This window comes from Rhamphochromis sp. 'chilingali' (assembly GCF_963969265.1).
Source record: "Rhamphochromis sp. 'chilingali' genome assembly, chromosome: 6".
Classification (NCBI taxonomy): Eukaryota; Metazoa; Chordata; class Actinopteri; order Cichliformes; family Cichlidae; genus Rhamphochromis; species Rhamphochromis sp. 'chilingali'.
In genome coordinates, this window is record NC_137933.1 from 19,435,510 (window position 1) to 19,723,867 (window position 288,358).

The 288,358-nt window shown below is 40.1% G+C and overlaps 11 protein-coding genes across 12 annotated transcripts; 6 read left to right on the top strand and 5 right to left on the bottom strand.

The window, feature by feature from the left end:
* Positions 1–823: 823 nt before the first annotated feature.
* Positions 824–2,303, bottom strand: LOC308398267 (piggyBac transposable element-derived protein 4-like). The gene is made up of 2 exons (XM_080884799.1): positions 1,591–2,303; positions 824–1,501 (listed from the first exon to the last, which is right to left on the bottom strand). The coding sequence occupies exons 1-2, from the start codon at positions 2,251–2,253 to the stop codon at positions 953–955; spliced, it is 1,212 nt and encodes a 403-aa protein (XP_080740925.1). The 5' UTR covers positions 2,254–2,303; the 3' UTR covers positions 824–952.
* Positions 2,304–3,021: 718 nt separating this feature from the next.
* On the top strand, positions 3,022–4,699 carry LOC308398340 (piggyBac transposable element-derived protein 4-like). Its single transcript, XM_080884915.1, has 2 exons — positions 3,022–3,933; positions 4,023–4,699. Exons 1-2 carry the CDS (start codon positions 3,205–3,207, stop codon positions 4,569–4,571), a joined length of 1,278 nt encoding a protein of 425 aa, XP_080741041.1. The 5' UTR covers positions 3,022–3,204; the 3' UTR covers positions 4,572–4,699.
* A 4,427-nt stretch (positions 4,700–9,126) lies between these two features.
* On the top strand, positions 9,127–29,851 carry cdh15 (cadherin 15, type 1, M-cadherin (myotubule)). The gene is made up of 14 exons (XM_080884346.1): positions 9,127–9,397; positions 17,996–18,163; positions 19,369–19,524; positions 20,065–20,209; positions 20,432–20,613; positions 20,688–20,816; positions 20,927–21,109; positions 25,549–25,793; positions 25,894–26,030; positions 26,153–26,383; positions 26,482–26,721; positions 27,100–27,248; positions 27,398–27,592; positions 28,995–29,851. Exons 1-14 carry the CDS (start codon positions 9,347–9,349, stop codon positions 29,193–29,195), a joined length of 2,412 nt encoding a protein of 803 aa, XP_080740472.1. The 5' UTR covers positions 9,127–9,346; the 3' UTR covers positions 29,196–29,851.
* spg7 (SPG7 matrix AAA peptidase subunit, paraplegin) lies at positions 27,599–39,525 on the bottom strand. Its single transcript, XM_080884345.1, has 18 exons — positions 38,982–39,525; positions 37,621–37,723; positions 37,454–37,543; positions 37,094–37,335; positions 36,770–36,909; positions 36,110–36,212; positions 35,903–36,028; positions 35,584–35,746; positions 35,107–35,280; positions 34,908–35,032; positions 34,682–34,784; positions 34,206–34,316; positions 34,007–34,122; positions 33,355–33,511; positions 31,579–31,742; positions 31,182–31,259; positions 30,873–31,092; positions 27,599–28,173 (listed from the first exon to the last, which is right to left on the bottom strand). The coding sequence occupies exons 1-17, from the start codon at positions 39,201–39,203 to the stop codon at positions 30,883–30,885; spliced, it is 2,427 nt and encodes an 808-aa protein (XP_080740471.1). The 5' UTR covers positions 39,204–39,525; the 3' UTR covers positions 27,599–28,173; positions 30,873–30,882.
* A 1,534-nt stretch (positions 39,526–41,059) lies between these two features.
* ankrd11 (ankyrin repeat domain 11) lies at positions 41,060–161,683 on the top strand. Of its 2 annotated transcripts, none has more exons than XM_080885874.1 (14): positions 41,060–41,635; positions 74,524–74,603; positions 131,938–132,083; positions 139,838–139,970; positions 145,872–146,045; positions 147,028–147,228; positions 147,337–147,479; positions 148,548–148,695; positions 148,821–153,282; positions 153,379–156,055; positions 156,143–156,241; positions 156,564–156,707; positions 156,800–156,892; positions 157,071–161,683. In XM_080885874.1, the coding sequence occupies exons 3-14, from the start codon at positions 131,997–131,999 to the stop codon at positions 157,254–157,256; spliced, it is 8,547 nt and encodes a 2,848-aa protein (XP_080742000.1). In that variant the 5' UTR covers positions 41,060–41,635; positions 74,524–74,603; positions 131,938–131,996; the 3' UTR covers positions 157,257–161,683. The 2 variants fall into 2 exon arrangements, with proteins under 2 accessions (XP_080742000.1, XP_080742001.1); XM_080885875.1 differs by having other exon boundaries at positions 153,382–156,055.
* A 1,616-nt stretch (positions 161,684–163,299) lies between these two features.
* On the top strand, positions 163,300–180,449 carry slc22a31 (solute carrier family 22 member 31). The gene is made up of 9 exons (XM_080884871.1): positions 163,300–164,353; positions 171,757–171,860; positions 172,028–172,182; positions 175,071–175,239; positions 176,417–176,562; positions 176,823–176,931; positions 177,856–178,070; positions 178,211–178,322; positions 178,505–180,449. The coding sequence occupies exons 1-9, from the start codon at positions 163,964–163,966 to the stop codon at positions 178,938–178,940; spliced, it is 1,836 nt and encodes a 611-aa protein (XP_080740997.1). The 5' UTR covers positions 163,300–163,963; the 3' UTR covers positions 178,941–180,449.
* dpep1 (dipeptidase 1) lies at positions 179,522–190,452 on the bottom strand. Its single transcript, XM_080884872.1, has 10 exons — positions 189,935–190,452; positions 189,673–189,799; positions 187,989–188,121; positions 187,762–187,912; positions 185,809–185,878; positions 184,462–184,638; positions 183,604–183,688; positions 183,404–183,479; positions 182,495–182,630; positions 179,522–180,832 (listed from the first exon to the last, which is right to left on the bottom strand). Exons 1-10 carry the CDS (start codon positions 190,066–190,068, stop codon positions 180,644–180,646), a joined length of 1,278 nt encoding a protein of 425 aa, XP_080740998.1. The 5' UTR covers positions 190,069–190,452; the 3' UTR covers positions 179,522–180,643.
* A 22,023-nt stretch (positions 190,453–212,475) lies between these two features.
* Positions 212,476–216,632, top strand: sult5a1 (sulfotransferase family 5A, member 1). Its single transcript, XM_080885172.1, has 7 exons — positions 212,476–212,544; positions 212,747–213,158; positions 213,416–213,627; positions 214,775–214,901; positions 214,998–215,089; positions 215,306–215,486; positions 216,296–216,632. Exons 2-7 carry the CDS (start codon positions 213,020–213,022, stop codon positions 216,406–216,408), a joined length of 864 nt encoding a protein of 287 aa, XP_080741298.1. The 5' UTR covers positions 212,476–212,544; positions 212,747–213,019; the 3' UTR covers positions 216,409–216,632.
* Positions 216,633–230,261: 13,629 nt separating this feature from the next.
* Positions 230,262–235,945, bottom strand: hp (haptoglobin; the record flags this gene model as incomplete). The annotated part of the gene is made up of 4 exons (XM_080885869.1): positions 230,262–230,822; positions 231,345–231,628; positions 235,560–235,648; positions 235,923–235,945. The coding sequence occupies 4 exons, from the start codon at positions 235,943–235,945 to the stop codon at positions 230,262–230,264; spliced, it is 957 nt and encodes a 318-aa protein (XP_080741995.1).
* A 3,799-nt stretch (positions 235,946–239,744) lies between these two features.
* On the top strand, positions 239,745–258,729 carry LOC308398131 (trace amine-associated receptor 13c). Its single transcript, XM_080884572.1, has 3 exons — positions 239,745–239,969; positions 251,533–251,900; positions 254,302–258,729. Exons 2-3 carry the CDS (start codon positions 251,618–251,620, stop codon positions 255,192–255,194), a joined length of 1,176 nt encoding a protein of 391 aa, XP_080740698.1. The 5' UTR covers positions 239,745–239,969; positions 251,533–251,617; the 3' UTR covers positions 255,195–258,729.
* A 13,318-nt stretch (positions 258,730–272,047) lies between these two features.
* Positions 272,048–279,274, bottom strand: dhodh (dihydroorotate dehydrogenase). The gene is given in 10 exon segments (XM_080885737.1): positions 272,048–272,491; positions 272,493–272,541; positions 273,488–273,647; positions 273,725–273,878; positions 274,227–274,340; positions 275,339–275,526; positions 275,857–275,939; positions 278,143–278,342; positions 278,425–278,637; positions 279,163–279,274. Coding segments are annotated over 10 exon segments (1,284 nt in total). The 5' UTR covers positions 279,229–279,274; the 3' UTR covers positions 272,048–272,434.
* Positions 279,275–288,358: the final 9,084 nt, after the last annotated feature.

Below are 288,358 nucleotides of genomic sequence, written 5' to 3' on the forward strand. Positions count from 1 at the left end.
GGTACTTTTGCGTGTTCCAGCCAGTGTGTTTATGCTTGTTTGTTTTTTTATCCTCTATTTGTCCAGTTTCCTCAAATATTTGCCAACATTCCTCTTTGAAAATCATCTTTTTGGTGGAAAAAAATATTATTTTGTGTTTGTCAAACTGTGCCACCTTTGGCATTTTTCTTAGATTTGACTGAAAAAATGGGAACAAATGTTGAGTTTGCAACAGGCTGCAAGTAAAAGAATGTCTAAAGATAAAACTGGTTCTTTGCTACATTGTCTGTTATCTGTGTACACATCACTGTTTCATCCCTTAAGTTAGTTGCTTTTTTTATGCCTAAATAATTCAGACGAGACTTAAAACAAAGAAAAAAGCAGCCAGTCTTCCAAAGCCACAAAAATGAAATTCAAAGTTAAAGATTTTCACCTTAAAAAGCTCAAAATGAAAACACACAACTAAAACAACATCTCTATGGCAACTACAGAAGACCAGAAACCATCAAACTGTGCAAATGTTTCGCTACAATGCATGTCACTGACATCCACGATGTAGTGTGAAAACCAAGAACAGGCTTCATATGCCTCCTTCCAATATTCATTATTAAAACACTTAGACCCCCGGAGAGCAGTCATTTTGGTTTTCTACCTTAGACCCCCGCGGAGTCATCATTTTGCGTTTCTACCTTTAAAAGCCGGAGAGCAGTCAGTCAAATGCTGGAGTCATTCATATCTATATTAGGTCGTTACCTAGGAATTCTGGAGGGAGGGGAGTGGGGGTGAGTGATTGAGGGGGTGGGGGAGTGGAGTGTTTCAGTTTGCCATCTTAGGGAGAAATCAACACATGTCCTTTGTATGTCCTTTGTTGCTGACATTTATTGATGAAAACAGTACAAAAAACCAACCATTTGTACACATATTTACAAATAATGATAAAAAGTGAGTGAGTACATTTCAACATTTTCAGCAATCACTCACAATCCTGGCACTGCCACGGTATCTGTCGTCTGCATTTACCACATGTGTACCTGTAGCAGTGAACACATCGCACAGTGGCCTGATTTTTTTTGCATCTGTGTTTGACCTGACACGTGGCCCTTTTTCCAGGGCTCGGTGTGGAGGGTTGTGTCCGAAGCAACTGATCTTTTCTTGCCTTCTTCGCAGCTACATGAGAGCGAGCCAACTCCCTTGCAAGCTCCACCAGGAAGTCCACCCGTCTTTCCTTCGTCCCGGTGCATGCTTGATACAGCACATGTGCATTCAGTGCTGCCATGTCAATCATGTTATAAAACACGGCGACTGGCCAGCGCCGTGTTCCTTTGCGGACAGTGTACTCCCGAACCATCTGGTCCATCACATCCACGCCACACTTTGTTTTGTTGTAAAGGGAGACAGTGTTTGGCTTCCTTTTGGTAGTGTTATCAGTCTGAACCACGCTGTGCATGCTGCTAAGAATATAGACTGTCTTCTTCCGTTTGGCCGCATACGCCGTCAGCGTGGCAGCAGAGGTTGAAAACACCTAAGAAATAAGATAAATTGTTATTTCCATAGCACTTTTACACACAATGAAACACATAAACATAGAACCACAAAAGACCTGCAACATACCTGAGTGGTGAATTCATTGCGATCTGTCTGTCTAGTGGATTGAGGAATTTCCCTGCGAATCTTGTTGACTGTGCCGAGGATGGTGGTTTTCCGTCCAAGAAGTTTTTGCGCAAGTGAAAGCGATGTGAAGAAATTGTCCGTGGTAACATTTCTGCCCTTGTCTAGGAATGGTTCCATCAGCCTCATTACTACATTTTCAGAAAGTCTCTCCCCAGTGGGACGATTGGGGTCCTTGCCAAGATATGGGAAGACATTGCAAATGTACTTGGATTTTAGGTCGCAGGCCACCCAAAACTTGATCCCAAACTTGTCAGGTTTACTTGCAATATACTGCAGGAAACAGCACCGAGTCTTTGATGGGAAAAGCTGTTCATCAACGGTGATATGTAGACCAGGGTTGTAGCACGTGATGCAGTTGGTGACAAATGATCCCCACACACTGGAAATTGCAGCGAACTTATCAGTCTTTGCTCGATCACTGCGGGTGGACTTGTCATCAAAGCGTAGGTGTTGCATGATGTCTTGGAAGCGGTTTCGTGCCATAGTTCCAATTATCTGTGGGTTTCCCAGGTTTGCTGACCAGCAGTCATTTACCGATGGAACCCTGTAAACCCCCCGCAAGATGACAATTGCAATAAATGCCATTAGTTCAGGGAGGTCCATGAACCAATGAACATGCTCCGTTTGCTGTGCATGTTGAATAGTCCATTCTTGAATGCTATGAAGCATGTCAAGAGTGATGAAACACAGGAAGCTCTGAAGGCGATTCGAGATACTTCTCCTGGCCTTAGCCGTTGGCTCTCCATCTGCAGTGTACGGTTCTATTGGGGTGAAAGGGAGACGGGTCCCCACATGTTCTTCACGCCACACTGTGCCATCTTTCGCTGTCTCAGTCCCCAAACAAGCTCTCTTTTTCGGTGGAGAAGCAGTCTCCTCATCTGCAGTGTGAACAAATTCAAATTGTGAGCAATGGGAAGGTCAAACAAACTTACTAACTACATCCACTTACTTGTTTGAAATGAAAAAGGAAATAACATAAAATGAAACTAACCGGAAGACTGATCAGACAGCTCTGAGTCCGAATCCGGCTGAACTTCTAGGTCTTCTCCATCCGAGTCACAAGGGTCGACTTCCGTCAGGATCATTTCCAACGCCTGCTGAGTGGTGAGTCTTCTCTGCATTTTCTTTCCTTGGAGAGGAGGTCCGTACACCACAGAATTCTTCAGGGCAATGAAGGGTTAGGCTAAGTGCAGTGAGATTGTGTCATATATATACCCAGTACAAAAAACACCCAGTGCTCTGATTGGTGCACAATCATAGAGATGATTGTGCACCAATCATAGAGCACTGGGTGTGCCCCGTCACAGTACCCCGCTTAGCGGGGTACTGTGACATCACACTGCAGATGAGGAGACTGCTTCTCCACCGAAAAAGAGAGCTTGTTTGGGGACTGAGACAGCGAAAGATGGCACAGTGTGGCGTGAAGAACATGTGGGGACCCGTCTCCCTTTCACCCCAATAGAACCGTACGCTGCAGATGGAGAGCCAACGGCTAAGGCCAGGAGAAGTATCTCGAGTCGCCTTCAGAGCTTCCTGTGTTTCATCACTCTTGACATGCTTCATAGCATTCAAGAATGGACTATTCAACATGCACAGCAAACGGAGCATGTTCATTGGTTCATGGACCTCCCTGAACTAATGGCATTTATTGCAATTGTCATCTTGCGGGGGGTTTACAGGGTTCCATCGGTAAATGACTGCTGGTCAGCAAACCTGGGAAACCCACAGATAATTGGAACTATGGCACGAAACCGCTTCCAAGACATCATGCAACACCTACGCTTTGATGACAAGTCCACCCGCAGTGATCGAGCAAAGACTGATAAGTTCGCTGCAATTTCCAGTGTGTGGGGATCATTTGTCACCAACTGCATCACGTGCTACAACCCTGGTCTACATATCACCGTTGATGAACAGCTTTTCCCATCAAAGACTCGGTGCTGTTTCCTGCAGTATATTGCAAGTAAACCGGACAAGTTTGGGATCAAGTTTTGGGTGGCCTGCGACCTAAAATCCAAGTACATTTGCAATGTCTTCCCATATCTTGGCAAGGACCCCAATCGTCCCACTGGGGAGAGACTTTCTGAAAATGTAGTAATGAGGCTGATGGAACCATTCCTAGACAAGGGCAGAAATGTTACCACGGACAATTTCTTCACATCGCTTTCACTTGCGCAAAAACTTCTTGGACGGAAAACCACCATCCTCGGCACAGTCAACAAGATTCGCAGGGAAATTCCTCAATCCACTAGACAGACAGATCGCAATGAATTCACCACTCAGGTATGTTGCAGGTCTTTTGTGGTTCTATGTTTATGTGTTTCATTGTGTGTAAAAGTGCTATGGAAATAACAATTTATCTTATTTCTTAGGTGTTTTCAACCTCTGCTGCCACGCTGACGGCGTATGCGGCCAAACGGAAGAAGACAGTCTATATTCTTAGCAGCATGCACAGCGTGGTTCAGACTGATAACACTACCAAAAGGAAGCCAAACACTGTCACCCTTTACAACAAAACAAAGTGTGGCGTGGATGTGATGGACCAGATGGTTCGGGAGTACACTGTCCGCAAAGGAACACGGCGCTGGCCAGTCGCCGTGTTTTATAACATGATTGACATGGCAGCACTGAATGCACATGTGCTGTATCAAGCATGCACCGGGACGAAGGAAAGACGGGTGGACTTCCTGGTGGAGCTTGCAAGGGAGTTGGCTCGCTCTCATGTAGCTGCGAAGAAGGCAAGAAAAGATCAGTTGCTTCGGACACAACCCTCCACACCGAGCCCTGGAAAAAGGGCCACGTGTCAGGTCAAACACAGATGCAAAAAAAATCAGGCCACTGTGCGATGTGTTCACTGCTACAGGTACACATGTGGTAAATGCAGACGACAGATACCGTGGCAGTGCCAGGATTGTGAGTGATTGCTGAAAATGTTGAAATGTACTCACTCACTTTTTATCATTATTTGTAAATATGTGTACAAATGGTTGGTTTTTTGTACTGTTTTCATCAATAAATGTCAGCAACAAAGGACATACAAAGGACATGTGTTGATTTCTCCCTAAGATGGCAAACTGAAACACTCCACTCCCCCACCCCCTCAATCACTCACCCCCACTCCCCTCCCTCCAGAATTCCTAGGTAACGACCTAATATACATATGAATGACTAGCCAATTTAGCTTCCACTTCCAGCATTTGACTGCTCTCCGGCTTTTAAAGGTAGAACGGTAGAAGCCTGGAAATCCCAGTGTTAATGGTGTTACTGTCTGCCAGGTGAGCCAAGCAGTACCAGGTTGGGTTCTTATTTCCTGATCAGTGGGGCTCCTAGCCACCTGCGTGCTCCCAAAATATTGTATCGTGACCTGACTCCAGCTTCAAGAGCACCACAGGTCTTCTTTGCTATTATCACCTCAGTGGGATCCTGTGCGAACAAGCCTTTGAAGCTAATAATGTCTTCTGCTTGGTCTGATATATATTTATATTGATTTATTTTGACATCACTTCACAAAGGCAAAGACGCCATCACCATGAACAACTTGTCCATTCCTTTGAGTCCCGAATAAATGATTTCATAGAATGTCTGCTTTTAATTTGTTAACTGAGCGCCTAAACTCAGAAAATTAAGTACCTTGTAATTTCTCCAAAGCCTTTCCATTCAAGGTAAAGTATTATTTTATAACAGATTATGATGTGTAAAAATGGTACAACTTTAAAAAAATAAAAAATACTAATAAGTTACTGATCTTTGCATTTCAATGTGAACAGTTATTTGTGCCAACAGTGGGCAGCAGCAGCAAACTGTATCTGAATCTGAAAATTGCTACAATTGGTTCAACTCTTAAACTTTAGCACCACTTCTGCTCTCATTCATAAGAATCGCTCTTGTACACAAAACATCGATCTAAGCTACCTGAGAGATGAGCGTTTGTCTTCTATACCTGAAATTTCTCTTATGAACGCTTGCTGTAAGCGTGTGTGGGGGGCAGGGGAAGTGAAGGAAGTGAAACATCAGGGTGGCTCCTGCCAACTGCCTCTGGATGAAATGACAGAGACAGGTGCTGTAAAATCGCCCCTTTATACAAGACCCCTCTCTCACACACACATATTCATGAACACAGTGACACATGAAAGCATGCAGACACCCACTCAGCACACACAGCCTGCCAATTCACTCGGTTATTTCACTGCTCTACTTTCTAGCATGAGAGTTTCATGGCTGTGGTATCAACAGTATCTCTGTCGCAAGTGTGGCTCTGCATTCATAACCCGTTTTTTCATTTTACCCACGCTCGATGTCCGAGTTTGTCTTCAATTTCGATTTTGAGTAAAGCAGTCTTTGTGTCGAAGGAGCAGTCGTTGTGGTCCGAAGCTGTTTGCTTTCCAAAGATCCGTGTCGACCTTTGACCTGTGAACAAACTTGCTGAGAGGGTTGCAAATACTCCATTATCCCCATTGAGCCATCCCATAAACTTTCTCACTCTCAATTCTCCCTCCACGCCTCCACCCTGAACGACAATAGCCCCTTCTTAAGGCCAACACGGTCGGCTGGAACACACTTTGCAGCCTTTCAGTCGCACTTAAAATGACAGAAACGATATCACCCAGAGAGCCTCGCAGTTTTTTTGTCTTCTGCTTTGATAGAAAGAGAGGCTTAGAGAAGAATGAAAGAGACGTGTGGTGCTGTCAGTGGAGACGCTGCTAAAATATTTACCTCTGTTTATGCAGCAGTCAGTGAAGTCATCAAGGGTTTACCATCAAGCATGGAGAGCATTTAGATGAACTGCTGGTTTTTGTGTATTTACTTTTACACAGGAAAAATGATAGTAACCTGCTGATATAATTTACCACCATGGGTGTGTGATTATGCATATTTTTATCCAAATCATCAATTCAGTTCAGTTTTATTTATAAAGCACTGAATCATAACAACAGTCACCTCAAGGTGCTTTATATTGTAAGATAAAGACGCTACAATAATATGAACGAAAACCCCAACAATCAAACAAGCCCCTTGGAGCAAGCACTTAACTACAAGCTGTAGAAGAAAGGAATGTTTAAAGCCTGATCTCACAAGTAGAGAGGGTGTCTGTCTCCTGAGTCCAAACTGGGAGCTGAAGCTGAAGGCTCTGCCTCCCATTCTACTTTTAAATACTCTAGGATTCACAAGTAAGCCCGCAGTCTGAGAGTGAAGAGCTCTATTAGATTGATATGGAAATTAGAGATCATCCAGGCTTTTTTGTACTTAAGACATTTTCTTTGGTGTAACTATTTGCTGTGAATGTAAAGAAAACAGTCTGAAAGAATATATGTGTGTAGAATATTTAGAATAACACCTCTTTGTTTTCATGTAGTGATTTATATCAGGTTAATACGACATTGCTATCTTGCTGCTCGCTTTAAGGCTAAAGTCAATACAACCAGTTAAAGGTTGAAAGTAGCTCACCTGCTCTGCCTGAAGGTAGTTACAATTCTAAACAGCTTGAATCTGCAGTTATTTAAAAGCGCAATTTTATATTTCAGTACTACAGATTAACAGTAAAATGCGTATCGTGGGTGCTGAGACATGTGTTACACACCATCTAAATAATGGGCTTTATTCAGCTCTCTGGGATTTCTTCAGCAGTTTGTCTTTAGAGATGTCCTGATGTAACAAGTGTATGAGTTAATGCAGTAATACTGTCTGACTGTTACAATGGAGTGATCCTTGCTTGCTGGCATGAGACATGTGATGCTGTAGCACCAGTTTAGAGTTTGAAGCCCGACAAACTGCGAAAGTATTTCATTTTATCCACAATCGAAACCTCTTCAGCTGAAGAAGTTCCACAAAAAACGCTGCACATATCAGACGCGATCTTTGTACTGAACCGCAAAGCAGCGAATTGTCTTCAGTTTTAAACAGCTCATCTTCTAACATAAATAGTTATAAATGTTTATGAATGCAACATTTGTGCGTGTGTGTTTATTATTGCCAAAACCTGGCTCTGGAAAGCAATATATAAATTGCTCAATCTGCCCTGTGAGATACTTTTTTGAAAAATGAGCCAAGCTTTTAAGAGTTATGTGATATTTTTAAGCGTTAGTGGGTGGACAAGATTAATGGGTATATCAGAGGGACAACTCAGGTAGAGCAATTAGGGGATGAAGTTAGAGGCAAGGCTGAGATGGTTTTGACATGTACAGAGGAGGGATGGTGGATATATCGGACAGCTGCCAGGCAGAAGGAAAAGAGGAAGACAGGAAGTGAAGGAGGACATGCAGAGTTTGTTTTTTGACGTATTTGTAAGTGGAGCAATACTGGTGTTGAAACAATATTTGAGTCGGAGCTGTTGAGCAGTTGAGAGCCTGAAATCTTTACGGCATCATCATCCATGTAATGCCTCCTCATGAGCTCATTAAGGTGCGGTCTGCCCGCACGCAGCGCTGGTGCTGTCATAGCTCCGCAGTGTCCATCACAGTTTTTCCAGATGCTATATCACTGCACACATATGACAACACTTTTTACATTCTGAAGAAATCCTCCACTAAAGTCATCTTTTCACTTGCCCTTTATAGCGGTTTTATTTTACACTGTGGGCCACATCCGGCCCACTTTGACCTGAAGTGTGCAAGACTAATGAAACTCCTCTATCCTGTCAGTGTAAAAAAGCTTAAGGTCTCATTTAATCCCTGAAATATCTGAGCATAAGAAAAAGGAGTGCACTTTTAACAGTGTGCCTCGGTTATTTTAATTATAAAATTGTTTTTTTAATAGATTTATTTATTTGTTTGTTTGTTTTTTACTGTGGAGACATTTCTATGGTAGTTCATGGAAAAACATTTGCCATTTAATTGTTTATCTATTGCTTAATTACACTGGTGTTGCATGAATGGCAGTGGAGGAGGTCTTCATCAGTAGGAAAAGCTATAGTTAAAAATCTCAGCCCTCCTTCACGTTTTCCAAAACCTTCCAGTGGGCCAGATTGGAGTCTTTGGCATGCTGATTCTGGCCCCCGAGCCTTATGTTTGACACCCTTGCTTTATAAAATTGAGGTGTGGATTTGCAGGTATTACATTAGATTGATTAACTGGAAATGGTTCAACTTTCTCTCTCCTATAGACTCACTCTTTTCCAAGCTGTAATCACTAAAAAGACTTTTAGAGGAGAAATCAGCTTAAAAAGAATCAACATAGCGATTAGTTCTGCAGTTTAATGCAACAGAACTAATAATGCATTTTTAATTGTTTTACATCCCGTCTGGTCTTTCTTTCATTCACTTCTTTTGCTTTGTGTCTCTGAAGTGTTTAAAACTCATTCACTGGTGAAGACACAGTGTCTGTCTGCACCGCTAACAGCTGCCCTGGCTCTCTCTCCCTCTCCCCCTCTCTCTCTCACTGGACTTGTGAGTGACAGCACATGTGCTGGGATACATGGGAGGCCTGCTTCTGAAATTCTAACTCCATGACTGTGAGACATACCCCAGCTATGGACAGGGTGGAGCTGTGAGAGACAGATGCTGTGAGAGGAAAAGGGGGAGAGAGAGACAGTCTGAGAGCGGTTGGAGAGAAGGGAAGAGAGGGACGGGTTTCAGGGTTGGAGAGTCAGGCCTGTTTTGTTCAGGGGAGCCGCTCAGCAGCCCGGTTCTTTGTGTGGACCCTCAGATTTTTCAGTCATCAGAGATCTGTCTGTGCTGAGTTTCTGAGTGTAGGAATTGAGGATGGCGGTCCGGATGTTGATGGTGTGCGCGCTCGCTACGTTGGTTTGTCGGGTAAGAAAAAATCTTTGTCTCCTCATACCACCTGTTGACTGAGATGAACAAACTTTCATGATTTATTGGAGCTTTAGGCTACGTGTGTGTGTGCGTGCGTGTGTGCGTGCGTGCGTGCGTGCGTGCGTGCGTGCGTGCGTGCGTGTGTGTGTGTGTGTGTGTGTGTGTGTGTGTGTGTGTGTAGTTGATTAAAAAGGCAGCCAGTTTTTAAAACATCCAAACTGGTCGCACTGACTTATAGCAGTTTTGTAGCAGATGCTGAGAGGTGAATATTAAACTCAGTGCACAGGTGCCTGAGCTATTGGAGGGAGTACATGTGCTCCACTTTCTGCATGCTATAAAAATATCAGCGAGAAGTAACTGAACGCATGTATCAGACTGGCTGTGACCATGTGAATCTGTACGGATCTACACTGGGCCAGCTTCCAAGAACCTCTCTGCTTCCTGCTCGTGCTCTTGTTTAGAGGACGACCTTTAGCTGCTCTGCTCTTTAAATATACAGTTTATGTTTTTACCTGAAACGTGTCCTTGGCCAAGCAGTAACTCATTTTCATCAATAGACGCACCATTCACCGGCTCTGCAATCAGAGATCGGGCCTGATATAAACATTACATCCAAGTCTGAGGAGGATGATGGAGTGTTTTGAGGAACAGGAGACTCCAGATGTGTACAGAGGGCTCATGGCATCATTAGTAGCCCCTGTCAGCAGACACCATTATGAAATCTATAATGGAGGACAATGTAAACTGACTTATTGCCCACAGCCCTTCCAACCACCATCAGTCCTCTTCTCTGTTTGGAGTAGTAATGCAGCCCAGGTTTCGTGAGGGAAGTCTTGCCATGATGTTTTATAATTCACTATAAATGTGGCTGATCCTATAAAGCTATCAAAATGAACGGTTCGCATGTTTTCCGCCGGTTTCTCTGATCTGCTGCTCGGATCATTTGGGTATTCGGTAACTAATAATAATGAGATAATATACATTGTCTCTTTTGGTCACGCGTGTGATAAATCACTGACACCGGCTACAGAGGAAGCTATTTTGTCACAGGACATCAGTAACCATTTTATTTATAACTCTTCATATGCACATAAATAATCCTGTAAATGATTTGAAAGCTCAGTAAACACTGAAGTGACCTTTACAGTTCAGGATCCCAGTCCTCAGGTCTGATATCAGACAGCTGCTTAGGCTCTGAGTGTAGAGGGTGATAGGGGATCACATTGCTCCTTCAAACGCTGGAGGTGTTACAAGTCCCAGAGTGAGAGTAAAACATCCATATAATACAATATAACCTAAAAAAAAAGCAATCATTTATGGCTCTTCTGAAAACTGTCTATTAGCACACATGGAGCAGCAGATTTATGGTAGGTACAGTGGTCGGTGTCCAATGCTAAAATCATTCTTTCATGGTCTTCAGCTTATCCTTACCATGGTCACGGGGGGGCTGGAGCCTGTCCTATCTACCATAGCCCAGAGGCAGGGTACACCCTGGACTGGTTGCCAGTATGACGCAGGGCTAACACAGAGACACATTCGCACCAATGGCCAATTTAGAATGACCAGTAGCCCTAACCTCATGACTTTGGACTGTACTGTGTGAGTGAGTGAATTCGACTTTTGGTAGAATTTCCTTTGAGTTAAGTAGAAAGGTGCTATATAAGTATTGGTCCAATTACAACGTAAGCAATTGTTGTTCACATATGAGAACTTCCCAAATACCTGTTGCCTTATTTCGGATTTGATATATGTTGTGGTTTGCCATGCAGCTTCCAACGCTGGACCAAAGCCTTCATACGTGTCACAATCTCCTCATGTCACCAATCCAGTTCAGTAAAACGTTTAAGAAGATTGCAGATACAGATTTCTGTTCTGGCTGCCGCTTCCTGTGTAGACCTCTACACCAGCCCAGCATCCACTTCAAAACTCTAGGGAGTTGTTTCCTCATCAATCCCTAATTTGTATTTGTATCATACTTTTGGGGAGCGATGAGCTTGGAGTCTAGAAACTCTAAGTATATTATTCTTCTGCACTGCTGTAATGACTGATTTTTGATTGAGATTGGTTTAAATGCCCAAACACAATAGAAATGTACCGCATGAACCCTTCAACCAAAGCAAACAAGATGAAACTGATGCAAAGCCCATGTGTGGAGTAAACCGTTCCATAAACCAATCAGAAGAGAAGTACGTAAACAAATCAAACTGATTACTCTTTAGCTGCGTTCTCCCTGAGTATGTCTGCCTGTCTGTGCATAAAACCTATAAAAAGGGCTGTAAAAATGCAAATGTGTGATTGGACACACACTTCTGCCCTTTCCACAAATACCTGCTTCAAAGTTTAGGCAGTTTTCCGGAGACAGCTTGTTTTTAATACAAAATCTTTTAATACAAATCTTACAGCAGCGATTGAGCTGAACAGACATCCATCTTCTAGGATGAATGAGTCAAAGGTGTAAAATAAAAGGAAGGAAGGAGGACAAATGCATCTTGTATTCATTATTTTTGCTCATGCCAAACGGTTCTATTTTAGCAACTCACCACGTGTACACAACAGACCGAATTAACACACATAGCATATAAACAACTTACCCCAAATCTTCAATCTGAATGAAAAAGAAATGTGTTCAAAGTAATCCCAGCCAGCGGTCCTAAGACGTTACAGATGGACACGCTGGGCAAATGCACAAACATTTTGGGCATTGTTTCTCTTCTGTGTACACTTCACAAGTGAAAGAAATTTGTCAAGGTCTCTGCTACATAAATAATCAGAGTAAAATTAATTGAACCATCAGCGGTTGTCAGGCCACTCCAAAGGCTTTCACTAGTGTCACCTGATAGCTTTCAGTTGTGTTTTAATTTTTCAGTAAGCTGTTTGAACTCGAGTGTTGGTGCCTGCTTTGGGTACGCTGTGGCGAAGAGAGGGCAACAGCCACAGCTGTTCCCAGATGCATATGTGATGCCATTTGTCCCGCTCTGTAATCCCCCCTTGCAGAAAGAGGAGTGCGTCGCATCTGGACCATGAAATCGGGTACAAATCAAGAGTGTGGAGCGGCTGGCCAGCTGGCGCTGAGGTCTCACTCATCGGAAACAATCAGTCAGAGGGTCTGAATCACAGGTCCTGCTGGGTGTGGATACCTGCAGGCTGTTTGCGCTAGCTAGAGTTTCAGAAAGAGCAAAGGGTACAAAATACAACTTCAATTTCATAAAAAAAAGATTCAGCTAAGCAGTAAAGTCAATTTCCTTTTCTTTGTGTTGCCTCTTTCTTACAGACTGAGACGTGGAAAGCCATGTGGTGACAGTTGGTAATTTAGAGGTCATACATATACTCACGCACCCTCAAGAATAACTCAGCAGCAGTGCTATGATGGGTTTCTACCATGGACCATTTGTATCCCTGGTGAAATCGTAAATTAACACATACAGAGATGTTAAAAGGACATCCAAATGACTTGGACGCATGCAGCATTTCTTGAAAACTGCTGAGTAGTTTGTTAAATACTGTCATAACTTCTTGTTCATGAGAATTATTACTTTGAGTTTCCTTGTTTTGATGTTCCTGAATTTAGTGGCTGTTATATTGTGAATAATTCAAGCCCAAGACTTTTATCTTGCATAATGTTTTTTTATTCCTGGAAACTTTAAATTTCCACTAAGTAGGTTTTAATCACATATTTCCCAACAGTATAAGCTTACAGTGATGCTTCCACCTCCAATGAGTCTAAGAGGTCTTGAGGATGAATAGACTGTTTTTGTTGTTTTATATATTCCAGTTAATAGGATTTGTACAATGCATTTTCTTTACTAAAGGCCTCAAGGTGCTTTATATTAAAGGTAAAGACTGTGATCACGCAACCCCCTATGAGCAAGGATTGGCAACAGTGGGAAGGAAAAACTCCCTTTTAACAGGAATAACCTCCTGCAGAACCAGGCTCAGGGAGGGGCAGCCATCTGCCATGATTTTTTGGGGATGAGAGGAGGATCACGGGACAAAGACATGCTGTGGTCGAGCCTGAGATTATTAATAACTAATGATTAAATGCAGAGTGGTTCCTAGCAGCCTGGACCTGATGCAGCATAACTCAGGGAGGATTCTTGGTCATCTGATCGAGCCTTAACTATAAGCTTTATCAGAGTGGAAAGTTTTAAGTCTAATCTTAAAAGTAGAGAGGGTGTCTGTTTCCTGAATCTCCTGAATCCAACCTGGGAGCTGGGTCCACGGCTGAAAGCGCTGCCTCCTATTCTACTTTTATCTTAGGAACCACAAGTAAGCCTGCAGTCTGAGTGTGAAGTTCTGTGTGGATGATTGTAAAGTGGCCAGTACAATAATTGTACTGGCCACTTTAATATAACCCAACACTTCACAGATCACGTTGTTTCATTTTATTATTTAGTAACTCCATGCTTATTTTTGCCCCTAACAAATCTACTTTTAGCTGAATTTTACAGCCTTGCATTGCATTCCTAAAGCTCAGACATCTGTTCTAAGGGGGAGGCACACTTGTTGTGCCACCATAAATAGGGTATATATGCCCATGTCAGGCAATCATGACTTAGCAAAGAGTGGAGCTGTGGGATCAGTACTGCTGGTGGCTGAGCGGTCGAGAGTCTGTGCTTGAGGTCCGGTAACAGAAGTGACCTGAGGGACACCTGTGTGACCTCTAGCCTGCAGCCGGGGGTACTCCCTGGTATGCTGCAGGCATGGCTTCTCAAACACTCAGTGTTTTCTTGAGCTATTTGTGCGACTGTTACACAAATGCATGCAGAAAGAAGATACTCAGGCTGATAGAGATTTGGTGCAAGGATAAACAGAGGTGCTGACTTCACTACAGACATGGTGAATTGTCAGGGACAAGACTTCATCAATATAATGTCATTTTAAATACTACAAAGCCTTACTTTTGCTTTTAATCTCTCCCTGTTATCCTTCACTATTTTACACCTTGTAACTTGTGTCTCTACTTTACAGAATATTTCAGATGACTCCCATATTGTGTGAAAAAACATTGTTTTGCAACCTGTGGCATACATTTCCATTGCCTTTTTTGTAACAGTGGTTCATGTCCAACAAATAATGCATTTGTAACAGTAACAGTACTTGGAAGGTGGACAGCTCAGAGGGCTCTGTGACGGAATGTCTCAGATTGAGTGCATTTGCAGGGTTGACAATAGTGGCAGTAGTTTTACAGTAATCGCCTCATGATGAATTGCTGGTATGCATGCCTGACATTGTGTTTGGATGGAACAGATATGTGTCTGCGTATCTTTTCTTTTAATACTAAGTAAGTATTAAAGTAATTTAAGAAAGTTCGTTTTTACTGCAAATTACATCACTTAGAAAACATTATGTGCAACAGAAAACCTAATAGATTTTCCCCCAGTGGAACTTACCACATGCAACATAACACATATCCATCTCTTGCTTCACAGTATTTCAGTACTCTTCACAGTGTGATGGTATGCTTTTTTCTCCGAAGCCGGCATCAGTGAGTTAGAGTCAAACTTTCTCGAACCTGTTAAAGACTCCTTAGAGTGCTTAATGGTTCTTGCTGTGAAGGCACGTCGTCCCCAAACGAGGCGTCCGTGGTCCTGTGAGGGTCCGAGGTGAAAGGCCAAACTGTAAAAGTATCTGGGAAAAGCCTCTAAAAACAGTTAATCTGTGTGTGGTGTCGTCGCTCAGCCTGTCAGGAGAGGCACTCGCCGGTCTAATTGGTAACACGACACTTTGGTGCTGCCGCATTTCGGTCTGGTAAAAGCATTTTAACAGTGCTGATGGAGACACTGTCTTCCAAAACACAGCCTCATCTTAAGTTGAAGCAATGGGACAAGTCAGTGATTCAGAGTGTTTAAAAAGAAAAACAAAGAAAGAAAAAGTTAAATGTCAATTTGTTATCAGGGGTTCATGTTTGAAAACCTCTTGTTGCTGATGTTGTGATGGTGTTTTCTTCACCATGGAAATAACCCCATCATCATCCACTTTAACTGTCTTCTCTGATTTGTCCGGCGTTTTTGTGTTGCTGAGCTTCTGAGTGCATTCATTTTTTTAAAAGAATGAATCAGTCGCTTTTTCTATAGATTTGTTTTTGGGTTTTTTTTGTTGTTGTTGGGGGTTTTTTTAGCCTATGACATGCGTTACTTACACATCTCATCTATGGGCCTCATATTTAAAAATTTCAAGCCTCTGATAGAGAAATGGAAGATACGGTATTAAAATGGCTGTAAGTCCTACTCATTTACATCATGGGCCACCTACAGCCAACTTAGATCTTCAGTGGGTCGGCCCACTGACACGCCCCTTTCTGTCAGTCAAGAAGCTTAACTAACATACTAACTGTACTTCTAATACTATAGGTATTTAAGTAACTAAAAAGTTTACCTTAATTACTTTGGTTTAGTGTAAAAGGCCATGGAGAAGATTTTTATCAGCTGGAAAAGTTGTAAAACTTGTTAAAAGTACAGTTAAAAGTCCTCCTTCACATTTTCCACTACTATCCAGCAGGCCAGATTGGAGTCTTTGGCAGGACAATTTTGGCCCTTAGGCCTTATCTTTGATAACCCTCTCCTACACAGTTACTAAGTTCATTCATCTGGTCAAGGCTTTTCTTTGTGCCGTTTGCATGCTCTTCCTGAGAGTGCATTCTCTTCAGTTTTTGCATTTAAGCGGAAGAAAGTGGATGGTTGATGAATAAATTTAAACCCCTTGAATCAAAGCTGGAAGTCTCCACTTCAATCACATATTTCTTGCTTTATTTAAAATATACTGGGTTTGCACGCAGACCACCACCATAGTGGAGTGTTAGAGAAACGTAAGCAGGTTCCTGACAGAGGAAAAGCTACAAAAATCGTTTCTTTGTCCAACAAACCTGTTTTCAGTCTTTTAAATAAAGCAGACGAGATGAGCTCTGCAAAGTTTTTCAGTTGCATGAACTTGCATTGTTACTGACTTCACTGCAGCTGGCCATGTGTGCATTCTTAAATGTGACCAATTCAGACAAAATTAGAAAGTTCTGTATTTGGAGAGGAGGGGAGCAACTGTGATGCAGCTGTTGTTGATTTTAAGATTAACCAACAATGCAGTATGTGTGCTATGCCTGTAGAAGTTTGTGAGTTCATATATCGGAAGTCTTTAGTATGAAAGGAGATAACTATCAAAGCGATTTGGTGTGGGTGACACGCACTGCTGGAATCTGAATGTAAACATCTTTGCCAGTGTGTAGATGTTGATGGCTACAAAAAGTTAAATAGGTATCCAGGCGTTGGGAATATAGAACGGTCTAAGATTAGCCTGCCCTCTGACTCGACCTGCAGATGCCAGCAGTGGCTGCCATTCCTCCATTCACTGTCCCAGCAGCATACCAGAGGATCAGTATAGCAGATCACTCACCCTAGAGACAGGATGGGCTCACAGCCCGTTTAAAAAATATTCACAATTTTCTTTATCCATTACTCAGCATATTTACGCACCCTATAAAACTTTCATGAAATAGGTTAACAATTAATAGTTAGACATGTACTGCATGTGTGTAAATGCAAAGAGAGATATATGAGAAAGCCTTTTGCATAGCTGATAGATCTGCCTTTATTTCTGGTCTTGTGGGTCGAGCCTCTGAGCTCTTAAACATATGAGGAGTAATCCTGAGAACAGTCAAATCCCAAAGAGAAGCAGGAAGCAACTTATGGAAATGTGTAAATAAGCTTATGCGGGGGTGGGTGTTTGGTCTCTGCACATGCATGTATGTCAGTCTCTATGTGTGTGCATATATGAGTGGGGGGGAAATCATGTATATGAGCGTGTCTGTGGAATTCCTACAGCCGAACAGATCCGTAAGGTGACCCCAAACTCCCAGTCAGGTGCAGAGCTGAGCATAAAGGGGTATTTGTGAGTGTGAGCAGGAATGCGGGTGGGAAAGCACAGGATCTAAATCCATAGTCGACAGCTGTTGTGTGAGTGGGCTGCTCGCATGTAATGTGTGAATGTGTGTGTGAATGGGTGGATGACTGGATATGTAAAGCGCTTTGGGGTCCTTAGGGACTAGTAAGGCGCTATATAAATACAGGCCATTTACCATTTACCATTTTGGGGCGTACACAATCAGGACGAGCAATGTGCTGAAGGAGAGCCTGTGAAATGAGCAGGACTGTTTTTGTTTCCTCGTCCTGAGATGAATTTGCACCCAGATCAAAGGATGATGACATGTTAGTGGGTGTAACCTGAATCTGCGGCCCTGCTCCCCTTCAGCCCCCAGACAATCCCACAAACTCCACATCACAGATGGCCTCGGCTCTACGCTGCCATTCCATCAGGCCACAGGGAGCGTTAGAGCTCTGAGGAAGACTCTCAACATTGATTTAAACAGCTGCAAATGTAATGATATAATGTGTGTATTCCATGAAGGTGACTTACATGTGATCTGACTGCTGCACATTATAACTCCATTACAGCTCAGTAGTAGGAAGCAGTGTGTGTGTGTGTGTGTGTGTGTGTGTGTGTGTGTGTGTGTGTGTGTGTGTGTGTGTGTGTGTGTGTGTGTGTGTGTGTGTGTGTGTGTGTGTGTGTGTGTGGTTATCATGCTGTAATTTTTTTTCCCTCCTCCAGGTGTGGAGCTCTGCAGAACCTCACCATAGTGAGAAAGAGTTGCATCCTCAGGTCCTTCACCCATGGAGAAGTAGAGGCAAAGGGCTGATCAGAGTAAAGAGGGACTGGATCATTCCTCCAATCAGAGTGTCAGAGAATAGCAAGCAGATTCCTGAAGACCTTGTCCAGGTAAATGCCAAATTAAAACTTTTCACATCGATTCATCACTGCATTCGTCTTCTTCTTTTTCTTCTTCATCTTCTCTCATGGGTCGCCAGGTCTGTGGTTTTCATGCAAAATCAAGCACCGGACCGCTTTTCAGGTTTTTGTTACAGGCCTATTTGGCATGGTCATTAATAAATATAAATCCATATTCCATATAAAAAAATCTATTTTTACTAATTATACACTGAATATAAAACATCCAGGTAGTAACCATGGTGGCATCACGCATTGGGTGGTAAAGTCCAGTTCAATAAGGAGAGAGCATTTGAAGAACTGAACATGATTTGTGATTTATTGAAATATAAAGTCTGAGTAATAAACTTTTTGATGATCAGAAGTGAACATAGCAAAGCAGTGCTGTGTTAGGAAGTAGACCAGAACCCTCCAGAGTCCAGACACTGGTGTTAGCAGAGGCGAAGCAGGTGGAGATTTGAACGAGAATCTCTATCTGGCACGGAAGCGGTGGATTGGGGGAGGATGGGGGTTGCACGGATGAGAGTGAGGTTTAAAGCACATGGGACTGAGGCTGACTGGCTTGCAAAAGGCAGACAAGAAAATGATTGGGCCAGGGTGATGACGACACCGTGGGAAAAGCAGGGGGGGAGTAAAAAAGAGACTAGGAGCCCCCACCACATCCAGCAATGCAATGCAGATGAGGGAATACAGAGCTTCTTGACTGAATTTATATATAAGCTTCATTCATGAAGACATTTGCTTATTGTTTTGAAACCAGGCATAATGACATCTGAGAAACTGAGGGGCACTGCACACTCATAGGCTTTGTACAGATTTCCCAACAAGGTGCTAACTTTTGCAGGTGCAGTAAATAAAGAGTTTGGTGACTTCCTTCTAAAGACTAAGTCCACGCTAATTGTGTTAATTAGTGAGGACTGAATCCTATTAAGTTGATTTCTTTAATATTGAACAACACTGACTGTAAATTTCATTCAAACATATTACACACAACATAGAGCCGTTGTTGCAGACTTCCCATGACCTAAATGTACAAATCATACCTTACACTGAGAAATAGCCATTTTATAGAAAAATTATTACATAAAAAAAATACAAACTTGTTGTATTGATTAGTCTCACAGCCCTAATTGTCCACAAAGTGACTCATTTGAAGTTTTTGATGATCATCAGCTTTCTCTAATCTTTCTGTCCAGATCAAATCTGACAAAATCTTCACCGGTGAGGTAATCTACAAGTTAGAGGGACAGGGGGTTGACCAGGAGCCCAAGAACCTGTTTGAGATTGATGACAAGACAGGGGTGATCAGGAGCAAGCAGCCACTGGACAGAGAGAAGTACAGCAACTTCACGGTAAGACTGCGTTTATGGGAGTTAAGTTTTAAAGCACAGGTCGCCAGAAGTGCTAACTTACACAAGCTACAACGTGCTGTTTAAGAGCTCCCGTGTGTTCCAGAGCATGTTTCTGCCTTAAAGCAGACAGGAAAAAGCAAAACAAAGCAAAGCCAGAGGTCAGCTTTCCAGGGATCTTTATGAGCATCTCGGGAAGGACTTCTGAATGTTTGAGATCATATGACTTGTGATGTAACCCTGACCCAAACATCCTGCTCTTTTCTTTCTGCCAACACATGTTGTGTTCAGATAATGTAAAAGTCTAAAGACACCTTGAGGGGATTGCTGGATGTGGAAGATTGTTTCTGCCACTGGAAAAAAAAACAACCATGTATAAGTCAAAATTTAAAACTTCTGAGAAAATAAGTTCAATTCAAGTTCAATTTTCAACTTAGCTCTGCCGATCATGCTTCCATAGTTGGATGTTTGTGGCAAGCACAGTGATATTTGATTCTAACACATTTTCTGTTGTATTTGTATTGTGTGTGTGTGTGTGTGTAGCTTAAAGCCTTCGCGTTGTCCCCCAGTGGAGAGCGACTGGAGAATCCGACCACCATAGAGATATTAGTGCTGGATCAGAATGACAATAGACCTGTCTTCCCTCACAGCCCGTTTGTGGGCACTGTCTCTGAGTTCTCAGTCCCAGGTACACACATATATGACCCATTTAGATAATAACAAGCAAACTATTTTTTTCACCTAATAGTCCATTTTAAAGGCACGGCGTTTTGTAACGTTGGACATTTTCTCAATGAAGTCCTGCAGTCTCAGCACCAACGCCACACATCCGTGATCCACTCTGATGGATCTTTTGAGGGACTTTATGAGATCTGTCCCGCTGACCTGAGCTCTCAATCATTCACGACAGGCACATCGGTAATGACAGTGACAGCCACAGATGTAGACGACCCAATGACAGAAAACGCTGTTCTGAGCTACTCCATCATTGACCAGGAGAGCATTCCTCCCAACGCCATTACCAAGATCATGTTTGGCATCAACAACAAGACAGGTGCCATCTACACAAGAGATGTAGGCCTGGACAGAGAGGTAAACAGGAGGAGGGCTTTTGCAGAGCATCATAATGCTTTTATTTCACTAACGTGCTGTATTGCGTCCCGTAGGTGGTGAAAGAATTCAGGTTAAAACTACAGGTGGCTGATATGGGGGGCATGGGACTAACAAGTGAAGGTGTGGCAATCATACATGTTTCTGACATCAACAACCACGCACCGCAGTTCAGCCCTGACTCAGTAAGTCTCAGAAGTCTCAGGAAAATACTTTCCGTAATTTTAGGATCTAACCTGTCACTTCAATTTGTTATCACGATCGGTGATTTCTTTTCTGTTTGTGGCGCGTGTAGTACAACATGACAGCGGTGGAGAACAGGAACGACTACGAGCTCGGACGAGTGAATGTGACAGACAGAGACGATACTGGAACGAAAAACTGGAAGGCCAGATACTTCATTTCAAATGACTACAGAGGAAACTTTGCTGTCCATACTGATCCCATCACCAACCAGGGGGTCCTCACAGTGGTGAAGGTAAAGCCGGGGAGGGGGAGGGAATGTTTCCAAAGCATTCACAGAAACAGGGACAACAATGTGGTTCTTTATTAAATATTGAACATTATTAAACAGGTAAAAGTTGGGGACTTACATAAATTTGATAATTTAATCATTAATAATTTATACAGCAATAGCTGTAATAGAATAGAAAAATAGCAATAATAGAAAAAAATGACATGACAAGACAAGAAGATCTTTCTGGTGTCCAGGATTGTTGTAAATCGCATGCTTTTTTTTTTCAAACTTTATTGAAATTATAAAGCGAACAGTCAGTCATTCCAGTTCAGTTTGTACAGTAGACATACAAGGCAAATAAGAGTAACAATATACAGTACAATGAAATAAGAAGGATAAATAAGTAAAGGAGAAAAAAAGAAAAGAAAAAAAAAGGGGGGGGGATGTGACAGACTTCATAACAACTTTGTACTTGAAAGTTGTGACAGCTCATTCGTTAAACATTTCTGAATGAATTTCAATCAATGATAAACCTTTTTTATTGGAAGTTAATTTAAGAGAGTTTAAGTAATATTCAATTTCAATCAAAAACAAATTAAATGATGGGGTTGAGTCTTGAAATTGACATTTATGTATATGGAATTTCCCTAATAAGATATAAAGATTGACAATGGCACATTTTTTTTCCCTTTAGTTTCAAAATAAGTGATAATGTTCTTCCCTTCAATTTTGATTTCGTATGTTGTCTTGCACAGTATATAATTTTCAAGCTCTCTCCAAAATGTAGCACTATATGAACAGCCATAAAACAAATGAGTAACACTTTCAAGTTCAGTTTTACAAAAGGTACATTTTCTATCAATGTCACAGAATCTTGAAACATACGTGTTGGATGAATATATGTTATGTAATATTTTCAAATGTAATTCTCTAACTTTGTTTGTAATACAAAATCTAAAAGGAACAAGCCACGCTTTATCCCAGTTGATATTATCAAAACTAGCATTCCAAAAAAACTTCCCTCTTGGAGTTATTTTCTTCGCATTATACAAACATTCTCTAATATGTTTATTGGTGCATTTCTTGCTTAAGAAATCAATACCATTTATATAAAGACTGTTAACGGATGCATGTGGTGTGTTCTGTTTTTTGTAGCTTTTCATCAACTCAGTCAGTCCGCTGGGAACGGACTTTATTACAGAGCTAAAATCTTTAAATTTGATAGGGAATGTTTTTTCTGTAATAAAGTCATTGTAACTAAGTAGCTGGCCTTCAGAGTCAAATAAGTCTTTTAAATATATTATATTTTTATCAATCCAATTCTGCAAATATAGTGATTTGTTCCTCTTAGTAATACATTCATTATTCCAGATAATAGATCTATGTGGAGAAAAGTTATGTGAATAACATAATTTCCAAGCCAACAATGCCTGTTGATAAAATGCAGACATTTTAACTGGTAACTTTGATATACTGTAATTACAAGACAATAGGAAGTGTAAACCTCCAACATTTCTAAAAATGTTATGTGGAATGAAATGCCATAATGATCCAGGAGATTTTAAGCATTCTTTTACCCATTTCACCTTAAATGTATAGTTCAGATCCATGAAGTCCAGAAGGTCAAAACCACCTTTATCTTTAGGTCCACAAAGCAACGATTGTTTTAGATGATGGTGCTTATTCTTCCATACAAAGTTAACAAATAAGTTATTAACATTTTTACATGTGGAATCATACACATTAAGGGAAAGGGCTGGATACACAAATCTGGAAACACCTTCAGCTTAAGTCAAAAGGATTCTACCAAAAATTGATAGGTCTCTCTGGAGCCATCAGTTCAGTATAGTTTTAGTTTTTCCATCCTGGGAGAAAAGTTGAGTTGTTGACGCTCTGTGTCCTTCTTACAGACATGAATACCAAGGTATCTAACACAGTTTTTGACAGGAATATTATATAAGGATTTGACATTTGATTGGTACAAACTTAAAATTTCACATTTAGATTTATTTAGTTTTAAACCAGAGGCAATTGAGAAATCATTTATTAATGAAATAGCATTTTCAATCTGATCTTTGTTTTTTAAGAATAAAACGGTGTCGTCTGCTAGTTGGGTCACTCTGATTTCTTTACCAAAAATAGATAAACCTTTAATGACTGGGATATTTAAAATGTGTAATGAAAGTGGTTCAGCCGCAATCAAAAATAAAAAGAGTGAAATTGGGCAACCCTGGCGAACAGATCTCATGACTGGAAATCTTTTAGTAGTATTTGGATATAGTATAACACAACTGTCAATATTTTTATAAAACATTTCGATAGTTGACACAAAGTTTGGACCAAAACCAAAGGTTTTGAGTGCTTTAAATAAGAAATAATGTTCTACCGTATCGAAAGCTTTATAAAAATCAAGAAACACAATAAGGGAATCATCATCTATATTGTCAGAGTAGTCTAATAGGTCAAAAATAAGCCTTATGTTTGAACTGATATGGCGGTTGGTCATAAATCCGGTTTGCGTTTCAGCTATGATCTCATCAAGATTTTTCTTTAATTTTTTGGCATAGACCAATGAGATAATCTTATAATCTATGTTCAAAAGAGTGATAGGTCTCCAATTTTCTATAACAAGAAGATCTTTATCAGGTTTAGGAATTAAAGTTATAATACCCTGTTTCATGCTTGTGGACATTTCTTTTCCATCAAGGCATTCCTTAAATAATTCTAATAAAGGATCAACAATGATATCCCAGAACTGTAAATAAAATTCCACTGACAAACCATCATTACCTGGAAATTTGCCCTTTTTCATTGATCGAATTGCCTCTGAAATTTCTGATTTTATTTCTGAGATAGTTGGTGCAAAATTTTTAACTGACTCGATAAATCTATCACAATCATTGATATTACAATTTGATTTGTATATATATTTGTAGAATGAACCAACATGTTTTGAGATATCTAAATAATTAGTGGTTATGTTATTATCAATCTTAAGAGCAGATATATTGTTTCTTCTTTGGTTTCGTTTCTCAAGAGCAAAAAAGTAACTAGAATTTCTTTCACCTAGTTCTAGCCATTTTGCTTTGGACCTTATAAAAGCCCCTTTAGCCATGTTAATATATGCATTATCTATTTATTCCTTTAGTCTTTTCAATTTAATTTCTTCATCATCTGATAGAGCATCTTTCTTCATTAATATGTTTAATTCATTCATAATACTGATTTCTTTAGTGTCATGTCTTTTTTTAATTTCTTTGCTTCGCCTTATTGCCGCTTCCGTTACCTTGAATTTGAAAAATTCCCATTTTAGTGTGTGATTCATATTGGTATCCCCGAATATCTGATCTGCCGTTTTTTCCACTATACTACAAAATGTATCATCATTCAATAAATTATTATTTAGCTTCCAAAAACCACGTCGTTTACTTTGACTTTGTTTATTGCCAACTAAGTGAATTGTGATCAATTTGTGATCAGTTAATGGAGCAAAATCATGAGAAGATTCTGAAACAAAATGTAAACATGGAGAAGATATTAACCATAAATCAATTCTGGATTGTAGAGATCTATTTGCATTGCTCCAGGTAATGTAAATCGCATGCTCAAAAATACTGACATAAACAACTGACATCACCCTTTAAATCTACATGGCCATTGAGACCGTCATACTCTATCAAACACCACCATCTAGTGGATTGTATTCAAACTACATTGTGCTCAGATCCACTTTAAAGCAGAGATGTAATTTTACATTTAGACTCGATCTGAAGTGGGCCAGAGAAGTCAAACTCTACTCTGTATAAGTGTAAAGACATTTAGGTACACATTTAGTCCCTGAGAAGTCTTAACATGAAGAAAAGAAGAACAGTTTTATCAATAAGCCTCTGTTTTTCTACATGATAAATGTGGGAAATTATGCTAAAAATTCTGATAGTTCATTGCCCAGACAAATGTTCCAGTTGATGGTTTAAAACAGGAACTTTTCTGTCATTTAATTGTTTATCTTTTAGTTTACTTTCCTATGCTGTGAATGGTGATGGAGAGGTCTACAGGGGAAAAAATTGAAAATCTATGCATTCCTCCACATTTTCTGAAGCCTTTCAGTGGGTCAGACTGGAGTGTTGCCAGACTGATTCTGGCCCCCGGGCCTTATGTTGACACCCCTGCTTTAAAGCCTGAATCATGAAATAATTTCCAGAAAATTTAATATATTTGCTGAACCTTCTGACAAATTAAAGGAAAAATTCATATTAATTTTCCACATATGAGTTTTAATTTGAATTTGCTACATTCACGTACATTTGTGTGTGTTTTTCATTTTTCTTAAAAAACATACTTTGTAAATATAGGCCTGTGTTTCCAATCAGATGTTAAATCCTGTTTCAGATTACATGAGATGACTGAATTTGTTGTTTTAGTTCATTTATACTTTAAGTTTCTCCTGTTCTGTATTGCAGCCCCTGGATTATGAAGCGCAGAGCGAATACCGCCTTCTTTTGAGCGTGGAAAATCTTAATCCTCCGAGCAGCAAGGCTTCCAGGCTGACTTTGAGCTCTGCCACAGTTACGGTCATCGTTGTGAATGAGAATGAAGCCCCACGTTTCAGAGAGGAGCCCATACAGATTGAGGTCCTCGAGTCTGTGAAACCTGGCACATTACTGAAAAACAATATTGCCTTTGACCCTGATAATTCTGATCTGAGGTATGATATGGCAGTGAAACAAGAGATGTTTTCCTATTTCCTAAAATAAATAAATAAATATGCGACCACGGGGTAATTTCCTCTGCTGTCTGTATGATAGGTATGAGATTAGCAGAGATCCTGAGAGTTGGCTGGACATCAACAGAGATACAGGAGACATTACAGCAAAGAGGAAGTTTAACATGAGATCTCCACATGTGAAAAACAGTATCTACACTGCTGCTGTGAAGGTTATAGGTCAGCACGTCTACTCATTCTAGACTTTTAGCATAAAAAAAAATCAATGTACATTCAAAGCTGATTCATTTTGTTGTTTTGCTATTGATTTACACATTGTGTATTTATCTTTTCTTGCATAGATGCTGGTGGTGTTTCAGCCACTGCTACAGTGGCGATTACACTCAAAGAGACGAATGACTTCCCTCCTCAGGTTTTCCCCCTGACTGGCTTTGTATGCAGAGGCGGCAGCAGGTCACGTAAAGGTTTGCTTCTGACTGCTGTAGATGAAGACCTTCCTCCGCAAGCTGCACCCTTCCTCTTTCAAATACCTGACGATCTGTCAGCCAACTGGACCATCACTCAAGTAAATGGTAAAGAGCAACAAGAAGCAGAATTAATGGTCGTTCACTTAGGAGCTTGCAAATATTATTTCCTCTCATTTTCTTTTTAAATTTTCTTTTTTTTTTAGATACTCATGCCATGCTTCAGCCGCTTGTAGACCTGGAGTTCAGAGACTATGCTGTCATGGTGCAGGTATCGGACTCCGGCAGCCCAGCTCTGAGTGCTGAGGCTCAGGTCAATGTCACTGTTTGTCTCTGTGACTCCTTCAGAGACTGCAAGTCTGAGGCAGGGGCAATCTTAGGCTCCAGTGTGGGAATCAACTTCATCGCACTCATTATCATTGCGGCGAGCACTGCACTCCTGCTGTGTAAGTAATTTCAGCCTTTCAATTAATGTTTAAAGCAAAAAGATTTAGCAAGATGGATGGGTTATTCGTGCAAAATAATCCATATCCATATTGCTGCTTTAGTGAAAAAGTTTGCCACAATAGGTTAAAACCTGCAATAAGTGACTTGCTTTGCATGCAGTTTAGTGCACACATAATCGCAAAGACTTATGATCCAGCCATGAGAATAACAGGCAAAACATGTATCCAAATCCCAGCATGCATTAACAAAATAAAGCTGCAATAATTAGATTAGTTAACTGACCATTTATGTTTGAAGCAAAATGTAAGAAAAAAAGTAGATACAAAAAACACCGATAATGAATAATCAGATAAACATTAATACATTCATTTTTGCAGTGCTTCTCCTCCTGGCTGTTGCTGTGACCGCCTGTGGAAGACGCCACCACATCAAGAAAGGAACAGGACTGCTCATCGGGGAATCTGAAGACGACATACGTGACAATGTCTTCAACTATGATGAGCAAGGTGGAGGCGAGGAGGATGAGGTAAGGCTAAAACACAGGTTGGGAGACCATGTAAACAGTGGCACGTGTACAGAAGAGAGTCTTACTCTTTGTAATGTAATTGAATGTTAATAATATTTCATTGTAACTGATGGTTTGAGTGTGTCTGACTTCTTTCTCTCACAATGCAGAACGCCTTTAATATTGACCTGCTGTGGAATCCCCATGATGCACCCCCCACCCCGGGGTCCTTTTACCCAGGGTCTGGAATTCCTCCTCGAGGGAAGCAGCCCCTTAGAAAGGACGCCCCACATAACCTTCCATCGCCCACCTACCCACGGAGGCCTCCTGCAGATCCTACTGACATCGAGGACTACATTAATGATGTGAGAGGCTCCTACCATTTATTTATTTAACACAATAAATAAAAGAAAAACTTGCTCTTGAAGCAAAAACTCAATCCAAATCTACATAAAATAAAACATGCATCATTAGATTTCAAAACTCTTACTAATGAAGTTACTAACAGGTATTCTAAACGACAACCAAACACAGCACAACTAAATCTGGATTGTGTTTTCTTATGTTTACATGTGTAATCATAAAGGCATGCCCATAGCACAGAAAGACTCATACACTCAAGGGTGAATTTCACGAGTTTTAAAGTAAGTTTCAAGTTTAAAGTAGATGATTATTATCTACTTTATAGTTATGTTTTTTTCTTTGAGAGTGTTCCTGCTTCCTCATCTCTGCTTAAGGCTAATGCTTTTCCCCCAAAACCCTTTATTGTCTGACCATTTCTTAATAACATTTAATTTTACACTAATGGATTACACTGGAAAAACAATTTCAGTACAGCAGATATCTGTCTGAAAGTGCTGTAATGAAATTTTAAGTGCTTCCTTCTTTATTGTTTTCTTCACTGTCATGTGCCAACACAATGCAGACGCTGGATATTGCTGCTCATCTGAAAGAGAAAACAACAAATTCGAGAGGTTTGACAGGGTTAGCTAGGACGTCTTACTTTTTTGTCACTAATTGCCAAGGGCTTGCTTATAGGGGGTCGTCTGATTGTTGGGGGTTTTGTCTATTATTGTAGGGTCTTTATCAAACAATATAAAGTGTCTTGAGGTAACTGTCGTACTCAATTGGTGCTATATACATAAAACTGAATTGAAATCTGCAGGCTTTAAAGTGTCTGTAAATAAACCACTACTTAAAAAGCCTTTACTTGGCCTAACTATAGTAGCTGATTATAAACCAACTAATCTCCAACTATGCTGCTATTTCAAACATTCTTGAAAGCGTAGTTGTAAAACGACTACATGATCATCTGCAGAGGAATGGTTTATTTAAAGAGTTTAAACCAGGATTTACAGTGCATCACTACTGAAGGTGACAAATGATCTTATGGACTCTGACATTGGCCCCATTTCTGTGCTTGTTTCGTTAGACCTCAGTGCATCATTTTACACTGTTGACACGATCATTTACAGCAGAGATTAGAACACACTGTTGGTATTAAATGAAATGTCCTGCAGTGGTTTGAGCTGTATCCATCTAATAGATTCCAATTTGAGCACGTAAAGGGGAAGTCTTTGTCACACAGGGTTCTGTAATAGCACCAATACTATTTATATTTTACGTTTAGGCACTATTATTAGAAAACACTGCACTTCTATGCAGATGATGCCCAGCTATATACATCTCCCATTTACAGGTTAAACAGCATTCCCATAGCCTTTTTTTATTTAACCTAATCAGCTAAGAAACATTTTCTTTCCTCAGGGCCTGGAAGCTGCTGACCATGATCCAAATGTGCCTCCATACGACACCGCCCTCATATATGACTATGAAGGAGATGGCTCTCTTGCAGGAAGCCTCAGCTCTATTGCTTCGGGTAGCTCTGATGGAGATCAGGATTACGACTACCTTAATGACTGGGGACCACGCTTTAAGAAACTTGCCAACATGTATGACCCGCGTTAGGGTGAACAGTATGCCACAGAAAGGATGCCTGTGTGATTGACAAGCAGTTCAGGACACAGATCATGCCTTTGGAGGTTTGTTTGTTTTTTTCTTTCTGGGCACATTTGAAATGTCCAAGATTTAAAGTGTGTCCAGGTAAAACGAATGCTGTAAAAGCACAGGCCTTAGATCTAATGTGCCTCGTGTTTTAGTGGACACACTGACAAAAGGGCTCACTGCTAAGTTTTGTGGTTAGCTCAGGAAAAGAAAGTGAGACAGTGAGAAATTTGAGTTGAAAGGATCAGTCACGAGGAAACGAGGTGTGCATGCTACAGGGCAAAAAATGTGTTAAAATGTGCGTTCATGTCTGGCGTTGTTTGCTCTCATTCTTGGATGGCTCAGTAATGACTCATACAAGCCTGAGATTTTAAATATGTTCTTGTTTTTGTATACATGATTATTTTATAAGACTAATTTTCTTGCATATTAAATTTGCCTTTTTTGGTGACTGATCCTTCATTCCAGCATCTGTTAATCTTTTTGGAAGCCATGTCAACAAACATACTGAACCATAAAATATTCTGTAATTACTCTTTTTGGAAGTGAAGATTTTTTTTACATATATGCATATATGCACGATTCTACCCGTGTCTAATGAATAAACCAGAACCTTTTTACTGTGTTTCTTGTCATTATTATCATCATTATTATTATTATCATTATCATCATCAATACATACCATTAATATTAGATGTTCCACAAAGAACAACACAATGTTTAAATAAAACTTTATTTAAATATTTGGCAAAACCATTCTTTGGAGCTTTATATTCACTTCTAGCAATAAAACCAACGTGCAGTCCCTGACAAACATCGTTTCTCAAAAAAGAAACACCTTCTAATCTGTTCCTACTTAATTACTGATTCAAGATGAGAGAAAGACCAAAGTGTGTGGTGGAAAATCTGCTGCTTCATCACCAGCATGACATACATTTTGAAATCTCAGCTTTAAAGGTGTTTTACAAAATGCAGAATGTGGTTTCCTCAGAACAGTTATTCCTCACCGCCTCTGTTTCAGGTCTAAGCGGTCTAACTGCAGCTCACTACAGACTAATGCACACCTTGATGAGTTTTTAAAACCCCAGTCACAAACATCAGTGCCAATATATTTTGTGCATGTGACCTAACAGTACAGATTATTTCAGTAAAGAAAAACTCCAGTTACAAATGCTCAAGCAGCTTCACTTCTGCCATCTAAAATAACACAGATTTTCCAAAGAAATATCTGAAGCTAACCCTGAAAATGATTTATTATATTTTTTAAATTAAAAAGATCACATCTACTGGAGCCATCAACACCTATGTTGGCATAAACCTGCTAAGTGCACAAAGTAAATACTGTTCAGAGGCTTTTTCTCAACTGTTAGCACTTGTATTTGTTTGTAAACCTGTTTAAAAACACTTGTTTTTATTGTCACCATTGCATAATCATATGTCTCGGCAGCAAGCACACGAGAGAAATGATGGAATCCCCCAAAAATATTCACTCTGAAAGTTGCAGATTATCACACACATTAGCTAAGTGGAGACAACTGCAAATGTTCATTTGCACGAAAGTTTGCACGGACTGCAGAGTTTTTTATAAACTTTCACTGTTAGAAATATAAAGCACTAAAGAAGGGACTAAATACGCTGTACATTTCGAAGATCACACCAGCTGAGGGTTCATGTCCTCGTCTGTCTGCTTGTGGGGTGGAGGCGGCTGAGGCTCGTCTTCTCCTGTGTCTTGTTTGTCCCTCTCTGCCTCCACCCAGCTCTGTGGGAGGATCATCTTCTTGGGCCCATGGGGTGGTGGACCCAGCAAGGCTTCAATGTCATCGTAGTTCACGACTTCACGCTCAAGCAGCGCATTGGCCAACTGGAAAGACAGACCCAGCGAGTTTTTAAAGGCAATACAGAAGAATTGGCCTCACATGATTAAAACGCATAAAGAAGAAAACAACCGACCAGTGTTAGTTTGTCTCTGTTGTCCAGGAGCAGCTTCTCCGTTTGTCTGTATGCACGAGCTATCATTATCTTAGCCTCCTGCAAATACAGAAAGATGTATTCAAATTTACCAATTCACTTTTAAAACAAATGTCAATGATTTGCAACTGCTTTTAAGATTACATTTGAATGAATACAAATAACATTAAAACTGAGAAATATTATGATTATAAAAAAAATATTATTTTTAATAGGATGCTTGTAGCAAAGCATCCAAACCTTCAGAAAATGTCCCGTACATACTCTAACAGCTGCAAGAGCTACAAATGTATACTTTAGCATAATAATATTAGCTTATTACTTCAACATTCACAGTGCTAATCTGAGAACAGAGGACTAATCCGATTTTTGAACCCACATGGTCCATCTGCTGCTGCAGGCCCTGGCTGAAAGGACGGCGCCCAATGGCACCTTGCTCTTCTGTTTCTGGGAACGAGACCTGCCCGACACTGTCGCACATGCCGTACTGCTTCACCATGGAGTAGGCCACACGCGTCACCTTGCGCAAGTCATCTTGAGCTCCTGGGGACACAGAAAAAAAGACGCTTAATGTTTAAATTTAATTAAAGCCCACTCCCACATCTTTCAGGTTTAACCAAACTTGCCAAAAGGGAGAATATTTATTTGGCTGCCCAGCAATTAGATATTTGACTGATAATAGAAAATGTATTTAAAGTAAGCAGTATGACCAAAAAAAAAAGAGAAGTGTTCACTGGTAGGTTGTGATTACAGGAAATAGAAACCATAAACATGGGTGTAAATCATCAGTCATGTTAATGTAACAATTTGCTCTCTGACCTTGGATCCTGGCTTTCTTCTGTGTGTTAGTTTGTCACAGTTGGAGACTAATCACACTAAACACCAATAGCAACATTTCCCCCTGATGATAACAGTCTACTCCAGGAGGACAATGGACCTCTCTACACCACAAAAACTGCTTGGTAAGAATATCCAGGTGTACAGGAACAACCTTGAAACACAGATCCTACAACAGAGTGCCAACCAGTTTCACCCTATGGCTACGTTCACACTGCAGGCGAAAGCGCATCAAATCTAATTTTTTTTGACCCTATGCGACCCATATGCGATCATGGTGTGACAGTGTGAACGGCACAAATCCGATATTTTCAAATCCGATCTGGGTCACTTTCGTATGTGGTACTGAATCCGATACATGTCTGATGTTTCAGAAAGCGACTGCTGTTTGATCGGTCATGTCGCATTAAATCCGTCTTTTACGTCACTGAAACAAGACAGACGCCAATTATCAGCTCCAGAGAAGACATCACGAACGCTTCCTGGCCATCCAGTGTAGATGTCAGTGAAACTGTTGGGAAGACAACGTTGGAGAAATGTGAACATTTTATTTGTACTGTATAATCTGCAGATTCTGACAGAAATCTGCAACTACCCTTTGAAGCACCGCTCCTCTAAAACAGCAATAAGGATAATTATTAGGTTATTTACATTATTATGTGAATAACAAAATAACTTAAAGCAAAAATTGGGAAATGTAAAGTCCGAAGTCTTTATATTAAGGGCCATCAGTCAAACAATACTGTTTGGTCTGGGTCTAAACAGAGCGCGTTGTGTGTGACGTCTTCTTTTGCGCATGCGGGCCGCTTTATATTTTATTCCTTCCTAGTTAAATTTACCCTTTTTAATTTTTCATATTTATTTCCTATCTTATTCATAGCCTTTTCCTTTTTTGTTCTCTTTAGGTCACGAGCAGTTGTCCAAGCATTTCACTACATATCGTACTGTGTACGTGACAAATAAAATTTGAATTTGAATTTGAAAGCGTTCACACTACAGCGCGTTTGCTGTCGCATTTTATTTGTAGTGTGAACGAGCAGACCAAAAAAAAATCGGATTTGATCAAAAAATCGGAATTGAGCATTAAGACCTGCAGTGTGAACGTAGCCTATGATAGCTGGGTTAGCCTCCCACAAGACCCAAAAGATCCTCTAAAATTACCCTGGAGCAGACCCCACAGGACACCTGCAAAGAAGGCCTGACTGTAAGCTCCAACAGGCCAGAGCTGGTTTAGTGTCAGAAAAAGAGAACCTTAACGATATCAAGCAGGTGGTTTTAACATTGCAGCTGATTCGTGTGAAGATTAGTTGCAGGGTACCTGTAGTAACCTTGTTAAAGGTGATTGCTTCAGCAGCTCTTCCTCCTAGAGCCATACACATCCGCTCAAACAGCTGCTCCTTGGTGAAGAGATACTGGTCACGGGGTAAGATCTGGGCAAATCCTAGAGCTGCGTTTGTACGTGGAGCAATGGAAACCTGAAACACATCACATGATCTGTCAGTTTATGAAAGGTTTATAAAAAGGTGAATTGTACAGATTAAGGGTTAACCAATTGCACTGTTGCCTTTTTAGAGTATTTACATTTGTATCATAGCCTATTAAACTGTATGCTTTTCTAGATCAACATATAACCTCCACAGTCCTTGTTCATAGTTGTGTCTTGTGTGGGACATGCGGCATATCCATTTGGGTTTTTATACACAGATGTGTGAAAGTCTAATACAGCAAATGGTATAAGAGGCAGAAAAGGAGCAACTGAAGAGAGACCCAGGATTATGAATAATCCAGGCATCTGTATAAACTGCCAAAACACTTATCAGTGGTGAAGTGGAGAAACAAGTGCTCCTCTGAAATGAAACCCTACTCTCAACACGCTCTGTGGAACACTTTGGACTTATCTGATTAAAGCTAAACATGACAATTAGATCTGGAAAGATTTACTTATATAGAATGCGTCACATTTCAAGTACCTTCATAACTGCTTCTGTGTGCTCAAGGAGCCATCCTACTAAGGCATGTCCAGACTCATGGAAGGCAATGACCCTCTGCTCCTCTTTAGACAGGATCTTACTCTTCTTTACGCTTCCTGATGACACACATTTGTCAGATTTTGCCACCGACACATGAGAAATATTTATTTCCCAGAACTTAGCGTGTGCATTATTGTACCTGCTATAACTCTCTCCACCGCATACTCAAAGTTAAAGGTATCGATGGATTTGTACCCTTCTCTGGCAGCATGCAGAGCAGCTTCGTTACAAATGTTTGCAATGTCTGCACCTGCAGAGACACCATGAGATAACAAACGTTAGAATAACACTTCAACATCAGCAGTGTTGAGATGTTTTATCCTTTTTGATTTAGAACTTCTCTTTCTTCATGGAGGCAGATAGACCAGTACTTTAGTATGCCCAAAGATGTTCATAGACTTCAGTTAGGACTAGGAATGATGCTCTTTAAATGATACCAATGCCAAGAGGGAGTCTACTTATTAAACCAATACTGATTATTTTATTGATTCCTGATTTGTTGTCTGAGCAAGCCTACACAGAAGATAAGCTAACAAGCTTGATGATTACGATTGACTGGACAGTTTTTTGGTTCTTGATCCCCATCCCTAAGGAGAACCATAAATGTGCACGTACCACTGAAGCCTGGGGTGAGCTCTGCCAGACGCAGGGAGTAGAAATTCGCTGGCTGAGTCAGCTTCAAGATCTTCAGATGCTGCTCAAAGATCTCCTTCCTCTCCTGGAAAACAATCGAAATGAAACAAACCAATCCAAATCTCCTGCACAGCAGCAAGGTTAAGTTGTTATTAAATGCTCAGCAACAAATGACAAGGATACCCATTTGGAAGATACCCAATGATACCTGCAGTGTTGGCAGATCTATAAAGATGTGTCTGTCCAGTCTGCCTGGTCTCATTAGAGCATTATCCAAAATATCTGCTCTGTTAGTGGAAGCAAGAACAATGACATGGTCTGTTGTTCCCATGCCTGCAAAAGAAGAGGAGGTTAGTATTCTGCCTGAAAAGCGAATGGGCTGCTCTAAAACCAGATGTTTTACTCACCATCCATCTCTACTAGCAGCTGGTTGAGAGTCTGCTCCTCCTCAGTGTTGGAGAAACCTGACATGTTGGTGGAGCGCTTCTTTCCCACAGCATCGATCTCATCGATGTAGACGATGCAGGGTGCTCGAGTGCGAGCCTCCTTGAATAAACTCCTGACCCGAGCAGCACCCAGGCCTACAAACAAACACATCGCTGTACATGATCTGGTTCTGCTGGAGGTTTCCTCCTGAAAAAGGGGACTGTCGCAAAGTGCTTGTTCACAGCTGGTCATGTGATTGTTGGGATTTTTTATGTATCACTGTTACAGCGCATATACATATAAAAAATAGGGCACTCGCTCTTACAGGCTCAAGTAAATCAGATAGCTTTCACTACAGTAAAACCCAATACTATATCTATATGATGATCATAAACAACATCATCAACTCACACAGTGAATATTAGCATCATGTTGATGCTCATGCTGTGTGTCCATACCTCCAATGACCTCCACAAACTCAGAGCCAGCCATAGCCAGAAACGGCACCTGGGCTTCCGTAGCTACAGCCTTAGCAAGCAGGGTCTTCCCACATCCTGGAGGGCCAAGCAACAATGCACCCTTGGGCACCTTGGCGCCAAGCTGGAGGTATCGTTCAGGACTCTATGAAAAGGTAAAGCTAGTGCTGTGAGTATTAAGCCGCAGAGGAGGAGGTTTGAGGATTCAGTTGATCAAGGCTTTCTTAATTAAATCTCAAATATTTAATGTGCTTCACTTGTGCAAAATGAACATATTTTAACTTTTGAGTACGTTTCTTACCTTGAGGTAGTCAACAAATTCCTTTACTTCCAATTTAGCCTCATGCATGCCTGCCACATCTTTGAAGCTCACACCTTTACCCGACTTCCCATCCACGATGGTGAACTTGGCCATCTTCAGCTGATTCTGTTAGGCAAGTTGGAATGTGGAGTTAGTCCACAGAACAAACAACATAGATGTCAGTTTGCTAAAATGTGTTTCATTTACAAAAGCACTGAAGCCGCCATCTCTGCCACCCATGCCAGCAAGTCGAAAGATATACCAGAGAATCGCCACACCGATCGCAGCCATGCCCAGAGCATAGACTGCACTGAAACAAGAATAGAGGGAGGAAAAAGGCTGTTTTTAACTTGAAATTACGACAAACCTGTAGTTCAAATATTAACATTTATGACCACATTGATTGCATGCATACGCCCATAGTCTAAGAAACAATAATGAAGTTCAAATGGATTTGAAAAGAAGTGCTTCTTGGATTCAAACAACTTCTACTGGAAGTGCTGTTTGGCAGGGATACACGTAGCATAAAATATGAAAAAGAAAAAAAAACGAAAAAAAAACTCCAAGGCATTTTCTTTTCAAAATAAAATTTAAATTTAAAATTTATTTTCACAACAAAAAACTCCCAACATGTTTCTGGCACACAGGCATTCATGAGGAGAAAATAAATAAATAAATAAATGAATACTGCTGAACTTATGTTTTTATGAAAAGCAAAATAAGCCATAATTTTGTTTTTGTTGTCGTATCTGCTCTGTATGATTTTAGCAGTGCCTTGAATTATTTCTTAATCCTCAGAAAAGATTAGGAAGGCACCTCATAAACGATTTCTTAGAATGTCTGCTCTGATAAGAGTTGTTTTCTTACTTCCCAAAAAATCCAGTGCGCTTGTAGGACACTGGTATTCTGTCCTTGCTGTCAATATTCAGCTCCTCCTCGGCAGCTCTCAGCTTCTCCTCGAACTTGTCAATGTTGGCAACCTGCATTCTGTACATAAGCGCCAGCCTCTGCAAAGCATGAGACGTAGCAGGAAATTAGAATTAAGCATGAGGGTCTCCTGCACTACTTTGAGTGTGTTAACTGTGTGTGTGTGTGTGTGTGTGTGTGTGTGTGTGTGTGTGTGTGTGTGTGTGTGTGTGTGTGTGTGTGTGTGTGTGTGTGTGTGTGTGCAGAAAATCATGTACAACATACAGGCCTTCCGAAGATGACTGCTCCGGGATGAAGGTATATTTCCACAATGTCACTCTCGGGAACGACCTGCACACGTGACACCTCCCCCTTGGCAAGCATCTCGTTCACAAAGTCGTTCCAAGAGATGTTACCGCCACTGGTGTTAATGGAGTTCAGCAGGCTCATGATGAGCGCTATGATGAAGAGGGTTCGCAGGCGTTCCCGGTACATCTGATCCTCCTGTTCACGACGTTTCTTCTCCTCTGAAAGGTGAGGCCGAAAATAAAAAATAAAATAAAGTAAATGACGTGACAAAGAAACCAGGTGTGGTGCAGGTATTTATCAGTTGCATCAAGTAGCAAAAAAATATGCATCGCTTACCTTCATCTTCCTCTGGCGTCTTCCCCTTTGGCCCATTCTTTTTATCTTTGTTTTGATTAGACTGAGATGTACTGAAGAGATTTGTTGCCCCTGAAATCAAACAGTTTAATTTAAAGCAGCTATAAGTGAATTTTTAAACAACTTATGAAGGTAAACTAAGTATTTACCGAGTAAATTTGCCAAACCAACAGGGTTCCTGAGCAGGTTGTTCCTAATTAGCTCTTTTCTAAGTCCCACCAAGCTAGGCCCCAAAGGTCTGTGGAGAAGACTCTGTTATGGGAATATTGGAGAAAAAAGGTGGAAAGAAATCAGAATCAAAATCAGAACTAGAAAACCTAGTTAAATCAAAAGTGTGTAAATTTATTATCAACAAATGTGTTTACAACTTAAGGAAAAACAACAGACAATGTCACAATCTCAAACTGAAGACTTTCCAGAGTAGAATAAAAATAAGTTATTAAGGCATCTGTGACGGTTCTCAGTCATCCAGGTCATCATAGTCTAAGGAGAAAAGCCTCTGGACTTTTTTTAAGTTTCCTTGAAGAAACTTGAAAAATTCCAGACGCTTTTCTTTCCACGCTAGACAAGTGATTAAGGCGATCATATTTGACACTTTCAAATTTAACAAGTTAAATCATTATAATAAAACTATACCATATATGTGAAGTAAATCTCAGTAACAACAGTGCAGAGAGATTAATATTTTCTTACATGAAGTTAGAATGACATGTGAGAAGGAAATTTGACTAGAGCCATGGATACTTCTGATTATTTTATTATTAGATATCAACCTCAGTTGATGCCAAAAAAGCTATTAGCACTGTTTTGGGAGATAAAATTACTTATAGATCAAGTGTTGAAAAATCAATCATGTTGAGCCTTCTGCTAAAAAGATATTTCTTGGCCATTTCTTTAGGTACACCTCGTCCTCAGACCTGCCTTAATCCTTTGTGACATCGATCCAATAAGGTGCTGGACAAATTTCTCTGAGATTTTGGTCCAGATCGACATGATAGCAACACAGCTGAGTCATGGACGGATCAGGATGGATTCATGCTCTCGTGTTGTTTATGCCAAATTCTGGCCATGCCATCTGAATGTGACAGAAGAAATCAACTCAACAGACCACGCAATGTTTTTCCAATCTTCTATTGTCCAATTTTGATGAACCTGTGTGAAATTTAGACTCAGTTTTCTGTTCTTATCTGACAGGAGTGGTCTTCTGCTGCTATAGCCCATCTGCTTCAAAGTTCAGCTGCTCAGAGATGCTCTTCTGCTCAAAGCAATCTGGGAATTCTCCTCTGACCTCTCGCATCAACAAGGCATTTTAATCCAGAGAACCATAGGTCACCGGATATTTCCTCTTTTTTGGACCATTCTCGGTAAACAAGAAGAAACCCCCCTGCAGAACAGCATTTTCTGAAATACTCCTGTCTGGCATCAACAACCGTCAGTCATTTAAACCACCTTTCCTCCGAATGAAGTGGCCATCCATGGCCACTCATCCTATTAGTTACTTCACTCTTACCTGTATGAGTTTCTGTTGCTGCTGATCTGTAAGAGTCCGCTCTGACTTTGTAAGAAGCGTCTTCCTCACGTGATCACACCTAGATGGGACATTTTGAACACCGCGGCTGGATAATGGCTTGCTCTCCAATACATAACAGTTTCGCTTCAGCAGCGTCCACAATAAACCTCTGCTGTATTTGCGACAAACACCAGCACTTTGCTGCAACAACAAAGCTGACATAGTGGCTGTCGTTAGTCGAAAGCGAACATTTAACGGAGCTAATGCACCGACATAGCTGTCTCCGTCTCCTCGGAGGTTTAGAGCTCGGTTTGGAGCTCGAGCTCGTTGTTATTCAACCGCTCAGCCGGGCAAAGACGGCAGCCCTGCGGGGACCTACTTCGGCGCGAGAAACTCACAAAGACTATTTAATTTAAAAAAAAAAATCGGATTTCATTATTTAATAATCCTCGTTAGAGATACATTGTGTGTTCAGTATGTGCAGAATGCTAAATAATACAGTTAAACGCATCTCGGAAAACGAACTTTGAACTTTAACCTTTCTTTGTCGATCTTTAAGGACCTGCAAGCTGCGCATATGTTTGCGCAGGATTTACGCAAAACAGCTTTAAAGCAGCACATTTACGACACATCAGTACAGTTACCTTTACCCCCCTCTTTATTGTTGCGAAATTAACCGCAATTTTCAAAGAATTAAAAAAAGAAAAATGTGTGTAATGTATGTAAACGGTTTAAATTAGCAAATTTACTGCTTCCCGTGAAGCCTGCAGTAAAGCGTTGTGGGTGTTTGTTTACTTGATTTTTCAGTCAAAGATGTATCACTGGTCCACCAGAGAGCGCTGTTGGTTAAGATGATTGAGCTGTTTTGGTACGGTGCGATTTAGCAAAATGAATGCATATGAAAACAGACAATGTTGGTTATGTGGAGTTAGATTGAGAGCAGGGTGCTTTTGTGTTTCGGTCCAGTTTAATAATAATAATAATAATAATAATAATAATAATAATACCCGGTATTATTAATGTGAATAAGCTTCAGTCAAGTAAGAAGAAAGAAGAAAGGCTTTGTGGATAATGAAAACAATGTCGTAGAAACGCAGACTGTATGGAACTGTATGTACAGGTCTGATTGAATGGCATAAAAGTGACCCAATGAGAGTTTGGAGTTTTCCTTTCGGCCAATAGGAGCATTCGTATCATCCGTTCACGTATCAGTTTAACCACGGGTCTGTCAGGTTTGTTCACCAGCACGCTCCGGTTTCTTCACAGACTCATCAGCCGAAAGCTGCACTTAGATCACGTCATTAGACATATAAAAGGCCGTGAAACATGCATATCTTAAGAATTATAATAAAAAGTTTTCCAGAGCGTTTTTCACAAGGATAATCATTTACAATTTCAAAGTATCAACCCCAAACCGCCGATAGTGTTGTTTAAATTATTTTACATTCATTAATAAATTCTTAAATACTAAAAAACATGCCAGCGAGTATGATGTATGTATAACTACTATGACTTATGATGATACAGAATTTTTTCTTGCGGGTTACCAGGCCCAATGGTATCAGGAAGGTCAGTATAGCTAAGCTAAAAAGACTTAGAGGGGATAACTACTGCTCTCGTACTAAATGAGTGGTAAATGGACTTAAACGGATTGGTTATAGAATAGCAGTGTGCATAGAGGCACACACCGAGGTCCTGTAGGTAATTATGTGAAGCTGCAGGTGTTTAATTATCACAGGGATTCCCCCCCCTCTCAATAAGTGTCGCAAAATAGCTCACATCAGGGTCAGACAACACGAACTCGCGAATGTCTGTGCGCCTGCGCGACAAAGTCTGTCTGAACTATTTTGTCATAAACAAGTGCTTCCACTTACTGATGCGAGCCAACCGGCGTAAACGTGTCTAGGAACATGTACCACGCGAGCTGGCAATGCGTTTTTATAAAGACAGAAAAACGAGTGCACCCAACGCCCGTACTCCATTTCCTTTTCGTGGTCCTCCAACTATATAATGGAGCGTTGTCTCAGGCGTTTGAAACTGTGACACATGGGCCGCCACGTTGGGGCACGTCTCAAGCTTGGACAGAAAGGTGGATAGGGTGGTTGGGCTGATCCAAAATGGCGTCGTTTTCAAAGTGCACTGCAAAGGTATCCGCCTACAGCATCGTAGCCAATCAGAGCTCGCGTTTCATCCGCGACTCGTTTCCGTGCCGAGCGTCCCCGCACACTGTATGCTAAGGCCGCTCGAAAACCGCTCGAATGGTTTGGCGGAGAGGATTAAAGCGAAACAAAAATAACATCTTTTGATGGCTTATATTTACCCAAGCTAGCCTCGAGCTACATAGGTGGACCGTTAAAGGTCCGTAGTTTTTGGAGAAGATGAAATAGCAACGCTGTAAACGAATTCTCGTGGATATTTTAGTGTTTTTTCTGTGGACGTCTGTTTGTTGGTCTACACGATTTTAACAAGCTAGCGCTAGCCTCGACTCGAATGAGCTGCGATGGTCGTCGCAAATTTATGCGGATGTCTCCGGAGCAGTGTATAGTGAACCGACGGCGACAAATGGGACCATCCAGCATCGGCGGAAAACACCACGGCGTAGACTAAACGTTAAAGATTCAGTAACTGGTTGAAATTGTGGGAATCAGACAGAGGTAGGTGTGCTTTTACTCTCCCTGCAAAGCTAACATGGCAACAACAACAAACTGACTCCTGCTGTCCCCGAGATTAACCCGTTATTATGGTGTGAATGTGCAATGTTTTCGTGCATTTACTCTTTTTAACCAGCGCTTTGACATTGTATCGCCATTGAACTACATGTACTTTTGTTTTTTTCCTCTTAAAATATTAAGAATTACTTCTCAAGTGCAGCTTTATTGAGGGGTTATCCTCTTCATCCCCCCTCCCAAGTGATCCGAGTTTGAAAGAAGGAATCCCTTCTCTTAGATACACATTGAGAAATCGTCTACACTCTGAAGCAAAATTTATTTAGTTGTGGTGAATCATTTTTTGAGCTTGATGTGATTGTCAATGTGTTGACTCTTTAAAATTAAGTCTAAATATCTTAGTCAGCAGCCAATACTGCAAACATTGGTACCCCATGCCCACGTGTGGCATTACTAACAGAGTAGCGCTGTGCGTGTGTTTTTGAAAGGTTTTTGCAAGCAAAGGTGGTTTGATGTAAACTGTCCGCGGTCTTTAGGCTAATAATTGGCTTATTTGTATATTTATGCTTTAAGACTAAGGGGCACCTTTATATCCCAGACAATAATTAACATGACATTACTCAAGAGAGTGCACCAGTAACATCCAAATGTTGACCTATTTTCAAAAGGCACAGTAGCATTGCTCGTTTAGCTGGTGACCTAACGCAATACTGGTCTTCCAGCTTTTCCAGTTAGGTTAGCGTCTTAATTCTCTAGCTCTTATGCATTTGGATATGCTTTGGATTTGTACAACCCTGTGTGTAAACAAAGCAATGAAAGACATAGTCAAAGCTGAAACCAGTGAAGAGGATTTGTTTATGCATTGCGGGTCCACAGGCTGCCCGGATTTTATCACTACGTGCTTGCATACAGTTTGGAGCCTAACTGTATGAATGGATAACTATCTAAATTGGCAGTGTCGGTTCAGTGGAACACCCCCCTTCCCACCTCCTTTAAAAAATATGAAGGAAAGACACAACATGGTGGGGTTTGAGGAAATTGAATATGGAGGAGAAGCTTGCCACTTTGGTGCAGTACCAGTGCTGAGGAAAACACTGCAGTGCCGTTGGTGGTGTTTTATACCAAGATACTGAGTGTTGAAGCTTGTTGGGGCGTTCATGTTGACTACACTGCAGAGGCAGTGATGCATATCTCTGTCTCCCTTGAGCTTGCGTAGGTTCTGTTTGTCTGTGCTATAGTTAAAGCCTCAGTTCCTTTGCTGTTACAGCACAGACTGTTCATGTCCACATGAAGATGGTGATGTGCAGGATTTATGTGTGAAATTTGTGCCTTAGCAGAAATGTAAACAAATTTGGTCTCCAGTAGATCTGGGCGATAAAGATCATTGAAATACGAGCAATAGAAATCACGGACAACATGAAAAGCCAGGGACAATGCTGAACCAGTCATGTGGCTGAAATAGAGTTACGTCCACATCAGGTTAGGTTGACACACAGAGCATAGGATGTGCAGCGAGCAGCAACTCATGTGCTATTGTTTGGGCTACTGCAACTATACACACTAGCACATTAGGAGCGCTTGGCGAGATAAAATGCAAAATTATTACAGAAAACTGTTAATGAAAATCCAGTTAACAGTGTTACTGAAGTGGCACCCCAATGGACATAGACTAAGGGTCAAAAGATGAGGGTACGATTGAAAAGAAGAGTTAGAACAAACTGCCAGCTGCGTTGTTTCCACAAAGGCAGTTAACACAAGCGATTGCTTTTACCCTCTGAAGCATTGCCATCCTTCAGAGTACGCACAATACACTCCAGACTATTTCTTCCATACCATTTCTGTCATATCATGAATGCTTACTTTATTGTAAAAGACGCAATGACAGAAAGTGCAGTTGAAAATGTTGGATTTAAGTAGCTGATTCAATTAACTAACCCTAGTTAACATTTCTCTTGAGCAGCACTTTACCAGCTCTACACGGAGTGCAGAGCTGGTAAAGTGAATGTTGAATGAGTCATACTTTGCTAACATGTTGGATTTTTGGTCACGTTGCACGTAGAGCTGGGCGATATAAGATTTTTTCATATCACGATATGTTTTTTTCATTTCAGGCGATAACGATATCTATCACGATATAAGCCAAATAACTATATTTGTAAGATTTAAATGTGCCGTTGCTCACAAGTAAAATGTGAAATAATCAGCAGCTTGTTTTTATTTAAATATTTATTTCCCATAATAAGTTCATCCATTAAGCGGCCGCGAATGGATGGATGAAGTTCAGCAGGGTAGATGTACTTAAGGAACATGAGACTTTTTCAGATAAATAAAGGCAAATATTGCAAACTACACAAAAGGCAGCCGCTAAAGCGTTTAAGTTTCAAAATAGAACAAACGAAACAGACTAAATTGTCAATTCCACTTAGAAACAAAATATTAATTCTAAAAATAAATCTTAGTTTGTTTTACAGAAGAACAGACAAAACTGACTAACTTTTGTCAATATCAAATAAACTGAGAACTAAAAGGAAATTCTCAATCTCTCCTTGTTGTATAGCTTAGCTTTTCAAACAGTTTTAACAGTTACTTTAGTCTGACAAAAGCCGAATGACGAATTAGCGCTTCCAGTCAGAGACTGAGGCTACGTCCACACGTACACGGGTATTTTTTAAAACGGAGATTTTCCGTTTTCGTTTTAAAAAAGAATCCCGTCCACACATAAAGGCAGAAATGAAGGAAAACGCTGCTATGAACATGCCAAAGCAGCAGGTGGCGCTAGATTCCTAACCGTGCAGAAATGTTGGCCAATCAGAAGTCTAGAAGCCTCGGTGGGAAAAAGTAAACAAAGCTGGGGCATAGAAGCAGAACCGAGTCGTATGTGTGGAGGGACAGTAACTGTGTGTATATGTAAGCATTTAAACACTGCAGAGAGTAGAATTAACAGTAACAGTATTGTAGAAATTCATTTCACCGAAACAATAACGTGGCGCACAGTGTGACGCATGCACCAGTTTATTGTATTTCCAGACTTGCTTTCGGCACAATTTACAGTGCACGCTACTCTGTTTTTTGTCAGACTTGAAATAGCCGAAATACCTTCACACTACGGAACTTCTATGGCTCTTCCGTTCGACAATCTCTCCGGCATTGGAACCATCATCTGTTTTCTCTTCGGTAACCTTCGGTCACGCTCGGTTGATTTCCCTAGTCGGCACACTCATTTCCTCCATTACCCGGGCTGTACGGTGGCTGGCTGCTTCCCAAACAAATACACATGTGCGGCTTGGCACTTGTGCTGTACGTAACAAGTCACACGACGTGACGCTGCGGCTGTGATTGGTTTGGCTCTGCGCTACTTAATTTGGATTGGCTGACCTTTTTTTTTTTTTTAAGAGGACAAGAGCGGCGAGGTCTATCGCGATAGTTTAATTTCTCTATCGAGTAAAAGTTATATCGCGATACATATCGTTATCGTTCTATCGCCCAGCTCTAGTTGCACGTCTGATCCATGTATGAGCCTCACTGCCCATTTCATTGAGACACTATTGCACTTCTCGTGCCTTTAAGAAATGTATGTGTATATGTTTTTGCCTTGGAGCATAGGCAGACCATCATTCAGTGACTTTGTCAGTTTTGTGTATGTTCTCCTTTGTTTCCTTGTGAACTTTGATTTGTACATTTGATTTGTATTTGAATTTTTTGTTCAAAGATATTAGTGATAACTGCCATCCTGGTTGAATTCAGCTGAATTGCATGTCCCGTCTGGTTCCCCTTACTGATGCCTCTGTTTCTAAAATTGCTACCAAGGAAACAAGACATATACTCTCACTGTAACAGGAAGTGGAGTTTTGCTGGGCTTTGATAAGTTATGAGCCTGGATTCAGGCAGGCTGACTTCTGTGATTTTGCTCTTCTGCTGCCCAAGAGTAGTTTTCATGTCTGAGAATAATCTCAAGGGTCCCCCAAAATGTAGAAAATAATTTTGCCTGTGTGTCCATCCCCACTAATCCATTTTCATTTTAAGCCCTAGGTTGTTGCTTGTTTTCCACTAGCATTCTCATTACTGTGGCGTTTTGGGACCAATAAAATGGAGCTTTCTGCTGACCCAGTTTTAAAACTCTGGGCTTGTGTTTTGGTCTGGACAGACAGATACTTAAACTTGTGAAAAGGCCACCACAGATGAGCACCTTCCCTTCTGACAGCGATTTATCAAAGTCATCCTAGAAGCAATTCTCGCCACTCAACAGCCATCTTGTTAACAAATTTGGGCAGTTATTTTGATGCCCCTTTTTATAATTGTAGAACAAGTCTGAGCTCTTATTTTCAGTAGTCACTGGAACAAAATCAGAATGTACAGAATCCCCTGCTCATACAGATTTCAATTCACTCTAAAATAAGAATTGAAGAGCTGTTCCTTTTTTCCCCCTCGCGTAAGATATGCATGTACTTGTATGTGTATGTTGTGATGCTGACTGTATGCAGTTTCTCAGTCAGCATCTCTGGCTAATCCCATTAGAACACTTGAACCACATGCCTTGATTCTTTCTGGTTACAGATTTAATTGATCAAGTGATAAGGGCACTCTGTTATATCTTTACGATGAGTAGATGTGGCCTCCAACACATAGCTGACACTTGTAAATCTGCTGTGCGTAACTGCAAGTTTATCAACTGGAATTGGCTCATGTGATTTCCAGCTTGGATGCTGATTGGCTCTTTTCCTGTTACAGAATTCTCCTATAGAGTCATGAACGTTTGCGTGCCATGTCTCTGATCCTGTCAATTAGGGCTGCACGATTAATTATTAGAAAATCTCGATTCATACTTATGTGCGATCTCATTTCCAAATGACAACGATAAATTTTTTTTAAAAAAGACGACGACGATGATTGTACCGCATTTTGATCCGGGACGTAATCTGCATGAAAACAAGCGCTCACTCTTCCTGCTCAACAAATGACAAGGGCGGAGCCTTATACCACGTGATACAGAAGCTGTGCCGTGTGATGCTAAAATTAGCAGGGGAAAAAACAACGGAGAGCACGTCAGGGATGACGAGAAAGTGACAGGAGAAAATCCGTCCCGGTCAACCACCCAAACATCAATAACGGGAACCTTACAGCGCTTCCCTATACACGTCAAACTCCCGCAGGCACAAAGAAATTACGGAGGCTATCACTTATCACCTGACCAAACATATGGCTCCCATCAACACTGTGCAAAACCAGGGATTTAGGAAAATGATCAACACCCTCGACAAATGCTACACTGTGCCGTCCCGCAACTATTTTTCTATTGTTGCACTACCTGCTCTATACACACAGTGTCGAGCAACGGTGGAGATGGAATTTCAAGCAGTACAACAACAAAACGTGAGACATTTGTTGTTTTTAGGTTTATTTATTGTTTTTATGTTCAGTCTCAACTGTTACGAAGTTGATGTGGAGTTAATAAGTGCAATAAATATTTATACTAGAAAAGAAAATCGTGAGAGAATCGTGATCTCAATTCTAAGCCAAAAAATCGTGATTCTCATTTTATGCAAAATTGTGCAGCCCTACTGTCAATTACAAATTTAAGTTAACCGGGCGATCGTGGCTCAAGAGTTAGGAGTTCGCCTTGTAATCGGAAGGTTGCCAGTTCGAGCCCCGGCTTGGACAGTCTCGGTCGTTGTGTCCTTGGGCAAAACACTTCACCTGTTGCCTACTTCACCTGTTGCCTACTGGTGGTGGTCAGAGGGCCCGGTGGCGCCAGTGTCCGGCAGCCTCGCCTCTGTCAGTGCGCCTCAGGGTGGCTGTGGCTACAATGTAGCTTGCCATCACCAGTGTGCGAATGTGTATGTGAATGGGTGGATGACTGGATGTGTAAAGCGCTTTGGGGTCCTTAGGGACTAGTAAAGCGCTATATAAATACAGGCCATTTAAACTTAAGCCATCTCATACATACACATTTAATAGCTTTATCTTCTTGGTGTGGTTACTTTTCACATTGTTAATAATAATACTGTCACTACCATTATTTCCATTAGGCATGCACCAGTTCAACTTCTTTCTTTCCAGTATGACACTAAAACATTGGCTTAGAGCATCTGCTGATTTGAAGAGTTAAATAGTAAGCCGTGGTCTTCATTGTGGGGAACAGACTGGTAATTGATCTTTTATGTTTCACAGGGTATCAGTATAAAATGTACCAGATAAATACATCCAAGAATACATTTATTCATTTGGTATTTATTTGTAAAATAATAAATAACACAGTGACAAAAGCAAAAACAAAACCTACAGTATCTAACATTTAAGACGAGTGTGTATTTAGGATATTGTGCTTTTTATAGTTCTGTTAGTGAGTTTCTGTGAATGCACCTCGCACAATAATGTAACACAAACTTGCACAACATACTCAGGATGCATGTTGGCAGGAGAAGAGTGAAGTGAATTAATTCCATGTTATTTTATCATAATTGTAAAAACATCTTTTTTAACAAGTATCACACAAAGAGCATAATGAGTGAGAGACGCCAACAGCCTATACATCAACATCATCTTCACTTTTCAGTCATTGCAGCGCACTTGAATAGTGCGGTTATATCAAACAACAATGCAAACATAAAGAGTTGCTGCTGGCATACCATCTTGAAAGTGACAAAGCTTTTACCTTCCCCCATGCTAGCAGCTTATCCACCACTGCTGACAAGAATGTTGCATGAACATGAATATCTATCTCAGCTTTTTTGGTCTGGTTTTGACCAATACCTGCTCCAAATTACTACGTCCCTAGTTGCTTCGGAAGCTCATGTTGTGTTCTGACAGCACGATTGCCTTAAATTTGTGTGTTACCTGATTTATAAAAACACTCATGCACAGTGTTTGCGATTAATCGTGTGTTGTGTGTTCACGGGCAGTTTGTGTAGACAGAGATTATCTGAAACTTTGCTTAAACACTTGTCTGGACAGAGATTAGTGTCGATGCAACCTTACTCAACCGCTGAGGTGTACGGATATCGGCCAGCTGTTAAGCATGTTGTAAACCTTAGTGCTCTGTTTTTCCTCTTCAGTCTTCTGTCTCATTCAAAGATGGACTACCTTTGTTTTGTTTTGTTTTTTGTTGTTTTTTGTTAATGATGAAAAGCTGGTATGAAGGTGAACAAGTCGATGTATTATGCACAAACAACAGAATGGCAAGGAAGAGAACAAGACCTGCTTGATTGCTCTGTTTGGCTGGCTTGACAGTAGCTGTTGCACAGGACAGACAACCAGGCTATTATTGTTAGCAAATCAAGTGATAACCCGTCAGAAGTACAGAATAATGAATTATGCTTAGTTATCAAGAAAACTCAAGCTAAGTAAAGGTAAAATGCAGCGACAGTTGTTCAGTAGCCCTTATGCTTAAAAATATGACTGAGTACTAATAACTATTCAGCAACATGCTTTACTATATTCCTTTAAATGACTGCGGTGGTTTGCAGGTTGTTATTGTGCGTGTTTACTAATTGACCCTGCAAATCGATTTAACTGCTCAATTTCAGTTTTGTCTTTTTAGAGAAGCTGTACTGAACATGTACTTATTGAAATTAATTGTGTGTGTATACCGTGCTTTTTTTTTTTTTTTTTTTTTATTGGGTTTTTTTGTTTTGGTTTTTTTTGGGGGGGGGGGGGTTGTAGGGGGTTTTGTGTGTGTGTGTTGTGTTTTATTTTTATTTTTTTGAACATTTGACAAAATTTGACCTATAGTTTTGGGTAGAGTGATTATAGTACACTTTAAATTTATAGGATTATGTTGTGTACAGCAGTATAAGTTTGTGGCGCTGATTCTATTTTTTGTAGAAAGTGGTGTATGACTGTTATTTCAATAGAATATATGGCTAAATTTCACATTTGTTTATGTAAGGGGTTGTCTTTAAAAAATGTTGTGATATTTACACCGTTGCCAACATTTATGTGTGCAGCATTGAGGGGAAAAAAAGAGTGGTCGTGTGTTTTCTGCTCTCATGTGTTATATAATAATGCAATTCAAAGGTGCCTGGCGCAGTGTTGCAGTACTCTTTGCAGATCCATCTTTAGCTGAAATGGAAGGATAAAACAGTTGTGTTGGTCGTAAGAGAGAAAAGAAGCCTTTAGCTGCAACTCGAGCACTCACTCTGCCTGCCTTCTGTCAATGCAGCGTCTCCCCTCCCCCTCTTGTACTGAGAGTGTGGTCCTTTTAGGTAAACAAGCATGGCTACTCCTATTTCTTGCATCTGCCTGTCTGCCCCCCCCCCCTTCTTCATGTTTAGTTTTTTTCTCTTCCTCCCTGTTTGAGTTGTGTAAATCTTTTATAGCTGCTCTGTTCTAACAGTACAATCTCAGTGGATACTCAAATGGCATCGGAAGCCCTTTGAAATTCAGTCTAGTCCTTTGCCCCCTCCTCTGTCCTCGAAGCGAAATGGAACAAAATGGCGGGCCCCAATGCTGCTGTTTCCCTCAGGGACTGTAGAGCCTCGTTTCAGGTTTTAGAAGGTCCTGATGGTTGATGGAGTCTTTAACTCGTGTTAGATTCTGCTTACTTGCTAGCCTTCCGCTGCAGCACTTTTGATAATATTTTCTCTTCCCTGAGTCTCTGCACATCAAAGGGGAAAGGTTTTCTACTCTGGCATGCTACTACTTCTCCAGAAATGTTTTTTTTTTTTCCCCCCACAGACTTGGCTTTTGATCTTTCTGATCGAAGCTTGAAAATGGAATATTTTTCACTCTTATTTTCCAGGGAAACCTATTGATATGCTAAATTATAATTTTTAGACATGCAGAAAATGTCAAAACTTTTATCACACAGTAGTATACTCCAGGGTTCGATTTATTTAGAGGTCATAAATGCCGTATGGCGTGAGCTGACCTATGCCCTTGGATAGTTTGCCTTCTAGCTAAGATATCTGTAGGTGCGTAGGCCAATGTTTAGTCACACTTTTAGTTCCATTCTGATTGACTCCAAAGAGGCTCAGGTACAAAGTAAACCTAATGTTTGTACGAGCATGTCTTCATAGTTTCATTTTTATGTTTTTCTAGATATGCTACTGTTCACATTCTTCATATGACTCCACGTGTGTCTTAAGGAATAATTAATAGTTGAAAGTCTTGGCTATAAAAAGCTTCATCTCATTTGTCCATTCAAACTGAAAGTGTCTGAATTGGTAACACTATTAGGCAAATGGCTGCATTCTTCAATCTGGGCAGGCATGAATTAGGGGTGTTGTAAATCTGGAGACAACAGTTGGTGTTTGAGTGTACGGATGAGCAGTAGACTGCATGGAATGATGTATTATCCATATGTGGGGTTGGAAATGTCCTGAGGTTAGTCGGCCAGGTCTCTAAGCTAATGGCGCAGACAGTCTGTGTGATGCGTCCTGGTCTGTTCAGATTGTCTCTGACACATGGGGAAAAGACATGACAGGGTGCTTATCTGATCTCTCACCTTCTATGTTTCTCCCTTCTAATTTACAGATTATTTTAAATGGCTTTTCCATGTCCTTCCAGAGCTTAAATGATGCATTTGTGGTTTTAAACCCTCTGAAAAGCTGTGTTTTCTCAGTCAGAGGCTTTTGTGAATGCCATTAGCTCTTTAAATGGCTTTTGTGTAAATCACTGTTTTAAAGATGATTTGTCAGAGCCATTGGTGCTGCCTGTAATGTGGTTCTTCTGTACAGATGTACACTTGGAAGTTGGTGGCTTCTGCATAGACAAGCCAGTGTGGTCATAGCAAATTGGCAGGCATGCAGCCGTCTGCACGAAGCCTAATGTGGACCTTCTCAAGAGTTATGTTACCCAGACCAAAGTGGAACCTTTCATACTTAGAAACGTATAATACACCACTGTACTGCTGAGCTTGCAATATACCAGTGTAAGCACAGTGGAACAGAGAAGAGGAGAGAAACTATTTGGATTTGCTGTGCAAATTCCCATCAGTGTTCAAAGTTGTGTTGACAGCCTTCTCTTTCTACATGACATATTAATAGAAGAATCATGCCACACTGATTGTAAGCACTCTATATGAAAGACATTTTGGGTCTGTTCCTTTCTGTTCTCTGCAGTGATCTTGTTTTTTGTCTGTTACTTACCTTTGTCATCTTCTGATAAAATAAAATATGTTTTGGTTTTATTGCCGAGTTGAGAAATGGTTTCATTCTGACAACAATTATGCTCAGAGGCCCACAGCTATATCAGCTTTCTGCTGTCCTGTAGTGCCCTCTTTATTTTGGGACTAAGCTATAAGCTTAGACTTGGGTAAGGGGGTTAGGACAATGTGCTGAGTGGGGGAGGGTAGAGTGGGGTGGCCTGGCTGAATCTCAATCACAGAGACCCTTTCGCAGGAGCAGTGCTGGCCTTTTGATGGGCCAGCTGCAGCCATTCATGCGCCCATTTACATTGAAATGCAACAACAGGAAGGGGGGAGGGGATGGCTGCAGGGAGATGGGCCTCTGCGGTGGGATGTGAATGAAAAGTAAAGGCAAACCTAAATACCAGAGAGACAAGATCTGCTCGTATACATGCATCCATTATCCCCCGCCCCTACCCCCAATGCTGCGGGGTAGTATATGTAACACAAAGGGTCTGAGCACCCTTTTTGACTAGTACAAGCATTTTCACAACTCTGCTGTTTTCTGTCTTTACAATCAGGCTGGTTTCTATAAAGAGCTTGTGATTCTCGACACTGTCCATGTTACATGTTACTCTTCTCTTCACCTATTGTTAATGTTGTTGTACTTTGCCTTCTTCATGTTTTGTTTTGGGGTTTTTTTTTGGTAATTGCCTTCAGTTGTGTGACATACTTTGTCAAAGCTTATTTATGGATCCTGCATGGGCCATGAAGTTTCAAGTTCTTGTTTCTGGCTTGCTGTAATGGAGGTCATTGCTCTATTGGTAGAAGAGGCCTGGTCCATTATTCATTAGGGGCTTCAGACATAAACTGTAGTTCAGACAAATGAGGCCACTGTGTCAACACTGTGTCAGTTCCTCTAGCTTTCCAGGATAACTTGGATGTCCTCGTAGTTGTGCATGTGACACTGTTGAAGGATATTGGGGGAATGTGTTAAAGCCATGCTTAGACTGGCCGTAGCATTGCATCAAAAACTGCAGGCTTTTCAGTCTGAAGCATGAAAAAAACACAGATGAAAGCCTGAACTCTTTCTCACAGCGCACTGTAACATCCTCTAATAAATATACATCATTGGCCTTTCATATATGTTTAACTGCACATTTATTGGGGAGAGACCTACTCACGATTATTCAAATGAATAAATTATATGCATTTGTACAATGGTTCTGTTATTTACAAAAGAGTTACTTATCCCTATTTAAGGTACTCTGCTAATTTTACGCCCGAGACCAAATTTAGAACATTTTGTGGACATTTCCTGTTCGGTAAAACCTTTATTGTGACTTTGTTGAACTGGTACATGAAGGCTGTTAGTGAAGCTCTTAACAGTTAACAGCTAGGACAAGTGAGAAGAGGTCACGTGTACGGGACAGTACATAAACTACATATGTCTGGAGCTTATCATGAAAGTTTGGGGAGGTAGAACAATAACACAACTTTGTCACTTTCTGTTTTGTGCAATCTCACATAACCACATTTCTATTGTCCACGTGTTTGCAGCTGAAGGTGCACCCACAGGGTTTGTAAACCATACATGACACACAGGCTGGCGAGAAGGAAAAAGGACAAAGCTGCTGCTGTAGACAAAGTCACTTTTTATGATGACTTAATTCTAAAATATACCAGAAATGCAAGTTATTTTTGTCAGTATTGACATTCACAAGGAGGCAGTTCCTCCATAGAGGGAAATTTTTTTGTTGAGGTTTGTTGGTTTGTCTCTGTTAGTTTCTGGATAAATGGAAAAGCTAGCAGACCCATTGATACGTAACCTAGTGTAGAGGTTAAACATGAGAAATAAAAGAACCCCATTAAACCGTGGTAAGGATCCAGATTACTTTCATTATAATTAGGACATAATGTGCTGGGCAGACATAGCCATTTTTTTTTTTTAAATGTTTGACAAAGGCCTTTTGTCCTTGATTAATTATTTGGTCTGTAGGACAGATTTAGGGTGACTGTAGGTGGTTCAAAACTGCTTCCATTTGAAAATGATTGAGGCTGCTGCGCACCGCTCTTCAAGTGCTGCAGAATATATTTTAATCCTTCCTGAGATCTGTATGTTGAGACCACCCAGTCTCACAGGAACATTTCTCTCAACCTCATGGCTTCATTCTTAGCCTGACATATGCCATAAACTCTAGATATCTAGACAACCTTTCCAGAGTATTTTAGTCAAACACAGTCCACTCAAGTTGTAGAAGTATCTCAAGTCCTATTTGCAAAAGTAGGATGCACCGTAATGGTCACAACAAAGAGCAAATTTTAATCCACGTGATATAGTTGCTTATGTACTGAGTTTCATTTAACATAAACTCAAATTCCCCCAAATCCCATTTCTCTGTTATCAGCCAATCCTGACATTAATGCCCTGCAGTTTGGCCAAAAAACTGAAACTGTTGCTCATTCTCCAGTAGTGAATTAAGTAGCAAGGGGTTTTCCCGCCTTAAAATGTCCCTTTGGGGGGAAGGGGTGACTGGTTACTGTAGTTAATATGATTGCCTATTATGCTGCAGACACAGAGCACAAAAATATTATGGAACATATATTTGTAACCTGATTGACATAAAGCTGTGCACTTTTAGGGGGTTTACATTTTTAACATATTCTAAACAAAAGTCAATTATACTGAAGTACATAACAAATCTGATTCATTTTTTTATTTCAACATTTTAAGTGTAGAGGGAATTATCTTTTGGGGCTAACAAAAAAATTCCCTGAAACCAGTAGCTAATGTGTTTAACCCAGCTGTCATCAAGCAATGGAAAATCACATCATCTCAGTCAGCCTGCAACAGGGACTTTCCCTGCTGAATATGTGGCAGCTCAGAGCAGTTTCTTAAAGCTACAGGCTAACATGTGTTTGGCTCTCAGACTGGGCTTGTACGTCCGCATTGTATTTCTGTGTCACACACTGTGATACTTCATAGATGTTTGTTTTTTGCCCAAAAAGGAAGCAGTCTAAATGAGAAGTGGAAAACAGGAGAACAGGAAATGTATAAGGCATTTGAAGTTGGTCTGGAGCAGCCATTAATCTTTCCAGCATTCGCTGTGTTTGTCTTCCAAAGCCTGAAACAGTCGCAGATCTGTGATTGGATGACTGCAGTTAACCAGAGACTGATCCTTTTTTTTTTTTTTTATGCTAAAACCTTCTGTCCTATAAATATACTACTGTGTGTGTGTGTGTGTGTGTGTGTGTGTGTGTGTGTGAGAGAGAGAGAGAGACTGTGTCACTCATACTCCCTGCATTGAATCTTTTTATAGAAACGGCAGCTAGCAGTGTAATCTCTGGTGTGGATGTAGGGCAGTCTTTTATTCCTCCTCATTACTTATGCAAAGCCAGTTTTCACCCACAATCAGAGCTTAGTCTGTTTTGAATGTACAGTTTTTTTGTTTTGTTTTTTTACAGAAAGGTGTTGGAGGAGGACCACATTAGTGCTTTAAAGTTTCAGCACTTGTACTAGAAATTGTGCATGTGTGCGATCGTGTTGCTTCTCCCTTTAATATAATTCTAAAACCTATTGCCTCATTTTCCAATCCATAACTATCTTGCAGGATTCTGTTTACATTTGTTTTGTGAGCACAGCACAGTTTTGTGGGATTTTGAACTGCAACCCCCCCCCCCCCCCACCCCCAATTACATTCATCCTCCAACAAGCACCTCTAAGACATGTAGCAAAATATGTTTGTTTGTTTTTTTGTTTGTTTTTTTATTTAGCAAGCGAGCTCTCAAGGCTTTGATATTGATGCCAAACCCTTAATTGTTTTTAAATCTTAAATCTTTAAATCTCCAGAACTTCTAATGTGCTTCTATTTTAAAGTGCCTGTTTAATTTCCTGCAATTTTTGTCAGAAACTATTGATACTTCAGAGTGTCATTATAACCGGTAAGCTTTTGGGATCATTAGACGTTGTTATATATGTTAAAAGAGTGTTTGCAGAAGGATATAAAAAATAAACTTATCAATATCAATATCCTGCGGCATATTTTTATTTTTGGAATCTAGCTTTGCATACTTCGTTGTTCAAAATCATGCTTAAAGGTAGAGGTCCTCTGTTCATCCTTTGTCTGAAACAAAACATATTAGCTTCCTTTAAGCTGTCTATCTTCTGATTGGTTGCACCTTGCAAACAAAAGGTTTGAACAGTGAATGGATGGAGCTGCTGTGCTTAGAGAGAGCTGTGTGCTTTTGTCATTAGGGATATCCTGTCTTACTGGTATTAAATCAAAGAGTAGAAAGAGAAACTCTGAAAGTAAGGGTTTAGATTAGTCTAAACCATGAGATTTATTATTTATAACTTGTACATACACACACCTTACTATTTGACAATGGCAATTTAATTGCATGTAAATAATGACAGAAAATAATGAAAAGCATAGTAAATTCATTTTAAAGCTAGTGAGTGTTTTCTTTTTTTTTTCTTTTTTATGGTCGCTTCTCTGGGGTTTTGGTCCTTCAGAATAAATAAAGGTTTAATGTCTTGCTTGCCTCCTTTGCCATGCCAGCGTAACGTAATTTTCCTCAATTCGATTGTTGATTTGTACTTGTATGGATATGCTCTTCATGTAGCCATTTGCCACAAATGCATGCTTGTCATACTCACGTGCAACATATCTGTTTAATTTCATCATATTGCCCTCTGTGATTCCTGGATAGATGATATTGTCTGCTGAACTCAGCCCCGCTGTGCGCTGTTATGCTGCTCTCTCACACATTTGGCTCGACTCCACTCATGTCCTCTTGCTTTCCACATCCCAGCCCTCTGTTCTCTCCCCTCTCTCCAGCTTCCACTTTGCCTCAGCCACCATTTCCTTCGCATTTCAGAGCCCAGAAATATGCTTGCACACTGCATCCTCACATGCTCATCTACCCTCTCTCTGACAGTCTCCTCCCCCATCTCCACCTCTATGCAGTAGCCTTGGTTCCTCAGGAAGCACTGTGTGCAGGAGGCTAAGGGCGTTGAACCTAACTGTTTGCCTTGTTTCCTACCATGACAACAGTCGATAGTAAATTATAAGCACACACCAACAGGATTAATTTACAGGAATGCAAGTCAAAAGGCTGGTGGATTTCGATGTCGAAGCATAGGCACTATATAAAACTTAGGGTAAAGCTGACTGTTTCATTTTTACTGAGCATAATATAATCAGAATGTAAGTATAAAGAGTTGCCCAAGAGCAGTTAAAGGTTTCTGCATTTCTTGACTTTTATATTTCTACAGGATGAGTATGTGTCTTGTTTTCTTAAAATCAATTACCTTTGCTTCATATAGGGAGCTTTAGGTAGAAAGATTTGTGTGAAGTGAGGGGAACAATTTTCACTCGCGTACAAGTGCACCTTGATAAATAAAATGCTGTGTTGTAATACTGCCGTTGCTGTTCTCTTGGTGATGTATTAATAGTATTTTTTTTGAGTATTAAATGGCCACTATTCAAACTGCTGTGTTTTTCTGCTCTAGTGAGTGCATGGCAGTCATACCTCCACAGAAAGAGTGGAGAGAGTTAGTAGCTTGGTTTTCATCCATGAGATTAAAGTGCTCTGCAGCAACCTCATGTGCAATTTGTCTTCTTGCGTCTTAGGAGTAAGAGAAGGAAAAAAAATACACAATGCTCGTGGGGTGTATGTGTTCATGATCTATATCCTTTATCGGGATACTGCGTGTTGTCATAGCATTTTTAGCTTCAGTGACAGATCTTTAGAGGGTAGTATTTGCTTAACAGAAGCATATATAGCCAGAGACTAATGTAGCTGTTTCTTCCACGCTTTCCAGTAGTTTCCCTGCTTTAACACATACACACTGTGTGTTGGTGCTTAGACAGCTTCCTAATGGGAACAAAATGGGAAATCTAAGAGAAACACAGTGTTTGTGTGTGGCTGCATAGGGATGCTGCCAGTAAACTCATCAGAACATGTTGAAAGTCTGAAATGGCTTCTTGTGAATTGTGTGGTTTTGTGCGGTTACTCTTACCAGTATATAAACTAGGACGTGTCTTCATACCTGTTTTCACTCATGATTCTTGTTTCACTCACATGTAGCACACAACAGGAGATGCTTCCTATCAGACCTAATCTGATATCTAATTAGGGCTGAACGATATATCGCATTTGCGATAATATCGCGACATGATCAAGTGCAATTTTCTAACCGCAAAGGCTGCGATTATACTGCGATTATATTATACAATTCATGGGCTGCATCCTCCTGAGGCCGCATTTGTAGACCGATTACGTCACAGCGACGCGCCGAAGGCTGTCCAAATTACTACCATATCCCAGAATTCATAGCGCGGCCCAGCCAAACTCCAGTTTCCAGCAATGGCGGCCGCTACTAAGTTTTAAAATTACTCATACTAATCTTTCTGGGTCACAAAATAAACTTTTAACATATTTTCAGGCGAGAAAGTAGTTGTGTAAACATCAAATATCTGCTCGGTTTATCAAGATATCCCATATTTGCAAAAGTGCTTCGACGTTTTCAGAGGCGTCTGCTACCCACCAGCTCGACAGCTAGCCGGGAGCTCGAGGGTTACTGATGCGGCCGAGAACGGCACAACTCCCGGCACATCATTTTCAGATCACCGCGGAGTTTCGCTGCTCGGGTTAAACGTAATATATAAGTCACTTAGACAACCTAAAAATGTTATTGTTGGGCTTTTTTCAGTGTTTTGTTTGTTCGTGAGTAAATCGGTTTGGCTGAGATTAAAGTTATTAGATTAGATAAAATAAAACTTTATTAATCCCCCGGGTGGGTTCCTCCTTGGTTTTCACACAGCTGACTAAACGTCAAACAGAAAACTTATTAAACAGAAGTATGAGACAGTCGAGAATTTACACCAGTGTCTGGTTATATTTTAGATAGCAAGAAGCAGACGGCCGAGTTTATTAAACTCCACCGAGACAGCGGTGACGCTAATCAGAACTAGCCTTCTGATTAGCTAATCAGAAGGCTAGACCGTCCAATTTCACGCCTTTAAACTTTAAAGGCGTGTTTGTGTGTGTGTTTATACAATTGCTATTATGTTTGCACTTTATGTGTAATGTTACTGACTGCAGAGATCAGTAAGATGTGTGTATTTTTTATTTATTAGTTTTATTTATTTAATATTATTTTTTAATTGAATGACTGTCTAGTAGTTCACAGATGTCGAAAAACTGAGTGTGGTAAAGCCACTGATTTTGTTTATGTATATTTCTGCAATCTGCACATTGTACTGACTTTCATTTTAATGTTTACACCAGGGTTCCTTGTCAGCACTTTATGCTCAGATGTTTGTAAGCTAAAAATAAACTATTGTGTATGTTCAAATATACTGTTGTGATTGAAGAAGTTAAATAAAAATGTCAGTCATCAATTCATGCATCACCTCATGTCATCATAACAGAGGTCTGTCTTCCAGGAAAGAACAGTTTAAAATTAATGTAATATAGTATTGGCCATACTATATGATGTATTGCTTGTCTTTGTTTAATAATACAGAAGACAAATACCTTAAAAAATAATCGCATATCGCATCGCAATATTGGGGCAAAAAATCGCAATTAGATTATTTTCCATAATCGTTCAGCCCTATATCTAATACTGAAAATGCTCCATGATGAGTGTTCATCTTCTAACTTACAATAACCTGGGTTACTAGGCATTCATTGAAATGCATGTTGGTTGGTCTAATCCTGATTCAAAAATCTAACTGGGTATTGCCAGTAATGTGGGCCAGTCTGTTGACTCAAGTTCTATGTCGTTCCTTGTTTACTTCGTCACATGTCAGATGCAGCTCATGGGAGGGCTAATGAAGCATAGAAGAAGCTAACAGCAAAGAGGCAGCAGATTAGAGATATTTCGTTCCTGCTTCACCAACTTTTATTTCTATGTTTGCAAAAGTTTTTTAGTTAACTGCAAACTGTGGGAACGTCAAAGGGGTCATGAATAAAAAGCTCCAGCGATGATGCCTTGGCTTCTCTTAGTCTCTTCAGTCAGATATTTTAATAGGCAGATGCTTTTAGTACTAATTGGGAAGCTTTTATTAATAGTATAGTTTTAATATAATGTGTATGTTTTGTTTGTTAAGTAAAAGATGTAGAGAATTGCTGTACATTTTAAAATACATGTCTAATTATAAAGTTTAACTTACAAAACTTACAGCATTCACATATGCTGTGGCCCTTTGTATGTACTCGGTATGTCCATACGATATTCAGACTCTTTTACTACATTTTCAAGCATGTTTGGAGTCTATGTAGCCAATGCTGTTATGCTACATACTGTCAAACTCAGAAATCCCTTCTTTCTACTAGCACATATATCTGATGAAAGGCTGCAGAATTAAAGCACTTCTAAATGGGATGATTCTTTTTGATACACCCCTTAATCTCACTATTGCAGTATTTTAGCTCCACAATTTTGTTTGTGTGTCTGTGTAAGTACTTGATGACTATGACTTGTAGAGTTGTTTTGACTTTTGACTGTGTTCTGATGTATTATTTTTCTAATAAATACAAATTTAGTTCTTGCGTATTTTTTGGATGTCTTTATTTGCTACAGGCTTTTGCGTTTAAGTCAAGCCTGATGTTATCTTAAGGCACTTTCACATAGGATGCGGCCATCTAGGGCTGTGCGATATGACCAAAATCTCATATCCCGATATAAAACCTCTATGGACATTGGCATTTTTACATGCTCTGTTGTAGGGCTGGGCGATATATCGAGTTTTTTAAAAATATCAATATATTTTCATACGAGATATAAGATGTGACAATATCCTTTATATCGATATAGTCTATGTTACGTTATAATTATACTTGTGGAGCCACAAGTTTGCCTCTCTTTCGTCCACTTTTGTCTCTACGCAACGTTACTCGGCCTCGCCTCTCCTTCACTGAATACAACTCCCCCTCCCCCATAGCTTCACCTGCAGGCAGCGACCAGATGGACACGGCAAATCTCCGTTAGCGAGTTGTGGGGCTGGATGGCGTCAACGTGTTAGCGAGCTAACCGCGCTAACGAGCTAACCACGCTAACGACATGCAGCCCACAGGGGCTGCACGGCCTAAAATCCTTTCATTTTCTCAAAAGTTGACAGCGCGCCTTATGCATGAATTCTGGTTGTGCTTACTGACCGCGAACCGATCTTAGGTGGTACACGGCGCTCAGCAATCTGTCAAAAAAATGTTTTACGACTTTGGTAAGCTACGGACCTGCAGCGCTTCATTGATTGTCGGAGCATTACGGCTACCGTAGTCTGGAGCCTCGCAGAGTGATACGTACTGTGCTTCGACGTAATATTACCGTATTGTGTGTGTATAAGGACCATAAATGGCACCTGTTAAGAGACATGGTTACGAAGCGGATTTCAAACTCAAGGGTGTCAGTCACGCAGTAGAAGTTGGGAACAGAGCAGCTGTGAAATCTGTCTTTGTTATTATGCTCAGCATCTGTTAGTTTACATTTTGACTGCACAATTATGAGCTTTTTGTTATGCACAAAAACAACATTGTTTTCTTTTATTTATGGAGCATGATTATTTAATAAATGCTGATAATTTATTTTTGAGTAATTTCTTCATGTAAATCTACGCTGTATGTAAATAAAAATGCCTGTGTGACATCTGGGACACAGGGTGACTAAGAACTCTTTTTGTTCTTAACTTATGGCTTTAAAAAAATATCGAGATATATATCTTAAATCGCCACCCAGCTAAAAAATATCGAGATATGAATTTTGGGTCATATCGCCCAGCCCTACTCTGTTGTCAGTTAATGTGTAGGTTTTAGTGCATTTGACAATGGCTCATGTCAGCTATGTGGATAATAATAATAATTCTATCACACATCAATGCTGCAATCAATGCTGCAGTTCTGTACTGTCCAATAATTGTTCTTATCATGTTATCTGCATCTTCTAGAGAGGCATGCTGTTTTATGGAGAACAGACTGTGCGTTTAAAGAAATCCATTTAATAACCGTGTGTAGAACTGGCAAGCTGGCTTTGTAGCTGGATATTTGATTTAGTGTATGTGTTGAGACAATGTGTGTCAGCTGGAGATATTTATTAAATGCCTGCTTTTTTACTGGCTAAGAAATGTGTGGGTGAGCGGATGGCTGCAGGCTTTTAGAACCAGCACAGTTGACTCGTTCTGTGGTGTTAGAGCATGTGCGGGTGTTTATGTACCATGTGCTGCTACTCCTCCATTTCCAATATTCATAGAGCTCTGTCTTTCACTGAAACCATGGCAACAGAAAATGACAAATGGCAGAACTGTGGAAATGCTCAGGTTGTGTGCGAGGCTTAATGGCTGAGCAAGCTTTCTCGGTTTAAACATTTTTTTTTTTTTTTTTTTTTTTGTGTAAACTGCATCAGTGAACACCATGGCTGGCCTTTTCCTACTCTACAATCCTATTGTTTAACACGAGCGGCACAATAAATACATTTTTCATTTTGCAGTCCCATATCTTAGCTCTTTTAGTTTAGTATGTTTGCAGACAGCAGTGTGTGTAGTCCATCAGACATTGCAGTGCAATTTTCGGCTTTGTGCGTTTTTTGAAAAAGGCGAGCAGGAAATATTTGTGTTAAACTAGCCTATAGCTTTAAGTGAGGAAAAGCCATTTCTAATAAATGGAACAAAAATATTTCAGATGAACAAATAGTAAAATGCTGGTTTTCATATTACAGACTATAGATTTAGTGTGATGTGTAATGTGATCTTATTGTATGTGTTTGCAATAGAAGGATCCTGTGTGTGTGTGTGTGTGTGTGTGTGTGTGTGTGTGTGTGTGTGTGTGTGTGTGTGTGTGTGTGTGTGTGTGTGTGTGTGTGTCTGAAATTTTAAGCTTAAGGAAGTTGGTCCTATGAAAACCGCCTTTTAAATGGCATTCCATATCAATCACATGATATGAAGAAAGGAAGAGAAGAAACAAGTGTAGCGTAGTTGGAATGTACTGATGGAGAGAATGGGTCTGAAAGGCACTGCTGTTTTTGGCAGTTTTTTCTGGAGCATCAACCAGTGCCTCTGCTGTAAAATAGGACAGTGGCAGGCCAGCAAATCCACCCACTCCAGCCTACACCATGTTGACACCGATGTGCAGGTTTATATTGCAAAATATAGCAAGGGTTCTTAGAAGAAAACGTGTTTTGGATTTAACGTATTTGAAATCCGTCACTGTGTGAAATGGATGTATGTGACCATGACTCCCTACAGCACTTGTTTGCAATGTTGTTATGATTTTGGCAGCTGTATATTAAGAAATTATTAGGAACATAAGACTTTCCTTGCTCCTCATTTTCATGTCTTTAACTACTGAACTCTAGTAATGTTTAGTATTCATTCTGACTGCAAAAAGTGGCTATTTTTAGCTTTAGATTGGACAAATCTTGCTCAGTCTACTTTTCTCACACCCACACTTGTAACATATGAGCACAAGTTGCATGCTCTTTTATTTTTCTCCTTTGTTTATATGGATCCCTGTGATGATTAACCAGTTGAAATCCCGTGGATGTTTCACCTAGTGAGATAAGATTGTCCTCTGCCGTAATCTTTGCTCTCGTGATGAGACCTTGGATTCTATTTTAATTTTTAAAAAGCACCTCTGAAATATGAATTTCACAGCTATAGTGCTTTCATTGCGGTCCTTCATTTTAATTCTGTCTATATTAGATAAAAGGCTCACTGGAAATGATCGGTTTTTACAGTAAAACGAGAAGCATTCTTTTTCTGAAGACCACCCTGTATATGCCCTAGCTGTATATTGAGAACACATGCAACACATCTCGAGTCCAGCATTTGAAAAGATGTATTTTGAATGTGAGGATTTTTTTCCCTCAGTCCAGAGAGCTTGTTACCTTGACAACAGCAGTGGAGCCGTAGTGAAGGGAGCTGAGCGTGCGAGCGTGTGAGCTGAGCTTGCCGCGGCATGGCTGTGCCGAACAAACAAGCGCTGTCGCTAACTGTGTCACGAGTGCTGCTGCTGCCTTCTCATTGCAGCCCTTCTCCCCCTCCCCTCACTCCTCTTCTTTCTTTTGAAATCAGGCTTTTATATAGCTGGTTTGTTGTTCAGCTGGTATCCACCCTTCACAGCCCTCCAACAGACTCTCCTTCTTATGTTTTCTAAAGAAGCAGTTTGTCCCAACTCCCTGCTTCCTTATTCACCCACTTATTCTGTTTATTTTTCCTCCGTTCTTCCATGCTGAAGCATGAGTGTATGTGGTGTTTATATTTTTTTATTTATTCATTTATTTTTTAAATAAAGCTTCAAATGATGGTGTATGCATTGGTGGCTCGTGCTGGAGATGTGTAGGATCGCTGTGCTCTGGTCCCTCCCTGCAGAAACCAGCCTTTATCAATAATGTAGATGTTTTTGAAGAGGAGATGTGCGGTGTGCATCTCTTTTTCTCTCTCCTCCCCTTGGCCCATCCTCCCTCCCCACAGCTGTCTACCCACACCCTCCAGTATCAGGTTTCCCCTCCAGTGTTTGCGCATAGAGGAGCAGATGACTGAATCTAATTAGTTAAAATATTACAATAAGGCCTGATACCTGATCCTTTGACATACTGCAGGCTGAACCCAGGCTGTTCTGCTGAGCTGCTGTTGCTTCATATTGTTTATCTCAAACTCGATATAACCACGGGTTTATCATCAACACCAGGCACCCTTCAGATGCTATTAATGGTTTACATGTGATGTTACGTCCATATGGGGACCCCCACCTCAAGGGCAAAGCAAGACTTTATTTCAGTACAAGCCAATTTTTTTTTTAATTGTTTTTTTTTTTTTTATCAGGTGTGTTTCGGCAAAATGGTGGTTGCAGATAGTTATTCCAGGGTTTCCACCAGAAAAGTCATTAAGGATTGGTGGCTGTGACTGGGAATCAGGGTAGGGTGGGTTGCAATTTAATGTAACATTCAATTACTGTGGCTTTATCCACCCGTGAAACAGTAATTGTGTGCCACTAGGGCTGCCACAAACGATTATTTTGATAGTCGACTAGTCACCGATTATTTTTGCGATTAGTCGACTAATCAGATCATCATCCATTGGACGTAAAACTACAGCTTATTGCACCAGCAGCATCTGCTCTTATATAACTATCATTAGCTTACAGCTTTAAGTGTTTAAGGTCTGTGCTAACTAAAAATAAAGACAAGATGATAGTTTATTAAATTTTAATGAAATCTGCAGATTGTTTCGGTGAAGTTTAATCAACTCCTTGCTATCTAAAATATAACGGGACACCGGAGTAAATTTTCCAGCATCTCACACTTCTGATAATCAGCTGTCTGCTTGACGTTTATTCAGCTGTGTAAGAACTATAACTTTAATCTCAGCCAAACCGATTTACTCAGGAACAAATAAAATACTAAAAAAAGCCAAACAATAACATTTTAAGTTATCTAAGTGACTTATATATATTTAACCTGAGTAGCGAAAGACGGCAGTGGGTTTGAAAACGATCTGCCGGGAGTCCGGTGTTCTCACGGCGCTAGTGAGCCTCGCCCCCGGCTCGCTATCGAGCTAGTGGGTAACAGATGTCTCCGAAAACGTCGGAGCGCTTTTGAAAATATGTGGTGTCTTGATAAACTGAGCAGATATTTGAGGTTTACACAGCTACATTCTCGCCTGAAAATATGTTAAACGTTTATTTTGTGACCCAGAAAGAATAATAAGAGTAACATTAAAACTAACTAGCTGCCGCCATTGTTGGAAACTGGGCTGGGCCGCGCTATGAATTCTGGGACAGAGCTTCTTCTTCTTCGGGGTTTAACGGCAGCTGGCATCCTTGTACATGCAGTGCTGCCATCTTCTGTTTCAGTCCGTTATTACACTCTTAAATCCTACTAATTCCTGCGTCTTTTGGGATCTTACAAAGCTTCAAACGACGCATCGACTATTAAATTAGTCGTCGACGATTTTGATAGTCGACGTAATCGTGACTAGTCGACTAATCGTGGCAGCCCTATGTGCCACAGACGAAACAGCAGACACAGTGGGTGAGAGGGTGACAGAGTTTGTTGGGGTTTTTTTTACCCTTTTCCTGAACTTTGTACAGTGTGGAATTTGTGGATGTACGTGAGCAGATGTCTGTTGAACAGGTAAAACTATATTAGGTTACTAAGTGAAGAGGCTCATCTAATTGTTATGGAAGCCCGTTTCCGCCACTAAAAAAAAAAAAAAAAAAAGGATCCATAACTCAAAATTTTGAGTTATTTTCTTGAAATTTCGAGTTATTTTCTCGAAATTTCAAGTTATTATCTCGAAATTTCGAGTTATTATCTCGAAATTTCGACATATTAACTCAAAATTTTGAGAAAAGCAACTCGAAATTTCGAGTTAGCGCTGCCAATCAGTAATCTACGTGAATGACGTCATTTCCATGTTACCCGGAAGCTGAAGCCCTCAGCTACAAATGCTACAGCTAAGCTACCGGTATTACATCCAGTCGTGAATGCACAGATTGCTGAGTGTTTTCAGCCTGGCTTCACAAATGATGTGTTATTAGCTGAATCACATGGTGTTACTATCAGCAAACATACTTTAATTTGTTGGGATCCGTTTTTGAGTGCGCGGTCCTGCGCCATATGCTTCCGGGTAACAAGAAAGCGACCTCATTCACGTATATTTTTGATTGACAGAGCTAACTCGAAATTTTGAGAAAAGTAACTCGAAATTTCGAGTTATTTTCTCGAAATTTCGAGTTATTATCTCGAAATTTCGAGTTATGGATACTAGCTTTTTTTTTTTTTTTAGTGGCGGAAACGGGCTTCCATAAATTGTGGCTTTGATTTTAAAAAAATATTTATATACATGATGCTTAATCATAGTACTTAGTACTTTCAGTTAAATGTACTAATGACTTGCCATTTAGTTTGATCACAGCTCCCTGCAGTATTGCAGCTAAAAGCTAACCCACCCTTATGAACCCTCCTTCTTCGTGAATGGTGGATCATCTAAAGCTGCAAGAATATTTTGGGGACAACTGAAAATAAGGTTTAATTAGATTTACAACATAGGGTAGTTAGTCTAATATTACTGCTTATATACAGACCATTTACCATTTGTCTCTACTGCTCTGCTATTCTCTCTGCAGTGATCCTGAAAATAACCTCACATGAATCTATGTAAAGTACCTACCTAATGTTGGCTTAGCCATAACGGTTCTAGTGTAAGTGGAGTGATTATCCACAAGACGTATGTAAATAAGTGGCCCTCTGGAATAGTGCTGGGCCATATTCCAGAGGCCGTTCATGGTAATACCGGTATAATGTTGGGCAACGATAAGAAAATGAAATATCGCGATAGAATATGGGTAAAACGCACATGTGCAGTGCCTTTGTTTTCATATGCACATGGTGGAAAAAGCGTGCCGGCGACGGAGAATGAGAAGGTCGAAAGCGGATCGGTGAATGAAATGGATGAACCAGAATTGGTTTGTAAAAATGCTGCAACTTCAGTGGTGTGGAACTGGTTTAGCGTTTGTCCGTCAGATACACAACAAAGCACTATTTTTGGTAGCGCATGCTAGCGGGCCGTCGTTATTACCGTGTTTTTTGGAAAATACAGCACACTTAAAATCAATCCTTTGATTTTTCTGAAAATCGACAGTGCCCCTTATAATCCCGTGTGCCCTATGTATGAGTTCTGGTTGTGTTTACTGACCTCGAAACGATTTTATGTGGTACACGGCGCTCGAAAATCTGTCAAATGTTTTAGTACGACTTTGCTAAGCTACAAAGCCGCACCGCTTGATGGCTTGTCGGAGCATTACGGCTATCGTAGGCAGGAGCCTGGGGGAGTGATAATATTACCGTATTGTGTGTGTGTGTGTGTGTGTGTGTGTGTATAACCTTTTTTTAAGTTTTGTGGATATTATACATGGTTTTGCTGAGGATATGTCGGCCAGTTTCCACTGGAAATGCCTTTTGGTTAAACTGTCAGCAAGGAATTTGCATTTGTGCTGTTAAATTTTTATATAACTTTAATGCAGATAAAAACAGCTGCTCGTTTAAGTGAAAATACATTGATGGTGGGGGGCTTTACACTAATAAAGTTGTGGAGTTGTAAAGTATTTTGTCTAGTGTCAATTATATCGTCAGTTATATCATTATCGCAAATTTTCAAATGCATATCGTGATAAATATTTTTGGTCATATCGCCCTGCTCTACTCTGGAAGGACCTTGCTGTTTTTAGTGATTGAAATATTGATCGCATATATCCAAAAATTGTTCGTAGAGTTCTCTTTTTTTGAGACATGAAATGACAGATGGACGAACTGACCTGTTGTTTGTTGGCCATTGTGCTGGAGTTGTTTTGATGTGCAGGTCTCTATACCCAGGGATGCACATAAGTGGTCAGCAGGTGCGCATTCGCTGTCAAAATTAAAGACGCGCACCAGATAAGAAGTTGCAACGTATATTTGCGTACATAAGATTTTCTGGAGGAGGACAGTAGGGCTGCCACGATTTGTCGACTAGTCACGATTACGTCGACTATCAAAATCGTCGACGACTGATTTAATAGTCGACGTGTCGTTTGAAGCTTTGTAAGATCGCAAAAGACGCAGGAATAATAGCAGGATTTAAGAGTGTAATAACGGACTGAAACAGAAGATGGCAGCACAGCATGTACAAGGATGCCAGCTGCCGTTAAACCCCGAAGAAGAAGAAGCAGCTGTGTCCCAGAATTCATAGCGCGGCCCAGCTTAGTTTCCAACAATGGCGGTAGCTAGTTAGTTTTAATATTACTCTTATTATTCTTTCTGGGTCACAAAATAAACGTTTAACATATTTTCAGGCGAGAATGTAGCTGTGTAAACCTCAAATATCGGCTCAGTTTATCAGGACACCACATATTTTCAAAAGCGCTCCGACGTTTTCGGAGACGTCTGTTACCCACTAGCTCGATAGCTAGCCGGGGGCTAGGTCACTAGCGCCGTGAGAACACCGGACTCCCGGCAAATTGTTTTCAAACTCACCGCCGTCTTTCGCGACTCAGGTTAAATATATATGAGTCACTTAGATAAATTAAAAATGTTGTTGTTTGGCTTTTTTTTTTTTTTTTTTTTTTTTTTTTTTTTTTTTTTTTGTATTTTATTTGTTCCTGAGTAAATCGGTTTGGCTGAGATTAAAGTTATAGTTTTTACACAGCTGAATAAACGTCAAGCAGACAGCTGATTATCAGAAGTGTGAGATGCTGGAGAATATACTCCGGTGTCCTGTTATATTTTAGATAGCAAGGAGTTTATTAAACTTTACCGAAACAATCTGCAAATTTCATTAAAATTGAATAAACTATCATCTTGTCTTTATTTTTAGTTAGCACCTTAAAAGCTTAAAGCTGTAAGCTAACGATAGTTATATAAGAGCAGATGCTGCTGGTGCAATAAGCTGTAGTTTTACGTCCAGTGGATGATGATCTGATTAGTCGACTAATCGCATAAATAATCGGTGACTAGTCGACTATCAAAATAATCGTTTGTGGCAGCCCTAGAGGACAGACATTTGTTTAGAACTCTTAAAGATGTCAAAGAAGCAAGCTCCTTTAAGCAATTACTTTGGTGTTCCTCCACCTCCAAAGAAATGTCAGAAGGAGTCCATTCTGCAAAAGAAGCGTGTATGGTTGCAGGAGGTGAGCTGGCTTCAAACCAATGATGAACACACAGAGATGTGGTGCAGAATATGCCGTGAAAATCCCACTTTAGCGGACAAAAACAGTGCCTTTTATATGTATGCAAACGCGCGTTGCAACTTCTTATTTGATGCGCGTCTTTTATTTTGACAGCAAATGCGCACCTGTGGACCACTTATGTGCACCCCCAGTCTATACCACTTCCATAAATGATATGTTCCCAAATTGTTCACATTAGAACATTTTAACGATATGTTGTTAATATAAAGTTGAGAAATTCATTGGTTTTTTTGGGTTTTTTTTTTTTTTAAAATCCAGATCTCGATGCCTGAATTTGAGCTGCTTCTGTGCATTTGAGGTGCAATACTATTTGCATTAGAGCAGGGCGATATGGCCAAAAATATTTATCACGATATACATTTGAAAATTTGCGATAACGATATAACCGACGATATAATTGATGCGAGACAAAATACAACTCCACAACATTACTAGCGCAAAAAGACAACCTTCCATTTATTTTCACTTAAACAAGAAGCTGGTTTTTATGTACATTAAAGCTTTATAAAAATGTAACAGTGCAAATGCAAATTCCTTGCTGAAAGTTTAACCAAAAGGCATTTCCAGTAGAAATGGGCTGACATATCCTGAGCATAACCATATATAATATCCACTGAAGTTAAAAATAGGTGCTTTGCAACATTAAACTGCAGTGTGCAGTACGCATTTTTCGGACCATAAGGTGCACGGGATTATAAGGCACATTAAGCGAAACAAAGCAGTCAGATAAATCAAACTTTATTAAACTCATTCTTCTTGCTTCCTCCACTTCTGTACCATTGATTCATTAATGTTGAATTCTCTGGCAGCTGCTCTATTCCCATATTAATGACTAACCTTGTATTGTGGATGGATTATCTCAGTTGTTCTCCTGACTGAAGTTTGGTCCGTTTACAGCATCCTGCCATGCGATTGCATTTGTCTCTAACCATGAAGAACCTTCACGTTAACTTTTATAAGTGGAAAAGTGTTAGTGTTCGTCCTCCAGCTTCACTGTTTATGTTATGCTAACATAGCTGTGTCGCTAGCGATCACGTAGCACATCATTATATACCAGCTAGCCCAACTTCAGTAACCCTACAAACGTCACTGCTGTTTAGTTTCCTGTCTTCATTTATGTTGGAAGTGATAGCAGAGCTGTACGTTTGATTTTTTTCAGAAATCTCTCAGTCAGAACATGCAATATCATGCTTAGGTAACTAGCGAAACTAGCGAGCTAACTTCCGCTAGCTTCTTGCTAACTTCTAACTCCGTTAAATGTAATAACTTTTGTTTTCATGGATGCCTGGAAGTTAAACTTTATAGTTACACCTGGTAAAGCAGCAATTCTGATCGTTTTATTAAAGATGAAAGAATTTAGACAGTTTTTAACTCTAAGTGATGCTGCAGTGTTGTTTGACCTGAAGCATACGGAGTTTAGGACCCAGATTACTCCCAGATTTAAGAGCATCTTAGTCCGACAAATATGACAATGACAACGGCCGCTTGCATGTTCTGCAAAAAAATGTGCTTTGTTGTGTATCTGACGGACAAACACCAAACCAGTTCCACATCACGGAAGTTGCACCATTTTTACAAACCAATTCTGGTTCATCTGTTTCACTCAACAATCGGCCATGTGCGTATGAAAACAAAGGCACTGCGCATGCGCGTTTTACTCCCATTCTATCGCGATATTTCATTTTCCTATCGTTGCCTAACATTATACCGGTATTACCGTGAACGGTATAATATGGCCCAGCCCTAATTTGCATACTGCTTTTTGGTTATTTCTTTGTCTCTGATGATCTAAGTCTCCATACATAGCTCTTGAGATGTCTGTTTTTTTTTGTCAGATGCACTAGCATTGGTTCACCCCATTCCATGTGTTCATTATTTCTAGTTTTTGCAGTACAGCATCTGTGATATCAAAGAAAAACACAACTTTTTGTTTCAGTCTCTTACCTCGGTAAAGTCCTGCAGTATTTCTGGTCTGAATGCCCTTGCACGATGCCTATGTGGCCTGTGACACTCTTTATGAAATCAGACAAGGGCCTGAGCTGTTGTTCCAGGTTGACTTTCAGCTGCCTCTGATCTGCTCTATGATAGGACAGCCAGACACAGAGCTGACTGAAGAGGTGCGTTATAGCCTTGGGGAGCACTGTTGAGTTTGTGTTTTATGGTCCAGACTTCTGATGGAAAACAAGTAGTGATTCAGGTTTGCAGAAAGTGAAGCAAAAAGATATCTGTGCCCTGAAACCTGTGTTAAAGCTTGCCTGTCCTCCATAATCCCAAAACATCCAGAGAAGGCCTTTCTCTTTACACAAAGAGAACACACACTTCAGGTGCCATTAGTGGTCATTCACATGGAACTGTTGGTCTCTGTCCTCACTGCACACAGTGAGTCTAGTCTTAAGTTTAAACGGCAGGACATTTGCAGTGTTGATACAGCTGATGAGATGGTTAGGTAAGTAAAGCTCTCTAAACTATACCTCTGTCTTTTTTTCTTTCTTTATTTTGCTGCAACCAAATGTTTGAGGCGCAGTTCTATTCTCCAAGCTCCAGTGAAGAGATTTATCTCTTTCATCAGTCATAGTCTGTCAGCATCAAAGACGGGCTCTGATTCTTGTTGAAGGTCACCATTAAAACCAGGGCTGGTCTCACTAGCTCGCTCACCTTGGAGCAGGATTTAGAAAGGCTTGTAGAAGTGCACACATGTTGTAGCTTATTGCACCGTGCCTCACATATTCTTCTGATCCTCGCTGACATGTGACCTGCAGTGCTGCAATAAAGTTGGTGAAGCAATCTGAAAAACACTGCTGATATTTCAGCAGCTTGATAATGGTGACAGTGAAGATGCAGAAGTGAATATGCAGACCTGTTGTCATGGTGATGCAGAGCTAGAAATGTCTTCTAATTATGCATGATCATGTTAAATGTTTGAAGTCAGCTCTGCATAGTTTGAAGGCGAGGCTTTTTACGAAGAGGAGTTAAGTGGAGCCACACTTTAAGCAGGTGTTTCAACCTGTTGACCTGTATTAGTATAGAAACAAATCTTACACAGTTGTATAGAAAACATAGAAACGTGTCAGCGTTTGGAGACTTCTACAGTCAAAAGTTAGGCTTTTATGGGACTCATGTCAGTCGGGTTAATGTTTTGTCTAAATTTGCCTGTTCAGTAGATTTTGTGCGTGTGCAGCACATATGCGTCACTCTCTCATGCTCTCCTGGTGTAGCTTAGTCAACGCTCTTTATCTAAGACGAAAGCATCAGTAAGAAGTTTGTCGGTTCCAGTAGGTAAACAACCGTTCCACCTTGGTGTTAGTTGGCTTTTGTTCCCTGAGCAATGCACACATATTTTGTGATTCTCACCGCAGATTTCATGTGAGCTGATTTCATAGGCTGTGCACAAAGATGATGATCCATTTTTCTTTCTTGCTTAGTCAAACAGGTGCCAATGAAATATCTCCCTGAAGATGGATATCTGTCATCTGTTCTGCACCGTAGTTGAACTTCTTATGTCACTCGTATTTCCTTAGCAGTTTCTTCTAAAAGAATTTGTGCAAAGGGACAGGTCGGCTGTCTTTTTTTTTCTGTTTAACAGAGTATAATTAAAATATAAAACACTGCTCTCTTTGACATACTCTGCAATACAGGCTAAGCAGAATAAAATATGCATGTCCAGAAGCATTTTGTAGAAAGCTGACAAAAAAATCTCAAATCTTACAAAGGTCTCTGGAGAAGGTAGTAGTGGTTGAATCACGCTCAAAACAAGTTGTTTGTGCAACACGTTGTCTGACTTGGTCAAACAGTACAAATAGCTGGTCTGAGTTGTCATGCTGAAGGGGAAAGGAATGGGGATATTATTTTTATTTTTTAATTTATTTTTTAACAATAAGGGAACATATTTTCATTGTCTCTGGAGTGACACAATGCAGTGTTTTACTATATTGTACAGATAACAGTTGTTAAATTTCAAACACTTTTACTCTTAGTAATATGGTGTGTTAAGCACTATAATGTGACTCGACCGATTAACCTTATCTACCAAAGTTGGCTTTGGTTTCATCGTTATGGTCTTTGTCAGTTGGTTTTTTGTTGGCGGGTTGTTTTTTTTGTTTTGTTTTGTTTTTTTGGGATCAATAAAATGGATTGTCCTTATCCTGTATTACAAACTCTGGGAGGGTGGTGTTGTACTCCCTGTCTGGATTGTAACAATCCATCAATCCTGTACTTCCCACTGGGAAAGCCCCCACAGGTTCCACTCCAGTACAAACACAAATGCACATCTAACCATCATCCTCCTTACCACTCAGGCCCTCCTAGGGAGGTCTGACCTTAATCCTGTCTTGCATTCACACTTGCCACCCTGCCTGTGCTAAAACTGAAAACAAGATGCTATTGAATTTTTCCCTTTAGCCCTGTTATAATGCATTAAAGCATATGAAATGATGTAATACGTGTGGGTTCAGATTGGAGTTTTGTCCCAAAATCACCGGAATGCCAAACCCAACACTGGGCCCCTGTTAAATACCCTCCCATGTCCCGCTGCCTAAATCCTGATAAACCCTTGTCCTCATTGTGTGGTTGGACTGGGGGCAGGGCCAACAGCAGTACACTGACTTCAGGATTTCTCTTTATGCCATTACTCGTTGACCTGTCTCTGACGTATTTCATATAGTCACTTGTTGTTCAGAGGTTGAATTTTTTTTCCCCAGACTTGCAAACCATACAGTCATAAAAAGGATACTGGTGCATGGAAATTCAAATTGCGTGGACATGACATGTCCAGGCGCGGAAGGTTAAGGATAAGGAAAAGTTTATCTTTGTAACATATTGAAATCACTTTGAAGTACATGAGGTAACATGTTTTTGATAAGACAAAGATGGGAGTATCTAGTGTTTAGTTGGAGGAGCAAATGTGGGGACAAAATGCTTCACTGCTTTTCTCAGTTAAATAACTAAGAGATCCTTTGAGGATAAATTTTACCCTCTCCGTCCATCTGAATGTGTTGCATAAAAATGTGAGACTGTTTGTGTTTTTCTGTTCAATAATTTTATATATATTATATATATATATATTATTTTTTTTATCCTTTTTCAGAATTCGTGGATTCTGCAGCAGCAGGTGTATTTTCTATTTGGATTTTAGCCCACTGACATTCTCCTACAGCCATGGAATCGGTATGTTGACACAAATAATTTTTTACTTGGTCTTTTTAGGCCTCTTTCACTGAACCTCTACTAGCGAGAAGTTTCTTCTTAAAAAGATGTTTTATGGCTGTTTGTTTCTTTTGAGGGCTTTTTGGGATTGGGATGCATGTTGTGTGCAAAGACATTCTTTACGAGGAGAGCACAGGAATCAAATGATATTCACATGGAGAAGTTTTCAGGTGTTTGCTATGGATTGAAGAGTTAGCTCTGAATTGACCTCTCTTTAGTTTAGGTGACCCTATATTCATAGCTTGTTCTCCTGAAGTTCTTGACTAATTTCATTGTGATATATTTGTAGAGCCCCCCAAGAATTAGATTTGGATATTTTGCAAGTAAACTTGTTTGATATGATCTTGTGTAAAACCAGTTTCTATTAAAGAAAAATGAAAAAATGGATAACTCCAGCTCTGGTGCGGTGTGACAGTCTCTCCGTGTTATTCCCAACATGGTCTTTACTATCAAACATCCATTTTGAAATCCAGGTATAACCAAATAAGCTAGAGTAATAATTCTTTTGGCATCTAAAACCAGACGAATTGGACTTGGATATACCGGATTTAACATGTCCCAGACCACTGTTTTCTTCCATTTGGGGGTAGGGCTGGGCCATATCATACCGTTCACGGTAATACTGGTCTAATGTCGGGCAATGATAGGAAAATGAAATATCACGATAGAATATGGGTAAAACACGCATGGGCAGTGCCTTTGTTTTCATACGCACATGGCGGAAAAAGCGTGCCGGCGACAGGGAATAAGAAGGGCGAAAGCGGATTGTTGAATGAAACGGATGACCCACACTTGGTTTGTAAAAATGCTGCAACTTCAGTGGTGTGGAACTGGTTTAGCTTTTGTCCATCAGATACACAACAAAGCACTATTTTTGGTAGAGCATGCTAGCGGGCCGTCGTTATTACCGTGTTGTTTGGAAAATACAGCACACTTAAAATCAATCCTTTGATTTTTCTGAAAATCGACAGTGCCCCTTATAATCCCGTGTGCCCTATGTATGAGTTCTGGTTGTGTTTACTGACCTCGAAACGATTTTATGTGGTACACGGCGCTCGAAAATCTGTCAAATGTTTTAGTAGAACTTTGCTAAGCTACGAAGCCGCACCGCTTGATGGATTGTCGGAGTGTTGCGGCTATCATCGGCAGGAGCCTCGCGGAGTGATACGTACTGTGCTTCAGCATAGTATTACGGTATTGTGTGTGTATAACCTCTTTTTAAGTTTTGTGGATATTATACATGGTTATGCGGAGGATATGTCCTCCAATTTCCACTGGAAATGCCTTTTGGTTAAACTGTCAGCAAGGAATTTGCATTTGTGCTGTTAAATTTTTATATAACTTTAATGCAGATAAAAACAGCTGCTCGTTTAAGTGAAAACACCTCGATTTTTTTTTAATATTTGTTTTGCACGAATAAAGTTGTGGAGTTGTAAAGTATCTTGTCTAGTGTCAATTATATCGTCAGTTATATCGTTATCGCAAATTTTCAAATGTATATCGTGATAAATATTTTTGGTCATATCGCCCTCCTAATTTGGGTTTGCAAAAATCACATAAAAAGTGCATGGAACAACAAAAACATAATCCAAACAGTTTATCGATCTGATCAGCTGTTCAGAGCACCTCCTACATTGGCATATACGGCATCAAGTTGTCAGCATGAACTAGGGCTGCTCAATTAATCGAATTTTAATCACGATTACGATCTGGGCTTTCAACGATCATTAAAAATGACTGAGCCGATTATTAGCCCCTCCCTAATTTATCCGCGACACCTTAAAGGCCGGTCCGTGAAAATATTGTCGGGCATAAACCGTCCGTGGCGCAAAAAAGGTTGGAGACCGCTGATTAAGAGGACCCGAGGGAAGCCCGGAAAGCTAAGCAGAAGTTATTTGGAGAGTGACTGCCGTTGGTTGAAAAGAGAGTTTAAAAAAAAAAACTTCAGTGGTGTTGCACACTATTTTATATTATTTTTTAAAGTCATTGTTAACCCTTTAAAGCCGGTCAGAGCAGCACGCTCCGTTTTGCGTAACTATTGTTAAATCCCTGTAGAACCTGAACCGTGTAAGCTAGCGCAATAATTTGTTTTGCATATGAAACCGGAGGAGTTGTACTTACATCTTATGCCATCAGCTTGTCCTCGGTCACGGTTTCCTTCCACATATAGCTTTGCAAAAATTGCATAAAAAGCGCTTGCAGGAACAAAAACATAATATTCCAGAAACACGCTTTGCCGATCCATCAGCTGTTCGTAACACTTCCCACAGTGAAATGATGCACATGCTGTTTTCTTTGCAAATTTGCATCATAGGATTGTTTTTTGTTTTTCCTGCAGTATATAAAAATTGCTGTATCTCCAAAATAAAACTATGAAGACACTCAAAATAAATTTCCTGTTGATGTAAACTATTTTTTGCAACTTTATTGTATTTAAAGTTTTGAGGGATAAGCCTCTTAAATTTCTCCAAGTAGAAATATATGTAAACAAAACAAAAGCGATTTTCAATTTTTTTTGTAGTTTATTGCACTTTTTTGCAATTTATGTAATTACTATGGACTTAATGCATACATATTATTAAAATATGGGCTATAACAGTTGTATTGATGTATAGCAACTTGAAATGCTCCCACAAATGGCACTACAGCATGTAAAAAAAATAATATAAGCTCTGGTGGACTCGGTTCTATAGTAGGTCTTAAAGGGTTAAATAAATATCGTCAAATAATCGTGATCTCAATTTCAGTGAAAATAATCGTGATTATCATTTTTGCCATAATCGAGCAGCCCTAGCATGAACCTCCATGTGGTTTCATGCTCACCGCTAACTACAAAAATAGGAAAAGATGTCATTTTCATGGGATTTGCAGTTTTTTATTTCCCCTGAAGCCTATCAAAGCTCCACTGGTGCTATGGCATCATCATATGGTATGTTTTAATGCGTTACTGACTAAATTGAAATAAACATCACAATTGTGTTAAGTGTTTCTATGAGGGCAAACATGTTTTGTTGCAGTGCAGCTTATATACTTACCAATGGTTTGTTTTATTTTTAGAAAGCAAACTTTGTTATTCAGAATTTTCACTTTGGCTGCAAATATATATCAGTTATAAAATGCTCTTTTTTTCTACTTATCATTAGACCCTTTACATGCACATATGTGCCTAAATGCTACAAGTAGTTGGATTTACTCTGTATTGTTAGGCATGCATGAGACTGTGCAGGAGATGCTTGTACCAACAGGCAGGCTGAAAGCTCAGCAGCCCCTGAGCTCTATCCATTGGAATGCATGTATTAAGAATAGGGCTTAGTGCAAGCCTAACCTCTGCTTTCCTGTCCCATTGTCAAAGGCTGTGTGTGTGTGTGAGACTGTAAAAAAGTAGGTCACAGCTCATGTAGTGCAGAACTAGCATGTGTCCAACAAAAGCCCTCCGTTACCCTCTATCTGTCTCACTCACACATGCATTGCACACGCACAAACACATCTTTATGTTTGATTAATGCGAGTAGCTGAGAGCACAACCCATTTTACTGTACTTCTATCAACAAACACGCACTGCCTTGTGGCAGGAAATGCAGTAAAGTTGGTAGCAGTTAAATATAATTCACAGATGAGATTGAAATGAAAGGGCAAAAAATAGTTGGTTTTGTTTTTTTAACTCAGCTGCTGAAGGTTCAGCGTCTGGACTGTCTGCACTGCCCGACACCCAACAGCTGCGAGGCTGCCTATGCACCTCTTCTGCACAAATTCATCTCTCTCTGTTTCCTCCCCATCCGCCTCTCTCGCGTCCCTGCGCCTGTGGCCGTGCACTAGCAAGAGCAGCTTCTGTTTACCTCTCCGAGCTGCCTATATCTGCTTACTGTCAGTGGAAACCAAGGAAACTGATCACAAAGCTTATTATCGTACCAGGAGTGGAGCGCGTGTGTGTGTGTGTGTGTGTGTGTGTGTGTGTGTGTGTGTGTGTGTGTGTGTGTGTTGCCACTCTCCTCCTCCCTCTCCTCATGTGATGCTGGTCACATGGTTTCCAGGCAAGCAGCTCAGTAAATCAGAATCAGACTTTTATTTTTAACCGCTTTAAATCCTCCACCTGGTCTCCGTGGTTAGCAGAGTTGACTGAGGTTCCTGGTGATTACTTGTTCTTTTCTCTGCCCTGTGTGTTTATTATTACCAACATGACTGTTTTGGTGTCATGTCTGCATGAGTTGTCTGCGTGAGTTTTATGTGGGGTTAACAGTGATCTGCTCGTACAAATGGTACAGACATCATTTTAGCGTTATCTTTTCTCACATTCATTTTTCTCAGCCTGAAGTAGAGATTCCTGATCAAGATTGTGTAGCTGAATGGGTTGCATAGTGAGCACAGATTTTTCATATCATGACTGAAAGAAGAGGTTCTACTACGGTGCACCAAAGCCCCTGCGCTGACTTCTTTATTAATCAGCATCCATACTGCGTTTTGACAGAAATGTTTAACTAATATGTTTGTAGAACTACGTTTATGAGCGTATGAACTATGACCACCATTTGTCTGTCCTAACTAGTAACCACCAGAAATACCAGCTAGTTAATCCAATTTTCTGTTTGTTTGTTTGTTTGTTTTTATTATATGCAATTCCAGTTTTCTGTTGGTTGATGCCACCCACCACTAGCAGCCTCAACAGACGGCTGCGCCCCTCTTTCCTTCTATGTCTGGAAATTGTAAACAAGCAAGGTGAAAAGTAAGCAGATGACAGCTGAGTGAAGCAGCCAGTTCTGCAGCACTTTGTTGTAGAAAATGAGCAGTTGTATATTGGCTGTGTCCGAGTAAACTGACACATGCGTAGCAGTATTGTGCACAGGCAGTGTGGACACTAACCTGTAACAACGAAAGGCTGCTGGCACACTAGATAAATTAATCCGAAGTGGTGTAGCTGAAGCCCCACCCACATATGAAGTGATAGACTTGTCATGTCTATCCAGTGGCAGTTCCAGATTTGATTACTGATTAACCATTATCAGAGGCATTCTTTGATATGCCTTTTGTCGCCTGAAGTCAGGTTTGACTTTATGGTCTCTGGCCAGTATGTTGCCATTAACCACGTTCTGTGTGGACAGGAAGAACCACACAGATCTGCAGCATTTAAAATATGATTTGACTATCGAAAGATTCTAAATTCACATGTAGCACATGATTGTATCCTGTTTCAAATGTTTTCTTGTTTTTAGTCTTTCTCTGCTTTAAACAACTGATAAATTAGTCATCAGAAAGATTCCTAAGTGATGGGAACGTGTCTTTACTGCATGGCTTCTGTCTCAGTCTATGCTGTAGCCAGCCATCAGCAGTGCTGATATAATTCTTTTATCTTTCAAAAGAGGAGCTGAGAGGGGAGATGTCTGGGTGTTCGATTTGGTGCAGATGAAAGGGAAAAATTCTTGTAATCACACCTCCTCCACTGGCTCCCTCACAACTCCCCTTCTATCTCCTCTTCCTTCTCCAAAGCAGGGCTTGTTCCTCAGTGGGGATTAGTGTGAGCGGCAGCTCTGAACAGGGAAGTGGGCCCTGCCAGTCACATTACATAACTCGCCCCCGCTACTGCGGCTCGGCATGGCCCGGCTGGAGAGAGGACCATAGAGGCTTTGTTTTCCCAGCCTTCCCTTTTCCTCTCCTGTGCTACTGCTCCTCCTCCCCCTGAAGCAAACTGCATACTGATGCTGTATAGAAGGAGCCTGTTTACAGGGAACAGGCAAAGCACTGTGGTATAGAGTTTGGAGAAATACGCTAATAGCCACACTGAATGGCAGAGAGCTCACATCTTAGGCATAGGAATTTGAGGTCCGCTATAGATTGTTGAGATTCAGGAAAATGGGAAGAGGGGGAATGCAGTACTAAGCTTAGCTTCCTACCCAGCGGCTCCATATCAGTGTGTTGGACTTTGACTTGCATTTGATGTGAAATATTTCAAGGATGACAGGCTGTGAGAGAGTTTAACTACTCCCTTATTGTTTTTGTGTCATTGTCCTGTGCTTTTTTAGCACACTCACACAGACACCCTCTTCCCCATGTGGCAGAATGCCATTTCTAGAGGGTAGTGAGTGGGAGGCCAGTCTTCTCCGTGTAACGAAGGTTCAGACCATTTAGCACTATGAGTGAGTGGAAGTAACTCGTAGGCGTGAGAGTGAAAAGAATACAAAGCATCGCATGGCGGAAGGCACATAAACACATCTTGCAGCATTGAGCTTGCTCCTTATTACTGCTGTTTTTTCTGCCATGAATTTGGGATAGTTAACAGATTGTTTCAGTGGTGAAAAGTGGTTTAAGTAATTTGGCAGAACATGATTGACTCTTAGAAGCCATGGACATTGCAAATCCATTTATTCTGTTTGTAAGAATTTAATAGCATGTCTTTAGAGACAGTTGACACCATATTTGCGAACCAACACATAATTGGGGGTGAAGAAGTTCAACTGTTACTACTTCTTTTCATAGATCATCGTTTTTGTTTTCTTGTTTTTTTTTTTTATAATTTCTAACTTAATTTTTGTGTCACTATATCAAGCAGTCTAGCTATGCCAGTAGGTTTTTATTTTGTGTTCATTTATGCGTGTGATTTTCAAACCACGTGCAATTACACTTGGTTATCAAAAAATGACTCTTATGAATTCCTAGGAAAGCAGAATTCACATCAGCTCGTGGCACCAATTTCAGCCATTTTGGAAGGTATTAAATCAACATGTAGTCCAGTTTTTGTTTTTGTTTTGTTTTTTCTTTTTCAATACTCACAGAAAAATTGACACAGTTGTTTTTTTTTTTTTGTTAAAATGAAATTCTACAACTCTGTATTTGAACTCTGTTGGAAGCTACAAGAGCAATGTGGTCTTATGTTTGATAACATGCCACCTTGACTTTACAATTGGGTGATTGGGTTATTTTCACAGACCACAGGCACCCTGCCCCCCCCCCCCCCCCCCAAAAAAAAAAAAAACAAAAAACAAAAACAAAACAAAAACACCCTTCCATTAGGAATGACCAAGGGGTACTGCAAAAAGGGGAAATAAATACTTTTTTCTTTTCAGCGCTTTTAACACAATTCAGATCTGGTTGCCATGGTGACTGTAACCTGCTGAACTGCTTGGCCCCTCATCACTGCATGCTGGTATATTTCATACTGCATTTGTGTGCAATCAGATTGGACATTTCTCTAATTTATTGTTCTTTAGGGTTTTCTCTCTGTCTTTTTATTGTATATATTTGTTAAAGAATGCATGCGTATACAAAATGTTATACACCGAGAGAGAGTGTGAGTGGCCAACGCATTCAATACTGTAAACATAGCATTTATATCTAATCCCGCTCCTATATTTGCTTAAAAACACACAAAATAGTGGTATCACTGCATAGCTATGAACACAGGATGTTGGTCTGCTTTCATCTATTTAAAAAAACAAAAAAAACAAAAAAAAAACTTAAATCTGCTCTTGCTGGGAGGTCATGGTTGTTTCTCAGGCAGTGTTTTCCTCAAGCTAAAGTACATGTTAATACACGCACGCACAAAGAGGAAGTGTACCTGATGGTTAGACTGATTTAGGCTCACTGCTGCTTCATGATGTTGGTGGTCTATGAATTGCCAGCTACTTATTCTATCATCAGCCGGAACCCTGTATTTAAAAAAACAAAGTCTCCTTGCTGAGTCACATTTTCTTCTTTCACTTCTTGTTTTTCGAACTGATCTTAAACATCACATCATAGCAGCTCACTTTCATTTTTGTCATGTGGCAGTATAATTATTGTTGGATTTATTTATTGTTAGAAGATGCTTGTCATTTTGTAAAATTACAATTGTTACATTACATCCTTTCTTTAAGGGGAAATCAGTTAAAATAATAACTTCCTCCATATTCTTCTAGATTATTTGTAAAAATTGAGAGGGCTATGCTCGTCTGGTTTGTATTTGTGTACTATCTCGGCTTCATCTCTACATTTTGAGACAGGCTTGAGTGCGCTTTCAGTGTGTCAGCCATGAGCCAAGTTCCCATCAAAGAGTAGCTGCTACACCAAAGACTGTGTTTAGATGTGACGGCTAATTTTAGAGCTGCTAGGCCGTTGTCCAAGGTGGGGGAGGATAAGATAACATTGAAGTAGTCCTCCCTTCCCTACACAGTTTGGTTTTGTTTGTCCATCCAATAACCCTCTTTCAGCCCCTGTGGCTGTTGTGCATAAATAGAAATGCTGGGTGGTGGTGATAGTGTGTGCAAGCCTAAATCGTATTCATATTTTCAAGCTCTCAAATGTTGTCTTAGATCTTACTGACAAGAGCACAAGCAATGACACATGCTGTCGCGTGCCAACATTGTTTGTATAATTGGTTAAGCGAACTTCAAAATTGGTGCTAAAAAAGAGGTTTTTGGTTTTCCACCAAAAGGAAGCTTTTTGTAAGTGGGATTTAATATACTTAAAAAGTACTTACTAAATGGCAGAACAGGAAAAAGCATCAACTGCTTTTATGTCAGGTAACACAGACACATTTCCTTAATGGCGTGGACTAATCATGCAGATATGCATGGTCACCCTCCAAACGCCCATTGTGAGCAGAAATAACCCTTATTATGTATTATTGAAAGTGAGGACAGTGGAAAGATAACAAAGCGATTCATGTTGTCTTGTTTTCAATTTCATGCTTCTGTGTCAGTTGTAATGGCTTAACCTGGATTAAGAGTTGGTATAAATTGCAAAACTTAACCATATGTTTTACTGTGTTTAGAATCTGTGCTACTCGGTAAATCTCCTCTCCTAGAACAGCAGTTTAAAAAAAAAAAAAAGGCAAGCAAAGGGCCATTAAATGTTGAATGAGTGCAGAGAGCGGCTAAGATCCGTACTCTACAGTTTCTAGCCATAATAGCACCGATAATGGACTGTGTTCTGATTTGTTTATGTCAGAAAAGCATCTGGTTTCAGGAAATTTAGCCCTGAGTGGGTGTAGATATGTTATTTGTTCTTTTATTTATTTATTTTCTGCCACTGATCTGAATTTCATCCATTCAAGCCATGCTCACACACAAACAGACCTACGAAATCCCAGTTACTCACTCACTGAGGCCGCACAACATATGTGGCAAAGCTGTCCCTGTCTGGCCCCACTCTCTCCAGTCCCTCTCACAGCCACAGAGCAGTGACCTTGGTTTCAAGTAGCTATGCTCTGTTAGAAAGCCAACACCTCTCCGGGGATGGGCTGACCTTGTTGTCTGACACAGTGTAAGTCTGCACGCCCCTCTCTCTATCTCTCTCTTGTCTTTTCTCCTATTCACTCTCCCACACCTCAGTGTCAACAGCCTAAACAGAGTCCTTCTGTGTTAACTTCACCTTTGCAAATGCAGAATAGTATACTGCACAGGAGTAGCCCTCTATTGTTGTGTTGTTTCAGTGCAAATGCAGCAAGACTGCGAAGGTTCTGCAGGTTTGGGCCTCTCCCTAGCCAGGTGTTCCTTCATCAGACAGCCTGTCCCTCTCAGTGACAACGCATCCTTTTTATAAGGGTGCGTGCAGCAGTGCACACGGGTGTCCCCTTCCTTTCTGTCTCTGCCTTTGATTTCCTGCAGCTGTTCGGCTGTGTATGTGGCATGGACGGGTCCGAACATGAACACAACTGAAAGAGTTTTTATAGGTGGAGATTTTTTTATGCTTCTCTACTAAGCTTATTTCTCTACTTCAGCCTTCTTGCTTTATATTGACTCTTTCTGTGCTTTTGGTGTTTAGTGTTATTGTTGACACTAAACACCCCCTAGTTTTCACTTGTGGTTACAAAAAAATGGGGGTCAGCGTTTACGTGCACTCTAATTGTGATTATAATCATGAGCTCTGTGTGACTGACCATTCATCTAGTTCACATTAACGTCCTTAGCTTCACTGTGCTGTGTTTTGAATATTGTTGGAGATGTTTTAGAAAGGCTTCTTTAGCTTCAAGGCTTCTGAGTGGGTGTATCATTGTAGATACTTTACTGACAGCACCGTGAAAGAAAAAATAAAATGCTGGCCTTTATAACTAACTTCTCAGCCAAGGACAGATATCAAACATGGTCCTCAGAATCACTTCTTAGATAAAAATTCAGGCCACTAGTTTAGTTCAGTGATTGAGCGGAAGACAAATGCTATATGGCTGAAATGCAGGGGGCACCAGGTTTGAGTCCAACCAAAATGGGCAAAAATGCCCATTTAATAACGATGAACATTCTGTGACAGGCTAACTTTACTGTTCTAAACATTAAACATTTTTAAAATATAGTTATAAAAATATAGTAAATAGGTCTGGAGTTTTTCTTGTAGCTGTCTTTTCGTATGTTCTAAGTGAATTTAGTGAAACTAAAGATATTCTCAAATGTTGAATAAAAAGGGACAGAAAAAAGAGCATTAGTATCTTGTTTATTGCTATCTGGAAAACATTTCCCCCTGTAAATCACAAAGTGCTTTGCAAAAATACTCATACCTGTCAGCATGGTGGCTTTTGATGTGTGCAGTCCAGTTGTGTCTGTTTGTGTATGCTTTGCGTCAGGCTTCAGACTGTGTAAAAGCTGGGCTGGGGCCAGCAGCCAGCCAGGAGGACAGACGAGGAAGCAGATGGATCTGTTTGGACTTAACCCTTCCCACGCCACTTCATCCTCTGGGCCTCGCCAAACCTGCACGTCTCTCTGCAGAGCAGAAGGAAGGGAGCGGAGTAGCTGACTGTGGGTGTGCATGGAGTTCGGGGGGATGGGATGCACACTGATGCTAATACCAGCAAGCAAAGAAGATGGACACAAATCAGAGCGAAAAGAGAGACTGTGCCTTTGCAGACTTTTAGTTACACAGTTTGTGTGTCATGAACTGTGCTAACACATGGCTCCTGCCTCCATGTTGGTCCACTGCTGTCTCCCTCCAGCTCTTTCCCCTCCCTGGTGCACTTTGCTGTCTGCTTTCTCAGCCAAACCAGCACTTAGCTTGTTTGTCCTGGGACTATTTTGCTTTTTCTGGGATATAAAGTCATCATAACTTGTGAGATCCCTCGGCTCTCTTCCAACTGTTTTAGTCTGTGTTATTGCTCAGGCCATCTTTCATTGATGGCGATTTCACCTGCAAATATATAATTTCTGACACTTGTGTATAAAAACCCATTTGCCGCAGACAGGCATCCATCGCTATCTCCTGTAAGCTTGACTTGTTCAGCACTTGTAAGCAGGAGTATGTCCTTAAAGTGGTTTCAGTGTGACCATACTGCATTGGCCTGTCCAATTTGTCTACAAGCATAACCATAGAGGGTTTGCATGTGACCTGAGTTTTTGTCGACTTTCCCACAGTTATTCCAAAATCTACAGCAAATGTCCAAAATTTATTATAAGCTATCAATACAAATACTCTCAAAATAGTCATTTAAAAAAAGCAGACTTCTACTGATATGCACCAAGCAATGTAATGCTTTTTCTGCCTGTGTAGTAACACCCAAGCAAATAGACAGTTGTTGGTCATAGATTAAACATTCAGAAAAGACTATCAGTTCCATTAGACTCACTATTGCTCTTTAGACTGGTAATTTGTTATTGTACACATCCATACACTGCGATATGATTTAAATTTTAAGCTTTGTTTACTACACTGTGTGTGACGTCAACTGGAGAATAAACATTGTTTTTGAAAGCATTTTCATTTTCTTTTAGTTCCAGAAACACTCCCAACAGCAGCATGTTACTAAAAATGTTCCTTAGGTTGTTTTGATAAAACAGGAAACACTTCCTTTCACTTTGCCCTCTCCATTGTGTTTAGGGTGTAAAGTCATGTCAAAATATGGGACTACATGCCCTCTGTTTTAGTTGTTTTGGACTCACAAATTTGATGAAGGAATGTGAGGTCCTGGTTTAATGGCAAATCGATGGTTGCTGAGTAAAGTTTCTGGAAGACTCCCTTCCTGCTCTCTGTGTTAACCAGCGGACTGTAAATAGAAAACCCCAGGGGAGGATCAATACCACATCTGCCTGTTGATAAGGAGGGAAGCTCACTCTGTGAAAGAGATGTTTTTTCTTGTAGTGTGTGTGTGTGTGTGTGTGTGTGTGTGTGTGTGTGTGTGTGTGTGTGTGTGTGTGTATCATATTGAATCTAAAAACATGCCACCAACACTTTTTGTCACGTTGGAGTGGTTGGGCAGGTTGGTTGACTTTGTCTTTTTGCCTGTCAAGCTGTGCCACAGGTTTTGAAGGACAACACACAGTTGTCTTAAGTATTATCTTGGCTTCTCTGTAACATAGTGTCATTTTTTTCTCTAAAGGAACACATTTGTTAACAATAGCTTTGGTACCCCTTTAGCAGGCCTACCAACTACGCACCTTTTGCCACCACAACAACCTTTGTTAAGCTACACTGTGTCCTCCCCCTTTCTCCTCCCCTTTGTCATCTACCAATAGAAGCGAGAGCTGAGTGTGGCATGGGGGTGGGTGGCGGGACAGACATCTGTGGTCCTTCCTCTTCAGCTCTCTCTGGGCTTCACTGAGTCAATGTTATTGTTCTCAGAGATGTAGATAACCATAACAGAAGGAGAGCAGGAGACCCATGGTCAACTAGAAAAAGGGGTGGAGCACTGAGGTTTTTGTTTGAAAGCTATCAAGTCTATAGTGTTTTTTTTTTTTTTGTTTTTTTTTTTATGGGGTCATGAGTGGTGGGGGTTGGGAAGGATGGTCTTTAAGGCCCTGACCTCTGATCTAAAAGATATATTCAGGACTTTTGCAAGACTGCTAGCTGTGCTTTATATTTCTTTTTATACTATTTTACTTGTTTCACCCAAAGAAGGGTTGTGTACTGATCTCTTTATTTAGCAGCCATCAAAACTCTTCTGTTCATGCAAGTTATTTTGTACCTCTTTCATCTTGTGACACTACTGATATTTTTTTTTTAATCTCTGTCAGAGTCAGTTGGGCCTTAGTATTGCTTTTGTTCAGTGTTTTATTTATTTTCGTAGTAGTGTAAGCGCATATATATGTAGGTTTGAATATGTGTATGTTTTCCCTTTCTTTTTTTTTTAATAGAAATGCCATCTGATTAATTAGACGTGTTTTTTTGCGTAGGTCCTCCAAAGATGACCTTCCAGTTATGTCAGTTTGTGTCTGTATGTGTGGTACACTGCTTGTTTTGGATAGTATTTACCAACTTTGAGAGTGCCTCTTTTCATTTGCCTCCATGCCCTTTGAGTTGGAGAATATTAAGTAGTGTATGTTGATGTATCAGGTGTTTTAGAGACGTAGAGGACCAGTATGATTTATACTTTTGCTATTTGGCACCATTTCTTTTTTTCTTCTTTATGTTATGTCGTATGTGTGCGTGTGTGTGTTTGCCTACCAACCTGAATTCTGAGGTCTGACAGCAAGACTTCAGATGTATAAGGATGAATAAAGAAGGAGAACATGGGAATCTTAGGTGTGTCACATGGCATATTAAGGTTTCCATGTGTTTGGCTGGGACCCTTGAAAGGGGAAAAAGTGAATTATTTCATTTAAATTTGTGGGTTTGATTTTTTTTTTTTTCCCGGCAATGTATTCCTTTTCCACTTCATTATTCAACATTTGCTCCAGTTGTGAGGGTTATATTTAGAAGTGTTGTTGGGGAAACCAACACTCTGTTTATCAAAGATAGTCGATGGCCTATTCCTTTGGTTTTAATGAACTGCAGCTCAGGGCAACTAAAAAAATTATTTACACAAACCCGTGGACATAATCCCTCTGGTCCTGCCACCTTTTCCCTAAGACTGTGATTATGTGTTACCTCATTAATACTTCCTTGTCTTCAACCGCTAAATGCACCCATCTTGTGAAGCTAGTAAATCAATGTAAACACAGTTTTGTTCAGTCTTCTGTTTTTAATGAATTAATTTGATTAGCGTTTATAAAATATTGTGCCTTAAATGATGAAACACTAAAAATACGGTGAGTCAAAAGACAGAAAGATCAAAAGACCTTCCAATTATAGGCTTTGTCGTGTCTTTATCCATTTTGGTGTTACGTACAGCGAACACAATTACTTTCATTTGTTTATTTCCTGCTCATATTCCCAAATCCCCGTACTTTACCTGTGATTGGCTCTTACCCTGACATTTTTGTCTCACTCTATCTATTCAGCCCTAACCTCACCAAGCTATGAGGATTAGCCAGTCAAAGGCAAAGTTGGGGCTGAATATCATAGAACATGTGAAATTGAGAGTGATTAGTCTGATGAGAAAGCTTTAGGCTGATTAACACGACTTAACAGATGTTACATTTACAAAAGCTACAAATTGACCTATCTTTGCTCTTGAAGTACATTTTACATTTTGTATCTATTGAAAGCAAACTTGTTAAAACCTTGTCTGAGCCACAGATTGCCGTTTTGTTTGATTTTTGTTTTGTTTTCCCCCCCCCATGGCCAGAAGGGAGAGTGACTCACTTCATCCACCCTCACATTGAGAGGGTTTGTGTGCTTATGAGGAGCTAGTGCCGTGTGTGTGTGTGTGTGTGTGTGTGTGTGTGTGTGTGTGTGTGTGTGTGTGTGTGTGTGTGTGTGTGTGTGTGTGTGTGTGTGTGTGTGTATACGTGTGACAGTGATGTGTTCAGATAAGACATCAGAGGTGTGGTTACTGTCTATTTTCTGTCCTCCACCTTTATCTGTTGCTCCTGGCCACATCACAGAACTTACTCAGCCACAGAACATGTAAGGTTTTGTCAGTCAGCTATAACCTGCTGTGTACCCTTAAATCCTAAGTGAGAAGGAAAATGATAAAATAATGTAAATAACGAACAGTCCAAGCTGCTACCTCTGTACACATTTTTTTAAATGTTTTTTCCAGGTACCATTATGCCATTGCAAAGAGCTGGTGACGCTTAGTGAATTTAGCCAGTTGTGCAGTATTCAAGTTTTTACAAACAAAGGTCTTTGCTGCTGAAAAAAGAAAAGAGGAAGATGAGCTTGTCAAAACCTGATGGGGATGACTGACAGATGTGTAATGTCTTTTCAAGAGACATTAGCGATGATCTGCAAATCAACAACAACAACATTGTTGACCTCAAAGAACAGAGGACTGTTCTTTGAACTCCTTTGCATAGCAGAAACTGGAAAGTTGAGATTGTGAATTGAGTAATAGTTGAGCTAAATTTACATATGTATTTGCAAAGCCTATTGTATTAATTCTTAGAAATTTACCACAGAAGATGGCTGTGCTGTTCCAGGTCCAGAATTAAATACCATGCATTCTACAGTCTGCTATATGGATATTGACATTGAAATGGCAAAAAATCATTGCATTTTAACCACAGTGTTTGTAGACTGGCAAGTGTTGAATTATATGCACAAAATCACAACAACAATAGCTATTTTATATCTCTTAGTCCCATGCACAAAACTGCTGTGTGTGTCCGTGTGTCCCCTCCTCTTGGACCACGAAGAGTTGAGCAAGCATAGTTGATGCACAGGTTCAGCTTATCCCCTGACCATTTTTACCTATATTAGATATATTGTAGTGTTGCCTAGCAGACATATAGTAATGGAATAAAATGAGCCATTGTTTGCATTTGTACACCTACACTTTATAAAAGCATTTTGGTCCATGAAAGTTGAATTACGCATGATACATTATACCACTATTGTGTTGCCTGGCAAGCCACTTACCAATGGGCTAAAATGACCTCATCATGGAGTGTTTTGAAAACCATACTTGAAGTTGTTTGGGGTTTTTGTGTACAAGAGCACTGTCACAAATTTTTGTGAATGTGTCAGTTATGAAATTCTGAAACAATCCAGATGTTTTGAATAACAAATGACCGATACGAGTGTTTTTGTTTGCTTGGTTGGTTTTATTTTTGTTAATTACTTAACCTGTTTGTGTCAGGGGAAACAAGGATGTCTTGATTCTAAAAGTAACAGCAGTTTTAAGTGCGATGAAGAGCTGAAATATCTTTAAATGTTCAGTCCCTGCAGAATTGAAACGACACACCAGCTACTGCCATACATGGATGTCATCTGAGTCACCAAAGTCTAAATAAGGTGAAACTGCGTTTGAATCTGTAGTTTTTCTAGCTGATGTCATGGTATCATTTTTAGTACTCGGTGATCTTGACTATAGTGCCCTCCATGTAAAATATAGTATATAATATAAGTATCTAAGAAAATAAATATAGTATAGTCTACTGCATTGCAGACTATAATGTTGATTTCAGATGGCTTCTTTTTTGTAGGTAGCACTTTAATGTTCATATGAAACCTGTATGCCGTTGTATGGAAATACTAATGTAAAAGCTCCAATTTCGCACTTGGTGCAGTAGTTTGTATCTGTGTGTTGGCGCTGAAAGCAACAAAGTGCCAACATTGCAAAGCTTATGACGTGCACTTCTGTTATGACTGTGTCTCACAGGAGTTGATTCAGATCTATGGTGACTTTGAAGTGCTCCTTTGTGGTCCTGAAGTTTTGTTTTTCACTGACAGAAATGTAAAAAAATAAATAAAGAAAAGATATTCCTTTGTCACACAGGACTAAGGGCATTTAGTTGTAAATGTAGAATAATCTTGCCAAAGAAGCATGAAGAGGCTTTGTTTTTAAAGTGAGCTCTTGTGTCAAAAAATAATGATGCACTGATTCGCTCTGAATTGGTATTGCTGGTACAGAACTTTTTATGTATTATTTGTGTAATTAATAACATCACGGTATAAATAAATGGGAATGATTATGAACAGAGCGTTGGTGTCTGTAGTTTGATTGGTCAGTAGTTGATTAAATGTTGCATTTTATTTTCTCTTTCTGTGTTTCATTTAGTGAAAAGGGTTCAAGTGTTCCTTCCTCTTACAATGGTGAATTACAACTGTTTGTATGCTACTGGATTGGTCATAGAAGCATGAGTGTGTGAGTGTGTCGTAAACGCAGTGTTTTTATTTTCATTTTATTTTTAGATTATTAATCATATTTGGGGAAGTCATCATTGCAGTTTTTTTTTAAGAAGTCCTTCAGATTTCCTCTTTTTTACAGATGTGTTTTATAGTTCAAGCCTCTAATGACACGCAACTCCAGCCTGATATAGAAATTTCAATTTGAAGTATGGATTTATGCTGCTTTTCTGTCAGAATCCAGTAGTTATCGATGCTGCTCACAGTGTCCCCTGATGTGGCTGAATACCAGAACTGGAACAGTAAATTATTCTGCTCATGCCTGTCACACACAGTAAAAAGCCTGGAAGGAAATGTATGCTCTCACATAAATAAACAAGTGACTTGACAGATGTGGAAATGGATGGATCTGTGCTCAATTTCCAGAAAACGATAAAGACAGAATTTATTTTTTAACCATTAGGGCTGCACCTTGTTCTTATAATGGAAAATATTTCTGCTGTCTGGGTTCACTGGGTTTGAAACTATTTTAAGGAGATTTTAAGTTATTTTTAAGTTTTCTTCCCACATTGTTTTTATTACCTTTGCCGTATTTGGTAAAGAACGCTGGGAATACTTATTCTACTTATAGTCAAGTCTATTATTTTACCAATAACATGTTTGACCCAGAGCCAGCCCCGGACTTCCTAGGACCCCTAAGCAAAATTCTGCTTAGAGGCCCTCCTGTCTGACCTGTGAGCCATGTAAAACATTTGCCATTGCCACACAGTCACACCTGACACCACACTGCTCCCACTACAATCTTCCCTCCTTCAAAAGCTTTGCTGTCACATTCTTGGTCTAAGAATAAGTAGACCTACTTAGAACTGATTGGTGTATAAAAGAAATCGATATTTACTGAATCGTATGTTCTTGCTGCTGCTTTTTTGCCCCACTTGGCACTCTTATTTATGTTGCTTTCTTTTGCTTTGTGTCTAGCAGTTTATTTTATTGACGTGATTCGCCATGTTTCCCAGGTGCTGCTGAATTTGTGTATTGAGCATAGCTGGGTGCTCTGTCACTTTTTTGTTTTAAATTATGATAAGATTAAATCAACCCTTTAAAGCCCTTTTATGTTCAATCGGGACACCTTATCCTTGATATTGGCATCTGTTGGCATTTTTCGTCCATAGCCTTGTGTGTTTCACTACCATACTTCGGTCTTATTCGCTTCAAGTTTGGTACAGCGTTCACTGGAAGATTAACTAGTTGGATTTTGGTCGACAAACATCAGGCTCATTGCTCTTTTTTGTCTGTCACATGTTTCGTGAACACCTGGAGGGACTGGAGGCAGGAATATCCTCTCAGGTTTAATGACAAACTGATTGGTTTTAGGTCACTGTGACATCACAAAATAGTTTTTGACTGCAGGTCAGTCATTCATACACTAACAACATTTTACACAAATGTCTTTAAACAAATATAATGAATTAAGCAAAAGGTAAAATGATCATGGCCGTGGTTTAATGCCATAAGTCCATAACATCGCTATAACAAATAAATTTCTAACCATATTTTACATTTTCAGGTACCAAAGTTAACAATAATCATTGGTGTCTGTGTTGATTGTATACCTCCTCTTATCTGAATTTGTTCACAGCACAACACATTAAACTTATCATGATGTATTTTTGTAATTCCAGCTGATCTTCTGGTACAAATTTAGTCAGTGTAAGTTTATGCGAAGTGGCCGCATGTTTCATATTATTTTCCTTTGTGTTTGTTGCTTTTAACAACAGCCATAATGTTACTGAGCACTGAACCATGGGAATACCCTGCATAAACAAACAGTACAAACACCTACTTGTCTTTAGTAATCTCCAGTTCCCATTCATATTGTAACGTCCTAAAGAGGGTGTGTAAGGGAAGGGAAGTTCCAGGATTATCGTGTCAGAGGATTGCCTAAATGTTAAGTGTACGCTTCCATTATGAGTTTTGTGTTTGTTTCGTTATGTCTAAAGTTCGTTCACTCAGTGTTTGATTTACCTTCATGTTTGATTACCAAGGCTGTGACACTGAGTGCAGTGGGTTGATGGCTAGCATCTAAATCAAAATGTTACTCCCAACAGCTAAACTGGAAATATAAAATATTAAGCAGACTTCAAATTAAAGTATATATCTGAAACTGTAAAGTAGATCACACGCTGTTGTATATTACATGAACATATTTTGTCTGCCCCTGTAGTATTGGGTGATATGGCTGGACCTAAAAAGGCTGAAATAAGAAGTGCGTTTTCTTCTTTCTTTCTCTCCCCGAGTTACATTGTTTCATCTTTTGCTCAGAGCAAGGTGAAATGCAAAGTTTTGGCATTTGTAACATAGTTGCCAACACTGTGTCATTAATTAACAAGGGAAAGCTGCTAGTCTTATGTTTGTCTGTGCATTTCCTCCCACACAGTTGAGTTCAGCCAAGGTGCAGGTATTACACAGTTACACCAGGCTATTGTTTTTCTTTCAGACCAGTTAAGTTTCATCATTGGTCTGCCATTTTATTTGATTCTTTTTTCCTGCACAAATGTTTATGACCTCATGCTCAGTTCACCTGTGCCCCAGTTGGCACTGGTTTTGCCAACTTTCCAGGGCTGGGCCTCACACAGCCAATATTGACGCTACAGAGAAATGAGGTCCTGTATAGTGTTGGAAAAAATCCTCAGCACCTGTCACAGATGCCTGAGTGACAAAAGAGGACAATGCTTTACCAGCAGTGTTTTCTCTACATGCATCTCTGGTTAATTGTGTATCATGTATCGTGTGTATTCTTTTATTTAGCAGGCAGAGCTGCACAATTTACCCAGGTTTTGATAATGTGGTTTTTAACTCCACAGTTAGGAGTTATCCTGACTCAGAATGAGCATTTGGGATTTGGCTGACCATACATTTAAAGAGGACTGATCTGCATACAGTGTGGATTTTTTTTTTTGTTCTTTGGCCCTTTGATTGGTTGGTTGATTAAGAAAAGTGTATTTTAAGTTCAGGTAAATGAATCTATTACAAAAACAATCTTACAAATCAAAGCCAAAGTGTTGTTGTTGTTTTGGTAGGATTAAACTGACATTACTCCAAGTTGGACCTGAGCTGCAGCTGCTATAGATAATATCAATACCTGCAAAATGTCTCTACAGGGTTCTGGATTGTTGCCATTCCTAATATAGCTAGACAAGTTTGTGCCTTTATTTATTAGCTCAAGTGATCATCTTTTTTACTGTTTGTTGAGAAGTTCAGAGAAATAATCTTTGTCTATATATGCCAGAGATGCATGTGTTTGGCTTAGAGAGGAAAAAAAACAACCTTTCTCCCCAAGATAGAGGTTTATGCGTTGAGAGATGTGACTCAACACATGCACAAACATTGTTGTGTCAAGGATAGAGAAATTATCAACTTTGTGAAAGGATTTGAAAGTTAAGTGCAAACCATTTGTTTAGAAGCAGAGAAGATGACAGACATCCCCATCCTGTGCATGAATAATAGTTATTTATATTTTTGGTCCTTGGCTATCGAAAACCACTACTGATGTAGGAGCACTCTTTACCCAATTCTCTAGTCTCGTGTTTTTCTAGTGTTGTGTAATCTGTTGTAGATGCAGAAATATTATTTACACATTCTGATCCTGGTCATGTCACTGACAGCCAACTCCAAGGAAAAGATCTTCTGGTTCCAAGTCAGAAGTATTGAAACTACTGTGCTTTTGGTAACCCTCAAATACATAGAAGTAGTTTGATACCTGTGCCCTGATAGAGGCCTTTCCATAATTTTGTTGGCCTGTAGAGAATTTTTGGACATCATAGATAATTTTTGACTTGCTGTGTGGGTTGTGCGACCTGTATTTTATTTGCAAGGATGTCACTTTTTATTCTATTTTGGATTATTTCAGTTTGGCACAAGTGGACTACAATCATGTTCTATTTCAGAGATAATTGAGGCTAGCAGGATGCACCTGACTACAATCTCGAGTACCATAGCAACTTTATTTTAATCTAAATATTTGATAAATTTGACAAAAAATTTCCACTTTGTCATAGTGTGGGTTTTGTGCATGTTCAGGCACAAAAAATTGTCTACAATGCACAGCGCAAAATGAGCAGGTGACTAATTTCATAATGCCCTAAACATAACATAAAAATATAAAACTGTTTGAGAAAATTCAGGTGAAAAGTGTTCACAGGTTTCCTTAAAGACAGGAAAATTCACTTTGTGTACAGACAGGTAGTATAAAAGCAAAACTTTACACTAGTGCACTTGGAAGGAAACAAAGTGAAAACCACCTGCCTTGTATTGGAGTGGGAGGCTGTACTTGCACATCTGTCTTTGTGAGAGGGAGTTTTATAACTTGGGAGTGAGTACATTTATGGAAAGTGAAGACATTTTGGATGACCCTCCCTGTTTAACACAGCTGTGAAGGACTACATAAGAAATAAGACTTGATTTGAGGGGTGATGTTAGAAATGGGTTTATCTGTGATGGCTAAGGTTAGCAAAAGGGCCTAGGGAATGCATTATGTGAATGAGGGTCTTCACAAAGCTAGTAGGAGTATAGATGTGTTTGTGTATATGTGAGTAAGCGAGTGGGTGGGCGGATGGATGGATTGAGGGGGGAGTGGGGTCTTAATGGAGCTAGATGTGTACGTGAGCAGGAATGAGATGAGGCAGATCTGCTCCTCACCTGTCCTGTAGAGAGGACACACACACACACACACACACACACACACACACACACACAGTGTATCAAGGCAAGCCTGCTCTGAGTGCTGGTCGGATAATCTGATGAATCTCCCTAGCAGCATGTGTGCCCACCTGTTAGTACAGCCTCTCGTTCCCACTTCAATCACTACCACATTACTGAGGAGGTGAATAGTGTGTGTATGTGCGGATGAGTGTGATTCTAGGAATGTAAAGCAGCTAACGGGTTACTGGACAGGACAACAATTAAATGATACGTGTGTGCATTGCTGATTGCATTCAGAAGTTTGTCGTATTGCACTCTAAAAGATATGTTTGTGTTAGGGAGTCAAACCTCATATTTACTATTACTTAACCAGTCACTCTTTTTATCCACAAAAAGAATTTTCTTAATACCACCTAGGATATTTTACTCTTATTGGCAGGGTTTGAACACTCCCAGACCCACAGCAGTTGTATAAATGAATCATCATGGTGGTCAGTAAGGATGGCTGACAGGTTTTGAGCGTAGACTATGCTTGCTGACCAGCTGATTTCCCTCCATATAAGAGTACCAATATTTTCTGTTCTTGAAAACGTTCTCAATAGGGTTGTTGTCAGTTAGTATTAAACCTCCGGCCCGCAAGCGTTTGACAGTGCACTTATGTCCAGGTGTGACTTTTCCCATCAGTTGTCATGTGCAGTGCTGTACGTGGTATCTGCTTGCTTGCCTTTATTCATTTTTGGTCTTTAAGACACCACACTACAATGCACCAACTCCACATACGTCCTCTACCGGGATTTGAAAAATGTGTAACAGGAATGACTACTCGTCCGCGGTGTCCGCAGCTGTCCATGTCTACATCCGCAGCAGGGTATAGTCCCTGCCTAAAGAGCAAGGAATTGAGCAGCAATGTGTGTAACAAAACAAGCAGTGAGCTGAAAATTGCACAGCGCTGAAGCTATTGAGTGAGGTGCCGAATATCGAAGAATAAATGAGATGAAGCAGTGTCGTCCTCTTTCTGTGTGGTTGCTGAAGCCACTGGCTGGGTGTTGCTTGGCAGACGTAACGAGCAGTCATTGGTCTCTTGCACTTCCCCTGTATCGCTCGGTGGCTTTCACACTCTGCAGAAACGTGAGCCTGAATAAATTGTCACACGCTCACAGATTATCTTCCCAGGATGTTATTTTGTGCTGGGAGGATGTTTGAAATGCCAGTCACAGCCTCACTGCAACCTCCCCCATCTCCTTTCAAACACACTGTCTCTTTCAGTGTACTGTTGAGAATGAGTGGAAGAGTGCAGTCTAGTATTGCAGAGCTCAGTGTGGCTTTTTGTTGTTGTTGCTTTGTTTTTGTTTTCTTTTTCTTTTTTTATAAAGTGTGTGAGTGTGCCAGCACACAATTGTGAGAGCGTGGCAGAACGAGGCAACACGTGAGCTGTTCTCACACAGAGATTTTATGGAGGGGCTGATTTACAGCACGGCTATTCACACTATTCTGCTTGTACCTCTAAACCCATCCCCTCTGTCTTTCTCAGTGAGCATCTTCCTCTTTATCTTCTTTCACTCCCGTTCTAGCCCTTTCTCCACATCTCTAGTCTTGTCCCCACCCCCATTCCCTTTTAGAGAAAAATAAGCACCAAGCCTCTCCAGCTAACAGGGAAGATTTCAGGCATAGAGGGGAGGGAGCTTAAGCTCGGCCGAGGCATTGACAGAGTAGTGAGGCACAGCAGGGGTGTGAGCAGCTAAATATAGAGCGGCTCTTTGGAGCGGTGATGATGTCACAGGCCGTGGAATCAAAGAGAGGAAAACAGGGAAAAGGTAAAACTGCAAGGCTTAGAGAGACAGCACTCAGTACTGGTTTGATAGCCATGGCCTGGCTCTCCCACAATTCAACTAAAGACTAATGCAAAGAGCTCTGTTTAGATATTTCTCTAGCTATAGATAATGTAGCTGTCTTCCTTTTGAGGCTATTATAGAATTATACTGAACCAAAATTTAAAATAATTTCTTTGAAATGACTTTAGTGGCCTTCCTGTCAGTGTTGAGATGACAGGTACCTTGATTTATTTTTTTTCTAATTCTTGAATGTATGCAGGGAAAAACTAATTCTGTGTCATGTTGACTTTTCATTCACTCAAATTTATCATAATTTTGTTGCTTTGGTAATCTTCATAAAAACAGGCGCTGATAAATTGCTTGACTGAACTGTCCTGCTTGGTCGTCTTGCACAGCAGGATGAAATGCGAAAAAGCTTTTAAATAATTTACATAAGGACCTGAAACTGTTCAAGCTGGTTATTATAGGGCAGTCGAAGTCTGTGTTAAGGCGTAGAGAAAATTGCTTTTGGTGATGTGGTTGCTCTAAAAATTTGCGCTTAAATAGTTTTTGACTTTGATCTTTCAGTGCATATGAAATGAATGTGTGTGTTTGTAGTGTGTTGCATTTGTCTGTCTGTGTTGTTTGTTTATTGCAGTAATATTTCCCCCCGTGGCAAAGTAATTCTTGAAAAAGAGATTTCAATTTCTATTGGTCTTTAAGCTGGCTAAAAGCAAGAATACTTATAAATAATGATAAAAGCAAACTAGAGGCCATCTTTGCAGACTCATGAGTACCTAGTGCTCATGTGATAAAGTAAGAACGATTACCGGGTCAGACCACACTCATATTCTGCCTTCCTTTTGATCGTAACTGCGCGCTTGTAAATTGTTTTTGGCTGCATCTGTTGACGAAATCTACACCAAACCTTCTTTGTGGTAGTTCTCGCTATAGCATGTGTCTATAGGCCCTCATCTCTCTCAGCCACAGACTCACAAGGTGAAAACAATATCCGCTGTGCTATCATAGCTGGTAATAAAGATGACGCTTACATAGATGGTGACAGTTACACTCACACACACACACACACACACACATGCACACACTCCTGATTTGTATTATCAGGAAGCTTATTTTTGTTGCACAGTGCTAATATGTGATTTTTCTCAGCTCTTTATCAAGAGGAATATGAGGAAATGTTAAAAGAAATTTAGATGTAGTGCATGCACAAATACAACTCTGCTTCTTCTTTCTCTGCTACGACTGTAGTATATTGTAGATAAGTGGTGTGTACAAGATAGGTGAGCAGCAGGTGACTGAAATTTACAGTTAAGGTGAGCTAAGTGAGGGGAATAGAGGAAAGGGTTTTCCAGTAATCCAACACGGCCTCTTTATCAGTGTTAGCTTTTGCCAGGTGAGGGTTTTATTGCAATGCGGCAGCTGCAGCACAAAGCCGGGGCCTATTCCTATTGATCGCTTAGCCTGATGGATTCTTAAGTACAGAAGGTTGGCTAGCCTAGTTGGAGCTGTCTGACATCATCTGCATTGAGTCAACCTGCTCGTGCTTTCAGAGAATCACTAATGCAAGTCTGCCGGCAGCAGGCGATGAGGGGGAGAAAGAAAAAAAAAAAACTGTAGCCGAAAGGTTATGTGTGAAAGTGTACAGTTGAAATTGAAAGGATGTAAATGACATGTGGTGAAGCTGAGCATGGCTGAACTGGACTATGCACTGAACCTTTTTGTGTTGGTAAACATGCCAGCTGTAAAAGTGTAAAGCTGCCCCTCTTTATGACCCGTCTTTAAACTAATGAGGGTCTGCCTTCCTCAGTGCTGTTCTCACCATATCTCTCTGTTGTCGTTCACCTAGCAACATGCTTTAGTACAACAGTTATCCGGGCCAAATAACAGCATTTTCTAAGGACTTACAATAGCTCAGCCTTGAAAACTGTAGTTGCCACTTTTCATAGGCAGATTTGGAAGAGTCCAAAATAAGCATTATCTTTGCCCTTGACCTAGATATAATTATCTTTTTACTCTGTTATCAAAATAGAAAATATTCAAGTGTTTCTTCTTTTTTCAGTCGTTTTTCTATCTTGCTCCTGGGAAGCATCAGCCCCATATTGTTGCGTACGTGGGTGTGCGTGCACATACACATGCCCCTCATGTGATCTGATGTAGTGTGGCTTTCTTGTATAGGTTGCTAGGCAACGTGCAGTAGGATTCTCAGTCATAATCTTTGATTTTTAGCTCAGAGAGACGGAAAGGAGAGAGTGGAGGAGGAAGCAAGAATGAGCAAGTGTTTCACAGTGCACGGCTAAGCCCTCTGCAAAAAAACATTCGGGTCCTTAACAAGCTGCAGTACTGTCACCGAAGCGGCACTGAATTAATGGCTGCTTTTATTATCTTCACACTTTCATTTGTTTTGTTTTTTTGCAAAAGCAGTTTTGTATCCCATACTTGTGACTTAGTTCTGCTTGTGTGTTGTTGTTCTCTCTCTCTCTCGCTCTCTCTCTCACACTTATTTTTAGTCATGAATGCAAAGTGTACAGAGGAGTGTAACAGTGTTGAATTTGGCTGTCTGCCTGCTGCTTATGTGAAGAAAACCAGTCATTCCGTTTTATGGAATTTGAAATGGGAATGTTCATCAAGCACATAAACAGTATTCAAGCAATTTGTTGTGACTGTCACTGGGTGTACTACAGAGAGAGAGTGCAGTATGAAGAAATGAAGCAAACTCATTCTGGGCTTGGCATTTACATTAAGTGGTAGAAAGGAGTTTTTTGCCTTTGGTCAAAGGAGCCATGCTAAAAAGGTGACTTTGAAGTTGTTTAACTCAGTGGATACAGATGATTTATCTTGTAGTATGACTTTGCCCCCATCATAAACCCTGCACTCAAATAGATCACAAAGTCTCCTCCTACATCACATGTCAGGTTGGTCCCAGTCACACATTTTGATTAAATATTTCCATGAAATATTTGCTCTCACTCCATATCATCACAGCATTATTCTGCCTTGTTTACACTGGTTTGTTTTGTACCTTGATACACTTATGCTTAAAGCATTATGGTCACACTACATTCAATACCTAATGCTATTCAGATTCACTTTCTCAGAGTTCAAATGTGTTATCTGTCATAGTTTGTAACTATTATACTAATATTTATCACAGGCCCTAATGTCTACGATTGAATTGCTTTTTCGCATGCTTATCTAAATGCGTAGGAAAACAAACTTGAGAAGCAGTGAGATGGATATGAAGGTTTGGCTTGAAGCAAGCCAAACATAAATGCGGAAAGATACAAGGCATTGAGACCAAAATGGGCTTTTTCCAATTAAAGCATACATCAGTGAGCAATACAAGAGACAAGTTGGGGGTAATAAGGTTGGGGAAGTAGCTGAGTGACGACACAGAGGTACTGTGCGTCTGGGTCATATATAAACCAAGTTTAGGTGTTGTTTATTTTCGTTTAGGTTGCTAGTTGGCAGTTTTTTCAAGCGATGTTGAAATTTCCACATTCCAACACTTCAAATGCTTCAGGAGCTTTCCGCTCAGCACAGCATCAGCACCACGGAAATACACGGATACATCCGTAGACTCGAGACAGAATTCACAATGCGTTTTCAGGGCTTTCAGGTGTATGGACCAATGTTTTCTTTTCTGATCAAACCAGAAAGGTTAAATGAGCAGCTGGGTTGGTCTCGCATTAACTGGCTGGACACAGAGGACATCGAAATGCAGCCGATTGAACTGAAAACCTCGACTCAGTGGGGGTCAAAGTTTGCAGAACTAGAGACGCAGCTGGAATCCACAGCTGTGCGTGTTCATGGAGCTTGCATTTTCACCTGCTGGACATTACTACCTGACATGTTTAACTGTCTTCAGAACATTGCAGAGGCCTTATTGACAGTATTTGGCTCTACATATCTGTGTGAGCAGGTTTTCTCTCACGAGTGTCCTCAGGTAGCCGTCTGAACGCTGGACGCTCGGAGACCTGCGTCTCTGAGTGGGAGACCAGAGATCACATTAACATGTGTATCTCTGTATTCACAAACATGCCATATTGGCCCAGTTTATTTTTCTTATCATTGTTGGGAGGAGACCATAAATAGCATTTGCATTTTCTGTTGTACAGTTCATTTGCTGTTATGGAGTTCTTGTTATGGATAAAAAGTGTTTCAAAATAGCTGATAACTATTCGCTGATAGCTGCCAACATCTGCGAACAAATATAATTCTATAAAGTTGTTCTATATAGTGCGTAACTGTTAATATAGAGCGTTATTAAATTTATTGCTAATGCAATCATATGGCACATTGACTTCTGAGGAAATTTTAGATGGCACTCATCATCAGAAAGGTTGCCTACCCCTGGTCTAGGCTGATGAGCTAGCTAGCACCCAAGCTGAAATGAAAAGCTTTTGTGTCCTTAATAAGAGTGCTGGCATCGGTCCAGCAGTTCTGGCTAGTGTGGGATTAGGCTTGGACAATCAGGACTGCAGGATCAAAACAAGGGGCAGGAACACCAGGGTCATTCTGCTTGCTAGGATACCATCTGCCCCGCTTGCCTGCCTGCCGCAGTCAGGGGGAGGGGAAAGAAAGAGACGGAGAGAGAGAGAGAGCAAGCAGTAAGAGACAGTGGGGTGGGGGAAGGGCAGACCAGAGCTCCACAGGCAACAACAACATTGAAGCAGAGCTAGGCAGCTCTGTATGCAGCTCAGCTTTGCTCTCTTTGGTTCAGCATGCACTGCTGTATTTGCATGTGCATATACAAAACCCTAAAATATATGCCTGTGCGCCAGTATCAGCTGTGAATGTTTACAGGCAGTAAAGACTGCCTGTCTGCCTTACATTAGCTTGCATATTGACAACAATAACATTAATCATCGTGAAGAATTTTGAGAAATTTCTGTAAGACAGGACTTTGACATGATTTAGGATTTGCCTTTTTTTCTTTATTTATAAAAATACTCCTGTCATTAAATTATGATAATAAATGTAAGAGCTGCCATTATCAGTTTAAAAGTTAATATTTTGAAGTGCCTAACCTCATCATTTTGCATGGATACAGATTTTCCAAGATTGTGAATGCAATTGTTGCTTTTTTGGTACCTCTGTACTATTGGCAGAGTATGATTCATACATGACAAATGTTCTTGTCTTGTACTTTGCAGACTGAGATAGAGGGGTCTCTTAAATGACTGAGCCGATTACTGCGGCTCTCCTGGGATCTAGTTTTAATATTCCGACTACATCGCGCTGTGGGGGGGGGGGGGCTACTGCCTTCATTTTATGACAAGTACAGAAAATGGAGCTGACTAAACAAGGCTTATCATTTCTCACGCCTTATTTTCCCCTGTTTTCTTCATTTCTCCTTACCTCTTTAAATGGCCTTACGCCTTCCTTCGCTTTCCAGTCACAGACACAACATTTCCTGCAGGCCTCATGACACACTCTCCCTCTCTTTCAATTCTCTCACGTACACAGAGACACAGAGATCTGGGAGTAGGGGTGGTGCTCAGATTGGTTCAGTCCTCCCCCCCCCCCCCCCCCCCCCTTTGTGTCTGTGAGGAATGGATTTGTCCAGCAGCATTGTATTGTGCTTGGCCTGTAAGAGTTGTTAAGGGGGGGACTCTGCATGGCTCCTAGCCTCTACATGAACTCAGATCTTGAGGTCTGCACGTTGCAAAGTGTGTACCGTGGATATCGACACACATGTGTGAATTATTTTTAATTGATAGACACCATTTGCTTGGTTTATGATTTTCGTAATAGAAGTAATCGCTTAGATAAAGTCCAATAGCATTCAGTATGTGGGGGAGGGGTTTGTAATGGGGGTGGTGTGATGGAGGACAGGAGAGAGGCTAAGGGAAAGGGACAAGAGGACAGAGGGCTAAATTGAGGATGAGGTTGTCTGTGATGGCTGGAGAAAGGAGGAAGAGATGGGAGGAGGCATGGCTGATGTAATGTGAAACAATATCCGTGTGTGTGTGTGTGTGTGTGTGTGTGTGTGTGTGTGTGTGTGTGTGTGTGTGTGTGTGTGCACATTAGTACTAAGGGCCAGCCTTCTGGCTCTCATCAATAATTCACCAGTCCTTTTAGTGCGTCTCCCCGCCTCCTTACATCACCTCCCATTTACCATTTACCCCTTCTGTCCTCTTGTCTTTTCCTTAACCTCATCTCCCCCTTCCTCGTCTCCAAGACACCCCCTGAAAGCACACACACCTCATTCTTCATTCCTCCCTGTTTTCAACCCGTTTTACAGCATCCCCAGCCAAGATAGGCTATTGTCCATCTCCATACTTGCAGACATTTCTGTAGTTTATATTATCAGGATTCATAATAGAGACATATCCCAAGATAATTAACAGTTGTGTGTGTGAGAGAGAGAGAGAGAGAGAGAGAAAAAGAAAGGGCTAGTGGACGGAAATGTGTTCAGACAGATGACGTAGCTGGTTGTTTTGGTTGCAACCATTCTCTTGCGGATGGCAGTCTTACAGCTCTTTGGCAGAGCTCCCATGGCCGCATTTAACAGTGATGCAGCACAAAACAGAAAGGGAAAGGAGAAAGATGTCGGAGGGAGAGGAGACCTACTGTTCCCTTCACTTTCAGTAATTGAGTTCTTGAAATTGTACTTTGTCTGTATGAATCTCTAGCAAAGTATTTATTTAAAAGCTAGTTAATCTTGTTTCCCCAAACCATGAATTATAATATTTTACAACCAAACTTACTAAAATATCTGCTGCTTAAATTCACTAACTACTTCCAATATATAATATTATTATTAAGATATAAAATAAGTTACTTTAAGGCATGATTATTGTGTAATAATTGTGTAGCTGCTTTAAGACCTCCAAAGGCTTATTCTACCTAGTTTGAAGTAAGGGGCTCAGACATATAATATATAATCTTAAAGATATATCGGCTACACATAATGCAGACTGTGATAGCCCTCGCCTCTGTGCTTACCATTTTTCCTTGTTCTCCTTTGCCTTCCCTCTGTGCCTCTCCGTAAAGCGCCTGCTCCCCCTTCTCTTCTCCCAAACAGGCTGACCCAGCTCGGGCCCACATGCAGTGTGAAAACTGCTCCATTGTATTGGAAAATCTGTGGGAGGGACAAAAGAGGAGGAGGAACAGGGTCCAGTGGTGGAGGTGATTAGGAAACCAGATCCATGGCTTGCCTTCAAAGGGAACTGGATCTCTCTGCAGTGCTTATTGATCAGCCAGGAATGTGGCTGGTCTCCTTGGTGTTGTAGTGAATTTCTAGCTGAGATATCATGAAGAAGCTGCACTTCCCTAAATCTCGGTGCTTATCAGTTTCATGTAAGACAACGCTTGTGTCCCAGCATGCATTAGATACATGCTGGGTTGTCATTTGATATATTTTTTTCCCCTGTGTATTCACACCATAAAGATGTACAGCATGAAATTTGTGTGTTTGCTTGTCCAGCTTTCTGTATATTTCTCTTCAATGGTAAATTTAGGAAAAATATCTTCTCTGGGCTTTCCAAAACAAAGTCGTGTGTTGCACAGATGAAGGGAGACAATAACATTGTGGCAGCCATTGTATTATTTAACTCCCTCTTTCCTGTCCTCTCATTTTCTTTTCCATCCTAGCGTTATCTACCCCCCTCGTGCTTTTCTTTTTTCCCTTCCCTCCCTCCCAGAGAGAGGCGCATACAGAACCAAGTAAACACTTTGATATGCGGAAGGAATCTCTCCCACCCCCACCTCCTTCTCTTTCTCTCTCACTCTCCTCACAGCCTATGTAGGTCATCATGACTCACTCCTTTATGCTTCAAAAGCCGGATCCCTGCTCAGTTCAGCTCTATCTTGAGCCCTCTCACGTTCATGGTTGTGTAAGAGAAGTGTGTTTGACAGAGTGTGCAGGCAGGCGAGTTGCAGATTGCCGTTCTAAGTTTGACATTGTTTTTCTCTCCCTCTCTCTCTCCCTCTCTCTCTTTTTTTTTTTTTTTAAATCTCCGTAGTGTTATCATTGGTGATGATCTTGTTTTGTTGTTTTCTCTGTTAGCATTCTAGCTTTTTTGTTGCGTTTTTTTTTTGTTTGTTTATTGGGGGGGGGGGGGGGGGGGGGGGGGGGGGGGGGTTGCCAGCACGGTAGTGATTTCTAGAGAGAAGTCTATGCAAGTACATATTAAAACACCCAATCCTGCTTGCCTCGGTTCTTGTCTGTATAATGCATTGACTGTGACCTAGATGCAGAATCCATCAGCTGCAGCAAGCAGATTTAGTATTGCGTCAGAATTAAAATGCTTAGGCCTATTTCCAGATTTAAGTTAGCTGTCAAAGTGATAGGTTGACATTGTCTTGTCTTTCTTTGTATTCTTTCATGCTATTGGCCAAGTTTCACCATTTTATTTTTTAAATTTATACTATTTAACCATCTAGCCACCTTCAGGGCATACTGTATTACATTAATATTGCATATCCTTACTCTTTTTTTTTTTCTTTTTTTTTTTGTTAAATCCCAGACCCGTTGAGGACATGCGTGACTATGTTAACAATCCATTAGGGTCAAATCTAGGCCAGTGCACACTGCACATCTGTTTGTGGCTGATTGCTTTTGCTTGTCCTCTGTCCTGCTACCTGTTGGCTGGAAAGCTTACTGTTTGTGTGAGCCTATGTTACTTGTCCTTATGAGGGATTGTTCAGCCTCGTTATGGTAAGGAGGGAAGCCCTTTCTTCTGTGCTCCTTGCACACATGGCAGGATATCTGCATATGAATGCTGCCTTCTGCTTCGATGCTCTGACACCGAAGAACCCTCCATGTTAAGCACAGGGGTCCTTCGACGTGCATGCGCACATGTGTGTGCACTCATGCATTCATATGTGTGCTTCATCCAAAATGTACTCTTTAACATTTTCAGTTGTAGGTGGCAGGAGAGATTAAGGTTTAGTTGCTGAAATTTATGGAATTACTTGGATTTGTGTATTAAATACTGGTAAAAATATGGTCTGATCGTCATCTAAATCACATTTGTAATCACTCAATGTTGTGCAAGTCTCATAAGCAGCTACAGGAAACGTCTTGAGGTTGCTGCTGCATTGGAGTTTCTACAGGTTACTAAATTCAAAACTGCACCTGCACATCTACCCTGAATACTTAAGCAGTGTGTTAAATAATGACACGCAAAATACATCTGCGTGTGTTAATAGTGTAGTCACATTGTGTCTTTATATGACAGAATGTAGAGAGCAATGATTAGAAAAAATCAGACAATGTTTTATGAGGTATCAGTACAGAAGTCATCATAGTTCACAGGCGTTAACTAACAGTTTTTTGCAACTGTGAATTACCAGCCCTGGTGTGTGTGTGTGTGTGTGTGTGTGTGTGTGTGTGTGTGTGTGTGTGTGTGTGTGTGTGTGTGTGTGTGTGTGTGTGTGTGTGTGTGTGTGTGTGTGTGTGTGTGTGTGTGTGTGTGTGAGAGAGAGAGAGAGCGAGAGAGAGCTTGGCTTTGATGACTACTCACGCTCCTGACCCAGATCTCGAAAGGCCTTAGTGTGTCACATGTGTGTCCTTTGTCCTCCAATCTCCAGTGGTGCTTTCATATTGGCTAGACCTTGGAGGGAGGAAAAGAGCGTACAGGAGCTTTTTTTTTGATGAGTCACTCAACCGAACAAAACCAGGAGGAGGGGTGAAGGGGGAAAAAAATACAATGCTCTGCAACCCTGGTTCCCCCCCGCAGTGCTCCCTGAAAACACTACAATATTACATCACATGCATGGAGGATTGGCAGTTATTAGTGTACATACTGGTTCTTAAAGTAGTCATCTGTTGTTTGCTGCGTTATGCCTTAACATAAATTACTAAGCTGAGCGACAGTTTAAATTGGCAGGGATATACAATAAGGAAAGGGCAGAGGAGGGATGTGCATCTGTTTGCAAGATGGGGGGGGAGGGGTGCCATGGTAAAATGGAAGCTTTGTGGAGGAAACCCGGCTTGGTTTTGGGGCTGTACATTCACAAGCCTGTATCATCTATCCTTTTTCCCTAACCTCAATGCACCCCTTGTCTTACGAACTGCCCAACCACAAGGACCTCCATGCAGCCCGTCTTGTATGAGTATTACCAGAAAACTTGACGAGACTAGGACAACTTTTAGCTTTTAGGTTGGTTTAATCCTCTGTTCTGCAGCCCACCTTTAGACTTTCTGGCCAGTATCATCTATGACATGGTCACCAGATTCTGATTTTCTTTTATTTGTATGTTCTTTACCAGTGTTCATGTGTGATTTTTAGCAGTAGCCTGACTCTCTGACATGGATAAATAAAAAGTGCGCCAGCTGCTTTTTTTCTTCTTTTTTCCCCCCAGAAGGCACTATTATAACACAGTTTTCTATTCTTTACTTTTTGCGTTCATTTGTCTCTCCTGTTCATCTTCAAAGTAAGTTTTCCATAAGAGAGTGGGCGTTTGCACTGGGCCATCAACAGGAAATTCCAGCCTCGGAGCGTGGGGGTAGGGGGATGGCTGAGAGTGAAGTGAGGAAGATCAGGATTCTGTTTGCCAGCTTTATGAGAGCACCCAACAGCTTCTGACTGGTTTGGTTTGTATATGAGCTCCCTCTGGCCCATTGAGTTAAAAACATAAAACACTACTATACTCTAATAGCTGCGTGTTTTACATCTGGGTACTCCAGCTTCTTCTCACAGTCCAATGACATAACCATGAATTGGTTATCCTGAATTGGCCATGTTGTGATTCCAGGTTAAATGATGTGTGTGTGTCTGTTTGTGTGTGGGGGAAAAGGTATAATATGGCTTGAGGTGTAAAGTGTTTTCAGTGGTCCGTAAAGACCAGCAAAGTGTTATTTAAATGCCAGTCCAGTCTTCAATACTATTTTTTCCATCAAATGACTGCTCAAACCTTTCTTCACACTGGGAGGTTTTTTTGGGGGGGGTGCCAACCAGTTTAACCTCAGCGCTCATTCTACACTTGGCCTCCTTATTTTCCACAGAACATCCTTGTGTTGTTTGTGGTCATATTCCTTGTTTAGCTTCATCACTGCTACAGAGAGGACAAACTTTCATCACCCACTACTGCGCTTAAGTTTCTAAATACTTTTCTCCAGATAATTTGTTCAGATAGCTGTATTTCCCAGAGTTTTTTTTAAAATTGCTTTTATCTCTGTAAGTCATTTACTGAATCAGTTAAGGACCATGTTAACAATTACTAATCATCTTTAATCATTAATCATTCTATATTTCCTCAATAAAAATCTGTTAAAAATTAATGAGATATTTTGCAGAACAGCTCAGGACAGTTGGATGCTTTGATAATAATAAAAGTAAACGGCCTAGACTATGAAGTAATTAGCCAAAGTAATGTAAATGGACATACAACGTTTAACAGATAAACCTTTTGTGTACTATATTCTGTAAGCTTCACTGATTGACACATTAGAGGAGGTAAACCGTGGTGGGAAGATATTACTTTGCTTAACACATTAGCATGTTTCAGAGATCCATCTTCTATACTGTCTGTAATGCTGTCACATTTAACAGACATACACTAGATTACAGCCACACGTGTCGACTGCACCTTAAGTTATTTGGCTCAGAATACTCTACAGCTATTAGAGGGGAAAAAACTGAACTTATTAACTTTTTATCTGTTATCTTCCAAATTCCAGCATAAACATTTGTCCAAAAGCATTGCCTTCAAGTGTGTTTTATATCCTAGCAAAAGTACTGTATATGAAAAGTGCTGTGAAAATGATGACATGGGTAACATCCAGCCCAAAAAACAGTTATTAAACCTCTTTCATTCCCCCATCTACGTGAAGAAATGAACCTTGTGGCTAGTTTGTAAGCAGTTTCTTTTTGAGTTGGTGAAACCTGCTCCCCAGTGTGAACAATTGCTATTTTCAGCATATTTTCCACATTTCTGTACAGCTAAGATGACTGTTACACTTGCTGCAGTGCATTCTTTGATGTTGGAGTTAGTAGTAGAGCATGAGCTTGAGCACCGCTAGTTAACCTGAGTTGCATTTTGTTTGCTCTCCATCTGGAATTTCCATGATATTACTCTGTTTGCAATCAAGTGCATTACATAATCTGTTCATATGGGAGCGGTGAAATAAATGGATATTACACTTTACTACAAGAAATACCTAGGTTGTTTTATTGACTAATTAATGAAATTCCTGACAGATACAGTACCTTTTTTGTGCCATTAATTTTTGGGAAATTTCACAATAAAATACAGGTATGTCCTTCACATAATCTGCATGATATGCATTGGTTTTAAAAACTGGGGTATCATAAATTTCATATAACGGCACAAAGAACACGTCACTGAGCAAACAGTAGGCGCTGACACCATGTGACATTACCATTAAAGGATGACATTGGTGCTTAAATTTCTATCAAAGTTATGTGTACGTACTTGGCCTCATGAAATGGGGAATTGAAAAGGGAAATGGCCCAAGAAGTGAAAACCACTGCTGTTTTCTAATGATATATGCCTCACCTGTGTGTGTGTCTGTGTGTGTGTGTCTGTGTGGTTTCTGTTTTTTTTTTTTTTTTATTCATTGTCTTTTCTCTTCTCATATGAAAGCAGTTTGTGTTACTGCTGTGGTAGGGCTCCAGAGGGTTTTAAGCTAAAACTATAATTGGCTAAATTGCATACATATGTTGATAACTATTTTCTGGAAGAGTGTGTGTGCGCGTGTGTTTGAGCGCATCTGTGTGCAAGCTTAGATGAGAAGAAGTGATACCTTGTGAACACCGGAAGAACAATTCCCCCAGGCGTGCTTCTTTCAATTATTGTAGTTTCTGTTCTGGCCAAAGATGGAGATCCCGTATGTATACACACACACACACACACACACACACACACACACACACACACACACACACACACACACACACACACACACACACACACACTTACCCTAAGATCTAAACAGATGCTGATTCAAAACTGCATCCGGCTGGTTGTGTTTTTGCTCTTTGGCTTAATAGTAAGGTCTAGTTTTTTAGTAAATAGGAGCTGTAGTTACCTAGCCAAGGTGCTGTTCTGCACATTGAGTGCTTACTTGTAGGGTAACATCCTATTGTTGTAGTGTTTTGTTTTCTTTGTTTTTTTTTTTAAATAATACAAAGTACCTCAAGACCACTTACATGAACTGGTACTACATAAATATTACAGAAGAGAATCATAGGATTGAGTATTTGACTGGAGGAACCTTGTGATGTGTCATCACAAGTGGAGGGCGAAAAAATCGATTGTCAAACATCTTCTATTAATACATTTAAAAATGCAACAAAAAGGGGAGGGGTAGTTATGTTAATAGTGTTATGGCAGTTGTCTTGTAGTAAAGGTATTTTGTGACTCAGTTATTGATGGAGCACCAAACTCCAGTACTAAAACATGAGAGTTGCCAACCAGCAGGCACTCCCCACATCGTAGAGCTGCTACTTTTTGCCATCAAGAAAAGGAGCCAACTGAAGTAATTCAGTCATTGTATCCATAGTTTAAGTCCTTAGGAGTGTGACTACACTTGCCAATAAGCAAGATCAATAAAGACAGTTAATCAGTATTACCTTATAGTGCTGGGCCATATCGTACTGTTCACTGTAATACTGGTATGATGTTGGGCAATGATAAGAAAATGAAATATCACAATAGAATATGGGTAAAACGCACATGCGCAGTGCCTTTGTTTTCATACGCACATGGCGGAGAAAGCGTGCCGGCGGCGGAGAATGAGAAGGGCGAAAGTGGATCTTTGAATGAAACAGATGAACCAGAATTGGTTTGTAAAAATGCTGCAACTTCAGTGGTGTGGAACTGGTTTAGCTTTCGTCCGTCAGATACACAACAAGGCACTATTTTTGGTAGCGTATGGTAGCGGGCCGTCGTTATTACCGTGTTTTCTGGAAAATATGGCACACTTAAAATCAATCCTTTGATTTTTCTGAAACCGACAGTGCCCCTTATAATCCCATGTGCCTTATGTATGAATTCTGGTTGTGTTTACTGACCTCGAAACGATTTTATGTGGTACACGGCGCTCGGAAATCTGTCGGAAACCCAAACCGCTTGATGGATTGTCGTAGCATTACGGCTATTGTAGGCAGGAGCCTCGCGGAGTGATACGTACTGTGCTTCAACATAATATTACCGTATTGTGTGTGTATAACCTCTTTTTAAGTTTTATGGATATTATACATGGTTATGCGGAGGATATGTCGGCCAATTTCCACTGGAAATGCCTTTTGGTTAAACTGTCAGCAAGGAATTTGCATTTGTGCTGTTAAATTTTTATATAACTTTAATGCAGATAAAAAACAGCTGCTCGTTTAAGTGAAAATACATTGATGTTTTTTTGGAGCGGGGGGGTTTGCACTAATAAAGTTGTGGAGTTGTAAAGTATTATCTAGTTTCAATTATATTGTCAGTTATATCGTTATTGCAAATTTTCAAATGTATATCGTGATAAATATTTTTGGTCATATCGTCCTGCTCTATTACCTTATTTCAGATAAATCTGTACTGCTCTTCGCACATAGATTGCATTTCCTCTATGTTAAAAAAGGATTTAACACTGATGCAAAAGCGAATGTTGATGAAAAGGATTGAACAGACAAAATATGAAAAGGTGGTCTTCATGAAAAACAAAAACTTACATAATAAATAAATAAAGCATTTAGACAGTACTGCAGTCACAATCAGTCAGCATTACATACATACAGCTGTGTTATTAAAATGAACAGCTCTATAACTAATGAATTGAAATCATTCACGTTCCACAACAAGAATTAATGGTATACAAGCATAAATGGTTGTGGCGTGAGGAATGTAGCTGAATGTGTTCTCGCAAAGCTTTCCCTGAAAGAGATTTCATCTGGATGGCAGCATATGTCGGTTTAACCCTTGTGTGTATTGTTCAGCATTAATATAGCCTTTACAGATGTGCAAGTTACCCATGCCATGTGCGTTAGTGCACCCCATGCCATCACGAATTCTGGCTTTTGAACTTTGCATGGATAATGAGACAGATGGTCCCTCTTCTCTTTCGTGCTATGGGCACGACATGCACCAATTTTTGAAAATAATTTCAGATTTTTGATTTGTCAGGGCTTTAACTTGTTTCTATGGATAAAACATTAAACTCTGTTCACTGACTGTAAGTCTCAGAGTTACTTCGAAGTCCACGTTCTGCCCATTCCTATTATTGAATTGTCTGTTTTTAATGCAGTGCTGCCTTGAGGCTTGAAGATGTATAGCAAATAGTACTTGCAGTGTTCCCATGTGTCCGTAGGCTGTTTAAAATGAGACATTTAGGTATTTTTAAAGTGTTTGAAGAGCTGATAAGTAGGCTGTACGGATGTGTGTGTATATTGATGCTTTTGCTTCCTCTTTGTCTAACTTTACTAAACATGGATTTAGGGCTGCTCAATTAATCGAATTTTAATCACGATTACGATCTGGGTTTTCAACGATCATTAAAAATGACTGAGCCGATTATTAGCCCCTCCCTCATGCTTTACTCTCGCGCTGCTCCGTGTGGCAAATCGAGCGCACCGCTCTGCATTTCGAACACGCGTCACAACAATTAAGAGGACCCGAGGGAAGCTCGGAAAGCTAAACAGAAGTTATTTGGAGAGAAGAGTGACTGCCGTTGGTTGAAAAGAGATATAAAAAAAAAACTTCGGTGGTGTGGAATAGGGCTGCCATGATTAGTCGACTAGTCACGATTATGTCGACTATTAAAATCGTCGACGACTAATTTAATAGTCGACACATCGTTTGAAGCTTTGTAAGATCACAAAGGACGCAGGAATGAGTAGTAGGATTTAAGAGTGTAATAACGGACTGAAACAGAAGATGGCAGCACTGCATGTACAAGGATGCCAGCTGCCGTTAAACCCCGAAGAAGAAGAAGCTGTGTCCCAGAATTCATAGCGCAGCCCAGCGCAGTTGTCAACAATGGCGGCAGCTAGTTAGTTTTAACTTTACTCTTATTATTCTTTCTGGGTCACAAAATAAACGTTTAACATATTTTCAGGCGAGAATGTAGCTGTGTAAACCTCAAATATCTGCTCAGTTTATCAAGACACCACATATTTTCAAAAGCGCTCCGACGTTTTCGGAGACGTCTGTTACCCACTAGCTCGTTAGCTAGGCGGGAGCAAGGCTAACTAGAGCCGTGAGAACACCGGACTCCCGGCAAATCGTTTTCAAACCCACTGCCGTCTTTCGCTAGTCAGGTTAAACATATATATAAGTCACTTAGATAACTTAAAAATGTTATTGTTTGGCTTTCTTTAGTATTTTATTTGTTCCTGAGTAAATCGGTTTGGCTGAGATTAAAGTTATAGTTTTTGCACAGCTAAAACTGTCAAGCAGACAACTGGTTATCAGAAGTGTGAGACGCTGAAGAATATACTCCGGTGTCCTGTTATATTTTAGAAAGCAAGGAGTTTATTAAACTTCACCGAAACAATCTGCAAATTTCATTAAAAATTAATAAACTACCATCTTGTCTTTATTTTTAGTTAGCACAAACACTTCAAGCTGTAAGCTAATGATAGTTATATAAGACCAGATGCTGCTGGTGCATGGATGATGATCTGATTAGTCGACTAATCGCAAAAATAATCGGTGACTAGTCGACTATCAAAATAATCGTTTGTGGCAGCCCTAGTGTGGAAACATTATGGGTTCGCGGAGTCAGACGTGGATCAAGTAGACACAGTGTGTAAACTTTGCTACGGTGTCGTAGCTGCACCACAGAGCAACACTGCAAAGTTCACTAAACATAGATGTTTACATTTTTCATTTATTTCTTATATTGCAAACATTTGCACTGTTATCAGTATTTGCACACTGTTTTATATTATTTTTTAAAGTCATTGTTCAATACATTGTTATTGTTAACCCTTTAAAGCCGGTCAGAGCAGCACGCTCTGTTTTGTGTAACTATTTTTAAATCCCTGTAGAACCTGAACCACTAAGCTAGCGCAATAAATTTTTTTCCATATGAAACCGGAGGAGTTGTACTTACATCTTTTGCCATCAGCTTGTCCTCGGTCACGGTTTCCTTCCACATAAAGCTTTGCAAAAATTGCATAAAAAGCGCTTGCAGGAACAAAAACATAATATTCCAGAAACACGCTTTGCCGATCCGATCAGCTGTTCGTAACACTTCCCACATTGAAAAAGACGTCAACGCGAACTATCGCATTTCCTGCCCGAAACCGGAAGTGACGTCATTTTCGCTGAAAATGTAGGTTTTTTTTACTTGTAGGCCTTAAAAGCCTATACTGGTGTTTTTATAAGTCATGTTTGACTTTTCTGAATAGTTTCTGTGATGCTTAGAACTCGAATTGCCCTGCTGGGAATAGTTTATTTTGATGCACCTGCTGTTTTCTTTGCAAATTTGCATCATAGGATTGTTTTTTTTTTGTTTTTCCTGCAGTATATAAAAATTGCTGTATCTCCAAAATAAAACTATGAAGACACTCAAAATAAATTTCCTGTTGTTGTAAACTATTTTTTGCAACTTTTTTTGTATTTAAAGTTTTGAGGGATAAGCCTCTTAAATTTCTCCAAGTAGAAATATATGTAAAAACACAAAACAAAAACGATTTTCAATTTTTTTCTAGTTTATTGCACTTTTTTGCAATTAATGTAGTTACTATGGACTTAATACATACATATTATTAAAATATGGGCTATAACAGTTGTATTGATGTATAGCAACTTGAAATGCTCCCACAAATGGCACTACAACATGTAAAAAAAATAATATAAGCTCTGGCGGACTTGGTTCTATGGTAGGTCTTAAAGGGTTAAATAAATATCGTCAAATAATCGTGATCTCAATTTCAGTGAAAATAATCGTGATTATCATTTTTGCCATAATCGAGCAGCCCTACATGGATTAAGTAAATTATTTAGAGAGTATGTTATCATTGTAGTGAACACTGCAATTGGCTATGCCTTAGTTGCACTGCTGTTACTGTTACAAGTGTACAAGTCAATACAACCTGCGAAATGTTAAGTTCCCTACATATAAAATCACAGGAAAACTCACGACGTCTACTATGTCTTGCTTTGTCAGAACAATTAGGTATTTGGATGAGAGTGGGGGGAAAAATACAGAAAAGCTTACACTGAAATGTGAAGCCAGAGAATGCGTTCTACAGTTTTTAATTTAAATGTCTTCTTAAATATTATCTTAACTACATTATTTGAAAAACTCTGAATGATGACAGTGTAGGGTACCATGAAAGATTGTTTTAAGTGGCATAGGCCACACTTTTCAGTTCTAGTACTCTCATCCAAATGTAAACAGATGTACAAAGCTGCACAGCAAAATCTGCATGTGCATAATAAGAAGCTGTGATTTTGAGCATACTCATGAAGAATATGCACATGCCCTCACCACTGCTTCACTGTGGCATCAGTTTCCTTCCCCACTCTTTAAGCAGGCATCGCCCCACCCCTCAGCTGGCTGTGCTCTGCAGTAGCAGGCCTTTCATCCCTCCATCCTTCCATCCCTCTATCCGGCCCTGCCCAGTGATTTATAATTCATCTGGGATCCTGCCTCCCTCCAACACTCTGCACCAGGACAGCATTAGCATTCTGTTTGGTCCCCAGCTACGCTGCACCCACGTGTGTGTTATGAATCTGAGGAATGATTCTTAGGCCTAGCCAGTGGGGCTGTACTTGGAACGGCTATTATTGTAGCTGTATGTGCTTGTTTGTCTGCGGCTTTGCTACTGTCCTCTGTCATTGTGGGAATCAAGTTGGGCTGTCTGTCTCTGCTCTTTTCTATTAGTACGTATGAAGACAGAGGAAATGGAGTACTAAGTCGGATGGTGGTCCACCTTCTGATCGCTGTAGAAAACAGTACAGCTCATTGGTTAAAAAAACAGTTATGATATATATTAGTCGTTTTGTGTCAGAAGGTTTTTATCCCAGTACTATATAACCTCTCATACCTTTACCACAAAACCAAAGCACGACAAGTCACCGATGAATTTTAGACAAGCCTATTAATGCGTCACCATCGCTCCCAGTTACCCTATTTCACAAGAAGCTCTGGTTCCATTAGAAATGTACTTCTCATAGAATCCATTCTCTGCATCTTTTTAGTGTTTTTCAGGTGGCTATAATGTAAACTTACCGGGGGTAGCTGTACTGTAGCAGTTAAGCTTTTGGCTCTTAAGCTTAGGTTTGCTTGTCTTGCTGCGTGCCAAAACTGAAAGGACGCATACACCACATACACCGAAGAGCAAAGCAGCTAATTTACAGTTTAACTGACATGTTGAGGTAGTGATCATTATTTTAACAAGCTAATATTTTAAAGAGTAGGTCTGAAAAATGCTGCATTCAATTGCTAATATATGCAGCTAAAGCATAACATCTGATTATTTCAGTGCAATATTGGATGTTTAAGCACAGCTTGAGAACATCTTGATAAATGATTACCTTGTGAATTTAATGCTGTGGAGACCTGGCATTGAATGGTTGATGTTAAATGTTGTGGAACAAACCATGTCTAAGAAAAGCCTCAATTCTTGTGCCAAAGTAATTTGTAAGATTAAAAAAGCTGTCCAGCTATATTTGATTTATTAGTTTTTTAGCAGCTCACGATACAGGCTGTGTACTCTGGTAACTTGATAGTTAAATAGCAATTCACAGCTTTTTTTTCATGTAGGAGCTTATTTTAGGTTTTAAAAATAAATTAGTAAACAGTCTAATGGGTGCTCTCTCAAATGTATATAATGCTTCAGAAATTGCATTGCAGCAGAATGAAAATTACATGTTTCAGGCTGTAGCCTTCGTCAGCTTGGTTTAAAAAGAAATTAAGCCAAATAGGAGGTTTTGTATTCGTTTTGCAACAAACAAGCATGTGCGCATGCATGTTTAGAGGGAGAAATCTGCAGTTGTTTGTTGCTCGGCTGACAGAGGCTTGTTGGAGTATTTTTACATGTGACAGAAACACATTTTAACCCTGGTGTCCAGTTCAAGTGTAGAAAACAAAATTAATTTCACTTAAATCAATGAAGATTGATTCCTTTTGGCACTTTATGTTAAGAAAACACGAAACAGTGAAGTTGTGATGTAAAAAGGCACACTTGGAAAAAACAAACAAAAAACCGTCTCAAGTGCAAAAAATAAAGAACGCGCAGTGAAACTGTTACTGTTGTAATCATCTACAGTCCTACAGCAGGCAGATCCAGTAGCTGCCAAAAACACAGTCACATGTCTGTGTAATCTGCCCCGTAGCTGCTTCTTCAATAATTTTATCACAGTTGCATTGCGGCATTCAGACCGCTTTAAATTGGGAACACTTTTCAGATGACAGTTTATACATTTGTGTGTGTGTGTGTGAGACATAATGCATTTATTTTTACCTCCTCACGTAATCCTTAATTAATGTAGATCCAGTCACCATGCCTCACATTTTACTATCGTACACTCTTACTTGTGTACATATACACTCATTCATTCATGTGCTCTCATGCAGGCACACGGCAGACATAAATTCAGTCATGCACATCTTAATGTGCTGCGCGTTTTATAAGAATAAATCCTGGTGGCTGCATTTCTCTTAGAGCTAAATTTTATATCGCACAGCCATCATGTCATGGGTTCCAATCTGGCTTGGGACACCTCACTCATCACCTTCCTCATTTTCCAGATGGCCCAAGCTAACAAATAATCAACAGCGGACACTTTATGTGGTACCGTCGTGGCTTTTCGTGGACACAAATTGAGAACCGTAGAATAAGTCTGCATTGATCTTATCAATGCTGGAATAAAAATGTCACTATTCTTTTTCCCTTGCAGTCTAGGTTATGTGACCTGGCCCTTTTGTTATTTAGTAGTAAAACTGCTTTGAGTAAGAGAAGATTAATTAACATTTTTCTACACGGATACTCAGGAAATCCATTAGAAAGCAGACTTCATTAAATTCATCTGACTTTAAACCAAGCTGGCATTTACACGTCATTATAGCACATCTGCAGCAAATCTTCGGTTTTAGTGGTTTTATGATAAGTTTAACAGGAATCATATACTTCAAACGATACTTGCAGAAGTTGTTTCCTTTGAGAAACGCACGCAACCAACGTTGCCAATTTATTATTGATGCTGTGGTGTAGGAAAACCATTCCATGTGCTTAAAAAAAAAAAAAAAGAAAGAAAGAAATTGAGCATCCCTAACATGAAGTAACCACCCTAAGCAATGTACATTAAACCCATGCAGTTTTAAACTGATGAAGGGAATGCAAAACGCTGTGCATTATGTATGAGGGAGGGGCTGCACTTCAGCATGTGGTCTTAACCCCCGGTGCTTGCTGTGATGCTTTAAATTAAATCTAAAGAAACTACACTCGTGAATATGACTTTGGAGTTGCTTGGTCATAGTTTCCTGTTTTACTGGCATCTCTTGTGTTATTTTCAGTCAGTGTTCATGTTACTATAGCTCTGCGTAGCACAGTGAGGATTTTTTTGTTTACATGTGATATGTTGCACAGTAGTTTCACTTAACATATTGTTTTAATTCTGCCTACACACTTCTGCTTATCAGATGCTGTTTTTATTGAATCTTGTGCTGCTCATTACTTTGTTTGTAACTGAAACATTGCCTCATTTCCATGCTCAGGAATAGGGTGACCTTCATTCAAGGAATACTGTACATACACTGCTAGCTGACGTAGCTTGACTTTGCTGTGAACTTTGTTGCGGTCACCAGTAGATTAAAGATTTGATATAAATCAAACTGACAGTATAGTTGGCATACTGTCAGTCTGTTGTATGAATTCAATACAGGAGCAGAATTTCTGAAAGATTAAAGGTGTTTCTTGATACTTTAATGTTGTAAATTTGTTTTGGTTGTTTTGGTTTTCTTATTAGGGCCCATTTTTGACCAGTAATCAAACCCTGCAGATAAATGGGTTTGTATTTGGTTTTGAAAGACAGACTGTGTTGCATGAATTATTGTTAACTGGGAAAGCTTACATTGTAAAATATTTAGCACTTGTGTTGGCTCGTGTATGTCTGTGTGTGTGCAATTGTCCAGGCATTGATGGGTAATTCACAGACCTTTCTCAAAGACTACATCTAAAATGTTCAACGTCAAAAACATGGAATAGCAGGTATACTGGGCTACTCTTGCTTGTGTTTCTGCTATCTTTCTCACAAAGTGGAGTTGACAGAAGTAATATCAAAATAATATAATTAAAACAGCCATTGTGATTTCTTCCAGTTTGTAGCGTACTCTATGGTAGGGCTGCCACGATTACGTCGACTATCAAAATCGTCAACAACTAATTTAGTAGTCGACGCATCGTTTGAAGCTTTGTAAGATCCCAAAAGATGCAGGAATAAGTAGTAGGATTTAAGAGTGTAATAACAGACTGAAACAGAAGATGGTAGATGTGTCCAAATTCAGGAACCGCATCCTCCTGTGCCCGCATTTGTAGGCCAATTATGTTACAGCGACACAATGAAGATTGTCCAAATTCGAAGTCTCCGACAAATGCGTCCTTTATTTCCCCAGATTTGAAAGATGGGTCAGGTGTATACTTCGTGGCCCAACCTATCCCAGAATTCATAGCGCGGCCCTGCTCAGTTTCCAAGAATGGCGGCAGCTAGTTAGTTTTAATATTACTCTTTCTGGGTCACAAAATAAACTTTTAACATATTTTCAAGCGAGAATGTAGCTGTTTAAACTTCAAATATCTGCCACCACATATTTTCAAAAGCGCTCCGACGTTTTTGGAGACGTCTGTTACCCATCAGCTCGATAGCTAGCTGGGGTTCAAGGCTCACTGGAGCTGGTGAGAACACCGGACTCCCGGCAAATCGTTTTCAAACCCTACTCAGGTTAAACATATATAAGTCACTTAGATAACTTAAAATGTTATTGTTTGGCTTTTTTCAGTTTTTTTATTTGTTCCTGAGTAAATCGGTTTGGCTGAGATTAAAGTTATAGTTTTTACACAGCTGAATAAACATCAAGCAGACAACTGATTATCAGAAGTGTGAGATGCTCGGGAATATCCTCCGGTGTCCCGTTATATTTTAGAAAGCAAGGAGCAGACGGCTGAGTTTTTTAAACTCCACCAAAACAATCTGCAAATTTCATTAAAATTTAATAAACTATCATCTTGTCTTTATTTTTAGTTAGCACATACCTTAAACACTTAACGCTGTAAGCTAATGATAGTTATATAAGAGCAGATGCTGCTGGTGCAATAAGCTGTACGTTTTACGTCCAATGGATGATGATCTGATTAGTCGACTAATCGCAAAAAAAATCGGTGACTAGTCGACTATCAAAATAAACGTTTGTGGTACAATCTATGGTCTTTCCCTGTCTTGTTCAAGAAAACTATTCAGACCAAACCTACACATGCCATCATTGGTTTTTAGCAACACACCATTGGCTTTTTCCAGGGCTCCACACTAAACTCTTGGTAGCCTCTGCATTGGTTGAATTTACATAACACCTCTTTATCCATAGACTGAGTACTACGCAAACAGACTTCAATGCGGGACTGTAAATCTGACATTTGACCACTGCTGTCTTGAGTTTTAAGTTCAATGAACTGTTACACTATGGTTGTAGCATCAGACTGTGATTTTATTTACACACAGACGACTGTGGGGCATTGTCTAGTTGGTTTTTTTTTGTTGTTGTTGTTGTCGTCATTGGCGGGGGGTTTCAACCCCACTTGGAGGACGCATGTAGCTGTGTAGATGGCGTGTGGATGCCCAATGCGGAGGCTAGTGTTTACGCTCTGGAGACAAAATCCCTTCCACACAAGCAGACATCCATATACATATACCTTGAAGTGGTAAATATTTTGCTGCTTCATATTGGTTGTGTGTGAAATTGTCTTCATAGTGTAAGTAGTTTGATAAGTAGGAGGACTTTAATATGGATTGTTGTTGTTTTGGCCTCATTTAATGGGAGCATGGGATTCCCAAACATACTGGTATTTCCATCGATCCTGCTTAACAACCTCTCAGTCAGAGGTTTGACATGTGAAAATAAATAATGCCATGCTATATTGATAATTTTGTGCCACTTTTGTGGGTGTTTGTCATTGTTGTGATAGATCTGCAAATGTATATTGATAGGTAATGCATTAATGTTTTCCCTATTTCTCCCCCTTTTATTCTCCTGACTATTTTGCAGTGTTCAAACTAGGGCTGCAGCTACCGATTATTTTGATAGTCAGCTAATCGGCCTAATTTTTCTTTGATTGGTCAATTATTCAATGCTTATTTCAGTAACTCTTATCTCATCTTCCTGCACGCATACCTCCTGTTCTAGGGTCCAGTATATCACCTGCTCAAGCCTGCCCACTTGTGAATATTACCCTGCTGCTCTGTCCCACAGCAAATTACGAATAAAGACCTAGGGAAACGTATGAATTTGAAAATAATCAAATGTATTTTTAACATTACTCCATAGGACTGTCAGAATAAAAATGAAATTAATTAAAATGTTAGGTTATACAAATTAAATTGCTAGTAGTATCTAGACACAAAAATAATGTGGAAATGGGAAACTAAATGGCTTATGGCTTATGTCCATTATTTCAAATAAAGCTTCAAATTAAATCGAAAAGATTTTATTTTCCAGTCCAAAATTACAAGTCAACAAAGTTTACAGATGAATTCACAATTGCAGAGGACATGTGGACAACAAAAAAAACAGGAGGCAGTGTAGCTACTCCTGTTTAACTATCGCATTTCAATCATTAGCTAACAAAACTGAAATGCTGAACTGCTTAGCAAGCATCCTGAGAAGCTTCCGACAAGTGAGCTAACATAAATATTACTGTGCAAACATGAAGATGAAAAAGATATCAAGGCCACACACGAACTTAACTCTCTAAAACGGATCCATTCAGAGTCAACATCACAGCTCCAAGGTGCCGGCGTTTTAAATGCTCGTGGACTGCAGTAGAGCTGTCATGGACGCAAAGCTCTGCTTTCATTGTCTGCATTTAGCTTTGTTTGTTTTCTGTGAAATGCTTTCGCGTTTTTTTTTTTATCTCAATTTTCTTACATCCTCTCGGTTTGCTGTTCGTGCTACGTTCTTCTTCGTTACTATTGAGTGCAGTCTTGGCAGACGACAAAGGCGATCCTCCCCCTATAGTTTCCCGTAGTGTACTGCAGTTACAAAAATCCATTTACGTGGTTTTAGAGTATGACGCGTTGACGATGAAATTCGGCGTCAACTAATTTTTATAGTCCACGTCATGGATTATGGCGCCGAATCATTGCAGCCCTAGTTCAAATGTCAATGTAATATACAATATCTAATTTAATATCTAATATATACAAGTAATTGCTAGAAGAGGCATTGGTTAGCACATATCAGTCTGAGTGAAACATCTCTTTTTGATCAAATGAGGATCCAAAGGTCAGGGAGGGATTGAAACCTCGTTGCTTGAGGTTGATATGCAGAGGCACTCTTCTATCAATAGGCTTCCTCTCTCGGTCCACAGCTCTTTCACTGGCTTCTGATAGGCCTGCATCTGTCTCATTTGTTAGTTGCTAGGCAACAGGCCTTCTGTGTGTGTGCGCGTGTGCATGTGTGCTCACACGTTGCTGTGGCAATGTCAGGCTTTAGAGAGGGGGGGGAGAAAGGGAGATGTTGAAAATAGAGAGAAAGGCAGATGAGAGAGAAGTACTCAGAGAGGTGAGAGGAAAGAAATGAGAATGAGTCAGAGCACTGATGAAGCTGAGGGACTGGAGAGGAGAGAGCCAAAATGCACTAGATTGTCGCTGGCCTTTCCTGCAGCCGAGCTGCATATATATACAGGCCTGCCACTATCTTAGCGAGGTCACTGGCAAAGACAGCGTGATTTACCAGACTGGCAGGCAGGCAGCAAGCCCTGAGCTGTTATTGGATGGAACAGAGAGGTGTAAGGGAGAGTGGACGTGCTCAGAATAGAAAATCAGACAGTGATTGGATTCCTCCCCACATCTCACTCTTCTCTTGCTCCCTGGCTCTCTCTCCTCCTAGATAATAGGACCACTCCCACTCACATTTCAGATATATTTTGTCATATCCAGATGTGGTCATCCTCAAATCAGCATTTAAGCATAACATTGACTTTAAAGTAGAGAAGGCACAAAAGATTCACATCTCATAACGTCGTATTTTACCAGAAACTTTTTTTTTTGCTGAAAATGCAAAGTAGTTAGCATATCTCATGTGTGATTTTCTATTTTTCTTTTTTAATAAAACTGTAGAAGCTTGGCCTCCACCCGCAGAAGCAGAGATAATCACAGTTCTTTAATACAGCACTATGCACAAAGTAATTCTGCGTCTTTTGTAGGCATGTATTTTCTTTTTTCGCATAATGCATCTTCTCTCTGTGCTTGTTTTTGCATTAGCACATATGGTAAATGGCCTGTATTTATATAGCGCTTTACTAGTCCCTAAGGACCCCAAAGCGCTTTACATATCCAGTCATCCACCCATTCACACACACATTCACACACTGGTGATGGCAAGCTACATTGTAGCCACAGCCACCCTGGGGTGCACTGACAGAGGCGAGGCTGCCGGACACTGGCGCCACCGGGCCCTCTGACCACCACCAGTAGGCAACGGGTGAAGTGTCTTGCCCAAGGACACAACGACCGAGACTGTCCAAGCCGGGGCTCGAACCGGCAACCTTCCGATTACAAGACGAACTCCCAACTCTTGAGCCACGATCACCCGATTGTGCGTGTGTGTGTGCGTGTTCATGTGTCATTCTCTTCTTCTCTACACACGTTTATAATGAAGTGAATGGGCCCAGGTCAGGGACTGAGCAGCCAAGCTGGGCTTTGGTTGCCAGGATACAGCAGCCGAGCCAGGCTGGTTTTATTTGCACACCAAACAGGCTAGCTAGCTGCTGCTGCTGCTGTTGCTGTCTTTCTGTAGATTTATCTGCTGCATAGCATGTCAATAGACTGCAGGGTAAGCACATACATAAACTAGGGCACAATGATTTGGTACAGTTTTGTTTTGTTTTTTACGGGGGGGGGGGTTTTATCTATAATTTGAAGATTTTATAATGCTTTATAATCAATAATCAATAATATTATATATATAATATATTTTTATATATATATATATATATATATATATATATATATATATATATATATATATATATATATTTATTTATTTATTAGGGGTGCAACGATATTCGTATCGATATTGAACCGTTCGATACAGTGCTTTCGGTTCGGTACGCATATGTATCGAACAATACAACATTTGTAATTTATTTTATCAACTTTCCTTCTGACGATGCTGTCTGTGTTGAGCGCTCAGTGAATCTGTGTTCGACTACTCCGCCTAGGCTGCACTGTCGAGCGCAGATCCACTGAGCGCTCAACACAGACAGCATCGTCAGAAGGAAGAGCGCAGGGCACCTCCCCCACCCTCATTCAGATGTGGTGTTTGGAATTATTTTGGTTTTCATGTGGCGTATGACCCTGAAGGTAAGCGAGTCATGGACTAAAGTAAAACAGTATGTTGGATGTGCCACACAATGCTCAATTACATGGGTGGGAACTAGTGTGTTAGCACAGTTAGCTCGTTAACGTGTTGGCCGTCTAGCCCCATGCACGGGGCGATCGGCGGTAGCTCGTTAACGGAGATTTGCCGTGTTGCGGCGTTAAGGTCATTTCAACGAGATTAACCTGAAAGCACTAGTGGGAACACAACGAATATGACTGCACATTTACGCCGACATCATCCTAGTGCAAAGACAAAAACAACAAGCATGCTACTAACTTTAGCCGAGTCATTTAGACAGCTGTTAGCACATGATTCTCCTTATGCTGCTGAGAATATAGCCCAGAAGAAGCGGATAGTATAGCTTTTATTTTGGAAAGAGCCATTTCTCTGTAATAAACTCTCTTTTCCAAAGATGAGTGATTCCTCAATCAGATACAGGGCTTGCAATATCGCTAGCCCGACGTCCCGGAGCTAGCGATTTTTCCAGTCGGGCTATTGTAGGAAAAATATATGTCAATGCTTTTGCATTCTTTCGGAAATGTAGCTGGGTAATTATGTCATTGGCATCGGTGAGCCACTGTCAATATGTGACATATTGAAATCGTGTTTGAATTTGCGCTTGTTTTTTTGCTTTCACTTTGCAATCGTGCGAACTGTGTATAGAGAGCGACAGCACTGATCTTTGAGTGATGATAATTTGTGCACCAATTCCTCTGACATCGTCTTATTAATCGTTAGCTTACTATGCAAACATGACAAGTGAAATCTCCCGCAGCTTAAACATGTGAGAGGTTGATCGCGCAGAGAATCGCTGAGCTTATGTGAGTGAGTGTGTAAAAGCATTTCAGTTCTGCTGAGCCAAATAAGACAGGTCAGGGTGAAGAAGTGACAGCCAAAGAAAAGCTTACCACAAAACGGAGAAGTTATGACAAATCAGACTATAAGGCAAAAAGAAAGTGCAGCTTTATGGTTTCATGGACAAAAGAATTTCTGTGGCTGCAATATGACGAGCTAAATAACCAGGGCTGCACATAAGTGGTCCGCAGGTGCGCATTCGCTGTCAAAATAAAAAACACGTACAAGGGTTAGGGTTAAATTTAAAAACTGTACTTTTGAGTTAAAATATATATTCATAATTTTAATAAATGACAAATTAAGAAGGCATGAACATTTTTTTGTATCAAAAAAATATCGAACCGTGACACCAAAGTATCGAACCGAACCGAACCGTGAATTTTGTGTATCGTTGCACCCCTAATTTATTTATTTATATATATATATAAAAATACAATAATATATATCAAATCTAAATAATATATATCAAATCTAAATAATATATATCAAATCTAAATAATGGGAAGCGAGGCAGAATAAATATGATTATTTGGTGTTAAATTTTAACTTAAATTCCTATTGCACCCTCAAAATTAATAAGAAAATAAAGTTCTTCATTATAAACAAACATAGATGCTTTCTCCTTGTACTCAAAATTAAGTGGTCTGCTTTTTCCAATAACTACCAAGTGTGGAAAAACTCTGTGGCTTTTTTACTGGTGAGAAATCTGTATTTGAGGTAAATAGGTTGGGGCTGAAAATGTATTTTGCATCAGCACTTTTTATGTGGAATTGTAACTGGTAAATTCACCATGAATTGTCAAATGGATAACCTAGCAGGAGATATGAGGATTTGTGCTCCCAACTAAGATCTTTATTATCTTTTAAATATAGATGCTAAAAGATGTTTTTCACCATTACATTTCTGCCAAAGGGAGTTTGTATTGCTTTACCAGTTTGTGTAATCCTCTAACGTATCACAGTATTTAGGGGTGAGTCATGCTAAATCAAGGCTGTGTCAGTATCTGTTCTTAGGCATTATTTTGAACTGGTGTCTTTGGTTGAGTACACTTGAAAGGCCTTGATCTTACTAGAGCTATAGATCCAGAATGCAAAGAATCACAACTGCAACTCCTGAGCATCTCTGCTATGAGGACATTTGACCTGCATAACACTTGTTTCACCATTTATGATACAATGGAGAAGTCATGGCACATCTGTTAGCCAACATCAAGATACGAGTTGACTGCTTGGCAGTTTGTGTGTGTGTGTTTGTGTGCGCGGTGCTGATTCGTATCTGATTGTGCAATATGCAGCGAGGTCGATACACGCACGACGCACACAAACACGAGCACAGGCAGACACAGCAACATGCCCATCCCTGTGTGCAGCTGCTGCACTGTTCAGCTGTCAGAGTGGAAAATTTGAGGTGTGTTTTTGTGTGTACATTGAGAGTTGGGAGTGGCGCGGGGCTGGGGCAAACAATTGCTTTTCAAATCTGCACCTGTACCTCTGCTATAGTTGTTTGTGTCTTTATGTCTCTGTTTTCCCCATACATAATCAAAATTGTCTGTCTGTATTAGAGCAGCTGCTTGGTTGTGCTGGCTATGGTAGAGTTTGGTCTGTGAGCCTTTGAGGTTGAGGTGTTTTGCAGTTTTATTGCAGCAGATATATGCAATAGCATTTTCATTTATATAACAGCACTTCTTATATGCTTGATAAGAAAACTCCATGTGTGTCACTGTACACATTATCTTTAAATAGAACATTAATTTTGTATGAGCGGGCACACTAATGTCCCTTGTGCTTTAAAAGAAATAAATTCACAGCTGTGTGCCCTTTTATTAAATGCTACTGCATTTATGTCCATTCTTCTATTTTATCTGCCTTGTAGGCTTTGAAACCATTGTAAACTAACTCTTGAAGTTGACCTCATGCCAGTGCAAGTGTGCTTGTGATGTGTCCCAGTGCTTCTGCAAGTATGCACATGGTATGCTGCAATATGCTGAAGTGTTGGCCTCCATCTGACCGCAGAGGGAGTGGCTCGGGATAGAGAGGATGCTACAGGAGGATGAAGAGAGAGAGGGACAGGGGGCATAGAAAGAATGGTGTGTGTGTTTATTCAGGGGTGAGAGAAGCTTGGAGAGTAGTACTGGCAGGTCCGGTCCTTCATTTAGAAGAGATTGCTTCTCTGGCTCAACACTCACCACTCCTTTCTGCAGTTATCTCCATGGCCACGTCTAACTTGGCTGACGTCATGCATAATACATTAAAACTCAACAGTGCAGTGCGTGTTTTTTTTGTTTCTTTCTCCCTACCCCTGATGTCAGGGAGCGAGTCAGCAGGCAACAGTTAATTGGTTGCTTATAAACTTAAAATGTATTGCCCCGTTGATTAAAAATGTAACTACAGATGATTTGTCTCTGAAATGCATATTTTATATATCTACTTTGCAAACCCAAAAGTTGTGAAGAGAAGAGAATTGAAATGGGACACCGTTACAACAAACACATTTGACAAAACTTTGTAAAACACAAACAAAAGCTAGGCTGGAAAATGTAAATGAACTGTTGAATTTAGTAACTCATACAGCCACAACAAAAACCCTCAGATTATCCTGCAGCTACTTATGAGTAACAGGACAGAGATGAGGAAGACGTGAGGACGGTTCCTCACTACAAATCGAGTGCGTTAATTAATAATTCTGGGATGTTTTGGTTGAACAGCCCTCTTCGTGTTATGTCACAAGTAGCTAAGGGATTTGTTCTAAAATTATCCTTTTAATTTATTATTAACTTTCTTGTGTGCTCTGTAACCCTGTCTTTCGTTGCCTTAAACTGAGGTCATGGTCTTGTGTCGTGACATTCCATTGAAAAAAAAAATTTCTTCTTCCAGTTTGGAAGTCCCTTAGGTTTTTGCCAGAAAGTTTAACTTTGATCTCACATGTCCACAGAATATTATCTAGCAACATTATCCAGCAAGTCTTGTGAAATATCTGGAGAGTCTTTTCAGATGTGCTGCGATGTCCTGATATGAACACCATTCTTATTCAGTGTTTCTTCTTATTGTGGACAAGTTGTCGAGATTTGTGCAGTTGTTCTGCTGTTACCTTTTGGTCTTTTTTCACCTAATTTGGGATTATTTTTGGTGTGCTCTTTACAGGACGCCCATTCCCAGGTAGTGGACCTGAATTCTAGCCATTTGTAAATGCTTCTAGCCTGAAAATGTAGTAGCAATCTTGCCATGGTTCACATCAACTGATCTCTCTCGAAAAGACACGGCTTTGACAGTAATCAGACTTTGTATGCCTTTATTTATAGGGAGTGACACCTCTTAAGCCACACTTACAATCTCATCTCCTTAATTGGAACACCTGACACCAAGTAGGTTTAGGCAAAGTCAGTGGCACAAAAGTGTACCGTGTGGAATTTCTCAGTGTGTTTTATCATATTGCATTTGTCTCCGGTTTGAAGGCCGCGTTTTATGACTAATCAATGTAGAAATCCTGATCATTCCTTATGGGTCACCAATGTTTCTGGCACCTTAAAGATAGCAAATGCTTAAACTTCTTTTCAACCGTTAACACCTCAAAACACCTGAAAGTTGTTTTGTTCGCTGGCCTAGATTACTATTCAGCACCACTTTAACGCACTCCCACTATATGCAAGCTCATGATCACTTACATTTCTGAATATGTAGATAAAACCCACCAAGTAATTGAGTGGGAGTAGTTTTTGCAGTGGTTGCCAAGTTAGTAATGTCTGGTTTCCATTACACATCATCTTATAAAGGCTGAAATTAAACTAAATAGTGTAATGTTAATCAAACACTCATTTTCTTTAGTAATGTTGAATGAATTTGCAGTTTGTTCTTGGAGAAAATGACTTTGTCTGTTGGTTGTAAAACATCCCAAAGTGACATTTTGTAGAAATCTTGTATGTACACTCATAAATGGACATATGAAATTAATCAACTGTTCAGCGGCGAAACACAGACACACTGTCAGCAGATATTGGGTGTCTTGTTATTGGCATGAAATTACACAGGAAATGATGCCCCTTGGTTTTGAACAGGGTTTCCTCTCCATGTGTGCCTTTGTGTGACTGCAAGCTTGCAAACAGCATTTTCTTGTGTTTCACATATCAGCGAAATGCTCGGTTGCTATTATCATCTATCATAGTAGTCCCAAAATAGTGCAGATTATTGTTCTAGAAGCCTCGCTGACCCAGTTTAATGTGTGTGTCTGTGCGTGGCTGCAGTGTTTGTTTATTTCTGAGAGCGGTCGACCTTCCTGTCACTTTGTTTGGTGTGGTGAGAGGTGGGAGTTGAGGGAGATTGCAGCAAGTGCCTACCAGTAGCAAAGAGGGACTAACAATGAACTGTGCGAGTGAGGAAGGTGCCTGTGGTTTGCTGTGTTTCTCATGTCTTATTCTTTACAGCTGTAAAGGGGGTCAGCACGTCCACTGCAGTTGTGTGCCTATCTGGTTGGCTGGCTGGCTGTCTTGACTTGACTGACTTGCCTGGAAGGATATAAATAGCAGTCTTTGAATAGGATAACTGCAGAGCGAAGGGAAGAAGGGTGGGGGGAGGGGAGTGGAGTGGAGATGGAAGTGGCGCCAGGGAAGATAGGAGTGCCAGTGTCTCAAAGTAGAGGGAAAAAATAATGCAGCCATGGCCTCATCTGTTCACTCACTCAGTCAGTCACAGGGATGATCACATTTGGACGCACTCTTTAGAGAAAGTACATTACAGAGGAGAGAATTGAGGAAAGGAATGTATGATTAATTCATGGCCCTGTGAAGCAGGCGGCCATGAAGGAAAGGCAGTGGATAGTAATGCACATATTGTTGTGTACTTGCACGTAAGGCAAAGTAGACACTAAGAACACAGAGGACAATAAACTGTACAGAACTCTCATGGTTTATTGTGAATTTACAATAAAACCACTTATACCAGAGATGATTGTTTTTGTTGTTGTTGCTGTAATACAATGGATCACCTTCCTTAGTCACTATGGCAAGGATGCCATAAATTAGTACAGGGTAAAGCCCACAATTACAAGGGCTGGCTAGCTTTGGCGGTAAGTAGCTGTTTGGGTTTTTGTTGAGACGTGCCGGTTAAATTTCTAAAGACATTCCTCAGCTGTTCCAAGGCCCACAACATGTGCATTATGCAATATCTTGGACATAGTCTGCCCTGTTGTCATTCCCAAATTCTAGTATGTCAGCACTTAAGATGTAGCTGATATGAATAGCATGCCTCTGTTAAAAGTAATTGTACTTTGATTGGGTTTACACTTAACAGAGATTTCTAACAACTTTTTTTAAGTATTCAGGCGGCTCTTACTGCTCTTTGGGTTCTGCCTGGTGAACAGATAAGCCCTTTGCCTGCCACAGCTGCAGCTCTCCTCCCTCTTTAAATGCTCTTCCTCCAGAGCCAGGGGTGTAATGGTTGAAAGTGGAGTGCTTGATGTACCACTAATGGCTGCATCGTCTGGCAGTGTGTAAATGTGTTTTCAATGAAACGTCAGGTGCTAAACTCCCCCTCCCCTCCATCCACACACCATTTTGTTTTTCTCTTTGTTCCAGACGGTTGATGACGATGCAATGGCAGCGTGAATGAAGCTTGGCGTGGGGAGAGCTGAACGATGCCCAAAGGTGGGGGTTCTAAAACCCCCCAGCTGGACCACTTCCCACTCAACACCGACATGGTGGAAAAGCAAGGTGGGAAAAAGGTAAGATTGAAAAGCATACAGTAAACACAGTGCACAGCAACAAAGCCTGTTTCACTTGGAGAAACATGAGTTAAAGTAATGACAAAATTAGTTTTAGATTGGGGTTTAGATCATCATTGAACTGAATGACAAAGACACGTGGTCTTCAGCAGAAATCATTTACTCCCTTTAAACAGCACTTTCTGACCTTTTGGTCATAAACCTGAGACGCTCACATCAGTTTAGTTATTTAGTAATTACCAGTTTATCTCCGTAAGCTTGACAGTTCCTTACGCAACATCAAAAAGATTTCTGTCCCAAACTAATGTTGTTGTTTACCAGTCACACCATGCTTTGCATTGGCTCTGTGGACCAGCTGGAGGCAGGTTCTGACTTGTCAGCTTACAGAGCTCATCTCAAATGTACTGTGGAGTAGAGCAATGTATGTGTTGCATCACTCTGCAATTTATAGGTATTTACTTTTAGTTTAACAACCAAAGTAATGAGTAGAATGTAGTGTGTAAATGAAATAATTAAAAAGAGTAAGATTCTTCTTTGCACATTTGATTGTATGGTAAGCTCTGTCCCAGCTCATTCCATGGAAATATAAATATTGATGTATGTTTCTAGGGGTGTGCTGTTCCCATATTTCAGACTGGTTTTTGGTGATCTTTGGTGGTCTTGTTCAGGCTTTGCTTTGCCACACCTCAGCTGTAGCGTGTTGGTTGCTAGCCAGAGTGAATTTAAAAGCAAAGCAATATGGTTTAGAAGTATTTTACACTTGCTACACCAATAGTTGTTGTTGTTTTGGGGTTTGTTTGTTTTTTATTAATGTTTGCAAAAGTTTTTTAGTTAACCACAAACGGGTCAAGTGAGTTGATACAGCTAAAAACTTGTCTTTAGTTCAATCAAAGAGACATCATAAAAATTGCTTCATTTAAGCCGTATCCTGTCAGCCTCATGGTAAGCGCATGTATGTGCAGGAAGACGAGCAACCAGTGCAGCTGTAAGAGCATTATGCAGCAACCTAATGAGATTAGTGCAAAAAATTTAAAAGAACGACCCAAATACATTTTTATTTTTCATTTGATTTACAGTGGGGCAAAAAAGTATTTAGTCAGCCACCGATTGTGCAAGTTCCCCCACCTAAAATGATGACAGAGGTCAGTAATTTGCACCAGAGGTACACTTCAACTGTGAGAGACAGAATGTGAAAAAAAAATCCATGAATCCACATGGTAGGATTTGTAAAGAATTTATTCGTAAATCAGGGTGGAAAATAAGTATTTGGTCAATAACAAAAATACAACTCAATACTTTGTAACATAACCTTTGTTGGCAATAACAGAGGTCAAACGTTTACTATAGGTCTTTACCAGGTTTGCACACACAGTAGCTGGTATTTTGGCCCATTCCTCCATGCAGATCTTCTCGAGAGCAGTGATGTTTTGGGGCTGTCGCCGAGCAACACGGACTTTCAACTCCCGCCACAGATTTTCTATGGGGTTGAGGTCTGGAGACTGGCTAGGCCACTCCAGGACTTTCAAATGCTTCTTACGGAGCCACTCCTTTGTTGCCCGGGCGGTGTGTTTTGGATCATTGTCATGTTGGAAGACCCAGCCTCGTTTCATCTTCAAAGTTCTCACTGATGGAAGGAGGTTTTGGCTCAAAATCTCACGATACATGGCCCCATTCATTCTGTCCTTAACACGGATCAGTCGTCCTGTCCCCTTGGCAGAAAAACAGCCCCATAGCATGATGTTTCCACCCCCATGCTTCACAGTAGGTATGGTGTTCTTGGGATGCAACTCAGTATTCTTCTTCCTCCAAACACGACGAGTTGAGTTTATACCAAAAGTTCTACTTTGGTTTCATCTGACCACATGACATTCTCCCAATCCTCTGCTGTATCATCCATGTGCTCTCTGGCAAACTTCAGACGGGCCTGGACATGCACTGGCTTCAGCAGCGGAACACGTCTGGCACTGCGGGATTTGATTCCCTGCCGTTGTAGTGTGTTACTGATGGTGACCTTTGTTACTTTGGTCCCAGCTCTCTGCAGGTCATTCACCAGGTCCCCCCGTGTGGTTCTGGGATCTTTGCTCACCGTTCTCATGATCATTTTGACCCCACGGGATGTGATCTTGCGTGGAGCCCCAGATCGAGGGAGATTATCAGTGGTCTTGTATGTCTTCCATTTTCTGATGATTGCTCCCACAGTTGATTTTTTCACACCAAGCTGCTTGCCTATTGTAGATTCACTCTTCCCAGTCTGGTGCAGGTCTACAATACTTTTCCTGGTGTCCTTCGAAAGCTCTTTGGTCTTGGCCATGGCGGCGTTTGGAGTCTGACTGTTTGAGGCTGTGGACAGGTGTCTTTTATACAGATGATGAGTTCAAACAGGTGCCATTCACACAGGTAACGAGTGGGGGACAGAAAAGCTTCTTACAGAAGACGTTACAGGTCTGTGAGAGCCAGAGATTTTCCTTGTTTGAGGTGACCAAATACTTATTTTCCACCCTGATTTACGAATAAATTCTTTACAAATCCTACCATGTGGATTCATGGATTTTTTTTTTCACATTCTGTCTCTCACAGTTGAAGTGTACCTCTGGTGCAAATTACTGACCTCTGTCATCATTTTAAGTGGGGGAACTTGCACAATCGGTGGCTGACTAAATACTTTTTTGCCCCACTGTATCTCTTTGCTGTTTTACTGTTGTTGTTTGTTATTTCACTAAAAACAGCCAATTCAGCTAATTTATAGTTGCGGATGTATTTATTTGTTGCATTTAATTTTTCTAAGTCGGAAAAGATAGCGTTGACTCAAGACTGATGTTGCCTTACACATATAGATCCCCAGTTGTTTCCCAAGTATAAAAATACAGTGTAATAATTCAACACACTCACTGGATCGCTACTAGGTATCAGCAGATACCCAAAGCCAGGGTACTGTAGAAGAACGTAAGATATCTGATTGGTTTTTATTCTGTTTTTTGCAAATGTCATTTGACTCCATGACATGGAAATGGGGCAAAAGTGAAACCTGTGCATAGTTATGCACTGTCCCCTCTCTGACAACATGGGCTATCAAAATAGGTATGTTCAAATCACATGAATGCATAAGTACTGGTATGTGCAAAAGTTAAATCAAACAGAAAAATGGGAATGAAGCAGATTTTTTTTTTTTTTAATTTGAGAAGTTCATGTGTGCATGTGATGCAGTTCTGGACTTCAGACTTCTCTCTAACCTTTCTGTGCATACATTATAATGTATGTTAATAAGGTGATGCTCTTTAGGTTGGGCTTTTCCCATCAGTGCAGTGTTTTACATCTTGAGCTTGTTAGAACACTAAAGTCAGTCTGGGATGACATAAATGGGATGTCCTAAATCCACTGAGGAACAGTTGCAGGTTTTTCAAGAAAAACCTCCCTGACGAGTACCTTTTAAAATACAAAAATAAAATTAAATAAAATTTCTTTCTCAAACTCACTTTAGCTTACTGCCTAAAATGTTTGTGTTACTATATATCAGGCGTAGGAAGCTTACTATAAGGCATCAAATCTCTGTCTGTCTTTTTTTGCACAATCAGGAGTTCAGCAACGAAACCTGCAACACAGATGAACGTTAATCTGCATCCACACTGTTCACTAAAACTTTGAAATTGGTGCTTAATTCCCTTGATAACCCTATATGTTTTTACTACCAGGTCATATGTTAAACACCAGTTTGTTTTACTCTCATTAGTAGTTGCTTGACTCACTTGCCTTGAAGTTGAAAATGGTTTATCTCAGGTCCCTGCCAGTGGTTATTTCTTTATTGCATATTATGACATTAACATGCTACCTAGTAACCACTTACCAACAGGCTAAAAAGTATCCCATTATTTTTAATTTCATAACGGTAACATCTAATTTATAGCCACAAAGCATTACACTCATGTTACTTGGTTTGGCAACCAAACAACAGACTAAAATCACAGACCAAACCATACTGTAGCTTGGGCACCAGCATGTACTAGTCATCAACTCATGATAGGTTGCGATTCCCCCTCCCTGACTTTTTTCTTGTTGATGTTGGTTAATGTCTCTTTACTTGACTTGTACAGATTTTATAAGTGTCGCCACAATAAGTGGTGTAAAGTTGTGATTTAGTAGGGGAATCTATATAGACTGCATGCTTACTTTAATAAAAAATTTGCATTTGGTATGTGTACTGTATTGCAAGACAAATGATACAATATATTGTGGTATGAATACTTTATTCCACCAGTCCTGCATATTTGCTATATTTTGTTTTCTTCTTGCCACATCTTCGACTGAGCTATTATTTAATACAACATACCTGCGCAGGTCTTTGTACTTGCGTAATCTTCTTACTCTCAGTTGTATCTTGTAGTTATTAATGATTGATAAACAGCTCGACGGAGATTCCTTTTAATTAAACTATAGTTCTTGCATTTGACTTCAGCACAAATGCTTAATTAAATAATGGACTATTGCATAATAGACTTGGGTTCAGTGTTTGTTGTCTTAAAAAGCCCTAAGTCACATGTCTGAAGTGCTTTTGAATTGGTGTCACCTTATTGCCCAGTTATGACGTATTCACTACCTTGAATTTGACACAGATACTGTCGTCACTGTTTGTGTTGGAACAAAGTTTTGGGCGCAGCTTGATGATGTCATGTGTGTATTAACTGTTCAGCTACCAGCAGCAGCTCTGAGAGGTGTAGAAAGCAGAGGTACAGCTTATGCAGGCATGGATTTACAACCCTCTGCAAAGGATTGCATCAGACTCTGGTATGGAGGGAGGGAGGGAAAGAAGCGAACAGGGGTGGGTGGAAAACTGAGTGAGACGAAGAGAGCACGCATTGCTAGGAGACCACCAAACAGGGTGTCGTGTGAAGGCAGATCAGAGGAAAGTCTTGAGTTGTCAAAGCTTTGCTTACACTTAATTCTCCAAAATCAACCCGGTTGAACTTTAGAGATTTGAGTTGGTGAATTGACCATTTTTCCCCAGTCCAGTTAACCAGAGCTATATGATGGTTCTTTTGTTTGTTTGTTTGCTTTAAGAAATAATTCACATAGTGTTTTCCATGCTTAAGATGTACTGTAGCTTTAAACGTATGCATCATAATTTCGCTCAAATGGTGTGTTCTCTCTTTGTGGGAGTGAGCGGGGATGCAGACGGGCAGACAGAAAGATCAGCTCATTGTAGCTGACACTGTTTGTCTCTACTGTACCATGACATCATGGTCTTATGACTGGGGCAGGGCAGGGGGAGGAGTTCAAAGAGTTGATACATAATAGAAAACCTGCCCTCAGGATAGAGATAGATGAGCAGGGTACTGAAGATAGGACAGAGAAATTAGGTGAATTAAAGCGTCTGTTTGTACGTTATCTCACCTCTGTCTTGCATCTTACGTTATGAGTCCTTAAACCTGTGTAGTTAACGGAGTCGTCAAATGATTAGATCCTTCCTGTAGAAGTTTTGCTTGAGCATTTGTATAGGGAGTTATAGGGAGCTATAGTGGACTGATTTTTTTTATTTTTCACTCTGTGCTGAATCCTGTGTATGCTTTTTGTTTTTTGTTTTTGAACGCTTAATCACAGATGGTGTCGTCTGAATCATACATGGAGTCATTGCTGAAATTCCAGTATTGACTACTGTATTGTAAGAGAGTACATTTAGACTTTCACGATACCGACCAGAACCTTACATGACAAATAATGTAATTATGAAAAACACTTTTCTTTTTAGGTAATATCATTTATTTTTAAAAAAAGATCCTTTAAAAGCATGGTATCCTTTTAATGCCACAACAATGTCCCATTTTTAGCATATAAACAGTATCAGCTCTCTTTTGTTTCATTTTATTTTTGTTGTTGTTTATGGACTGATTCTTATAGCGCTTTTCTACTCTCCTGGAGTACTCAAAGTGCTCTGTACAACACGCTGCATTCACCCATACACACCCTTTCACCCAAGCACTGTAATCTATACTGTCAGTGCATTACTGTCCTTCATACGTGTTCATACTCCGATGGATGCATTGGAGAGCAAGTCGGGGTTAGTATCTTGCCCAAGGATATTTGGCATGCATACTGGGGGAGCCAGGGATCGAACCACCAACCTTCCAATCAGCAGCTGACTTCCTCTACCTCCTTAGCATAAGCATGTAGTACATTAAATATAGAAACCTAAATACATGAGTCATGACTTAAATCCCTGATAAACCCACCACAGTGGTCGCAATGATCACGGCCCCAATCTTGTCTCACAGTCACTCACATTTATACCCACCGTTAAGGCGCAGGAAACCACTGCAGTATTCTCCTGAGCGATAGGTGTCACCACTCAGACAATATCGCCACAGAAGAAGAAGTCAAAACACGGAAGCAAAGACTTTGTCGGGTGTTGTTTTGCAAAGGTTTTTCCACACAATCGTACACTCGTGTCTTCAACCCAGCTGCGGCAGCCACGGCACAACGTGCCAGGTTACAAAGATCTTGAGGTGCACAAATGGCCAAAGCGCTGCAAAGTGTCACACAACACACTATGTGATGTCAAAATCAGCACGCAAAATATCAAGCATAATAGGTCCATTACTGGGGGACACGTTAAAAACATTTTTTGTTACACAGATGCAACACTTGTCTTTTAATATTGTGTTTTTGTCATCTACAAATATCTCTAAGTGTCCACTTTGAATTGATTCCTAATGTATTGCAATTAGGAATGCAGCGTATGGCTTTGACTTCATATATTTGCTCAGTGAGAAGCTACTGCTTTCCTCTTTAAAAATAATTCTGTGTTGAATTCTGTGTATTCTAGTTAAAAATGTATATAAATTAATAATGAATAATTGTTAGTAGCTCGTTGTAAGAGATACAAACCCAGCTTCAGTTCCATTCCCAAGCCTGGATAAATGAAACGGCTGCATTAGGAAGGGCATCCAGCGTAAAATCTGTGCCAAATCACATATGTGCATCCATCAGCTGTGGCGACTCCTAAAGAAAGGGACCAACATAAAGTAGCTTTAATAATGAATAATTATTTACTGCTACCACACAAGAAACTATTATGAAGATGACATCATAAACAACTTGTAGACATCTTCCACTGTTTGTGGTCTGTGGGGGTCTTTTTGTTTGTTTTTAAAAAAGGTATTCTGGATAAATTAGTTTGCATGAGCACCCAAACACAGAACAACCGTTAAGTTAAGCTGGGCAAACACATAAGTATTTACATCTGTTGATAGCAGATACACAGGGGTTTGTGATTGTTTCCAGCAGCTGTAGACCCCAGAGCCAAGCCGGCGTCAGCTTAGCCTCCTCTCCCTGTGCCTGGCTCTTTTACTGTGGCCAGGAATCTAGGAGGAAACTCTGGAAAAACTTTTGCTTTGAGAAGCTCTTAATAGCTAGAAGAGTCAGGCCAGTGAATTCAGTAGGAAGGTATAGCCAGAGACATTATGAAAGAGGGACACGGCGACTTAAAAATATGGTGGTAGATGTATAACCTCCAGGGGGGAAAAGCTTTTTATAAACGGAGTTTGCGGTCAGCAAACTTGTGCAGTCTTTTATCAGATGTTATTTCCTGGTGACCATTGAAATTAAAGTTAATTTAATTAATGCTTCAAAATGTGCCTGAGGGTGTTTTCAAGGTGGCAGCTGAGTCAGGAATTGCTTCTAGGACTTTAAAGTAAGGTAGACAAATAAAGTGCACTGCTCTGATGAAGACACTTGCTCACCCCAGTGTTTTGTTGCTTTCACAGGATAAGGTGTTATCAAACAAGACTCCCAAATTGGATCGCAATGATGGGGTCAAAGAGATGAAAGAAAAGGCCTCTAAAAGGAAGCTGCCCTTCACTGCTGGAGCAAATGGAGACCAGAAAGATTCTGACTCAGGTAAGGCTGTATTGCTGTGTGTTTACGCTCATGTTTCTGCATCTCGATCACCTTGTGACTTTGTATAGACTCAACTGGTTCTTATATAGCGCTTTTCTACTCTACCTGAGCACTCAGTGCGGAAATCAAAGAGAACGGAGAGTAGTTAGCACTGGTGTGCGAACAGGGCTTGACCTATGTGAAGTGAAAGTGCTCCCAACTTTGAATTAGCTGGTTGTTTGAGAATCAAGGAGTTTGTACCTACAATCATAGTCTAAAAGGAGAGGAAGACCACACAAAATCATGATCCAATTAAGTGGGGGTTTGGGCAACATACAAGCCTGACCAGGCCTGGGTTTGGTAAGGCTCCAGCTGTTTTCTTTTAATTAGGGAGAGAAGGACTAGTCCTCACGCTTGTTTGACTTTGGGCTTTAAGGGTTCAGGATTTAGTTTGTTGATAATGGTCCAGCTTAGAGGCTTTGGTAACAGTCTTCATCAGCACTGGGTGAGTTGCTAAATTGGTTCATGTTCAGTGTTTACACTTGGGGAAAAAACCTTTCCTCTCCACACACAAGAGGAAAACTACAAGTATGCAACAGATGACTGTTAGGGCATGAGGATGTGTTTAGCAAGATTGGACAAGTATTTTGTAAACACATAATGTTGTATGTGATTACTCCTCAACTTAAGCAAATTATAAATAAATTAAAAAGTTTGAGAGGCTGTAATATGTCTTAAATCTCTGGACATTTGTGTATGCGTGTTCTTCACTTCCATTTAAGTTGCAAGATTATTTCATGTTCTTCTTCACAAATGTTTACTTGTTGTGCATTAATATTCTAATCTCTTCTGCTGAATTCATTTTATTTATCCATTAGTTTTTTTTATCTTGAGATAATCTTCACCCTACCTCAATCACACGAGATGCGAAATCTAAAGACGGGAACATTAGCTGGAAATTCTTTTAGTATACTAATAGTTTCATGTTGTCTTCCAGCGCCTTGCCTTTCTTTGTCTCTGATCTGAGCTATATTGTGTTAGTTTCTAAGATTTACACACTGTACAAGCTTTGAAGATTAGCTGGCTCCTGGCATTGCACGCTTTCCAGTCACGTGAGAAGTTTATTAGGTTGCATTGTGTCATAGCGACAGACCTATTTTTGTTAGCGGTAGCTACCCAGGTAGTATATGGGGGCAGTAAAATGTGTGTTGTTAACCTGGACTTCCACCTGCATGAAAATTGGCGTTTCTACATATGTGTGTTTTGTAGTCTGTGGCCTTTCAATTGACCCTACTGGGACTGTTTTTAACCTCTCTGCAAAGTTTTACACCTCGAACACGTCACAGCCCCCCCCACCCTTCTTAATCTGTGCCTCTCTTCCAATGCTCATTTCCTTTGTGGCTTGCACACTGGTGACGGATAAATATAGCTGTTTAGAGAGCACGATTAATACGTTTTTTAAAATTCGTACAGTATACCCTTCTATTATATTCCAATCAAAATTATATCACCCAGTATGGGTCTTTTTTGTGTCTTTGTTTATTTTTTTATTCAGGCACGGTGTGTCTTATGTGTATCCCATCCCTTCTTTGCTTTTATAATCATCAGTATTGACCATTACCATCTGGCTAATATCATTCGATAGTATACTGTGTGATGGCATTCTGTCAGTTAGCCCAGTTTTACATGAACTTTCCTCACGGCTCAGCTGCTGTTGAATATCTTTTCACTGCAGGCATTTTCAGCGTTGTGTAAATACACAGACCTTCTATTCCAAACAATTTGAAATATGACATCATTTGGGGGTGGAGCTCTTGTGAATACACCCACTAAGCACAGGGTCTGTCAGTGTGTTTTGGGGGCACAATGCTGCAGCTACGCCTACGTCTTTCAGTTAGTCCGCACACGTCTCTCGTGGATTCTCTGCCCGTTACAATCTCGTGGATTGTAACGGGCAGGCAGGAAAATACCAAATTTCTTCCTGCTGCTGCTCTTTTTACTGGAAAACAATTTGTATCTTCTGATGTTTAATTTCTTCTTCTGCTGTAAACCTCTGTAGAGTCCACGATGTAACCAACAAAAGTGCTTGACACGGTTGTGTCTGGGCATTGAGTTATAACCCTTTTCAATTAGTACCTACTCTGCTGGGCTTGGCTCCATTAGGTGGTAGTGTCTGGTACCAGGCACTAAGCCCAGGTTCCAGGCGATCTGAGTTGAGGTGAAAATATGACATGAGAGCGACTCCTTCACAAAAATTAAAACTGCAATTTTTTTTTAAACCCAACGAGGGAATTGGCAGCCCAACACCATGGTCTCAGAGTCTGGGGGGAAAAAAGCTGTAGGCAGAGCGGCAGATATACCATCACCTCGACGCCCTACAGTGTTGTGTTGTGTCACATAAGAATAACAACTTTTGGCTGAGTTGCTATAATTACCCCACGCGCATCAGTTACATGACTTGAGTTGTGTCACGTCAAGCCAAGTAGGTCTTAATGAAAAAGGGATATTAGTATACGCAGCTACTGGCAGATGCAAAAAAGGAGCAACTACCTTTTTGGGGATGGGGATGTAAAAAGGGGCAGACTTAAAGGACGCAGATATGTGACTGGGTGGTTGGCATTATCTCAATCAGCTGTTCTGTTTGTGTTTTTGAAATTTCAGCTCACCTTACTCTTTTCAAACTGAGTCATTTTGTCCTCTTTGGCAGCATTCTAAGATATTAATTATTGCCATGTCTGAGAAGCTTTGGCTGAGACAGGTCATAAAAACAGATAGTGGTGTGCAAGGATCCTCAGTGCACACATGTATTCTCGCTAATTGGTTATAACGCATAGATTATCTTCCCAGATTCACGATGTTTATGAGTAAAAACAAAAGACAGAAGGCGCACTCACTGACTGCATCTGTTTGACAAACAGAGCGTCCTGCACCACATGATGTTCTTTCTATACATTTCTGACTTTCTCTTGCTCAGTGCGAATCATTGAGAAAACATCCTGTTGGCCACTTCCTGCCTCTTCTCCCTTAGCTTCCTGTTTATGCGACTTTTTGGGTCGTTAAACAGAACATTGCTCGATGCTCCCGCGTTACGGTCAGACTTGGTCTAGCTGGTTGGAGCGGTTCTTCTTGTCATGGTGTCTGTTGGCTAAGTGAAGCAGACAGTCTCTTTGTTTTGGCGTTAGCTCACACTGTCATATTGTCTGTCTACCATATCAGAATCTGCCCCCATTATATCCCGACATTTGTGTTTGATGTGGTTCCCTCCCTCCTGGCTCAGGTAGGCAGGCTAGTCATGGGGTGATAGTCCCTACCCAGCTTTCCTTCCTTTTTCAGTCTCCTCCTCCTTTATCTTGTTAGTCAAGTTTCAGGCAGTGAGGAGAGTAAGGTTTCAACCCTGTCTTTAAGCTGAGTAATATCATTTTACTAAGCCACATAAAAGCCCTGCAGTTTTGCCTAAATAGACATCCAGCAGACAGACATACTGTGTTTAATTTCTTTAATTCAGAAATCCACATGTGACATGTTAATTTGACTTGTGTGGTGATAATTTAACACAGTTGCATTTTACCAAGCTTTTTTCTTCAAATATTTTGATCCGTATCTTTCCTTAAAATTCCCACGATGATTAACCAGACAAAAATGTAGTGAAAGCAAAGTCACATTCCTTCCTTCATGAATGGAAAGAGCATATTTTTTTATGCTCATATTTCTCACAATATAATTATTGCTGCTTCGCTAGTGTTTCTTTTGTAGTTTTCCCTTTAACATGGTGATCATACCTCCTGCAACTGCTGTATTTGATTATAATTATGCAGCATGGATTTATAGAAAGTGCTTCTTTTCTGTTTAGAGTGGTCGCCTAGAGTCTGATCTGTATCGCAGAAGGACAGTTTTTTTGCCACTGGTGATGAAGGTTGTATTAGAGACTTGGGTCTTGTATGTTTAGCAGCAGATCTCTTTAAGTGCAGCTGGGTAATAACTGCCTTCCTGCTTCTCAGTCTAATAAACATAGCTTGGAAAAGCTAGCTTAGCTCTTTCTCTGTTCTGCTGCTGAAAAAAACATGTTTGGGCTGTTTCTGTGGTCCCTGCTGTTAAAGGCTTAGCAGAAGGAATGTGTCTAAATGGCAAATGCTTTGGGGAACGTGAGACTGTATCAAAGAGGGGTGGAGGGTACATTAGCTTTAAGTATTCACAGATGTTAGTGAAAGTTCATCAGCCCTGTACTTGCGAGTGGAAAAATATTTTCCTGGAAAGTTTTTAGACACCGGAAGGCTGCGCTGCCATGCTTCCTTCTTGCCTTATTTACTTGTGTTTGTGGCCTGCAGTGCTTCCAGTCTGGGAGTGAGAGAAGTTGCTCAGAAATCAGACTCAGACCCTTCTACTGGTCCACAGCGTCTTTGTACACGCACGTCTGAATTTGCTTCTTCCTCCCTATGACCGGAGGCCTGTATTGTTGCTTGAATTATGACTGTGAGGTTTGATACCCCCTCGGTAATGAAGCGCTGCAGTCATGTGTAGCGTTACCCTCTGTATGGGTCATCAGATGGTATGTTGCCACTGAAAATAATTGCTGGGTGTGTCTTTGTGGAGCAGCTGCTTTTGTCCAGTAGCACTGTGTCTCCAGTAATCCTGGCAGGCAGGCAGGCAGGCATGTGGTGACCTTGGCAAGGCCATGTTGAATTGAAATGTACACCAGCTATTTCGTAATAACTATGGTTGTGCCAAGTCACACCCTCTTTCCTTTTTTCGTCCATTCTGGCTGATTGGCTTGGAGACAGACAGACATAAACACACTGCCTGTTGGCCCCTCCCTTCTTTAAGGGCAGCTGGGTAATAACACAAAAGTCGCCCACTGGTGCCAACAAACCTCTCACACATACGGCTGCATTTACAGAATGCAGTAAGCGAGCAAGTCTTTGTTTTCTTTTTGTTTTTGTTTCACAGAGGCCCGTTTAGGTCATGGAAAGTAGCAAAGGGTTTGCTATGGAAATTCAAAAAGAGGATAAAATGTGTGAAATAAATAGGGAGAAACCCATTGATTATTGATAAAAATGAATACTTTTTGGTTTTGTTTTTTTGGTTTTGTTTTTTGGTTTGACAAAATGCTTTTGTTGTTGTTGCTCATTTGGTGACTGAAAGATTGCCCCTGGTATATAGAAATGCCTCCCTGTGGGAAGAATAAAGTACCTTCTATCGCTCTGTAAATCTCTATTCACACGTAGCAGTGCAGCCCTGAACTTTCCTCAGAATTACCTGGCAGCCAGTCTTGACCAGTCTAGTGCTTGTGAGAATAGATCAGGTAGTTTTTCTTTTTTTTAAAAGAGTGAATTCAATGGGAGTGTGTGGGCGTCGTGTGTGCCGCCTCCTGCTTTCTGTACACTGGTGCCAGTCCTTGCCAAAACTAAGCAGGGTTGACCATGTCACAAAGGACAACTTCAGATAATGCCCACATCTGATTCCCTCGGTCAGATTATGTTGACATTGTCTGAATTTCATTTATGAAAGCAGCTGTTCTCACATATACATGACACTTACTTGATTGATGCCAACAGTAAAGAAGCTGTTTGGACTCAGTGCTGATCTACAGTACTCTATACTTGATCTGGAAAGTCATAAAACACCTTTGGAGATGTGTCATAGTGAATGTTTACTAGTTATTTATTGATTTATGAACTTTAATAATCTGTCTTTTAGAAACATTTGAAAGTGGTGTTACTGCTGTGAGCCTTTAGTGTTCTTTTAAAAATTGCCAATTCATAACAGTTAATGTCTTCTACTGTTGTAGCACTAATAAGGCTCCCGTTACTCTCCCTGACCACATGGATCAGTAGATTAGATTTGTGTGTGTCTGTGTATGAATGATCATGCAGCTTTTTGCACATGCAGCGATATTAACCTTGCTTCTCTCCTCTCTCGTTACAGAGAAACCAGGTCCAGAGCGGAAACGCATTAAAAAAGAGCCCACCAACACCCGGAAGGCAAGCTTGCCGTTTGGAATGGGGATGCCAGGGATCCGGGCCGGGTACCCCCTCTCCGAGCGGCAGCAGGTGGCCTTGCTCATGCAAATGACAGCTGAGGAGTCCGTCAACAGTCCAGGTGCGTGTTTATCATTTAGGCCACGTCTTCTGTGGACGGACAGCCGACATTGGGGAAAAAAAGGATCGGAGGGAGCTTTATATGTAGAATCCATGCATGGCAGACCAGTGAGGGTGGGCTGTAGGCTGGGGCTGATTGTTTTTGTGCATTTTCTCAGTCATACTGTCCCTCTAAACAGAACCACTTTGTTAAAATTATTTCACATCTTAGCTGGAATCTAAACCTCTGATGTCAGTGATATGTGTTTTGTTTTAGCTGCTTTAATGGTTGCATATTCGTGCCGCCACAGTAGTGGAGTTGTTTTTATAAAATTCCGTACATAAGGAAATGAAACCAGCTTTTCTGTTTGTACTGCGTCTGGAGCTGATGGCGTAATCTCACTATTTGGGCTAAATGACAACAGAGAAAGTGTTGAGTTATCCTTTCTGGTGTTAGATGATTATTTTTCTTATTATAAGTTTACTACCTTCCCATTTCTGCAAAAATTGTACTTTATTTTTGATCGACAGTAATTTAGCTGGAAGTTTTTCAGACTTGTGAAATATAACTATTGTTACAAGTTTGTACTTTTTCCCCTCATTGTTGACATTTGAGACTGAATTAGTTTGATCCTACCTTATAACTGCTTTTATTTGTATGTTAATTTCTTTGTTGCCTGCCTGTGGGCATGGACATAGATTAAGCGAGTGTGTTTCAAATATCATTTGGGACAATAGCTGTACAAACTCAATAATGTAAATGTGATTAAGGATTGGATTTAATCTTGTAAATGTGATGAAATAAGCTCAAGTAAAGTAGGTTCAGCAATTGTGCTGTTTATTGCTAGAGTTGGATTGCCCCCTTCTGGCTGTAAGCAGTTATAGCACCTTGTTGTTCACAGTAGAAGTAGTAAACAAAACAAAAACAGTTAGAGTAAATTCTCCCAGAAGAGTGTGACTGACTCTTGCAGCACTGAAGTGAAATATGCATGTCTTACCTACAGATACAACACCAAAGCATCAGTCACAGTCCAGTCTGGGTCAGAAGGGAACGCCAAACTCTGCATCTAAAACCAAAGACAAAGTGAATAAACGGAATGAGAGAGGAGAGACTCGACTGCACAGAGCAGCAATCCGTGGAGAGGTACGCCGCATCAAGGAGCTCATCAGCGAGGGAGCTGATGTGAATGTAAAAGACTTTGCAGGTAAGGGCATCTTTGTTTTATGCTTGCCTTTGCTTTGTGTGTGTAGCAGTGTACCATTGATTCATTTAGAGTTTACACTTCTCTGACTATAATTCTTCTTGTGTTCAGGCTGGACTGCATTGCATGAAGCATGCAACAGGGGGTATTATGATGTGGCGAAACAGCTGCTGGCAGCCGGAGCAGAGGTCAACACCAAGGGGCTGGATGATGACACCCCTCTACATGATGCATCGAATAATGGACATTTCAAGGTAAAAATAAATCCGCCAAAGGTGTCGTGTGTCATTGTTGCTAATAGTAAAGAACAAAATAGGTTTTCAGGCTTCAGAAGAATGAAAATATTAATGATCAGTGGCCCATTTGTGATCCATCAAAACAAGTTTGTCAGATTAAAATCTGAGTTTTAAAAGTGAGAAGATGGCTACAGAGTGAGTTTAGATGTGGTTTTGTTTAAATACCAGGTTAAATTGAATCGTACCACTAGTCTTTTTTTCTTGAACTGTCCTCAAATTTTCTACCCTTTCAACACCTTCATTGCAAAAAGGTACACGCACCAGTGGAATACAGTAAAAATGTCAAATCTCACTACTTTTCTTCAAAATCAAATGCTGGCCGTGCATGGTTTTATACTGTAATGGCATTGAAATGAGATGTTGATGTTGTTTTAATAGAAGTCAATGAGACATTTTTGGCCACAAAGGTGTCCACAGGGAGCATCTGGAAGTAATGGTGTAATCAGATTTATAATCAAATTAATTTTGCTGCTGATCTTTGACATCCAAGACTAATCACCACCAGTGTCAATAAAGTGTTCCTGCCTGTCTGCAGCAGTGTTGTGTGAGGTTAAGATGGCACTGTTGGTATCAATGCTGTCGCAAATTGATCCAATTAAACATTTAGTATTGATTAGTATCTGAGAATCTTTTTTAGACAACCCCACTGAGAAAACATTTTGAAGACCACCCCTTACTTGGTGCTATTTTGCAGATGTTAGAATTTGTCTCACTCTGATTCTCCTGGCCTGAAAGCAGCTTCAGACCATCATACTTTCTCACCTCTACACGGCTTTTGGCATTTTACTAAAATTGGTTGCAGAGACGCCACATCACCCAGTCTGCTGTCAGTAAAGTCTGGAGGTTTTGGTGTGGAAAAGTTCTGTCCATCAAAAATCCCGCTCTAGCTTCGTCGTAACTAAATAACAACTTTGAAGTGGAAGATTAATTCTGTACTCTTTATCCTATTAAGCTTTGAACCACTTGAGAAGTTGCTGATATTACCTTTAAAATTGCAAAAAATCATTAAAGTTTTATCCTTTTCAGGTGGTTAAGCTACTTTTACGGTATGGAGGGGACCCGCGTCAAAGCAACAGGAGAGGGGAAACCCCACTGAAGGTTGCCAACTCTCCAACTATGCTCAATCTGTTGCTGGGGAAAGGCACTTACACCTCAAGTGAAGAAAGTTCATCAGGTATCATTTTCAATCTTAAATCTTTGAGTCACCTAATTGCACAACTGTTACAAAAGTTATTCAAATACATGAGGCTATAAGTAGTAAATTAATTGTGTCCTCTTCGTGCTCTTTATGTTCTACAGAATCTTCAGAGGAGGAAGACGCCCCCTCGTTTGCCCCGTCCAGCTCTGTTGATGGCAATAACACAGACTCAGATGTTGAGAAGGGCCCGAAGTTAAAAGGGAAAACCGCAGACCCTCCTAAATCTGCCGTCACACCTGTCAAAGATGAATACGAATTTGATGAGGATGACGAGGAGGAACGCGTCCCTCCCGTAGACGATAAACACCTCTTGAAAAAAGACTTCCGCAAGGACTCAGTAAGCAAGACCAACAGCTTCATCTCTATACCCAAGATGGAGGTTAAAACCTATTCCAAAAGCAACTCGCTCACACCAAAGAAACCTGGCAGGCGGATCATCTCTGACAGTAATAGTTCAGACGAGGATGATAGGACGTTGTGTTTCACGCCAGCGCCTACGCCACGGCAACAAGCCCAGCAAACAAATACTAAGACTAGAGACTCTGGCAGCATGAGCTCTAAACAACAAAAAGACAAGAATAAAGTCAAGAAGAAGCGAAAGAAGGACAGTAAAAATAGTGTCAGTAAAGAAGTCCGGTTTGGTAAAGTCAACGACAAATTCTGTACGTCTGACTCCGATTGCGCGGATTTGGAGAGTGAGGACGATAAGGGCTCAAATAGCATAAAAGACTCTTCTGCAGCAAACCTGAAAGACTCTCCAGGCTTTAATGCTTCCTCCTCCTCCTCCTCCTCCTCCCATGGAAACTTGAACTCTCAGAAACAGACGCCGTCTTTAGCAGAACAGCATCCAAAGCAGTGGAGGACGGATAACTGGAAGACCGTCTCGTCTCCCACATGGTCAGACGTCAGTTCGCTCTCAGATTCGGTCAGAACTAGACTGTCCAGTGGGTCTGACTACTCCTCTGAAGCTGAAGATTCCTGCGTGGAGTCGATAAAACAAGTAAAGAGGAAAGCGCAGGAAAACAAAAAGAAGAATAACAACGTGCACAGTAACACTGTGGAAAAGAAAAACTCAGAGCTCTACAAAAATACAGAGAGCACCATCTCCAAAACTGACGTGGATGGCAAAGTGGTGAAAAAGCATAAAGTGAAGCACAAGCACAAAAATAAGGAGAAGGACAAAGCTCCTAGTCTAGTGCTTAATCAAGATATGAATGAGAAATTTGTTAAGAGCTATTCTTTTGATTTTGATGATTCGAGGCAAAAGTCCCTAATTGTTGAGTCAGAATCACCAGCTGAGAGCAAAGTCAAATTATCCAAACATGAAAAAGACCATTCGAAAAAGGAGGACAGGTTTTCGAAAACAAAGTCTGAGGATAAGGATTGGTCCTCGGGAAAAGACCTGCACAGAACAACAAAAGAGGAGAAAAACAAGAAAACAAAGGACTCCAGCAAGGACAAGTTAAATAAGGAGGAGAGGGAAAAGCCTATAAAATCTGACAAGGAGAGGAACGTCAAAGAGAAGGAGAAACCCAAGGAAGATAAACAAAAAGCTCACAAAGAGGAGAAAAAGAAAAAGTCTAAGGAGAAGTCCTCCTCAAAGACAGACAGGAAAAGTGAGCAGAAAGAGGAAAAACATCTGAAGGCGGAAAAGGACAAAAATGCCAAGGAGGATAAGGAGAAGTGTAAAAAAGACAAAGTACAGAAAGAGGAGTCTGAGTACGAAAGTTATGACGTTAATCGTTTCCTCAACTTGGAGGACACAAAACTCAGTGCCTCCGATGACCATCATGACAGATGGGGCTCTGAGATGTCCTCTGACTCCTCCCTCTATGGTGACGACAGCTGGGATGCTCCTGTCAAAGAGTACAAGGACTACAAAGCCAATAATTCTGTTAAACTTATTGTTGAGACTGTTAAGGAGGAGACGAGGAGGAAAGAAAACAAAGTCAAGGACAAGAAATCAGACCACAATGAGAAGAGATCAGAAAAGGAGGCTACTTCTAAGAAAAAAGACAAGGACCCTTCGGAAAAGACAAACGAAAAGAAGAAAGACTGGTCAGAAAAACAAAAATTAAACTCCAGCCACTCAGTTGAGAAAGAAAAGAAGAGGAAAGAGTCCACAGAGGCAGCCAAGGACAAAAAAGACAAGGATTCTCTGGACAGCAGTCGAGACCGTAAAGACTCGTATGAGTTCATGAAAGAAAGAAAGGATATCAAAATCAAGCAGGAATCGATAAGAGATGAATATGGCAATGATACTTTCTTCAAAGACATTGATCCTGTCAGTAAATCGTGTGATATCAGAGAAAGGAACCACTCTGGGAAGGAGAAAGAAAAGAAGGGTGAGGGAATGGAGAAACGGGAAAAGACAAAAGCTGACAAGCACAAAGAGAAAACAAAAGACAGAGGAGCTGATCAGGAGAAGGACAAGAGTGATAAAAGCTCCACAGAAAAAACTGTCAAGGATAAAGATGCTGACCGGAGTACCAAAGACAAGAAGGAGGGGGCCAAAGACAAACATAAAGACTCTCATGGCAAAGACAAAGATCGAAAGATGTCTTCAGAACAGACAAAGGAAAAGAAAGAGAAGGCCTCTCAAGACAAACATTCAGATCGGGAGAAAGATTTCTTGGAGGTAAAGAAAGAGGAAAGAAAAACTGAGAAGATCCGGGAGAAAACGTGGTACAAAATAGCCGACATATTCACTGATGAAAGCGATGATGACGACGACAGCTACAGCGGTGGGGTACTGGTGTCTGATTCCATCAGAAAAGATTCGACACCCGATCAAGATGAGCTGGATCACTTCCCTTCAGAAAAAAGAAAATCTTCTGCAGATAGTAAACATAACACAGAAAAGGCAAAAGACAAAGAGCACAAAGATAAGAAGAAGGATAAGGCCACATTTGACACAGGTAGAGAGAGGAAAGGCTCCCAGGAGAAACACGGCAAGGACAGGAAAGACCCGGTAGATACAAAACATAAGGAGAGGAAAGACAGGATGTCAGTGGACTCAAACCAAGAGAAGAAAAACAAGCAGAAGCTTCTGGACAAAAGGGACACGAGCGAGGAAAAAACCAAGAGCAAATATAAAGACAAGCAGGACCATTCCAAGGAAAGAAAGCCCTCGAAAGGAAGCGGGGAGAATGAGAAGTCTCTCTTAGAAAAACTGGAGGAGGAGGCTATGAATGACTACAAGGATGACTCCAATGACAAGAACAGTGAAATCTCCTCCGACAGTTTCACTGACAGAGGTCACGATCCGGTCCTCACCAGTTACTATGACTCAATCAGCCTGCCTGATATGGCCGAGGACAGAAGAGACTCCCTGTCCATATCTACGCCACAAGACAAGTTCAGAGAGAAAGAGAGGCATCGGCACTCCTCTTCGTCCTCATCCAAGAAAAGCCATGACAAGGAGAAGGAAAAGACAAAAAAAGACAAAGGAGACAAACGTGACAAAACAGAAGAAATTAGAGAGTCCTACGGCCGCAGAGAGAGCCTGCCTTTTGAGAAAGAGCCTATGCCTCTAGAGGCAGACCCTTACACATTCCCATACGGAGGTAAGGGAGACGGAGAGGACGACTTCGATAAGACATTAGAATTTGAGAAGGAGATGTCCAAAAAGGACAAAGACAAAGGAACTGGCGTCATAAGTGACAGAATGAAAGACAAAAAGAAAAAGGAAAAGCATAAAGAAAAAATTAAGGAAGAGAAGAATAAATATATCGATGGCTTTGGGTCATTTAAACACTCCAAAGATGACGCAAAGTCAGGGTTGAAAGACAGCCCACAGGTCACTGTTCTGAAGGACCGGTCAAAGGAAGACAGTCCTAAATTTGATATGAAAAAAGACAGAAATCGGGATACGCTAGACAAAGACAACAGACTGGACCACAATAAATCTAAGGCTAAGGATGAAAATGAAAAGCTCTCTCAGCCCAAAGACAATGCAAGGAAAGATAATCGACCACGTGAAAAACTGTTGGTTGATGGGGATTCTCAGATGACAAGTTTTGGTCAGATGTTGAGTCAGAAAGACCAAGAGAATGAAGAGCGGCTCAAGAAATACAGAGAAAAAATGAAGCAGATGGAGAAGCTTAGACCCAAGTCTGGCGACCCAAAACTAAAAGACAAAACCAAGTCTACAGAGGAAATACGGAAAAGCCGCAGTGAGCTATCATCCAAGAAATCTAACAGCCTTGAGTCTGGTCTTAAAGAGAAGAAGCTGAAGGATGTTGGTCTCCCGGCCCAAATGATGTCTCCAGGCAGAAAGTTCCAGCCTACTGATAATCAGAACTCAAAGGATTGGCTCCCTGGCCACCAAATCAAGGACAACCTCCCTGCTTCTCCCAGGCCAGATCAAAGCAGGCCAACTGGTGTTCCCACACCTACACCTGTCATGTCATGCCCCAGCTTCGAGGACGTAATGCAAACTCCACGTACACCATCCTGTAGTGCAGAGGATTACCCTGACATTATGCTGGATCCGCTGGACTGTCAGAACTCGTCTGCAATGACTATGTCAATGAATGCCTGCTCCCCATCCTTCTTTGAAAGGTATTTTAATACTCAGACACACTGCATGTTACTAATGTTATAGTTTGATTGTTTTGGACTGAGGCTTAATGTTTTGTTTTTCTCTTTGTCCACTAGCAGGTACTCTAACCCCCAGACTTTTCCGGAGGGCACATGTCCTACCCCTGCGAAGAACCTCCAGCTCCCCCTTGTCAGTCGTTCTGCATCCTCTGATGTCCGCCGCCCTCTAGAAGATGAGTTCAAGGCAGAGGCAAACAAGTTTCTTCGACAGCAGAATGATCCAGGGGCGGAATTTGATCAGACGTCTGCCTGTCAGCCTCTCGAGGACAAATCTGCAACTCTGGATAGATTGGAGTTGATGTCTACGTATTTTCCTCCGATAAGGGTACCGTCACCTCGGCGAGAGCCATCCTATCAAACACCAGATGCAGCAACACCAACTCTTGCTGGCAACGACGGTAATGAACACCTTCCTGAAAGTGTGTACAACAATTTCTTGCCCAAACCGTCGACACCAGTTCACAGGCCAGACCCCCAGGAGCCATGCTTTGACATTGCAGCACCACCAACTCCAGCTCCAGCTGCCTTGCCACCCTTGGATATCGACGATATCACGGAGCACCACCACAGCGAGCCTAATCTGGTCGTCTCAAATCTTCCATCTGTCACAGAAGAACAAGAAGAGGAAGAAGAAGAAGAGGAGGAGGAGGAGGAAGAGGAGGAGGAAGAGGGCGACATGGATGAGAGACTTGATGGAGAGCACTGTGCAGTGGATGAGCCGGACCAAACAAGGGAGCCATGCTCGTTTTCTCCTCAAGTTGAGGATCCTTTGCAGAAGAGCTGGCCTGCAGAGTCTCCAGATCAGCATGAGCCAGAAGTCCACCAACTGTCCCCCACACATCCTGCAGCTGACCACGGAGAGAACTGTTTCGATCACAACATGGGCTGGAACAATGACATGGATATGAAATCTCCCCACAGGACATATGGAGAAATAGAGGCTGCTGTCTCCAAAATAACCAGCCCTTACTCCCATTCTGATAATGACATGCAGCCCTTGTCTGGACACCCCTCTGTCACTTCCCCTTATGCTACCTGGAGCAGGTGGCACAAAGATGACCCAGAGGACTTTGATGAGCAGAAGGAGGCTGTGGCTGATATACCCTCTCCAGAGAGGCCAGACACTGCTATGGATGAGGACCCCAACTATTTAAACAACTCTTCTTCCTCCAATAGGCTGGAGTCCTTCTTTCCAGACTGCAACAAGCCGAGCATCGAAGAGGGACACCAGGTGGAGACAGAGACAACATGTGTGGAACCAGACAGCAGACAGAGCACACACAGTTTCAGTGCTGCCGCTGAAACTCACATGGCTCCAGCTGTGGGCCCTGAGCCTGTGGTTCCCTGGGAAGATCCATTTTCAGCTGATGAAGACGACCTGGGACCTTTCTCCTTGCCTGACCTTCCACTGCCAGACAAGTCAGAAGAAGCTGAGTCTGGGGAACCTGAACTTGCTGATCACAACAAGAGTGTGTCGACCCACATTAGACACACTATTACAGACAGAGAGGATCTGGACATCATGGAAGTAGACCTGCCAACCCTAGCAAAGACCTCACGCTCTGCTGGAGACTTAGGCTTAGGGGAATCTGCTAGACAGGACTTTGTTGTGCCATCACCACGTGCCCCTTTCCAGCAGGAATTGGACCCCGAGCCTCAAAGTGTGCCTGTCAACAGCTCAGTGGGACTTAACCAACAACAGAGCAGCATTTTGGAAAGAAAACTACCTTATGGGGGATCGGATGAGTCTGATCCCAGCATGTTGTATACATCTGTAAAATCAGATGCCAGTCAGCAACCACATATACAGATGCATTCGCACTCTGAGTCATTGCATATAACCCTGGACTCTGTGCCTGCTGTCAAGCCGGACACGAGACAGGAGGAGATGCCTGAGGCTGTACCAGAGCCTGTGTCCTGCAGTCCTCTTCCTCAGATCCCAGAAATGGTCACCCTCTCCACCTCCGTGGAGCCACAGGACACTCAGGACACATCCAAGCAAACATTGGTGACCTTGACCACAGTGTCCACCCCTGTAGATGTTCCCAAGAAGGTGGATGAAATCCCGCAAAGGATGACCCGAAATCGCGCCAAGAACAATCCAGCTGCTGCTTTTGCCGTTGCCACCCCTCCTACCTCTAGCATAATAACCTCATCTACCGCTGCCACCTCAGTGACAACCAGTCCGGTGGTGAGCATTAACCCAGTTCCTACTAGAACCCCAACACCCACCTCAGCATCTTCCTTTACAGCTCTGAAGAAAGAGAAAGACTCTGGGCTTAGTGTCCCGTCTACTGCTTCTAATTTGACCCCAGCAGTATCTGTGACGACTTCTACGGTGGTTCTCAGCAAGACAACAAAAGGTCGTCCTCTTCCTGTCGACGAAGAGGAATCTCAAACCCAGCACCCACGGAAGAGGAAGTTTCCACGTTCTACAGGGCAGCAAGTCCAGGTTCAGCTGGTAAATACAGCCATGCAGCAGACCAGGGAGATGATACAGCAGACTTTAGCTGTAGTGGTCAATGCCATCAAGCTAGACGACATTGAACCCTACCGCAGCGAACGTTCCAACCCGTACTTTGACTATCTGCAGATTAGGAAGAAGATTGAGGAAAAGAGAAAGATTCTCTGCTACATCACGCCTCAGGCTCCACAGTGTTACGCTGAATATGTAACCTACACTGGCTCCTACCTGCTCGATGGCAAGCCTCTCAGCAAGTTGCACATCCCTGTGGTAAGTTCTGGTGTCTTTGCACCATTTCAAAATAATCTTATCCTGCAATGTAATGGTATTAATGCTGTGCTGTGTTTTGCTTATCAGATTGCTCCACCTCCATCACTGTCAGAACCTCTGAAGGAGCTCTTTAGGCAACAAGAGGCAGTAAGGGGCAAGCTTAGGTTGCAACACAGCATAGAACGGGTAAGAAAGTGTCATTTATACTTCAGGATCATTCACTGTCCTAAATTCACTCATTCCTCACTCCTTCCCTGCTTTTTATACAATCAACAATACACATGTGCACCAAACGCTGGGAGCACTTCTTTGATAAAAGATCAAAGCCTTTTTTAAATGGAAATGCAAGTGAAATCGGCATAGTCCCCACGCCTTGGTGAAGCCAAAGTGAACAAATCTGTTTCATATATCTCACTTACTTGAATGACAGCCATTTGTTTGACGCAATGATGTTCCTCTTCATATCATCAATGTTTATTTCTTTCTGTGTTGTGCTTGCTGTTCACAGGAGAAGCTGATTGTTTCATGTGAACAGGAGGTTTTAAGGGTCCACTGCAGGGCAGCCAGGACAATAGCCAATCAGGCTGTGCCGTTCAGCGCCTGCACCATGCTGTTGGACTCTGAAGTGTACAATATGCCATCGGAGAGCCAGGTGGGAAATGTATCAGTATCTCAAAAAAACAAGTGTTAAGTATTTCTATGTCCATTACTTAGTCCACATTCTTACTTTTTCTGCATTCTTAGGGTGATGAGAACAAATCTGTGAGAGATCGCTTCAATGCGCGGCAGTTCATTTCCTGGATCCAGGACGTGGATGATAAATACGACCGCATGAAGGTAAATACTGGCACTTTGCACAAAATAACTGATAATAGAAGCACAAAGTAACAACCACTGACTTTGCTAAATGCCATCTTGATGCCGATATTACATATTTAATGGTACATCTCTACATATGAGAACCATGACCTGTGTGCATAGTCACTATATTCATGCTATGCTTTTCCTTCCCCAGACGTGTTTGTTGATGCGACAGCAGCACGAGGCAGCAGCTCTCAATGCGGTGCAAAGAATGGAGTGGCAGCTGAAAGTCCAAGAACTGGACCCAGCGGGGCACAAATCCCTGTGCGTCAACGAAGTGCCGTCCTTCTACGTGCCAATGGTCGATGTCAACGACGACTTTGTCCTGCTGCCCGCGTGACATACCGCTTCCCACAGAGAGAAAACTTAGTCTCAATCACTTCTTATCAAGGAGACTTCGTTGAACCGAACGAATGGAAAGGGCTAGCAAGTTTGAGAGAGGACCATAGAGGGGGAAAAAATTTATTCTCTAGAAAAAGAATAAAGCTGAAAAACTTGCTCTCGATTCCCTTCCGTGAAGAAAGAAAAAAATGTTTTTAATGGGGGAAAAGAAAATACACAACTTGCACTTTCATCCTCAAAGTTTTTATGCGTTTGTTTGATCAGAGCGAGAGAAGCAGAAACAGTTTTTGCTTTGAGGCTCTGGCACTGGGACACACCTCCTCATCGCTTAGTTTTGGTGAGACGGAGGACAGATTTATTTTCTGCATTCGTTTGTGGTTCCTGCTTCAGTACCCACCACCACCGCTGCTACTGTGGGATCTACCAGAGAAGAGCTCTCCCAACAGAGTGGTGCCTGTCCTGGGGGAGGACTGAGGAGACGCCTCCTTCTTTTTGACACGAGTCTCCACATGGGCCAGGAGATCTTGACAGAGTCCAGCGCTGACCCAGATGCAGTCAGTGGAGCCGTGGTGAATTGTGTGGATCCTTAAATTGATCCAGGAGGTTAGAAGCAGCCACTTTCAGGGCTATGAGACCCAGATACCCAGAGGACGCCCTCTCTGTTCACACTGCACCGAGCTTGGCTAAACAGTAGTGAAACAAAGGCTGCAGCAGGTTGGAACAAAGCAAGAGAGGGTGGGGGTCACGATGTGTGTGCACGTCAGGGCCCAGTGTCTGAGAGGAAGAGACCGTTCGTGCAGCCTCTCAGCCTGGCTTAACAAAAGAGGACATGAACGGATCTCTGAGGACAGACCGGAGTGTTCCTCAGTGATCCTGCTCGTTCCACCACAAAACACATCAGACCGCCATGGACTGCAAAAAAAGGAAAAAAAAAAAAAAAAAAGAAACCACACACACACAGGACAGGACAACCAGAAGAAACAAACACAACGAATGTTGAGATTCAAAGAGACTATTTGAGAAATTGTGGTTTTTGGCAGGAGAGAAATATTGTTTTTGTCTATTTCTTTACTTGGGCATTTCATTGTTTCTGAGGAAGTGACTTGAAACACTACAGAGCCAATATTAGTTTAATGGAAAAAACAAACAAAAGAAAACTGAAAAAAAGTTGTATTCCGTAAATTATGTACAGTTTTTATATTCGTTAACCAATGTATTCTTGCTGCCTTCTAGATAATTTATTTTGCCACACATTACTGCACAGTTGTAAATAACCTATGTACTGTAATATCACTCAGTTAAGTGTAAAGAAAAAAAAACATAAAAGAAATAAAAATTATCTTTTTATGTACAGTTCACTTTTGGGCAGCACTTTCCCCCTTCATATCCATGGGCCAAAACATGTACACGATTCTGTCAGTATTGAAAGACTCCAGTGCACAGTTGTATAATCCCATTTTTTGACTCGATCCGGGGTTAGGTGAGGCGGCTCGCCTGGACCCGAGTCACCGCAACACAAGCAGCTGACAGAGAACACTTCTGCATTCAAATGGGCCTCTCACGGGCCGACAACCATACAGCCCCCTCAGATGTAGCAGAATAGTTGTTGAGGATTTATTTAAAGAATAGACAGAGGATTATTATTCATTGCTTTACTACACAATTATATCTGAAAATTTTCGAACCAAGAAAATGCCTTTTTCAGTGAAAAAAAAAATGTACTCATTGTTGGGCAAAGTCACACAGAAGTATATAAATAAATATATATATATATATGGGTGGGATGGAAGAGAGATGTCATTCACAAGCAAAACCATATGAGTGTAGAACTGTTTGAAATTATTATTTCGCTTGTTTTTAATTTAAAGAAAGCAATTTGACTTTTTTTTTTTTATGAATCATCGCACAACGTCACCGTCTAAAACCAACAAGACACGGGTCTTTCAGCGCTTCACTACTCGTCCTGTCCTCCCAGTGTCTGACTTCACATTGAACTGACTGAAGAGTTGTAACAGGCACAGAGACATTTTCATTCCTCACAGACTCCTAAAAACACTGTCAGTCTGTCAGCCCCTTATGTCACAGTACTGGTGAGCAGCTTATTTTCATGGTGCTGTTACAACTTTTACTCACTAGGTGGTGCCAGTGTGTCAGAAAGAAAAACACTTATTCATGGCTCAGCAGACCTGAGGCCTTCCACTTAGACGGGTGTTTTTAAAGTAGATTTTAAAGGTGTTAATTTCCATGTTAGGACTCCAGTACAACACCCACTTAAAATCACGGGAATAGGCTCAACAACCAAGTCACGTTGTCCTCCTTTTTTATTTTTTATCCTACAAGGGGCTGGGGCTAGTGTGGTCAGGGATTTTAAATGTTTCGGTTACTTCCTGTTATTATTCAGTTGTGTGGTGTCTTGTGTCAGGCCCGAGGAGACAGGTTACCAGACTCAAATCTTCTCAGAACAAACCAAAAAGTGAACAGACGTCAACAGAAGCAGTGGAGGGGGGAAGAAATAGGTTAATGCTGAATAGACTGACTTTTAAAAACTAAAGGATCCCATTGAACCGTTGATTTGTGATGACTTGTATTGGTTCTCTGTTTTTAGTGGGTTTTGAAAAGCTTTCCCGACCTGCCCCACGCACACGGTCTTGTGTGTGAAAGCTGCTCACGTATCCTGATGGCAATATTCTGATCCTAAACTTTTAAGTTATTTACACACTGTCAGTCAGCATAGCTGTGTATGGTATGTCTAGTCAAGTGCAATGGTTGTTGCTATTACACTGTGCAGACAAGGTGGCTAGATGTATTGTCCTGGGTATTATTTTTTTTCTTTTAATTTTGAGACACACACACACCCTGGTTTGGTATATGTTTGGAAACAAAAAGTCTGGAAAAATTGTTTTTTAAAACTCATGTTTTTATTTTACTGTTGGTTTCTTACAGTTTTGGGGACGAGGGTCGCGGGTGTCTTTTGTTCAAGAATCCTTGTGTGTTTTTTAGCAAAAAGTGTATGTAGCTTTGAATGTTGTTGTGTTTTATCTTTGGGGGAGGGAGGGGTTCTGTTCTGTATAAAAACCAGTGGCATGTCAATCACGTTGCTTATTGAGCAGAATGTATACCGCTACAACGCCCTGACCGACACCCTCTCACTATTGTTTACAACACATCGAGAGCGTTTCCGTTTTGAGTGGCACCTTTCTTTTTTCTTTTTTTTTTTCTTTTTTTTTTTGAAAACAAAACATAAAAACAGTTTCATAGCCCTGCCTTTGTTCGTACTTCTGCCATCGTTCGTATGTTTAACAACCTACAAAGGCTTGAAATGGTGATGGTCGACACAGCCGACAGGTGATCTCCCTCCCCCCTTCCGTTCCCCAGAGCAATAGACCAAACACACATCCATTCACTTTGATCATCCGGCGTGAATATTTGGCTAAGATACAGAGACACACAGCAGATGCATAGTAGAGCTCTTGGCCGTGGTGATACAGATGCTAGCCTGACACCACCTCAGTCAGCAACATATTACCTCTACTCTACTCACATTCGCTTATAATGTTTGTTTTTAGACTTGTTGTGTTTTCTTACTGGACATAAAAATATACATGATTTAGTTTCATTATGTAGAATCACGATTTCAAGCCTTTTTGTTTTTTTTAAATTCTTTGTTCCTTTTTATTTTATTTTTTAGAATGGATTATGACTAATAAAAAGCATGGAGAACTACTCTTTTAAATGGTGGGAAATAACCTATTTATTATCATTTATTTTGTTTTCGTTTTTTTTTTTTTTTTCTGGCACCTGTGGTATGTTTTGAGTTGAAGTTGGTCTCCGCTGTGTAAATTTTCCTCCTTGTAATGCGTGAAAGAGACATACTGTACATAGCTCTGTAAATAAAACCTCCCAGGACGTTTTGCACCCTCCTCTTTGTACTAGTCTGAAAAATTGCGTAGAATGTGGGGTTCTAACAGCAACGGGCCGTGTCGCGCTCGCTGCAGGTGATTATGATGTAACAATGTAACTTTTTTTTTTCTTTTTTCTTTTTTTTATTTGTACAATGTAGTTTATTTGTGTACATATTGATGGAGCAGCTAAAGGGGGGAGGGTTGGTTCACGATGGGTTTGTTGATGCTATCGTCAGTGCTGTAACAGAAATCCAGTACTTTCACCTCTAGCTGTTGTTGATTTCCTGCAAAAAAGAAAAAAGTGACAAAAAAAATTAAACGTGGAAAAAAAGACACAAAAAATTTAATAAAAAAGCAAAAACAAAAAAGAGAGAAACTGAAAGTGAGTATGGACGGGGGGGGAGACTAAAACTGAAAAGTAAAAATTCTAAATTGTTATTTTCTACAGTTGCATGTACAGAGAGCGCGAGAACTGCTGTTGTTCCTCAGAGATTATGTTCGTTAATAAAATTTTGAAATATTACCAGCCGTTCTCTGCATTTTGGTTTTTGTGTTTTCATAGAGCTGCCCAGAGATATTGTAGTTTTGTGTTGTTGTTTTTGTATTTTTGTTTCATTTTGGACTATTTCAGTTCATGTTTTTATTTTTTGAAAACAATGAGTGTCAGTTTAGTATTTTTCAGTGTTAGATTGTTCTTTTAATTATTATTTGAATTCATATATTTAATTATTCTGTGGAGGATGTCAGAGGCAGGATTTTGGAAAATCTGTGCGGTTCACTCACAGACTTGGAGACATGCAAAATGTCAAATATGTCCATCAAAGCTTCATCAGGCAGATTGCATCTTTATCAGCCTCATCTTTACTAAATTAACAAATGCTAAAGTCAAATAATATCTATAATATCATTTTTATTATAATGACATTTCCAAGATCACAAAATTTTTAGTTTTTACTTATTAGCTTTCATTTAACTAAAATAGTTTGTCACATCTAGTTTTTAACATTTACATTGAAATATACTGAAATAATATCCTTTCATATTTGAATAGCTCCTCCTAAGTACAGAATAATATTTGCATAATGGCACACTAAAATTATCACAAAGGTTTTTTAAAAATATAAAAAATGGCAGTTTTTAAATTTCCATTAAAAAAATTTTAACAGGAAAGTGTTTAAGGTAACAAGCATGTCTGTTTTCTTTAAGGCAGAGCAGTTGCACAAACAACCCAAAAGGCCTGGTTACGCCACTCGTCTTCACTCCAAAGATGTGTTTCTATTGATAGCAGGATGACGTGTTTGGTGTCCAATCTTTGTAGCGTTTCACAATCTAAATGTCTGAATTATCTAGTGGTGGATTTCGTGCTTTAGTTAAACTCATAGTCTGGAAGAGTCCACTGAGTCAACTTTAATATTTCTGTGTAAATCAGATTTTTTACCTTAATTACCAGCCCTCCTTTAACTCATGCCCAGAGGACTTCTGTCTGCTAACAGATTACATAACACTGCCTCACCTATTTATGGATTTCATTGCAGCTGATAAGGTGAGCTGCACAGTCACAAGGCAAAAGAAGCCTGTTTGTCTTATGAGTCACCAGACTAAAGCAATACAGATGTTTCTCCCACATGTTACTCCTGCTGTTCAGATAACAGTAAACAACTGAAGTAACAAAAGAAGAATTTCCCAACTATAGGATCAATGACGTTTGTGTTAATTTATCCCATCTAAGAAGTGCAAGGCATTTCTAAATGTGCCTCACACTGCAGGCATCAAAGTGCAGTTTTGTGTTTTATGGGTTCAAAGAAATATTAACATTTCAGATCGTACAAACTTTAAATCAGTTCATTGTGTAACCCAGCATAATCTTATGTTTTTGTGTAAGAACAAATCATTTTCCTTTGATGTCACAAACACTGCTTGTTGTATAAGAGATAAAATATTCTTTATTTAAAAAAATAAATCTTTTTAACAGGGAAAGTGTACATTAATAAGCACTGCTGTAAATGCAGTTGACTTAGCCATATGTCAATTTAAATCTCAGAACTGATTTTAAAAACAAAACAATATATATAATATCAATATTATTTAAAAATAAATAAATAAAAACAGAAAAAAAAAATACATTCAAAAACTACCAGAAAACCTGTACAACAGGGAAACAACATGGCACCAGCAGAATAAAGCCAATGCTGGCAAAACTAATTATCAATCTTTTTAACTGAGGTTTGAAAGTATTACATATATTCTGTTCTACTGTTGCACAGCAAGTTCAGGCTGAAAAAATAAGCCCGCTTCCAATGCAGTCCTGTCTAACTTGTAATAATAATACACTAAGTGGTTGAGGAGCCATATTGTGTAAAGTTGTATAAATAGCACAAATATTGATGTGTTTTAACAAGATTTTCAAAGTGGAGTAAAATGTACCTCTGTAAAATTAAACAGTAAATTCCTGAAAATAGCTGTGAGTTAAGCGTTTCGATGAAATTACAGAGGTTTAAATTTGAAAATTAATGTGAGCTTTCCACCAGGGTAGCTGTCTTCATGTCAAGTCCAGCTGTGAGTCACATGGAGACATCAAAAGCATCGACTGTTACTGACAGCTCCCTGGACTCCCGCTGTCAGTGGGGATTACCCTGAAATTAGTCACTCAGTCTCCAAGTAGCAGGTGTGTCATAAAAGTCGATCCCCGGGGCTGTGTGACCCTAAGATCCGCCCCCTGCCTGCCTGCTTCAGCGTCGTGCGGCTGTGCGCTCTCACTGCGTAAGTCTTCGGACCGTCTGTTACCACGAGCTGTCGACTTCAAATGGATTATGAAACTAAGGTTTTCCCTCACACCGGGGGCTATGGGCGCTATAACCGAATCGTGGTCGTGTTCAGCTGGTTCCCCAGTTTCGCCGTCACGCTGAATCTGTTCAGCGACGTGTTTTACACACTCATCCCGGACTCGTACCACTGCAAGCCAGACCCGACGCTGCTGCCCTCCGCGTTCCTCCTAAGCAACTTCTCCACACAAGGGTACCTCAACCTCACCATCCCCTGGGTGAACGGCTCCGGTCGGAGCCACTGTGAACTTTATAAGTACCCCCCCAACTCCTCGGACCTCTCCGAGAACGCGCCCAGAGAGAGGGTGCCCTGCACCACAGGGTGGGAGTACTCTCATGTAGCGGGCCTCCAGAGCAACTTTGTCACTGAGGTAAGACGCACGTTTAGCCCTGGTGTTAATATACAGATCTGTGGGGGAGTTAGGAGGCAGAGATACAACAGGTTGTGGGTTTGGGTTACATTTTCTTACCCGGTGAAGCAGTTTCCTTTCACGTGCTCGTTTCTGGCCTTGTTTCGTTGAGCTGCTCTGTCTGCTTAAAGGCACGCTGTGTCACGAACACGACTGTTGGGCAGCTTTCAGTCAATATTGACTCAAGTTGAGCAGTTAACACTTTCTTGTTGGCTTGAATCTTACTGACTGTCGTTTATCTGCCGTGGCTTCTCGGGAACGAAGATGAGAGGCCAGCCAGCCAGGGAACAAATGCTTCATAGTTCATATAAGAAGTGTATAATGATAATTTGCCTCCAAGAAAGCAGGTTGGCACTCAAATATGCAGTCCTACATGCACTTTTGCTTTTAAGCACGGTTTAACTGTCTTTTAACCCAGCGCGTGAACTCTGACTTTGACCTCCTAACACCCGAACTTTTTCATGGCATGCATTTTTAGTTTCTCTTTGCTAATTGGGCTGATTGGGACCTGATTAATGTAAAAACAAAGAATTACCAGATTTTTTTGTTTTTTGTTTTAACCCGATTTTTGTTTCTGAGAAAAATGAGATCCACATGAGGACATTGGTTTTAAATTTCGATGGAACAGTGGCAGTATAATGTCCTCATAAGTGGATATCCGGCCCTTGTAGAGCAAAATTTAGTATTTTGGTCTAGACAACCCAAAATGTGATGTCCACACATGTGGATACCAGGTCCTAGGAGGTTAAGCTTTTCTCCTGCTTTTGGAGTCATCCCAAAAGATAAAAAATAAAAATCCCATCATGACCTCACAAACCCCTAAACCATGAACAAGGGGCCTTCTACATGGGAAAACCCAGGGTCCTTGCAAGCCTGAAATAAACATCTGCATTAGTTTCCTACCTTTTCTGTAACTTCTGGGTAATTTCCGACATAAATATTTTTCAACAGTTGGATGACTGAACTTTGATTATAGATGGCACTGTCGCCCCCTTAGAAATGCTGCAAAACAGTTTTAGTCCACCCCACAGTGGGACTGGCCTTCTCAGCACAGAAGGTTATCTGTCAAGGTGTTTTGTTTTTTCCAAGGAGAATTCGTAAGTCTCTGTTAAAGGCGTTGAGCTTAATGTCAAATGTGATCCTAAATCTATCAGAACGACCCACGCATGAGAAACTGGGACTGTTGTGGAGGACTAGAAGCTGAACTCACTTCTGCTCATTATTAATTTGACCTCTTTATAAACATGTTGCTGTGGATCTCCACAGCAGTCCCAGTTTCTTCCTTTACCACCATTGAGTCCTAGCACAATTTAACAGCATGAAACGTGCACTACTTAATTTCAGAAACAGCTGGAGAGAGCACATCAGCAGCAGGCGGTGCTTTTTACAAATCATGTAATACAAGCTGAGCTCATATGGCTCATAGAGCTCAGCAACACTAATGTGAAGCAGCTTGAAGCTTTGTATGTTGGACGAGTGGTTCTTAACCAGGGTGCCACGAGGTAAGCAGGACACTTTGAGGAAGCTACGTTGTTTCAAGCTGATGACGTGGCATCTTAAAATCCCACAGTGACACTGCTTTAAATAAAATAATTAAACGTAAGCTTGCAGGTAGGTGGATGACAATGGACACATTCATTTAGCTTTTGCTACTTCTGCTGAAGCACTGTGAGGCAGGCTGCCAACACCCATGTTTTGGCATGACTCTCAAATGTTTTCATCTGTTGTAAATCATCCAGACTTGTCTGCTGTATGTCCTGCTGTATAACTTCACCAGAGGAACACCAACAAACCTCGTGTTACATAATGATATGATGATAATATACAGGCACAATTTCATTAAAACAAATGCAAAACAACTTAAATGAACACCTGGACCACAGTAATGCGTCCTAAATCAACGAAAAATCATTCAGGTGCACAGAGACTCATTAACGTTGAACAAATGACGTACCAATCAAATACATTATTTCAAAATAGAATTGCACAAACTGATTAATTTACAGATGAGTGCAGGTGCACAAACTTCTTTCCTTTTAGCTGTGTGCGTTAGTCTTTCCAGACCAGCACCAAGTCCCTTTATCCACTGCTTCATAGAATGAGCAAACATGCCCTTCCAGTATGGTGCAATTCACCTAGCTCTCCTAGCTCGGAGAGATGCCAAAGCCCTATAATTTGTTTGTTTCTGTGTTAGCGTGAAGCCCACTGGGTAAATTCCCAGCACACGTGGTTTGTATTTTAGGACACCTCTGACAGAATGTATTACTGTACGATCTTGGTGATCTGGCTTGACCTCTGAGGTGCCTTATCAACAGGCAGGTTGAAAACTGTGTGAGGCTCACGTCAGTCCTGTGTGAGCAAGAGGATGTGATGAGGAAGTAAAGGGAGAGAGGATAATGAAGGTTACCCCGAGGGTGATGGGAAAACATAGCATTTTAGAAAAGTGTTACAAAACTAGGACTGCATTTTTTTTTTTCTTTTGTCCTGGGAACTATAAATACTTTAATAAAAAATAAGAAAACAACACACTCTAGAGCTTGGTACTCCAAGGAAAAACTCATTTTAATTGCAGATTTCCATATGTTAAGACATCTGGGTTGACATGGGAGATTTCAAACTGCGCAGACGTATGGACACGTCATAGATGTTTTAGCTAACTGTGGTTCATGGACAGTTCACTATTAGCATCCTAATGAACAGATTGTTGTTTACAGCTCAATCATTTGTTAAAAAACACTCATATGCGTGACAGATATGGATCTGGGAAGGAAAAGGGGCCCACAGAGTTCTGTGCTACACCCCTACACAATCACACTACATCTGTTTTGTGCTGTAGTATCTTAAAACAAATATCAAAATGTGGACAGTTGTGGCTGTTAGCAGCTGATGTGGGGGGGTAATACGAGCAGGACACAGTCATTATGGGTAATTGCCCCTGAGCTTGTTCTCAGATTATCATCTGTGTATCGTGCCTTATCATGAGGCCTCTATGACAAACTGTGGCAGTGGGGAAATTAGAAGTTCCCCCCCCCCCCCCCCCCCCCCCCCCCTCCAGTTCCTTCCTGAGACCCTGAACACAACGGCTTCCTCCACTCATGTCGTCATTCGCTAAGACAAAGGACCACTCCAGTAACGGAAAAACTGAGCAGAGTACAACACGGGCGCTGGGTGGAATAACAGTCACTAACCATAGCTGTCCAGCACTCTCCTCTATAAACCAACTTTATCAAGTTTAGAGACGGATGTTCACGTTTGTGGCCACTAATGTTTGAGGAGCTTACCCTGCAGGGTCCAGGCTTCCAAAGGGCCCTTAATTTGTATGCAACTTTTTTGCAATCACACTGATTATTTAGTGCATATTTTGAAATGAGTTTGCGTTTGTTCAAATGACCATGCAGCAAATATGGCACCAGATGATATTCCTATATAAAATAATGCACAGAGAGGAGTTTAGTTTTTACCTTCTGTAGGCAGCTGGAAGTTGGTGAGGAGACCCGACTGATCAAAAGGTTCAAGCAGTTCATGTTTGCTCCAGTAACCTGGATTAAGTAAATCGGATCAGATGTCTAATTCACATCACTGTTCCTTCTTTGTCTTCTCATGTGCAGTCAGTCGTCATTGCTTGAAATAAGTGACGGTAAGTTCAATTGGAAAATAAGTCTGTGTAGGAAATCCTAACGACAAGACCCAGTGGGAATAAAAACATTAGCAAAGAGAGACAATTGTGTCCCGTATACCCTCAAAATGTAATTTTATTTTGACTGAAAAACTCCAGGAGAGGGTTGAAACCTTGATAGGAAATTATCTGTGTTGTGGATTCCTCCTTTGGGGGAAAAAAAAATGCTTGTGCCGCTGCGATTACCTTAGTTTCAGCACATATATTGACATAATGGCTTTACTTTTAATAGAAGAGTCCTCTTTTTAACTTGGCAAGATAAAGCTCATCTAAAATTGCTAAAAAGTAAATCGTAAGATCAAGTAAAGCCTAAGCAAATTTTATAAACGTGTGTGTGTGTGTGTGTGTGTGTGGATATAGAGATATACACATATATTAAAAAAAACACAAACAAACAACATACTGTAACTTCTGTCAGTGCTGTGCTTTTGGAAACCGAATTTCCCAGAGGAACCCACCCGAGGGATTAATAAAGTTCTATCTTATCTTATTTGGTACACTGTTTTCACTACTACTATTTCACACAGTCATGTGAAAAAGAACAAGAGGAAAAACTATGTGTGCCTCATAATTCAGTAGCTTGAGGAACCACCTTTAACTCAAAGTAATACAAAAAAGGCATTACTTCATCAGCCTCTCGTATCACTGTGGGGGAATTTTGGCCCACTCTTCCTTACAGAGTTACTTTGGCTCATTGAGGTTTGTAGGTGTTCAGTTATGCACAGCTCTCTTACAGTTGACGTCTGTACTCTGACTGGATCTTGATTCTTTTCTTTTTTTTTTTTTTTTTTTTGTCTTAGTCATTCAGTTGTCCTGTTGCGTGACCCAGTTTCCTTCAAGCTTTAGCTTTTGCACTGATGGCCTCACATTTGACTCTAGAATACTTTGGTGCACAGAGGAATTCATGGTCGACTGCCGTGTGCCCGTCCTGTGCGGTACCTGTGCAGCGCTGATTGTTTTAGACGAAAGAGACTTTCTTCTGGTAACACTTCCAAACAAACCACGCTTGTTCAGTCTTTTTCTAACTGTACTGTCATGAAATTTAACATTAACATGTTAACTGAGGCCTGTAGAGTCTCAGATGTAGCTCTTGGGCTTTTCTGTTTTGTTTTTCAGTCTCTCTGAATATTGAATGGTCAGACCTTCTGGTGAATTTGCTGGGACGTCCATTCCTGGGAAGATTGTTGCATCATATTAACGCACACTTTGACGCTTCAGACCTGCAACTGCTACAACTCTCACTTACTGATGATCAGTTAATCAAGTGCATTTGATTATCAGCACCTGGTTGCTATGTAGACTCTTCATTTCTATGGAAGGGGTACGGGTGCACTTTATCGCGGGTCTGCATAGAATTACTCATATGAGTCTAAGGCCAGGTGCAATTGGACACCACTGACATTGCATGAAATTTGTAAATCCTTACCAAATATTTACAAAAAACTTGATCACACCTAAAGATCTTATTGTTAAAGAGCAAGAAACGTTGAACTGGAACCATGAATCATGGAACCTGATTAAACTGGTTTACAACAAAACCGTATCACTTACTCAGCTGACAGATTAACAAAAATGAACAGCTGTTAATGATCAAATGTCCCATCACCTTCAGTTGAATGACCCTCCTGGCCTCTGTTTTAAATGTGATTCACTCCACATGATGCTGGTCAAGCGATCCGGTCACACCTGAGCGCATCTTTGTACCACTTCTAAACTGCATTATTTTCAAAATAACAACAAACGCACTGATCAGAAGAACCAATATTTGTTGGCTTGTTGATTTAAGTGAAAAAATACTCAAGATGATCAGATTTCTTAACTACTTGTTAAGTGTGGGTGGGGGTCTGAAGTCTGTCCCAGGAGATGGGACAGAAGGCATCGTATCTGTATTAGCTTTAAGTATTAGCAATTTGATGCCACTTACCAGTCTCTCAGCCGTATTTACAATTTTGATCCTCCCAGGAACCTCCTAGGCAAACCCTAAAATGTGCTCGGCACATTGGAAAGTGACCTCACGTAGTCAGTCGTTTTCATTTAGCTCCTTTCTGAGCTCTTCTCACTTTCTTCACTGTTTCCTTTGATGCTTTGACTTTACACTGTGCGGCTGGATCAATCTGTAAAATACAGAAAACATGACTGGTGTCTGTAGGAAAGTAGAGGAGATGAGGCTGGAGGGAAAGTAGATGAGAATCTTTCTTACAGGCAGGGACTGGTACTAACCAGGCGTAAAGCTGCTGGCACTTTATTCTAATGTAATAACACTGTCAGCAGGCATCTTAACTCGATTACAAACAACATGATCTACATTCCTGATTCCCCCACAGACGGCTCTCTGTGCGTTTGACTCAACTGCTATTCTCGGCATGTTACATAGTCAGGTTATGATGTATGCAGCATGTTGGGAGCAGCTCTAATTTGTGCCTTTTAAGTCTTTGATAGAATGTTTTATACATAAAGTATAATTGCATTGGTATGACTGAAACCTTTCGTGCTGAGGTTCTGCAGTGTAGGCGTTTAGCTTGATTTCTTACCTTTTTAGTTGGTCACTTGTTTTTCATCCAATTGCAATTTAAAATGAAGAAATTGACTTTTTATTTTTTTATTTTTTAAAATCTCACCATTTTGGAGCTGGATGTGGAGTACCTCTGGAAAACTGGCTTGCAAATGCTCATCAGAACTGGAGCATAAACATGTTGGAAGGACTGCTGCTAGAATTAACTACACATTAAATATCATTACCAAACTTTTCAAAAGGCACCAACACTACAAACAGTAGATGGACCCGGTTAGCCAGAAAATGGCTCGCTGTCAGGACCCATGAGCACCTTTATAATCATGCATAGTACCACGTTGGGCCCCTTTAGCCTTGATCTGTCCTCGACAAGGTGGTGGAAACACTCCTTGAGATTTTAGTCCAAGGTGAAGTGATGGCTGCACATCCATGATGTGAATCTGCTGTTCCACCACATCCCAAAAACCTCCATCAGATTGAGATCTGGTGACTGTGGAGGCCTTTTGAGCACGGTGAACTCGCTGTCATGTACAAGAAACCAGTTTGAGACGATTTGACTTTTGTGGCATGGTGCATTATCGGATGGACGTAAACGACAGTACTCACTTAGGCTGTGCCGTTTAAACCATGATCACTTGATTATAAGAGCTCAAATGTGCCCCACACCATTTCATCACCATCACCAGTCTGAACTCGTAGGGGCTGGACGGATCCTTGCTTTCATGCTTTAAAAAAACCCTACCATCATATTGCAACAGAAATCAAGACTCATCACAGCCTCAGAACATTTTTATTTTTTATTTTTTTACTATTTTCTGTAAACCATAGACATGATTGTGGGAACAATCCCAGTAGATCAGTCGTTTCTAAAACACTCAGACCAGCCTGTCTGGCAGGAATGACCATGGGACGCTCAGAGTTGCTTAAATTACCTTTCTCATTCTGATGCTCAGTCTGAACTTGACTATGCGATGGATTGCTGCCATGTGATTGGCTGATTTAGATATTTGTGCTAGCAAGCAGTTAAACTTGTGTACCTAAAAGTCTTCGTGTATACCTACAGTGTTGTTCAAGAACTCTGACATTAGAGCACTGAAATATTGAATTATTGTCTCACATTTCCTTTTAAACTCATGACATTCATCAGTGTTTGTGCTGCTTTTTCCTCCCCTGCAGTGGAACCTGGTCTGCAGTGACTACTGGAAAATCCCCGTGCAGCATATCTGTTTCATGACTGGATGGATTCTGGGATACATATTTCTAGGCACCCTGTGTGACTGGTGAGTAATAACCTCAGTTGATATGTAACTCTAAATAAGATATGAAGAACATAAACACCAGAATAAATGTGTTTAAAACGGTTGCATTAGATCATCATTTTTGTGTGTGTGTTGACTGTTTAGGCTGTGAAGTTTCACTCGTGCATGTTTTACGTCTGTGTCTTCAGGTTGGGTCGTCGGCGAGGTTTCCTCCTGTCCGTCGGTCTGTCCAGTCTGTTGGGTGTAGCTCTGTGTTTGTCCAGGAGTGTGGTGGTGTTTCTGCTGCTGCGTCTGTCTCAAGGCGCCTCACTCGCTGGGCTGTTTGTGTCCTCCTACATCGCCCGTAAGTAATCTGTATCCACATTTTAAAGCTGATGTCTGGCAGTCGAGCTTTCTCACTGAAGTAGAAAAAGGTTTTATGGACTGGTCACATGTTCACATTTTACTTACACACATAAGAGGCCAGAGGGTAAATAACAAGTGGCACATGATCGTTACTGTGCATCTGTCATGGCGTGCTGTGTGCCGTGTCATTGAGGGGAAAATCCCTCAGCCTGACATGCTCTCCGGGGTTATGGTTTCAACTTTAAAGCGTGCTCATCAGCTTGCTGTCTCTCTTTTATTTTGTTTTCCTTCTTAAATCATTGAACAAGAGATTGCAATGATACCTGATACTATATCTTTCTATTGAGAAAAATCTGATGTCGTGTAAAAGTTAAATAATGTTAATGTATTTGCCCAGCTAATTATCTGTACACCGTGCTGTGCTGAACTAATCTTATCAGTGGAAAAGATAGAAGCCCTTGTCGTCCCCACAGAAGCAGGTCAATCTTGCCCATCTTATCTTTATTTGTGGAGAGTCCTGAAATGAGACTTGATACTTTCATAGTAAAGTCTGAAATTCATGCATTAAAGGATATACTGCAGCATTGCATTAAACTAAATCTCCTCACCTTCAGTCTAAAGCAGTATCTTTGATAGATCACCGTTTGCAGTGCTTCATGTTTGATTCTCCAGACAAATTAGTTAAGATGCGTTCATGCTTCAAACTCTATGCTAAACTTGACAGCATTTTATTGTGAAAGTTGTTTGGAGCATTTGCATCACTGCTCATTTCTATTATCCGTATTCATTAAACTGTGTAGTTTGCAAAAAGAGGCTGTAGATAAATATAACCACCAAGTGTCTCTAATCAGTTCAGCTTCCATCATGAAGCCTCTGATAACATGAGGAATAATTAAATAACTTTCATGAAATCACATCATCCGTCAGACAAACTTCCACATTTGTCTGGTCATATAATTTTATTAGGAGACTAAAATATACAAGTCGTGCAGAGACATTACGTATTGTGGTCATAATTCCCTTTCTTTTTTCCTCTTTTGGCTGCTCCATTCAGGTCGCCGACAGCAGATCTGCTGCTGCATGTCCTCCTTCACTACATTCATGAATCTCCTCTTGAGGTCTTCCTCTTTTCCTCCTGCCTACATATCTAGTTGATTCTTTTGTTGTTAAATGTTACTGTGTTCACCAGCTAGTTGTGGACTTTCTCCTGCTCACAGGCTGTGGCAGGAGACTGTCATTAATCAGAATGAGCGAAGTTGATTTGTTGACAGTGTAAGGGATAATGCACAGAGACATGTCGATATGTAATAAATACCTGAGCAGTGACCGTGGTCCACTTGGTCCAGTCACTACAGTTCTTTAACATGACTGAGTTCACTGAACTCGGATGGCCTCAGAGTACCTTTGGGATGTGGTGGATCTGCAGTATCTGTGATGCCATCATGTCAGCCTGGACCGAAGTCTCTGAGAAATATTTCCAGCATCTTGTTGAATCTGTCATGAAGCCTTAAAACAGTCCTGAAGGCAAAAGTGGGCGCAACCCTAGTACCAGTCACAGGCTTACCCAGTGACTGGTAGGTGTACAAATATGCTACCATTCAAGACTATTGGGGGGGAGCAGGAATTTTTTCTGTTATTAGAATTATAGCTTCAGTTGTTTGTAGCAGGCACACTGGAGATGGATATTATATTGGTAACTAAAGAAACCAGGCTGTGACTGACAGCAGGCAGGTGACTGGAGCTGAGCTAAGAGGTGTGAAGGTCGGTCATACTTCAGCTGTCCTCTCTCTGTGGGGCAAACGGCACAAGTGAGCCACCCCACTATGAAAAGTCCTCAGCTTTCAGTCTTCAGCAGGAGATTCAGCAAAACTTCTCTGCTTGGTAGTGATTCGCAGTGAGCGAAGGTGGAGATTGTAGATGCATATGAGAAATGGGAGGAATGTGGGAGGCGTACTCCCACATTCCTGCAAGGTCAGGTCGAAATTCACTCCAGGGTTTGTTTTGTTTGTTTGTTTGTTTGTTTGTTTGTTTGTTTGTTTTTCTTTTCTTGGACTGTCCGATTATGTTGCTGTGTGGGGTTAGGCTGAGAGGGGAAAATGTTTTGTTTTTGTTTGGGTTTTTTTTTTTTTTTTTTTGTGGGGGGTGCTATAGGCAGGAGGATATAATAGCAGGACAGGACTGAAGGCAGGGCAACCAGGAAGTGAGCTCCTCACTACCCTAACGACCACGTCCACACTGAAAACCATTCCACTTCATCCTTCTTTCTTTAAAAAATAAAATAAAATTATAAACTTAATATGTTGAAATTTTATTTTGACAATTTGAGAGCAGATTCTATGTTTTAATGCTGGTTTTCATGTTTTTGCACGAGGGTGGACTTCAGGTCTCCCCTATTGGGAGGTCAGGTCTTTGATGGCAGGAGTCACTTGAGATAAGCCACTTCCTTTTCTGCCTATGAGGGTTTAAAAGCAGTCTTAATGGTGGTACAGAAGTTAAACCGATTGAACCCTGGATGAGTGGGTGACTCTATCAAAGATTTAGAAAGTGATAAGTGTAAATAAAAACTAAATAAAGGACAGATGTTGAGGAATTAACTTTTAAATTAGAAAAACAAGACTGATTCTTATTGAAATCACCTAAAATGGGACTTTTAAATTTCCTGGCTGTTCCATTTGGCATTTCCTTTTCTCTTAAACCAAACAGGAGGTGAAGGTAGGCGGGGCTTTCACCCTTACATGCTACATGACCTGTGCTGACATGAAGTTTGAGGATGTGCTACAGTGTGCTTTAGGCACGAGGTGGCTGCCATAGCAACGGGATGAATAGGTTTGCTTTCCTTCAGCTGTGCTCTGATGCTTTCTTTTTTTCTTCTTCTTATCCCCTTAGGGTTGGAGCTTTGCGACCCTCCCCATCGTCTGATGGTTGCTATGGTCAGTGGTTTCTTCGGCGTGCTGGCAGAACTGCTGTTGCCAGGCATTGCGGTTCTGTCCCGTGATTGGCCCGTCCTCCAGGCGGTGGCCACTTTGCCTTTAGTTCTTCTGCTGTCCTATTGGTGGTGAGTCAGCTGGTAGTGTTTTTGGAGGCGCACAGGTAAACACGCTGTTTGTTTTTCCCCAGCGGTTCTCTATGTGCCGTCCTCACGCCATAACATAATGCGATCTTCGTTCCTGTCTCAGGCCTCTTCAAGCAAGCCACCCCCGAGTTCACAAGAATCTCCATGTTTGTTTAATTGTTATCTGGGATATTTTAGTAGATAACACCCAGTCCTCACTCAAACGGTCTTTACATGAGACCCTATAACAACAAGTGTTATCATTCACTCAGATGCTCTGAAAAAATTGCCAGGTAACAGCTTAAAGGCCTCAGGAGAGGCTGTGTCATTTTTATTTTGCATGGGGAATCTACAAAACTAACATGGTATGCTCTGGGCTAAAAATTGTTCATGCATTTGTGTCATCGTGGCTAGATGGCTGAAATGCCATATTTACCAGCTTAGATTTGGGGGGGAAAAAAACTGTCAGTACTCCAAGCAATACAAAATGCTGCAGGCAAATTAAAGTATTTTAGACACGGCATCAAAATTGTTTAGATCTTGTTTCTGCTCTTTAATTATTTTAAAAAAATTTCCTCCCAGAAGAGGGAGACTATTTCACTTCCACCATGTTGTTGTCACAGCAACAGCTTCCAACTACAAATACAATAATTGAATCATCTCAAGTCTTATTGAATTTCTGAGCACATGATGTAGACCGCACACGTCCTTGAAATCTGTCTAATTACACTCCAACCTCAGGTGGAGGGGGGAACTGTATATAAATGTCTGTAATTCCCAGCTGTAAACAGTGTACTGTATTTTAAAGATGGATGGAGCTTTCAGGCTGGAAAGTGAAGCCAATGCAAAAAACTTTAAACATGCATTTTTCTCTAATGCCGAGCAGGGGGCAACTCCTACCTTGTACACTGCTTAGAAGTCAATGGGGAAGAAAAATGACCCCAATGTCTATATTTTGTCTATAAAGCAGAGTATGCCTACCGTATGATTTCTCATTTTTACCCACTCATAAGATCAAGTTTAAAAAAACACTTTAATACAGATTTTCACTTACTTGGCCATAACATGGTGACTAAAGCACTTATGATGTTGCTGTTTGAGATGTCAAAGCCTTTTGACTTGCTATTGATATTTGTGATGGATAATAACTGTTTTTTTTTTGTTTTGTTTTTTTCTTCAGCTGTGCATCGGTATTTCCAGAGTCTCCTCGCTGGCTGCTGGCCACAGTTCAGATTCCTCAAGCGAAGAGGAGCCTTCAGGATTTCTCTAAAAGAAATTGTGTTTTTCTACAAGACGACCTCTACCCTGGCGAAACCCTGCTGTCAGGTACACACACACACACACACACACACACACACACACCTCTAGGATTTCTCTGTAGGCGTGTACAGTTTTCTCCTGGTTGTTGGAGCACAGGCGCTAAACCTTAAACGTGATGCATTAAGAGAAGAAAAATCTGGACCTCACCAATTTCTAAACCCTGGTATTTCCTTGGTAGAAGCAACACGTATTTCCAAATCAAACTCAGTGGGGTTTAACTTTTGTTGGGACATCAGTTTAAATGATTTCCCTGTTTGTGGTTACAGAGATTGATTCAGTGTACGGCGAGGACAGTCAGCCACGATACCACTCTGCTCTGGAGCTGCGTCGGACTCACGTCATCTGGAAGAACTGCCTCATACTCGGCTTCACCTTGTGAGTTTCCTCTCTTCATGAAATCAGCGGTCCCGAGTCAGGGGCGCTACAATGAAGTCCATAAATATTTGGACAGTTTTGGTTCTGTGCATCACCAGAATTCATTTTAAATGAAACAACTCAGATGGAGTTGAAGTGCAGACGTTCAGCTTTAATTCAGTGGGTTGAACAAAAACGAACAAGAACTGCAGGCGAGTGTTTGATAACTGATACTGAGTTTTTCTTAACACTGAGGAGAAGTGAGAAAAAACCTTTTTGTGGTGTTTTTGTTCAGTAGTGGGTTTTTTCCTTGGATCGCTCCCATGGTGCCATGTTTTGCCCAGTCTTTCTTATTGTTGAATCATGAACTCTGAACTTCAAATGAGGACTCGAGTTCCTGTTTAAGTGATGTCGAGATCCAACTGGCAGTAATCAGACCTGAGTGTGGCTGGTGAAATTGAACTAAGCTTTCTAAACCAAAACAAAGTATGAGTTAGTTCATGATTTAGCAAGGAGGGCATCTACTCTCCACACAGGAAAGGCATGTTTTGTTAGCTTTTTCCTCCTTGTTGGGTTGTCTTCGTCTAATATAAAAAAAAATTTGACCTGAAAATTTGAAATCCTGGAAATATGTCAAAGTAAAAAATGAGGAAGGGGGGAAATACTTTGTCATCAGCTGTACACATCAGTGGTTTGTTACTTTGTTACAGAAGAGGTCAAATTAAAGGGGAAACAATTCATTTGTTTTTGTTTGTGTTGCTATGGCATCAACCATGAGGGCAGGAAATGTACAACATGCTTTCAATATCTGCTGCGCTTAAACCACAAAACTGATTACCAAGTGCCACGACAGGTCCAGAGCTAGATGGACTGAGATATTCCCTAACGGGTAATTTTTAGGATTTGAGGTACCCGCTTTCAACCTGATTATTTTATTTTTTCCAGATTCATTGGAACAGGCATCCAGTACTGCTTCACCAAAAACCTGCACACTTTCTCCAATAAGTTCTACTTCAGCTACTTCCTCCGGGTGGTAACTGGAGCGCTCGCCTGCATCTTCCTGTGTTTGTCCATCAATCACTTTGGCCGACGTGGCATGCTTCTCCTCTCTGCCATCATCACTGGACTGTCTTCACTCCTGCTGCTGGCCCTTACACCATGTATGTAACATCCACACAGGCCCATAAGATCTACTGTAAATTCCCTTCAGAGTTTCCTTGAAAAAGTTTTGGATCACATCCCAGAAAGTTTTTCACTCTCTGGTTTTAATGACTCTTTTATTGACGTTTGTGTTTGACAGACCTGCAGGGTGGCCTGGTGCTGGTGCTCTCCGTTGTGGGTTTGTTGTTCTCTCAGGCTCTCGCCATGCTCAGTGCATTCTTCACCTGTGAGGTGATGCCAACTGTAGTTCGGTAAATGTCTCTTTGTTCTTGATTAAACTGAAAATGGGACGTATTGATCCCATTTGCTGCAAAGTCAAAAGGAAGTTTTAAAGTACAAAGAAAAAAAAAAATGGGTTGAAACAAAGTACCGTGCGATCTTTTCACCTTGGTGATTTATTCTCCTTTTCCTGTGCTTCCTCTCTCTCGTCCAGAGGTGGCTGCCTTGGCCTGGTGCTGGCATTGGGTTGTGTTGGCAGGGCCGCCTCCTCCCTGATGGAGCTCCAGAACAATGGTGGCTATTTCCTCCATCATGTTGTCTTCGCTTCCTTCGCTGTCCTCTCCGTCCTCTGCATAATGCTCCTACCTGAAAGCAAACGGAAACCGCTCCCAGATTCCATGAAGGACGGCGAGAACCAGAGGCGACCACCCCTCTTCCTGTCGCAGCCCACCAGAGACAGCCTCCCTCTACTGCACGCGCGTGCCCCTTTGTCGGAGTACAACCCGGATAACTACTCCCTCCTGGTGTCTGCCACCAGGAAGATGTTGACTAAAGATTCTTTGCCTTACAGGATCGGTGTTCCTGCTCATCCCCCTCTGCTGTCAAACAATGAAACACAGGAACCAGAAACTCTGAGAGATGTGTCTTAAATTTAACCCTTCTCCTCCTCTTTACACTCTAGCTTGAGGGGAGGAGCCGAAATGTTACCTCTGACAGGCTATGATAAGCCTTCAGTGCAAGGGTCAGTGACTAGCTCTTCATAACTCATCTGGAGAGCTGGATGCACTTTAGAGCAATGGCTCCAACTTTGTCAGTTTTCATCAATATTTCCATCTGGTCTCTTTACATTTTGTTACTATGCAGTGGCGTCTTCACGCATGGATCCGGTCCACCGCTGTGGGACGATGGCCTCCTTTTGCTGTGTTTTGTCAGCCTTTTCTGAGATGTAGGAATATGTTGGTACATTCCCAGTGCAGCTGGGGTCACACTGCTCATGTCTGTGGTAGGCATTCAAAGCAAACTGGCACACTCCAGTGTTACCAGAGGAGCTCTGTCATGTAAAACTCTTTGATTGCGTTTCTCAGTAACACAGTTCTTCATTAAGTCTGTCTGCCTGACTCACCAGCAGATAGCAGCGCTGAGTGAGCTACAGATCACCAGAACACCCAAGACTATACTCGTGAAGCACAGCAGGGGGCGCTGATGATGTACTAAAAATGATCAATTATAGTTTGTTTTTTTTTTTGTCTTTTTTTTAAGGCTTTTTGTTTCCTGTGCAACTAACAAGCTTCATTTGTCCTTTTTCTGATGTTAGGATGTGATCAGTGTGGATAAACACAACCATTTCTTTACCATTACGTTTTTCTGTCTTCATGCTCCTTCTATAAACCACATCTATTACCAACTATTGCATTAAAAACTGTCTTGTTGTTTTCTACTTAAAAACTGGAAGTGGCTAAATTTCAAGATGCACTAACCACAGCAGCTGCTGAGCGAAAAGTGCGTCTGTGTCTGGAATGCTTCAGCTAAAACGCAACAACGTTGTGGAACCAGTAGACATATATTTACATTCTTTTTAAAAAAAATGGTTTGTTTAATGTTCTTTTATGTTTACTAGTGCGGATGTTTTACGTGTTTAAAGCCTTTAGTTCGAACTGTGAGATGAGATCATGTCTTCAGCCGTCAGTGTCGTTGTGTGATAGTTTACTGTTTGTGAATACATAACTTTACCTTCAGTGAGCAAACAAAGGTGCTTGTGTTGGAACTACAGTTGGTGATGTAAGCTTTTAAAACCTAATGTTTTATTGTTTCTTTGTAAAGTAAAATGTGCAAAAGCTGAGTGTTAACTTTTTAAGGAAAATAATCTAAATCTTTTTTTACTTCTCTGTAAAGCAAACTCAAATCGACAAAACTTGTTTTAAAAATGTTCAGTGATGGTGTTTCTCTCTCTGAACACTAGATGGCCCTGTTCACTTTACAAAACAAAGAAATGTACTGCTTGGAGTGAAAATGTTCAGGTGTGTTACTCAGATTATAGTTGTGTGACTTCATTATTCAACTAGGAAAAAAAAAACCCTGTTTACAGTCCTGCCCATAAAAAGGCACCTTTACTACTGTTTTTGTTTTAAATGAGAAAATGGATGAATTGAAACTCTGACTCAGGTTTAAATAAACTTTAATAACATAATTTGTTTGTCCATCTTTTATACCATTTTAGTTAATATAATTGAGTCTTAAAGCTTTAAAAACTGCATGAGGGGAGAAAGTTGTGCAGTAGTTTCTCTCAGCGGTATAGCATTACAGTTCAGGATGTAACTCAGGACTTACATACTGTAGGTTCTACAGTCACCCATTAAACAGTTGATGTAATCCAAGCCTGGAGAACCAGTGTAATCAGAAGCGCCAGTGTACTGAGCGACTGGGCTGATCCGTTGGAGCCGTTAGTGCTGGGGTATCCGAAGCTTGTTCTGCACGGGTTCTGCACATCTTCGTTTGGAATGGGAACATCATCCGGGATTTCGTTGCTCATGCTGTCGCGGACCTGACACACAAAGATGACATCGTCAGGCAGGAGACAAAAACACTAATGGGGTGTATTCACTGTGAGCCCATCTGCTATTCAAAGACATTGTTTAAAACCTGATGTAGCCACGGAGTAGCTGTCAACACCAACATTACTTATACACACACATTTTAAAAAAGCTCAGTGGTCTTTAGATGATCATTGATAGCTTAGAGATTGTATTCAGGCATATGTCCCAGTGATCCACATGAGGGTTCATCTGTTTATCTATAGTGCTGTTAAATTTAAGTCTACTTGATCAAAGAAAAACGATAATAATGCAGAGAAACTGGTAGAAGGTGTGGTTTCTGGGGATGAGGAACAATGACTCACAATAGTTAAATGTTATAACCCCCCCCCCCCCCCACATCATTATGCAGATGCTTATCTGGTGCTGTAAAGTCAGCTGAGATGCAGATATAATTCGACAAGTCATTACCTAACCGTAAACATCTAAGTTTTCGGTTAGGTAATGACTTTGTGAATTGCTACTTGTCGCAAAGGACATTTGTCACAAGACAACCTGCAGAAACCAGCTAGTGCAAAACATTTTGTGATGGATGTGATTGGAGGAATTATTATTAAACACCTTGCATTCAGAGCCATTTTAGAGGAAACCAACATGATGACTCGGATCCCCACAGCAGGTCTTTGAGTGGCCTCACACATGCAAAGAACTCACTCACTCCTGATCAACTTCCCTTGAATGTGCACGGTAATGCACCGTTTTAAGTTGTTACAGATAAACATCCAGTCTAGCTTTTGTTGCAGGCATTAACTTGGAGGAGTGTTGCTCTTGAGTTGATGATATATCCCACGATATTGATGGTCAGAGTTTGATATCATGGATTTTGGTTTTTAAGACATTTGCAGCTGGTATAAAATTGATTTAGTTGAAATGATTTTTTCTCTTCAGCCTTGACGATGTCATGCAGCTGGTCTCTGTGGTGCTCAAAAATAGTGGAAAAATCTGTGACTTAAAAGGACCCAAATTTCAGCCCAACCTTGTGCACTTTTGGTCCTGTAACAAAGAAAATGTCCATTTTATGATTTCACAGTTGGTGGAGAATAAAAACCTGACTTTGAGGGGTTAGGTGGGAAACACTCATTTGGTGGTTTTTAATGGAATAACAGATCTACTAGAGTCACTTCATCAACCAGCTCAGAATTACAATCCGGAAACAACTGCTATATCAGATTTTATTGCTTTAAGGTGTGCTGAGTATCTAATTCTTTCTTATCGTTGCAGATCCTCAGATAAGGAGGCTGATATCTCTGTCACGCTGGTTTAAATGGATGGAGTGAGGAAACGTCTTAACAGGTACTTTTGGTTGCTCTCTCTAATTTCCCAAGGGGAAACAGATCTGCATGTTTGATTTGGCCAGGTGCCCTTCCTCCTCATATTTATCCAGGCTTGGGATCAGCACTGGGAGTACGCTAGCTTTGTCCTCTACTTTCAAACTGAAGATCTTTTGCATCTAAGGTAAATATGTTTACCACTGAACAAGCCAATCAATCAAACGTGTGCAACCAACTTGACCAAGCTTCTTCACACAGCTCTCCAAATGATACATGAACCCATGAAGTGCATCGAGGTTTAGGTTACTTGTGTGTGTTTGTGTGCATGCATTTATTCCTTACCTTCTCAACCTCACTCATGACACGGAGCAGGTTATTTCCAAGAGCAGCTTTGACTTCCTCATCAGTCCATCCTCTCCTGAGCAGTTCAGCCACCAAATTGGGGACCTTGGACACATCCTCCAAACCCTCAGGTACTCTAAAAGGACAAATTTACAACCAGCGAGTTACATGTGATGTAAAATTGAGTGGATTTTTTTTTATACAGCACTTCCAAAAAGCAGTACTATATTTAAAACAAACAAACACAATTTTTTTTTTATCAAGAAAAATTACAAGAAAATCCAGCTCATTGGAAGCAAAATGTAAAGAAAAGTGTTGGTGGGTTTTTTTTCTTCATCAAGACAATTTTGAATATGACACGAGTCTAACTACCCAACGGGCAAAGTTACAGTACTGTGGAAAAATCCTGAACCACTCCTCATTTCATCATATTTTCCTTCCAACGACTCACACTTTCTTGCAATATTTTAAAGTGGTCTTGACCAGTAGTTCTCCAGGCTTTGTGAATGTTTTTCAAAGTGTTTCTTTGGACACTGGCTGCTTTTTCCATGCATCTTCAGTCCAGTCCTTGTACCTAACCATTTTCAGATGAATATTCTTTGCTTTTTTTTAAAAGCCATGTATAACACAGACCTTTCAATCATTCAAGAATAAAAGGCACGTAAAAGGATGAACCAGTATAGACACTTAAAAACAAGACTTTGTTAGTAGCACAAAAACACATCATTTGTTCCAATTTCTTTAGACGAATCTCTGAAAAATACCCAAGATAATAGTTTGACAGGAGAAGAAAGTGTTTTTGCACCAACAAGGTGATTCCCAAAGAGCTATTAGCAAAAAAAACTTTGGTGCATCTCTCCACGGTGAGCCAATGTCTTCACATTTCAGCGAGTTTATGTGGGAACACACCTGGGAACGCCATCATAATCTCCACCAAAGCCGATGATGTCTGCCCCGGCCACTTTCTTTATATGGTCGAAATGATCTATAATGAAAGCAACAAACTTGAGAATGAAGTGAATGGACAGAAGATAGCTTTGAGAATGAAAAGATAAATGTTAATGTTTGACTGGTTTACAGCAGATGTCATGGTCACAGCAGTAATTTACCTGCGACATCAGACAATTTAGCCGTATTGCTGCAGGTCACATAGTCATTGTAGAAGTTGACCATCACAATTCCTTTAGTTTCATTCTGGAGAGACAGACTAGTGTTAAATGGCTCTGATCTACTGCAGAGAATGACAGAAAGTCAAGAAAAGCATCAACCGGGCCACAAAATGCACGTCCCAATGAGCCGCATGAGTGCACTGACCTCTGCTACGTTTCCTGGTTATAACTTTACGTGTATCATTTTACAGTGCTGTACAATAACTTTCTTGCTTTTATCTTATTTTATTGACTTTAGGAGGGAAGTTGTCATTACGCATCATTTAACTTAACTCCATTTACAGCCATTTGCAGCTCATCTGTTGCATAAAGAGCTTTTATGGATGCGTTATCTAAGACCCCAAGCAGCAGTTCAATATCAGCTGGCTGCGTGTTTTACTGTGATCAGGTGATCTGTTGATGCATTTTGCTCCCCCACATCCAGATCACTTACAACATCTGTGGTGCACTTGGGCCCAGTTTTGTGTTATTTCTAAGAGCTGGAAAGAGCTAAATATTATTCCTATTCCACTCCATTAATTTGATGTGAGAGTTTCAGGCAAAAGGTTGTGGATGCTAACTTGTTAAAGTACAATATATTGTTATAATTTAAACCCTCTATTTGCATTGTGACTCCTTGCTTTTACTCCCACTTTTCAGATGGTTTCAACTATTTGAGGAGCAAACACCAAAGATGATGCAATAAGAGAGAGAATCAAACAATAACCATGTGAACTATTCATATACTGCTGATCTTCACGAGGTCCTCAGCCTTTAGGTTGACCTGCTGTTTCTTTCGGTTGTGTCTCGTGAACTCACCACTCGTCTCAGGACGTCATCTGGGACGTTCCTCTTATGTGGACAGACGGCGTATGCGGAGGAGTGGCTGAAGATGACCGGAGCTTTAGACAGGGTCAGCACCTGGTTCATCACCTCTTCAGAAACATGAGCCAGGTCGATCAGCATCCCCAGGCGGTTCATTTCCGCAATTACTTGCTGTAATGTGAATGCACTTTGGTTACCACTGTGGTTGTTATTGTTTTTATATTTTCTGATTGCTCCTTATTTATATATTAGTTTCAGTTAGTTTCAGTGAGGGTTGGGAGGATGTGCCCAGTGTTTCAGCTTTGATCTTTTTAAGTATTATTTTATGTAGCACACATGCTAAGAGGTAAGATTTAAGAAAATCTGTAAAGCTTTTCTCAGGCTTTTTTTTTTTTTAAAAATTCAACAACACATTAATTTGTTTATGTAATCATGCGTCAGCAATTTTTTTTTATTAGTCTGCCGTTATCTAACTCCATCACAAACAGCTCCAACACTCCCTCCACCTCACCTCACTAAGCTCATGTGCGTGTTATCAACAGCAGAGTTTTTTTACACCAATTCCACCAATATAACCTCTGGCAATAAATGTTATTTTCTTTGAAGTGCCTCAGAAGAAACTTTGGGCTAATGTCGTTAAGCTATAAAACATAATAACGGAATACTTTTTTATTGATGCTCTGTCAGTGTTTTCTGATGCTTCTTTTCCGAGTTAATGAGGTCATGGTTTTTACAAATGGCTGTCAGCAGTCTGAGTTGTAGCTCTCTCCTGATCACTTGCATATAAAACAACAATTTTAACTTCAAATCTCTCCTTCAGGCCTGCTGTCACTTATTTTCAGTCCAGTTCTTGTGTAAAAGGCCTCTTAAATAGTTAACATAAAGAGATTCTTAAACATTTGAAAAGTAGTGATTTACCATATACACAAGAAGGTCAGCTTTAACCTCCTAAGACCTGAACTCTTTCACGACATGCATTTTTAATTTCTCTTTGATATTTGGGCATATTGGGGCCTGATGAATGAAAAAACAAAGAATTACCAGATTTTTTTTAACCTTATTTTTGTTTTTAAGAAAAATAAGAGCCACATATGAGGATATTTGTTTAAAAGTTTGATAGAACAGTAGCAGTATAATGTCCTCGTAAGTGGATATCAGGCCCATGTAGAGCAAAATTGAGTATTTTAGTCTAAATAACCCAAAATGTGATGTCTACATATGGACACAGGGTCCTAGGAGGTTAAATGAAAAAAGAGGAATAGAAATAAAGCTACACAAAAGATGTTAATGTGTAACATAGTACTCCCAGAAATAATGATTTCCCACGTTTGCATCACTCACTTTGCCAAAAGAAGAGAGGCCGTTATGCTCCGATGGCTCTGATCCAGTGTCCACGAGCCAGTTATCTACCCTGTGAATGAAAAAGCAAGTGTTAGTAAACATGCAAAACTTAAGACAACGAACAATCTGGAACTCATTTAAAGTAAACTGAAGTGTTCATTAACATTTAATGAAACATTGAGAAAGATGGTAAATGGCCTGTATTTGTATAGCTTTACTAGTCCCTAAGGACCCCAAAGCGCTTTACACATCCAGTCATCCACCCATTCACACACACATTCACACACTGGTGATGGCAAGCTACATTGTGGCCACAGCCACCCTGTGGCGCACTGACAGAGGCGAAGATGTACAGAGATATTTTAAGGTCTTTCTCCATGATTTCAGACGTAGCAGATTATATAAAGTTCACCGTTTTCCCAATTCTAAAAACAAAAACAAAAATAAAAGAATTGGTAAAAGAATTTAGTAATATAGTTTAACATCTTCCTGGAGGCCGATGTTCACATGGTGAGGTGCAGACCTCCCTTTCTTTCATGCATGTCTGCACAAAACCTTTACAAAAACAAACAAACTTTATTTGTCACATACACAATCATACAGAGTACAACATGTAGTGAAATCCTTGTGTCCGAGCTGCAGACGTAACCGCGCCATTCCAGAGCTTGATTTGTTTAGCATGGGGATCCTGGATCCTGAGCTGCACTGAGTAGGAGATGCTCTGCAAACTCTCGGTACCTCAGCAGAGCTGGCAATATCATCAAGGACCACTCTCACCCCAGCAACCAACTGTTTGAACTATTACCGTCAGGCTGACGGTTACAGGTCACATAAAACCAGGACAAACAGATTCAGGGATAGCTTCTTTCCCAGAGCTATCACCGTAGTAAATAAGCACAAAAACAATTGAACCTATTCCATACCATCACTGTCATTATATTATGCTGCTATTCATACTGTCATTATATTAATGCTGCTATCCTGTATATATTGTACATACTATTGTTTGAGTACTTACGATTGTTTTTGTGTACTTTTTATATTTTACATTTATATTTATTATTGAAACTTGCACCAAGGGAGTGGCACTCCAATTTCGTTGTACTCTGTACAATGACAATAAAGGCTATTCTAAATTCTCTGTACACATGTATCGTGACACAAAAGGCATTCTATTCTCTTTCTGTTTCCTAAATTTAACCAGCTGCTGGTTGCACCTGGTTGGGTCACTGTTGAGGTAAAGCATATCAGTACAGATTCACCTGCCAGTGAATGTGATACTGCTGCCTGAGTGGGCCTGCAGGAATCCCCCGTGCTCTCCACAGCTCCAATGCAACATCTGAACCTTACTGTCGGCTCAGTTAATGAATGGAAACAGTGCAAACACGATCCAGAGGAAGTTATTCTTCACATAAGACGTCTCTTGATTCTTTTTCACATGAATTTATTATTGAAACTGTCACACAGTGACACAGCCCCTAACTCTGCATTTTCTGTTTAATGTTGTGTAGTTGTAATTTGGATAAACATTCATCTGAATGGGGAAGTGAAGGCATGTGACTGAGCATATTTAACTCAGCTGAAAATACAGAACTAGAACTAATAGCTACTATATTTTCTGCCTGGAAAACACATGTCATATAAATATAGAGGCTCAGTTTTCCAGACTAGTTCTCAAAAACACTTTTCAGTGAAGATGTTGATTGAATTTGTCATTGCGATTGATTTTTGTCTGTGACCAGGCTCGATCCATGCCTTGCAAATCACTACGGCTATTTTCAATTTTCTTAGCAAAATATAACGAAACAATGTGTTTATCAAGACTTTTGCGCAGCATTATAGTCAATCAATAGAAACATGAAAATAACCTACTCATTGTTTGTATTCTTCTGAAAATTCAAACAGATTTCTTCATATAAGTAACAGCAAATTAATTGATCTTTGAGGTCTTACCAAGGTGTGTTGCAGGAGTGGGTGAGTGTGAGGTAGCGCACCCCCAGCTGGTACATGGTGCGCAGGGTCCCCAGACTGCTGTCGAGTGAGTGACCACCCTCAACCCCAATCAGACTGGCGGTCTTACTCATATTAAAGGCCTTCAAGATGTCTGTGCAGATATGACAGTTGATGTGTGATACAACCAGGAGAAGGACAGCTATGAACTGTCGGAGTCAGTGTCTCACCTTGGCTACTGGAGGCAAACATGAAGATTTCAGGGTATTTCTGACACATCCTGTGAATCACGTCTATCTGCTCCAGCGTTTGTCTGACAGCATCTTTGTACTGAGTGTCACAGGGGACGTATGCTGCCCAAAACTGAGGACCAGAGCAAAGATTATACTATGTATAATTAACTTTCAAAGTTAAACAAAGATGAATAAAATACAATCATACTCTCAAACACATATGCACAATGCTGTAAAAAAGGTATTTGCCCCCCTCATGATTCTCTGATTCAGCAGGGTGTGGCTAATTCATAGTTTAATTTGTGGGTGTGGGTGGAGGCGGCTGCGTGTTTCTTTTTCATGGCATTGATTGTGAGTGGTTGCTGGAAGCTAATGACTGTCACTGGGAAAGTGATTGATTGCTAAAGCCCAAGTCACGCAAGCCTACAGATCAGTAACCACCTGTTGCTAGGGAAAAGTGTGCACATCCTAACCAGTAGGTTAAAATTTCCTGGTGATTGGTTTGGTCACTATGATATTGCTGCGGTCCTCTGTAGTTTGCATGGAAGTGACAGACTTGTGTACGTTCTGAGTCAGCAACATCCCGAGACCACAACCACCCAGTCAGTGAATGCATGTCTTCCTAGCAATGACTGTTTGTATCACGCCCCATGTAGCCAACACCTCTTGCGCAATGCACATGACATCATTCAAGAAACTTTAATAGAAATTAACTATGACAAAAAATAAATAAAACAAAAAACAAATCCCCCCCAAAAAAATTCTTTTTTATTGTTTTGGGGGATTTTAATTTGAGTGTTTCAAATGCTCGGCTTCTGTTGGCTTTTCTGAATCCCTGTCTTGATTTCATTTTCGTTCTAGTGATAGTTGCCTGAAAGGAGTATTATTGAATCTTTCATTTAGATTCTTATTTTCTGGGCTTTCTTGGAATGAGTGCCAGCTCTTTCACTCTGTATCAATATAAGTGCCCTTTGTTTTCCCCGTTTCCTTCCCCTCCACATGGTGTAACACCTTCCTTCTGTTTTTTGTTTCCCTCCTTAATCACTTAAGTAATAACTAGTTTTTAGCTTCATATTTCGTGTCTATTTGTTTCAGTTATGGTAGTTTCAACATCTTCTGTTCCTTTTGCGAAAAACGGTTCCCATTAGTGATTTATTTTTATTATATTATTTTATTGTTTTGTTTTATTTCTCCATGTGAGTATCTTAATTATGTTCAGCTGTTTTTGTTACCCTTCTCTGTCCAAACCCAAATAAAGCCGTCAATGTGAACATGTACAGCCCCAGTTTTCCTCCTGGTGTCCTGTGTGTGTTTTGTGTGTAGACTTTTTAGAGATTAGAAATTAACTATCAATATTTGCCTTTTAGTTTTGGACTCCGTCTCCTGTGCACTCCTTGTACAACTCTGTACAACTGCAATTAAAAACAAAATGTATTGACAGATATAGATTTTTTGAGATGCTTTTAATCTCTTGAAGAAATGGCTGACTTCTCTGCTAATAATATATTTAAAATGAGAGTGTAACATGACTTTTTAAAATGATCAGTCTGATTCAGTTATGTTATTTTGTGAGATGTCTCCAGTGAGGAAGGTTTGTAGATAAGCTGTGGGAGCCCATGAATAAGGAGCACATTGACACTGAAATTATGTTTTTCTTTAATAATTCTTCCATCGTGTGTACCTGAGCACCCAGTCGTCCATCCTTGATCTTAGGGATGTTGGTGTGAGTGTTTGCCAGTGTGTTAAGATCCACTTTGTTCAGCTGATTGTTGAATTGTGACCGAAGCTGCCAAGGCAAGTCATTATGACTGGAACAAAGCACAGGAGAAAGATCACATCAGGAAAGAAGTGAACTTGTTTTATTGGGTCAGCATTAGACTTCAATCGCAGATATTTACACACTAATCACAAATAAATAAATAAACAAATAAAATTTCACTTACCCATCAATGAGTGGCGTCTCTGACATTAACTGCAAGGCTCTGGCCATGTAATCGTTGGGATCCACAGCCAAGGTGATGGCGCAGGAAGTGATCCAGAGCACCAAGCATGAAGCCAAATTTACCCTGTGCAGCATTTCCTAAAGTTTAAACGCACTAAATAGATTCCTGTCTTACTCTTTGTTTGTCTGGTTTTATCCTGATAACTAAATCAAAAATTGCAGTGGCTGAGCCTCTCTTTGACCTTAATCTTAGTCCTTGAGCAGATTTCTTACTTAAATGTCCTTCAGTCCTTTGTCTGTTGGGATCTTTACAGATTTTCGCTCCAGATTCTTTCTGTTTTCAGTTGTTTATATGGTGCCAAATCACTACAAAGGCTGCCTCGAAGTACCTTTTATTGCAGGACTACTCTTTGCTCCTCCTATGTGCTGAGTAAGTTTACAGCGCCAGCTATAATAAATGCAGCTCAGTAGCTTATTAATCTCTGGCTCTCTTCCGCAGTGTGTCTTTGTCCTGTCTTCCTCCCCTGACCCTCAACAAATGGCCACCCCTTCCTGAGCCTATAACTGGTGAAGGATTCGTTTGGGTAAAAAAGGAGTTTCTTCCCACTGTTGTTGTTTGGTCATAAGGGGGTCACACGACTGTTGAAGCTTGACAGCAGAAAAAAAACTGGTTTCAATTGGTGTTTTACTTTTCCCTTTGAGTGTCTTAATTGTGTGGATGCCTTAATAGGCATCCACACTATTGAGTTCCTGTTTCTCTTTAATCTTTATACTTTATTCTAGTTGCTTCCGTACACTTTTTGGCACTCAACTACTCCCACAGTTTTTGTGCTATTTTCACCGTTCAAATCTTAAAAAATTCTGCTCTTTCTGCTCTTTCCGGCTATGACTTTTGGTGCTCATAACTTCTATACTTTTTGAGATATTGATTTTTCTTTTCAATATTTTTTGCCCTTTTTTGCATATTATCAGTGGCCTCACTGATTTTCCTTGCCGGGTTGAGCTGTGTTTTAGCTCAGTGAGATGAGCATCTGTTCTCGGACTGGGAGGCCCGGGTTCAAATCCCGCTTATGGCAACATTTCTTTCAGTTAACACTTAAACTTTTTTAACTCTTTTCAACACAAATTTAAGCTTTTTCACCCCTTTTCAGCACATTTTTCAGTTTTTTCACCAGTTTTCAGCACAAATACCAGCTTTTTCAGCTGCTTTCAGCAAAAACCTCTTTTCAGCAGAATTCTGCTCATTCAACTCTTTTCAGCAGAAATTCTGCTCATTCAACTCTTTTCAGCAGAAATTCTGCTGATTAAACTCTTTTCAGCAGAAATTCTTCTGATTCACCTCTTATCAGCACAATTCTCAGCTTCTTCTGCTCATTTCAGCACAATTGTCAGTCTCTCCACCTATTCTTTGTCAGAAAGACGTTGGCGAAGTGAGATGAGAACCTGCCTTGAGTACCAGAAGGGCCAGGTTTGAATCCTGCTCAGAGCAACATTTTTTGCTTTTTTTTTTTTTTCAACTTTTTCAGCTTTTTTCAGCAGATATCTTCAGCCCTTAAGGCATCCACACAGCATTTTCGCAGGAAATGCAAATTTTTCTAGTCTTCAGCTGTTTTTGTTATTCGTCTCTGTCCAAACCCAAATAACACCTCTGTGTAACATATACGGCCCCAGTCTAACTCCTTGTGTCCTTTGTGTATGTGTGTTTAGACTTTTCAGAAATTAACTATAAAGATTGTCTTTTGGTACTGAACGCTGGGTCGGTGTCAGCTATAATGAATGCTGTTCAATGAGTCTATAATAAGCCCCTTGAACTGGAGAGGACCCGGCTTTATTTAACAAAATTCAATTAGTTAAACTAAAAGCTTATTTTAAAGACAAAAATGACTAAATTTAGACAAAACTGAGGTTACTACATTTGGCTTAAATTTTCTTTGAAACATTGTATCTAACCAAATGCTTACTCTAGATACCATTATCTCCTTTAACACTGTGAGAAATCTGGGATTCCAGTAGTGTGCACATTACACAAATATGTAGGACTGCTTTCTTGCATTTGAGCAATACAGATAGATTCTTGATGATCCAAAATGGTGCAGCAAGTATACTGACAGGGGCTAGAAAGAGAGAGCATATCATATAATTGGTGGGGTTTTCTCTGTATTATTGTCTGGTCTTTATCTTAAAGCGCATTGAGGCAACTACTATTGTGATTCCCCGCTATAAAAGTAAATCTGAATTGAAAATTCTCCATCGTTATTGTGCACATTTTGAGCAACAAAACCTTTTGACAGCAGTCTTTTTTGCATCAGCATGCGGAATAAATAAAAGGATAAAAGGTTACAAGAACTACTAAATTGGCTTGATTGAATTTGAAAGTTCAGTTATAAATAAATAAATAAATAATAAAACAAACAAATTAAGACAAATTAAGAGCTTCCTTGTGAGCTTCTCTTCATTGGCTGACCGCTGAATCCAGAACGAAATTTAAAATCCATCTCTCCACATTATTATACCTTGAAGACATAATAGTACTTTACTCTCAGACTGCCTGCTTGTGTGCAGAGTTTCTAAAAGCAGATTGGGAGGGAGAGCCTTCAGCTATTCGGTCCCTCTAGTATGGTATGAAACGCCAGGACTGCCATAATGAATTAATTAAATACACCATTAAATAATTAATTAAAATGGGAAATAATTAAAAAATGTTTTTGACACATTTAATTAATTAATTATTGCCACATTTAAATAATTATTTAATGGTGTATTTAATCAATTCATTTTGGCACAGTTGACACCTTCAGGTCTCACCATGAAATAATTTTATCTGTCAAACTCACCCATCAAACTCAGGGGGCGGGGTTACCGCTGATCGAGTCAAAACCATTGCTTTGGCCTGATGGCCATTGTTTTTAGCACACAACAACCGGCATGTGGAAACTAACAGAACTGAACTTTGAAAAACCCTGTTTGTGTGTCACCAAATACCGTTTTAATATTTTTTAGAATGTAGTGGTTTAATCTTCATGTGTCTGGTCGGTTTGTCAAGATACAGCCTCTTTGCAAAAGTGCTTCGATGATTTCGGAGATGTCTGCTGTTAAGGTTCACAATTGAGGAGGGAGAGTACAAACCACCCATGGTCCAGAAGGTCTTGGTCAAACAATGATTTTAATGAACACACGTGTGGGAAGAACACTCTGTACGCCGACAGCCAGTAGTCCTCGACTTAATCAAAGCATGAACAGATATTTTATAGCATCAGGGTTTGATTTACTGACGCCCCTTCATGCGTCACAGATACATTTTATACATAGATCAGATCAACACCACAATGGCTTTTCACCCAGAAGATCATCTTCTATTTTCATGGCTGGTACTTTCCGTTCTTGTCTTAAAGTGAATTGTTCCTCTTTCTTGCCGAGACAACAAGGACGGTTCCTCTTTTACCGAGACACTTTTGCAGTTACAACCAGACATGACTAATCTCTCCTCTAAATAAATTTAACTCATGTGTGTGTCACGACCTCACATGCTCTTTCTCAATTCACCTGTTGCACTTCTGACCTTTCACCAGACCAGAGGCTCACTGAGACTATGTGTATGTCTTCTACTAAATAAATGTTTTAACCAAGAACCCCTACTAAAAGCTTAATACAAGAATATGAACATATAAAAGATATTAAAATGAACTGTTGTGTAAGCATGTACTGTAATTCCTTCTATGTTCTAGTTTTCCCTCAGCATGGATCATCTACTCTCACTAGATGAAGCTTAAGACCATTAATGAACCTGAACATCAACTCAAATAAGCACAGATATGCATTGTGTATAAAATAGTCATAACTGCTTAAGGCCTTCTTAAAGCTATCTGTTACATTGTTAAAGCCTCGTCTTAGCCTGCTGCTCAAAATAACTTCCACTTCTGCAAAACTCTCCAAGCCTGTTTCCTGTCCTGTTACTTTTGGCCTTTCTGAAAGACACACACTGTTCAACCCCTGAATGCAATATAAACTCCAGATTATATTATTAATGCAATGGTAATGATGACAATTATTTAACAATAGCAGTAAAATAATTTCCCTGCTCCACACTCCCTCTCTCGACCTCTGGAACACCAGAGGTCGCAATACATTGTGTCCTCGCTCAGACCCTCTCTAGCCGTCCTCTGGCTCAACCAGCTCCCATTCGAGAACACTCCATGTGTAAGCTTTGGTTTTCTCGGTCCCTCTCTGGTGGTTCAGCAGGCCTCGAGATCTCCAGGATCCTCGTTTCTGGTTTGTGTTATTAGCTTACCCAGTTTAGGTTTCCGGTTTCTTGTTTTTCCACCAGTGCTGTTTTGTGCCCACCGTTGTAAATAAATATTCACCTGCACCAGAGCTGCCGCCTTTTGGGTCCTTTTCTACAACTCCACACGGCTTGCCCCGCAAACCGTGACAAGTTCACTTTAATCCTTTAACCTTAACTTAAAAATAACAGTTTCAGTTTTACCATATCCAAATGATCAAAAACCCAAAAGGTCCTGAAATGATCCTAAATTATTAAACAATTAAATTATTAAACCCTAAACCCCCCTTTATCTTGATACATTTCATGTGTCAAGATACTATACAAAACTTAAAAATGCTCAGTTTTCCCCACTCATGATCCAATCTATGTCATAAAAATAAACTTAAAACAGAACAGTTATCAGTCATGTGTTTCTTCAATTAATGGTAACTGAGTTACACCAAAAAATATTTCCCCTTTAGCATTTGGCATTCTCCCAACAATATACTATAATCCCATAATCTAACCCCACTTAATAAAACAAAACAGAAATTTTCTCTGGTAAAAACAAATTGTTTGTCCACATTTATTCATCCTCACATTCACTCACACATTCACTCCATATTTTTGCTAATAGTGGAGCTTCCCGCGTCAGATTCTCCACCCTCAGCAAAATGAGCTCAGTCATTTTTTATTTTCCATAGGAAAATATTTCTTTATGCTTTTGGACTGGATTGACTCGCATAAAATCCTTTTTACAGGGACTTACGACCTGAATAGTCCCCAGGTAGCTTTCTCCTCAGCCAATTGTAATCTGGAAAGCCCCCTTATATTTGCTCCTCCCGAGAATTTTCAGCGCCGTTATTCACTGTTGCAGGCCTCCTTAAAACAGAAATGAAAAAAATAGAGCTGATTGTTAGCTCATAAAAACACAAAACAAAATCACCTGACAGGTTTTCTTTAAGTGCACTGTTACAAAATAATGGGCCCCTCCCAGACATGTTCATGTTTCCTAAAACTCCCTCTATTAAAAACAAAAACAACAACCCAAACCTAACTGACAAAATCAACCCATCACCACAACAACCTCAACAACCTTAAACACACAAAAGTTTTGCCACCACATAAGTTCACCTCCTCAATACACCGAAAGTCTCATTAAAACCACACAATTTGCACACAAAAATCACCCCCTTATGCTCTTTAACATACTTAAATTCAGCATAAGACCCCCTTACAACAACATATCACTAAACTATAAATTATTTCCTACCCAAGTCTGCACTCCTCTTGTCTGCCGTGCTTCCTCTCCTGAAAGTCACTTCCTCAGTCACACACACACACAGGAAGTTCCTTCGTCACCACTCACTCCAACTAATTTGCATACTGAGTCATCTCTCAATGAGTTGCTGTAACAACAGAAACATATGTTTAAACATTACCAACTTATTAAATTATTTTATTTCTTTCTACAGTGATCACTGGTTTTGATCACTCAGTACGAGAGAGCACTCCTAAGTCACTCTTTTAAAACTACTTTAATCACTTTTTGTTTACATAACTCACTCCCTTTGTCATATGGCTTCTTCTATTCCTCAATTACAAACTCAAATGTATTTTATTAAACATTCACACCATTGTATCATTCATACAAAATAGCAAGCTGTTCTTCATTGCATATGTTCGTGTTCTTAGCCAGGTTTAATCAGTGTCTATGCATTAAACTCCATGAGCTTGTCTTGTCTTTATAAGGTTAATGCATTTTCTGTTTGTGTATGTGAATTTGCATATGTTGCTTTTGCAGTGTGTCAGACTCCTTCATAATTTTGCCTTTAAACAGTCAATTTACTCCTTCCCAAATTTACTAACCCAAATTCTGATTTCCTACCTTAAATAGCAGCATTCCTTGTCCTCAGCCAGAAGGTAGGGCTCCACTTGCCACTTACCCCCTCTGCCTCAGCCCAGCGGCCTTACCCGTCAGGTCCCGTCTTCTTACTGAAGCCGAGTAATCGTGACTGTGCCTGCCTTAGGTTGTCCCAGGGTTTCGAGGTGGGATCTTACCCGTCATGGGCTATCCAGCCTTCCATACTCGCCTGATACGGGGCCCAAGTGGGCAGGGGAGGGAACACACTGGCTCTGGAAATTAAAGGAGTGTAAGCTGCTTCCTTCATTGCATCTTATATTAAACTATCTCACTTCTGACTCCCTCCTAGAATAATTTCACATATGGCACTTTGTGTATGTGTGTTTTCTATTCATTAATGTAATTGTCAGTTATTTTCTCTCTTCATTTTACTTTTTATCTGTTTGTTTGTAACGTTCTACTTTAGTTCTACTAAATCTTGACGTAAAAACAATACTCCCTTATTTCGCGCACACACTCTGCATTTTGCCTACGCACACACTTCTCTCTCAGACTTCCTCTGTTCACACACCACCTTGCACTCACTCTACTATCAACTTTCATAGTGTTATTATTATTTAGTATTTTGTACACCTCACACAGAATCATTCAAATCGAGTACTCACAGCATTCACATCACAACCTTCAACTTTCACTTTCAATCCTGCAAGACGCAGAGATGGACATCTCCTTCACCTAACATAAAACTAAATTACCATATCAACATACAATTACTGAAATTCAAACTCAAATACACCGTCTGTTTTAATAAAGTCAAAGAGTAAACAGGTGTACCAAGTGTATGTACTTATGTGTTTTTTAAACTGAAAGAAAAAGAAACTCAAACTCTTATAACATCACTCATGCCTCTCTCAAATTAAAAACACTTTCAAACTTTAAAACATCCTACTTTACATCACCAAAGAAATACCTCTCACACCTTTATTCATCATTTAAAACCTTCTAGTCACCGCATTCACACACTTAAACTGTGACCAGAGTTGAGGAATATAACTCAAAACACACTTTCCTAAGAGTATTTTAGACATGCTTGTCATAATCAAAAAGAGCAAGTCAAAAACAAACAAACGAAAAATTGAAACCTCCATTAATTCTCACCGCACACACAAGAAATTGAAAAAATAAAACACACCAGCAACTATTGCTGGAGAGAAGTTACTACTGAAAGTAATATGTTAATCTTAAGTATACACAGTGCACTCAATATATTTATATATCTACATCCAAACTCAGTCAATTACTATACATCCACTACGGCAACTCAATACTTTATTTATAACCCTCTAATAAACATAAATGGCATCTTAAACACACACTCTACAATGTTTGCAGCAGTATTTGTAAAACCAACTGTGGTTTAAACAGTTCACTGCTTACTCATTTGCATTTTCACACTCACACACACTCCGTCTAAAAATAGCTCCAGCATTGCCTCAGACTCCTTTCACACAGAGATCTCTTATTTTATATTACAAAGACATCTTATATTTACAACCACTGTCAGATCTGTCAGCTTTAGCGCCTACACAATTTAGACAAATTTAAAATAACCGCCCAGCGGATAAACTCCCTGAGTTTTTTGCGACCAATTAACCAGTATCAAGACTTTAACTGTTTCTGGCCTCATCTCTAAAATCCCTAACTCAATTTAAAAGCGTCAACCAACCCAAACTTTGCCTGAAGCTCTAATTTTGGCGTTTCACAGCCAAGGCTTACCCCAAAGTGTTAGGTTAAAGTTACACGCCCGAAGTCCAACTTCTCCTGTCCAAAAAAGCGCAGACTACCGTTCCAAACGGTAAGGAGACTAACTCCTAGCTATTTTGGAGGTTCCCAAGTTCTCCCCGGTTGCCAACCGTACTAACCCTATTCGCCGATAGGTCAGGGCCAAGCGTCCTTGGCCGGGAGGGAGCATTACCTCCGAGAACTGCGCTTCCTAGAACCCCCACGGTTCCGTTCTAAAATAATTTATAATACTTTGAAACAACAATCAACACCCAAAACAAGTGTATAACTGAGGCAGATGCAACCTAGTGGTCAATGGAGACTCCAACTCACAAAATGACCGCTCAGGTCCACTCTTATGACCAAATTTGAACTCTAACCTACAAAATAACCAATTCCCTACCAAACTACTTGAGACTCTAACTCAATTTCTTTGGGACTTCAACCCAGTATTTAAACTTTTCTTATCAGACTCTTAACTGCTTTCATTTCTTCTTAGCAGAACTCTAACTGCTTCAACTCATGAGATTTTTCATCAAAATCAAAACAGACATCCACCAGTAACTTCAGTGAGTAGACTTAAATTTTATCATGTCCAATTTGGCACACTTTGGAAATAATTCAACAGGTAGTGCCTTACCTTTTGGATAAGCCGGCTTATGCCCACTCACTTCGACCACTGGAATTCATGTCTGCCCGTCAGACCACCTCAGACCAAATTTCTCCATCTACACCTCCAATTCTCCCTCCTCAACCACCGGACGAAGCCCCCAAATGTTAAGGTTCACAATTGAGGAGGGAGAGTACAAACCACCCATGGTCCAGAAGGTCTTGGTCAAACAATGATTTTAATGAACACACGTGTGGGAAGAACACTCTGTACGCCGACAGCCAGTAGTCCTCGACTTAATCAAAGCATGAACAGATATTTTATAGCATCAGGGTTTGATTTACTGACGCCCCTTCATGCGTCACAGATACATTTTATACATAGATCAGATCAACACCACAATGGCTTTTCACCCAGAAGATCATCTTCTATTTTCATGGCTGGTACTTTCCGTTCTTGTCTTAAAGTGAATTGTTCCTCTTTCTTGCCGAGACAACAAGGACGGTTCCTCTTTTACCGAGACACTTTTGCAGTTACAACCAGACATGACTAATCTCTCCTCTAAATAAATTTAACTCATGTGTGTGTGTCACGACCTCACATGCTCTTTCTCAATTCACCTGTTGCACTTCTGACCTTTCACCAGACCAGAGGCTCACTGAGACTATGTGTATGTCTTCTACTAAATAAATGTTTTAACCAAGAACCCCTACTAAAAGCTTAATACAAGAATATGAACATATAAAAGATATTAAAATGAACTGTTGTGTAAGCATGTACTGTAATTCCTTCTATGTTCTAGTTTTCCCTCAGCATGGATCATCTAGACACTCTCACTAGATGAAGCTTAAGACCATTAATGAACCTGAACATCAACTCAAATAAGCACAGATATGCATTGTGTATAAAATAGTCATAACTGCTTAAGGCCTTCTTAAAGCTATCTGTTACATTGTTAAAGCCTCGTCTTAGCCTGCTGCTCAAAATAACTTCCACTTCTGCAAAACTCTCCAAGCCTGTTTCCTGTCCTGTTACTTTTGGCCTTTCTGAAAGACACACACTGTTCAACCCCTGAATGCAATATAAACTCCAGATTATATTATTAATGCAATGGTAATGATGACAATTATTTAACAATAGCAGTAAAATAATTTCCCTGCTCCACACTGCCCAGTCTCACGGCGAAGCGATAGACCCGCTCGCCTCGCCTCGCAAGCAATCGAGCTGTAATTACCACCGACAAAGCGCAGGCCCGGGACACAGCTGTAATAACCCCCGCTGACACTGACTTCTTTTACTGACGTTATATTTATCGGCTTTTTATTTCCTGATGTTCTTATGTGTCCTACGTGTTTCAGTCGCCAAATAAATTCGATTAACAGCTGATCTTTGGGTTTTTGTTCAGTAATCAGCGTGACCTGCGTATAAACGCAGAAAAGAGATAACGTTGGTGTTTCCGTCATGTAGTAACTGCTGGCTTTAACTGTACAAAGGTTGTTCGACACCATGAAACACAGACTTCATGATGTTCGGCTAATATTTTAATTGTGAATATTAATCATGAGGGTAAACGGACCTGTACACCACGGAGCGAGGTCAGCATGTCCACGATATCTTCAGCTCTCTGAGTCAACACAGTTTCCCGGCTGAGTAATTTAACTGTCATCTACGTATAATTCACGGGTCATATCAAAATGATTTTACAGAAAATCATCCTTATTACTGCCAACTATTCCAGAGACGTGAAAATCTACAGCATAAAGAACAAAAAAAATATAGCAGTCTAACGCAACACTGTAACAGAGATGAACGCATCCGTTTGTCGCAGATCAAAGTGGAATGAAAGTGATTGGTTGAACAGGTGTTCGTGATCTGTGTCATCTGCGTTTTCATCAGCGTAAGAGACTCAGCAGCAGATTAGAATAACAGTTATACATTTAATAAATCACCAAATGAATCCAAGAAACGAGCAAATCTGTTCTGACAGTTTGAGTTTGTGTTCCCTCAGCTGCAGACTCGCTGCTGTTTAAATGTTTGAGAGGAAGATTAGATAGAAAACAACGTCAAACATAGACTCAGCCTGTGTTCACATTTGATATGAGCTCAGGGTGTATAGTGGCTGTGTCCTGTTTTAAGATCATACATGTAAAATTGTTGTCTGACCTGCATCGATCCAGTCGCTCAGAGTCCGTGGTTACCATGGTTACTGCATAATCAGCTGTAATCTAAACAGCTGGCACAGCAGAAACCTACCGGCGACATGAGTGTTTATGGTTGTCATTGCAAAAGAACTGTCTGAAGGTTAACTGACGTTAACTTGGATAAATTATAGTTAAAGAGTATCACACTTAACACCCACGTGAGCTGTGTGACTGTTTACCACTGCACTGAAGTCAGTAGGCTATTATTTAAATACACGTGCTGTCATAAACTATGATATAAATAGGGAGGTCCTATTAACATGTTTAGTTTTAAAGGACACCTTCCTGCCTTTAGTGTCATTCATGAGCAGTATTAGTTTTCTTCAAACATCCAGAAGTCTGCACGATGTGTTTCATAGTTTCTAACAAGCCTTTGACAGTTAAACATAACATGACCGAAACACCAACAACCCCCCCCCCCCCCCAAAAAAAAAAAAAAAAAAAATCACACAAATTATTTGTTAACCGCATTTATTTTTACTTAAATAAACTCTAAAAATTCTAACAGATCGCTGGTGCTCAGAATACAGTTGAATAACTATTAAAAAACGGATGATATAATATTTCTGTCCAGGTTGCAGTCTCACTGGTGTCAAGCCAGCCTCCAATTCGAGACTTGCAGTCAAGCCAGCCTCCAGTTTGTTTTACGTTCCCTGTGTATTCAAAGTATTACGGGAATGGATGTGGAAACCGGATTTCAAAATAAAAGCCAACTTCGAGTGAATTAACAGATATGTTAATAACATATAATTTAGGCTTTTTTTTTTTTTTTTTTTTTACACAAACTCTAATGTTAGATCTATATGACACAGCCTTGTACCCTAATTGTGCCCTGTCACTATCAAGGCCATCTTATTTTAGATTTCAAAGTAAAAGCCCTGTGAACCTTCATTTTTGAACTACTCTTTCAATGACTTAATAATGCTCTTAAAAGCCAAAGTCGTATTTCCAAATACTATTTGAACTTTATATCAACACTTTCCAACCACAGTCTTTTTCACAGTGATACGATATCAATATCAAGTCATTCTGATTATGCCTTCCAAAATAAAAGACTTTTTAAATTGTCCATAATTGACCTAACTTTCAGTGATTTCAAAATGCTCTAAAAAGGAAAATTCCTGTTTCCACAGGGTAATTCCACCTTAGATCAACAGTATACAGCCCCACAGTGATACCATATCAATATCAAGTCATTCTGATTATGCCTTCCAAAATAAAAGACTTTTCAAATTGTCCATAATTGACCTAACTTTCAGTGATTTCAAAATGCTCTAAAAAGGAAAATTCCTGTTTCCACAGGGTAATTCCACCTTAGATCAACAGTATACAGCCCCACAGTGATACCATATCAATATCAAGTCATTCTGATTATGCCTTCCAAAATAAAAGACTTTTCAAATTGTCCATAATTGACCTAACTTTCAGTGATTTCAAAATGCTCTAAAATGGAAATTTCCTGTTTCCACAGGGTAATTCCACTCCAGATCAACAGTATACAGCCCCACAGTGATACCATATTAATATCAAGTCATTCTGATTTTGCCTTCCAAAGTAAAAGCCTTTTCAAATTGTCCACAATTGACCTACCTTTCAGTGATTTCAAAATATATTTCAAAAAAGCCTAAATTATATGTTATTATGTTCTTAACATATCTGTTAATTCACTCGAAGTTGGCTTTTATTTTGAAATCCGGTTTCCACATCCATTCCCGTAATACTTTGAATACACAGGGAACGTAAAACAAACTGGAGGCTGGCTTGACTGCAAGTCTCGAATTGGAGGCTGGCTTGACACAAGTGCAGCACTCTCCATGATGAACACGCTGTTGCAAACTCTGCTCCTCTCGGTGGAAATGCGCCTTCTCTTTCCTCTTTGTATAAAACATTTTAAAGGTCAGTTTAGTCTCAAAATTCACTATTAAATCCAAAACACACCAGATAAAGAAAAGCGAACGGTTCAGTCTAACACATGTGCCAGTGAACTATTAAACTTCAGTAAAACTATGCAGTTATGAAACGTAGCTTTAACCTCAGCCAAACCGATTTGCTCAGTTGTAAATAAAACAGCGACAAACAAAACCTGAGTGAATTAAGGCCAGTGTTTAACCACTGAGAGCTGAAACTCAGGTGAGGTTTCAAAGATGTGTGCCGGTGATTGGACATCAGCTGCTGATAAAGTGGGTTCGCCTATAAAGTGCTCTCGGAAAAAAAACAAAACTATATTTACTTATCTTGTGCAGAAAAATGCGCCGACATTGCGTTATATCGAGCACCGGCTGCCCAGTTAAACTGTTACTATCACCAGGTAACATGGGCGTGTTTCTTGAATTAGCAGCAGGTGTTAAACAGCTGACAGGTGAGGAGGAGGAGGATGCATGCAGGTAAACTGAGGCTGTGTCCCAATTCAGGGTCTGCACGCTTGAAGTACGCATTTTAAGTGCGGTCACCGCCACGCGACGACGGCTGTCGTGTAGGGGAGACCGGGGATAGTTGTAACATTTTTGACATTTCTGTCTGTAAATTGAAGCTCTTTTAAGGTAGTGGATTCAAAATGTAATGCAAAGTATCTACATGTCTCGGCTATTAAATAGTGCAGCTATTTTCTCTGCAGCACAATTACCCATTGCATGGTATGGCCTCAAACACAAAGAGTGAAATGTTACAATTAACCCCATAGTCTGGGTTAGTTGTAACATATCCTGGGGTGAAATGTAACACAATGAAATAAGGGTACTAACAAAACATTAACATGTAATCTTTGTTTATTCAACACATGAATGCACTTAGAGCCATTTATGTAGCTATTTGTGTGTGTGACAGAATGCAGAAATCTAGCTTTTGAACATATTCCAGCCCCCCAAAAAAGACAAGTTATGGAATTTTCTGCAACTGAATATTTCATTAATTTTGGTTGGTCTTCCTCGAGGTTGGCCTCATTGGCTCAGTGGGCATTATAACCTACAACTCTTGCACCAATTTTGAACATAACAATGAAGCTGGAAAAATGTAGTTGTTCACCAGCATCGCAATTCCATTACTTTTTATCATGGCTTACCTTGGTGTGGTTTGCAAAGTGCTTCAGAAAGATGAGGAAATCTGTTTCTTGCACCCATCCTGATTTATTTCCACTACCAGTACTTCCTACTGGTCCATCTCTGACACAGTGGTCTGCATAATGTATGTGTGGGAACACAAACAGTGGAGGAATTGTGTTGCCAATGGCATTAACCGCATGTACAAATGAAACCAGTGAACCTCTCTCTGCTGATGTCGTTGCCCCAACTTGTTTAATATAAGTTAAAGTAATAGTGTGGTAAGTTGTAACATCTGCATTATTGTTACAACTAACCCAGACTGTTGCTGTTACAACTGACCCAGACTCCTATAGCCATGAACTAGCTAACATTACAGGCAACGGCTAAAACATTAGCACTAAAGACCTACACAGAATATATCCCCACAGACATACAAATAACACAATTTAAGTTTGATGAGTTTAACTGAAAAGCAAATAATGCTATTAGAAATTGAAATAAAGTAGAAAAACTTACTTTTTGCCATACAAATTACTTTTTTTCGTGTTAAATTGTCTGTGTTTGACAAAATGTGCTGATTTTTCACATGTGATAGCAGAACTGAGTTGGGCATGCACAGGATGAGTCACATCATTTGAAACTTAGCCCTGATTGGAGAAATTGGAAGTGTTACAACTGACTCACGTTACAACTATCCCCGGTCTCCCCTACTTCAAATGCATACTCCAAATGCGCCGTCGATTTCCCCAAATATCAAGCGTGGTCCGGTGCACGCTTCGTGGTCCCATATATCCCACAATTCATAGCGCGGTGGTGGGTGTGGATAATTTTTCCGCAAAATACGGCAGAAGGGAGCAGCCGAAGAGGGTTTTTTTTTCTCCAAACTTTATTGAACTTATAAAGCGAACAGTCAATCATTCCAGTTCAGTTTGTACAGTAGACATACAAGGCAAATAAGAGTAACAATATACAGTACAATGAAATAAGAAGGATAAATAAATAAAGGATAAAAAAAGAAAAAAAAGGGGGGGGAGGATGTGACAGACTTCATAACAACTTTGTACTTGAAAGTTGTGACAGCTCATTCGTTAAACATTTCTGAATGAATTTCAATCAATGATAAACCTTTTATATTGGAAGTTAATTTAAGAGATTTTAAGTAATATTCAATTTCAATCAAAACCAAATTAAATGATGGGGTTGAGTCTTGAAATTGACATTTATGTATGTGGAATTAATAAGATGGAGCGGCCGAAGAGTGAACTGTCAAAAGTACTGAATATGACGTCACTTATTTATGTGCGAATGTTTAATAATTAAAGTCAGTCATATATCCACAAACACAACAAGCTGAAAGTCAGATATATGTATATATATATATATATATATATATATATATATATATATATATATATATAGGGGTGGGAGTTAAAAAGCTTGTCTTCATCCCACTCCTTTTCGAGCTAAACTTGTTTTTTCTTTTTTTGTGTAATTGTACATTACAATAACCTTATTATTTGGTTGCTCGAATAAAAGACATTCATTCATTCATTCATTCATATATATATATCTATATATATATATAGATATATATATATACATATATATATATATATATATATATACATACACATATATAAACACCCAGCACGCCCCTGCGGGCGGTTTATCCTTCAAGCTCGGGTCCTCTACCAGAGGCCTGGGAGATTGAGGGTCCTGCGCAGTATCTTAGCTGTTCCCAGGACTGCGCTCTTCTGGACAGAGATCTCCGATGTTGTTCCCGGGATCTGCTGGAGCCACTCGCCTAGCTTGGGAGTCACCGCACCTAGTGCTCCGATTACCACGGGGACCACCGTTACCTTCACCCTCCACATCCTCTCGAGCTCTTCTCTAAGCCCTTGGTATTTCTCCAGCTTCTCGTGTTCCTTCTTCCTGATATTGCTGTCATTCGGAACCGCTACATCGATCACTACGGCCGTCTTCTTCTGTTTGTCTACCACCACTATGTCCGGTTGGTTAGCCACCACCATTTTGTCCGTCTGTATCTGGAAGTCCCACAGGATCTTAGCTCGGTCATTCTCCACCACCCTTGGGGGCATCTCCCATTTTGACCTCAGGACTTCCAGGTTATACTCGGCACAGATGTTCCTGTACACTATGCCGGCCACTTGGTTATGGCGTTCCATGTATGCCTTGCCTGCTAGCATCTTGCACCCTGCTGTTATGTGCTGGATTGTCTCTGGGGTATCTTTACACAGCCTGCACCTGGGGTCTTGCCTGGTGTGATAGACCCCAGCCTCTATGGATCTTGTGCTCAGAGCTTGTTCTTGTGCTGCCATGATTAGTGCCTCTGTGCTGTCTTTCAGTCCAGCTTTGTCCAGCCACTGGTAGGATTTCTGGATATCAGCCACCTCCTCTATCTGCCGGTGGTACATACCGTGCAGGGGCCTGTCCTTCCATGATGGTTCCTCGTCTCCCTCCTCTTTCTTGGGTTTCTGCTGCCTGAGGTATTCACTGAGCACTCGGTCAGTTGGGGCCATCTTCCCAATGTATTCTTGGATGTTCGTTGTCTCATCCTGGACTGTGGTGCTGACACTCACCAGTCCCCGGCCCCCTTCCTTCCGCTTAGCGTACAGCCTCAGGGTGCTGGACTTGGGGTGAAACCCTCCATGCATGGTAAGGAGCTTTCTTGTCTTTATGTCAGTGGCTTCTATCTCCTCCTTTGGCCAGCCTATTACCCCAGCAGGGTACCTGATCACGTGTTGATGGCCCGGATCTTGTTCTTACCATTCAGCTGACTCCTCAGGACTTGCCTGACCCTCTGCAGGTACTTGGTGGTTGCAGCTTTTCTAGCGGCCTCTTCATGGTTCCCATTCGCCTGCGGGATCCCCAAGTACTTGTAACTGTCCTCTATGTCTGCAATGTTGCCTTCTGGTAGTTCAATCCCCTCAGTTCTGACTACCTTCCCTCTCTTTGTTACCATCCGGCTACACTTCTCCAGTCCGAACGACATTCCAATGTCATTGCTGTATAGCCTGGTAGTGTGGATCAGTGAATCGATGTCTCGTTCACTCTTGGCATACAGCTTGATGTCATCCATGTACAGGAGGTGGCTGACAACTGCTCCGTTCCGTAGTCTGTATCCGTAGCCAGTCTTGTTAATGATCTCACTGAGGGGGTTCAGGCCTATGCAGAACAGCAGTGGGGACAGAGCATCTCCTTGGTAGATCCCGCACTTGATGGTGACTTGTGCTATGGGCTTGGAGTTGGCCTCTAGTGTTGTACGCCACATCCCCATTGAGTTCCTGATGAAGGCTCTTAGGGTCCCATTGATCTTGTACAATTCTAGGCATTCCAGTATCCAGCTGTGGGGCATTGAGTCATAGGCCTTCTTGTAATCAATCCAGGCAGTGCACAGGTTGGTCAGTCTGGTCTTGCAGTCTCGGCTGATTGTTCTGTCTACCAGTAGCTGGTGTTTTGCGCCTCTGGTATTCTTGCCAATTCCTTTCTGTGTCCCGCTCATGTATTGACCCATGTGCCTGTTCATCTTAGCCGATATGATGCCTGACAGGAGCTTCCATGTAGTACTGAGGCAGGTTATTGGTTATATATATACATATATATATATATATATATATATATATATATATATATATATATATATATATATATATATCATAAAATTCAAATTCAAATTTTTTTATTTGTCACGTACACAGTCATACACAGTACGATATGTAGTGAAATGCTTGGACAACTGCTCGTGACCTAAAGAAAACAAAAAAGGAAAAGGCTATGAATAAGATAGGAAATAAATATGAAAAATTACAAAGGGTAAATTTAACTAGGAAGGAATAAAATATAAATTATGGTTAAAAATGAAATAACTGTACAACACAAATTAGAATGAAGGGTAAATTTAACTGGGAAAGGATAAGATAAAATATATAAATTAAAGTTGAAAATAAAATAACTGTACAACAAAATACACAATATAGAATAATAATCTGACAATACTATAATATTGGCCTAGAGCTGGGCGATAGAACGATAACGATATGTATCGCGATATAACTTTTACGCGATAGAGAAATTAAGCTATCGCGATAGACCTCGCCGCTCTCGTCCTCTTAAAAAAAAAAAAAAAAAAGGTCAGCCAATCTAAATTAAGTAGCGCAGAGCCGAACCAATCACAGCCGCAGCGTCACGTCGCGTGACTTGTTACGTACAGCACAAGTGCCAAGCCGCACGTGTGTTTGTTTGGGAAGCAGCCAGCGGGTAATGGAGCCAGCGCGTAATGGAGGAAATGAGTGTGCCGACTAGAAAAATCAACCGAGCGTGACCGAAGAGAAAACAGATGATGGTTCCAATGCCGGAGAGATTGTTGAACGGAAGAGCCATAGAAGTTCCGTAGTGTGAAGGTATTTCGGCTATTTCAAGTCTGACAAAAAACAGAGTAGCGTGCACTGTAAATTGTGCCGAAAGCAAGTCTGGAAATACAATAAACTGGTGCATGCGTCACACTGTGCGCCACGTTATTGTTTCGGTGAAATGAATTTCTACAATACTGTTTCTGTTAATTGTACTCTCTGCAGTGTTTAAATGCTTACATATATACACACAGTTACTGTCCCTCCACACATACGACTCGGTTCTGCTTCTATTAGTGATGGGTCGTTCGCGAACGAAATGGCTCTTAGATCCGGCTCTTTGACGTGAACGACGCGAGCCGGCTCCTTATCGCGAGCCGTCACGTGGGTTTTTTTTTTTTCTTTCTCTCAGCCTCTCTCTCGCACTTTTTTTCCGCTTCACTCTGCACGCGAGCCTTGTGCTTTACGCTGGGCAGAGGGGGGAGGGGCGGTAGTTACACTCAGTAGCACAGGAACAGAGCCAGAGAGAGAGAAAGAGAGGCAGGGACAACAACATTAGAAAGGTATAGTAATCATCCACAACTATTTTCGGTTGCAGATGATAAAGGATTGAGAAAGTTTATTCATGCAGGTCCATATGACAGAGAATATGCATGTTCTTTTAGTTTTCATATTATAATTTATATTTAATTGTGTTGTGGTTTGCAGTGTTTTGTGTTCTTTTCATTTTAAATTTGTGAAAGGAAAAAGCTGAAAATTTAAATAGTTAAAACTTGAAATGTGAATAGTTGATTTTTGTATTATATGATTTATTTATTACATTTTATGTGGAGTGAATAAATAAAAGTATATTTACGGTGGCCCCTAGAGACAAAGCACATACAAACTTCAAATCACGTACGAACTCTGAAGCATGTACAAACTCCAAAACACGTAAAAACACGTACAAACTCCAAAACACGTAAAAACTCGTAAAAAACACGTACAAACTCCGAAGCACGTAAAAACTCAGAAGCATATAAAAACTCAGAAGCACATAAAAACTCAAAACACGTACAAAAGACAACAGAAGTGCTCCAGGATGCTGGGCGCAGTGTTGAGCCTTTGTTATCTTGTGGCTACACAAGCCAGCAAGTACCAACGACCGGATTTGGTGTGTGGTAATAACAGGTGAATGAACTTTTTTTTTTTAAATTATTTGAATATATATATGAGTGCCTGTGTATAAATACACAAACAATACACACATGCTTTCAATTGTGTAATTTCAGTGATCTAGTAGCTCTGCTTTGGAAGTTCAGTTCATGCTAGAAATGTGTTTTGGAGTTTGTACGTGTTTTGTCTCTAGGGGCCACCGCATATATTTATATATAAACATATATAAATAAAACCACTTGTTTTTATGTTAGTAATTCCTTTTGTGCATAATTTTATATTATTGTTAATAATAAATTAATTAAAGCAACAAAACAACCTGAAGAGCCGGTTCGGAGCCGAAAGAGCCGGATCTCTAAAAAGAGCCGGAAATCCCATCACTAGCTTCTATGCCCCAGCTTTGTTTACTTTTTCCCACCGAGGCTTCTAGACTTCTGATTGGCCAACATTTCTGCACGGTTAGGAATCTAGCGCCACCTGCTGCTTTGGCATGTTCATAGCAGCGTTTTCCTTCATTTCTGCCTTTATGTGTGGACGGGATTCTTTTTTAAAACGAAAACGGAAAATCTCCGTTTTAAAAAATACCCGTGTATGTGTGAACGTAGCCTCAGTCTCTGACTGGAAGCGCTAATTCGTCATTCGGCTTTTGTCAGACTAAAGTAACTGTTAAAACTGTTTGAAAAGCTAAGCTATACAACAAGGAGAGATTGAGAATTTCCTTTTAGTTCTCAGTTTATTTGATATTGACAAAAGTTAGTCAGTTTTGTCTGTTCTTCTGTAAAACAAACTAAGATTTATTTTTAGAATTAATATTTTGTTTCTAAGTGGAATTGACAATTTAGTCTGTTTCGTTTGTTCTGTTTTGAAACTTAAACGCTTTAGCGGCTGCCTTTTGTGTAGTTTGCAATATTTGCCTTTATTTATCTGAAAAAGTCTCATGTTCCTTAAGTACATCTACCCTGTTGAACTTATTATGGGAAATAAATATTTAAATAAAAACAAGCTGCTGATTATTTCACATTTTACTTGTGAGCAACGGCACATTTAAATCTTACAAATATAGTTATTTGGCTTATATCGTGATAGATATCGTTATCGCCTGAAATGAAAAAAACATATCGTGATATGAAAAAATCTCATATCGCCCAGCTCTATATTGGCCATATTATATTTACATTACCACAGTGAGATGACTATAGTCTCATGAACAACATTAACTAATTGTTATTTACTAACTAATCTTAACTGTTCAGCACAGAAATGAAGCCCAACAATCATGTTTTACAGTCCCGTGGTCTCAGCCTCAGATACTCAACTAATCAAAGTGATGTCATGACAAAAATGAATGACTAACAAAACATTTTTCTCCTTCATTTCTGTCAAACAAAGCTGTATGTACCGTGTCTCGCGGTTAGTATCATGGTTGCTAGGCAACCTGAACAGCGCGACAAAGCGTATACCGTCCCATTTCACAAGCCTCTCACTTCCGCACTTCTCATACTTATAGTACGCACCGTACGTAGTATGCGTAGTGCGCGTACTTCAAGCGTGCAGACCCTGAATTGGGACACAGCTTCAGGGCCTGTTGAGCTGATCGCTGGTGTCCTGAGAAAAATGGCGGCTCATTCTTTATGTTACAGAAGCAAAGAGACACAAGACCAGGCGGAAAGGGACGATCGTTTGGTGAAAATGAGAATCTGCGAATATGTGGAACACGGAGAGTGGAATATGTAAACAAACTAACAAACAAACAAACTAAAAAAAGTAAAAACAAAACAAAACCAGTGAAGCTGGAACACCGGGGCTGTGAGCTCGGTACACTCTGTCAGCTGACTGTTAGCAGAGCTAGTGACATCTCTGAAAACATCTGAGCACTTTTGCAAACATGTTCTATGTTGACAACCTGACCAGACAAGTGACGCAGCAACATTCGGGGCTAAAACACTATTAAAAGTGTAGTTGGTGACAGAAAAACGGGATATTTTACTTTACACCACCACCATTGCTGCCTGTTCATTCTGGGATACTTACTGGGCTTAAGCCCGGGTTGTTTTGTCAGAAGCCCGGGGTCTTTTGGAGTGTAATGTTTTCATAGTTAGATGCCTGGCTGACAACTGTATAAAACAAAAAGTACACACAATACTCGAAGCACATAGTGCACACTGCCTAATATTGGTATTATCCGAGCGCAGGCACTAAGGACTTAGCGAGGGGGCGGGGCAGCTGCTGCCTGCGAGTGCTGTTGGAGAAGCGCAGCCAGGCAGACAGAGGACAGCTGAAGTTTGACCAGGTACCAAAGCAAATCATTCGTACTGTACAAATAATGTAAATGTGACGGTGTATCACGAAAGATTGATATCAAACTGATCACTTGACCCATATTACGTTACTTGCTCTTCAAGTGAATCAACAAATGGCGAAATGAAAAGCTGAACAACAACAATGCGGTTTCTTTAGAGAGTCTTAGCTTACGTGTGTTTATTTCATATTTTCAGTTGTTTCCCTCCACGGCTAAATAAATCGGTTTCAGTAATGCAGTGATATACAAGAATGGACATAAGGAGCTTCTTTCAAAGAAAAAACTCTGGTAGATGTTATTTTATATATTATGCTTTGTATGTTGTTCAGTATATTTCTATGCAAAACAAGAGGAATTTCAACACACAGCAGTATATTCACAGTTTAAACCAGATATTTACATACACTTTATGGAAAACACAAGAACATTGTTTTACTGTACAACATCAATTTAGAGTAAACTTGTTTTGTTTTGGATAAATAAATATTGAAATATCTTTTGAATTCGTTAAATGTCAGAATAAAGAGAGACAGAGCTGTCTATTTTTTATCACTTTCATCAGATTTAGGAGTACATATACACTAAGTTTATTTTTAAGAAGCTTCTGATAGGTTAGTAGAGTCCATGTGAGTAAATTGGTGGCACACCTGTGGATATAAGGCAAAACACAGAGCCTGTTTCTGTGACATGGGAAAATCAAGAGATGTCAACCAAAACACCAGGAAAAGAATGTGTGTGGCTCCATTTGGAATACAATTTGGTGATATTTACAATTAAGAAATACAGATAGTTTCTCTCTTTACTCTTAAAGTTAACAAATATGTTTTTTATTTGTTAACTTAATATCTAGTTTCAACTGTATATTTTATGATGTTGGTGTTTGGCTTGATTGTCAGCACAAAGAGGGAGAGAGAGAGAGAGAGAGAGAGAGAGGAACAGAGAGGGAGAGAGAGGAACAGAGAGGGACAGAGAGAGAGAGAGACTGAAAGACTGGAGGCCATTGATAGCAGCTTATGGAGTGTTTTTCAGTGGTGAGTAATACTATATAGTCTTTTGTGTCCAAGTAGTTCATACATTTAAAGCTATAAAAGAAACCCATTGTACATTTTGAAAGCAGTCATTGAGAAAATGTACCACTTGTACTACTTTTCTTCTTTTGTCCCGTCAGTCTCTGTTTTATAACATGTACAGATTTTCCCACGTTGCTGACTTAGCTGTTATTTCCTCTTTCAGTGTGAATACCTGCATACGATATTTGGAAATTACTGCAAGTAACCCCCACTGTCTGTGTGACACGTTAATTAGCGTTTCCTCTTTCTGCTTCAGTCTGTGTGGTCATTGTCTGTGTGTTCTCAACAAGAAAGACACACAACAGGAGAGCATAGAGGCAGAGAGGCAGGCGGAGCTACAGACAGACAGAGCTACAGAGCAGATCACAAAAAGGAGATTAGAGCAGAGGCAGCTGAAAGGATATCAAAAGCAGTAAATAGTTTGTTGAAGGTGGATATGGCCAGGTTAGATGTCACAGAGATGTTTCATGGCATTTCGTTTCCTGGACACCTGCACACTCAGGATTCCTTGAAATATGCTGTCAGCTTTCCATTTCTGGATACGGATATTCTCATAGTGTCTTATCCAAAGTCAGGTAAGAGAGAACAAACTTCCAAAGATACACACACACACACACACACACACACACACTCCAGTCTAACCAGATGAGCATGTTAAGCAACTCAGTGAAAACATGGTGACATAGATTGTGGTGAGTTTAGCAATTTACATAATAACTTCTTACTTTTCATTTTAAGCATTTCGCTGAGTTTGAGTGACTTTCTATGGTTTATATGACTGAATTTCATCAATGTGGGTTCATCAATGCCTCTCACTCATTCCTCTTAACAGGTACCACATGGCTACAGGAAGTTGTGACTCTCATACGCACCAGAGGGAACCCAGGGTTGTCCCAGACTGTTGAAAACTGGAAAAGAGCTCCTTGGTTGGAGCACTATTATAGCTCTGCTCTGCTGGAGGCCTTACCTACTACAGCTCGAGTCATCACTACACACTTGCCTCATCACCTGCTGGGCCCTGCCCTCCAGCACTCCAAAACCAAGGTCATTAAAGTGCACATTTAATTGATAGATTTATTCTAAACATTCGCCAATGTTGGAGGCTGTTACCCACTGAGCCCATGCCTGCTCTCTGCAGCCTGGCTGACGTTAGCAGTTTGCCGCACCAAACTAGTCTAATAATGGGATTTATAAAACTACTGACTCTACTGACTATTTAAGACCTAATACTGAAAGCATAACGTGCCGGCATCAGATCTTTAAAATGTGCATGTGTATTTTTAACACAGTGAGACAAGTTAATACATTTATCAAGCCAAATAATGTCCAATTTGTAATGTCATGCATTCATTTAAAAATAATTCCTACAGGACATTATTAATTATTTTGTGGTAGATCCGAACAACAAACAACACTTCTTTATCTGATCAGGCAGAGTGTCCAGTTGACTGTAGTGTGGAAGCTTAACTTAACTCCACTGGTTTGGCTGGTTTATATACTGATTTGACAGATACCCTATACTGATGTACACAGTAAGCTGAGTTTTGACTTTTATTTGTTGTTGTTGTTGTTTTTACTAGTTATGGTATTATTTACACTTTGTCTGTCAGATAACACAACTAGTTGATTTTTCTGCTGTAAATCTCATTATTAAGCTGTATCTCAGTAATTGTGTATTTTTTCTTTTAAAGCAAAAACACAAATCACAGAGAAACATTTCAAGATTGACAGCTTTTTCTGAGAAAGCACTGTCATCCAGACTTGACAGACTTTTAGGTGCCATGAATTTAACTGATAAATATTTGTGTTTTCTGTTTTTGTTTCCATTGTGGGAAAGCGTCTAATTCTACTTAACAATCTTGACTGCTGATAGAAGTCTAGGGATGATTTCTTGAGCGTAAAGGACAAAGCATAATTTCTTATTAAGTAAAGAGACCACACCCAGCTATGACACTGTGGGTCAGTTGTCCAGTTAAATTAAAATCTCTGAAAATGGGGGACTATGTTTAAAGGTCTCTGAAATTTCTACAGTTATTGCAAAACTTTTGTGAAACTCCTGGAGTAAAAGCACATAGTCTGATTTAAAATCCTCTGTGGTTGTGCACAGAGGGAAAGATTACCACAAAAAGGATCAACTAAATATTTATGGACATAACTGTGAGTAAACTTAACAACACATGTCATGTCACAGGTCATCTATGTGAGCAGAAATCCTAAAGATGTGGTCGTGTCCTTTTACCACTTCCACAAAATGGCCAACTTCCTCCCTGAGCCTCATTCATTTCCAGATTTTTTGGACCGATTCCTGGATGAAACAGGTGAGGGTGACTGTTTTGCTTGTTGTATCATTGTGCAGCTACAAGTTTCAATCTGATCAGATGTGCAGTATTTCTTCACACGCTTGTTTGTTTCAGTTTCTTTCGGTTCCTGGTTTGACCACATTAAAGGCTGGACCAGTCAGATTAATAGCAATCTGCTTCACATCACCTATGAAGAAATGTCGCTGGTAAATTATTGCATCACAGCTAAGCACACTATCCCCTGTAAAATATTCATTTGCTTTGTTCCCTGGTCACAAAGTCAGACGCAGGTCTGAAAAGTGGAAGTACACTTCTTCAAACTGAACCCTATGGCTCATTACATAATTATTTAGCATTTCAAGGAGGTCTCTCATGTCAGTGAAGTGAGGAAATTTAAATTGCACTCTTCTTCCTGCTGCCAGGATCTGCACGGCACCATAAAGAAAATAAGCTCGTTCCTTCAGTGTCCCCTGGTGGAGGACGAGGTCAACAACTGCGTGAAACACTGCAGCTTCAGCAGCATGAAGGAAAACAAGATGATCAACTACACTCTCGTCCCTCAGGAAATAATGGACCACAGCAAGGGCTCCTTCATGAGAAAAGGCAAGTTCTGCTGAACTGTAAGCAGATTAGATGTCTGAGAGTGTCTTAATGTGACCAAAATAGTAGCTGCAAAAATGCAACTTGCTGATAATCTACTGACAGACTTTTGGTAACCTATGACACATTGAGAGCTCTCATCAGTGTGTCATAGGGCATGATAGACGAATCTTAGAGGTCTCAAGAAAATAAAAGGAAATGGAGGAAAATTTATGTTCTCAGTAGCTTTGCTTTTTGCATCATTTCATCTTCATGATAATTATCTTCAAAATAAGTAATGAGAGAAAAACTGTCTGTTTGGTTTAGCTGCACAGTTCACCGTTCCTGTTCACACTAAACGGTCTAAGTGTTTTTAATTTCCTTTCAACTGAATAACAACTTCACCCAGCCTAACCGCAACCTGTTCACAATACCGCCATCTAGAAGGAGATATACAGAAATATCACCTTTGGTCTTCTGGCTGTGAAACTATTCAATTAATATTTAATGACTCAATTATAGACATTTGAATTTTTGAAATTGTCCCTTTTTTAGTAGCATAAAATGACGAGGTAATTATTCAGTCTTCAATAGTCCTATTCAGTCTTGTCATACATAAAGGTTCAACTGAATGATAACTCTTTAATATAAAACACAGTACTACCCAGTAAACTATAACCAAATCCCTTTTTAAAATACATTTCTGATTTATATTTGAAAATCACGTCTTTGTTGGCCTTCAGACAACAGTTTTGATGGCTAAGGAACCAAACAGGACAAAAAAAAAAAGATCATTTTGACTTTTCTCTCTGTCTTTCCTTTTTGCAATGCAGGTAAAGTGGGAGACTGGAAAAACATGTTCACAGAGGAGGACAGTAGAAAATTTGAAACCGTCTTCACCTCAAAGATGATGGAGAACAGCACTTTAGAGTTTGTGTGGGAGTAGTGGTCCTACAGACCACGAGAGTATAGATCACATCAACTGATCCCTTTCAAACTAGTTAATCATTTATGTGTGGATTACAGTATATGTTAACCCTTCACTTGTTTTGTGATAATTATGTTTTGAATTCTTTAATTATGTTGTTCATGTGAAACCTACAGTGATGCTTTTGAGGTTGTCTTCTTCTTCTTTTTCTCCTTTTTAAGTTATAAATAGATTAATAAAGCTTATATGCTTGAATGTGTCATGTCATTTTTGTTTCCTTGGTTCAAAACAAGTGGCACTTTACACTTCAGGCTAAGAAGTTGACAGTTACGTAACCATGACAACAAAGAGCAGAGGGAGAAGTCCAGGTGACAGGGTTTAACATAAAGCTCTTTGTCCCCATGCCTGAGTCGTCCTTGTGTGTCCTTTTACTTTAAACACCTCACCTCTGTTTAAGCAGATTTATATGCATAAAAAAGTAATTTTATTCAAACATCAGGTATCTGTTTGATTTGGATTTGAATTTTTGAAGCACAACCACGCTTTAGACTTTTTAAGCAGTCTCTTTAGTCTGTATGTATTTATGTCTGTGTAACAAGTGTGTGATGTTGAAACTCACAGCACTTAACATGAGCAGCCACTGAGCGTGCTTTTTATTTCACAGGTGATTGTCTGTGCAGTTCATGTTGATGTCATGGTCCTGGGCCATGTTGGCCCAGTATTCTTAGTTTTTGTGTGTTTTGTGTTTTGTTCCCTATTTATGCCTTGGTTCCTAGGTTATTTAGTTAAGATGTTCCTTATTTGGTTACCTCCTGTGTGCCCCTGTGTATCTGTGAGCCCTCGTCTCTCCTTGTGTTTTATTCCATGTTTTCCCCAGCCCGTTATGTCTGTGTTCTCCCCGTGCTCTCTCTCCTCCTGTCTGAACCTCCGTGTACTTCCTGTTTTACTTTGACAGTCTCTCGTCAGTATGCGTCATGTTGTGTTCACTCCTGCCCTGTCTCGTTATGGTTATCTGTGTCAGCTGTGTTCCCCGTGTGTTCCCACTTCCCTCGTTAACCCTCTGTGTATTTATGTCTGCATCTCCCTCAGTTCGGTGTCGCGTTCTCCCTCATGCTGTGTGTGATTCTCCCTGTGTTTCTTGGGGCGCTTTATATTTAGTTTTTCCCAGTTTAGTTTCGTATTACCTGTGATCTGCCTTTCCAGCAATAAAGCTGTGTTCTCTGAGTTTATTCCTCGTGTCCCCGTGAGTGTGCGTTTGGGTCCTCTCCTGCCTGCCACACAGCCGAATCATGACAGTTAGTGTGCAAGAATCTGCGTTTTGGCTACTTCATTGAGTGCGTGCACCTTTAAATCGAGACGTCATCTGGCCTGATTTGAAAGAAACCATTCAAACTCAAGCTTGAAAAACCTTGAAGCTGTGAAAGCCCCCTAATGAAAGAATCATCACTTCTGAATGCAGTTAAGGTTTGTTGGAGGTTTATTGGAAAGTGAGCCAAATGAGAGAAAGAAAACTATGCTTAGGCCTTCTGCCTTTGATTGTGAGATAAATATGTCTTGCAGAACATTCAATAAATTTTGGATTGATTTATCTTTACCATTTATTAGGGATACACATTTCCCTCTGTTTATAAAAGACGCTGGCCTCTTCTTCGTCTTTCACCTTCTGTCACTGATTATTTCGATTTTTGTCACAACGTCCTGAATATTCAAATTGACAAGGGCACACATGTGCTGCTATATCAGCTGCTGATAAAGCCCCATACACAGCCCCACATGCAAACACCGGTGATTGAAGCTCTCGAGCTGTTGTTGTGCACACAGGCTCACACATTTTGGTCATGTGAGAATTCACTTCACACCTCTCGTACCCCTCTCTGACTCTGCTGAGGGCAAGGAGGTTGAAGGGTAAAGCTGCTGCCAGTGTTAAACGGTTTAAACACAGCAGGACTTTTAAAAAATTGGATTTTTCTTCATTTAGCCTCATATTAATCATTATCAATGATGATGGCAGAGTGTTTTGGCAAGGACAAGATGTTTGGCTGATACAAAGGTTGCTGTAAGCTGTAATTAGCCCACACATTCTGAGATTTATATTTTGTTCTTAGATCAAAGATTTTATAGACACATTTATAGACAATCTACTTATATACAAGATGTTTAACATGAGTTATGGCCTGCTCTGGATGTTATGAGATGGACCATCTGTTTTTGAGTAGTTTGCCTCCATTCCTGGAGGAGTGCAGCATGCGGCTGTGCAATGCTGGTTGGTTGTGGCTTTCTTTAAACATGTTGACGCTGCATCTCCCAGGCATGTTCAGTAGGAGGCTTACTGAGAGTAAATCCTGGCCAAGGAAGTATTTGGATGTGCTCCTGATCCAGAAAGGTCTGTACTACTCTGGCAGTGTGGAAGTGGGGATTCTGCCTCACATGTTGATGTGGTAAACTGAACCAAGTCTCAGATGTGCAGGTGAGTTACTTTGTGTTTGGTAAATAAACGACTTCCTGACCTCTTCCTGACTTATTCTTCCTATTACCGGTTTTAGTGTAGACTAAATTACTACATTGTTGTCATACTATGACAACAATGTAGTAATTTAGTCTACACTAAAACCGGTACTAAATTACTACATTGTTGTCATACTATGACAACAATGTAGTAATTTAGTCTACACTAAAACCGGTAATAGGAAGAATAAGTCAGGAAGAGGTCGTACTCTATGTGGTAATGAATGGATTGATGATCCTGATATTTAAAAATTCATTATTAGACTAAACAGGTTCTTGTTGTTAAGCATCATCTCATATTGATTCTCTATATTTCACTGTTTAGCTACAGTATCCTATAGATTTTGTGGCTATTAAAGGAAACACATATTACATCACACTGATACAAACAACATGTGCATCCTCCAGTCTGATAAAAGAAATATTCTCCTTCTTGGTCCTATGTGAATATCTCCCTAAAACTTGAATAACTGGTTGTGCCACATGCAGCAAAAACTACAAAAAGACATTTGTTATAATTGGCAATTAATCTTTCATCATGGTGGAATTTTGGCCCACTCTTCTTTGTAGAATTGTTTCAGTTCAGCCACACTGGAGGGTTTTTGTGCATTAACTTGCTTAAGGTCACCCCAAAGGATCTTGAAGAGACCACTTGTTGTTGTCCTGCATAAGTCAAGTGTGTTTGAGCTTCAGGGTATAAACTAATGGCTGCACATTCTCCTTCAGGATTTTCTGGTAGAAGATGCAAACTTACTTTTTCACACAGGGTCAGGTAGGTTTTTCTCTTATTAAATTAAATAATCTTTTAAAGACTGGAGTTTGCATTCACTTGGGTTATTGTTATCTAATATTAACAATTCTTTGATGGTCTGAAACATGTGGTGCAGGTGAAGAAGCAGACTGTGTTTCTGAAGAGAACTTTAATTCTGGGAAACAAACCATTTGTTTGTATTATGGGTTTGGAGATCTTTGATTTTTAAATCAATTCTGTTAATATAATATTTAATCACTGAAATATGACCTTAAGACAATTAAACAACAATGGCTCCAAAATGTACCTGTTATACTGTGCACATATACAGTTTGAAAGGCACAGTCAAATCATATTTAGCGTTTTAGGGTGTCACAGACTGCAGATTTATATTTCACTGCACAACGACTTGTGAAACTGAGGAGGAAAAAGCACAGTGGCACAGTTTTATGACAGCTGCAGTGGCGTACAGCTACAATAGTCACTTTGTTGTAATTGGTTGCAGAAGGAAGTGTACATCTTTGAAGTTTTGCACTTAAATGCATGTTGTCTTTTTGTGGCATGCTGTTGTTTTTCAAAAAACAACGAGAAGTTGCTTAAGATTCTGCGCAGAGTAAACTTCTCCCTGTTACTATTATCCTCGCTCTGCAAGCCTCTGCTAAAACCCTCCCTCAGGAAAAAAAGTGTTCTCTAAACACATGTCTAAGCTTTATATATGATTTTCGGTCTACAATGACTTAGTATCAACTTATTATCCAAACTTCAAAGGCAATACACAGCTGAGTCATGACAACTGGTTGTACTCTGGGCAGGAAGGCGTGACAGTCCTGGCATTTGCATGGCATTTAATACCCATTAGGTCCATCATCCCTCCCCATTGTGTCAGAACCTGAGAAGGCACAGCTGCAGAGGACTCAGAGTATTTCAGTTCCTCTCTAAACCACACAGTATTTTAAAGAAGAACATACTGGTTCCCGTCAAGAAGTAGAGTGTAAGTAAAAACAAAAATAACGGTGTGATGTGAAAGACTTTAGGCACCAGTGATTTGCATGGAGCCTTAAATACTTTTGTCTGGCCTAACCTATCTCTCTAACTTGAGCTCAAGCAGGCCTGTGGTTACAGCAGTTGCCCAATGATTTCTTCTTTTTCGCCCCTTGCACTGATAGTTGATGTTGCGTCTTTAATATTGGGCCACAGTCTTGCGCAAAGATGCTTTATCATGTGCAAGGGCCAGAAATCAAACTGCCAACCCTGCAAACAGTGAACAAATCACTTTACCCTTACATAACATTACTTTAGAGTGTTTTTCTTTATTTTACTATCATTAGTAGCAGTTTTTCAAAGATAACTGTATTTTTTAGCCTGTTTCCTAAATGCTTTTACATGAGAGCAATCCATATGTCACCAGTGACATAATGCCAGGACTGTTGATATTATTTAATAATTTGTTTATTTTATGATTTAAAAATGTTAGCTGTATGACCTTTAACCTATGGTACATTGTTATCTGGATTATTACATTCAAAATGGCATATGTTTAAACATAAATACATACAAGCATGAATAAATGTCACAATATTTGACTACAGTACCTGAGTGAAAATATGTAGTTACTTTCCTCCACTCAATAGAGGCATCATCAACGCATTAAAAAAGGGGCTACCCATGGTAATTTGATCTCTATAGCACAATTAAAAGCAACAAGGTTGACTACAAAGCAATAGAGTTTTAAGACAGAGTTTAAAAGACTGTAGAGACTTTTCAGTATGAATATTGAGCGGAAGGTTGTTCCACAGTCTCGTGGCTGTAACTGCAAAAGCCGGATCCCCTCCGCGCTTAATTTGAGACCTCAGCTCTATTAAGAGATTCAGGCTAGATGACATCACTCCAGCACTAAAATATCTATTTGATGAATTCAGTCGAGGTGTCAGTAAAGCATGATAATTATCACGTATAAGAATATATGTAAAAACTGAATACAGACATGGATACTCTTTAATGGATTTTAATGATTCTGAAAAAAAGAGAAATCAGGAGGATAGATACTGGCATTTCAGCACAAAGACTGGTTTATATTTTAATCTTACAGTTGTTTTGATGGCTGACTCTATTATTTCCTGATAAAATCTGAAGGGAAGTGTCCAAGCAAGCACGTCTACCACGAATAAGGCTATCTATGATTAACAAATGACAGGAAAAAAAATCCTGCTCTATTATTGCCTTATCGAAAAACGTGCAGTGCAGTGAATATGGCAATGGTCAGTGAAGCCTAAAAGGATTCTGTTTCCCAGTTACCCACGACAACAGAGTACACAAACCAGCAGCTGAGTACACAACGCACTTCTAACTGACTGACTGACTTAGAAAATAGCTTTATTTTGCAGAACTGGTGTCACAAAGACCCATTCGTTCCCATGAAGATTAAATTTACAGAGTAAATTTGCCTTGAAACTGAGTTCCTGTTTGTTGTGACAAATAAGCAGGACGGGAACTACAGGAACAGGGCTGTGTTGGGAAGTCTGAATAAAGAGCTTGAATAAAAATGACTAGACGACAACAATAATGACTTCCTGTCAAGATGAACCCATATGAGTTCAGGACCTGCTAAAACTTTGAACTGAATTTTACGTGTGACACCTCTTTTCGTTTGGCCTCATGCCCCACAGTTCATCAGATGTGACATATAAACCTCCAAAATCTTGTCTCATCTTTAAAAGTTTGGTGTTTTTACAGAACTTGGGTAACAAATATTCAGTAAAGTGGCAGTTGAGAGCAGTGAATATTTTAACATGAATGATAGTCTACTTCTGCTGTAGATGCAGTTAAAAAAACTGAATTCAGTTTAAGAACTAATGCATATGATTGTATAAACTAAACAAAAATGTAAGTATGCATTTAAAAAAAATGTCCATGTTAATTCTACAGCTGTGACCTATGCTGGTGCTTTCAGGGGTGATGGAGTCAGACAGAGCACTCCCTGACACTGGTAGAGAGTAATGGTGTTTGACAGGGATATTAATATTTTAACAGCCATGGAGAAGAACTCCTTGCACTCTGCTGCAGATCAGATAAAAAAAAAAAGTACTTTTTAACTCTCTGGATTTTTATTTCAGCTAAAAAAAGGTCAAAGCATTAAATGATTTTGCGCACACTTCAGCGAGCAGCTTAAGGGGTAGAACTTCTTTTTCTATTGTTCCTGCCCAGGACTGTCAGCATGCCAGACAAGTGAGCTGTTATAAGATCGTGAAGTGATTTACAGACGTGGAATTAGTATAAAAACAGTCAGACCACCAAAGAAAGGACTGTAAATTCATGTTTTCTTCTCTTAATCGTGAGCTTTCAAGGGAAAGTCCTGGCCATGGGAAGCTCCTTACATTTGTGGTACGATGAATGGTAGGTGTCAGTAATAAGGATAAATATCTTTGATGTCTCGTTTCAGGGGCAGTATGTTGGTACAGTGAGGCAGTTTGGTTTAAACCTCCTATCACCTGCAGTCTTTTAGAGCAGAGGTACCAAAGAGTTTGAGTTCTCTCCTGGTACCACGTCTTCACCTCCTACAGAATCAGAATCAGAATGGGGTTTATTGCCAAATGTTGAGCAGGTTTACAACATTAGGAAATTGCTGCGGTGCTTCAGTGCAAACATAGTGTCATAAATAGCACTTAAATAGACATGGAAAAAAATAAAAGTAGGGATAAGAATTAAAAGTGCTACGTGGAAAGATATGTGCATGAGATATACATGAGATATATACATGAGAATAAGAATTAAGAGTGCTACGTTGAAAGATATATACATGAGTGCAGGTGGTGATCAGTGCCAAACATGGAATGATGCAGTGACACAGCGTAGGGTCATGTGTTAGTGGCGGGTACAGTCATATGGTTATTGTTCATGTGTCCAACAGCAGAGGGGAAGAAACTGTTCTTATGGCGAGAGGTTCTGGTGCGAATGGACCGGAGCCTCCTGCCTGAGGGGAGCAGGTCAAACAGACTGTGTCCAGGGTAGAGATGGACCGATCCGATATTACGTATCGGTATCGGTCCGATACTGACCTAAATTACTGGATCGGATATCGGAGAAAAATAAAAAATGTAATCCGATCCATTAAATATCACGAAAGCACCTCACAAAACTTGCAACACGCCGTAACTCACCTCAGAACGTTAGCACGTCGGAGCAGTATGCATCACGTGATAGAGCGGCTGTGGCATGCGGGACCTGTCGGTGGTCTGGATAGCATTTGGAGCTTCGCTAGCAACCCGGCATTTCATCTCCGACAAAGTTATCCCGAGAGAAGTAAAGCAAGTGTGTAAGTCCATCTCTGAATGTTTGTAAAGCATTCCTGCGTTAAGCTTAACAAGCGACTGCCTCTCGCTCTCCGGCTGCTACTTCAATCATGAAACTGCTTAACGATCAGCTGATCGGCTTTTCTGTCGCGAGTCCGTGTCTCTAGTTTGCTTTTGGCCCACTTTGCACCAGAAAGAGGAAACCAGCGGCTGAACAACAGCAGCACGTTTAAGCTTGATCAGCTGTTGTTAGAATTTATTTAATATTACTTTCTACTCCAGGATCTTTTTCTACGTAGCTGACGCTGGTAACTGTGCAGGGGCGGATCTAGCAAAGTTTAGCCAGGGGGCCCGATAGGGCATGAACAGGGAAAAGGGGGCACAAAGACATACTTTTCTTTCTTATTCTCATTTAAAATGTCTAGCTTTTAATGAATAATTATCTGACACCCAAAGTTTTAATTTGATGTAAAATGAATAGAAGTCAATTACTGTATATAGTAACTATTAAGTCTAATATATATATATATACCCTAGTAAGCTATAGTACTTTTTCCTTTGGGAAGGTACCATCTGTGCAGTCTGCAATTTTGTTGAAGAAAGATGTTGAATCTATTTAATATTTCTTGAAAAATAATTGATTTCTGTGCATTTTTTGTCACACTGCATCAAATTAAGGTTGATTACGTCGATTAAGCATCATGAGGTGGAGCGTGAGGGGTGGTTCCCTATTTTTTATTTATTTATTTTTGTTGTTGCTGGGAGTTGGAACCCTATTAGTTAGGTTGCTTAATATTTATGCTAAGTACTCTTTAAAATACCAGAATAGGGAGGATGGTGTAGGTTTAAGTTTATTAGATTGATCAGTATTGCTGAACTATGAAATATTTTTTTTGCATACAGGTATAACAGAATAGCTTTAGTGTAGTTGTTGTTTTAAACTTGAGTATGAACTTATACAAAATGCAGCAAGATATTTAAAAAACAGTTTTGTTGATTAAAAAACACTATATCGGATTCATATCGGTATCGGCAGATATCCAAATTTATGATATCGGTATCGGTATCGGACATAAAAAAGTGGTATCGTGCCATCTCTAGTCCAGGGTGAGAAGGGTCAGCTGAGATCCGAGCTGCACGCCGCAATGTCCTGGAGGTGTACAGGTCCTGCAAAGATGGGAGTCTGCAGCCAATCACCTTCTCAGCAGAGCGCACAACACGCTGCAGTCTCTGTTTGTCCCTGATAGTGGCTCCAGCGTACCACACGGTGATGGAGGAGGTGAGGATGGACTCGATGATTGCAGTGTAGAACTGCATCATCGTCCGTGTTGGCAGGTTGAATTCAGCTGCCTCAGGAAGTACATCCTCTGCTGGGCTTTCTTGATGACGGAGGTGATGGTGGGCTCCCACTTCAGGTCCTGGGTGATGGTGGTACCCAGGAAGCGGAATGAGTCCACAGAGGTGATGGGGGTGTCAGTCAGGATGATGGGGGGGAGTGGGGCTGTGTGCTTCCTGAAGTCCACAATAATCTCCACTGTCTTCTGGGCATTCAGCACCAGGTTGTTGTGGCTGCACCAGGACACCAGACGTTCAACCTCCCTCCTGTAGGCAGACTCGTCCCCGTCCGAGATGAGTCCAATAACGGTGGTGTCATCTGCAAACTTGATTAGCTTGACAGACTGGTGGGTGGAGGTGCAGCAGTTGGTGTACAGGGAGAAGAGCAGAGGAGAAAGAACACAGCCCTGAGGGGAGCCGGTGCTGATGGTCCGGGAGTCCGAGACATTCTTTCCCAGCCTCACATGCTGCTTCCTGTCCGTCAGGAAGTCAGTGATCCACCGGCAGATGGGATCAGGCACATTCATCTGGGAAAGCTTGTCTCGGAGATGGTCTGGAAGGATGGTGTTGAAGGCAGTGCTGAAGTCCACAAACAGGATCCTGGCGTAGGTTCCTGGGGAGTCCAGATGCTGCAGGATGAAGTGTAGGGCCATGTTGATGGCGTCGTCTACAGACCTGTTGGCTCTGTATGCAAACTGCAGGGGGTCCAGGAGGGGGGCCGTGAGGGTCCTGAGATGGGAGAGAACTAGGCGCTCAAAAGACTTCATGACCACAGATGTCAGAGCCACGGGTCTGTAGTCATTTAGTCCAGTGATCCTAGGTTTCTTGGGGACAGGGATTATGGTGGAGGACTTGAAGCAGGCAGGCACATGACATGCCTGCAGTGAGGAGTTGAAAATGCCAGAAAACACTGGGGCCAGCTCGTTTGCACAGTGTCTGAGGGTGGCAGGAGACACACCGTCTGGGCCGGGAGCTTTCCGAGCATTCAGGTTCTTAAACTGCTTCCTCACATCTGCTTCATGAATATGAAGAGTTGTGGTGGGAGGAGGTGGTGTGAAATCCTCTTTTGTGTGGGGTGAGGAGGGGGGTGTTGTAGGTGAACGGTTTGAAGGTGGTGATGGCTCTATGGAGGGGGGAGAGGTGGGGGAATTAGTGTCCAAAGTGCCTCTATTGTTGGGGCCGTTGGAGGTGTGAAGGCTGCCTGATGGCTCGTCAAAACGGCAGTAGAAGTCGTTAAGGGTATTGGCTAAGAGCAAGTCATCAGTGGAGTGGGGGGTTTTAGGCTTGTAGTTTGTGATATTCCTAAAACCTTTCCACACAGAGGCCGAGTCATTCTCTGAGATCTGCTGCTGCATCTTCTCAGAGTGCTGATGTTTAGCGATGTCCACTTCTTTAGTGAACCTGTACTTGGCCTCTCTGTAGCAGTCCCTGTCTCCGCTTCTGAACGCCTTTCTCTTTTCCAGCCACAGCTTTTTGAGTTTAGGAGTAAACCAGGGTTTGTCATTGTTATAACTCACCCTGGTGCGTGATGGCACAATGCTGTCCTCACAGAAGTGGATATAGGAGGTGACAGTGTCCGTAAACTCGTCCAAGCTGTTAGAAGCAGCCTTCAATGTGTCCCAGTCTGTGGTCTCCAAACACGTGCGAAGCTCCTCCACAGCCTCGTTGCTCCACAGTTTTTTAGTCCTCACGACAGGTTTGGAGAGCTTCAGCCTCTGTCTGTACGCGGGGATTAGGTGGATCATGACGTGGTCAGAAAGTCAAGCTCGGGGCACCGCGCGATAGGCCCCGCTGATCGTGCTGTAACAGTGGTCTAATGTCCTCTCCTCTCTGGTCGGGCATTTAATATACTGCTTATATTTTGGAAGCTCATGGCTCAGATTGGCTTTGTTAAAGTCCCCAAGAGCAATGATGAGAGAGTCCGGGAATGTCCGCTCCGTGTGGAGAATCTGCTCCGCGAGTGCGCACTGAGCTGCCTGCGCATCTGCGTCTGGCGGGATGTAAACAGCGGCCAGGATGAATGAAGCAAACTCCCGCGGAGAATAAAACGGTTTGCAGTGGATAAAAAGATATTCCAGAGAGGAAGAGCAGTGCTGAGCAATCACTGTCACATCTGTGCACCCAAAACATAAGAGTTAGTTTAGTTGTTGCTTTGATTTCAAACTGTTTAGACATCAAAGTGTTCAGCAGAAAAGGCCCCAAATGGATTTGTTAAATGAAAACGCATAGCTTGATGGGGAACTCAACAAAAAACAGAAGCAAACAGAGGGCTTAAAAACATGGGAGGATATAAGGGCAGTGTGGCAACACATGTATGTATTGGTATATTAGATGACAGGCTATCAAAATAAAACAGGAAGTAACAAACAAGGTAAAAAAAACATGGAGATTAGACTGACTTTTGCATCACTTCACGCTTCCTAAATGCCTCTATTGGAAATGTTGGAGAGAATATGATTTTTGACTGTCTTGGGTTGATTTATAAGTTTTTCTTTTCTTTTTTTTCCTGGTAAAATCCTGCTCTCCTCCTTTTTTAAGATAAAGTAACTAAAGAAAATCACCATAATTAGAAATGCATGGAGGAAGAAATGAGAAGAAGGAAGAGAATCACAGTATTTCATTTCTTGAGCAATTTTATAAAAGCCAGCAGCAGTTTCCATCGTGGAGGCTGGGGACTATGGCAAGCAGATGAAATGACTCACTTATATATTTGAGATGATAGTAATAAAGACCATCAGTCTCATTATGCCTGTCTCCTTGACCTAAACTTGTTTGTCTTTACAATACAATGAAAAAGATTCCAAGGTATAAAATCAATCATCTCTCCTCCACACTTTGATTTTTCCTTCTGTTTTATCTTTGCTATCACATTGAATCAACTAGACAGGCGGCTGTCGTCATATCACTGTTCAGGGCATTTGTTGTTGAGACAGTTCGTGATTTGTGGCAGAGTGAACACACCTGCCAGACAAAAATATCTTTGAAGTCTTGCTGCTCTAGGTGAAAGAAAAAAAAATGTGGAGGCAACACTTAAAGTCCTCAAATTCTGAATTGGGTTATTTTCTTTTGATTTATTGTTAACTTTTGCTTTCACGCTGATGACTGCACATGATGAAATGTAGTCTCAACCTTTGAAGCTCTTAAGTCTCTTTTCAGAATGGGCAACAGGGAAACTTCACGTCTGCGCAGAGCAGTTCCTCATGAGGACACATTATTAATCTGACACCTGTATCAGCAATGATGTCTCACATCATTGTGTTTAAGGAAAGTAGACAAAATAAAATTCAGTTTTTGAAAGTCAGTAAAAGATGATACGGAGCATTCTGAATACAACATAATTTTTCTTTCATAAATTATGGCCCTTTTAGAAACATCAAGGAGGACAATAAAAGGTTATTGGTTTCACAAACAAATCTGACCCATGCTCATAATTTCTTTTTTTAAGAAGCTGAGATGGATCAGCAGGACTTGGTGGCTACATCCATATTTGCATAGTCACTGGTCCAAAGGTTGTGCACCCATTTGTCCTTTTACATCATTTCATAACTAGTTGATATTGGCAACATCTATTCACCACATAACCAGCCAAAAGTCTCAGACTGACAGCTTAGCTAAAAGGAAGCAGTTTTACCATTTTAGAGCTGTAATAGCAGCAGCATTCTCTTCCTTGACAGAACTCCTCACCAGTGTTGTGGAGTTGTGTTTCGCTTGCAAGTGTTAGTTCAAAATGTAAAATTGAGCCAAATGGGAACCTCCAAGGCTAAAAAATTATGCCAATGCCAATGTTTCTCAAATGGCCACTTGCAGCTCCAAAAGTAGGTCAGCCTTCTTTAAACTACCCACAGCCAGCTACAATATGCATGTGTATCAGTGGATGTATGGCCATTAATTAGAGTTACTGAGTAACTTGTGCTTTTGGAGGACTTAATATGATTAGCCTTCTAGTAGTATTGGTTATTGCCAAATACAAGAAATCCCATTTAAGAATAAGTTTATGCTTACATTTTGATGAGTGAAGGTCTAGAGTCTCTTTCTTAACACTAACTAGCCAATAACTGAGCACAACACTCATCCAAATATGGTCCCAAAATAAAGAGTCAGATAGCAGTGGGTAATATTAATGTCACATCTTTATTATACCGTCTTTGAGTAGAGCTCCATAGCAGCTGATGGATTTCTGTTATAACCTTGGCACAACATAACGTGAACACTTCCATAATTTGATAACTGAGCTGTTGTATTTTATTAGACCTCACATCATCAGAGCTTTCTTTGTTAATGTATTAAATGAATTATTAACAATTTTTTCAAATTTTACATCGCACATGTTGGACAAAGTGGTTAGCAAGATGAAACTCCTTTGTTTACGATGCTATATCACTGAAGCTTGTTTACTTGCTAATGGTCATTGTGTTTCCATATGAAGCAGCAATCATAACTGATCCCAGAGCAGTAAAAGCTGAGACACTGGCAGCTTGCTTTGTATACTGGTCTTTCCTTAGTTAACGGTGAAATACTAGTGCTTTATCCACAAGGAACATGTGCAAACCACCAGAAAAAAAATCTGCTAGCATTTTAGCTTTAGCCCGAGTCTTAACGGGAGATAAACACACTGGTTTGACAGAGAAAGGTGCAGTTTCCTATGAGCATGAAACAAGCGCAACTTTCAGCGAGTTGCAAGAAGGCAGTATGTAAATGATGGATACACATATTAATTGACAGTTGAGATGATGATGATGATGAGATAGCCTTTATTTGAGGAGCTTTATGACATCACTGTCCAAGATGAAAGGAGAGAGATTGCTTTTACTGTGGTACATTTTAATGTCTGTTCCTTCTTCTTTTAAAAAAAAAATATTCAGTGTATTTTTCCCTCTCTTCACAGATTTAAATGATACAAAACAACAGGTGTTACTTCACAAGCACTTTAAAAAAACAAAAACAAATCACAGATTAAACACCTCCTCAACACTTAAAGGACAGCCGAATTACTACTGCCTTTTGTACATCGCAGACATCGCTTCAAAGCGCACAGCAGTTGATGTGTCTGTATCTCCTCTCATAATGCTGTGGATCCAGGGCAAATACGAGGAAAGCTTCATATACACTGCATGCTTGTACCTAGTGCAGGATTTATCATAGGAAAGGATCCCTGCAGCATATATGTCCCCAGTTTCAGGATCTGTGACAGCCAGAGCGCCACCTGCATCCCCAAAACAGACATTCTCCTGATATTCTGTGGCAGCAGTGCAGATCATGTCATCATCTACAGTTGGCGTGAGTGCAAGACTTTCATATTCAGCCCTACACTCAGAGTGATTGGCCAGTGGGACTACGATGTGTTTGAGAAAGGGAGAAGGGGTGAGAAGGGGTCCCCAGCCCCATCCAGTGATAATTCCTGACCCACGCACGGCCTTGGCCAGGTCCTGGCCTCTCTCTGGTAATGGGATGGGGGTCACTTTATCATTTATAACGACAGGCTGCTTCAGCTGGATCAGAGCCAGGTCGTTGTTCCAGTCAGACTGATTCTGAAAGCCTGGATGGAGAACAACCTGCAGGAGGGAAATGCAAAAGTTTGTTCTTAAGTTTGATGTTGCATTTAGCTTTGTATTTTTTTTTCACTTTCAAGCAGTGCTTCCTAACACAGAATAAACGTGTAATGAAGTATGAAGTAAGAGCCATTAAAATGATGACAAATTTCCCGTTGATAATAAATTTTAAGGTCTAAAGACACGTAAGTATGCCAGATTTCAAAGAAGTTCATAAAAAGTGATATATTTTCACATGAATCATTTGGTCTCATTCAGTAGAATTCACATCACTCACCCTGAAGGTTTGAACAAATTTCTTTAAGCTCAGAAATGCTAGCAACTATGTGGTGTTAAAAAGCAATCCTTTCATGACTTAACTTTGACTTTAATGAAAAAGATATCCACATACTTGATTATTTTATAAACTTGTGGAACCTTAAAAACATGGTGTGTATAGAAATGACAGAACAAGAAAACAAAAGAAAAACAAACATATAGTAAAATAATATAATTCTTGACTCTACAACAGTTTCCTTTCCTCACCTTCTCAACAGCAACCTCATTGGAAGATTTAGCATCATCCTTTTTTGTAATTCCCAGGTACACTTTAGGGATGACAGGCTCCTGTCCCTGAATGTCCTCCCGACTCTTCCTAACAAAAAGGTTTCTTCCAGCCGTCAACACCCAGCGGTCAGAGATGAGAGCACCGCCTGCATAACCTCCATCCAGCATGCTCTCAGCAATGTAGACCATGGCCTGCCAGGGCACATGAGGAGCCAGTTTCCCACCAACCATTCGCCTGGAGCGGACAGATGCTGTCCTGGAGGCTGGGAAGTTAACGCAGACATTCTTATTTATAATCCTGTCGATCCTGTCAAATATTGTCTTGGCCTACAGTTCAAGTTTACACAATTTAGTTCATCACAAAAAAGCTTCGCCATCCACATTTTACAAAAACTATTGACCTCTGGAGACCATTTATCCACATACTGGGACATTAGACGTTATACTCGACCGGCACCTCATACTTTAATTCTGCTCAGTAAAGTGTTTAAACTCATTATCAACCTCTTTAAAATACTTTGTGTTAAAAAAGGATACATTTTTTACCTGTGATGTCCGACTATAAGGCACTCTCAAAAATCGACAGTGCACCTTATAATCCCGTGTGCCTTATGTATGAATTCTGGTTGTGCTTACTGACCTCAAACCGATTTTATGTGGTACACGGCGCTCAGCAATCTGTCAAATGTTTTAGTACGACTTTGCTAAGCTACGAACCCGCAATGCTTGATGGACTGTTGGAGCATTACGGCTACCGTAGTCAGGAGCCTCCCGGAGTGATACGTACTGTGCTTCAACATAATATTACTGTATTGTGTGTGTATAAGGACCCCAAAATGGCACCTGTTAAGAGACATGCGTATTAAGCGGATTTTAAACTCAAGGCGTCACGCAGTACAACTTGGGAACAGAGCAGCTGCGAGAAAATTCAGCATTAATGAGTCAATGGTGCAGAAGTGGAGGAAGCAAGAAGAATGAGTTGAATAAAGTTAGACTTATCTGACTGCTTTATTTTTGCTTAATGCGCCTTATAATCCCGTGCACCTTATGATCTGAAAAATACGTATTTGACTTATTTATTTGGCACACTGCAGTTTCATGTTGCAAAGCACCTCTTTTTAACTTTTGTGGATATTATACATGGTTATGCTCAGGATATGTCCATATATTCCACTGCAAATGCCTTTTGGTTAAACTGTCAGCAAGGCATTTGCACTGTTACATTTTTATATAGCTTTAATGCACATAAAAAACTGCTGCTTGTTTAAGTGAAAATACATTGATGGAGGGTTTTTGCACTGTAAACTATTTTGTCTCGCATCAGTTACATCGTCAGTTATATCGTCATCGCAAATTTTCAAATATATCCATCCATTCAAATTGGTTGAAATTAAACATTTAAAGTAAACTACTGTGCTTTGCTGCAACTCTTAGCCCTACATAATTTGCACAAAAAACAACATTTATGCCCATAATGCTGACTTTAAGTAATGTGATCACATGTACATTTTCCATGTAATTTTGTCACATAAACACAATGTAAACCATTCAATTCAATGGCATCTGGTCAAATGCAAGTACAGAGTATAGATTTGTTGTCCTGTAGTATCTTTGTTTTCATTCATTTTATAGTATAAAGTGCTTTGAGATGACTTTTATTGTCATCTTAATTATTATCTTTTTTAATGAAGCACAAATTTTTTGGTATTCCCATAAATTCTAATTCATTTGTTGTTGTTGTTGTTGTTGTTTTAAAAAACAGCTTGCAATTTTTTCATTGCCTGAAACTGTCACAAATGTTATGTTTGACTCGCTCATCCTGTTTTGCTGCTTTCTAATTTGTTCTCTCTCTGTCTTAATGAGACCTCCTGCATAAACGGATATTTAGAACATGTTTGTTTTAGGCGTAGACCTTAAGGACACTTTGTCAGTTTGAGCATTTCTGCTTTGTTAACAGCACTTTTGCTCTTTCCCATTTTCCCTCAAGTAGAACTTAAACCTAATTAATAAAACATGACCTGCTTGATGTCAGGCTTGTCACGTTTTACTTTGTGCCCTTCAGTCATTAAAGAATATTGTTATCTCTTCCTGCTTTTTCAGCAGAGCTTTTCCATCTGAATACGACACTTTCTTGCTCTAAAAAGCCTTTTCAAAAACAACAGACTTTAAATAATGTATCATGGAGCAAAATATGGAATCTGTTCTCTGTGCTTTTCATCCACTAGTCTTTTGTGTGGCTGAGATAATCATGAAGACCGCTTTGACTAATGTATTGATAGCTCCGTACAGCACTGAAAGACTATCATCAATTTTCTTCTAATTTTACATCCTTCTGGCAGAATTAATATACCAAGAATGAGTTCCAATATTTTGTTCATTTATTGTATTAAGTACAGCACATAATGTATTACAAGAAATGAACAACTTATTATTTTAACACATCACAGCAACAATGAATGGATTTAGTATCTGTGCTACATTTCTTGTTTTCTTTGTCTCATTATGTTAATATTTTTAGTAAACAATAGCATCCTTTGTCTTATTAAAAATGTCTTTCATCACGTCTCCAGTGGGTTCAGTTATCTTTCACTAAAAACTGATTGTTTGGATTATTGTAAAGTTTTTATCAGCTGTTTGGGGAGAAGCAGGGAAGCAGAAGATTTCCCTTTCAAAGGCAGTAGCCTCAGAGCCAAATGAAGGGAAAAAAAGTCACCAGTCCTCAGATCCCTCAGGAAAGCACGTGTCATTTAATGCAGGAGTTATCTGTCTGAACAGCAGCTGCAGAGGAGGTTTCGTTATAACCCAAGGGTGTCAAAGTCATTTTAGTTCAAGGAATACATGAAGCCCAATTTCATCTCAAGTGGGTTTGACCACTAAACTCATATTTAATAACCTGATATTTATAAATTCTTCCCTTTTAGTTTAAAGAAGTATAAGAGCTTTATTGCAGTAATCAAATTGAATGGTATACCCATTTACAGAATTGATGAACAGCCTGCATTTAAAAAAAAGCAACTTTGGCAGCTCTCACACCACACTGTGGTATGCAAATGTGTTAGGTTGCAAAAATAGACCAACAATATAGGAAAAAAGTCTAAAAACAACAAACAATTTTTTGCAGCTGTTACTGTAATTTGCAAGCCCCCCCAACTGGCATAATTTGGAGCCCTTTCACAGCCCACTTCTACGTTTGACACAGCTGGTGAAAACTGTTTTTTTCACAGCTTTGAACTTTGTGGGTGGTTGAAGTGAAAAAGCGGCTGCTGCTGCTGATACTGAAGGAAGTGCAGTGGTAAATGTCACAGTAATCTGAGAGTATGGCAGTAAGTCAAAATACGGTTTGTTCCACACTCATTTATCGGAACAAAGCTGGAATGGATTACCATAAAATTTCATGTACACAACAATATCACAGGGGTATTCCCTGTATATTGTCATTTTGTTTTAGTTACGTTTCCGAATTTACAAAATCAGTTCAGTTAGTTACAGTTAATTATTTTTAAAAGTCATGTTTATATGTAATTAACAAAAATGTCTTTTGACATATAGTTGTAGTTTTTAGTTTAGTTTTGGTTAAACTTTACTGAACTTTACTGAGACCCATATTTAAACTGCAAGCGTTTTGATTTTGATTTTTTTAACTTGTGGTTTTTAGAAGCGATGAAATGCTTCTCCAACTGAAAACGCAACATTGAGATAAGAGAATCAGCTTTCAGGGTAACTTGATGATGCTTGAATACTTTTAACTATCCTTGTTTGAATTATTTGACTTTATGCTGTTATTTCTTATTTCGAGGCCAACTGAGCCTACTATACTGGCTGACTGATCTTTAGCTGTGATAACCTCTGATTATTCTGCTGACATTCAAAACAAGTTACTACAATCTGCAAAATGAATGACTTCTTTTTGTAGTAAGTGCTAATTAATGTCAATTGTTAGAATGCTTACATGGATATTTACATCACTGGCTTACTTATAAAGCAAGATATGACATGATAAACATATCTGTTAAATATCAGCTGTCACGGTGAGCCAGTTAGCGTGCTGACGTCTCAGTTTGACTCAAAGCAGCATTGCTTTTTAAGGCTGTTTTTTAAATGCTTGGCTGGTCAAATACTATACCATGCAGAAACCTTTTTGTTACATGAAATATTGAAGTAAAAAGCTTATTTCGAATTAAGAGTATGTGTTACCTAACACAGAGGCTTTCATCCTTTCTTCAGCATGAGCCACATCTGCCAGGCAGGCCCACGCAGCCAGGACGACCACAGTCAGAGAAAACCTTCACACGACAACAAGAGAGAGAAATGATGAATAAAAATTAAATGCCTCTGCTTCTGTGGGTCGGTGGAGCTGGGAGCAGATAAAAAAATAGAATGAGAAACTGTAAGGAGTCAGTTATTTAATTACTGAGATCGATATATCAGCATTGGATTTACAGCATGTAGGAAATGATAGATGACGAATGGAAAACCTTTCATGGTAAAACAATGCTTTGATTTATGGATTGTAATTATTAAGAGATTTGATGAAAACCAAAAAATAATCCAACTTACGCCATTCTGTGGATCATATTCATCTTCTTCAACAATGCTAAGTCTCTTCTGTCGAGTGTGTTGTGCATTTTTCTGCTGGGAGTATTTATATCTGCTCAGAGGCATCACCTCTGCTCTGGAAATTTCTGTTTAGAACAAAAGTATCGATTCCTGAAATCTAAAATAAATAATTGTGCAATCTGACTTTTATTCCTCTATTCAGACGCTCTCTAAAGACTAGAGTCAGGGTGCATACAATCTGGGGCATATCCATCTTTTGTTAATATATATGATATATTTTGTTGTATAATAAACTGAATTAAATTAAGTATAAAAATGCACAATGGCAAAATACCATAGCACAGTGGTAAAACGTGTTAATTTCTGCTGGTTTAGTCTATTTTTTTATTTTTTGTATTTTAACACTTTAGCTCAGCAGTGGATCTAACAAACTGCAGGTTTTGTAATTCTGTGTTTTTTAATTTTGCAAAGTATAACAGTTTGTACTTTGGTCATAGATTTACTTCATAGTTTACTAAAGATAAACAGTGCTGACGGATTCTGACACACTGCTATCACTTGTGGATGAGAAGTATTTTGCAACACTGTGTTCTGTTTATTTTGTTATTACACAAAACGAGGTTCAGATGAATGGGTTTGTCTGTAGGGAACAAAAACGCAGCATTTCATCAGATTCATGGAAGTAAATAGTTACCTTGTGCTGGAATAATTTAGATGTGTTTCATGGTGGGAAGTCCAGAATTGAGGCTTTGGGCATTTATTTAACAGAGGCTGTGTAGAGGTTACTCAGACGTGCGATTAAAACACGTCTGTGTTCACTACAATGTTCTTATTAGTGATTATAACTTTATTTCGCATTGGGAGTGGTCTAACCAAGGTTGAAACTATCAAGAGGAAGAATCATACAGCCTTAATGCCTAAAATGTTGCGATGCGGTGTAAAATGAAATCAGAGTTTTTCAGAAGTAAAGATGGGCAAAGGGCCCAATAAGATAAAAAGACTCTGAGAGAAATCTCTCTGCACAAGAGACAAGGCCGAAAATCGATACTGAACGCCTATGATCTCTGGGCCCTCAGGCAGCACGGCATTATAAATAGTCATGGTTCTGTCATGGAAATCATTGCATGTGCTCAGGAACACAGTTAACTATGCTAGCCACAGACGCAGGTTAAAGCTCTATGACACAAGGAATAAGACATATGTGAACATATGTTTTAATTGCCACGATCTTCACTGGGCCAAAGCGCATCTAAAATGGACTGAATTGAAGTGGAAAAGTGTTCAGTGGTCAGATAAAACAAAATTCGTATTTATTTTTGGAAAACATGGAAGATGTGACCCTCTAAAGGGACTAACAGTGCTAGGTTCAAAAGCCTGCATCACTGATGGTATGGGGCTGTATTAGTTTGGAATTGGCAGTATTGGCACATGTGAAAAAGGCACCATCAGTATTGAAATGTATATACAGGTTTTACAGCAACATATGCTCTCACTATTTATTTTTAAGGGAAAGCGTTGCATATTTCAGCAAGACAATGGTAAACCACATACTGCATCTATTACAACAGCATGACCTGCGTGCAGTCCAGACCTTTCACCAGCTGAAAACAATTTGGAGCATCATCAAACAAAAATATGGCAAAGAAGGCCCAGGACTAGAATCCTATATCAGACGAGGCTGTCCTCAATTTCCTGACATTTATGGGCTGCTGTTAAAAGAAGAGGGAATGCTGCACAGTGGTAAACAGGCCCGGTCCCAAGTTTTTTGAGACATGTCAATGACATCAAATTCAAATTAGACTCAATATTTTCCTTAAAATGACACTTTTTTTAAAAAAAATGTTTGATATGTAAATAAAATATGAGATTTGCATTGGATTCCGCTTTTATTTACATGCCACACAGAATTAGTCTTGTATGTTATAGTGTTTGCAACACGTATTGAGGATTTTTGGACCACTGCGATAGATCATCAAAAGACCAACTGAGGGAACTGCTTATGGACAAATCGTATTCTTCCCTCCAGTAAAGTTCAGACTTGCAGAATCAATGCCAAACTGAAGGGAAGCTGTTTTGGCAGCTTGTGCTGGCCTGACACATTTTATTTTGTGTTCATTTTTTTATGAGTACTGACAGAAAATGTGTGGAGGCCATTATGCTCTCATTCTCAGTCATGCATTAAAAACTATCAGTAACTGACTAGATAGATTTAATATTCATGCTCTGTACTTAAAATATAGTCTAATTGGGTGTGAAGATTTGACTTCTAGGGAGCCCTGAGAAACATTTCCTAAGGGTAATCAGTTTAAGAACATAACTTGGTAGCAAAACCCTAAAACTCTAACACTAATGTCAGGGTAAGTCACTTTATGGCGGCGGTGCTAAGGAGATGACACTCAGGCGAGTGCACTTTTAATTGGGTCAGACACAGAGCTGTTCATTTAGGAAGCCCTTCTGTTCTCTGAAAGTCCACATTTCAACCTCATCACCGTGTCAGTGGGTGCAAACTACTCAGATCATGCAAATATTTTTCTGGGACAGAAAATGTCACAAATGTTTGTTCTTTACCCAGCTTTGTTAGCGGCATTGCTCTGGAAGGCAAGGTTGAGTAAAGTTGCTATGAATCAATCCAGTATGTGGGAATGGCAGGAAAAATGTACACAGACAGAAGTTAAACCTGCATTCTTTATGATGACCAACAGAGGGCGACTCCTCTGATTGTGGAAACAAAGTAAAAAAAGAAGGAAAGGAAGGGTTGACAAATCACTAACACATGTGTTGTCCCTGATCTTATAGGAACTTCATTCAGGTTAATACTGCATGTTTTATGTTGGATTATTCACAGTGTGACTCCCACCAGAGCTTGAGCCATTCAGTTTGTCTGCAGGCTTCACACAGCAATAGATACAGTATGTATAGCTGACAGTGCTGTACCACCAAAAGACCTGTCACTCAGGTTGGTAGGCCTCCAAATGTAATCAACCAGAACAGAAACCAGGCTATAGCTCCCTGACTATAACATGGGATATGTCCTATTTATTTGGCAGATTTACAAACCCCTTGAGGATTAAGTTACATAAAGCTGCTCAGCACGTACACTGTTGTTTATTCCTCAGGCCTCATCAACATTTCTTCAGCCGAATGCTTCAATTTCCATTTCAATCTCAGTGCATTTGCTGTTGAATGACTTCAGCCCGTCTCGTGGAGATTTTGTTAAGGCAAGAACAAATCAGTGCTGTGTACTTAAACCTGATGTTCAGTGTTTCCAATCATATTTGAAGGTAGGAGGTCTCACTTGAAAGCTGTAGTCTTTTCTCCCTGAGGAAAACAACAGAGGATGGATGTGACCCTCAAGCTAGACAAGCTTTGCACATGGGCCCAGACCACTAGGGGCAAACGATGGGTGCCATTGAAATGGAGCTAGAGATGATTTTCAGCAGCACAGGCACGTGAAAAGTTCAAAAGTGAAAGCATGTAAGAAAGCTACAATAAGCTTGAGGACAAAGAGTCTATGCAGATAATGAGGCGTGGACTGAAAGTGAGAATTCAACAGCAACAGAAGCTCTGAGACACAACAGCATGACAGATGTTCAGAGCACCGAGGACCAAAGAGAGAAGATGAGAGAGGGTGGGGGGAGACACATGAGAGGCCAAACATGGGAGGGAAACAAAAAGAGAAAGGGAGCAAAGTGCTGCTGTGGACTTTACCTTGAAGCTCTGGGAAAGACCGTGTGCATGTGATAAGCTGTAGAGAGGGGAAACAGTGAAGTAGTGGGGACTGGAGATTAAGCGCTCAATGCAAGGAGAGAGAGTGGGAGGAAGGAGAGGGGAGAGGCTGAATCACATGGACAGAGAGCCGGAGTGTGTGAGAGGCTTTGTGCTTAATGTGTGCTTCTCGGGAGAATGAATGATGAGGACTACAGCTCCACTTTCTTCTCCACTGGACGGTGTTTAACAGGAATTTATTTCCACTAAGTCAGCATCTAAATACTGGATTTTGTTCCTGCTCTCAACCTCTGTCTTGCCAAGTGCTCTGAGGAAATGCCGGTAAGATTGTCTCATTAGATTTCTTGTAAATTGTGTTTTGATTAAATGACAGCAGCTCTTTTATTTTGACACAATTTCTTGATAATATAAGGCTAAATCCCCACGCTGTATGCATTTAGCTCTGAATATTAACTCATAATTACTCACTTAACAGAATTAAATTGTAATGTGTAACATTCAGAAAAATACTATAATTATTTGAAGCATAAGACTTATATTTTCACTTTAAGTTTACCAAAATATTTATATTTTAAATAGTCCCATTGCATTTTTCTTTGCTGGTTGTTATTGGACACAAACATTGAGTAGTCTCTGCGGCCACACAGATACGTGTCTCGTTCAATTTCAATGATATTTTTCACAACAGTTGTTTTTAGTGTTTTTATTTTCTTCTGTTTTATTAAACAAGAAAATTTCTTCAGTTGGAAGCTTTTTAAGAAATCTTAATCAGTGTAAGCTAGCAGTGTCAGCCTAATCAAACCTTCAGTGCTTTGTATTGGGGAAAACGCTTCATACTAACCTGCTAATCTATCAGGTGTATCATGCTTGGTGTCTGACCATTCAGGCATGCAGCAGCTGTTGGCTGAGTCCAGAGGTGGGTGTGATGTCTGTTAGCTGTGCATAATTTCGATAGGGACAGACAGGATGTAAAGACATATAAGGACAAGTCCAGAAACACATGCTCTGATGTAAAAAGTTCATCATCTTGTGGGTGAATGGGACTTTTCAAATGTATTTAGTTCAATATTAAATACCATTACTGGGAAACAAGGCAATAGCAATCCTTGAGAACCATGATATCACTGACAGAAACAGCTTTTAGAAATTGTAGTGCAATTTTAAAGAAACATAGGTTTTAATTTATAAATTATTGATTTCTATTTTTTTCTCCCGGGAAACAAACCTGAGAAGAAGGGTGTAAATGTAAAAGCGTAAACTGGACATTTGTCAAATGTTTGATATGTTTTTACAGTTAAATACCAGAATGTCAAGTCTGTGATGCACAGTTTCTTTTATTCAGTTTGTTTGGGATCATTTAAAAATCCTATTAAACTATTTTTGTTCTTCTTGTTGTTCTTGTACTCTCTAAGTATTCATTTGTTACCCTAAATGCACAGCAAAGACCACACACAGAAAAAGAAAAACCTAATTTAAGTGGTTTAAAAAGGGTTGAGGGACTTCCAGAGTATTTCCAGATGTTGCAGTCCATAAAAAAGGGGGGTACACCCTGAATGTCTTATATGATCTCTCCATATAGGGTATCTTTATATGTTAAAAAGGGGCTTTTTCAGTGTTCAGATCATCATTTTAAGTGTAATGTTAAGAAATTTTAAGCAATGGAATAAAAAGAAGAAAAGCTAGAATGAGAAACTACTGAAGTGACAACAAACACTGCCAGAGATTTGTTTTTTCAGACAGAACAAGAGCAAAAATATTCCCAATGATGTCAAAAACACACAAACAAAGGCAAAAATGTGAACTCATTTAAAAAAAAATTCAATGCTTTATAAACTGCATACAACTATATAACTGAACTGCAGTGATTTGATCATTCAGACTCTAAAGTTAAATGAAAATAGTACAAGGATAATTGTTTTATTTTGTTTTTTGAACACTTGCTTTCATTTATTATGAAAGCAACATGTTTAAAAATGTTGGGACACGACCATGTTTACCACACGTTTCATCACCTCCTTGTTTTTCAATTTGGGAACTGAGGATACTGACTGCTGTAACTCTAGAGATAAACACCTTTCCTTTTATTAGTTGATATTTTAGTTACTAAACAATCCAGGGCTTCCTTTCTCACATTTTTTCATCATTTCATAATGTGCAATTTTAAGTTGGGGACGACTCTGGACTGAAGGCAGACTCTTTGTGATGAGCCATGGTGCTGTAATACATGCAGAAGGCGATTTGGCATTGTGTGTGTGAAATTAGGAGTCCTTCCCTGAAAGATTTTGTAAAATGGCATCATGCATTACTCCAAAGTCTGCAACATCATTTAGCAATAATGGTGCCTACACAGATGAGCCCATGCACTGCAGAAGCTCAGACCATCCCAGGTGTGGATGGGAAATTAGATGCTTACAGCTTAAATAGATTAGTCTGAGGACAGCAGCTCATACTCTGGCAAAAGGATATGAGATGGATCTTTGTCAATTTTATAAATGAATCACTTTTTTTTTTTTCATATTTTGACTGGAGAGACTGGCACTGGTTTCCTAGAATGGTCAGGAGGGTGGTCAGCTCAACCAGGTGAGCCACAGCAGTGCCTTCACCTGGTGTTCTTTAAATGCTCTTTAAATCCTTTGAACCCTAACCCTGTGATGTTCCTGTCCATCCAATTTTTGGACGTTGCTGGCATCATATTCAACAAAACTTCTGCGTTCAAACATTAGAAATGTTAGTCTTGTACTATTTTAAATAAAGTAAAACCTTTAATAAGGTTCTCACATTTTATAGTGTCCCCACTTCTTTTTTTATAACCCTGTTTTTGTGAACAGGGTTATAAAACAACCCTTTTTAAATGTGTGCCTGTATGTGTTTGCTGTACACAGTGAAACAAACACAGACAGAATGACAGGCCAAGATGTGAAGACAAAATTGTATTTCTGCTCATGTGCTGTGGCAGTCGGCCTCAGGCGACTCTGACCCACTTATTACTGCAGATGACCCCTGTGTGCGTTAGGCGACCTGGCTCGAGAGCCCTGACCGGGCCCCCACGGTCTTCCTACATTATCTGTCACTCAGAGACACAGCCCTGTCAAAGAAGGTTCACTGCATGCAAGAACAACAACCTAAATGCAGCTATTCCACCACAAAGGACTCCATATAGCACAGCATTGTTACTGGAGCTTCTTTCGGGTAGTTTTATCTGTGCATGTGTTTAGAAACCAATAATGAACACTTAATCGAATAAATAATTAGAAATGACTTATTAAGTCAGAGTTATTTAGTCAGAAAAAAGTTTTTCCAGAAAAAACTAAAGACGTTAGATGTAGCAAAAACTATCCAATTAATACTCACACATGCAAACGCAAACTTTTTTTAAATCTGTCGGAAATGTCAATAAATTAAAAAATTAGAGTGTCTGGCAATTATTTCATGGTTCAGGCTTTACAGGGTTCAGAGGCATCTTTATTTCCAAAATTATTTATTCTAATGGCCATCATCTTCACTGTTATTCCTCATATCGGTTTGCACTGTTGTCAACACTACATTCCTGTAGAAAAAGACCTGATAACAAGTCTTGTAAATGGCTGTTAACTCAACAATTTATTTCTTGAGTAAAAAAATAAATAAATAAAATCGGGGAAGATCTGAAGACCAAAAGAGGTGAGAAACAGGAGAATTTCACTCGAATACACACAAAGAACTGATACTGTAGCTTATATATTTACTACTTTCATACCTCAGAAACATGACGCACATTGAATTTTTTGAAAATATTTTTTTAAAACATACTACACAGTAGACAGCCCTGCAAAGTCTATATCAATTAAAGAAGTGTTGACAGAGACTGAGCATGACTAATCGTCATTATGTGAAGACTTATTTGTTATTTGCTATGTGCTAAAATGTGGACATGGCAGAGTGCCTATCAGCCACTGCAACTACTTTTGCAGTTAATATGATGTAATTAATGATAAGATTCATTAAAACTGGAGATGAAATAAACATATATCTATGTAACGAATCACAACCAACATAGTATTAGCAAAAGAAACAAACCAAAAGACAGTGACGCCGTTCTCATTCACAAAAACCTGAGAAAACTGTTCAAAATACAGTCACCTGCTCAACTGATCATTACAGTTTTTCTCAGTCGATTTGGCAGTTACTGAATTTTACATAGTACCTGAGTCAGCTGCAACAATCAAAACCCCATTCACATTTTTCAAAACTTGAATAGTTCACCACTCTTTAAAGTCTGAGTCATCAAAACCTTCCTGACTAAAGAGTTCTGCAAACAATGTAGAGTAAGAAATGTTCAGAAGCAAAAATGAAATGTGAAGGATTTTTTTATATAAAATGGAGAAAAGTAAAAACATACTCGTGAAATTGTGTGCATCAGAAAACAGACAAAGAAAATAGATCTGAGAACAAAGCACCAACTACTCTATGAAGTAGAGTCACACTACATACACTCAGCAACCACTTTATTAAGTATGCCTGCTCCACTGCTCAATAAAGTAATCCAAATATCTAATCAGCTTTTCACATCAGCAGCAGCTCCATGCATTTACGTATGTAGACATGAACAAGACAGCCTGCTAAAGTTTAAACCGAGCATCAGAATAGATGAAACATGGCCGAATGTGGCATGGTTGTTCGTGTTAAATGGGCTGTTCTGAGTATTTCCGACATTGTTGATGTACTGAAATACACAACCATCTCCAGGGTTTATGGGGAATCGTCTGAATCAGGTTGAGGTCAGAGGAGAATGGCTAGACTACTTTGAGTTTATAGGAAGGCAAGAATAACTCAAATGGTTGATTGTCTCAGACGGGCTGGTTTGTGTATTTCAGAAACGACTGATCTCCTGGGATTTTCTCTGCACACTTATCTCTAACAGAGAATGGTCTGAAAAAGAAAATATCGAGTTCTTTGAGTGAAAATGGCTTGTAGATGCCAGAGGTTAGAGGAGAATGACCAGACTGCTCCAAAATGATAGGAAGGCATCAGTAACTCAAATAACCACTTGTTGCAACCAAGGTATGCAGAAAGGCATCTCTGAATGCTTGATAGGTCAAATATTGAAGCAGATGACCTTCAGCAGCACACCGGCTGCCTTTCCTGTCTGCTGAAAACAGTAAACTAAGAGTAAAGTTTCCATGGGTCAACCAAAATTGGACAACAGAAGATAGAAAAATGTTGTCTGAGAAGTCTCAACTTCTGCTGCAAACCAGGTAGTAGGGTGAGAAGTGACAGGCTGGTATTGTAATGGTGTGGGGATATTCTCTTGCCACTCTTTGGGCCCCTTGGTAACAACTAAGCATTATTGTATATTGAGCAACTGTGTGATGCTATCTTGTCAATATGAACCAAAATCACTGAGCAAGGTTTCCAGCACCTTGTTGAATCTGTGCCATGACAAGACAGGGAACAGAGGAACTTCAGGAACGATTCTAACTCCCCTCTAAAGACTGCTATAGATACCTGAATCATAAAGAAAAAGATTAATAAAACTCCTAACAGCATAGAAGAATACTTTATTAATATTATGGAAAAACATCTCCCAGCTAAGAAACATGTTTCTCATATTTACAAAAGGATTATAAAGGAGTCATGCCAAAACACAGGCTATATTAAGGAGAGATGGGAACTAGAATTAAATGTTATAATCACAGATAATATATGAGAAGAGTTGTGCAAAACCTGTCAAGAGGGAATAAGAAGTCAATTGTAGAGAGAATTTGATTGGAAATTTAAAATCAGACTTTTCAGTACACCTCTTGTTATCTCCTCAAACTATAAAGAACCTAATATAGAACTATGTTGGAGAAAATGTGGGGAAATAGCAGCAAAGTGCACCTAATAAAGTATCCAGTAAATCTGTGGTGGGTAACAGAAAAGGTGTACAAAGCCTCTCTCGATGGCGGCCATCTTTGAGCTGTAAACATCCACACCAATCCCATGCAGGAATCTGCACACTCTAATTATTACACTCTTACTCAGATTTAAGACACAGCAATGGAGGGCTTTTTATAAAAGGAAAGAAAAGCACATCAGTCGCACAAGACGACAAAAACAGCAGTCGTAACGCCCACAAACAAATGCGCAGGGTAACTGTTGATAGTTAAGCAGTTTAGATGTTGGATCTTTGGTCCAGAACTGATTTCTACTGAGACATAAAAAATAAATGACCTTTGTCTTGAGGACTTGAAATTTCAAGTTGTGAAAAAGCTCGTATGTAAATCATCATGCAGCCTATTTTGTTGTGTGTGTGTGTGTGTGTGTGTGCGTGCGTGCGTGCGTGCGTGCGTGCGTGCGTGCGTGTGCGTGCGTGTGTGTGTGTGTGTGTGCGGTCTTTGCTGTCAGCTGCTTGTCTCACTGTGCCTGAGGTCTTGCCACAGGGAAGGCTTCCACTTGTCATCTTCACTCAAGGTAAGGGCAAAAAGCCCCTTAATGAGGTTCATCTCCCATCCTCCCTTAAATAATTTTCCTTTTGTTTTACCACCAGCACCATCAGGAAATTTAAAGTAAAATAATTACTCTGACTTGAAAGCAGTTGTCTAATCCTGTTGATTTTAAGAGCATATAATTTAGACTAGAATCAGTTTTTTTAAACACCCCTATGACACTGTATCTTTCACAGACAAAAGAATGCACTCATAAAAAGACGAAACACAGTCAAAGGCTGAACTATGCTTGACGTCATAATTCCTCACCATTCGCTGCTACCCATTTTAAGAATTTTAGATTTTCAAGAGCTGCTTTCATAAATTGTAAAATGAAAACAGTCTTCTTTAAACACTCTCTTGGCCTTGTTCAGGCTGAGTTATCATTGTGCCTGCAGCTCAGTGTTACCGACACAGAGGGGGAGCAAATATCAAGCTTTAGAGAAAATCAAAAGGGCAGATGGATTTTCTCACAATCTGAATTTTGCTGAACTGAATAACAGATAACGATTCTTCGAAGCTCAGAATTGATTTTCAACATATCTGGCTAATAAAATGAATGCCTTTGGCCACTGCAGCACTGAAATGGCAGGGATATTAAGTTTTTGGTCTGAGACTTATAAACTATAATCTAGTATAATCTGTAAAAGAGGAAAAATCTGTTTAAGAAAAGAACAAAACATAGAAATATTCTGGCCGCTGATAAAGTCATAAAAATACAGAAAAATAATTGTTTATAGCTTTAAATGTCATATTTTGTGTTAAATAAAACTAATTTACAAGGGTGGAAGCAATGAAATGAGATCTTTCTTTTGGCACGATACAGCATAGACTACAGAGCACTGTGAAAACGTCTCAAGTTTCTTTATACGTGGCTTGGAAAATGAGTTAGTACATTTTTAACAAGCTTGAAAATCAGTATTTATTCTACAACACTTCCCTGGGTAAGTGTTCTTGTAATTTCTTGAAGTAGTCTTCAGGAATAGTTCTCCAGGCTTCTTGAAGAACATTCAAAGCCCTTCCTTGAATGTTGGCTGCCTTGTTCTGTTTTGGTTCAATAATACTGAGGTCCAGGCTCTTAGGAGGCCAATCTGATCATCCTAAATGATGTGTTTTTCTGCCCAAGCATATTTTTCCTGCACTAGCAGTGTGTTTTTGATCGTAGTCAATCAGATGCTTTCCAGATAGTATTGCATGTTGGATACAAATCCAACAATACGTTCCATCAATTTTGACAAGATCTCCAACACCACTGCCTGAAGTGCAGCCTCAAACCGTGACAGAGCCTCCACTGTGTTTACAGATGGCTCACTGTAACACTCACAGTTTTACCTCTCTGAGCTCCTCTGCATATATTAATGACACTGTGAACAAAAGTTTAAAATTAACAAAGTGCATAAAGACACAATTTAAAATAGGTTCAGTTGTCTGTTTTGTGTAAACACAACACTGGTTCATCACTTGAGTAAGGTGCCTTTTTTATTTGAATGATCGATACTGTAGCTCAGTGTTAAGTGTGCAAAACAACAACAACAAAAAGCAGAAAAATGATAAAAGCATCCATCGACTGCTTATTTCTGCTCTAAAGTGTAATCTTATCATGGCAGGTCTGGGAGGACTGACTTCCTTTAAGGAGCTGCAGTTAATGACACTTCTCCATTGTCCTAATTTTAAAACCCTGGAAGTTGCCCCTTGGTTTTTGCTGTGAACCGCAGCTGAAAGAGACTTGACTCCAACTAAATGACAGTTTGGGTTTCACTGACGACAACTTTCCATTGTTAGCTTTCAGATGCACCACAGTGGGGCTTGTGAGACGGCGAGGATGTAAAATTCATTTTAACAGAACTCCACAGAGAGCCACAGCTGTGCATTTTCCTAAGCATGCTTGAGCAGCAGAGGGGTCTTTGGGAAACTCAGGAACATGATACCAAAAAACAAACATTACAGATATGCACCGGATGTGTCTGCTGTTATTTATGTGCAGCTAATTTGTAACAACAATAATGTTTTCATGGAGGCATATGGGGCCAACCAGATTATGTTTCTGTTAGGATAAAGACAAACAATGTTAATATTGAAGTATTCAACATACTTTTAAGCTTGTGTTGAGACACTGTCAGCACACATCAGACTGCACTCTAGTTTTATGCAGAAAGAGACTGAACAATACAACAATACCACCCTGACCGAGTTGGTATTGTTGCCCAAAATTAATCACAGACAGGAGTGTGCTCGCTCTTCACACTTTGGACTCACATGTCTATCCTTTGCATTCATATGACTGCTGCTGTGGCCAGGACGTATAAATGTAGAACATCGTTTGCTCTGAAAAAATGTCTCTAAACAATCCAAGCAGCAATTGCATTTCTCAGCACAACATAACCATGAAAACGAAAGATTCGTAATTGTCTTTTGAGGCAGGGTTGACATGAAAGAGATGAGCTCAGAGGAAGAAATATCAGAAGTGACGAGAGCTTGACAGGAAAGCCTTGCTTTGAAAGTACAAGAAGACAAATAAAGCTCTTTCTCTTTATTTTACAATGCGAAAAGGTGAGAAAACCACGAAAGCTCATTTGTACCTATGAGGAACAGCATGCCCCGTTGTTTCATAAGCATACGCAAACGATGGGTAAACATGAAAAGTAATCACATACTTAGGATTTCTAGTATTTTGAAAAGCAAATGAGATAAAGCAGCCAATACAGAACATAACAAATTAAAATTAAGGCGTTAGGAGTGATCCAAAATCTTTTTGTCACATGAAAAACAGAAATGTCAGACAACCAAATGTCTTTTTTTCGTTTCAAGATAACCAGGGATGGAAAACCTCCAATAATGAGAACACTGTTTATAATTTACTCAGATGATAAGTGTGAACACACCACTGACATCTAGACATTTGCAATCTGACAGGCCTTATCAACATTAGCAGGAAGTAAAAGTGTTTCCAGCAAGTAAACGATTGACCCACACATGCTGGAGACTGAATCAGAATCAGAATCAGAATCAGAAAGGGGTTTATTGCCAAATGTTGAGCAGGTTTACAACATTAGGAAATTGCTGCGGTGCTTCAGTGCAAACATAGTGTCATAAATAGCACTTAAATAGACATGAAAAAATAAAAGTAGGGATAAGAATTAAAAGTGCTACGTAGAAAGATATGTGCATGAGATATACATGAGATATATACATGAGAATAAGAATTAAGAGTGCTACGTTGAAAGATATATACATGAGTGCAGGTGGTGATCAGTGCCAATCATGGAATGATGCAGTGAACACAGCGTAGGGTCATGTGTTAGTGGCGGGAACAGTCATATGGTTATTGTTCATGTGTCCAACAGCAGAGGGGAAGAAACTGTTCTTATGGCGAGAGGTTCTGGTGCGAATGGACCAGAGCCTCCTGCCTGAGGGGAGCAGGTCAAACAGACTGTGTCCAGGGTGAGAAGGGTCAGCTGAGATCCGAGCTGCACGCCGCAATGTCCTGGAGGTGTACAGGTCCTGCAGAGATGGGAGTCTGCAGCCAATCACCTTCTCAGCAGAGCGCACAACACGCTGCAGTCTCTGTTTGTCCCTGATAGTGGCTCCAGCGTACCACACGGTGATGGAGGAGGTGAGGATGGACTCGATGATTGCAGTGTAGAATTGCATCATCGTCCGTGTTGGCAGGTTGAATTTCTTCAGCTGCCTCAGGAAGTACATCCTCTGCTGGGCTTTCTTGATGACGGAGGTGATGGTGGGCTCCCACTTCAGGTCCTGGGTGATGGTGGTACCCAGGAAGCGGAATGAGTCCACAGAGGTGATGGGGGTGTCAGTCAGGATGATGGGGGGGAGTGGGGCTGTGTGCTTCCTGAAGTCCACAATAATCTCCACTGTCTTCTGGGCATTCAGCACCAGGTTGTTGTGGCTGCACCAGGACACCAGACGTTCAACCACTTGTACCAAAGTCACTTGTACCAAAGGTGCATCTGTGTAATCTAATTTATTGTTTGTAAAATCTTACATCTCAGTAAGAGTCACTTAATTAAAACAAATAACAAAGTGACCAAAATTTCAAAATGATGAAATTTCTTATCAGCTTTATAAATATAAATTTATTTTTCTGTTCATAAAGCTACGTTCAGCTGATCCCTTATTCACGAAGGGTCACCACGTGTTTCGTTTAGCAGATATTTAGCGTGATATCGTTTCCGTGATATCATATAATTTTTTTTGTCTCCGCCCAGGATCAAACCCACTTCACTAAATTGCTAATAACAAGTAAAACGTCAGGTTGTTTTATATCTGGCCCTTGTTTCCAGACAAGCTTTGAGGGTCTTTCATATCTGATCTTAATTCAACCCTGAACCATGAGCCAGTCACAGAAAAAATACACAAGTGTTTCCCTTGCTTCTCAAGAACCTCTAATTCCCTGCTGATATTAGTGAAAGGACTTCAGCCACAGCTGTGATGTTTTGTTGACCATGTTTCTGCACACAAAGCTGCACAGCAAATGCAGGCTTTGATTTGGTTTTGCTCTGGTCTGAATATGTCCACTCCTGTTACCTTTTGTTTCGTCCTCTGTGCGTACCTTCCTGCTCTCTGGCCCAGTGAACAGCATAAATGATTGAAGGACTCGTGTATTTAGTTGTCAGCTGAGACAGACATTTGGTACTGAACTCAGAGTTTCAGCATGGGAACTGACAGCATCGAGGTGCTTCCAACAGTGTTAGGGCACAGAAACAGCACGTAGCTGGTACACACAAGTAATAAATTCAGTGCCAATACTCTCCAGCTGGAGAAAAAGAAGACTACCTATGATTTGTAAGGCTATTTTTTATTCAGCCTTTAGTGTAACATATCTGTACTGCAACATAAGCACAACCTCTCTACCCTACACATGTCATATACTACAGACTTTTAGCACTTCAAACCCTTTGAGTCAAGCATATTATTGGATTACATGCTTCAATTTATATTAAAAGCTATGTTTGTAAGAACTGTTTTAATGCCACTGTTTGAATGGCAGCAAAGATATAGAGTATACACACTTATGTCTTATGGTGGCTTTCAGAGGTTAAAATCAAACATCCCTAAATTTGCAGATGATACATATATATTAAAAGGTTTGCTACTGACTGCAGTAACCGATTCAAAGCTTTAAATGATGTGATTTTGAGTGCTGCAAAAGTGCTATTGTGTCTGGTATGAACGACCTAAAATTATCTGACATTTGTTAAAAAATAAAATTTCTATTGAAATCATGAGAAATAACAAATTTAATGCGATTTTTAACAACTGCATTTAGAAAATCTTTTTAGAAATAGAGAATTAGAAAAAAAAACATTGGTTCAATTCGGCCATCAAAAAGAGAAATACCATGACTGTTAACTGTTGGACATAATGTGCTTATTATGTGATATAAGGTTTTCAATGCTTACCTATTTTTTTCCCATTAGGAGAGTTTCCCAGTCCAGGACATGGTCTCCTGAGTGGTCCCGCCACCACTGCATCACAAGCCTTAAAACCAGTCTAACCTGGGACATGACTGCTCTGCTTCCCAACGTCAGTGTTCCTGGGAGTACGGCAGCTTTGCTGGTGACCACTGACTGTCCGTTTAACCTGACTGCAGCTGCTCAGGCAGGACTGGGGTCAGGCCATTCAGTGGCCCCACTATGTACCGTGTGTTGCTGTGGGGTTCTCAATCGCACCTTGGCAGTGGCATTCATGGTCAGCCTAGCATTTGCCATCGTGGTTGGGAACGTGGTCACACTTACAGTGTTTGTGCAGACCAGACAGTCGAGAACACCACAGGGATACCTGAAAGGTAAATGTTGTGAACTGTGTGTTGAGACAACTTTTGTTGTAATTTTGTGCTATATAAATAACATTTATTGAATTGAATTAAAAAATAATAATTGAACTGCTTTATCACCACATCTTAACATGTACATCTAGAGTGTAAATCAAGTTTCATGGATTGATTCCAGTAGAGCCCGACCAACATCAGATATTTACCGATATTTGATATGAAATCTGATATCAGCTGATATATTTTTTTCTTTCAGGCACAGGAAACATAAACAGATTTACCTGACATTGGTCATGTGCAGTTATTTATAACTCCTTACTAATATAATATAACGATTCTGTTCATATTGCTACATTAAGTCATAGATCACTGGTTTACATTTCTTGTATCTGCTGGCTGTTGTGTTTGTGTGGTTCCAAACACATGCAGGAACGTTGTAGAGTGCCCTCTGGTGGACAAACTATGCAACCTTAATACTAACAACAAGATTATAAGAGTTTGTTCCACCTCTTCTTTCCTTTTGTATTTTAATTTATCCTCTGGTATATCACATAGATATTACTGGGCAATATATCGTCCCTCAACATTATATTGGTAGGGCTCTAATTTCAAGAAACGCAAAAAACAATTCCTTAGTAAAATTTAATTTCCTGTTTGTAAAATGCAGTAATATTAACCCTTTAAGACCTACCATAGAACCAAGTCCGCCAGAGCTTATATTATATTTTTACATGCTGTGGAGCCATTTTTGGGAGCATTTCAAGTTGCTATACATCAATACAACCATTATAGCCCAGATTTTAATAATATGTATTCATTAAGTGCATAGTAATTACATAAATTGCAAAAAAGTGCAATAAACTACAAAAAAATTGAAAATCGTTTTTGATTTTTTGACATATATTTGTAGTTAGAGAAATTTAAGAGTCTTATCCCTCAAAACTGTAAATACAAAAAAGTTGCACAAAATAGTTTCCCACCACAGGAAAATTATTTTGAGTGTCTTCATAGTTTTATTTTTGAAATACACCAATTTTTATACACTGTAGGAAAAACGAAAATAAGTATTATTCCGCAAATTTGCAAAAAAGCAGCATATGCATCAAAATAAACTATTTCCAGCAGTGCAATATGAGTCCTAAGCATCCCAGAAACGACACAGAAAGTCATAAAGTCAAAGATAACTTTTAAAAAGAGCAGTATAGGCCCTGAGGCCCTGATCGCAAAAAAGACTACATTTCCGCGAAAATGACGTCACTTCCGGTTTCGGGCAGGTAATGGCGGAAATGCAAAAGTTCGCGCTGACGTCTATTCCAACGTAGGAAGTGTTTTGAACAGCTGATCAGATCGGTAAAGCGTGTTTCTGGAATATTATGTTTTTGTTCCTGCAAGCGCTTTTTATGCAGTTTTTGCAAAGCTTTATGTGGAAGGAAACCGTGACCTAGGACAAGCTGATGGCATCAGATGTAAGTACAACTCCTCCGGTTTCATATGCAAAAAAATTTTTTGCGTTAGCTTACGTGGTTGCAGTGCTACTGGGATTTAAAAATAGTTACGCATAACAGAGCGTTCCCGCTCCGATCGGCTCTAAAGGGTTAAAGAAGACTTTTTTTTTCAGTCTAGAGAGATATAAGAGAATCTTTAATTTTAAGCAATAAATATATTGTAAATTGTATTATATGTATAATGTATAAGTATTGCATTCCTTTCACAAGGTGGCAGTGACCAGAAGGGATTATAAAGTATTATAAATCAACTTCAAATTCAAATTCAAATTTTATTTGTCACGTACACAGTCGTACACAGTCATACACAGTACGATATGTAGTGAAATGCTTAGACAACTGCTCGTGACCTAAAAAAAAAGAAAAAAAAGAAAAAGTCTATGAATAAGATAGGAAATAAATATGAAAAATTAAAAAGGGTAAATTTAACTAGGAAGGAATAAAATATAAATTAAGGTTAAAAATGAAATAACTGTACAACACAATTTAGAATGAAGGGTAAATTTAACTGGGAAAGAATAAGATAAAATATATAAATTAAAGTTGAAAATAAAATAACTGTACAACAAAATACACAATATAGAACTATATAAGAATGTATGAAGAAATATAAATAAATAAATAAATAAATATATACACAATAACAGCAGCTGTACAAGTATTAACTGGAAATGAAGAATATAGTGACCAGTGTTGTGCAATCCACATTATGTCTTATACTAAATAGTTTCATTCAGCACAACCGATTCATTTAAATTTATGGAAAACCTAAATCAGAAAGGTTGTTTTTTAAATTCTGCAAATAAAGCAGTTCTTGTGATTAATGGTAAAATGCTAAGTAAATGATAATAAGGAAAACTAAATACAGCTATCCAACATGACATCTTCCTCTTCTTTCTTCTCTGTGACAGTGTCTCTGGCCATAGCAGATATGATGGTCGGTGTCCTCGTGGTTCCTTTTTCCATCTACACTGAAATCTCTCTGATGGTAACCACCACGCCCCCTGTTTGGTATCAGGGTACTTCTACTTCCCCTGCCAACTCCTCTTCTCGTGGTGGACTAGTAAGCCCATGGCAGCCCTGCATGCTGATTGGTCCAGTGTTTGCTGGATGCACATTTGTTTCCATCAGCACCATTTTCCTAATGACTTTGGAGCGCAGTGTGGCCATCCTGTGGCCACTCCAAAAGGACGCCTTGGTGACCCGAAGACGAACTCTGTTCCTCATCCTGTTCTCCTGGGCTTCCAGCTTTCTGCTGGCTTTAGCGCCTCTCATCTTCAGCAGAAACTTCACTTTGGAGTACAATGAGTGCAGTCGCATGTGTAACTACACCCCACTCATGCTTGGAGGCCATCTCCCGCCTGATGCCAACATCTTGTTGTTATTCCCAGCGTTCGATTTCACACTGCTCGGTGGCACATTGGCTGTTAATATCGTGTCTTTCACTAGCATTCGGCGGTACTCCCAAAAACGCAAACTACTCTCAGAGGGGAGTCTGAGCGATGGAGGAGGAGGAGGTGGAGGATGCCCTCACAGGCCCTCTTTTTCAGACATCAAAGCAGCCAAAACAATTGGCATATTAACATTTGCCTTTACAGCATCCTTCACGCCCATTGCAGTGTTTGTGCTCGGGAACGTGGTGGGATACACCTGGTGTAATTTCTCCTTTTTTGCCTTCTGGATTCTGACAGGAAACAGTTGCTGTAATGTTATTATTTACAGCGTCAGGGACCACCGCTTCAGGAAGGGTGTGACCCTGCTGTTTCAACGAGATCAATCCCCCCCGCATGGCGAGAAGAACTAAGAGACGCGTAAATCTGTGTTGTGGCTGTGACCCAAAGTATGACTTGGAATAGTTTAAAAAGTAGAGAAAGGTGAAGAATGGGTTTATTCGCTTACTCTGTGAAAAGATTGTCATCCCTTTCCTGTTTTCAAAGAGAGGAAAAAAGGAACCCTGCCTATTTCAACTTGTGGTCCTTAATATGCCATCAATAATCTCTCTTGCTAAAGCATTATGTTAAAAACATATGAATTTCATCCATTAAAAAAGCAGCAACGTTATTCCATATTATGACCTATAAAGGCTGTGATTATTTTACATGTGCAATGCACTCTGGATTGATGATGGAAACGAGTTCGACTCATTACATCAGTCTCACAACCAAGTACATAATGTATGAACGCTACGAAATGTCTAAAGGAAACAAGAAAAGAGATATTAATCTACACAGTTTTCTCATCCATAGCAAGAGAAAGGGAAATGATCGGGCACATGCGGATGAAGACAACTTCCAAAAGACCCCGAGCTGTGTTCTTGACACTTCTGTACTAACACATTTGATTAATTTAGAGCTCACAAACACTTTTTGTTGTTGTTGGTGAGAAGCAGAAGCTAAGACCAAAAGCTGCACCTATAATTTGTCTCCCCAAAAATGCAGACAGCAAGTGAAAGTGAAAATAACTTTAAGATAGCCTGGGAACAGAAAGTATTAAATGTAAAGATGCTCTGCAGGCAGCAAAATATAACTTATGGCAGGTGCTGCCTTTGAAAGTGCACCAAAGTGTGTTTAAGAGTCTATAAACATAAAGTGTCTTGAGGAGAGATTGACTACATTGAAAAGGTGGATGGTAGGCTGAAATTACAGGTTAGGAAAGACATTTTATCATAACCTGATACACTCCCCTTTCACACCTCTCAAGTGGCTGCACAGAAAAGGATTTTGTCCCATGCTTGCTTCTTCAGCTCTGTGATCGTCTTCATTGTTGGGGTTTTTTAGTGAAGAGGAAACAGAAAGCAGGAAGAGAGAGTGGTGGAAGACACTCCACAAAGGGCCACGGTTCAAAGTCAAATCTGGTTAAATGCATTTAGCCTTTCAGCACATGGTTGCCTGCTCAACCTGGGAGAAGGTCATCCTCGTTTTTTGTTTTTTAATTCTGAGTTATGCCAACAGTCTTTTCATGTTCAGTTATGTCATTCTCAGATTTTAGTTGAATGGGATGTGCTATCTAGCCCAGCGGTTCCCAACCCCTGGGCCTCGGACCGGTACCGGTCCGTGAGTCGTTTGGTACCGGGCCGCGAGAGTTGAGGCTCAGGTGTGAAATGTATAGTTTTCAGGGTTTTTATCGGTTTTCAGCGTTATTTTGTTATCGTTTTTATCGTTTACTCGGTTTTCCTTGGTCTTTTCACGTGTGTTATGAATAAATCTTCTTTTTTTCGCTACCGGTACTAGTTTTATTTTGTTGTATTTATCTGCGACACCTTAAAGGCCGGTCCATGAAAATATTGTCGGGCATAAACCGGTCCGTGGCGCAAAAAGGGTTGGGGACCGCTGATCTAGCCTACCTGCACCATAAATAACAATGGTGGCCTATTATTTTTTTTATTAAAAAAAAACTAAATATCTACATTACATCATGTTTAAGTTGTTGTGGTGTTGTGGGCATAATAAGTCATGTCTTTGTAGTCGCTTTTTTTTTACAGGTAGTAAACATATTTATTTCTGCTAAGATGTTGACCATTTTACCACTGACTTGCTTTTTAAATCAGCCTCAAGTGGTCATTTGAAGAACTGCAGTTTTTGGCATTAAGCATTACCTTCATTATTAAGCCCCATATGTTGTCTCTTGGACTGGGTTTATACAAACATGATCAAATCTGCCTATAAACACATAGAAAGTTTCCTTACCTTTCTTTTTTTTTTTAATGTGAGTTTCTGTGGTTCATGTCCAGGGTAAAAAATAAATCAACAAATAAACAGTTGCCAAGTAACCACTCTAGACGATTATTGGTGTCAACAAAGAAACAATTTAGTAACACCTTTGTGAGGTTTAGAGGTGCTGGTAGGCGGAGAGTTTTGTTTTTGTATCCAGTTTTTAGACCAAGCCATTTCCTGGTTTAAGCTAATTTGAGGTGTTTTCATCACCTAACACGTTTCCAAAAAAGCCGAGGCTCAAGAGTTCCCATAAGTCAAATGTAAATGCCATTCAAATGGAAACACATAAAACTTTAAATGAAAAAGTTCTGAAAAAGTTAAAAAACGCTTTCAGGTTTGTCCACATATTATGGATCGTGACTGAAAAGGTCATTAACTGCACAACAGCAAGTCCTTGCAGTGAGTCTACTGCCACAACAAATCCATATCCTCTCCCCGGGTGTCCTTGTTTCCTCTCTCCAAATCTAAACCTTGCTTTCAAAGGGCTTTAATGAGCCTTTCACAAATTTCAGAGAAAAAAGTATGTCAAGGAGCCACAACAGCCACAACTGCATAATGAGTAGTTTATTTGTAACTTTTTTTTTAATCTTTTGTTTGTTTTTGTGTTGTTTTTTAATGACAGCAGTGTTTTTGTCACCTGTTAATTTATAATGGGGTTTGTTTGTAATTAGAAATCATGTTACAGCCTCCTCATAGGAAACAGTTAAGGTTACTTTTAAAATCCATTAATTCAGTTTATTTTGATAACAGTCTGCCTCAAGTATCAGAAATGCACTTTATCAGTTGCTATATGAGCCATTTCCATTGTGCCAGGTGTCGGACACAAATATTATTTTGGACAGATTTTTATTTTTAGCTTTGTATTTTGTCTGCATATTAAAGAATGATCTGTGTATTTATTAACCCTTGTGTGGTGTTCGTATTTTTGTTACTCAGCCAGTGTTCATGGGTCTGGTGGACCCGCTAGAGTTTTGGCTTTCCAAATTAACACTATCAAACAATTTTATGTTAAATTACTCAACAGATGTTTACTTCATCCCAATTACAAGACATATGAACAGCAAACATGGTTAATTTTTTCCCTTTACCTTTGTTAGATCACATTTATGAATTAATGTGCTTCTCGTTTTTCTTTTATATAAAATGTTATAAATAAATCAGTTATAATCAAGTGGAGTGAGTGGAAAGACACAACACATTTACACGTGAAAAAATAATTAATTGTTTAATTTTTCTTTTGAAAAAAACTGAACACGGGTCTCACAGACCCGAACACCATACAAGGGTTAAATCAGTACTGACTAAATGAATGGGACTCCAGCCACTTGAGATGTAGAATAAAAACATTATGATATATAGCGGACCCTCGGTCTATCTTTTCAGGGTATAACATACAATGTATAACATGAAATAATGTGTTTCTTGTGTACTTATTTTAATTCTGTATTGTACGAATTAATTATATTTATAAATAATGAGAATTTTGAAGTATAAAATGTCATTAATTTATTTCTTGACAGAATAGCGTAATTTGAGCTATTCTGTCACAACTGAGATCCCTTTGAATGCAGGGAGGAGGTTATTCTTGCCATTGCTGCTGTAAGCAGTTTACAGATTATTCTGTGAATCCATAAACAGCAACCCAACAGTTCGATTGACATAAGAGTGAAAACATTTTTTGTAACTTACCATGAAGTGATTGTTTGACATTTGGAAAGTACATTTATTAGCTCACTGGTCACCTTTACCACAGCAACGAAATTTAAAAGAAATTGGTATTCCACACACAAGTACCTTGGTTTTTAATGTCAAATATGCTGACATATGGTACATGGAAGTTTGTTTTTGGCAATATTAAGAAACATTTGATTGATGCTAATGTGTTTTAAATGGACACTCGCATTGTAATGGCTGATAGGCAAGTTAGATTTTAGAGGTAAGTCTGAAAACAAGTTCTAAAATACACTACATAATAAATCAGCCTCCCAAATCAGGGAACTGGAGGAATCTGTGGAGCTTGTGATTGCATATTTGGATAAAAGATTTAAAACTGCAAAAAAGACAAAAGGATAAGCCAATCATGTAGCTGGGAAAATATTAGAAAACGACGACGTAAGATAAAATAAGAATTTACCTGCCAGCAAATATAAAGCTCACAATTAATATGTTTTATTTATTTAACCCTTTCACGCATAGTGGTCGCTACAGTGAGCAGCTATTCAAAGACTGTTTTCTTGTATTTGTGTCAGTGTTGATGGTATACTTGCACATAGACCACTACGTTGGACACTGATGTGTCACTCCATACCCTGCCACCCTCTGGTCGTTTAATGTTACTATAGATGTATGCCGTGTTTCATTGTAAATATTGTTATTTAACCCTGTCATGGATGAATTATGACAACCTCAATCAGGATTTTTTCTTACGTATTTTTATTCATCTTTTCATGCCTAAAGATGAATAAAAACACTTAAAAAAAAGTCCTAATTGAGGTTGTCATAATTCATGCATGACAGGGTTAAACCATAAAAAATGAAATCAAAGACACTTTATTTTTATTTATTTACACCAAACACCATTAAACACCATAGACATGCAATTGTATATATTATAAAACATTTACAGTCGCACAAATTTTAAAAACTTGCCCAAAATTTGTACATAATTTTTAGGATGAGCTTTATTGGGGCTGGAAGGATTGTGTTACCTTTGGACAGACCAGTTTAGCAGTTTGCCCTGCCGTCCAGTGTTTGTGTTAAACCAAATTGCGGGATTTTTACCTTTCTCAGTTCTCAGTAAGAAGATTAATAATGTACTTACCAAACTGTCAAACTAACCATCCATCCAGCCATCCATCCATCCCTCTCGCCCTAAGACAGCTGGGATAGGCTCCAGCACCCCCCGCAACCCTGAAAAGGATAAGCGGAATGGATGGATGGATGCAAACTGTCAAACTACTCATTTAAATCATAGATCTCACAGAATGGATGAATGAATGAAAAACATTTTCCAGGAAAAACTATCATTATCTTCTAGTTTAAAAATTTGTCACAGCAAGGTTTCAAATCAAAAGCATTTCAATCATCTTGGGCTCAGTGTAAAGGTCAAATTGTCTACTACTACTGCACTACTGAGACTATAAACTTGTATGAGTAGTGCATAATTCCTCAGTGGTGACTGCGTCAGATTTGGTAACAATAAATGTGTTTGTGAACACATCATTTGTGACTTTAATAGGTTTCAGTGTGACAGTAATGCACTCAGTTTACTGCGATGATATTCACAACCTCCACAGTTACTCTTGAGTATTGAAGGGCTGTCACATTATGTAATGTGAAGAAGAAGGAGTGGCAGTGACGCTATGGGACACCTGGATACTTAGCATGGAGGACTCTTTGACTGTGTACAGGAGAGAAAGCAGAATTAGGTAGACCGAGTTCGCATCTTTACATCTAGAGAAGAGGATCCTAAAACCGAGTGACCTAAATTGTATTTTGCGTGTGTGTGCATTTGGGTAGATGGGGACAGAGTTTATATTTTACATTTACACGGTTAAAGCGCAATCTTGTAATGTGGGAAGACATTTGGGTGGAGACGGAAGTGTAGAGCAGTAGACTTCTATCAGTAGTGACATGATAGAAGTCTACTCCACCACCAGTCCCACCACAAGATAAATGAGCTGACATTTGGTTGCTCATGTAATTGAGTTCAACGATGAAAAACACAAAGCTGTCCGACGGATATCGGGAGAATGGGTAGAAACAATAAAGAGAGAGAACAAATCATGTACTCTGGAATGGCATCTAGCAGCCAGTAGCCTCATATGTCATTTATAATCAGTACAATAAATGAATCTGATCTGTATTTCTGCTGTGGACTCATTAATCAGTACATTGTACCCTCACAACAGTCCTGTGAATCATGTTCATTGTGCAGAGCACTGACTCACTGCATCATTCATGCATGCTTTCATACTTGCTGCAGGTGGATTAATGGTGGGTTTGTTATAGTTGTTGTTGTTTTTTATATTTTGTGAGTCACACTTTTGCAAAGCACGAGGCATGTTTAAAGCTGCATCTGGCATTTTGAGACATATTTGAACTATTGCAGCTTGTCAAGTCAATCTTACAGACATAAATCAGTGCCGTGGAGTATTTGCCTTCATGATTTTTTTTTTTTTTTTGCATACTTCAGCTCATGAAACAAATGTTAATATTAGACAAAGATTACTTGAGTAAAAACAAAATTCCCTTTTTAAATGATGATTTCATTTAGTGAGATGAAAAAGCTATCCAAAGTAACTGCTCTCCCAACCTTGGCAGCAATGAGCCTTTCACATCGCTGTGGAGGAATTTTGCCCCATTCTTGATGGTAAATGGTAAATGGCCTGTATTTATATAGCGCTTTACTAGTCCCTAAGGACCCCAAAGCACTTTACATATCCAGTCATCCACACATTCACACACATTCTTCTGTGCAGCACTGTTTTAATTCAGCCACACTCAAGGATTTTTTCACGTTTAACTCATTCCCAGACAGAGTTTCTGGTAGACAGCAGAATTCATGATCCCATCAGTTACGGCAAGTCCACATCTTGAAGCGGCAAAGCAGCTGCAGACCATCATACTACCACCACTATGATTGACACATGACTGTTTGTGTGATGTTATTTTTATGAAATGCTGTTTTTAATTACATGTCTGATTTAATGGGACTCAAACCTTCTAAATTGTTTACATTGCTTCCCAAAACTCATAAAATTTCAGTGGGCTGGCCACTCCTGGGCAGGTTCCCCACAGTTCCAAGTTTTCACCTTTTGTGGACACAAGCTTTGTGTAGTCCAAAAGCCAGTCTGTAACCCTGTCCAGATTGATAGATGTCAGTGACTTCATTTGTCACCTGTTTCTTCAGATTGTGACATGTGTGAAGCAGAAGTGTGCAGGAGGAAAAAGTCACGTTTCATGTTTTGTTTTGTTTTTCTTTCTATTCACCTGTCGTTCAGAATCTTTGTAAGACAAGTAATCACATGATAGAACTGCAGTGTGAATTTATCTGGATCTGAATTTAGTACATTACTGTTATTTATAAGTCAACAAGGAGCGGGAGGCTGAGGGACGGTTATTTTTCAAACAGGGCTCGGTAGGTTTGGATAATTAAAATTTGTTTAATGATGTGAAATGTGTAAGTGTGACAAATATGCAAAAAAAAAAAAAAACCCATAAGAACTGGAGAAGAGGGGTAAATACTTTTTTTTACAGTACCATAAGTTTATATCATTTTAATTTTCAACAGCAATGAAAAGACTTGTTACCTGAATATGTTTTCTATTTCTTTTCTTCATATAGTAAAATCGTCCCTGACAAAAGATTTTATGCTATAACGTCTGCTGCTTACTTGTTCTTTTTCCACTGTCTTTGCTGGACCTTCACAGTCCTGAGTGTTTGTGTGTTCATGCAAATAAAAAGGAAACTAGATCTTTCAAAACATCATGCTAGTAGGCTTAAAAGTCCACATGATGTCTTTAACACACTGTACACAGTAATTATGCTTCTTAAAAAACAAATAAAAGTACATTGGTCTTATTTCTACTTGATTACTTACAAAAGACTATGGAAGCCCTTCAAGACTCACTAGCTTGATAATCACCACTCATGGATATGCACACTTAATGATTACACGGGAACAGGAGGAATAGGTTTAAAGGTGTTGTGTGTTATAACAAGGATACGTCAAGGAGAAAAACAAATTAAGTTCCTTATTTTAAAAAAAGCTATAGAGTGACAGTAAAGGCTAATTTGCAAGTAAAAGAAAAAAACATGAGGGAAATATTTGTTATTCAGAATCATTTAAATGTGTTCAAATGTCTGACGATAGTGTACTTGAGACATAATCCCCACCTTTGTTTTGATGGACTGAAGAAGTGAGAAACGAACTGCTTAAACACAGAAGAGACTTTAATCAACGGCTTGAAACAACAAAGTAGAGATTAAAGAAAATGTCCGTTTCCCCCGTGACTCTAAGGGCAGCACCAGGGCAACCTTCTTTTTTGTTTTAGACAAGCGCTGTATCTCTATAGTTACACTACAACGAAACCACACACAGACGTGCACAATAATACCGCCAGCGAGACATATTGTAAATGGTAGGTCAGAGATCTTTAGAGCCACAGCAAGGTTATATATTTTTGTTTGTCCCGTTTCTTTTATTTATTTATTTTTGCCCCCTCTCTCGTTTCAGTGTCCTAATGAATTTTTAATTGTCTCTCTAAGCTCTTAAGGCAAGAGATGTGTGTCAGAACCAATAAAGCACAGAGACCACCTGTGGCTGGTGTCTGTTTTTGGCTCAACAGAGGAAAGGGCAAAGGCAGAGATGGCTGAGAGGGGTGACATGGAAGGGGGGCGTGGGAGCGGTGCTTAATCCAGCAGGGGCAACAGCAAGCCACTGTCCACTCTGGGTTCACATGAATTAAACTAATCTGTAAGATGATACAAAACAACTGGGACTGCCCTCATCTCTGTATCCCTCTATGCTTTGCAGCAGTTAAAGTCATGTGAGAAAGTTTCCTGCAGCAAGGTGTTCAATGCACCACTGTCTGTCAGCGTGTCCCTGACCTGGTCTGTTAATATTCTGAAGACCTGACTGTACACTTATCATGGAGACTGCTATAGTGACGTTTGGGAGTTCAACTATTCACTCAGCTGCAGAGAGATAATTGGTCCTTATCCCGATCTGATTGCCTGCCATCTCTCATATGTAATTTACATACTCTGGAAAGTGAACAGCTTCCCTGTTTACTGGTTTATTGGTGATGTTTGTGAAGTGCTGCATACAGCTTGAAGGGAGAATTGGAAAAGTGTAAGGTTGGCATTATTAAAGTAATCATTCATGCAGGGTCAAAAAGAGCAAAATATCCTTTAAGAGCCCAAACAAAACCCCAGCACCATCACCACCCATCCATGCTGCTCAGTCACACATCATGCTGATATGTCAGCTAGATTATTCATCCATAATCACAGCGTGGCCCCGGTGAGCTGACCTGCCAGCGCACGTATGCACAGACCTTTAGTCTTCCTGGACTCCCCGCTTATGTTGTCAGCTATAAATACACAATCCTGCACAGTTCATCCAGTCTCCTCAGTGAGCTCACTAGTGCACTTAACTTGAGTGTTCCTGTCACTGCAGCCTGTCCTCGTGCAGAGAGGGTGCCCTGTAATATTTAACACAGAGATTTTACCCTGTTTGAAAAAGGTGCGATGAACAGACAACATCTGCTGCTCATGACGTGATCAGTTTTCAAGTGAAAAGTACACTATGAACTTCAAAAGTTTCATGCCTTTTAAATATTAATCATTGTTCGCATCTGCTTAAAAATAGAAATTTTATTAGTTACACTGCAATAAAACACTGCCGTTAGTTTCTCTATCTCTCACTTTGATTGATTCCAGTGCACCTAGTGTGCGTATTTACTGAATGGCAGTTATCTCTGATGCCTTTCAGCCAGCTTGTTTTATGCTGTCCTGGGCTAATGAGAACTGAAGTCCCATATGGCTATACAGCATGGCTGAGAGAGAGTGGCTGTTTACTTACTGTTTTGGAAGTGGGAGTTATGTAAACCAACTGTAGGACAAGATTAAAAATAGAAGCAGAAAAGTCACACAAGCTAGGAAAAATTGGAACAGGGTCATTTGCTCTTTTGCCTAATACTTTCAATATTCTGTGTGTATTGAACCAGTCATTAATAGGAAATGTAAACAAATTAACTCTATTTAGATTGCAGCAATATATGTACTGTATTGCAGCAGGATTATCTGAATTCACCTTTTGCAGCTATAACCATATCAAGGTTTAGGAGTGTGTTTCTGGGAATTTCTGACCATTCTTCCAGAAGCACATTCATGAGGTCAGTAATTTATGTTGAAAGAGAAGGTCTGGCTCACAATTTCTGCTCTAATTCCTCCCAAAGGTGTTCTGTTTGGTTGAGTTGGGGATCCCCAACTCAACCAAACAGCATACCAAAACATTTTCCAAAATGTTTTGGTATGCTGAAGCATTAAGAGTTTCAGTGTAACTAAGAGGCCGAGCCCAGCTCCTGGAAAACACCCCAACACCATAATCTCCCCTCCACCAAACACAGTCAGACAAGTTCTCCTGGCATCTACCAAGCCCTGGGAGCTTGAGGGTGCTGCACAGTATCTTAGCTGTTCCTAGGACTGTGCTCTTCTGGACAGAGATCTCCGATGTTGTTCATGGGATCTGCTGAAGCCATTTGCCTAGCTTGGGAGTCACTGCACCTAGTGCTCCAATTACCACAGGGACCACTGTTGCCGGATTGCGGGGCAAGCTGTGTGTAAATTATTAAAGCACCCAGGATGCAGACATTATTGAAGTGAGGGAGCTTTATTAATGGAGGGTGAATATACAAAAAGGCGAGGGTGGCATAAACAGAACTCAGTAAAACCTAAACTGGGAAAAACTAAGCATGGAAAACAAACCAGAAACCTAGAGACACACACGTAGATACACGTAGATACACGGAGATGCAGGGAGAGACAACGGAAGAAGATACGCAGATGAACCAGCAACCCACACAAGAAAACACAGGGCTTAAATACACATAGGGCAATCAGGGAATGGGAAACAGGAGGGAGGCACGGCTGGGAATAATTGGACATAATGAGAGAAGGGAAGTGAAACTAGAAACACTGATGAGAGACACAGACTTACAAAATAAAACAGGAACTCACACATGCAAAGACAGACTAAGAAATGCGGACATGGCACAGGAATACACAGGCAGAAAAGACTAAACACTAAACTGACGAAGAACAGAACCAAAACCCAAAGAAATAGAAAACCAGAACCAAAATACATCACAATAATAGAAAACACAAAACACTGGGTCAAAAGTCCCAGAATCATTACAATATACAGGGTGGGCCATTTATATGGAAACACCGTAATAACATGGGAATGGTTGGTGCTATTAAAGTTGTGGCACAGATAATATATATATATATATATATATATATATACACACACACACACACACATATATATACAGAGGGGGTGGCTGATATCCAGAAATCCTACCAGTGGCTGGACAAAGCTGGACTGAAAGACAGCACAGAGGCACTAATCATGGCAGCACAAGAACAAGCTCTGAGCACAAGATCCATAGAGGCTGGGGTCTATCACACCAGGCAAGACCCCAGGTGCAGGCTGTGTAAAGATGCCCCTGAAACAATCCAGCACATAACAGCAGGGTGCAAGATGCTAGCAGGCAGGGCATACATGGAACGCCATAAACAAGTGGCCGGCATAGTATAGAGAAACATCTGTACTAAATATGGCCTGGAAGTCCCAAGGTCAAAATGGGAGACGCCCCAAAGGGTGATGGAGAATGACCGAGCTAAGATCCTGTGAGACTTCCACATACAGACGGACAAAATGGTGGTGGCTAACCAACCGGACATAGTGGTGGTAGACAAACAGAAGAAGACGGCCGTAGTGATCGATGTAGCGGTTCCCAATGACAGCATCATCAGAAAGAAGGAACACGAGAAGCTTGAGAAATACCAAGGGCTCAGAGAAGAGCTCGAGAGGATGTGGAGGGTGAAGGTAACGGTGGTCCCCGTGGTAATCAGAGCACTAGGTGCGGTGACTCCCAAGCTAGGCGAGTGGCTCCAGCAGATTCCAGGAACAACATCTGAGATCTCTGTCCAGAAGAGTGCAGTTCTAGGAACAGCTAAGATACTGTGCAGCACCCTGAAGCTCCCAGGCCTCTGGTAAAGGACCCAAGCTTAAAGGAGAGACCGCCCGCAGGGGCGAGTGGGGATTTTGTATGTATATATATATATATATATATATATATATATATACATATGTATAGGCATATATTGGCATGATAACACTTTCAAGTCAAACTGCTGCTGATTGCAAGCTATTGTAAGGCATTTTCCAGGCTATAATATTTATATAAAAATACTAAACCTGTGTCAAAATAACTTTGGTAGTACAAAGCAAAGAGCACCCATATAACATACATTTCATGCAAATTAGATCATCTAACAGGGCTGTATCTCCCTCCTGCCTCTCTAGGGTTTTTTTTTTTTTTTTGTATGTATAGACACCCTCCCATCAGCTGTAATCGGTTTGGGCAGGGTGGTGTGTGATTTATAGCTCTCTCTGCCTCCACCACACCTGTGACTTCCTGTAGCCAGAGGCTTCACCAGCTTTCATAACAGCCATCTGCAGAAGGACACTTGTCTTTATTCTTCAGTCACGCTGCAGTGCGAACATGGAGCATTCAAGTTCAAAATGAACAAAGTTCTTAAAGTGCTCACGCCACCATCTTCCTTTTCCACCCTTCTTTTAATACATGTGTTTTGTATCCAATTACACTAAATTGGAATTCTTATCTCCATCACCTTGCAGATGTTCCTCAGCAGTGTCTGATTGTTCATTTATTTGGTATTTATATGCATTTTCTCCTGTGGCACACCATAAAAACAAAAAAAGTAAAAATCCTGGAAACAATCTTTCTACAAAGCTCTTGTTTGCATGAAATGCAATGATGTATGAAAGACGAGGAGGGTGTGGTAATGCTGGTGCCCACTGTGGACATCAAAAAAGATGTTTCCTATACCGAGAACTGCGTAATGAATAAATACTGCGGATAACATAGGTCAGAGACTTTTCCTGAATCAGACACCATCCTACAACATACTAATACTCATTTTTAATATTTATATTAAGATTAAAGGCACTCATTTCAATTCAGTCGGTGGATGTGGATAAAATCAGCAATGATTTTAACTCTACTTTTTCTCTAAAACATAAATGACTGGTACTATAAGTGCTAATTTGGTCTCTGTTCATTTGAAAGATATATATTCTAGAAAATACTCTTGTGACTGGGTTGACTACCAATGTAACAACACGCGCATGATTCAACAAGGTAATAAACTAGCCAAAAGATAATAAACAACTAATATCTATAAAATGTGTAAACCTTCAGTGAATCTTTCAGCAAATGTAACTTTGATAAGTCACGCTCAGCTTAAAAATATGTCAATACAAATATCCAACTGAGATTACATCACCAGCAGGATTTGAGAAGAACATGTTCCTTATTTGTTTGACCTGACACGCTCTCACCTGTCATTCGTCCTGCTTGTTAAGGAAAACAAACACCTCAGACAGCACGGCTACAGGCTGCTTTACATCCACCTTACTTTCTATGGATAGCTTCACTAGACAGACAGACAGACGGACGGACGGACAGACAGACAGCTATTTAATATTAGTAGGTGCATGCTAGCTGCAACAAGTTTGCATCTGTTAGGTTAGCAGGTTTACTTAGTTATTAGAAAGTGCTCCCGAAGATTTGGGGAACATGTTGTAACAAATAATGGTATTTTTTCCTACATGCCGTTAAACAACTAAATGAAAATCGCAGTCAAGTGTAATGAGTTATTCTTGATGCTAGAAGTGCTCTCTTGCTCTTGCTTTCAGTTCTGTGTATCATTGAGATGTTGCACACCTTCACATGATGTTAACATACGGATTACACACACACACTGAACTGTATATGGTCAATGAGAACACAAACATTATGGTACCGTGTAGCTACATAAGAAGCGCCTTCAGGTGCAAATCCTATTTGGACTTAAAATGCATACATCAACATGTAGACTTGGAGGGGGGGGGGGGGGGGGGTCCTCGCAGATGTGGCTTGGCTAAATCAGGATGCCTGAAAATCATCTGTGAAAAAGCTGTTTTCAAGCAACCTCAGTGGATTTCAGAGTGATCACATCATCTTTGTAACATTTGTGGATGGCCAGTGACCCAGAAGACACTGAATCCTTCAGTCCTTATATTTCCCCTCTCTGAGTCCCTCTAATTTAAACAGCGTTTCTTCTGCTTTGCCACATAACAATGAAATGCCTCACCTCCCCATTTACAGAATGTTATCTTTATGATTGCATCATTCTAAATGTAAAAATAAATAAATGAATATTAATATTAATAATAATAAAATGTGTTCTGGTGACTTGGCCTGGCATTTACTGGACATAACATCACACTGCAACACCCCACAGTGGATCTTTGTACTATACACATTTAAAGCAGACCGGCTAAAGGAGCGGACGTGACCACACCAAGTGTCACGTCTGTCAGCTAAGAACAGGAAAATGAGGCTACAGTTCACACAGAATAGCAGTATGAGAATTTGGTGTAAACATCCCAAAAGTATGGATCCATCCACCCATATTAAGCAGTTCAGGCCAGTAGCGGTGTAATGATGTGGAGGATATTTTCTTGGCAAACTTTGAAACCTTGAATTTCACATTCTTCAAATGCCACAGCCCACCTGAGTATTGTTGTTGACCATGTTTATTCCTTTATGTGTATTCAACATTAGATGGCCACTTCCAGAAGGATAAAACACCATGTCACCAAGCTCAAATCACTTCAAACTGGTTTCTTTAACATGACTATGAGTTCACTTCACTCAAATGACCTCCAAAGTCACCAGATCTCAGTCCAATAAAGCAAATTTGGGATGTTATGCCATGGCAGACTTGTATCACTGATATGCCGCTAACAGATCTGCAGCAACTGTGTGATCCAGTCACACCAGTGTGGAACAAAATCTCTGAGGGAGCTTGTTGAATCTATGTAACGAAGCATTACAGCAGATCTGAGCAACTCTGAGCACACAGATGTTAATGACAATCAGCCCGATGTGTAGAACTTGAATGTTTACTACACTTGAGACATTTACCAAAACTTCACAATGATGCTGGAGAAATAGTGATAAAAGCCGGCACCATCATCTTTGGGGACCATTCCAACCTGTACAAAAGTTTCAAGCAACTCGTTTAACAGTTCATAAAACATTTTTTGTAATGACATTTTTTTCTCGTGTGACATTTAGCCATTTTACACACAGCTAGCTGCTTTTGGGTTTGATCAAATCATGTAAAACAGCCAATTTGTGAAAACTACTTTGTGCTCTGGAGCATTTTTCATAATTATCTGACATTTAGGCACTTCATTCAAAAACAATGATTTGCTTTCTACACCAGTGAAAAAAAGCTGCAACCCTGAAATTTCACAAAATTATAAACCTTGGAACTCTTCTTCCACGCTTCCTACCGCATTAGCAGAGCTTTAAACGTTTTTGCAGACAGATTTTAAGACTGAATGAGCGCTTTGTGCTAATTGACTGTTTTTTCATTCAGCAATTTTCTTTTTTCCCTCGCTGTCCTATTACAAGGACATGCCCTCCACGGAGAATAGTACGATCCATGCAGTATTGAGTAGAAGAAAAAAATGCTTCCGCTCTACATCCACATATTGGCCTTGTGTACAACACTATCTACAAAAGACAATATTTGGTTAATCCTTGCTGAAGATGATGTACCTGGCCTTTCCTATTAGTGTTCAGATTTTAAAAAACGCAGCACAAACACCATCTCAGGGACAGATAAGTGCTGCCTCCTGGCTACAATCAAAGTTATAAGAGTACATGTAAGTGGCCCTCAGTTTTAGTTTTGCTTGTCTGGAGGCTAGGATTCGCCTCTCCTGCCCCTCTAACACCACACATGGGATAAAACCCAGTCTGGACCTAGAGTAGCCTCAGGAAAGGAAGGAGGCGGCGCTTGGCAGCTCACAGCTGATCCTCACAGATTCTCTGGCTTCACTGGTTGTACCTAATGACCGCCGTCTATTCTGGGATTAACAGGCAGTACTGTGACGGGATAGAAAGGCGTCTCAAAGTGTCAATAAGTGAGAAATCCAATAATAACTATAAAAGCAGCAGCCGACACCAATGGGAGGCCATGATGCAACACCGCTAATAGAACAGAGAGGAGTGGGAGTCCAGCTGAGAGGAGCATGACTTAAGGGCTTCATGCGTTGCTGTCAAGAACACAGAAAACTCAGAGTCCTTTCATGTCTGAAACTACTTCAATCACAAGAAACACTTCATGTATGGATCTATAATAGAACATATATGCACAGTTCCTCCTAGAGTGAACCTTTTATGTTGTTGCTGCACCTTCATTTTTTTCTACTCCACATGAATTATTCCATTATTAAGACCTTTATATCTCCACATTTATATAAAACATGCCAAAACAATTTATTAAGTCAGTTCCAATCCCCATCACTCTCTTACACACACACACACACACACACACACACACACACACACACACACACACACACACACACACACACACACACACACACACACACACACACACACACACACACACACACACACACACACACACACACACACACACAGCAAAATGTAGTGATGTATTTAATCTACTTGAAGGCTAAAGGCAGGCTGTTAAAGGAAACTGAAAGATGTTTATTCTTTGAGGAGCATCACAGCACTGAAAACAGATTCTAAGATGACGTAAAACTTCATTTTTGTTAGCATGAGAAGTCAACACATTCAGCTTATTGGATCCTCTGGATAGTGATAAACATGGGCTTTCAGTAGTGGTTACCTTTCAGAACACAAGTTGGGTTTTGATCTTTGAAGTGAAAAAGGTACGTTTTACACACTGAATCAGAAATAAGTCTAGAATCTTTCTAATGCGTCACCTGCAAACGTTTCAAAGCACATATTCAGAATACACCAGAACAAAACAAGCGCTCTGAAAATTTATCAGCCCAGCAATTCCTGAATACTGGCCTTTGTGGCTCATTGGTTACTGAATATTTTAGTTTTGCACTTAGAAGTAAAATCACGACATTCTCTGAGCAGGGAAATGAATAACAAAACTATCCGTTTTACTTGGTGCATGTTGTCAGGTTCAGGGCATTCTTCTTTGTAACTTGAAGCTCCACCATGAAACAGTTCAAGTCCTTCAAGGATGCTCCTGTGATGTTTCAGAGCAAAATAAATGACTTGATGGTATCTGAGCCTTTAAAGTCTTTGATTTTATTTTCACACAATACCATTACAAATATGTTTCAAGGTCATATACTCTGCATCACAAACAATGATTTTCTTCACACTGAAGAAAAGTTTGCATCATTAAAAATCAGTTGTGGGGCTTGAAAGGTTTAGGCCTGCATGTGAGAAACACCAACTGCTGTTACACTGTAACAAAGTCTGAATGTCTGAAATCAAGGTACAGATCTCAGGTTCTTAATACTTACGACAACATAAAACACTGATCATTACTCACTTACTGGTTTTTACTGTGATTTCAGACCATAATGTGTACTCCACCCTGGAAATTAAGATGGACGGATAATAAATACTCCGGATTCACCCCAGTTCAGGAGCCACGGCTGGCTACGTTAGCAATCCCCCATCTCCCGATGTGGGCTCTGCTTAGGAGTCGACTCATCTGCTCTGCCTGTGATCAGCTCCAACTGCCTCGGACACACTGCTGAAACCCTGATCTCTGTGGAAGCAGACACAGCAGCGTAGGTTATAAGTATTTGTCCTGAGAAGCAAAAGGACCGGAATAAACTGATGGAAGCCTGTGCTCCAAATTTGTATCCCGTAATAACATAAGATTTTAGGCACAGCTGTTTCATGCCTTGCTGAGGTGTGCCAACAAAGGTACTGATAAAACTGAGGAGTGATACAGTCTGGTTAAATGGTTGCTGTATGCATGTACAAAAGTTCTTCTGAAAATGCAATGAAAGGGAAGTTTTTGGGGGCTGGTGATTGCTGCTGTCTCAGACTTTAAACAATCATATATAAATAAGGATCCTCCGACCTAGCAGCTAAATATCGGTATATCACATCAGCCTGGCTACATAGTAGAGTAGTTAGTGGGCAAAAAAAGATGTCATCTACTGGCTGCTGTATGTCTGTTATCATGTTAACACACCTTTACACTGGCTTTAAAAAAGGGGGGGGATGAAGAGGTTTTAAAACACACAGGGAGGAGTGAACGATAAAGTATCGCCAAACTCTTATTTCAACATGGATATTGGCTAAAGAGTTTAAACCTTTAGCAAAACTTATAGTATGAATACAATCTTCATTGGTGTTAATACAGAACACACAAGTTTGTGTTTCTTCATACTACAACCATTCCTGGAGCTTTAACATCTTCAGATTTTTTATTTTTCCTTCTATGTTCACCTTCAAACTAAGTGAAGTTGTACTTGAAGCCTCTATTCTGTTTCTACAAGCTTGCATATCAGCCCAGACAGTCACAATTCTTGTGTCTCTACACTAAAATTAAAATTTATAAACAGTAGGAACAACATCCAATAGTTCTAAGAAAAATGTGTCCTAAACAAGAACAACTCTTAAAATAAACTATTAAAAACACCAGAAAAATTCTTAAACCTTTCACTTGAGAACTCGGCCTTAATGGTTATTTTCATACTCACTTAAGAAGCTGTTCCAGTTCTCGCTTTATCTTTATCACTACAGGTGGACCCTGATAGGTCAAAGCAGTGTAGAGCTGAACCAATGATGCACCAGCACGGATCTTATCCATTGCATCCTGCCCACTAGCAACACCGCCAATCCCAATAATTGGTATTTTACCTACAATAATAACAACATACAGGAAATTTACTTTATATGCACAGTCGATACTGAGGGAGATGGACATAACTCCGTACCTTTGGTGAGGTTGTACATCTCTCTGACAGTTGTAGTAGAGAGGTCTCTGAGAGGTTCTCCACTCAGCCCTCCAACCTCAGACTTATTTGGGTCCTGAAGTGTCTCTGGCCTTGACACAGTGGTGTTAGACACCATTAAACCATCCACTCCCAGCTGGAAACACAGAGCATAAGCGGAGATAGAAAGTAGGTGTCACAGGTGGCGGCACCTACAGCAGCAGAACTGATGTATGTATGCGAGTGACCTCTGATGTGAAATACTCAGTGACAAAGAAAGAGACAAAGTGTGATTCGCTTTCTGTTCCGTCCTCAATGTCACATCTACTAAAGTGCAACTCCTCACCGCTCCAATGAGCACAAAAACCTACTGAAGTAGTGACAAGGTTACCCGAGCACAGAGGAGGAAGGGAGCCATGTGAAGCTTTACGCAGAGTTAAGGCTGTTTTTTTTTTTAGTTTTTAGATAAAGCATGTTTTACTTTAGACATAACAATGATTCCCACCTCAGTGACGACATCAGCAATGTCTTGTTTGTCTTGGGCAGTTAGGTCAGGAGCAATCTTCACCAGGACGGGAGGTTTACGCTGTTCCTGCAGGGCATCACGTTCTTTCTGCACCTGAGCAGATAGTGCAAGTGATGAGGTAGAGAGACTAGTTAGAAAGATGGTTTACTGTGGCATAAGATCTAAAGCCTTGGAAATAGGAAGGGCTAAAAATACAGCCTATGGTTCAAGAACTGATGTACAGAAAAGAGACTTTGGAGCTACAGATTTTATTACATTGAATACCTAACATATACCCATCAAATCCACTTGAATGCCTTTCTAATTATTTTCAGTCAACCTAACGGGGAGTTTATAAAAATGCCTTTTTTAAAATTCCATTATTACCCATCACTACCCAATCTGAACCAGTGAAGCCAATGAGTACTCAAATTGGTGCTGATGGGGCATGAAGCTTTTATCACAGATGTCGCAGTTCTGTGACATTCATTAACCCTGTCCTTGACTTATTTTCCCCTTTTGCTGCAGGGGAAAACAACATTTGCTTCTCACTGGAGGGGTGTGGGTGGAGGAGGGTGGTGGTGGGTGTGGGGGGGGAATACTACAGCTGGGGAAGCTGTAGAAGTTAAAGCAAAACCAACACGGGAGAAATACTATCGATTATACAAATATCAGCTGAACAAATCACTGTTGAAACCATTTTTCAGTACACAAAGGCAAAATTAGCACATGGCTACAGGTCAGATTCAAAGCATTGTGTTCAAGTTACAAAAAACTACAAACTGTTACGTCAAAAGAGCAGCACATATGACCTAGTGGCATCTAGCAGTGAGGTTGTGGATTATAACTTCAGCCTTGAATAGCATCCTCATCGTCACTTTTCAAGAGTGTAGTCTACAGGTTAGTAAAGATAGACAGGTTATGTTGAAGAATAGAGGTGATCATACCAAATTATCAACTTCAGGCTTGTTAGAACTGCTTCTTACAAATGTTATTGTCTTATAAACTGTATTACATGGCATGCGTCCATTAATCACTGCACCAATATGCCGGTGAGGATTTGTTTGTGCTTCTCAGTGTTTGCAATTCAATTATCACTTCTGTAGTCCTACTGTGTGCAGAAGCTGGCGAAGCTCAGCCTTGCCCTGTAGATCCCGGAGACCTGGTGTATTAGGGCTGCTAACGTTGACCACCAGGTAGTCGGCCAGCGGGCCCAGCACTTTCACGCCCTCCAGATAATCTGTCCCCGCATCCTGTGACAGCTTGTTCTTCCCCAGGTTGATGCCGAGGGGAAGGCCAGCTATAAACAAACATGCACACACACACAAACAGGAAAGTTCAGAAAACACAGACACAGGTTGCATCATCAGGCACATGACTCAACTGGGGCACAAGCTGCTGACGTGCTAAATGAGATTTAAGTAAGTATGCAGGCGTGATTAAAATACAAGATGAGGAAAGGTCAAGATCATTAAAAACATATTTAACCTTATACATAATTTAATGCTGACATCCCACATCTCAAGCCACCAAAAAAACAAAAGTATGTAAGATCTAAATGAAAGTGAACTATGTAATCTCTGGTGCCACATTTACAGTACTTCAGAGAATACAAAGAGAATCTGCTAACCTTTACTTCGCCCTTGCTGCGTTTCTTCTCTGGCCTTCAGCCTCGTGTGTACTTCTGCCAGACCATAGCTGTTGAATCCATATCTACACACAGAGGGGGTAAAAAAAACCCTGTTAAAACATTGGCTTAAACTCTATGCACGTACCAACAGACAAACTGAAGCTTAACCCTCTCAGGCCCAAATTAAGTTTTTTGTTGCTAATGCACAACCAAGGTTGTCAGTTCTTAACTGTTGCAAATCTGCAACGTCTGCCTGGAGAGGGTTAAAATCATGTCTGTCCACACACACACACACACACACACACACACACACACACACCCTGTTTAGTAAAGAATGTAATTAACTGACCAAATGTCACATACAGTCAAAAAACTATAGGTTTGTTATGGCACGTAATTTTGTACAAGACATGATAATGTGACAGTCAAGCTGACCTTTGACATTTCGACATCATATTAAACATCTTTGAAATCATGAGTGCATGAAATCTCTACCTATGTAAGAAAAACCTATAATCATCTCAGAAACATGTAATTTAATGCAAAAAAATCCAGTGATGAATTACTAATGCTTGTTTGTTGTATATGCTCAGACCTGCAAACATCCAGTGCAAGTATCAGTATAACTAATATCTGGCTTACTTTTTGACATCATTCTACCTTTCTAGTATTTTCTACAAGCAAACATCCTCTGCTTCCGGATTAGGCTGGCAAATGCACTAAAGCAGCGGTCCTCAACCCCTGGGCCTCGGACCGGTACCGGTCAGTGAGTCGTTTGGCACCGGGCCGCGAGAGTTGAGGCTCAGGTGTGAAATGCATGGTTTTCAGGGTTTTTATCGGTTTTCAGCATTATTTTGTTATCGTTTTTATTGTTAACTCGGTTTTCCTGGGTCTTTTCACATGTGTTATGAATAAATCTTCTTTTTTTCGGTACTGGTACTAGTTTTATTTTGTTGTATTTATCCGAGACACCTTAAAGGCCGGTCCGTGAAAATATTGTCGGGCATAAACTGGTCTGTGGCGCAAAAAAGGTTGGGGACCGCTGCACTAAAGGATATGAACAGCAGATGTGGCAAAAGTACAGACTTTCTTCGCTTAATTCATTCAGTGAATTAATGTAAGTATCCTCATTGTAAATGCAATTTAATCTCTGCTATGTAACCTAAATGTGAGCATGAGCACCACTGTGGCCCAGTCCAACACAGACCTTTAATTCACCAAATTACTGCAAAACACATCAAATACAGATCCAATATGTGATTCAAATTACACATAAGCTGTAAGTTGTCTGAAAAATAAATACTCAAGTACAGTACAGGTACCTGAAAATTCTACTTAAGTATTTGCACTTTGTTACTTCCCACCTCTGATGTCAGTGTGATGTGCATTTACATAAGAGTTCGACAGGTTACTTACAAGCCAGTGATATTATTTATATTGGCGCTGAGTGTCCTATACTTGCTGCTGTATCGTCCTGAATGACAGGTGTCACTACACAGACAAAACCTCAGCATCAGCACTAATGTAAGTCAAAAAAGCAGAGAAAAGATTTTCTCTTTCCTAGCTGTTGCATCATTGCCCTCTGAATAATTTGGGAAACTCACTGACATGACGGTAAAAACCAACATGAGCATACACTCGTGTCTTTGACATGGCTGTGGTGAGGTACACGACTGGCCAAAAACAGCATCAAAAACACAACACCTGTTGTCGTCATCATTGTCGTAAGCGCACGCCAAAAGTGACGTCACACACCAACACTGATGCTGCGGTTTTGGACAATTTACGACACCTACCATTCAGGAGAATACTGCCCACAACCTCAGTGGCAGTGTTGTCTGTGTTTAAACAGTTGCAAATGATCTCTCATATCGCTCATGAACGACATGTTGTCATTTTGAACAACAAAGGACATTTCTGTCACAAGATAAAAGCTGCAATCAGTGCTCGGCAAAGAGATTTAATATATTCTTTATTTATTAAGTCTCACTGAGATTTAAAATCTCTTTTTCAAGAGCAATCCAGCCAAAAGGGCATCAGGAATGACAACAAATAGAACTTAACAAACTTAACAGTTCTACAAAGATGTTCATCCAAAAAATTGTAAAACTCCTTCATAAATCCTGTCGATTACAGACTATTTACAACTAAAGATAAGGTTATTAGACATAAAACACACACAGAACCATGAGCCATCACTTTTTACTTTCAGCTAAGTATGTCAACCTAAAGACATAAAACAGGCCTTTTAAAGCACCAACTGTGGTGCAGCACTTCCAACCTCACCTGTTGATTATTGCATTATCTGCAGTGAGGCGAAACACGCGTGGCTTCGGGTTCCCCTCCTGAGGTTTGGGAGTAACTGTCCCCACCTCAACAAAGCCAAAGCCCAGTTTGTACAAGCCATCAACGGCTTCTCCGTGCTTGTCGAAGCCGGCCGCAATCCCAATCGGGTTTTTGAACTTTAACCCAAGGACGTTGACTTCCTGCAGACAAACAGAACAAACCCTTAGAGAAGTCCAGAAGCGCATGCAACCCACTGAGGAGACAGCCCTGTGACATGCTTACCAATGACGCAGGGTCCTGGTAACGGTTCAGAGGTACCAGACCCAAACCTATCATCTTCACTGCCAGCACATGGGCTGTCTCAGGCCCCACAATCCTCTGCAGCAGGGGCATTAGCTGGTTGGCATAGAAACGCTCATCTCCAGTCACAGTGAGGTAGGAAGCGAACAGGAGGCTACCTGAGCTGATGACCTTCACGGCTTCTTTTAACTTTTTCTGTTGAACGGTGATAAACATCATGTGACCAGACTGCTAAGAGTTCAATACGACTACTCACTCTGTTTAAAATGACACAATCTGGGGTTGAATAAACAGACACAATACAAATAAAAGTATGTGTGGTATCAAACACATACCTCATGTGTGTTTTAATACGAAAATGCATTTCAAATGGACAAAAAATAATGTATTATTAGTAAAAAATAAAAATAAAAAAAAAATTAGTTTTACTTTTTGAGGTCAGGTTTGGTCCCTGTCAGTAGTAGATGCAAGATACGCATTAAAAAACTTAAACAGCAGACTTTGTTCAGCTTTCTTAGAGTAAATGCAAATAAACCCAATAACAACTCATTCATTGCATGCCTGTGTTTACGCAGTAAAACGAGAAGAGACGACCTGGAGTGTTTTACAGTAATATTACTTTCAGGCAGAGAAAACGAGCTAGCAAACAGGAGCACAAGTATCGCTGCGACGCTGAAACCCTGCCAGACAAACTCTGTTGTCCACGGTCTCTGACGTTACCTTCAATCCCGCCATAGACGCAGTTTTGCCTTCGCAATAAAGGGCATTGAATGTATTTCCTAACATGTTACACAAACCCACGCGGTGTTAACTTCCGGCACATCATCTCGCGATATTTCAATCATGGGCGGGCGGACAGTGACATTCTCAGATACCACGGGTGATTAAAGTTGACGTGCATTACACTACATTACGTGTGTATTAGATTTAATACAGGTTTTTTTTGGTAATTATTTTTTTAATAGCCTCTATTTTTTATTCAGTCTAGTGTCAGTTGGTTTCCAGAGTGGATTTTCTCATTTCAGTTTAGTTTTTATTGTTGTGAAAAAGTTTAGTATTATTTTTTTAATCTTATTTAATTTTTATGCTTTATTATTGTATGGAGAGCATATGTTGGGGACAAGACTTAGGAAAAGCAGTACAATAAAAACACAGAATTTCTTGAAAGTAGTTCAAGTCTGTTGTACACAAAGTCTTAATAAACATGTTCATCTAAGCCTCATTAGGTGTACTGTAATAAAATTAATACCAGACTAACATGAAATAAAACTCAGGATATTTCCTCATTTTAATTTAATTTAATTTAATTTTAGTTTTCCAAATTCATCAAACTCTTTTGATTTTATATATTCTTTTCAAAAGTCAAATTTTTATTTTTATTTAATTAAGTAATTTTTTTAGTTTAGTATTAGTTAACTATAATGCCTTAGACAGGGAATAGGCAGGGAATTTAAGAAGAGAGACCTGATTAAGTATTAACCTCTTAACCCCTAGTGTATCATATTTGATACATACAGTTTTTGTCAGACTTCTACACCATCAGTGTGATTTTTTTTCCACTGAAAAAAACACAAAAAATTGCACAAAGTCCTCAGGAACTTCTACAGATGTACACTGTTCAGGAAAGCATGTGGTAAAAAACTGCACAGTACATCACTTTACAGTAGCAGGGTTGTTAAGACAATACTCACCCACAACACAGCCTGTTCACACATTTGCCCTCAGGTAAACTGTACAGAAGGCTGAAATGAATGATTAAAAGACTCTCACTTCTATCCACAGGCCATCAGACTCCTGAATATGTCAGCACAACCCTCTCCCACCCCATCACTACTGTTCACTGCTACTGTAATTATTATATTCTGCTGTTGCTGGGACAGATATATTTCCAGACTAGCTCAAGGCATTTCTTTAAACTCATTTAATTTTTTTTGCATATTTATTACTTATAAGCATAAGTAATAAATTATTTAATAGTAATAAATAATAATAAATCATTAATTAATTAATCATTATCATAAGTAATAAATCATTTTCCTTTGTAAATTTCTTGGATCTTTATTGTTATTTTATTAGAATGCTATAATTGTTTTGTGTGAAGGGAGACTGACAAAATAAGAATTTCATTGTACATTGTAAACCATTGTGTTTATCTCCACTGTGCATATGAGAATGAAACTTCATAACTTCTGGTAACAACAGGGTAATACTGAACAACAGTAGACTACAGGGATCATAACAATGGACAGCTAAAGCAAAAAGAAGACAAAGAAAGAAAAGAAAATGCAAACGACTAATAAGAAGATGCTTCTCACAAAAAGTCAACACGAAGACAGGCAAGCGTTGATTCAAGAATTATTTTGGGGGGAAAATGTCATTGTAATGGAATAAAGTGTTTTTACTGTTAACTGCAAATCAAACAATGGAATTGTCCTTACTCTTAGAAGGTCAGCCTGACTGGCCTTTAATGACACCGAGTGATTCCTTCAGTTTGCATCTTGTTTGAGTGTCTCGGGTGATTTTCCTAATGTATTAAGAACATATGCAGGGTTTCTCTGGAGAAAGCTCTCTGATTTTCATGTGATGGATTGAAGTGACCTTGCTCAGTATCTGTTCCAGCCACAGTTCGAGCAGCACTAAGCGCTCGTGCTCTCCACAGAACAATAACAATGGATACGGTACTCCGGACAGCTGTCTTTGTGTGGATTTCAGCTGGATTTCTGTGTGTAGCTGAAAGAACCGAGAACTGTCCAGGAAACAACTTCACGGCAAACTGTGAATTTGTTTTCAGAAATGTATGTTTCGAGTTTGTTGGAGAACCGAAAACCTATTCCCAGGCTAGGAGCAGCTGTGAAAAGCAAGGAGGAGAGCTCCTGAAGGTGATGAACAACCCAACCAAAATCTTCTTGGACAACATAACTCAAGACTGGAACACCAACTTCAATCACACATGGTGGCTTGAAAAGACAGTTGGAGAGGATAACTGGAAATCCACCGATAGTAAGTAAAATACACAAACACAACATGCATTTTGGTGCCGTAATTTTATTTTCTGTTGCACAGGTTATTGTGCTTTTGTGGCCTGTGAGTTTTCAAGTGAAGGCATGTCTGACAGACGTTGGGAAAGAAGAAAAGAAAAAAGTAATACTTGTCTGTTTGAATTGATCAATCACCAGTGCTTTGGGTTTTTTTGGTTTTTGGGGGGTTTTTTTTGGGGGGGGGGGGGGTTGCTAATGGTTTAATCACAATAGTTTTGTTGGCAAGCAACAAGATACTGAATGTCGATTGTCAGTTTAGCCCACTCTGTGAGCAAGTAAGTCCTTCTCTCTCTCACTCAACTTCCCTGTCTGTCTTCACTGCTCCACTATCTAAAAAATCAAAATGCCATAAAAATAATCTTAAAAAAGAGACTGAATGTCTTGTTTGCTTTAAACAACCCTCAAATCTCTTCACTAACTGTGGCAGTGTCATCATGAGTCTCTCACTGAAATACTGCCATTTTCAAATCAACCAGGACCTGAAAGTAAGTTCAGGTCACTATATCGTTAAGAAGAAATAATTATACATTACAATAAATTGACATAAATGTAAGAGAGGTTGATGACGTTTGTGTGCTGAGAAAAGGCTGGGTTTCATTTGAATTTTTGTCATGTCACCAGCACCAATTGAATTTAAATATTTTTGAATATGTTCCCTTGGGTGTGTAAATGCTTTGTTTTGTTTTTGTTTTGTTTTGCTTTTTAAAGAAGATTCATGTCATAAAATAAGACAAACTTGCAGATCACAATAAATAAATTACCCAATAAGATTTCCAACACTATTTGCTTCCTGTGAGGGATTAGGTTAAGGTTTTTTTTTACTTTGCGTCTTTATGCGAGGCCTGCTTTGGAGGGTGAGACGAGTCAGGCTTGGTAGAGCCTGAATAAAGCTCGATGAGCTAACCGCAGGTCTTCTGCAGAGGGTTCGAGGATAGCCTGGTTGCATATTGTCCAGCTGTGGGAGAGCGCATATTCTCTTGTCTAGAAGTGAAAGTAGATGTAGACAAGGAATGAAGGTATAAGGAAATCTCTGTGAAATGAAATCCTTCAAAACTAAATGAACACCTGTGCTGATAACTCTTCTCCTTGATTATATATTTTATGCTTTACACCCATGTCTCCAGAATATGGAAATTTGTTTCCACATCTGTAACAAAGAAAACTTTTTGTGTTTCTCAAGCGTTGAGAAAACAGCTTGAAATTTCAAGTTATTAGGTCAAAATGTTTAGATAATAATACAAAATTTTAACTTATGGTGGCAGAAATAAGTTTCCGTACCTGAAGGATTATCTCTACGATGAGATGTTTGCCTCATAAGATTCCCACAACACTACCAGGATCAAAAAGGAAAATCTGCTCCATCCACCTGTGTTATGATCATTCAAATGTGTGTTTTTAATTACATAAAGCAAGAAATGAGAAGACTTTACACATGGCTTTATGTGGCTTCTGGGATCATCTGTTTACATTTTACCTATAGATTATTGATTTGTAAATAATTAACCGTGTATTGACAGTTGCAGCCCTGTTAGTTGTTGTCTCGTTGTTAAACCTTTGTCTCAAAAACTAACCTTTCCTAATGCCATTTCTTTTCAACAGAAAACACCTCATGCACATACATGAAGCTGAATCCTCTCCAGCTCGTAACGTCTGACTGTAAAAAGAAAAGAGGCTTCCTCTGCACCCACAGTACGTGAAGCTTTCTGATCCGAGCTTTAACCTAACCAGATTTGTTTTCATTCTTCATTTGTGCTCTTTCATTCATAACATAACTTTGTGTTTTAAAGGTTTACAGTCTCCCTCAAACACAAAGGTAAGACAAATAAATTTCACAGGCAGTAATAAGCCATGCAAGCCTCCAAGACTCAGCTTTCATATTGTCCACCTTGTTCATGTTTTCTTTGTAGTGTACCGAAATTTCCAGCCATGCAACCAAACTTCGTAAGTTAGAATGCACTTTATTTGTGTCTTCTTATTCAACACCCTAAATGACATAAATCTAGTGTTGTATCGCTTATTTTTTCCCTTTTCTTTTCTTTTTTTTACTGGACCTTGTTAAACATCACATACTCTTTGATTCCAGGGCACAAAAGGGGTCTACTTTCAGATTTAATTCCAAACCTTGACGATCCAACGATCCAAACAATCCTTAAAAAAGCTTTGGGTACCTTAAACATTAACGTATTTCTCAAGGTGAGACAAATCATTTTACATATCAACATTTTTTTTTATAAATTATGAGGAGCTTTGAATTACAATTTTTTTTTTTTTTATAAAAAAGCACCCCAGAGTTAAAAGCTGTCCCTTGTTTCTGAGACAGGATGCAGACAGAGTACTAAATACGATGGACGTGACACCAGGGGAACCGACAAATAGCAACGGGGTGGGTACCTTTATTTACGAAAGCAAGAACACTTTCATCATTACTGTTTTTAGTTTTGTACTGTTATTTTTTTTAATTGACATTTAGGAATCACTGTACCATACCATCAACTTTAGCAATTTGTTACTACATCCTCCTCCCTTTTTCTGTATTTAAACAACTAAAATATCGATACAAAAAGAATGAAAGAAGAAGAAAGAAAAGAAAGAAAAAAGAAAAAGAAGCAAAACAGAAAAATAAATAAAAAATACAAAGGAAAAAAAAGGCATGTAGGGAGTGTGTTTCTGTTTCCATTAATATAACTTATATTTCCTCTAGTCTTCAAAGGTAAATATCTTCCAAATGTCTCTTGTATTTCTGCATGTATTCCCTTCCAATAAGTTTTAATAACATGACAGTCCCAGAAAATATGATAGTGATTTGCATTTGTATTTCCACAATTTCTCCAGCAAGTGAGAGGGTTACCTTCATAGTGAGATTTTTGGTGAGGTGTAATAAAATATCTTATCAGGTTTTCCACCCAAATTCCCTCCAGCTCTGTGAGCTGCTACATTTCCATTGATATGCCCATATTGTCATCATTACTGTTTTATTCTCATGTTTTTATATTCATGCTGTGCTAAATTCTCCCTCCTTTTTCTTCCAAAAGAAAGCATTCGTGAGTAATTTGTTGAAAAGTGTTGCGTTACTGAACGCCTCATTTGCTTTGAACAACACCGAGACACTCAATCACATCCTCAACTGCAGCAGTGCCATCCTGAGTCTGTCACTGAAAAACTGCGATCTTAAAAACAACTCAAACCCTAAAGTAAGTTCACGTAACTACATCACCAGCAACATAAATGTCTCTGTTATTGTTTCAGCTCTCACACTGGAATGATGTTTTTTCTTCTCCAGGATTTGTTTGGAGATGTCTTTAAGATTTTTGCGAAAGTTGCTAACCTGCTATCAGGAGAGAACGAATTTGTCATGCAATACCCAATGGGCACCATTTATCAGAAAACGTGGGTATTTTGCTTTAAAATGTCACTTGCCTCTGCTTTAAAAACTTTTACATATAAAATTAATTTTCCCCTCCATCAGACAAAAACCTGCTGACATTGGCAATTCAGTGCTGGGTTCAGAAAAAGTTGGCAATTCCGCTAAGCTCCCTTCAAATTCAGTGCTTGGACCAGTGCTTAATAAGTACAACAACATCATCTCTCAGGTCTGAGTATGTGTGTGTGTTATCATCATTAGTGTTTTTATCTTTGCTGACATCCACAGCCTGTTTAACTGAGCATTTGTCACTATTAGATGACTACGTTCAATGAAAATCCCTATCCATCTGAAGACAACATAACAGGGAGTGTGTGCAGCCTTTCACTTAGTGATGGAACGCAGGACATTAAGGTGGCAAACCTGACAGAGATGGTGGAGGTACAGCCAACTTACTGCTTACTGTATGAGAACAGCTCAGTCGACATTATTCATTATACAGTGGACATTTTGACATTGCAGTGTCTTGCAGTTGTAGTAGAAAAAGACAGAAAAACAAAAATAAATACACAATTAGACAAAACATAATAAACATGCTGAGATGCTTACGCAGACAATGAAGCCACAAAACAAAACAAACAACATAAAAACGGTTCAAAATAATCACATACAAAGTCCAAAAATTCATAATGTTTAGTCATTTAACTTACATACTGTTTTTCAAGCCTTCATCCTCAGTGTACTCCAAACATGCTGTCTTCCTGAACTCCTCTTTGCCAACACACCTGCCAATATCAAATTTCTCCGCACAGTCAACACACCCAACGCAATTACAAAAGTGACATCACAGCTATAGAAAAATTAAGAAAAAAAATCTAATCGCAAATCTTGTTTTATTGTCAGTTTTGAAAATATCAGTACCGGGAGGTATGAAAGTGCACAATAACCTACTGGAAGCACAAAGGCACAATTACTTAGATGAGATCAATTATATGCGTATGCATCAATAACATGACGTTAATAATTAACTGTTTAAACATCGTGATTAGTGTCAATTATCTTTACTAAAATAACATGATTTAAGGTCATAGTTTTACTTTTTTGTTTTATTTAATTTTTGAATAAGGAATACCAGCAGTTCCTTCATTTGCTAATTGTTTCAAATGTCAGTTGTCACAGGAGGTGACTTTTACATTCTTAGTGTAGCTACAGTTAGAAGAATGGAGGTGTAAGTACAGTAAAGCTTTCAGTGATGCCTGGTTTATAGTTTTAATCGTTTCTAATATGTAACTAGTAAATAACCGATTAAATATGAATCAAGATGGGTCGGTTAATACTAGGAAGCTTGCTTTAAAACAAAAACATCTGAATATTTAATTTTAAAACCCAGACTGAAATAAGATGTTTTTCTTCATGCCACAAATTCTTTCCTTCCTTTCACCAGATCTTTTTGGCTCGTCCAAATGCTGCAGCTCTGATCAACACTACTGTCGTGTTAGAGAAAAACTCAAAATCGGTGACTACACTCAATGTCTCAGACCCTAATGTGACGATCTTCTTCGGCGTGGAGCCCAATGTGAATGTGTCACTGGTTCTCCTCTTGTCTCATGGGTTGCCTCCTAATAACACAAACTACAGCAACAGAACTGTACTGAACCGCACAGGTAGCTGTCAGCAAAGTCATATTAGGTCACTAGAATGGCCACACCTCGCTCTGGTATTATTTATATGTACTGATCATAGCAAAAACACTTATTTATGCAGTATATTTAAGTTTTGTTTTCGGGGGGTTTTGCTTTTTTGCTTTAGAGGGATTTCGCTGGATGATAACACCAGAGATGTTACAAAAGACTCCTGGGATTTGGTATATTGATACAAGAGTTTCTGATTCTGAATGGCAGCCAGACATGAACCTGAAGATCACCACTTTTACGAGCAAGTGCCTGTACTGGAACACAGACGCAAAGAAATGGAGCACTGAAGGCTGTATGGTATGTTTTCCCCTGGATAAAATCTGATCATTTGGCTCTGCATGCACTATAATATTCTAGCATAGGTGAGTACCAGTCAGTCATGTGTTGTGTTTTTCCTCAGGTGGGGAAAGAAAGCACTCCGCACCGAACGCAGTGTCTCTGTAATCACCTCACTATCTTTGGGAGCTCCTTCTTTGTGATGCCAAACTACGTCGACATATCCCGCACTGCAGAGCTGTTTGCCACTGTGAATCAGAACTATGTGGTGCTGGCCCTGCTGTGTGCATTTTTCGGACTCTACCTGATGACACTGCTGTGGGCCTGCTATGCTGACCGGAGGGCACGCACAAGGGTCAGCCTGTCTCCCGCCAGTTTTCATAAATCCAGCCTTTTTTTGCATGTATATTTTCATGTTATTTAACATCACAATGTTGTACGTTTTTGAACCATCAGAGAAAGATGACACTCTTGGAGGACAATCACCCAGCTGCACAGTACAGCTACCTGATCGGCATCCAAACTGGACGCCGCAGAAATGCTGGGACCAGTGCCAATGTAAGTCTTTTTTCCACTGACAGCAGAGATGGGCAGATCAATCAAAATATCATTTCAACTCAGTTTTATTTATATAGTGCCAAATCACAACAACAGTCATCTCAAGGCGCTTAGTATCAATAATACTAATACAAGTGCTGGTATTAGTATTATTGATACTATCACAATAGGATTGATACTTTGCTTGTATCCTCTAAGTTCAGTATGTAGTCCACTGAACTGTGTTAAATATTCTTTTAATGAAAAATATACCTCAAACATGCTCTATTAAAAATCTCTGAAGCCTTTCGTGTTGATGGTCACGTCTTTATTTGTAGCTGATGGCACAATATAGCTTTAGAGACACATCAACATTCCAGGTCGCAGTTTCAAAATACACAAAAAGCTGCGAAGCATTGCTTTGTTGCATTAACTAAGTTTTGTGAAAAGTACAAATCACAGTTTTTAGTGGTCATTAAAATGTGTTTAGAATTTGCAAATTGATGATGACTCATCTGATACATCATGACCCATTGCTTTCCCCTGCAAAGTGTCGATCTTCACAATACTGGCCCTGTATTTACACGGTATCAGATTGATACCAAAATTTGCAGTATCATGCAGCACTGACAATCACTACCTTACAGACAGGCAGTGGATTCAGTTCAGTTTATAGTGGGAATTTAGTTGATAAAGAACATTTACATTTAAAACAAGTCAATATATTTGTTAAAAAGAAAAAAAAAAGCTCCATTTAGGCAAACAAGAAGCAAACACGGCCATCGGAAAAAGGACTATGTAAATATGGGCGCCTCCCTAAAGGATAGGCTCATTTAAATTTTACTACATGTAGAAGACTATAAACCACAATCACTGCGGATAAGAGATGATTACAGAAAACAAACCCGATTCAACGCTCAGACAGGCATCTTAGTGTTGTTTTCAGACAGGATGACATACCTGTCTTTAATGAATAAGACTATTTTACAGCCAACTCACAACTTCCCACT

Excerpts from the sequence above, each read along its gene's own strand:
- LOC308398267 (XM_080884799.1), bottom strand. The coding sequence starts at position 2,253 with ATGGACCTCCCTGAACTAATGGCATTTATTGCAATTGTCATCTTGCGG. Across the intron at positions 1,502-1,590 it reads GCAATGAATTCACCACTCAG|GTGTTTTCAACCTCTGCTGC; the intron begins GTATGTTGCAGG and ends CTTATTTCTTAG.
- LOC308398340 (XM_080884915.1), top strand. The coding sequence starts at position 3,205 with ATGCTTCATAGCATTCAAGAATGGACTATTCAACATGCACAGCAAACG. Across the intron at positions 3,934-4,022 it reads GCAATGAATTCACCACTCAG|GTGTTTTCAACCTCTGCTGC; the intron begins GTATGTTGCAGG and ends CTTATTTCTTAG.
- cdh15 (XM_080884346.1), top strand. The coding sequence starts at position 9,347 with ATGGCGGTCCGGATGTTGATGGTGTGCGCGCTCGCTACGTTGGTTTGT. Across the intron at positions 20,817-20,926 it reads CGCAGTTCAGCCCTGACTCA|TACAACATGACAGCGGTGGA; the intron begins GTAAGTCTCAGA and ends TGGCGCGTGTAG. Across the intron at positions 27,593-28,994 it reads TCGAGGACTACATTAATGAT|GGCCTGGAAGCTGCTGACCA; the intron begins GTGAGAGGCTCC and ends TTCTTTCCTCAG.
- spg7 (XM_080884345.1), bottom strand. The coding sequence starts at position 39,203 with ATGTCAGCTTTGTTGTTGCAGCAAAGTGCTGGTGTTTGTCGCAAATAC. Across the intron at positions 35,033-35,106 it reads GCTGCTAGTAGAGATGGATG|GCATGGGAACAACAGACCAT; the intron begins GTGAGTAAAACA and ends CTTCTTTTGCAG. Across the intron at positions 31,093-31,181 it reads ACAGAGACAAACTAACACTG|TTGGCCAATGCGCTGCTTGA; the intron begins GTCGGTTGTTTT and ends CTGTCTTTCCAG.
- ankrd11 (XM_080885874.1), top strand. The coding sequence starts at position 131,997 with ATGCCCAAAGGTGGGGGTTCTAAAACCCCCCAGCTGGACCACTTCCCA. Across the intron at positions 139,971-145,871 it reads CCAGAAAGATTCTGACTCAG|AGAAACCAGGTCCAGAGCGG; the intron begins GTAAGGCTGTAT and ends CTCTCGTTACAG. Across the intron at positions 148,696-148,820 it reads AAGTGAAGAAAGTTCATCAG|AATCTTCAGAGGAGGAAGAC; the intron begins GTATCATTTTCA and ends TATGTTCTACAG.
- slc22a31 (XM_080884871.1), top strand. The coding sequence starts at position 163,964 with ATGGATTATGAAACTAAGGTTTTCCCTCACACCGGGGGCTATGGGCGC. Across the intron at positions 176,932-177,855 it reads CTCATACTCGGCTTCACCTT|ATTCATTGGAACAGGCATCC; the intron begins GTGAGTTTCCTC and ends TATTTTTTCCAG. Across the intron at positions 178,071-178,210 it reads GCTGCTGGCCCTTACACCAT|ACCTGCAGGGTGGCCTGGTG; the intron begins GTATGTAACATC and ends TGTGTTTGACAG.
- dpep1 (XM_080884872.1), bottom strand. The coding sequence starts at position 190,068 with ATGCTGCACAGGGTAAATTTGGCTTCATGCTTGGTGCTCTGGATCACT. Across the intron at positions 189,800-189,934 it reads GAGACGCCACTCATTGATGG|TCATAATGACTTGCCTTGGC; the intron begins GTAAGTGAAATT and ends GCTTTGTTCCAG. Across the intron at positions 183,689-184,461 it reads ATGACGTCCTGAGACGAGTG|AATGAAACTAAAGGAATTGT; the intron begins GTGAGTTCACGA and ends CTGTCTCTCCAG.
- sult5a1 (XM_080885172.1), top strand. The coding sequence starts at position 213,020 with ATGGCCAGGTTAGATGTCACAGAGATGTTTCATGGCATTTCGTTTCCT. Across the intron at positions 214,902-214,997 it reads CCGATTCCTGGATGAAACAG|TTTCTTTCGGTTCCTGGTTT; the intron begins GTGAGGGTGACT and ends TGTTTGTTTCAG. Across the intron at positions 215,487-216,295 it reads GGGCTCCTTCATGAGAAAAG|GTAAAGTGGGAGACTGGAAA; the intron begins GCAAGTTCTGCT and ends TTTGCAATGCAG.
- LOC308398131 (XM_080884572.1), top strand. The coding sequence starts at position 251,618 with ATGACTGCTCTGCTTCCCAACGTCAGTGTTCCTGGGAGTACGGCAGCT. Across the intron at positions 251,901-254,301 it reads ACCACAGGGATACCTGAAAG|TGTCTCTGGCCATAGCAGAT; the intron begins GTAAATGTTGTG and ends TCTCTGTGACAG.